This window comes from Uloborus diversus, chromosome 6 (genome assembly GCF_026930045.1).
Source record: "Uloborus diversus isolate 005 chromosome 6, Udiv.v.3.1, whole genome shotgun sequence".
Lineage (NCBI taxonomy): Eukaryota > Metazoa > Arthropoda > Arachnida > Araneae > Uloboridae > Uloborus > Uloborus diversus.
The window spans coordinates 103,942,622-104,230,979 of NC_072736.1; the positions used below are offsets into that span (position 1 = coordinate 103,942,622).

At 33.9% G+C, this 288,358-nt stretch overlaps 2 protein-coding genes and 1 non-coding gene across 4 annotated transcripts; 2 read left to right on the forward strand and 1 right to left on the reverse strand.

The window, feature by feature from the left end:
- The first annotated feature begins 29,711 nt into the window (after positions 1 to 29,711).
- Trnah-gug (transfer RNA histidin (anticodon GUG)) lies at positions 29,712 to 29,783 on the forward strand. The gene has a single exon. It is a non-coding gene; the product is annotated as a tRNA-His (tRNA).
- A 7,232-nt stretch (positions 29,784 to 37,015) lies between these two features.
- On the forward strand, positions 37,016 to 139,235 carry LOC129224432 (SH2 domain-containing protein 3C-like). 2 transcript variants are annotated; one of them, XM_054858886.1, is made up of 12 exons: positions 37,016 to 37,134; positions 38,524 to 38,635; positions 41,787 to 41,868; positions 108,018 to 108,081; positions 113,864 to 114,109; positions 122,518 to 122,854; positions 123,519 to 123,672; positions 128,668 to 128,804; positions 130,983 to 131,463; positions 132,926 to 133,094; positions 134,560 to 134,833; positions 136,886 to 139,235. In XM_054858886.1, exons 1-12 carry the CDS (start codon positions 37,033 to 37,035, stop codon positions 137,185 to 137,187), a joined length of 2,460 nt encoding a protein of 819 aa, XP_054714861.1. In that variant the 5' UTR covers positions 37,016 to 37,032; the 3' UTR covers positions 137,188 to 139,235. The 2 variants fall into 2 exon arrangements, with proteins under 2 accessions (XP_054714861.1, XP_054714862.1); XM_054858887.1 differs by lacking the exons at positions 37,016 to 37,134; positions 38,524 to 38,635; positions 41,787 to 41,868 and adding an exon at positions 61,735 to 62,067.
- Positions 136,830 to 197,894, reverse strand: LOC129224433 (ubiquitin carboxyl-terminal hydrolase isozyme L5-like). The gene is made up of 12 exons (XM_054858888.1): positions 197,816 to 197,894; positions 192,191 to 192,254; positions 190,951 to 191,056; positions 187,739 to 187,864; positions 187,240 to 187,301; positions 178,232 to 178,362; positions 166,640 to 166,706; positions 163,310 to 163,409; positions 150,395 to 150,490; positions 150,216 to 150,314; positions 139,235 to 139,316; positions 136,830 to 137,088 (listed from the first exon to the last, which is right to left on the reverse strand). The coding sequence occupies exons 1-11, from the start codon at positions 197,892 to 197,894 to the stop codon at positions 139,245 to 139,247; spliced, it is 1,002 nt and encodes a 333-aa protein (XP_054714863.1). The 3' UTR covers positions 136,830 to 137,088; positions 139,235 to 139,244.
- Positions 197,895 to 288,358: the final 90,464 nt, after the last annotated feature.

Sequence of the window (288,358 nt, forward strand, 5' to 3'; positions counted from 1 at the left end):
GGCCACGCTCCCTATGTGTTCTTATGCAAAAGAAAATCTTTAAACTGATTTTTCTCGATGATGGTATTTTTGTATTTTCATGTCATTAGAATCCCTAGGGATTTTTTTTCTGTTAAAGATACAGCTTTAAAGTAATACTTTTAGCAATTAGGATAACATATTTGACAAACTGTGCATCGGATAAGCATTTTATAAATTACTCAAATGTTTAAAGCATGATAAACCTTTTTAAAAAAAAACTTTGATTTTTTACATAATTAATCACGGAAAATTTTCTAATAAACTCATTTGGAAATGAATGCACAGATTTTTAGAGATGATTATAGTGATCGTTTAGCAAAAAGAATTTTTTTAATTAGTGCAAAAATAAAAAAGCCTTAAGGAGCCTCCTTCAATTTTTTGAATTTTTAAAAAAAGTAGGCAATATTTTTAAATCTTGAAAATAAATTATTGATTAAGAAATAAGTATGCATGTTATGGTTTCAAAAAAATATAAAATTTACTTAAATTTAAAAAAATTGCTTGAAAGGTATTGTGACCCCTTAAACGAGGGTCTACTGTACTACACATCATAATTCTTAAAGCACCAATTTCAGTTTTTCAGTTGGTCTTTTGTTTAGCAAGTGATGCTTTTCTTCCTTCTTGTGGATGTATGCTATATGGTTTATTTTACTAGCAGGAGAAAAAACGCATCATCCAGAGTGTACTGACCTTTTTTTGCATTCCTCTTTCAGTACTTTGCTTTCACGTTGTTTATGGCCTATAAAACGTCTGCCCCATCGACCCTTTAATTATGAACTTCTGCGATATGTCACATGACGTTTCTTTTCTTTTGTTGTTTCGAGTTCAAACTTGAATTTTACATTCTTTCTCTTTGTAACTAGATTCAGATTGCATATCATGTGCAGTAGTGAACTGAAAAATAATTTCCCTTTCTATATCTTTCGTAACTTAAACAAATTTGAAAAATACCTCTTATGACAGGGGTTCTCTAACTTTTTCGACACACGGCACCCTTTGACGAAATAGTTTTCTCGCGGTACCATAGTTCATCTCTATTATAGTAGGTAAATGCACTAAATAAGGCCAACCTAATGTTCATAACCAAATATCATGCTCATTTATGACTGAATTACCACCAACTTTTCATATTCATCAGATGGCTTATTGGGCTACAATCTACTTTTCAAGAATATCAAAAAATAGGAAAAAAATGACGGTACACAAAGTTCTCTTTGAATGGGGTCGTTTCCAATATTTTAAAAGTATTTTTTTCTGAAAGAACATGCTTAAAAACATAGGATCTAACTATTTTTAAATAATAATTTAAGTTTAATATTTTTAAAAAATTACTTAAATCGGTGATCTTTCATTGTTTACATTTCTTGCCGATGACATTACAAATGATGAAATGCCATTCTGTGTTGCCATTCTAAGAGCAAAATATTTAATTCGCATGTTTACTCACGAGTATTGGCAACGATATGGCGATAGCAAGCGTAGAGCGCAATTTTAATTCGCTTCTTGATTATCATAACGTGGAAACGCGGTACAAAGATGCGCCAAAAAGCATTTGCGACATCATGTAGACCACGCCTTGTTTGAAAAATCGGACATTTTAAAAAAGTAATTAAAAAATATCTGTTGGGAAAATGAAAGAATTTTCTGGGTCCATGTTATTATTATTATTATTATTATTATTTTTGCTTATTCTATCAATTTCAGTGACTAAAAGTACTACTTTTGACTGAAGGAAACAACAACATTCGTCAACAACATAAATTAGGCTTCAAGAACAATAAACAACTTTTATTATGCTAATAAACTACAGAGAGAACAGAAACAAAATCTACCGTAAAATAAGACAAGTTAGTTTTGACATCTTCTGTAATAACTTTTGCTACATTGTTGTCTGTTAATCAAAAGCTGCTTGTTGAAAAGGCTTAATCATCAGTCAGGCTTCATGATGACGATAAAGACACGAAATAGCGAATTTTTAATATGCTACATCAAAAAATAGGGTGATGCTTTGTTGGTCCACATGGCTTCATTTGGCACACCCACCTAACATACATATGGATACCATGGACATTTTGCGGCACCCCTTGCCTCTTCTTACGACACCCCTGGGCGCCGCGGCACCCAGTTTGAGAACCCTTGTCTCATGAGATGATCAAAGTTGATGCTGCATAAGATTGGAACTAACAACCGGCTGATAAACTTAAAAGTTAAGTTTTCTGTGATCATTATATACTTATGTTTATTTATTTATTTTTTCTTTGTCTTTGGTATACTTTGGATGAAAACATTTTAAAGATTCATATCAGAACAAATTATAATAGTAATAGATTCTGGTACAAGTAGAAAATGAATTTTTTGAATAGGATGATGAATTTGCAATATAAATTTTTGACGACTTTTTAGATTAAAATATCAAATAATTTTCCTTAGTCTTTGAATTTTATTAAATGTGTTTTAAAACTGTTTGAGATTTTCTTAAATTAAAAGCATTTTGTAAACAACAATTCGTTTATAATTGAAAATTTTTGTTGGTTGTGTTCCGTGATTAAAAAAAAAAAAAATGATGGAAGTCAATTTTCAATGATTGAATAAAATTTAGACAAAAAATTTTATAGTTGAAAAAGTTCTGAGCTAGTTTGAGAAGAAAAAAAAGTTATCTAATCTCTAATAGATTAGATGCTAAACTATCCAAAGCTGGTTATAAAATATTTGGCAATAAACCTTTAAAATGATTTTTTTTTAGTGGGAAAAAGTTTTATAAATATGTTTTACGATTTATGTCCTGTTGAACTAGAGCCAGTAAGTTGGCCGAAAAAAGGATTTTTGCCGAGACAGCGGAAAAATCGTGGCAAAAATTAGGGGAAAAAACCCGGCAAGAAAGACGGCAAAACCTAATCGCAAACAAAGTTGCATTGAATTTTGTTTAATGAGGAATTGTGATGACATGAGAACACTTAAATAAAAATTTTAGTTATCTATCTCATCACATATAACTAGCTGCGTTGCCCGGCTTTGCCCGGTCTACCTTGAAAAAAAAAAAACCATTGCGTCAAGTGAAGTATCTTCAATAACCAGGATTAAATTAAAGAAAAAAAAACCCATCATGCTAAGTTTTCTCACCAAACAATGACGACAGATACTAAAATACTTTTAAGAAATTAAATAAAATGAGAAAGATGGATTTAAAAGGCGTAATCATGGAAACACAAAATAAAATAAGTTTAAGAATTGAAAATGAGAAAGATGGAAATAAAATATGGATTCAAAAAGCGTTACCGTGGAAACGTAAAATAAAATGGTTAAAAGCTTGAATAGAGAACAGATTTTTGAACTTCATTTAATTCGCTTGTAACTTTTTTTCTAATGGAGATAGAAGGTTAAACTTTAGACCAAAAGTCGAGTTAGACCTGGAGTAAAAAAAGCAGCTCCATCCAATGCTGTCAAAAAGAAAACTGTAGGACAATTCCTTCACTTTTTATTGGTGGATTTAATGAAGAAAGTAGTTCCTAAATTTCAGCTAAGAATAAAAAAATTCGAGCTAAAAACGTAAAAAACTCCCGTCGCAATTAAGTTAGATCATTGGAATAAATTGCATAGAACGCGGAAAATTCTTCCTTTTCCAACGATATATAATACTATTATTTGCAAGTAATTTTTCACCCCCATATTCGGGAATTTACGTGAAAATTGGACCCAAATTGGAATAAAAAAAGAACTATTCATCGAATTGTTTTCGAACTGATCTGCAAACCTTCTCAGGACTTAAAGGAACAAACTGAAAATTTCAGCAAAATCGGCCGGATAGTTCCCGAGTTTTGCGAGTTCAAACACACAGACGCTTTTTGGAGACTTCATTTTATACTATGTAGAGATTTATAAATTGAAAATAAATGCGTGTAATTGTAATCGCAATGATTTTAAATCTCAGCAAAGGATATTTCAATATAACATTAATTATTTCTATGAGTAAAATTCTTCTAATATTTAAAAAATATATGTAGCTTAAAGATTTTCAAATTAATTAAAAATATTATTTTGCTTTTCATTTATCTGGATTTATTTTTTATAGTTTTTGTATTGATTTAACAAGTACAATTTCTAAATATGGAATGATCTGTAAATGTTATTGTATTGAACAAGACAACCATCCCTTACATTATATGTTAACAATTATTTTAGGTATTAAATGTTACAAATTTCAAATTGCATTTATGCTTAGAAAACTAAAAAATAAAATTTTTCAAAACACTTTACAAAATATTTTGAGAAAAAACAAATAAAACCAAACTTAAAATTTTATGACAGCATTTTAAACTTTTTTTTATTAACTTACAGAGGGGAAAAAAATAGAAAAAATACCACTCATAATTCAATGAAAATTTCATTTTAGCAACTTCAGCAAAAACTGGATTTGTTGCTGAAATAATTCATTTAGGATGTGTGACGTAAAATTTTTGCCGTCCATTTATTGCATTGAATTTGGATTTGCTCAACAACTTTATTTTTTGACGAAAATATTTTTTTCGGGGTTAAAACTGCGTATTCGCAGGGATCGTGGGGCAGAAAGTGACTCACGTTGTTCAGCTACCACTCCTTCCCCCTCTCCCCTCCCCCAAAAAGACTCCTTATTCTCTTTTAAATTAATATCCACATACATAAAATAAACCACCAGTTCAATTATTCCATCCGAGGACTGCAGTTTCGTGCTTTTTAGCACTCATCAGCCCGGAATAGGAAGTAACTGAGTTGGAGGCGGAAAACCTCTTAAAAGAGCCAAAAGAGCCAAACAAACTGGTAACTAATGTAGAATTAGCACACCAGACGAGTGACCGCAGTAGTGGTGCGGTTCAACTTCAAGATTGAAGGAAAAGCACCTTACTGTAACTTACTGCAAAATAATATCTATATATTCTGAACATGAAAAATATTTTTATTTTTTAGAATAACTAAACTGTGGAAAAACATTTATGACTACAAAATTAATTTGTTTTTCCCACGATGAGAGGTAAAAAGAAGGGGATACTTTATCAGCCGAGTCAGATGCAATAAATATGTAAGCCATTCAGTTGTCAAAACGATTAACTCCGCGAAGACAGGAATTATATAGAGAAGACTGGTGAAGAAAATGGTTTCGTCTATCTTGTCCAACGAAAAACCCTCTGTTCAAAAATTCTTTTTTCTTTTGTCTTGAGGGCTTGGATATAGAAGGGGAGGGGGGGACTGGGTCAAGAGAGGTTTTGCCCCTTTAACGACCAAATTTTACCAAAAACTGACATTTGAGGGGGGGGAGGTACCTTACAAAAATGGTTCCAGACATCTCATCTGCTCCCGTAAATTGCACTTTGCCCCCCCACCCCCTCTGAAAATGACGCTTTCCAGAACTAGATACTGCATCCGCTCTTGTTATCTTGTGACTCAGATACTATGAGAATAATTGGGGAAGGGAGGGGAGTATTTGTTTTGACTGGAAAAAATAGTACCATTGTTTGAACTTAAAAACAGAGCATATACCCACACACACACTCAGATAAAAAAGTATTATGAATTTATTTTGTCTTAGTTTTTACTTTGAGACTTGCTTAACAAAAGAAAACACTTTATTGTGAAAAATTCAAAGTACAAGAGGAAATAACGCCACCAGTTTTCGCAAGTTACCACCTACAACTTTTGTTAAGAACAACCTTTCAAAAGCTAATTTATTCTTCTATTTACATGACAGAAATTTATCTCGAATGTTTTTGATAGAGTTCACTAGTTTTGAATGATTTTTGAAAAAAAGAAATTTTTTGCGTGTATTTTGTCCCCGATCAGGTACATTTGAAATGAAGAGAGATGAAGAGGCTATAGAAGAAATGAATAAAAATGTCAGCCGACACACAGTTAGGAATTGAACATCCCAAAAGTTCATTATAGATTCACATACTACACATCACTGATGAAAGATTTTTAGAGCTGAAAGGATATTTTAAAGATTTTTGGCAGGCTGATAATTTTTCATATATGACTTCAGAAAACTAGATAGTTGCTAGGACTTCTGTGTGTTGTTTTTTTTTTTTTTTTGCTAGGGACACAAAAATATTGTTGATCCGATTATTGTCTTAAATTTACAAACACAAACATCAAGTATTGATTGTCGTTCCACAGCATACAACTGTTATTATTTTAATTCTTCAATGCAAAACGGAGCATCTTAACCTTTAATTCATAATCTAAAAAAAAAAAAAAAGTTTGATTTCAGCGACAAAAAAGAGAGGGAGAGAGAACTTCTATTTCCACTGGTGATTCTCCCGGAAGAATATTTTTTTCGCCGATATCTTTGATGCGTAAATGTTGATATTGACCAGTTAATGTCGACATTTTCCAGATTTCGGACTTCCACACGACATACACGTGTTTTTTTTTCTCCAGATATTTCTTTGGTTTTTATCGGATTTCTTCACATTTTGATCCATGGCTTCAGCAGTGTTGCTTCCTGCACTGATTATAAATACAATACTTTATGACAGATAACCTTATTTGATATTTGACTCCGAAAACAAACACTTTAAAGGAAGTTTCAATCATATACACGATTATGTCGCATGATTTTCAATTCCTTTTTCAAACGCTCAGTTACTGTTTATAACAAAGCTCGTATGGATTATGTCCGAGGAAACAGGTAATTTTTTGTATAAATAAATGTCACTTTCAATTCATAATTAAATGTAACTGTTGTAATGGGACTTAGGGAATAAGCAACTGTGGGGGCGGTGGAATTCCGCTTATTCTATTTTTTGCAATTGCTTGCTACTAACTTCAAAAGTCTGTGGAGTATTTTTAACCAGTTTAGTTTTCTTTTAACAATTTTTGCAGAAATTATTATTTAAAAAGCTGCTGTACATTTGTATGTAAAAAAGGGAATTCTCTTAAAATCTACCGTGTAACAAAAAGAAAATATCAGCTACTTACGAGCGCGTAATAAACTGTGGTTATTTCGTAATTTTTAACTATAGTTTTGCAACAAATCCCTCATGAAGTATAATGGGGTGGTTTAATTCAGTCAAAAGTACTACGTTTAGTCATTAAAATGGATAGAATGAGCAAAAAAAGAAAAAACATGCCACATCTTTCTACTACCTTTCCGCGTTATGATAATCAAGCAGCGTATTAAAATTGCGCTCTACTCATGCTGTCAACCATATCGTTGCCAATACACGTGAGTAAAAATGCGAATTAAATATTTTGCACTGTGAATGGCACTCTGAACGGCATTTCATCATTTGTGATGTCGTCGTCAGAAGCCGTAAACGATGAAAGCGCTCCAATTTAAGTAACTTTTTAAAAATATTAAACGTAAACAAATTTATCAAAAAATGGTCAAATGCTATATTTTTAATCATGCTCTTTCAGAAAAAAATACTTTTAAAATTTTGGAAACGACCCCATTCCTTATGCCATAACAGTAAAGTGAGTATGATTTAGTTTTTTGCTAAAGTTAAAACATTTAAATATGAGACTGAAATATTTTGAACCATACTCTTAATTATGGCAACAATTTACGGAGACTAGTACGGGGGTGTAACATATCACGCGCCTGTCTAAAGAATACCAATAATTTTTTTTAAGCAACGATTTAAAATACTGAGCACACGTTTATAGTTATCGCTTTTTGCCAAAATGATGTTGAAAAAATTGCATTCGCTAATGAAGAAGAGGTGTGAGATCAAAAAGAGAAACAATTTTTGTTACAATATAAGGACACTCTTAATGAAGTCATAAATAATTTAATCAGGTTTGGACTCAAAACCCCAGGAGTTATGTAGGACTCCTCAAATGATACGTAGCCCCTCCTCGAGGGCAACCCAGTTTTTTTGAATGTTTGCGAAAAAAGTGTTACAATTAATACAAATCTATTATGCATTTGTGATGAGGTATTTTCCTTGTCAGCTATCTTGCGGATAATCTGCCGGATTCGCTCATCCGCAGTTACTGGACCACCTTATCGTGATATAATAATAACCGTGAGTTCACTGTACAAAGTTTTTCAGAAGTTTGCATGCATATTTCGTTAACAAGTATAAAATGATATTTTCCAGAAAATTCAGTCATGAATATCAGCTGTTTTTAAAAGTAAAATGTGTATATATTACTCGCCTTCACGGCCTAAATCTACTTTATGATTTGAAAGCAAAGGATTACATCAATATGGATAACCAACCCATTCCCAATAAATCAGTCTTAATCTAAGCTTTTATTAATGTTGACTTAGTTTAAAAAAAAAAGTCTCAACCCATCAACATTCGGGCTACTGGACAGTAATAAAAAGGATGAATTGAAAAAGAAGACAGGTGAAAAATGTGGACCCTCCTCGGGCTAAGTTGGACATGAACAATCTTGCCTCAAGTCCTAATGGACCTCTGCAACATAATCGTGAAACTTGTTCTACATTGGCTCTGGTGCGACTCGACAATTGGAGAGAAGGAAATGGTGATAAATCTCCAGATTACTGATTAATGATTCAATTTCTGATTACACTCGCTCCTGGTAAGTTCTGCGATTTACTTGAGAAGTAATGGCCATAAAGTCTGATTAATAGCCAGTCCGATGTCTTGATTGAGTGGATGTGATAAATCTGCATTGAATCGGTATTTAATTAGAATATTTCAACGTTTTTTGTGTCGCCATTTATGCAAAAATCTTAAATGATTATGCTTACTGAGGGTTCAATATTTCATTTTGATGTCATGAATACGAAATTTTGCCCCTAATTAAGAAAGCGACAAAATTGGCTTTCATATTTGATAGGTATTCTCGTGAAATGTAATGGCAAAATAGCTACAAATAATTTTGGGCATGGAAATGATTGCTAAAATCTCATTAGTTTTCAATTGAATCCAATATATTTAGTTATAAAACATCCAAAGGGAGGGGAGGAGAGGCGGAGAACAGGATTTCATTTTAAAAATGACCGGTGACATTCAATGTTGCTATGAAATGTTTATTGTTGCTGATACATTTAAATTTGGGTCTATTTATTATAACTGATGTCTAGCATAGCATTACCTGCCGCCTCAAAGTTAAACTTATGCTTTTATTGTCACTTGGAATTTGTTCGCAATTTTTGTTGAAACTTTAAAACTCGTTTCTTGTTTCGTAATGTTTTTTTTTTTTAGTTACTATTTTTTCCCCCATAAAATTCGATTTTTCTTAGAAGTTTAGGAATATACTAAATTATAAACAAATTAAAATCAACGTCAAAAAGCGAATTGCATATTACTGCAGACACGTGTTACGGCGTTATAAGGAATGCCTTTTTCAATGCAAAAGAAATGAGCTTATGGATGAGATTTTTGATGTAGTGTACAGCTCATGCATAGATTGCGCAATAAATCATGGTAATCTAACAAACACCACTGCAGCTGAACTATAATCACAAAGCTTTTGGCTGATCGTGCTTTATTCAAAAAACACGTGTTTGAACCAGAAGACAGTGGGTCAATTTTTTGTTAAGGAATTATGGGAAAAATTGTATTGATATTTTTTAATGTAGTGTAAGCAATTCTATGCTGTTAGCTGTACTAATGTCCTTGTACTGCCGTGGGCAGGTACACGGCAGTATCTGCAGAAATGAGTTTTCGAGACATTTGAAGTAATGTGTTTGGGATTCATCAATGCTAACCAATGGAGAAATGGGGGAATAAGACGGTTTTTTTTTTTTTTTTGAATTTTTTTTTCATCGGAAACCAAATAAGCAAGCTTGTACATTAAAGCTAACGTACAATAAATGGCCCAAATGCAAAAAAATAAATAATAATAATAATAAAATAAAATAAAAAAATAATTTGAACTTTGACATCTTGAATTCAAATTATGTTTTTCGCAATCACGATTGTGTGTGTGTATGTAGGCGTGTGTGTTTGTATGTGTGGAGGGTATGTGTATGTGTGTAGGCATGTGTGTTTGTGTGTGGGGGGGGGTATGTTTGTATGGGTAGTTGTGTGTATGTGTTTTTGTGTGTGTATGTGTAGGTGTCTGTATGTATGCGTGTGTGTATGTGTTTGTGTGTGTAGGTGTATGTGTGTGTAGGTGTATGTGTAAGTAGGCAAGTAAGTGGCGCAACCTGGAGACGGTTTTCGCTAGAGGAGCAGCATCGTGAGGCCGGTCGACAGTGGTGCTGTAGAGGGAGGTGGGGGGAAAATAAAATCATAGGACATCAAAATTGTCAAGTGATAACAATAAGCAATCGTGATTGCTCAAAAAAAGAAAAAAAAAATTTGCTGTTACTGCCCTTTACCTGTCCACGGCAATATAATCCTCCATTTGTTTCAGAATTGCAAAGAGTAATGTAGATGAGTCAGGGCCGTCTTTAGGGGGTTGAATTTTAAAATTCTAACTTCCTCCGAAGTTTTTCAAAATTATTCGAAAAAACATGCTTTTTGAAAAATGTTTTATTGTTCCTTTATCTGCGGTACTTATATTTTGTAGTTAATATGATCATCCTTTCTTACAAAACAATACAGCATTTCCCTTTACATTTTGAGAACTGACGCTAAAAAAACCAAAATTCCTAAATTTGAATGCACCAAACTTTATATTTAACGTATCTTATAACTGCCAAAAAATATGAATTTAAGAAGTATTATTTAGAATATACGTATTAGAGTTCTTGAGTCTATTCTTTTGAGTTGTCAAAAAGACGTTGAATAATTATTCAATGTCCTATCAATTAATAGAGTTGAGTGTAGATTGTTGTGTACACATCAGAAGTTTTCTCTTCATTTAATAGATGTGTCATTTTTTTGCATTTGCTTATGTTTATGCCCTTAAAGCACACCTCCTCATTTAAATAACCTCTATTGTAACAAAAATCATAAGAATATGCAAATGGAATAAATTTTATTTCACGAGAAATATGTTTGGTAAACATCGAAACAAAAGTCTGGTTACTGCTCTGAGATGTTGTAATAAAAACAAAGCTTTTTGCCTCAATTCCATGCTTCCTTTTAAGACCAAACTAAGGCTTGAAATATCTAGTTCCTTTAATACGTAATCAACTTCGCCATGATTGCACGCTGTAAGAAATTCGAATTTATTATTCTAGTAGAACCTTCTACAATCGAGATTTCCATAAAAGCTTTTATATGTAGTCTCTTTTATCTCGAGTTACTTCATTTTACTTAGTATCTATATATGGGTAAGACCCATGTTATGAGGCTGAAATAATAATTTAGTTGCAGAGGTCACAATGTATCATAATTAAAAATTCTATTCACAAAATTCCAGACACTTCTTGGAAGCATGACTTTATCAAGCCACCTTTCCGTGTGGTTTCCTACAAGGATAATAAAATGTAAAAAAGGAATAAAAATGGCCAGTAGCTTAGATAGAGCCTACGTCTGACGTTTTTTATACCTGTCCGAAACTGAAAATAAAAATAACCCAGTTTGATTTCTACTCGGAAGAGTCTTGTAGTGTATTTCTTTGTGCCAAGGTCACATTTTAATGGAAGCGTCAACTTGAATACGGAAGGGAAAAAAAATGTTCTGCGTATTTCTTCTGTTCGGTAAGGTTAACCACGAGCAACTATTCACCCATTTCGCTGCAAAATACATGAATAAATAGTTAAAAGAAAAAAAAAAGTTTGAAATTCAGCAACATTAATACAAAATCATTGGTACACAGAAGGGAATTTTGTTGCAAAGTGACTGGAATTTATTGTGACAGTACGTCGTGAAATGTAACTAAATGTTTTAATGTATGTCTTTTGTGCAATAAGATTAAGCACGAAGTGCCTCAGCAACTATGTCAGCAACCCGTGTCATTGAAAAATGCAAGAATAAATAGTTGAAAGAAAAAAAAGATTGAAATTCAGCAACAAAAATTTTAAAAAAATCATTGGTACACAGAGGATAATTTTGTGTCTAAGTGACTGGAATTTACTGCGACAGTACGTCGTGAAACTTAACTAGCGCGTGATGAAGATGATTAACATGATTTGTAAGTTCTAACCAGGGGTGAATACAGATTACCATTGCTTGTGGGGGGGGGGGTGAGTGGCATATATATATATATATATATATATATATATATATATATATATATATATATTTTAAAATTAAGCAAACAGAATTGCAAATATTAAACAAATTATAAATAATTAATGATGAGAAAAAGGAAAATTGCAAACAGCTATTAAGTAGAAAAAGATAAAGTATAGGAAAACAAGTTTATCGGAACTTGTTTTCCTAATTATTCGAGACGAAACCCCCTGCTTTTAGTTTTAGGTTTGAGCTCTAGTTTATTGTTTTTAGTTTAACAAGTGGTGCTTTTGCCCATTGTTACTCTATATTGCATGTACTGGAGCTTAAACATTCTCTTTCAGTTCTTAGTTAAAAATTTTGGTCTTTTGACCATATTTAATGAATCCTCCACGGCTGATGAGCTCTGGATTCATACTTTATCTTTTTCTACTTAACAGCTGTTTGCAATTTTCCTTTTTCTCATCATTAATTATTTATAATTTAATATTTGCAATTCTGTTTGCTTAATTTTATATTTACTTGGCTTTTTAGTTTTGCTGCGTTGCGCATCTATGGGCTCTTGGTGTTGTCTTTTCAATATTTTTCACTTTCATTATTATATATATATATATATATATATATATATATATATATATATATATATATATATATATATATATGGTTTTGGGGGACTGAAACTGCTTGGTTCTTGGAAATATTCTTTTCCGCTCAGTTTAGGTTCGTTCATATAACATTCGCGAAACTTTCTGCTCTTTTCACTGAATTCTAATAAGAACGTCTCAAACAGAGCAGTTTTATAATTCTTAATCTTTTTCCTCAAACACATTTCATTCCAAACATGATGATTTTTTTTTTTTTTCCCCCTTCTTTCTTCTCTTCCAAGGTCCATACAGACTGAGTCACAACGGAAAGAAATTAAGTCAAATACCAAAGCATTGGTTTTGAAGGTGGGGGAAATAAATAATAAAAGAAACTGAATTTCACGGTCGGACTTATTATTTCCTGTCATATGGCCGCGCACGCCCGTTTTAGAACGCATGCGCAGGCGACACGGGACCTCCTACCGATTTCTAAGTTTACCAAAGCAGTAAAGGAAATGAACTAAATCGGCAAAAAAGAGAAAAAAGTGCGTCTTTGAACCTTTGAGCAGTTTGATCTACTGCAGAGGGAGTACGGTAGAGAGAGAAGTAAAAAAAAAATACTCGAAAACATTCAGGATGAATAAGAGCAAAGCGTGTTTACAACAGTTATAAATAAGCATGGAGGTATTTTTAAGATATTCGTGGAAAATGGAATTGACGTGAAGCTGAAAACGTTTCTGGGGTGTTGTGCTGGTCTTAGTTTTTAGCCTTCGCATGAGAAACTCATTTATTTTTGAAGTGTATTTTTTATGCGAAGTATTTGTAATTCTGATCTTCAACCTTTTTGTGTGACGGAAGAGACGTAGTTGTGTTTTAATTGTTGTGAAAAACAAAGGAACATAATAGTATTTGTAAAATTATTTCTGCCACTCAATTTGATAAATTAATTTCAGGGCTGAATCCAAACAAGTAAGGGAGAGTGGTAATGAATGGGCCAATTTTTGGTTTTTAATTTTTGTAATTTTTTCTGATACTTTTTTTTAGCTCAAAATTGCTCCTTAGTTACTTTACTTATTTGGTTACATGCAAAAGACAAAAACTTGGATCAGAATATGTTTATAATGAATGATAATAGAAAATGAAAACATAGAAATTTGGCCCATTCATCCCCACCCATGGGGCTGAATGGGCGATTGCAGGTAATGAATGAGTGAGCCACTAAATGAATTCAATGAAAACATACGGAATTAATCTTTTCAAAAATTCTCATGAATAAATGAAAACACAAGCAAAAATTGTTTATCATATTCACTACACTGACTATTTATTTTTTTAATAGTTAAAATTTTAATTGCTTCTAAAACTCAATATTATCATTGACAATGTGCATATTCACTACACTGACTATTTATTTTTTTAATATAGTTAAAATTTTAATTGCTTCTAAAATTCAGTATTATCATTGACAATGTGCTAATAATAAATAAAAATTATTACCTAGATTTTCAAATAGAGAAATATATTTTTAACATTTGATTTAAATGTACACCAGTCTACAAAAGCAAACAATAGGACATTAAAAGAAAAAAACGCCTATAAAACCGACAAAGCAAAAGCACACTATTCTACTCTAACCTATTTATTAAATACTGGATGGAGTCACTCATATCAAATTCAAATGGTGAAATACTGGCAGGTGGGATCAATAACTGGACGGTTCATCTTAATCATTTACAGAATTTAATAGCTAATCTTTCTTAGGGTTAAAATGTGCAAATTTTAGAAATTACTATAAACCTATTTTAACAAGACAGTAATCTAAATCTAAGACAGTCAGTTATGTTTCATATTAAAGAGAAAATCAGAAAAAAAAGGAAGAAAAACCCCTTTTTTTGGTGGCCCATTCATAACCATGATATAGTGGCCCATTTCAGCCCCATCTTTACTTCTGGAATTATATTCAGGTATTTTTAATACATAAAATTCAAAAAACATCAAAATACATCTGAAAATTAGTTTACAGATATGGAAAGACTTGCTTATACATATACCTGCAGTGAAATAATAGATATTTTTTAGCTAGTATTTATTTTACTGAAAAGGGAAAAAAATACTTTTCAATCCGATTCCTGACCATCATACTCTAGTTTAAAAATAACTTTTCTCAAACAATTGAAAATTGCATGAATTTAGTAGAACAAATAGCTCTATCGATTAGTGGCATCTAAAATAATTTTATGCGAATACTTTTTCATATTTTGTTAGTGGCCCTGGCCCATTCATCCCCATGGCTCATTCATTACCACTCTCCCCTGCTATAGATTTGTGGATTTTGAACTTTTCAAATAATGCAGGTTTTTGAAGATTTTTTTTATTCAAGTCAAGTCAACTGTTTGAAAGTATAATGCTTTCACACGTATAATGCTTTCGTTCAGCCTTAAAATTAGTTTGTTAACTTTTGTAAACAAAATTCACTTTTTATTAGAATTATTTTTTATTGTTTTTGGCAACAATTAAAATGCTGGTTTCGAGTATTGTTTCGTTTTCTCGTTGTTTATTACCTACTCGTATTTTCTTCATTGAAGTCTGTACACAATTTTGTTTTGAATATGCCTAAGTCAGACTCAGAAGGTACAGGAGGTGGTCGCCTGGGAGAAGACATGCGTGTGAAGTGACAGTTCAGAATGTAAAAACACAAACAAGTCTTTACAGCCCCCCCCCCTACAAAGCAAGTTCGTTCATAAAGCTTGTGTATCTAGGTACAGGATGCGCTCCAGGGATTTCAATCTGTTTGCCGGTAAAGGTGATACCCCAACTGCCACAATCCCCTTCTAAAAAGCCAAGTTTTAAAAAAAACTAAGCCAAATTTCTCAAGTCTTTCCCAAAAAGATTTATTTAAACAAATTTTAACGGTGAATTTTTTCTTCAAAAATTTTCAGTTTATAAGAAAATGGTGGATTTTACGAGTAACTAATACCAGCCTGGATTATTTACATTTCTTGAGGAACATACTCACCATCTTTATGATCCATTGAGCTGTGAGAAACTTCAGCCTCTTGTCTGGGTGCCTCAGGGGGATGCGGAGATAATTGTTAAACAGTTATCTCTTTGTAAAAACTGAGATGGCCTCCCCTGGTACGCACTAATGATAGATGTTGGGTGTGTCAAATGGAAAAGGTTGGAATGTGTAGTTTGGAAGTTGAACAATGAAGTTATTCAATGTTCTGTTGCTTGCTTTCCTTAACATCTCTTTGTTAACAAGTGGTTTGCGTTGTAAATAGAATGATTATAGAAATCGATTAGCAGATGTGGAAAGATAAATATTGCTAATGTGCAGGATTTCTTCAGGTAGAATCAGGAAAAGTGTAACGATAATTATATTTTGTGTAAATTATGTGCATAACTTTCACTGCCTGCAAGTTAAATTTTTGGGAGAGGACAAATACTCAGCTTGAGACACGAACTTCGAAGGATATGCATAATAAGCTTGCACACATACTAACAACTAATAAGGAGACGCATTAGACATCAGTAATACTAATAATTAAAAAAAAAAATGCAACAGTGCAAACCTTTAAAAAAAGAAAAAAATCCGGAAACGTTTCTGAATAAGGCAGCTGCCGTTCATAAAATTTTCAAAACTGTTTCCGAGTAGTTCGGAATCCTCTTTCTGAAATTTTCAAAATCATTTGAGTTTTTCGAAATCCTCTTTCAGTAAAGGAGTTAAATGTCATTGTAGTATTTCGAGTCGCTAAAACACTTAATTCCATCCAATGCTTCATCGACATTGTTTAAAATAACATTAGCCATGACTGCGCTGTTTTTCATGCATATTAGAAGAAAGAGCAATTGTTAATGTTAGACAAACACTGATGACTATCAAAAAAAATTACATTTCGCCTTGCCAAAAATAAACAAAAAACTTCATTTTTCTCACACTCTTCATTTTTACTCCCGTTCTTAGAAAGTGCATGTACTGCACCTTATACTATATCGTTCCTAAGACTGCATGGAGATCACTCAAGAACTCCACAAAACTTGCTTTTTTCCCTTTTTTTTCAAAACTTTAAAATTAGTCACTTTAAATACTTCACTCAAACCTTCTTTTTTATGATTATTTTCCGAATAAACGGCTAAGAAAATATCAATAGAGGATTAAAAAATTTCAATTATCTCATCTCTAGAATGTGACTTTTTTTATTGAAATAGTGCTTGATCATTCCTTCGACCAGAAATTTAAAATGATGACATTCAGTCGAATTATGGTGCAATTTTGTGAATTTTCTCAATTGTCACAAAATTGCATGCTAGCACTACTACTATTTGCAAATCAATTTATGTACTCAACTTACCTGTCGACAAAAAGACAAAAACTTTAAATATCACCACAGACTTAGTGGTGAACTTGATATGTGAATGCAACTTTCATCCATAAAGCCTTGATATTAAGGATGTATCTGCCACACTAAAAGCAGGTACCAATCATGTCATAAAAATGAAAAAACTCTAAAATTTTATTTGAAATTACAGTTGGCTCTCTGCTTAACGACTTTCAAGTGACCACAAAAAATTATCCTTAAGTAGAAAGCGTCCTTAAATAGAATGCTTTTAACGCTACAGTGGAACATCTGGGACCGTGAAAAGCCGTCGTTAAATAGAGCGTCGTTAAACAGAGAGCCAACTGTAGCTGTAGATAGATCTTTAGAGAAATATGTGTTAATTTTAAAATTACTTTTTTTAAGTCAAAAAGTAATTTTTTAAACAAAAAAAAGCATTTTAATTAAAACTAAACCATTTCTAGAATGTTACATGCACGCTATATTGTTGAGGGAAAAACAGTGGGCGACACTCCGCCATCTTGGGGCTAAACGATGTTTTCTTCCAGAGACATACCGAGTACTCTATAACTACCCGGTACACTGTTATAACTAGAGGTTCCAGACGAGTGAATATATTCCCCCTAAGGTGAAAGCATGGTGACCAAGGGTGCCATATTGGCCAGGAAGTAAAGCAGAGGTGCGAAAGTAGCAGACAGTCGTAGACGGGGGTGCCAAAACAGCAAGCAATCGCTAAATGATTTGCTCGCGCATGCGCTTCCGGCATACATTCACCATTCAACCACTTCAATATGGCGGACGAATGATAGGTTGCACTACGCGTGGCTTCTACGTCTTTCACATTGAATGAAGTACACTATTGGATTAAATCTCAACTTTTGTAGGATAATTCTTTAAAATAACAAGTAAGTACAGCTTTTGACCACTTTGTAGCTTTTAGGGCTTTCAAACATAGTTAAAAGTACGTTTACTGCTTTTCAGTTACCGTTAGTCCGTTACGATACCGTAATACCGTTAGTTGTTTATTTTCAGGTTACCGTTACCTATCGTGAAAATTCCATCATTCACACAAAACGCTACTAAATGTATCTATCATTATTTTCTTGAATACTCGATAAGCAACATTTAATCACCGAAATAGTAACCGCAATGATATTTTCAATAACCAACAAGTGAGAACCTAAATAAAAATGATTCTTGTGCTTCGTGTAGCGAGTGCAAAAAATAAAAAAGAAATCTCTCTCCGTCTATCTTTTTCTTTTGCTTTTTCGTTCAAGTGTTTGAATCATTTCCTGTTAGCGGTTATTCGATAGTGTTAGGAGTTTCTTTAAATTTTTAACTGTCGAAAAATTTTATGCGCATTTTATTTTATTGTTATTTTGATTGAAATGTTGAACCTTTGAGAAACGATTTTGTTTTATCGTAACTTTAATATCCCAGAATATTTTTGGCTGTTCATGTAAATAATTCATAAGTACACCTACACTTTACTTTCGGTGCGGTTATTTCTCACAAATGATCATTAACTTAACTATGATTATTCAAATAATTACTCGTCTTTAACTTTAAATATATTTGTGACAACTCTTTGATACCAAATAAAGTCTGTAGATATTTATTGTTTTATTAATCTTTAATATTACTTTGTAAAAAAAAAAAAAAAAAACTCATCAGTACGCAGAATTTTTTCACAAGTTTTTTACCGCCCCGAGAGTTATTATAATTATTATTATTTATTTTATTTATTTTTAAGAAAAGGATAAAAATTTCACAGGTCCGCAATGTTTTTCATTTGTTTTTACCGACCCGTGGGTCAAAAGAGGTTGAGAAACACTGATGTAGAGAACGATCAGATGAATTAAAGCAATGAGCACTTCTTAACTATGTTGAAAACTCTGAAATATGGTCAAATGCTGTAATTACAAGTTTTAATAATTTCCAGTACTGAATTCATGCAATGTGAAAAGTGTGCAAAACGTAGACTATCATGAATCAAAACAAAACTATTAAAAAAAGAAAAATACACAACTGTATTCAAAAACGCACACAATACGGGGGAGGGGGGGGGAGGATCTACAGTAAGGGTGCCATTTCTCTCTCCGAAGGTTCATTCTTTTCACCCCGGCTGCCTACTTTTTGAAAGGTGCCTGTTTTCCACCCTAGTTAGAGGTGAAATTTCGGCTCCGTATTGGGTGCCGCTGGTGAACAAGCGTTTCACCCCTGAAAGGTGCCGAATGCAACCTGTAGTTTTAACAGTGTACTCGGCCAATTTGCCGAGTACTCTGTACTGGGCCAAATTTTGATCAGATACTCGGCCAATACCGAGTAGTTGTGAGAAATGGAATATTGTTAAAGCAGATTTTAGAATTATTAAAGGAGTGCATCCATATAATATACTGCAATCATTTACAATTCAAATTTACAAGTCAAATTTAAATTTTGAGAATAATGAAGTTTGTTATGCTTCAATAGAGTAAATCTTTTTAATGTCCGCAAAGTTAATAAAACTTACTTATTGAAAATGGAGCAGTGTAAAAAATATGAAATTTTTGTATTATTATGTCTGGCGGACTAGAACCAGGGGCGTGCACGGGGGGGGAGGGGGAGAGAAGGGACACATGTTGGCTCGAGCCTGAAGGGGGCCCAATATCTTTTAAACTAGGCTTGAAATGTAGAGGTAAACAATATGGAGGGGGACCCGGAAAAGTCATTTGTGACGGTCCCCAAAATTTCTGTGCACACCCCCTTAGAACTAAAATTGATTGATTTAATTTGTTTTAATTCCAACTTGATTAATCATAAAACAATGACATAAAACAATGACAAAAAAAAAAAAAAAAACTTTTACGTAATGCGTAATTAAATTTCATCTGGAATTTTGTTTTAAAAACTCTTATATGGACAGGGAGGTCTATACTAGTATTCCAATAAGTTCGAAATTCATCACGTGTGTATCGGTGGTTCTTCTTAAAACAGAATCGGTACTCGGTACTCGGCCGAGTAGTGAAAGGCCGAGTACTCGGTACTCGGCCAAAGTGCTACTCGGTACATCTCTATTTTTCTTCCTATGTCTGCTATGGTGAAGTAGCTTGTTTTGCTTCTTGATTGTGGTTTCTTATGAACTCCATGTTAATATATAATCAAGAAACACCACAATCAAGAAGCAAAACACTCTACTTCATTATATAGCAGACATAGGAAGAACGCGGCATTTAGCCCCAAGATGGCGGACGTTTCGCTACTGAAGCTACGATCTAGGATTTTATATGAAGTAACTGTTGCAGCTCGTTGTCAACTAAATGTAGATATTTTTGCTTCTAATGCTCAAAATGCATTCGAATTTGGTGTATTTAGTATAATTTTAGTACTCTTTCTTCGAATTTAATTTGTTGTCACATTACACGTTCCCATCTGATTTTTAAAGTTAGGCTTTCATTTTCATACTAACACGGCCTCTTATCAAACTTTTTCATCAATATTTTAAAAGAAGTCTTTAATCGAGGTCTATTGACACTATAGTGCCTAGAATTGATACCTTACTTGTTTCGTTAGTGTGCATGGCAACTGAGCTGTTACAAGTTCTCCGTTTTTTTCTTCAGGATGACATTGATTAAACGGCTTAGATTTGATTTGCATGAAAATGGAGAACAGATTTTTTTTAATGGATATTATCTCATTTTTCTTATCTTATTTGATTTCCCTTTTGTTACTTACCTTATCTGCGTGTCAACAACAACCCCAGCAGAGATGGAATTAGTTTTCTTGGCTCGGAAAAAACACTTGAAAATCGTTTGTGTAAGGTACAGGGGAGCAAACAAAGGTGAGTCGATAATCTGAAACACAGTGTAATTTAGGTTTGATAAATATAAATAAAGGTGCTCCTTTCAACAAATCGTTCTTCTTATGAAAGGTCACTGAGAGCCATTTACGCGTAATATTCTTTTTTATTGCAGTCGAACTCGTTTATAACGAGTGCAAAGGGACTTGCTCGTTACAAACCGGGTGCTCGTAAAAAAAGAGTTTGCGAAAAATTTACAAAAATTCATACTCATTTTCTTTATTATTATTATTATTATTTCTGTTTTTTTTTTTTTTTTCTTTGAACTGCCTTACAGTCTGATTGCATTTTTTCTTGTGCTCCCGAAAAAAATCGACACTTGCACCTCTGACTTCGAAAAAGTTTTTTTTGCACATCAAAAGACATTGGCGTTGAAGGTGGTTCAGTTTCAAGTTCTCCACATTTTTCATTTTCGTTGCCGCTTTCTTTTTTTTTTTTTTTTTCATCTGCATTTGCTTGAACTTGAGCTGCAATATCCTCTGAAATATACCTCGGAAGTGATAACATGTTGCCATCATCACAAGTTTAATTTTAAAATACATCTTTACTTATACATCTTAAATTAAAAAAAGAAAAGAAAAGTCATCATTTTTTTCTCAGGATGTATGACTAAATACTTTCGGTTGATTTCAGAGTGGCAAAGGAATTTTTTTAAGGAAGGATAAGCTGAGGTAGAAGTCATGTCAATAGAAATTTTATAAATCACAAAAATATTGCTCGATTTTCGCGGGATTTGCTCATTAAAAGAGAATTATGCTCCCATAGACTAAACATTGTACCTACAGTAAAACCTGTGAAGTTGACCACCCTTGTAATTTGACCACCTGTCTAAGTTGACCGCTTTTTTTTAAGGAAAGAGCCCGTATCATATAAACCAATCTCTGTAAGTTGACCACCTGTTTAAGTTGACCACTAAAGTAGTGCACCGCGAGTGGTCAACTTACACAGGTTTCACTGTACCAAATCTTCCTGATTTCCTCGCGAAATCCGGGTTCTCGTTCAATCAGGTCTCGTTACTAGCGAGTTTGACTGTATTATTCACGAGGATTTTTACAGTAAACAGTACTCCAGAGAAGCATCCCCCCTTCTTTTTTTAAATTTTGCGTAGTAATAAAACTATGTATCTCTTTAACTATACTTGCATGCGACTTTCTTAAAAAAACCAAGGTAACGCCAAAATACAAAATTTGACATTTGAAATACACCACCAGCTCAGTCTGTTCCAGCCAAGGACTGCAGTTTCGTGCTTATTAGCACTCATCAGCCCGGCATAGGAGTGACTGAGCTGGAGGTGGAAAATCTCTTAAGGAAGCCTAGAGTGACAAACAAACTGGTAGCTAATACAGAATTAGCATAGACCAGACGAGTGACCGAAACAAAGGTTCGGTTCAACTCGAATATTAAAGGCAAGGCAGGTATATTCAGTAAGTTACTGCCCTATAGCCAGGGCTAAGACAGAAATACATGAAATACACCGCTAGCTCAGTCTATTCCAGCCGAGAACTGCAGTTTCGTGCTTATTAGCACTCATCAGCCCGACCATCAAAGCACGAAGCTGCAGTCCTCGGCTGGAATAGATTGAGCTAGCGGTGTATTTCATGTATTTCTGTCTTAGCCCTGGCTATAGGGCAGTAACTTACTGAATATACCTGCCTTGCCTTTAATATTCGAGTTGAACCGAACCATTGTTTCGGTCACTCGTCTGGTCAATGCTAATTCTGTATTAGCTACCAGTTTGTTTGTCACTCTAGGCTTCCTTAAGAGGCTTCCTTCACCCCCAGCTCAGTCACTCCTATGCCGGGCTGATGAGTGCTAACAAGCACGAAACTGCAATCTTAGGCTGGAATAGATTGAGCTAGCGGTGTATTTCATGTATTTTTGCCTTAGCCGTGGCTATCGGGCGGTAACTTACTGAATACAAAGTTTGATGCAGGAAATTTGCAAAGAGCTCACTAACTGCATTGTTAAAGCTTCGGTGTACATTTTTTTTCTCTGGTACTTAATAGGATAGTAAGGATCCCATAGGTAGGGAGTCAAAATAGCCACCTTTAGGGATCCTGCTGATGCTATAAGCGTTTTGTCCCTAAAGATGCCAGATGCAACTCGTAGTTTTAACAGTGTAACGTTACCGAAATTTACCTTGAGGGGGGGGGGTAGGTCATAACAGTCCCTATGCATATAAAATACCACACAGTGAAACCTGTTAATTGACCATTTGCGATGCAGTACTTTAGAAACTTTAGTAACTTTTAAGTACTTTAGTACTTAAAACGGGTGATAGCAAAAAAAAAAAGAAAAATAAGTTTCTTTTTTTTTCTGTGCCTGAAAATAGCGGTCAACTCAGACGGATGTTTCCCCATGCGCTACTTAAAAAAAAAAAAAAAATCATTAAGTAGTTTTGAGTGTGTGTGTGTGTGTGCAAACGAATGGTCTTGAAACATCTTTGAAATTTCGTAAATTAAGAAAAGTGAAAAAGGATGAAAAATTAGCTCTGTAAGTACCTGGCGCAAAATTTAAAAATGTAACTGTGAAGTTGACATTCCCCTCCCCCTTTCTTCACACTTTAACACATTATGTAAAAAACTACGCCGGCATTCGTTTTTTTTATAATTATTGTTATTCTTTTTAAAATTAAAAATGTTTAAAGTTTTTTGAACTATCTTGTGTTACCTTGGTCGAAGAAGAAGCTTATCAGCTAAACATTAATCTTTCTAACAGTTATTTACTTGTAAATCGTCTTTGAATTTATTTAAATCGACATAAATGAAACACATTATTTAATCAGAGAGAGGGACTGAATTTTTTTTAATTTTTATTATCAATATTTTTTTATTAGGAAACATTCCAGCATATTTTTGTGTTAAAATTTGAAAACAATAGAAGCTTTTCAAGCTTTTAAAGAGAAACTCTAAAATAAATAATTAAGTCTTAACCCGTTTTTACTAAACTATTGTAGTATTTTCATGTAACGTAAATGGACGTACAAGAATTCTAGATAAGAAAGAAATGACTCCTTCGAAAAGAAAAGAAATTAACTGTTTAATAAACAAGCTACCGACCGAAGAGATTTTATCACTATTTAGTTCACATGCATATTTACCCAGCATATTTTCTTGTTTACCACGAATATTTCATCACGACTCTAGTAAATTTAATATCGCAACAGCTGACTAGCAGGTGGTTTTCGTAATGGAATGTAAACGTTTTCGTGCCTGTGAAACATCTGATTTGATTTACAATTGCACAATCAATTCATGTAATGTTTTCACTAGTGCTGCCATCTATGTGCCGTTAGCCGAAAGAAATATAATGACTTACTGTTATATTTCTTTTCCCCCTTTTTTTTCTTTCATTTGTTTACTCATTTCTTTATTTTTAATATAGTCGCAATCACTATCTCATTTTGGATTCTAAAAAATATTCTTAGGTTTACGCTCTTTTAAGAACATATTTTTGTTTTACCGTCCACAACCGAAAGTCTTGAAAATGAATAGTGCACATTTTTCCGAATGTTTAATGCTTTGCAGAATGCATTTGATGCGGGATATTTTAAAATTAGAAAACATTGGACATAAAAAAATGTGAACATAAAAACTGTGTTTAAGACAGTTTTAGCACATATGCATTATACTAGTGTGGTTATGCAAGTTCTACATTGAATTTTTTTTATTTTTTTATTTTTAGTGAAAGTAATGCAGTTAGTCGCAGCTAGTGATTGCAATACTGGAAAACCGTTATAACGAATGCTGGTATTTCGAGCTATTTTGAAACTTCGTAATTCTGGTATTTGCTGAGTATTAGCTGAAAATAATAGATAGTTTTAATTAAACAATTTTCAATTTAACTTATTAGCTATCTACTTTTGCCTAAAATGTACATATCTTTTTCCATGATAAAATACCAAAATTAATCTATTGATGATAAAGGTTGGCGTCAAAGGTTTAAACTAGTAGAACATCATTCAATAAAAGTATCGGAAAGAATGCTAAACGATATTTTCATTACTGGATGGTGAGATTAATCGCACTTTCGCGCTCTTATGTGCACCATGTTGTTATATTTTCCATTTCCGTGATCACTCACTTTCCCTTTTGTGAAAGTTGATTTCAAGTGTAATTAAGAATGTATTTATCCTATAAATAATTTACTTCAAGTCTTCAACCATTCACTGCAGTGATACTTTATGTTTTTCAATATTTGTCTCAACCGTACTGAATTTTGGCAAAAATCTTTCTTGTTTGTATAACAAAAGATAGTTTGATGTCCCTGGTATTGGTGTACGGCTCTGTCTCGCTACTTAGCTATATACTGGCTAGATAACAAATAGAAATTACATAGTGCCTTGAAAAACTGCATAAGAGGTAAGGCATAATCAACTGGAATATATTTTCAAACATTTACGTAATTATAATTCCAAATAGTTTTGAAAAGAAAACAAAAAAAAAATTTAATGAAACTAACTAGATAAAATTCAGCGAAGTTCATCGTAAATTTCAAACCGGCCTAATAAGAAGCAAACACAAACCTGTCCTGAGCAAGGGGAATCATTGAAGATGATGTTAATATTGGAAAAGTATCGTCTCTTGAAGAGAAATTACGACTGACTATAAATTCTAATAGTAATAATAATAATACACACAATACAAAAGAAACAGACGTTCACATACACAAGGGTGAATACAAAAATAATAAGCAAGACGCCAAATTATTTGAAGATGAAAGACTTCGAGGTAATTAGAGGAGGTGTATCGCACATTGTTAACATTACCATCGACCTACGTGAATTCCGAGTTTTTTCAATTGCTAGAAATTAGTGCAATAAATTGAGTTCCAGGCTTTGAGGCAATCCCAAAAGATGCATTACGATTTTTACTATTACAGTAAAACCTGTAAAGTTGACCACCTTTGTAAGTTGACCACCTGTCTATGTTGACCGCTTTTGTCAGGAGCGGAATTAGTCCTATGTTATATAATGAAGGAAAACCTCTGTAACTTGACCACCTCTCTATCTTAACCATCTGTCTATCTTGACCACTAATGAACACCAAGTTTGGTTTGGAGTATTGTAAAAAACCCTTTGTAAGTTGACCACTTGGTTTATCTTTTTAAATTTTATTTAGCAAATTATTATTTTTATTATTATTTTTTTTATAGCTTTCCAAGAATATTTTTGATACCAGACCAGCATTTTACCAACTAAATGAAACAGCAGCATAACTAAACCTCCTTTTGAGTTTAACCACATGGGAAAACTACTAAGAACCCTTTTATTCTCCAAACTTGTTTTTCTTTTGTTGTTCAGCGAAAAATTTGTAATTTTTGATTAACTATAAAAGTTTAGGAACTATTAATGTAAAATGAGTAACTTTTCATAAACAATAAGACTTTTTTTTTTTTTTTTTGATCAATTTACTGAAATTTTAAATTTGCGTCACACATTATACATCATTCTGGGAAAATAATCTCTAAAAATATTTGAATAACATCTTAGATTATTGCTTCAAAGTAATGCTAAACAATGAAAGTGAGTTGAACATAGGTGTCAATTAGTCAAAAAATGAATACATGGTGCAAGAATTACAACAAAAAAAAATCATTACCCCATTTTATAAGTTGACCACCTGTCTAAGTTGACCACCAAAGTACTGCACCGCAAGTGGTCAACTTACACAGGTTTCACTATATTTATTTTTTATTACTCTTGTTTCTCCACTTTATAATTGTTCGTAATTTGTTTTCATAAATAATACAACTTTTGTACAAATTATGAAATATGTCAACGAAACGAAACGTTTTAGATAATCTTTTGAGAAATTTCTAATCCCGGTATTAATACCGGGATTCCGGTATCTCGTTTTTAAAATACCGAATACCGGTATTGCATTTTTGGTCCGGTATTGCAATCCCTTGTTACTGCAGCCAAACCCTAAGTGTTTAAATTTTTGATGCTTAAACAAAAACATCTTTCTAATCTATTGTTAATTTATTGTTGTACTAATGGTACACGCACGGCTTTGCCCGTAGTAGAAAATTAAAAGGTCATTTGCGTCGCCTGTATATTTCAAATAATGGTTGATGAGTTCTCGCTAATTTGCTATGTTCATTTGCTCGCCCATGTTACGGTTCCACGTTATGATAATTTCATAATTTACTCTTCCACGTTATGATAATTTGCTGGGTAAAATGTTTTTAAAGGAGGAATAGAAAAAGAACAAAATCGAATTTTTGAAAAATCGCTTCGAGGTGCACACCCCCCCCCCCCCATGCTACAAACTTAATTTTGTGTCAAATTTCATGAAAATCGGCGTAACGGTTTAGGCGCTGTGCGCGTCACAGAGATCCAGACGGAGGGAGATCCCGATATCCAGACAGAGAGACTTTGAACTTTATTATTAGTAAAGATACATACTTTGCTTTTCAACTAATTATTTTTTATAGTGTTAGTTTAAAAAAAAAAACAAAAAAAAAACAGAACAAATGGTGTGCCGTATCACAGAAATCATTTCCCGTCACGTGACAGCTCAATATTTTATTTCAAAAGCGAAATTTAAAAAATGGAAATAAATTTTAAAAAAAATAACTAAGAAATCACATGTACATGTCTCATTTCTTTGGAGAAAAAAATTGCTTATTGCAACACGTTTCGAATATTGCTCTTAAAATGAAATATAGAAGTGACACGTTGGCCGAAATGTATGCTTTTCTGTGGAATGGCCCAACAAACAAACAAATAGTGGGCCGTTCCACAAAAAATCAGTCGTTTTTTTCCCTCACGTGACAGCTCTATATTTTATTTCAAAGCTAATGTTTTAAAAATGAAATTAATAAATATTTTTAACTTAGAAATCGCACATACATGTGTGATTTCTTTGAGAAAAAACGGGGGGTAAGAGGGGGTCAACCCCCCCCCCCCTTTTATGGTTCTTCTTTTTTCAATTCAGGAACCAAAACTAGAAATTGTAAAAAAAGCAGAAATGTCAAAAGTTTCGGAACATAATTATTTGTTTTACATTGTATATATGTTTATAAAACATTGTTTAGCACAAGCAGTAATTTTTAGTTCATGTATTCGTTGTTTAGATAATCCCAATATCTAAACTTGTTTAATTTGAACAATCAATTGTTCAAATTAAACAAGCCATACTTATTCAGTAAGTTACCGCCCATAGCCAGGGCTAAGGCAGAAATACATGAATACACCACCAGCTCAGTCAATTCCAGCCGAGGACTGCAGTTTCGTGCTTATTAGCACTTCTTCAGGCTGATGAGTGCTAATAAGCACGAAACTGCAGTCCTCGGCTGGAATTGACTGAGCTGGCGGTGTATTTCATGTATTTCAAGCCCTAATTGTTCAATGCAATGATTACCAAGTGTTTGTGACATCTCAAAATACTTTGGGGTTTGGGGTAAATAATGTAAATCTAATTCATGCCTAAGTGTTTTTTCGGGGAAAGTTATTGTGTTCAAAATTTATCAAAATCTCAATAAAAACGTGAGTTAAGTTGTTAGACATCAGTTACCACTCTGGGCTCTCAAAACCAGCTCTAGCGAAATTTTGTATATTTTTCAACCCTTTTTTTTACTTCTTTAATTTTTTTGACTGCCGCTGAAAGTCCTATGGTTCTTAGTTGTCGTTTTTTTTCCTTCTTTTTTTTGCCTCCCCCCCCCCTGTCACGTGCCGGACGAAACGTTTGCTTTTCCATGGAGGGGGGGGGATTTATAGGTACAGGCCTGATTAAATGTTATGTATTTTTTCACCTGAAAGGAAAGTAAAACTATTCAATGTCTCTTGAATTCTTAATGCTGCAGATCATGATTACGCTACTCCTCCATAAGAGTGCTGGACAGGCCCATCACTTCAAAATTTTCCAGTGGAGGGGAGTGCGTACAAAGGCACTTCATTGGGGAAAAAAAAGCATCCAGATACGTGCAAAATGCACAGTTACATTATGTTTTTAAAAATCAGAAAGAGGGGGTCAATTGATACCAACCTCCCCTCTGATTGACGAGTCTGATTCTGGGTCTCTTGAACTAAAATGTTTGGGAAAGGGGGAATTTTCGATTTGTCGTACGAAATTCTGAATTTTACTGAATGATAAAAAATGAGAATGAACAGATGTCATAAATACATAATATTTAATGAGAATTAGGCATCCTTGATTATTTTTTCTTAATTTTTTAAAATGAAAACAAGGATTAGCCATGTTGCGATTTTGTCTCCAAATTTGCCAAATAAGGAAATTTTTGTGGAGGTCACAGTGACCTCCCACCGGGGTGCCCCTGTAGGGACTCCTCCCATTCCGCAAGAGCAAAGGGAGCACTCGGAGCACCCCTTCAAATATCTGGAAGACCCCCCCCCCCCACAAGAGCAAAGGGAGCAAGCATCCCTTCAAATGTCTGGAAAAACTCCCTCCCCCCCCCATTCCCAAGTTCGAGAGCCTCCGCAAAGGAAAAAATGCTGTTGAAAACACTTTCCCTTAACGTTTCAATGGCGCAATCTGCGCCATGCCTCCCCCCCCCCCCCCCATCCCAGTTCGGAACCCCTACTTCCGGAAGAAATAATAAACTCTTAAAAGTCAACTTTTTCACGAATTTCAAAGGGAGGAAATTTTAGTTCAAATTAATATTGATTTCTTTTTCAAAACGATAATGTTTTGCTCTTCGAAACAAAAAAAAAATGATTCATGAAAATTCAGTTCCACTACTGGAAATGCATAATTTTTGGGAAAAAAAAAGCATTCCGTGTTTTTGTAAAAATTGTTTGGGGTTCACTTTCTTTCCTTCCTTTTTTTGCAGAGAAGTTTCTAGAGCTCTTTCTGGGAAACAATTAAAAACTAGGATAAATGAAAGACAGCGATATCGTTTGGAAAGTGAGTCTTAACATTTGTAAGCTTTAAAGTTCTCCTTTCCCGTTGCCGTGATCGTATAGTGGTTAGTACATTGCGTTGTGGCCGCAATAACCCAGGTTCGAATCCTGGTCACGGCACGCGACTTTTTTTATTGTTTCACAATAATATTATCCTTTATTGGGCAAAATTTTGTTCATTTAAACTAATTTCATCGTAATATTTTTCGGTAGTTTTTTTTTTTTTTTTTTCACATTTCCCCACCAAAGTTTTGAAAGTAAAAATCAGTCTTTGTTCTAGATTTTATGTTTTAATTGAACCTGGGTTGCAGACATTAGAGATGAGTTCGGGTTCATTTTTGAGAGCCCGGGCCCGCCCGAGCCCGAAAATTTGTAAACGAGCCCGCCCAAGCCCGGGCGATATTGTCTCGGACCGAGCCCGCCCGTGCCCGAAGGAAACTTTCTTGTATCAAAAACTGAACCTTCTACAATCTGACATGATCAAATGTTCTTCATAAACAGAAGTTTCTAAATTTTCTCAAGATGCTCCACTTCAAATGCGTTACTGTATGACATACTACAATAGTAATCGCAAAAAAACACTATAAATAAGCGTTAATTTTTTTTTTTTTTTGGTTTAATTTTCATATTGATAGAACTGATTTAAATGTTCCTTTCATTTTCTCACAGTAGGTACTGTCTGATCACGGATTGTATGGAAAGATAAACATCCGTTTTGCAGCCGGAAATGGACGAATCTGTTATTTTTTTTAGCGATGCCAGCTTTTGCAGAAGCAGAGTCATTCAAATGAGCGGAATACCGGCATCAGATTTTTACTTTCCCCCTCACTCAGATAGATTCGTCTTATCTGGACGTTTGAAAATTCCATACAATCCGTGATTTGACAGTAAATGTTTATTTGCTTTGAATTTGTTTGGAGATGGACGATTGAATATCCTTGCTTGAGTCCGAGCCCGAAACCTATTTTCGGTTCTAGTGCCCGAGCCCACTTCGGGCCCGGGCTGAGCCCGTCTCATCTCTGGCAGACATACAGTAGAACCTCCGAATAAGGGACCTTTTTTCTGGTCCCATTCCCTTTGAATAGGGACTTCCATATATTTGCCTCTAATTAAAGAACACTCTGCTTAAGGGACAGTTACAAAAAAAAAAAAAAAAAATGCAAGAAATAATGTATATGCACATAAGAAATAGTGAATTTACTGGAATTCTAGTTTCACTTTTTCTCTAAACATTAATTGAGGAATTTTTGACACAAACATATGTGAAGGAAATAAGTAATGTTTTGTAAAAAAAAGCTTGCTGAAATTAACATGCATAATTTGTCCTCTCAACACTTTATTCAAGTAGGCTCAGGGCCGACGAAGAGTGCACAGCAACTAATTAGCTTTATATATAAAACTTATATTGTATAAACTTATATTATAATTTGAACATTAATTGTAATTCATATAGTATTACATTGTAAATCACATAACATAAAGCAAATACATGTAATGAATTACTTCAAAATTATTTCTGTATGCTACAAAACTTTGCCATTACAAAATTTTTGATTAAATTTTAATGAATAAAATAATATAAACTTAGAAATTTGAATAATTATGAATTTTATTTGACATAATGAGACTTTTCAGTATTTAATCTTAAATGTTAATAGTTAATGCTGATTGTGATATTATACTACTTAGTACACAGCATGCATCAATTTATCCACCACCGAATAAGGGACACCTCTATTTAAGGGACAAAATGTCTGATCCTCTTAGTGTCCCTCAAGGACGGATACAAGGGAGGAGCGATGGGGGCGATCGCCCCCTCCTTGAGCCGAGAGACAGGAAATTTCTTCATGTATATTTTCAATACTGAAGTTTCAAAATCGTACATTTACATAATATTCGATGGTGTTAGAAGAAAGGGAGCTTTTTCCAGGAATTCTTCCGGAATTGAAGTCTTTAAAACGCAATCGTAGCACATCTGTTATTACTCTGGGGATAGGGGCACGAACTTTCTACAGGAATATTTTTGAAATTGAAGTTCCGAAATCTCAATTTTAGACGATAGATGATATTAGGGATAGGTAAACGAGGGGTTCAATGCACTCCGTCGAAAATTTTTAGAAATTGAAGTTCTAAAGAGTAAAGAGTGAAAACAATCGTCCCCTCCTTGAACATTTTCTGGATCCGCCCTTGCTGTCCCTTAATGAGAGGTTCTACTGTATATGAAAAGTAAATTCATATGTTTAGCTTATTTGGCGAACAACTCTAGCTAGTAATGTCATAAATTCTTATTTGAAGGGGAAAAGAACCAAGGATGTCATAAATAGGACCCAATTATGAAAGGACAGATATTTCATCGGAGCCCCCTCAGCATTATTTTGACGAGAGGAAAAAATGAGAGTAGCGCAAAACTATATTATGAAAATGTTATGCAACTCTGGACAGATATGAACTAATATATACTGAAGTAGTAAAATAACACATTATTTTCCAAATTACAGGAAAATATCATAGACTAATAATAAGAGTAGACCGAGCTTTCCCAAACTTGTTGATGAAAAAATTGGTTCATGGATACATCATGTGACTGGTGGAAGGCTTGGCGAAAACTTTGGCAGCATGGTTGCTAGATGACAACATTATCTATAGTTTGGCACTCGACATGTATTTTAAGACGTAATGTGTTTGCATTATAATTTTTTTTCCAGGTGCAGAGATTGAATTATTTTTCTTTTAGTTATGCATTATTTGACATTAATAATTAGTTTTTGATCACAGTTTTCAGTAACTTTTATTTCATTCGGAACTCCTAGTCAGCGTTGGCGTGAACGTAATGGCGTAAACGTTTTGCTTTAACGCAAGAATGTACTAATCGGTATCTTAAATTGAAATTGTAGGTAAAAATCTTATACCGTTTGTCGACTCTTTTTGGGCGCTTGAATCTTTAATTGCTTAGAGAGTTATTGAAATTGACTAAAGAAAATGCACAGTACTATCTAAACGAAAAACTCAGTATATTAACAAAATATTTACAACTTAGAATAACAAATTTACAAATCGGACTCCATAAAAGATCATTCTTCCGTGTTCCATCAATTCTATTTATTTTATTTCTCGCTGGTGTTGATCGTCTGCTATGATCAACGCCCGCTGTTGCTAGGATATCCACCAGACACATGGTTTGGTTTATGAGCAGCAAAAGGGTTGCCATAGCTCGATCTACTCTTATTATTATAAAAAAAAAAGTCTAAAAATAGTCTAAAGAAAATATATTTCTCCTTTCTCTAAAATACCAGCTGCCAATTACTTCGGCTTTTTAATTGTTGCCAAAAACAACGAAAAATAACAGTGATTATAAAACTAATTTTTCAATTCAACAAACTAATTTCAAGGCTTTTACATTGTTCAATAATGCAGGTTTTCGAAGCTTTCCTTGATTCGCAACTCCAGATGTCGAATACGCTACCTATAAACAATACTAAAGAAAAAGGTAAAACATTCCATTCCACGTGTTTTCTTTGGGGTAAATTACAGTTTTCAGGCAGTTTTGTGGTGTAATGTAATTTCAGAAGAAGAGAAAATAAAGCTTCCTACGAATACGATGAAAAATTACTGCTATTCACTAAGCGTCAAAGCAAGTTATAAGTTACGGCATTTGTTTGTTTTACCTTTTTCATCCGCCATTAAATAGTGGCTGCAGCGTCCCCTATAGTTTATTGGAGTTGCGAATTCAAGTCAGTTTAAAAGCGTTTTCAAAAGCTTTTTTTTTTTCCCACACTTGTTCAAAACTGCTTTTAAATTCGATCATACCAGCGTGCAGAGCTAAGTAATGGTAAAGTAATTAGCTATTCTCTCTTTATGTGCCATACATTCATATTGAAACGAAAGTCAATACCATTTTTTTTTCCCGAGCAACCACGAAATTCTTATCGTTTTCACTTGACCGTTGAATAACGACCGTCCGTCCTTGTAAAATATGTTTTAAATTTAAAAAGTTTCACCTAAAATAAATATTAAAGCGAAAGAACTTTAAAATAAAATATTTTAAAAAAATGTCTTTCACTTCTAAATACTTTCTATAAGCTTGGTTCACACTAAAATGTGTGAAATAAAATAAGTATATGATTTCTTGATTATATTTCTCAAAAATTGCAGTTAATCTTATTATGTAAAAATTTAGGTATATTCTAAAGCAATCAATAAAATTTACATTAAAAATTGAGCGAAGAAGAAATGTATGCGGTATAGCAAAAAATATTTGCGCTAAACACTATGTACAGCCTATTTTTTCCTCTCAAATTTTTAACTTTAATTTTATTGGCTGCTTTAGAATTAAGCTAAATCTTTTATATCTTAAGATGAACTGCAATTTTTGGGATGTTGTAGTTTGTAGTCAAGAAATCGCATATACTTATTTCATTTCATACTTGTTAGTGTGAGTCAAGCTTATGGAAAATATCTTTCGGGTGAAAAAACAATTTTTATATTTTTCAAATATGTTGACGAAGAGAAATGATTTTACTCTGATGAAGGTGTAATATTTTTCAGTTTTCTAAACTTTTATCACTAGTCAGGGAAGCAAAGTTATCAAACAAATGTCAACTTTGCGGGCCCCTTTTCCTATGGGGCACTGGGCATTTGCCTCGCATGCCCTCACACTAATTAGGCCCTGGTTATGAAGTTTAATACCGAAAAGGCTGGCTGTTCAATTTAATATGATGGGCTTTAAATAAAATTATGTAATTGAAATTGAAATTTCGTGTCTAAGATGTCCCATGCTATTTAAAACAAAACTCATGAAGGTTGAGTTTTTGTTAATAAAAGTAATGTTTTACAATACTGTTTAATTTCTTGAAAAACGCCTAGTTTAAAACTGAACGCTGATATTTGAATATTGAGCTTAGAATTAATTTTAAATACTATAATGAAAATTTAATTGACAAATGACTGTATAAAAGAGTTTTTATCTAGTCACTGTAAAAATACTTACCAGTGTATTGGATATTTTTGTGTTCGTTATTATTTTTCCAAATAATAGAAATAGTGACTTGAGCAATATTCATTTATTTTTTCGACTCTATTTCGCGATGATGTAAAAATCCGCATAACTTGATTGAATTTTCTTCGCAATAGATGGCAGCACTATAAACTTTTTCTTATATTTTTTTTTCACCTTTTGCTCTCCGACAATTTTTTCTCTTTTATGATAGGAAGGCCGTCAATTAAAAAAACAGATGAGATTGTTTCTCAGGGGTGCTCTCCCCTCCTGAGAACAATGGCGAATCCCTTTGTGAAGACACCCCCAAGAACGAAAGCCTAAAGAGCAAAATACCCTTGAAAATCAAGTGGGCAATGGGCAACCCTGTGCTTCCGAAAAATTAGGGTTTTTACAAACAGGGATGGAAGCCCGATATTGAAACATTGTTCTTCTTGTTTTCGAAACTCTTTTTCTTTTTATAATTTATTGCCCCATTTTTCTAAAATTTATAGTTTGTTTATTTCAGACTATCATTTGGGATTTTTCTATTCACACTATCACGAGAACAACACCCAATGAATCGAGGATTTTGAATGTTGTACACATGACGCAACCATCAATAAATAAATTACTTATGTCTTAAAAATCAAGCAAACTGTAATACAGTTGGACCAATTGAAACGAGCCCTGATTTAAAGAAAACCCGCATTTAACGAGGAAATCAAATATTGTTTGGTATACAGTGTTTAATATGTGTGAGAATAACTCTTTTTTTTAAGAGCACTGAATCATCCTCCACATACTTCGTGTTTTTTGACGTGCACTAAAATTTTTTCAAAATATTCGAAGCAAGTGGTGAGTGGTGCAAATATCTTTTTTTCATGCCTTGAGTAGTAGTATTTATTCCTCGAAAAAACATAATACAAAAACGAGGCATTAACGGGACATCATTTGGCTCCAAAAACTAACTACAGAAATAAGAAACACAAACAAAAAAAAGTATGCGTGAATTTTTGCGATTTTTTTTTTTTTTTTTCGAATCCGTTTTTATACGCACGCTCTGTTATAACGAGGCAATTGTGGTCCATTCGTGATCGCTGTAGTTCGACTGTATTAAAGAAAACTGTCTGTTTTAAAAAAATTGTAAAATTGAATATATACAGGGGCGTGCGCATGGGGGGAGAAGGGACACCTGTTGACCCGGTTCCGAGCCTGAAGGGAGCCCGAGATTTTTAAAATGAGGAGTGTAATATATCTAGGGACGTAAGGGTAAACAAAACGGATGGGGCCCGTGAAAGTCATTTTTGACGGGTTTCTGTGCACGCCCCTGTATGTATGTAATATAAACACCTTTTTAAGTATATAAAACTAGTGGTACCCGCACGGCTTTGCCCGTAATAGAAAAATTAAAAGGTCTTTTGGTTCGCCTGTGTATTTACAAATAATGTATGGTGAATTTTCTCGCCAGTTGGTTTGTACCCATGTTACGGTTCCACGTTATGATAATTTCGTAATTTACTCGTCCATCTTATGATAGTTTTGTTCTTAAAATTGGAATAGAAAAAGAACCACATCGAATTTTCAAAAAATCGCTTCGAGGTGCACACCCCCATGCTACAAACTAACTTTGTGCCAAATTTCATGAAAATCGGCCGAACGGTCTAGGCGCTATGCGCGTCACAGAGATCCAGACATCCTCCGGACAGAGAGACTTTCAGATTTATTATTAGAAAAGAAGATTAAAATAAAAACATTATTTTAGACAATTTCAATTTTTTTTACGCACAAATTCTTCCTTTGGATATAATTTAAAGGATAGTCATTCATTTTTCAAGAAAAGTCAAACCTTTTCCAGAGTTCAAGTTATAGTTTAAAGTACAAACACAATCCAACATTCAACCCGAAAAAATTGTATGGAAAAAATAACTAACTCCTTTTTTGGGTGCAGAGGACAAAATTTAATGATCGTTAAAATTTTATTTTATATTTATATATATCCTGAATTTGTTTTGATGGTTTAAGAATCTTAACTAGAAACTACAAGCAATTCCAAATGAATTAACTCCGCCTTTTTCCTCTCCTCGTTTTTCCAAAATTTTTAGTTGCGTCACTTTCTCCGCCGAGGTGGAATATAAGTTTGATTACAAGAAGCCAACAAAATGAGGAAAATTCTCAAAGTAGAAAGCCTGATGAAACATTTTCCAAAAGTACAGTGTTAACAAGTTCTAAAACTAAAGATACGAGTTTAATATTAGTCGATTGTGTAACAGAAGGCAATTTAGTAATGATAAACCTTATTGCACTTCATTACAGAACTGAAATGTGTTTTAATTTCATAAATATTTTTAAAGTGCTTCTTATTTTTTAGGTTGCTCATTCGAGGCGGAGTTTACCATGTCGTACATCACAGGACCTCATTTGGATACTGGGCAGTGGTTAAAGAGGCTGGATTTAAGAGAATACAATCACATTTTCAAGAGTTATAATGGAGTGGAGGCAAGTTTTATTCTTTTGTAACTTTGCTAAAAAAAATACAACTATCAATCATCTGTGGTTTGTTATTATCATCATTATTTTTGCTGTTATTGTTATTAATAATAATAACATTAATAATTTTATTAAATTTGACCTTTTAGATCGAAATTTTAAAACAGACTTTCATAAAACATGTGTTTTTAGCGAATTTAATTAGATTGTATATGTGCTTTAAATATCTTACGGTGAATAAAAAGTCTTTTTTCGTTATGTATAGAATAGAATAAAATAAAGAATCCTTCCCCCTCCCCCCCCCCCCCCAGAAAAAAAGACCATCGAAAAATGTTTACAAAATTTTAGTAGTAATTACTTTTTGCAAAAAGAAATGAGCAAAATGAATGAGTATTAATGACTTAGTTTTTTTTAAGACTTATTATTATTGTTTTTATCTTTCACTAGTAAAATCTAAGACTTTTTAAATCAAAATTTGAAAGCCACAGTCTTTCATAAAACATATGATTTTAACGAATTTAAATAGATTGCATTTGTGCTTTTGGTATCTTACGGCGAATAAAAACTATCTTTTTATGCCATGTATACTAGAATAGAATAAAATAAAGAAACTATCATGTTTAAAACAAATTAGTAGTTAATATCTTTTTGATGAAAGAAATGGGATATAAGAATGAGTATTTACGCCATATATTTCTTTATTTTTTTGACTTATTATGGTTATTATTATTACTGTGAAATCCCGTTGCAACAATTACCAGTACAGTAGAACCTCATTAATCTGGACTAATAGTGGATCCGGGGTCGTCCGAATTACTGAAAGTACGGATTAAGCAAAATGACCTATAATTTGAGCCAAGGTACATAAAATACTGCACGCAGTAAAAATCGTATTTTGAATTCAAGAGAATGAAATACGAAACTACATAACAGAAAAATATAAATAGCTGTCCGGATTAAGCGAAGTCCAGTTTAACAGGGTCCGGATTAATGAGGGTTTTCTTTGTAAGGAAATATCCGTTTCAGCAAAATTCATTTTCAACTCCGATTAAATTGCCATTAAAATTGCTAGACTTCCATTAAAACGGAATTCCACTTACAATGAATAAAATTTGAGGTCCCTTGAAGTTCGTTATAAACGGGATTTCACTGTATTATCATTGTTACATTACAAGCATAATTATGATAATAAATAATACTGATATTAAAATGTGTAGTAGCTAATTACGAAACAGAAGGGGGACGGGGGGGGATATTATCATATAGGTGATTTTTTTCCCCCCCTCTCTCTCTCCCCAGAATACTTGATCACTTTTCGCGTTTAGCGGTTCAATTTTAGTAAAACTATTGTTGCAAGTGTTACGTGTTTCTTTTTAATGTTTTAATTTTAAAATGTAGGATATTTTGTCGATGTCAGAAAGAGATCTCAAAGGCTTGGGCATAAAAAACGGATCCCACCGAGCTCGCATGATGACATCATTGGTGGTATTAAGAGACAAGTATGAAAGAGGTAAGTTAGTAGGTGCTAGGTACCGTGTTTCCCTGAAAATGAAACCCGGTCTTTTTTTTTTAATGCCGTCTACACTTTACTTCTATACGTTAACTAGTTTTCACGCACGAACAGTTAAGTTGAAAAAACTACCGCAAATGTAGTACAGTAAAACTAGCTTATAACAAGGCTTGATATAACAAAAACTCGGACTTAGCAAGGAAATCAGAAATACTTGGTTGGTACAATGTTAAATCTATAAGAGCAGAACTCGCTTTCAACAAACAAACTCCTTTTAAATCGAGCAATATTTTTGTGTTTCAAAAAATTTCTATCGACTTTCAGGTCAGTCTATCCTTTCTTGGAAAATTTCCTTTAACATTTTGAAGTCAGCCAAAAGTTAGTGATGAGTCAAAAAGCCTTAAAGCAAGTGATGACAACTTTTTAAAAAATAGATAATAATGTGGAAAAGAGATGCAATTGGAAATTATATGTCTGTTGACACCAATTTTGCGCAACTTCGATCTAATGCAGATGAAACAAATCTTGAAAGCTCTAGATGAAGTTTTTGCTGGTCGCGCGAACTCTATGATCCTACTTATTACAAAACGAAGTAGTTCGTTTAAACTTCCAGTTCATTCCTCATATCTTCGTGGTCAAGCTATACTACGATAACGACAAATGTGAAGTTACAGTACCCTCAACGTACTTAAATAACTTTTAAAGTGCAGAAAAAACTTTAAACGTTTTTTGAAGACAGGGGTGCAAATATCGACGTTTTTTGGGTCATAAGAAACAAACATGAGACAATAAGACTGTTCAATGCAAATTAACCAGCTTCTTTGATGTAAAAATAAAGAAACAAGGCAAGTATGTATGTATGATGTTTTTCACAAAACCATTTTTTGCGAGTACTCAATTATATTGAGTAAATATCGCGGTTCCTTCACGCTCGTTATAAGCTAGTTCGACTGCAAAAGAGATTGCTTTTCATTTTTCCCGTGTTTCCTCTTACCCCAACTGACCTAGATGAACTGAGCTCCCATGCAAATTAAGCCCTGGTTAACGTAAATGATCATTCAAAATGTTACATGTGCACAGGGAAGCCCGTTCTGCAGTGAAAAATTCGACATAAAAGATTCTAGGTTTTTTTTTTTAGCTTGATCTGTGATCCTTTTTTCAGTGGGCTGCATAATGCGATGAGATCACCTTTTCATTTCCTTGCTGGGGTTCCTCCCTCGCTGCCACTTTTCGGACGGTACAAAGGAAAAAAAAAAGTTGCCTGTCCTTTGGTTAGATAATCTTTTGGTTTGAAGATTTCCTATCCTGTGACGGATGCGCAGGGTGGAATGAGCAGATGAAAAAGGAGAAGTTTGTAGCACTTTAGATTTTTTATCTTGAAATATTTTGTGAAAAGCAGTAAAAAGTGAACCATAGCGGATCCTTGTCATCTTTCGTTGCTTCGCTGTTAAAAATAGCAAAGTTACTTGAATCACATTTTGATCTGTACTGTTCTCCTTGCTCTGCAAGTATCTATGGCTTACCAGTTGAGCCGATAATGAACAGTTTGAGACCCCGATACTATGTTACTATGAACAGAAAAAAAATCGTGAAATTGTTTTAGAACCACCAAGTTATAAAATTCTCAAATTGGCGTAGGTAATGTAAACCCACGTCAAGCCCCTAGATAGTCGCTTAAGTAGCGAAACGTCCGCCATGTTGGGGCTAAAAGCCGCTTTCTTAGGCTTGCCAGACGTCCCGTTTTGACCGGGACAGTCCCGGTTTTCAGACAAAATCCCGGTGTCCCGGCCGGTTTACTTCACGTCCCGGAAAAATATAAAATTTGATGATAAATGATAAAAAGGTTTAAAAATAGTTAACTGTGAAGGATTATTTGGGATAATTACTATATCATTTGTATCATTGAATTGTAAAATTAATATCGGATTAGCTTGTGATTATTTTTACAAGTTTTAAACCGCAAAAGACTAAGAAAGTCCAATAAATTTAAAGGTATATCGAAATAATGTTCAATATTTTATTCCTCATTTAAAGTTTTTTTTCTAACTGAAATAAATTGTAAATATTTACATCATCTCGGAAGCGAAATGTTCACATTTTATCTGCTTGTCATGTTTTATTACCTCTGTTTTAGGTTCATAATTAGCAACCATTTATTCAAAGCATTGAGAATAAACTGCCCTATAAAACGCTCTAAAATTCAGCCAGGGGGGTGTATACCCCTTTGAATACTAGCGACGCCGGGGACAGGACATTCCAGTGTCCCGGTTAAACATTTCAGAAATCTGGCAAGCCTACGCTTTCTTCCTATACCTGCTATAATGAAGTAGCGTGTTTTGATTCTGGATTGTGAATCAACACAGGCCCGGCTCTTGGGGTAGGCCACCTAGGCGGCCGCCTAGGGCGGCAGATTTTAGGGGCTGTAAATATCGACATTGAAACATATTTTTTAAAAGTATGAATACGTGTCACAGCGTCATAAAATTCAATGCTTTAATGCTAAAAAAAATAATAATTTAGAGTGTGTACCAGTGCTTGGATATACAAAACATAGTTCGGAATTTAACAAGACATTTAATTTAATTTCAGAGGCGGCAAATTGCGTGACTTAAAAAGTCTTTTAAAAATATTAATGTCTGTTTCAGTGCCATAAGTTGCACTACTTTAATGTTAAAAAAGACAATTTAAAGTCTGTACCAGAGTGCTTGGATATGCAAAACCTAGTTTGGAATTTAACTAGAAATTCACTTTAATTTTAAGCACTTTACAATTATTTTTAATTAAAATTTTATTATTTTATATTATCATTATTCAATGGAAGGGGGGCGGCACTTATCAATATTGCCTGGGGCGGCAGAACTACTAGAGCCGGCCCTGAATTACCATAGATTTAATAAGAAACCACGATCAAGAAGCTAAACACGATATTTCACCATCGGTAGACACATCGTTTAGCCCTAAAATGGCGGACGTTTCGCTGCTTTATTCTACCATTCAGGGTTTTAGTCTCACGAAGGGTTGTAGACGAGCTGAATTTTCAAATAAGTTGTATACAATTCGGTTGAAAAGTTTATCACCATAGTTTCTCTGAATTTTACTTGTAATTGATGTATTCTCCAAATATTAATTTATTTTCTATCTTTTCATGTAGCTGACAGCCGGATTCGATCGCTGACTGCTCCGAGTTCCGTAAGACACAGCTTGGTTCACAGCCGGGACAGTCTCCATAGTAGGTTAGTACATTTTAAGTTCCTGAATGCATACTTCTTCCTTTCAAAACGTTTATTATTTTACTAGAAAATCGCCCATCAAGATATGACAAGTGAAAATTGCTTCTACATCTGGCCGAAGCAATTGCCTGTTTGGTGATATTTTGATAGCTGAAATTTTAACTTCAAACTCCAGTGGATGAACCAGAAACTCCAGTAGATAGCGTTCATTGTTGACCCCTTTTTCGTTTCATTCCACTGAAATGACACAGTCTTAGCAGTAAAACAGTGAAGTGACCAGATCCAGTTTAGCCTTGTGACAATAAAGCCTTTCCGTGCATTGTGAACATTACCAAAACATATTATCAAATTATCATGTCGTGGCTCGAGTTTCACTGTTGTGACGTCAGGAGTGTTACTCGATCAATAGCTATTACATATATAGAAGGATTACTCTTTTTAATATCTTCAAATGTTATGTAATAATAAAAAAATTCCTTGATAGATCGAGACATGTTTTTCGTTCAAATAAAATTTTTATTTGTAAAAAATGAAGAAATTTTAGAAAGGTAGCACATTTTTTCGTTTCGTTGCTCTATCAGTGCTTGGCGATAAATTTAAATCGTAAATCCTTTAGGAGCCATTTATTCTCCGAATTAAAGTCAAGTACAGGCGTCCCTCGTATAACACGATACTTGCACAACACTGTTTCGATATTACACGGTACAAAACTAGAATTTAATACTTCATGGTTTTGATATAACACGAATTTTATCTTTAAAAAAGAAGGAAATTCAGTTTTGTTTAATACATTCTGTTGATGTTTGATGACTCCAAAAAAAGTTTTTACTTTGTTTTTATGAAACTTGGTTTCGATATAACACGGTAGACATCCCTTGATTTGCAGTATCTATAAGTCTCGTATAACACGGTTTTGATATAACACGAAAAATGGTTTCGATATAACACGAAAAACGGTTTCGATATAACACGAAAAATGGTTTCGATACAACACTATACATATTGACATGATTTTTACTATGTACATAATTAATAAGTGTAAAAAATAAGTAAAAAAAATATTTACAAAAAAGTCTCGTTTAACATGGTTTCGATACTATACGGAACGAATTGACCGTATTATACGAGGGACGCCTGTACTACAAAGATTTTGAATAATTTGAATAGAGACCATGGGTGCCCATATGCAAAGTTGCAAGGGGGGCTCAAATATTTTCCCCGTGGTTTAGCAGAATATTTTCCCCGTGGAACCCGATTTCAGGACAGATTAGAGTCATTAAAATTTGACATTTTTAATAATTTATTCATTTCTAGATGGGCGCTGATCTCCGATTATCATTTGTTATCATGTTTTATACTGTTTTTTTTTTTGGTGCTTTTTTTTTTTTTTTTTGCTTGTTTATGCCTATGTTTATTCTGTATGGTATATTGCTCCAGCCATTGGAAGAAAAAAATAATAATAACAATAAGATGGATACATTTTACTTGGTAAATCAACATGTATTAAATATGGGTGTGATTTATGCTGTGTGAAATACTCATACTTAGAAATAATAATTTTCATTTTTTAAACCAGATAATAGAAAATGTTTTTGTGATTGTCAGCTATGCACCATTAAACCATTTGCGGTTTTACCCGGAAATTCCAATCTCAGATCCGCTATCTGCTAATTATTTTTGTTCTGGATTGTAAGTGAGGCTTGTGTGATTGGGTTGATCCGTTAATGATCTTGTAAGTTACATTTTGTTTAAAGTTTAATTGTATAGCTATAAAAGCTGTGCCTCTGTATGCAGTTTAGTTGCCATAAAATTCGTAATTATACCTTAGTTTTAACGTCTATCTATAAAAAAATGTCATCGTAAACTGTGGTTCAATACGTTCTTCAACGGACTATTATACGATTCCTCCATTAGTTTATTCTGTGTGATGCTCACCAATTTGAACAACTGTTTAAGTTTAAATAAATGGGAAAAGTTAGTGATAGATACGATACATAAAATTGTCGTGCAAAACTTGATTTTTGAATGTTCCGTTAAGATTTGCAATAAATACGTGCCGGTGTTTCACATAACGGATTTTTATTTTGAATGTATGTTCTGAAGAAGGGAAATGTCGTTTTTTTTTTTTTTTCATGATCCGTTCTATAGAGGACAGTTGAGGTTTTTGATTCGTTCATAAGGCCGCCGAGAGCGTAGGTTGGCCCCTTGTCAGTTTGGCCACCGAGCCCACCTACCCTAATAAAAATAAGATTTACAGGAACTTTTTCGTCGAACTTGCCCGTACACTGACTAGTTTTATATTCACAAAAATAATAATTTTCAATTTTGACAGCTGAACTGTACGCGCGCCAGCATTTACTTTTTATTTTGATTTAACGTACAACCCTTATATAGATCGTGCAATAAATTCTAGAAACCTAAACCTAACAAACATCATGGTGGCGTTTTTTGGAGCTTCAGTCCGACTCCACTTCAGCTGAACTACAGATGATAAAGTGTTTGCGCGAAACATTCCTTTGTTAATTCGTTACACAAAGCAGAGATGCCCATTCCCCCCCCCCCCCAAGTTCAATGGCCCTAACCCCCCCCCCCCCCCATTTTTCTTCTCAACCTTCTTTTTTTTAATTTTTATCTCTCTTTTTTTATTTTATTTATTTTAAAAAAATGTTTTTTATTTATTTATTTTTAATTAACATTTTATTAGAAAAGTTCTGTGCTACGCCAATGACATAGACACATACAAACTAAATAAATAAAGAACAAAAATATACGAACTATAAATACACTAAATATATAAACATAAATATACAAACTAAATCAATAAATAAGTTTAAACAAATAAATTAAAAAAAAAATTAAAATCTCCCCCCTCCAGAATTTATGGTGGCGCAACTTGCACCATACCCCCCCCCCCCCCTCTGCGGGCACCCGTGACTCAAAGCATTGTTTTTCGCTGTTATATAGGTGTACATCTGTTTATTTAAGAATTTGTTTTGCTTACTTCCCATGTTACCCAGATTGTTCGGTTTTTCGTTTATCCGGATTGCCTGCGGCAGGGGTGCCCACCTAGGGGGGAAAGGGGGTCATGGCGCAGTCTGCGCCATTGAAAATTTTACGAGGGTGATTTAAGGGGTACTTTTTACTTTGAGGGCTCTTGCTTTTTTTGGTGTGGGGGGGGGGTCTTTGCGATATTTAGGGAGGTTGTCCTTGCTCATAGGAGGGGGCACCCTTGCCTATGGACCCAGTTAGTCCGGATAAACGAGGTTGTACTGTATACATTTAATTTAAATTTATTTATTTATTTTTTTCGGTAAAAAAATATAATGCTAAAAATGTCATGATGATCCTCCGACTACTACTATATTTTTTTTGTTTTTCTCTGTTTTTTTTTTGCCTTGATATTAAAAAAGAAGCTGTAATGTTTTCCTTTGGATGTGTTACATCATCGAAAAAGAAAGAAAAAAACAGGGAAGAAATCTGCTTGCCGTTATCAACATTGCTCTTGCTAGTCGTTAAAATAGCATATCACTTTATCATCCGAAGTGTTGATGTTCGAATCAAATAACTGATTAATGTTTCCACTGCGTCCCCGCTGTCTATGATGCTTGCTGATAAAAGTGTTGAAAGGCTTTTTTTACTCTTTTTCAAACAATCTAAATTATGGGATAAAATACACATTATCAAATCAGAGCAGTAATCAGAGGCAATACTGTGTCTTTTGTTGAAGTTTTTGGTTCTTTTATTTCAAACTTGTTTTGTAATGTTTTCATAAACGTTTTTCCTAATAATCAGCATCAGTATTTATTGCTTCAAACCATTTTTGGAACACTACACGAAAAATCCTATGTTTCAAATTCAAACTTCCTGCAAAGAAAAAAAAAAAAAATCTTTTATTTGGCTTCTGACGAATTTAAATGTAGGAATAATTGAAGTGTGTGGCCGAACTACGGGGCTCGTGCCATTGGCCGAAATAGCCTAAGTCTCTGAGTGACGGCTGTTCGGCCAGTTTCAAACTTTGATATTTACGTATGAAAGTTCAACAGTGCTAAATTAAACTAACAACAAAATTTTTCTAAGAAAGAATTATTAATTTTTTTTTAATGCCTCGAAATGGCTATGATTTAATTTGAAAAAAATCATAGTGAAATAATTTGTTTGTAGTGAAAGTTGGCGCAAAAAAAAAAAAAAAAGCCAAAAAAAAAAAAAAGAAAAGAAAAATCCACATGAATTCATATTTTAAAAGAATCCTTACTTGACAGCTCCGCCCCCCCCCCAAACCTTTTTTGTAAACTCATTGGTGATTGGTTGTTTTATCAGAAAAATTTTATTGTAGCTTGAGCATCACCACCGCACTGGTTCAAAAAATATTACACTTGAATGTTTTTTAATGTTTTTAAAACTCAAAGTGTCAGTGTCAGACATTATAGAGGTTAAAAAAGCAAAATAGCACACAGATTTTCTCTTCCATCGTATCCTTAGAATGTTAGATTTTTATTATATGTATATATAATATGTATGTATATATATACATATATATATTTAGTGGAATACATAACAATTACGCAGGGCTGCGCAGTCGGAGTTGGGAGTAGAAAACTTTAAAATTCCTAGAGTCGGAGTCGGAGTTGGGTACTTCTCCAAGTTTCAGAGTCATGGAGTCGAACTGATTTTGGAGTAAAGTAGCCGGAGTCAAAGGTTCTAAAATTTGAGGAGTCGGAGTCTGTCATTTTCTCTCCGAGTTTGCAGCACTGCAATTACCGTCTTCCCTATTATCATAGAACAATGTGTCGTTCGTTTTACTACTCCAAAATTAATTTCACTCCTCTTAGAAATGTCAAGGACTCTTTCCACACTATCCACACCTCGAAAAAAACTCTAGCAATATCTTTGTTTATTATTTTTACGTTTTAGCACTTGTTTGTCTTGTTCTAAAATTGGAAATGGTGCCATATTGCTCGAGCTTAAATATTTAAAATAGTGCTGTCAAGAACGTGGATGTACGAACTTTTAGTCATGGTCGGGAAAGTTTTTCTACTTTCCAGACATTTCAAACTTTCGGGGGGGGGGAGGGAGTGTATGTATTCAATGTAACTATCAACAACAGAAAACAACAAAACGCAAAATTAAAAAAAAAAAAGATAAAGCAGAGATGTCACCAGGTGGTGGCGGGTCCGTGCTGGGTGGGGTGTATGTATTCAATGCAATTATCAACAACAAAAAACTACAAAACATACACAAAAAAAAAATATATATATAAACACATGTCACCAGGGGTGAGGATTTCTTCAAGAGCAAGTGCCGCACCCCCCTCGATTGCTAAAAACACCCGACCCTCTAAAACAATTTAATGCCACAGTCTGCCCCTCGCGGGCAGGACACCCCTATATAAATACATTATATTTCTTAAAACCAAAAGCCCCCGCCTGCTCCCCCTCCCGCTATCCTAAAAATAACGGGCCTAGCTCCCTACTGTACTAAAAAGTGCCTGTTCTTTTGCGTGTGAGTCATAATATGTCTTTTCTTTAGCAATTTCTGTTAAGTACTTTAAAATAGCTCTGAGAATCATTTATCATTTGGTACAAAAGCCTCTTTATTTGAAGATTAATTAAGTACTCAGGGTAGGGCAACCCCCACTCAACGTGGCGCCCTCGGCGTTCTCACTCCCCCCCATACGACGCACGAGTGGACTTTTCTGAACACCTCCCTCAATTTCTACAGTCGGTGAAACTGGGGTTTACATCATTTGGCGATTTAGCGCTTGCTTTCAAACCCTTCGGAACACATCCGATTTTGAGATAATCTTGTTATTATATTAATGAAACCAAGATTTCGACAACAGTTATGATTTTTTCCAGGTAGCGAATTTCAATCTGGCACAATTCTGCTAAAATCTTTACTGTTTTAGCAGAATCAGCCTGGTTTTGCTAAATATCAAAGTTTTTATGTAATAAAATATATTAAAAAATACATCATTTTTGATTTCTTATAACAATTTTTTTTTTTTTTTTTTTTTGAAAGTGAAAGTCTAAAGTTGACATTGAAATGGCGTTTTCGGTGTTCAGTAGGTGTTCGTGGGAGGAAAATTATTACCTTCGTTACTGCGTTTTTTATTCGAGATGTTTCATTTTTAGTGCTCTCTTAGTCTTAGCAGTGAAGCCCAATCTACGGCTTGCAGGCGATATGCGGCCCGCGAAGTAGATCCATGTGGTCTACTTCGCTTCTGCAATAAGAATGATAATTGCAAATTTGGAGCCATAAGAAACTGATTACTAAAAAACAGATAGAAACTTCTTATTAAAACAAGAAGGTCCGTCCAAAACTAAAGGAGCCTACTTTCCTGCATATTAATATCGTCTTTCTTGTATCTGGTCAATATTCCCAAAATTAGCTAAAATCACAAATCATTTCAAACGTAACTTTTTAACACTTTAACTTGATTTTCAATTAATAAAATATGCCTAGCTCATCCGAAGAAATAGATGCGTTAAAAATCAATAAACGAACAAATAAAGTAGTAGCACTTTTTAAACAAAGTGGCAAATATATTTTTTTCCATTAAAAAAAATCTTTAATCGTTTTCAAAAGAAAAAAAAAACAGAATGAAAAATAAGAAGCTCATTAAAATAAATACCTAATGTCAAAAAAAAAATAAATAAATAAATAAATAAATAAATAAAAATAAAAATGTGTGTCGTTCCCCTGTTTCGAAAAAAATAGTTTAAAAAATGAATATATGTACTTTCAAAATAAATAAAAAAAAACAACAAAACGTCAAATCAAAGAAATAATTTTCATTATCAAAAAAAAAAAAAATCGTCTGCGTATTTCTTTAGAAAAAGCATAAAGGATTCCGAATTTCTCAACCAAACACCGAGTACGTAAATTAAAACTTTAGCGTGAAAATAAGAACAAATCATATCAACAATAATGGGGTCTTTCCAAAATTTTAAAAGTATGTTTTTCTGAAAGAGCATGCTTAAAAACATAGGACCTGACCATTTTTTAAATAATTTATTCAAGTTTAATATTTTTAAAAAATTACTTAAATCATCTTTACTCACGTGTATTGGCAACGATATGGTTGATAGCAAGCGCAGAGCGCAATTTTAATTCGCTGCTTGATTATCATAACATAAAAATGTAACAGAAGGATGCGCCGAATTGCATAATTTGTGACGTCATAAAGATCACGCTTTGTTTGAAAAGTCGGACATTTAAAAAAAAAACTGTTGGGAAAATGAAAGAATTTTCTGGGTCCATGTATTTTTTTTTTTTTTTTTTTTGCTCATTCTATCAATTTCAATGACTAAAAGTAGTACTTTTGACTGAAGGAAACCACTCCATTATTTCAAAGTAAAAACCGTGGCTGCGGACACGGCGGAGTCAATCTCATTTTGGGATAAAAGAGTCGGATTTTGGACGAAGGTTCTTAATTCAAAGACTCGGATTCAGAATTGATCATTTTCCCTTAAAGTCCGCAAGTCTGCCATTGTTTGTGGAGTCGGAATTGGACTTATTTTGGGATAAAGGAGTCGGAGTTGGAGTAGAAGGCTTTAAATTTTCAAGAGTCGTGCGTCAGTCACTTCCCCTCCATGTCTAGTTTTTTGCCTATAAGCGAAGGAGTCGTGGAGTCGGAGTCCGACTAATTTTCGGATACAGGAGTCTGATTTGGAGTTGACTGTCCTAACACTCCAGGAGTCTGGTCATCCAGAGCTATTTCCAACAAAATTTGTTTGAAGTAAATCCGCCTTTAACTTCGGGATCTATATTGACTTTTAGTTTCACCTTAGGCGGTAATGTTAAGGGGATTTGAACTGTTCAAAATTGAACAGAAAATTATTTTAATCAAAAAGATATTTTCTATACATTCTTTTCTTCAAAAACTTTTTCCTACAAAGTTTGTTTGAAGCAAATTCGCCTCTATGTTCGTGATTTATATTTGCCTTGAATCTCCAAGTTAGTGCTAATGTTAAGTTTTTGAACCGTTCAAAATTGAACAAAACATTGCACAAATCGAAAAATGAAATATGGGAATGAAGTGTCCTTGCCGAGATCTTTCCATTAAAAAAAAAATATCCGAATCGGACTAATCACTCAAAAGTTATATTTTTTCAACTTTTTTCTGTTTTTCGCGCTATTTTTAAGATGCGTTAAGCCTTCTTTCATGCCTTCTTTCATGCTAAAAATAAGCATATAGTAATGATAACAAGAATTCTTGCTTTGTGACTTTTCTTCCTTTCCCGTGTTTTGCTACTTTATCTATTGGAAAACACTGTAGTAATGGAGTTTTAAGACTTTTGGTCCGCGAGATTCATTTTAATATCAGGTGCTGATAAGCGGAGGTAAAAAGAAAAAAGATTGGGCACCACTCTAGTTTTAGCATACATGCTCGAAGCAGTGCAATACTTAGCACTTATTTTCGCGGGGCTTTAATTTACGCGGGCCGGTCGTAATCGCGAAATATTTTTTATTCATAAAATTTATTTTATATTTAGAATTCGTGAAATTTTCATCTCGCGAAATGACCGAAATCTTCATTTTCCTGAAAATTACAGCTCGTGAAAATAATTGCTTAAACAGTAATATTAATAAAATTTGAAAAATTAATTTTCAGCATATGAGTATATTTTTACGTCTGTCCAGGTTGCTTGGGAACCCACGTAAGCTCAGCTGCTGAACCCCTTTTCATTTTTATGTGAATTTTTACATATTTGGCAGAATTTTCACTATTTACGCATTAAAATAATTTCTTAAGGCAATAAGGCTTCCCCACTTCTTTTGTCAGAGATTAAACCCTGCTCCCATCTTACGCAAAATTTTGGATCCTTTTTCTTATTTTTTATATTAAAAAGTATGATAATAATGATAAAATTTGAAAAATTAATTTTTATCATGTCAATATAACTATTTTTACTCCTGTCCAGACCTTGTCTTGCATGGGAACTCTCGCCTCAGCTATTTTAGTGATCACTTGCACAAACTTTGTCAATGTTCCAGGAAACCCTACTGTACCGCGAAAACCCAGGTTCAAAACCACTGCCCAATCGATGGTAAAAACTCCGATGTTTCGAAAGCATCGACATAGATGTCGCAGTCCTAATTTTATCTAATTTTTTACACACCAGATGTAAATAAATCCTTCTGAAGCAAAATGAATTAAATTTGGCATATTTCCAAAAGCTAGAATTGTGTCGCATTAGAAACTTATCATTCTTATTTCGAAAAATGATATTAACTAAAAGTCGAACTGAAATATAAAACGACGAACTGACCACGTGCTTTTTCATGTTGAAAATACTGTTTCGTTTTGATGAAGGAATGTTTCATCACATTAATTATTCATTTTTGCTTCGGTTATATCATTTGTCTTTACCTTGGAATTCGTTTTGAATAAGTAAGAAGTTGAGATAAAACTGCGTGACCATGATCTCTTTTACCTGGTTGTAACTCGCTTGGATTAAGTGTCGGCGATTTGATCAACAAGCATTGATTGCAAAAAATGCTAATCAAAGATCAAAAGGAGCGTCATGAAATCTCTAAGTTACTAAGGAGCTGGAATAAATACAATCGAAATTCTCAACGTTATTCCAGTTAATATGTAGTGTTGTTCAAATTATTGTGTGCAAAATATTTGTGATTATCAGTTATTTTAAATATTATTCCTTCCGTCCCAAAAAAAAACGAGCTGATGTGTGGATCACATGAATTTCTTTTATACCAATATAATGTTATTTTTCCATTACTGCAATTTTAATGTGATTCAAGAGTTAGCTCTCTAAATATCACCAACAATGGCCACATTGAAACCAGACTGGAGATAGACTGGTGTGCAAAAATTAAGGACGAGACGGTTTTTTCAATATAACTGTGTACAAAAGCTTTCCAAATCAACACATTTAATACCGTAAGATCCCCAATACGTAAGGACATGTGTAATGTAAGCAACACTTACTAAAAGAGAAATCAGAGGGATAAAAAGAAGCTTTATTGAAAAAGAAGCATGGAGCGCAATGCGACTGAAGGCCGAAACATCCCTGTGATGGGTGTCCAGCAAGAAACATCCGGTCTTTAGTAGGGGATATGATCTCCCCCGACTGATAGGCAGGTTTCACAGCGTCTGCCCATGCTGAGAATGAGGGTGTCAATGAGTTGTTGAGGCATTGCTGCCCATTCGTCTTGCAGCGCCAATCGAAGCTCCCGAATCGTTACTGGTGGTAAGGTACGAGCTGCCAAGCGGCTGCCTAGAAAATCCCATACATGCTCGATGGGATTGAGATCCGGAGATCGTGCCGGCCAATCCATACGTTTAATATCCTCACTCTTTAAAAGCTGTTCGGCAGCTACTGTGCGATGACATGGTGCATTGTCGTCCATGAAAAGGAACTGCAGACCCATAGCGCCTCTGAAAAGACGCACATATGGAAGAAGAATCTCGTTACAATAACGGGTCCCATTGACTGAACCTGCGTCGAAGATGTGAAGGTCTGTACGACTACCAAGCATGATGCCTCCCCAAACGAGAACACCGCGACCTCCATACCTGTCCCTTTCAATGATGTTCGAGGGATGATTGCGGCTTCCCCGCTCTCTCCAGATGAGTATGCGATGAGAATCGCTACTCAGACTGAATCTGCTCTCATCTGTAAAGAGTACTCGTCCCCATTCATTGTCTCTCCAATTCCGGTATTCCCGGCACCACAGAGAATGCCTTCTCCGATGAGCAGGCGTTAGAGGTACACACCGTATAGGGCGTCGTGCAAACAGACCACCACCGTGCAGTCTTCTGGCCACGGTAAAACGCGATATCGGTCGTCCAGTCGCCTGTGTCGTGTGTCTAGCGATTTCTCCCGCTGTCTGCCGCCTGTTTCTTCTGGCCTGTAAGACAATACCGGTCATCTGCGGGTGTGGTTCCTCGTGGACGACCACTACTGAACCCCCGGATAGCCGTTTCTGTAGTTTGAAATTGTCTCCAAAGTCGTGAAACGATGCTGTGAGCAATTCCGGACTCTGCAGCCACACTTGTCACACTGCGGCCTTCCTCCGACTTCCCAATGATTCGACCTCGGTTAAAAGCATCCAGATGTCGTCTAACAGATTGATTATTCGCCATTTCTCGCTGAGGCAGCAACTCGGTGTGATTTTAACTGCTATACGGCGTGCAATCTCTTTGCCAGAAATACTGATCTTACACCGACAACATGCTTTATACTACTCAGACACTACCCCATTACGTCTGCCTGCATATCTGCGCATGTGCTACCGTACATCACCTTACTTAATCTCCTGATTGGTCTTTCTGTCCGCACTGCCTCTTCGTTCAGCTGATATGCTAATTTTTCGACTTCGTCCTTAATTTTTGCACACCAGTGTAAATCGCGAAGTGTCCTCCAAATTATAACACCACAAAAAGGTGCAAAAGACCCCTTTAGAAGCACCCGCATGCGACCAAAAAGGGAGGTGCACAACTAGACCCCACTAGGAGTCTATGTACCAAATTTCTTCTTTCTGGGACTTACCGTTCTTGAGTTATGCGACATACATACACACATACGCACATACATATACGTACATACAGACGTCACGAGAAAACTCGTTGTTATTAACTCGGGAAACGTCAAAATGGATATTTCGGGCGTCTATACGTTCTTAGGTACACATGCACGTGTGGTCGAGTCGAAACAAAAACTCAATATTCATTAGGGGGTGAGCAAAATGGAAATTAAGGCCGAATTTGAGTGAAATTTTTTTAGCGAATATACTTCCTTTTTTGTAAAAGGAAGTAAAAACTGGCTACATTTGAATACTTTTGTATTGATTATGAATACTTATAGTTTTTTTTTTTTTTTAACCAGTAACCCTCCTTAAACCAGCAACCGAAACCATATTAGTTTGAAAAATTTAGAGTTTGCGCCCTCCGCATTCTGTAGAGACTTTACCCTGAGGCGGACACAGACTACTGTCTGACCATCGATTACATGGAAACAGGGGCGGCATTTCAGCATTTCATTTGGGGGGTCGAGTTGAATATGTGTTACCACAGTGTGATACCAAACACACATTAGCTAACAGGAAGTGGTCGTAAAATCAGTTTAAAGTGAATAAAAATTAGTGTTTAGAAGCAATTAAAATTTTGATTATTTCCTAATAAGTTATCATACAAAGCATCACGATAATAAATTTTTATACCTTTTGGAAAAGTTTTAATGCATGATTTTTGGAATTCGGAAGAGCAGGGAATCGTGTTACGAATTTATCAGTACCCAGTGTCATGCTGTTTTGACAGTGCAGCTAAATAGAAAAGGTTTATTTATTTTTTGCCCATTGTGCTTCGAAAATAATTCTCTAACCTCCCGAGACATAAAAAGAAATCTTTCTCTACCAGCTGAGCAGATTGTAATAGTTAAAAAATAATTGAAGTAACAAAGTTATGTATGAAAATACTTTTTATGTCTTGCTCTTCAAAATCACACAGGCAACTTCAAAAATTGTGAGGGGCTTAATTTTTCATCATTGAGTAATCTAGTCGCGTCGACGCTCTCAGCTTCAATGAGATGTCATCTGCCTCCTGCTCTGTTATCCACTATTCCAGACTAAGAAGTCCATAACAAAGACGAAACTAAAGTCTCTGGATATAATAACCGATCTGTCGGTATATTGCTTGTAAGTTTTCTTGCTTCATGCTACAAATTTTACTCAGAATTGAAACATTTTATTTTTAAAAATCCAATCCAGATAATATAAAGAAAACCATACAGAAAAATAATTATCATCAAATCTTGAGTTAATTTCATTCGAAACTGAATCTATTACCTCATACAAAATATTTAAAAAATCAATGTTTGACTTCACATCATCATGTGAATTTGTCTTTTTTTTTTTTTTTTTTTTCAGCGCCTTTTTAAAGTTGACTTGGAGGAAGAATTTTTTTTTTTTTTTAAGTTTCACGATTGAGCGAAATATACATCTATGTAAAATCTATTTTCAGTTTCATTTGTAGCTTGAACTGTGGTAGAATGAACGCACAGATCAATTGCAGATTGAATTGGTGCTTGAATAGTTCGGAAATTAAGGGTAGCGGATTGAAGATGTTTTAATAGAGTAAAGCATTTTTCAAAAACTTTCCTCAACACAAACGAATTGAATAAAAATTCAAACCAAGTCATACATGCTAAAGGGCAGAGCTTTTTTAATATTGAAAGAATCGTTTTGCAGTAATTCTTCCATTCGTCAAATCATTGCTTTGAAGTTAAAGAGAAATGTTTTTATGGCTTCAACTCTTTAAGTCCATCTTGTGTCACTCCGAGATTGCATTATAGAACCTCATAAAAGGTATTTGTTGATATGTTTTTTTTTTTATTCAATAAGCACATGCGTTTTTAAGAAGTTTCTATGAAAGCAGATAATGCATTGAGCAGCTGAAACATGTTTGTAGCAAAAGAAAGCGATGAACACTCATTAAATAAATATACACTTTAAAAATGAGCGTAAAAGTGAATGTAAGATATCAAGGAATTAATTTTCTTGTGAAAACCATGTTGCCACACCACTTTGCACGAGCCTCTCCTATTGGACATACCATCGTTACACTGTGGGCACACAAGTATGAAATCTTTAGCCTATATGAAGAAATGTCTTCTTTAGTTAAAATTAACCATGGTTCTCTATTAGTTTTCTATGTTGTGAAAAAACCGGAAAATACTTTATGAATTTCTAAGTCATCATCCTAATAATGAAAAACACTTTTTCTAGTCTGGGAATGTGTTGAGTTTCATCAAATAGTTACTGAGAACGAGTGAGATTTTTTTTAATGAACATTGATTTCCGACTTACATAAATTGAATTCATCCATTTTCTACCATTCTGCTCAAAAACTTTGGGGGTGCGACCGCCCCCTCTTGAACCCCCTATTTGCAGCCCCTGCATGGAAAGGCTAATATCCGGTTTATAGGCGGAAATGGACCTATCTATTAGTTTATAGGGGTGTTAGTTGGTTTGTTACAGATGTGCCTTTTGCCTCTCTATTATTGAGCCTTAGTTTTGTAAAAATGAAAATTTGCTCTCGGCAACATTTTTTTAATCTAAAGTATATTCGATCTATATTTTCACGGCAAAAATGAATTGATTTGTTTATCCGCAACAAAGTTTTGAGCTTACAATTTTGCTTTTACGTTCCTGAACGAAATGAAAATATTTTCTTTTCCTTTTGTTGTTACCATGGTAACTATTTTTGTTTTCCCTTATTTTATTTTAGAGAAATACAATAAATGAATAAAGTATAATAGAGACATTTTAAACCGAGTGCATCAAAATCCCATCGTTATTTTCCCTTCTCCCCTGCTAGATTCATTTAGATGGAATAGTCTTTACTTGACAGATTGCCAAATTACATACAATCCGCGGTCAAACAGTAGCGTTTTCGGGGAGTCATGCAGAGTTTTGGTCATGAAAAATTTCTAGAACTGTTCCGTGTGTCAATAAAAAGTACCAAATCGGCTAGGAATAAGGGTGCCTGTTAGGGCATGAATTTTGTTAATTTCAGAAGCAATGAAAGATGATTATTTCAAATATTTACTTGAATAGACGATTAATAAATTAAAAAGACAGCTAAAACATTTTATTCATAAATTATTTGAACACAATGTGTAATAATTAGTATGCATCCATCCATCCATCTTGTGTGCAAGCATTAAATTATGAGCTCATACAATAATGATGGATGATGGATAATATTGTGAACGGGTCAGGGGGAGGGGGTCATGACCCCTATGGCCCTCTTGTATCCTCCCCTGACTTTACCACCAGTATACCAGAAATATCCTCTTGCTTTCTAATGAATTCACGATTCATTAGCTAGAAGATAGTTTTATGCTATTACTGGTGGAAGAGCTCATGGAAAATGAAGCGTATCTGAAAAGCGCGCCAAACCATGGATTTTTGAAACTAATTCGGTACTGATGTAAGGAGGGAATGCTTGGTTAGTGCTCGTTGTTGATTATTGACACATCACCCAGAAATCTCTGAAATTTTTTTTAAATACAATCATTATGTCATCAGTTTCAATATTTAGCCCAAAATTATTCAAATATCACTATATAATTTGGGACAACATTTTGACCTAAATTTAGCGACTAGTTTGGGACGGAGGGAGTAGATATTATTGATAAAAGTTTTGGAAATTTGTAAAAGTAAGTTTAAAACCTTTTTTTTCTTCTTGAAATAATACTGCTGCAACTAACCTGGAAAATGCGAAGTAATTTAGCTACTATATAATTTGAAATTCAAAACCCTATTTTTTCAGCTACTTTCTGATATGAGTAAAAGGAAAAAAAGGGGAGGAAAAATAAAGAAGGCTTAATGTATCACAAAAATGCTGATTTTAGAATATGGATGTAGGATAATGAGATCAAGAAATGTTTGTATCTCTCTAACAACTTTTGAGAGAGATACGTAGTTTCACTTGGAAAATAAAAGAATCGATCACTATCAGGATATCTAATCTCCTTGTTTTATTTTTTAATTTGAAATACCTTTTACCAAAATTTGAAAAAGGAAATAATAACAGCAATAATAATTACAAGCAGCATAAGGCCAGCAGGGAGTAATTTATTTCCTGTATAAATCCTGACCTAACAGTCGAATTTGTTTCGATCAAACTTTTTAGGAAACGACTCATGACGTGAAACATTAAAACAAGTAAAGGTTTTTCTGATTCGAAAACTTTAACGTTCGAAAACTTTAACGTTGGTTTTTGAAAATAAAAAAAAGCTCTTAAAACCAATGGAAGAGATTGAAACTTTTTTTTGTGTGTGTTAATTTTCATCAAGTAGTTTTCCATGTGATAAAAGTTTTTTTTTTTTTCAAAAAGTTGCATCCCCATAAATATTTGCTCATTTCTTCGACTTTCCTTTTTCCAATGTTCAGTCAGTAGTTGGGGAATGTGGGGTTTAAGTGAAATAGTTAAGATGACTGAGCTTTTTCAAAATGACCGAATTGAGACATTTGTTTTGAAAATTACAGTACATAAAGAAAGAACATTGTATATTGTATAATTAACTTGCATTGAAGCATTATTTTATATTTTTAGCAGTAAATTTGCGCCTTGAAAAAAAAAAGTGAAAAAATTTCATTATTTAAAAATTTTATTTATTTATTTTTTTTTGAATATTTCATTATTTATTATATTTTAAAGTGAAAAATATAAATATTTTACTAATGAAAAATTTTCCATTCGATTATAAGAAATATTTCTGATCAAATAAATCAGTAAATAAAAGGCTGAATGAATAAATGGATAACTAAATTAATTAATTAATTAATATATGAAGACAATTAAATGAGCGCGAAAAATAGTAAATGAGTAAGAAAATAAGTGAATGAATAAATGATCGAATTACCAAATGAAGAAATGTAAATAAATAAATTAATTAATGAACACGTAAGTGATTTAATAAATAATTGAATGAGTAAACGAAACAAGCCCCGTGCGCCATCCACTTTGCCCCGCATGTACTTGACTAATTGTACAAAATATTTAAAATACAAATAAGCTTAATATTAACTAAATAAATACTGCACCCAATATTAGAAGGTCTCGATTAATATTTAAAATGTTAAAAACAAGAACAGTATCATTTTGTTATACCAAAAATAATTTTTGACTTGCAACAAAATATTACAATTTGAGTATCAATTTTATAAAATTACCTGTATTATCATATACCTTAATCTGCGGCGGTATTTTTTTTTCTGACTGGAATAGACTACATGTGGTTATTACATACTTAAAATATTGCCAAATAGGTAGCGCTAAAAGCAAGAGTAAATATTTCATCATTTCATTTTGCTCGCTATTTTACTTTGCACCACATTCCCCTACTAATAATTGATGTCTCACGTATTTGAAATAACGTGTGGTATTACTTTTTTAATAAGTCTGTCATGTAAATCACTGAAAGTAAGTTTAAAACTAAAGCTGCTCGCAACCTGTTATGCCAAGGCAAGCGCTTTGTGAAAAATGTTTTTCCCTGTTAAAAGAAATATATATTAAAACTGTAAAAAAAAAAAAAAAATGTAGTGAAATACCATATTAAGTCTCATTTAAAAACTTTTTTCTTATTTTTCTTCCATGAAAATTCTTCATATTTCTTGGGAAACATAGTTTACCACATAGTTTACATTTTAATATGTGTACCATCAACAGTCAGGCCCTTCTTTTCAAAATTTTCGAGAGTGCTAGGGAGCTAAGTGTTGTGTTCAATACATTTTAAAGGAAAAAAGAATAAATAAAATACATACAAAAATGTCGTAATTTTATTACGTTTTTAAAATTTAGGGGTGGGGAGACACCCCTGATCGCTCGAATTACGCACCTGTCAACAGCGGTCGCTCTCTGTAAGCTTTCGGGGACTTAAATCTTCAGACTCAAAATCAGGCTTCATTTGCTATTTAAAAAGATGTACTAAGAGAGTCAGTTTTTCCAATCTTCATGGATTTATTCCCTGCATATTGTTTACATCATGTGCTCATTTCATTAAGTATACTCTAATTAATCAAAAGCAACTCCGAGATTGTAGTGGACGATCTTTTTTTTTTTCTTTATAGAGTCAACCGCAATTATTCTACCGAAGAACTGATGACGTTTCCAGTGGTAACAAACGCATCATTTCAAATTCTATTGCCATTCAATGATCAATGTTATATATATTATTAGAATATTCTTGATTACCTAGCGAGTAATCATTAGTTTATGTTCTGCAGACATTTTCCACATAGAACTTTCTTCGTTGGTTCAAAAAAAAAAAAAAAAAAAAAGTCTTTGAGAACTCGGTAGAAAATGTTTTTATGCTGTTCCCATCGATTGTAAACCTGGGGATCTTGAGGATATGTTCTGAAGACTAAAGGATTCTGCATTCATGTTCGTGTCGGGTACAGGGACGTTCCGATGGGAGGTCACGAGAGGTAACTGTTGTCTTCCAAAAATGTCCATATTATTCGACAAATTTTGTCTGACGATTCGGCAAAATTTGTAGTTCCATTCGGCAGGATTATCATCATTCGGAAAATTAAGAATTACTGCCGGGCCCAAAAGTTTAAGTTCGGGGTGCCCCTGGCCGATTAGACTGGACAACTATTCACTTCAATTTCAATAACTTCACGCGTATTGGAATCTTGTTGACACTATGAGCAATCAAGATGTCTTCTGCAGATTATGCTGAAAAGGTGAGAAGAGCATTTCCTGAATAAAAAATCAGCCACCCAGAAATGGATACAAAGATTTTTTTAAAGCAATTATCAGTCTTTAACAAACTTCATGGCTGAGGGTACGTTTTCTGTTCACTGTTAACTAAACTCCGCAGAAAGCACGGGGAGCAAGTCGAGGTCCTTGCCGCGGACGGTATATTTTACAGGGTGGCGACAGATCAGGGAGATCAGGGAAAAGTCAGGGAACTTTATTAATCAGGGAAAAGCCAGGGAAATATCAGGGAACTTCGAAAAAAATAACAAAAAATCAGTGAAAATTGATTTTATGAAGATTTTTTTTTTTTTGCTTTACAAAATTAAGTATTCTAATTCCCTACACGTTTTCTGCCAATTATCTGTTCAAAGAATTTTTTTTCCTTGCATTTCAAAGTTTGTTACTAAAGCAAGCTAAGATTTTTTTTGTTACATGCTTAAATCATTTGAAATAGAGTTAACTTGTGTACTTGAGTAAATATCTTTATTTTTTTATTGTTAAAATGCTGCATTCATTCATTAAAACCTATGTTCTTGATTAGAAAAAAGATCTCTATGAACGGATGTAGAAAGGTTTCATCTGTTTTGCATAAATATGTCAATTAGTTATATAAGAATAACTACATTGCTTCTATTCTTTCACTATTATTTGTTATTCTTGCAACAATTATTATACTGTTTGAAAATTTAGTTAAAAATAATTTCAATAACTTTTTAGTTCTACCATAAATTCACATAAGTTTTTAAGAGTGATTTTAATAGTTTCTTAAAATTCTTACGCTAAGTGGTTTCTGGAAGTAAAGTATTTAAAAAAAAATTTCTATAATCTTTTAATCTTGAAAAATGTAATATACTGTTTTGTAGTTCCCCCCCCCCCCCCAAAAAAAAAAATTGACTTGATACGTTTTTTTTACCATTTTGTTAAAAAAGTAGCATCTTTTAAAATATATCTTTAGTTCATCAACTTTACACAACTTAAAACGTTTAAAATACTGCATTTTATACAAATATACAATGGATTTCAAGTAGAGCAAAGAAAGGAAACCATTATCATTGGTAATGTAAATCAGGGAAATTTGGTGAACTTAATCGGGGAAATCAGGGAAAAGTCAGGGAACTTTTTTTCACAGTTCCTGTCACCACCCTGTTTTAGTTACTGCAAATTCAAAAAACACTAATTTCAAACAATAGTGAGAAAAAGCAAAATTTAGAGTGAATATCGTAATCAGGGGGCCCCCAAACTAAAACTTTGGGGGGGGGATTCTCAATTTGACGAATGGAATTTTAATTTTAGCGAATGATTAAATTCGAACACGCACACATATCCTACATCCATAACATCTAATGAGAAGGAACATTAAGCATCATTGTAAAACAATTAAAAACATTTTTTTATTAGAAGAAATAATCTCAATGTTGCAATATTGTTTCCAAATTTGCCGTCAAAGGATTCCCGGTGCCTCTGCTTGCAATATGTTTTTAGCCTTTCCTGTGAAAATCCCTCAAAATATTGAAGATGACTGACAGGGTTACTTGGCGATAGTCTTGGCGACGAAAATCCCTGGCTCTCGGCAACCTCCGCGCGGAGTATTGAGCGACTTCTCTCCATTCCTACGAATCGACCCCAACGCAGAACCCACTGGCCGCATGAAAGCGGGGTAAAAAAAATTAAAGGCGGCAGCAAACGAGCGACGCAATGACTCACAAGCTGTAAAAAAAGGTCGTGCTCCTTTTTACAGCACTGCATCGCATCGCCTCAGCGAGCTGTAAAGCAGCTCAATATCACTGCATGGATAAGCGCCGGTGAAATTTTCAGGAGCTGTCATTATCACTGTGTGAATTCTGCTCGCACTCTGCCGCCAAAGTGAGGAAATGTGAATTTCTGGAGTGTGAAGAGTGTTGTTGTGTAGGCGTTCGGCTAAGCTGTGGAATGTGATGCACTTGGCGTTTTCCTTCTTGAAGGTTGCGGTAAGCTGTTTTCTCACATTATCATTTTGGCTGTTTGTTTGGAGGAAAAAATGAGACAGTTTATCCCCGTCTTGCTACGAGAAAAAGAGACCTGTCTCTTCAAATACTGTACTTCAAAGCGAATTTTAAAACTATACCACCGAATTTCTTCAGACCCATCATTTTGGGGGGTCAGGGGAAGGGTCATTTAATCCCCTCCAGCCCCTGTCCTTGAAAAACTAACTTTTTTTACATGAAAGTGGGAATGGTTTTTGTTGCTTTCCAATAATATTTGCATTGTGTATTTAACATTTAACCCTTCCCTCGGAAATATTCGAAATGACGGGCCTGCTTTTTTTTAAAACCAGGCCCGTCATTTCAAAGTTTTCGAAAGGGGGAGGCAAAGAGGGAAAATGCATATAATATTAAAAACCGCGCCCACCTATCTTTCTTAAAGCCAGGGGAAGGGGGTGGGGCGAATGCTTTTTTTCAAGCTCCAAAATGATCGATCTGTTTATTACAATATTTATCCTCTTTTTCTTTTTCTCTTTTGAATAAATATACTACTTTTGTTCACATTAGACGCAAAATATAATAGTGGATTCATAGTGTTTGTTTGTTTTTACTTCACAACTGATCGCTTGAGAATTTCCAAAAATGATATAAAATATATGATAGTTACACAACAAGTGCGCCCATATGGGGGGAGGACAAGTGGGGGCCCCAGCCCCCTCTCCTTAGAAATGAAAAATTCCTTGCTTTTAGTACTTTTTTCTTTGAAAAAATTATAAAAATTTCTTTTCCAGCCATTAATGAATAAGTTATAAAAAATGTCAAATTTTAATATCTAATCTCTATTGAAATCGATTTCCATGGGGAAAAGATTCTGCTAAACCATGGGGTGGGGAAAATTTTTTGAGCCCCCCCCCCCCCCCTTTTAAAATTTTGCATATGAGAGCCCTTGTTAGACAATATAGGAATAATAAGTATGTTTTAAAATTGGCATTCTTTGCACTTTGAAATGATTTAGTACTTAGTGCATAAAATTAGATCAATCACTTTAGCTAACTTTTCCACAGAGAACTTAATTTGTGTTTCATTCGTTTCGTAATAAACTTATTTAAGTCTTCAAATACATTTGCGTGTTTTTTTTTTTTTTTTGTTTTGTTTTAATATTTAAATTTTTTTTTTACAAGTGTTGTGTGTTTGGTTATTTTCAGAGCAATTACAGTGTTTCGTATCTCTGCCTCAAACTTCTTTTTCAGGGTGAAGGAGAATGCTGTTCTCCAGGTCTTATATCTCTTATTATCACTTTTTAAAGTGATAACCGTGACCATAGATAAATATCTTTCATGCCGTTAATCTAATAATAACAATGAATAAACCGTGCAAACTTAAGATATTTATGCATGCATGTCGTATGTCATAAAAATGCACAAACGCAAGTTTAAAGGGATGAAAAATTTAAAGAGCTTGAAAAAGGTGGTAGGTGGAGGATGGATACAAATCGCTGTTTCTAGCCTTTGTTTATGTTAAATAAAATCAGGTCTGCCTTATAATGATTCGTTGAAAGCAAAACATTCAAATTTTTATTTTAAACTAGTGGTATCCGCACGGCTTTGCCCGTAGTAGAAAATGAAAAGGTCATTTGGTGCGCCTCTATCTTTACAAATATTGGATAATGATTCTCACGCCCATTTGCTATATTCATTCGCTTGCCCATGCTACGGTTCTACGTTATGATAATTTCGTAATTTAGCATAACGTAGAAGCGTATACCACGTTGTGATGATTTGCTCGGTAAAATTTTCTTAAAACTGGAATAGAAAAAGAACAAAATCGAAGTTTCGAAAAATCGCTTCGAGGTGCACACCCCCAAGCTACAAACTAACTTTGTACCAAATTTCATGAAAAACGGCCGAACGGTCTAGGCGCTATGCGCGTCACAGAGATCCAGACAGACTTTCAGCTTTATTATTAGTACAGAATCACTGTGCCTATTAACTAATATCAACTAACATTGCTTATACGTATAAAGAAAGAGGATGACTTTCAAATTAAAAAAAATAATAATTAAAATCAAGGGACAAAAATAATTTTTTTGCGTAAGTTCTTGAACAATTTTTTAAATGCTCCGTTGAGTTCACATTTGAAACTTTTTATAAAAAATGTAAAACGAGAAAAACGTAGATAAGTCAAAACAGAAAAATATAAAATATTCTCTTAAATAGCGTAATTTGTATATAAATCATATCTTACTGTCTGAAAAGTAACCAAAACGCTAATAACTTGTGGTAGAGCTTCAGCTCTCAAATAGGAGTTAAGGAGTTGAAACTATAATGAAATGTATATGGTGTGGATTTTGTATTTTAAAAAAAAGTCAATATTTCCTGCTGGTTTCTCTGATTCGTCAAAACAACGCCATAGTTTTTTTTTTTAAATTATAATTTGTTAAAAAGTAGTTCAACTCTTAAGGAAGAGTTTTAATTTGTACATTTAAAGTTACGTATCTTGCATTCCATTTCTTCGGAGTTAAAAAATGTCATCTTTCTTATCTTTAGTAAATAGAGTCAAATTCCTCAGTTTTTATAAAAAAAAGTTTAATCGGAAATTTACATAAAATATAAAAAAAAAAAATTTCCATCAACAACGGACGAGTAAAACATCATTCATATTCTATCTACTTTCTGTTAACGTTGCAATTCCAAAAAAAAAAAAAAAAACTAGGAACGACGACAATTAAATTAAATAATGGAAAACTAATTAAATTATTGTAGACAAAAGTAGTTTTAGAGCTTGAATACGTATGCTTGCGGTGATTTAAGAAATTAGCCAAAGTGGTAAAACACTTCCATTTGGAGCGGACAATGCAGATATCATATCCTACGTAAGTGGTTTGATCTTTGCTTTACCTCTTTTAATGACCATTAGCCAGCGACTGCAGCGCCTTCTACAGTTTATTGGAATTGCGAATTTATCTTCTTTTATACTAATAATAAAGCTGAAAGTCTCTCTGTCCGGATCTGTCTCTGTCTGTCAGGATCTCTCTCTGTCCGGATCTCTGTGACGCGCATAGCGCCTAGAACGTTCGGCCGATTTTCATGAAGTTTGGCACAAAGTTAGTTTGTGGCATGGGGGTGTGCACCTCGAAGCGATTTTTCGAAAATTCATTGTGGTTCTTTTTCTATTCCAATTTTAAGAACAAAAATATCATAAGATGGACGAGTAAATTACGAAATTATCATAACGTTTAACCGTAACATGGGCACAAGGCAATTGGCGAGAAAATTCACCATACATTGTTTGTAAATATGCAGGCGAACCAAAAGAGCTTTTAATTTTCTATTACGGGCAAAGCCGTGCGGGTACCACTAGTAGAAAATAAATGTGAAGTGCAGCAGACGAGAGAGAGAGAGAGAGACGTAAATACAGCAGTTACAAGTTTAAAAATATATATATAGGTAGTTAAATGACCCTTAGCTTAAGCGCCCATTTACATAGTGCATCGGAAGTGTAAAAATTTCGAGAGAAATATATTTTGTCTTAGATTGCGAGCTCAGCAATGTAACAATACGAATAAAAGAAAAAGAATTGTATTTGCTGAAATGAAATTCAATTTTTGATGAAGAGTAACGTTTTCTTTTTCTCTGAATCATCATTTCACTCCTTTGGGTGAATTACACTTCGGTGGCTATTTGCTGATGTATTGGACCATGACTGGTCGTAACCCATTCGCCCAGTAAGATATGACCATGAGCTTGCGTTTCCCGTTATTACTCTGATATCGATCTCGTCTTGATAAGAGAGAGACTCGTGTGGAAGATAAATTCTGAGGAATGAAGATGTGTTCTCAGTTTTCTCATGAGTTTCGTTTTTTTTTTTGTGAATGTATGACTTGAATTAGCAAAAGGAAAAAAAAATGTTAGGTTAACTATAAGTGAACGAATTCATTATGCTCTATATTTATTTCTTTGTCTATCAAATTTCAAACTAGCACAGCCAAATATTTGTCCTATTCGATTGGGTTATAACAAGACGAAATTTTCATCCTCGAAAAAGGGCGGCGATGCAATTTTAATTAAAAAAATACATAACATTGAAATGTTTTTTAAAATTATTATTATTTTACTTTTTTGCAATTCCAAGTCCAGTCTAAATATTAAAAATCAAATTGGTACAAATCTCTTCTTTCCCTTTCCCTGCCATTTTCCATTTCATCCTTAGAAAGTTATTGGATTGATCAGTTACGGTCTTCATTGTTTTCTTATATTTGACTGTCTAAAATGTGTTTCACACCTTTAAAAATGTCAAGGAGTGTTTTTGCGCCATGGAGGGAAAAAAAATAGCTTTTTCTCTGACTGTACGTTAAAAAAAGAGTTCCATTCGCACTCTAAAAAAAGTATTTCTTACTCTTTTAAAAATCTCAAGGAGAATTTTTACGCCTTGGAGCGTAAAACGTCACGTTAAAAAAAGAGCGCCATTCGCACTCTAAAAAAAGTATTTCTTACTCTTTTAAAAATCTCAAGGAGTATTTTTACGCCTTGGAGCGTAAAACGTCACGTTAAAAAAAGAGCGCCATTCGCACTCTAAAAAAAAGTCTTTTTTACTCCCTTAAAAATATCAGGGAGTGCTTTTACGCCTTGAAGTGTTTTTACGATAAAACTTGAACTATACCTCTGACTGTATGTAAAAAAAAAAAAAAATTCTCACTCTAAAAAAAAAATAATATTTTCACTTAATTTTAATTTTGGTTCTCTCATAAATCGTAGCTTCCGTTTCTAGTATGGGATGTGAATCTCGTGATCCAGACGTACCAGAAAAATATCATGTAATTCATTACAAGAACCTAGAGGAAATCACGGTTCGGCGAAATTACAGTTTAAAAATAGAAAATTAGTATAGTCTACCTGCTTGACTCAAAGTAAATACTGAAACGAAATCTTCACTCTGCATTAGCTTTGAAGAATGGATGCTTTTCAATTTAGGTTCTAAAAATAGAATGTGATGTAAAGCCTCTTTCTTAGGGTGGGCCCTTCAAGTCATAAATATAGAACGCCGTTTATCAATGGCTATAGTATTACGTGACACGGGCAGATGGAAAAAACAAATCCGTTTCCGTCTTTCACAGACGAATTAGATATTAGATTCCCTACTCTTGTGTTCACTCGTGTTGAGGGATTTAGGTTGGTGAATATATGTGGTGCATAATTTAATATTTGGGGCAAACTTTTTCAGTTTAATTTGTAATCTTGTATTATTGGGTCGCTGTGACCTTCCAAAAATTTCCTTATTCGGAAAATTTTGTTCGGCAATTTCGCAAAGTTATCATCATTTGGAAAATTTGGGGTTCTATTCCGAAAAATATCATCATTCGGTGAAATTCATAGTTCCGTTCGGCAAATTCAGAATTTCTGCAAAAATATAAGTTTCTATTATTAATTTATTGCTTAATAATACATTATTGATTTTAATTTTTTAAAAAAAGGAAGAAAAAGAAAAGCTTTGCACTAATTCATAAACCTAATTGGTAGGATTAACAACATAACTGATATTTCTTTGCTTAAATGCAAGTTAGGGTTAAAAATACATTATTTTATTTTGCAATAACAATATTTGTTCAAAAATTAATTTAAGGTAAAACTCATTTAGAGTACTTCTCGTTTACAATAGAATCCTTAATCTCAGTCACTACATAAAATCGATAAAAAAAACCTTTGAAATCTTTAGAAAGAACATAAAAAAAGTCCCGAAAACAAAAACGTCTTACTTTCAATACCTTTTAAATTTGAGAGCTTTAAAAATGACTCTCAATTAAAACGAGGCGTGGTCGAATGTATGACTTTCTTTCCACCGCGTCCGCGCACTAAAGCAATATAATTACTGATTTTCTCGGGTTAGTACTTAGTGCTTTTAACGTTTTTGGAACGGCAATTCTTGAATTGCTTCAGACTTCATGGTGATTTTTAGGTATGCAATACGCATGATAAATATTTTCCACGGTAAACATGGAAGAAACAAAATATTTCCGAGTTATTTACTTAGCTTTTTTGTTAAAAAATGAGGAAGTACTTCATTATTTCAAAGGAAAAAAAAAAGGCATCATTTGATTATTTTCACACACCCAAAGGAAGAATGATTTTTAAATTTTCTAACTAACCTATTTTATGTTTTCTAAAACTTTCAATACTTTTCTTTTAATGAAATGTATTGATTTTATCTCTTGACTGTAAGAAGTTTTTCTGTTAGAAACAATTATCTTTCTGAATATTATTTGTCAAAGTGGAAATTGTAATATTTTATTGAATAAAAAAACTATTCTTCATAAGAAGTAAAATGTTCTCATCTAAGCGAAAATTCTAACTGATTCTATGATGAGAGATTTTCAATGATACTTATATGTAGAAGTTGGAACGGCACATACTTGGCTAAACAGACAACATTAAGGATATTTTGAATAGTATTTCGACTGGGCCAACGTGCCTCTTAGGCCAACTTTTCGTTTCTTCTCCGATGGGGTTGCGTGAGAAACCTCAGCCTTTTGCAGATCTACAGTGCAATCTCATATTTGGGATCCAGTCTTTCATGTGTCACCATTAAGGCGCAGATGTCAATGGCATAGAAAATTTCGATGCCCGGTTTCTCCCCAGACGTTGGACACCCACGATATACGAAATTGCACTTGGAATTTAATTAGATCGAGAGCTCCTGAGCCTAATACACATTCAAGGGCAGGGGTGCCCACAGGGGGGGGGGGGATTATGGCGTAAGATGCGCCATCAAAATGGGGGGGAGAAGATTAATTCTTTCAAATATATTTATTTAAATTCATTTATTTATTTATTATTTATTTTATTTTGTTTTGTTCTGTTTATATTTTGTTTCACTTATTTATTTAGCTTGTGTGTGTATGTTCGTGTATGTGGTATGTCATTGGCGCAGCGCAAAACTTTTCTAGGAAAAATAAATAATTAAAAATAAATAAATAAATAAAAATAAATAAATAAATAAAAATAAATTAATTAAAAATATTTAAAAAAATAAATAAATAAAAAGAGAGTGAGAGCTAAAAATGAAAACGGGAAAGATGGTTCGCGCGGAAACATTTGGCGGGAGGGGGGGGGGGATTTGCGCCATCGAACTTGGGAGATGGGCACCCCTGACTCAAGGAATCTAGCGATTTTCTGCATCTTGAAAACCTACCGACTGGCCACTTAAACCGTGGGAATATTTTTCGAATATTCAACAACCCTATTCGACTTGGACCAAAACACAACGCAGAGAGCAATGACAGATTAAGCATATTTTTTCCGTTTTTTCACACAAAATCAGCCAAGCATAAACGGAAAGAAAATTATCATGCTTAACAAACAAACGCAGGTTAAGTATCTCCCTTACGTAAAGAAAAAAAAAAGGAACCCTGCTGCGTGTTTAAATGAGGCATTTCTTTTAGCCAAGCACCACGGATATCCATTCCTTTCCTTATGGAGCTCGGGAAATCGTATTTCATTTATCCAATAAACTCGCGCACAATGGAAGGAAATGTGTGCCAAGAACTAAGGACGAATAATCGATTTTAGACCTAGGCAAGCAAATAGTTTGATGCGAGCAATTTCGTTCGAATACTCGGGTCTTCAGCGAAATTAAACGGCAAATATGTTCGTGTTTTTTTGGTAATCTTTTTTTTTTTAAATTTATTAATGAGAAGGTTGTGAGGGGCTTTATTTGCATGACAGCTCACATCCTGCAATTTTTTTCTGGAGACTTTCAACAGAATAGACGGAATATTTTCAGACAGTTTAATTGTGAATAAGTTCTAAATCAGTGGCGCCGACTCCATAGGGCTTGAGGGGGCCCGAGTCCCCTCAATAGTTTGTTTTGGGGGGCAGAGCCCCCTCAATAATTTAAGAACATTATTTGTCATATTATGGTTTCTAAAATCACAAAATTATGTTGATATTTTTTACTTTCCTTGTTTGAAGATAGTTACATTGTAAAATACCTTCAGTAATGAATTAAAACAAATAACTATTGCGGTAGTAAGCAGGTTCATTGAAAACGTGTGGTGTGAGTAATGATAGTGTTATGGTGCTGAGAGCACTCATAGAATTTGTCCCAGTGCGCGAAACTTCGGGTGAAGTCTATTGCCGGCGGCGCTCTCATCTAAGTGTTGCTGATCTGGAAAAAATATATCAGGGTTTGATTTGTACGTTAAATGGAAGCAGTGATAGTTTTCTTCAATTATTAGAGTTAATAAAATAATCTGTATTAACTTTTTTAACTCTATTAAAGCATTAATTATGAGACCTTATTTTTATTTAATGAACTCTGAGCCTTATTCAAAGCAAGCTTAAATTAGTTATTTCACTTATAGTAATCAAAGTGCGACAGCAATCTTTTATGCTTTATTCTTTTAATGATAGTTTAGATTTATTTAAATATCATTTCAATCTTTTCAGAGCTATATATTCACTGCTCTGTAATAGACTAAAAGCATAATTATTACTGTAAATTAAATTAGCTCTTTACAAAACACCATGCATGATTTTTTTTTTTTTTTTTCAAAGCCAAAAAATGTGTCAGCTTGTCGAGTTTCTCAGAGCGTTGATTTACTGAGAGTCGAGATTTTGGGGTTCTAATGTTGATCATATGATTCTAAAATGCTTAAAAAAACTTTAAAACTCACTACTTTTTATTTCAAATTTAGAAAATTTCCCCTGGCAAGGCCCCCGTTATGGCACCCTCCCCCCCCCCAATAGTTGTTATAAATCGTGTCACTGGGAGTGCCTTTCCATGCAAGTCAAGTACACTACTTTGTATAGTGACGTAGCCTAGCTATGGCACTGCACGGCTCCCCACAAAATGGAACTGTAAAATTATCCCTCACTTAAGGCAAGAGACATGATCTAATTGAAGCAGAAAATTTGTGTACCAATTATTAGATTGTTTTACTTTGAAAACGCCATGTCACACATTGTTTGTATAAATTATACACACCAGAAAATATGTAAGTTGGCATTTTCAAAGCACAAAAATCTGAATTTTTTTCGAGGGGGGGGGGGGGTCCGTGCTTTAACATACTCCCAAGACCCCGGTGACATCCGCCCCCCCCCAATAATTTTCCCAAGTCGGCGCCCCTGTTCTAAATATTACAAGGTTTCTGTGTTTTTCTTTTCTTTTCTTCAAAAGTTAAATCTTTAGTATAATCCATTCAATAGCGTAACTACGGGGTCTGGCGCCCCTGGCGAACTTAAAAAATTGTCCCCCCCCCACAGGGTCGCCTTAATGGGAAGGCATCGGAGGTCACCGTGACCTCCCAAAATTTTTTGGGGGGAGCATTGACTAATTGATTCGACAAATTAGGAGACATTGTTGCAACTTTCTTTCTTTCTTTTTTTTTTTTGAATAGTTTTCAATGATGCCCAATGTTTCTTCGCAGTAGATGTAATGTATGTATATGTGTGCATTAGGACGGTTCAAAAATTCATGTAAAAAAAAAAGTTTCTCCAAGATAACAGGACACCCCTCAATATTGTTGGACTTGTGGATATACTGGAAGAATTTTAGCTTCCTATTTCAACTAAAAGAGGGTGCTCAACCCCCTCCCCCAAACTTCATAAGCATGGGGAGGGGGGGGGTTAAAAATTACATTGAACTGAAAAAACAATGCTACACATTATAATATACACGAGTAATATGCATATACATTGCAATGAAATATTATTTATATTAAAAAAAAAAACAGCTGGGGAAATTAAATGTTTCTAAATTTGTGACATTTTCTAATGTTAAATTGAGGCTACATGTAAGGTGAGATAACATTGTGATTACGGCTAATGTTAAATTGAGAGTTCATTGAGCACCCTCTTAGAATTTGAATAAGAAACTAAAACTTTTAATGCATAATACTATTAGTAAATCTAAAAATAAATAAATAAATAAAATAAGGGGGGGGGGCCTTAACTGTAGCTGAAAAGTTTTTTTGCATCACCCTAGTGAGCATGCTTGAATTTTATCATTCGGTAAAATTAGGATTTTATTCGGCGAATTGAGAATTTTCCCCTTCCCAAAAATTTTAGTTCTCCCCCTACCATTTAATATTATTACATAATTACATAATTATGTTACTAAGTCTGAAATATGGTAAATGTCGAAATTTAACCGGTGAATATCAATATTCACAGGCAAAGACAATGGTGAAAGACCGAATAACTTCGGTGAATCACAGGTGAAAGTTGGTATTCTCCTTTTTTCATGGTCACATTTTTATGCCCTTAACTAAAATATAGACCAAATCAATAAATAGACCGTTACGTCGTCCTTTTTAGCTTCAAAATGAGTGATAATGATATTAATTGCATGTTGAAAAATAGTTTTTTGAGCAATCACGATTGCTTACTGTTCTCATTTGACTGTTTTGATGTTCCTATGATTTTATTTTCCCACCGCCTCCCTCTGCCATCACCACCGCCGGCCGGCCTCACGATGCTGCTCCTCTAGCGAAAACCATCTCCAGGTTGCGTCCATATCCTACACACACACGCATTGAAACATACACCTATACACGTGCACACACACGCACACCTAAACACACATACACACACAAATACACGCGCACACACATACACACATACTCATGCCTGCACACAGACACAAACACCCACGCATACATACACACACATATAACACACACTCATGCCTGCATACAGACACAAACACACGCATACATATACATACCTGTACACACACATACCCACACACTCATGCCTCAACACAAACACACACGCCTACATACACACACTCGTGATTGCGAAAAACATAATTTGAATTCAAAATGCCATAGTTCAAATTAATTAATTTTATTATTATTATTATTATTATTGTTATTTATTTTTTTTAAGTATTTTTACAAAAACACAGAAATAGCACTACACGTGTACAAAAAAGTTACAAAAAACGCTCTTTTTTAAACTAATATGATCTTCGTATTTTTTTATAATTAATCTGAAAGTTTCCCAATAATATTTGATTACAAATTCATGAAATTTTACAAATGATGTTGTCCGACGCATTAATACACTGCGTCGCATATTACTGAAACATTATAGCTCGTCATTACTTTGCATTGACGTGATTTCAGTGAAATGCTATGTGATACTAACCATGAATTGTGTGAGCTAAAAATTGAACCACTGACTTTTAAAACGACAACTGCCGAAAATTTTCGAAGATCACTGCATACATATTTAGGTTAAATCGGCATCAACGCTTTGATAATAATTAAGTATCAGATTAATTTGAAGAGGGATGAGAAAGCTACTTGATATTTCCTCACTTCTCAGTTTCCTGAGAGAAAAAATGTGGTTCGCGCTGGGACGTCTGCAATCTTGACGCACAACAGCCATCGAATTAATTTGTTGAGTGATTTTATTTTTCCGCCAAAGGAAGACCTCCCTGCATGTGGTTTGCTATTATACTTTTATGAAAGGCTGATGTATTTATTACATGAGTTGTTACCTGGCAACGGAGCCTCAAATAGGGAGGTTATTACTTTCTAACTGACATTTGGTTTTGGAAGGGAAACATATCTTTTTCACTCCGTTCTTCAATCGTGATGTGTCGTGATTCTCTAATTTTATTAAATGTAGCTTTAGTTAATCAAAAATAAAACAAAACAAATAATGCATAGAAAATTAGTTAGGAAATGATACGAAAGAATCTTTTTGAAAAAAAAAAAAAATAATTTGAATTTTGACATCTGGAATTCAAATTATATTTTTCGCAATCACGAGTGTGTGTGTTTGTGTCTGTGTGCAGGCGTGTGTGTGTAGGAGTGTGTGTGTATGTATGTAAGTGTGTGTGTGTAGGTTGTGAGTTTGTAGATGTGTGAGTTTGTAGGTGTGTGAGTTTGTAGGTGTGTGAGTTTGTAGGTGTGTGAATTTGTATGTGTGTGAGTTTGTAGGTGTGTGAGTTTGTAAGTGTGTGAGTTTGTAGGTGTGTGTATGTATGATATTGATGCAACCTGGAGACGGTTTTCGCTAGAGGAGCAGCAACGGGAGGGGCCGGTCGACGGTGGTGCTGCAGAGGGAAGCGAGGGGGGGGGAATAAAATCATAGGAATTCAAAACAGTCAAATGAGAACAATAAGCAATGTGATTGCTCAAAAAAAAAAAAAAAAAGATTTTTTTTTTTTTGTAGATGACGATTAGTTTGATTTTAGTAAAAAATACAGAGAAATAAAGTCTTTAACTTGAAAGAAATTAAGTAACTTTACAGAAATTATAAGTCTTTAACCTCATTAACTTAACATAAATTAAGTCTTTAACTTTGTACGAATCAAGTAACTTTATAGAAATTAAGTCCTTAACTTTACAGAAATTAAGTCCTAGACTTTATAGAAATTAAGTAACTTTAAGTCTTTAACTTAATTGAGATTAAGTCATTAAAAGGGCTGCCGGGTCCTGCAAGCAGCTCCTCCCGAATCGCTTCTTGATCTGAGCTCTTTACATGCGTTTACCACCTGTCAGAATATTATAGGCTAGCAGATGTGTGTTCAATAGTGTGCTCATAATAACAATATATTCTGGGCACTATATTTTTATGGGGTGAGAGGCTTTTCGATCTTGCCAGAATGAAACGATGTTTGCTCAAAATTTGACGATTGTGAAAAAATCTCCAAGAGTGAAAATATTAGGGCTCGACCGATGACATTTTTTGGCCGATGGGCCGATGCCGATTGTTGGCCGATTGTTCAAAGATGGCCGATTGTTTTCCTCCAAATGGCCGATTGTCGATGGCCGATGCCGTTGGCCGATGGCAAAAAAAAATCAAACAGAAATAAATTGATAAGATTGTCTGGGATTTAAAGGATCATTGATTCATTTCACTTTACTTCCTTTCTACGAATAAAGAATTGTAATCGCAAAAAAAAAAAAAAAAAAAAATCAGATTTCGACCTAAATTTCTATTTTACTATCACCAAATTTATACTTCACAAGTTTTTTCGGCACATCTGTACATACATATGTACCTAAGAACATATAGATAACCAAATATCCATTTTGAACGCCTCCTCAGTTAATTATCGCAAATTCTCTTGTGATGTCTTTATGCGCGTAAACTTGCGTCACTCAAAAACGTTATGAAATAGTAAATTGAAAACTCATACGTACGTAGTATGATCTAAAAGTTCGAGGTCAAGTTGCATAAAACCTTACCCTGAATAGTTCACATTACCGAAGCATATATCTATCGACAAAATATTCACCTTGAACGATTATGCACTTCTGCCAACGTTCGTATAGCTTTTAGAAGCACTCCTGGAAGACATTTTTCGCCAATTCCCGTAAGGCCTCTTGCGCTGCTGCTTTAACTTCATCGTAGGGAAGAAGGCGACTTTCAAGTTGAGGATGCACGGTTCGATTGGTCAATACTCTGATATGACAAACAAATAACATAACGTTTCGTCGGACTTAGCTCCATGTGACTTTTACCTGTTCCCAGCAAAAAAACATTTGCATAGACGCCGCTTTTTTCCCTCTGGAGAAGATGAAGCTGCATCGTAGAAGGTAGCGAAAAATGATTTCCAGGAGTGTTCCCAAAAGTTATATGAACACAGGCAGGAGTAGACAGTCCCTTTAAGCGACCTTTTGAAGGTGGATGTGCTTCGGTAATGTAAACTATTCTGGGTAAGATTTTATACAGCTTGTCCCCGAACTTTTGCATCGTACTACGTACAATCTGTATAGGGTGTAGTTATGCTTCTTCTTTTTTGACTGCTGTATGCTGAAAGAGAAAGAACAATAGCCAAAAAAAGAATGAAGAAAAACAAAGAGACTGTTTAATAACCAATTTATTATTTTTTTTTTTAATTGAGCATATAACTAAGATTTCAGTAATGTTGTAATAATGTATGGATTTAGGTACACTAAACATAGTTTAAAAAAATTAAATTACGTTGTTTAATCATTCGAAAAAAAAAAAAAAAGAACTATGAAACCGTCAACAAATTACGCAATTAAAGTGAAAAGATTGCACGTAGACATTTTTTAGTCATCAAATTAAACAAAAAAGGTAACAGATGAATTACAATATTAAATCAAAATAGGAATATTTTTATACTTATTTAAAATTTATGAATAGAAAAATTTGAATTTTTCATAAAAGCTATAACAGTGACATACATTTTGCTGAAAAAAAATAAAAAATAGCCATGAAAAGAGCAAGGTTCTTAAAACGCAGGTACAATAAACAAACTCAATATTTACACCAAGTTAATAACTGAATACATATACTACTTGATCTGATGTTTGCACACATAGTATTGAACAATTTGATTGTTTAATCTTTTATGAAACTTTACAAACAAATTCAAATTAAATTTTTCAATTTAACAATAATTTTCTGAAATTTGAAAAATTGCATAATAGAAAATCCTTGAAACTTTTCTGTAAAAAACGAAAATAACTTATTCATTGATTTTATATAAATACATAAAAATAGTTACTTACAACAGAAAAAAAAAATCAATCGCTATTAATGCTGCAAAAAAGATGGCAATTTACGAAATATAGGTGAAACAAGTATGAGAAATACGCAAAATGACATTTCTTGACCAAAATAAATAATCGCTAAATGTTTAAGAAATGCTTGAAACGACGAGCTAAGTTTAGGGGGGTCACCCTCTAATTTTGGAGTAAATCACACTTCGGCCCCAACCTCTGCCTCATTTTTTTAGTACAGAACAGCTACCACTAACGCCTTGGAAGAGTTTCTGAATCTACTTCAGCACTTCTGAAAAAAAAAAAAAAAAAAAAAAAAAATTCAAAAGTCCCTTTGATTTCCGAATTATGTCACCATTCAAAACGTCTTTAATCAATTTCTTACATTAATGCCCTAAATTCTTTCTAAACAATAGATACAGTTTGAAACTCCAATTTTATGAATGGTGTTAGTTTTAAACATCTCAGAAGTACAACTAGAGTTTAATTTCAGAAATTGAGGGAGTGAGAGGAGGGGCACGCAAGTGTTCTCGGAAATTCAAAAAATAGTCGTAAAAATAGAGTTTAAAATAATCATAAACATTGAGCAGAAAACCCTTTCAAAACTTGCACCCGAGTTTGTTTTGACGTGCAATGGCGGATTTAAAATACAGCAAATGTTGCAATTGCGCGCCTCCATAACCATAGGGCCACGGAAGGAGTTACAAAAATGCGAATGATAAATGTTTTACAACTTCTGTGATCCCCAAAAGTATTTCGACGGGCCCCAAACTTGTAACTCCGCCGAAGCGATACAGAAAAGACTGCATTACTGTGATTCATATTATAAATATAGAAAAATTAAAAATTACCGTCGGTTCAACGGGAATCTAATAAAATGACACAAAAATCGGTTTCGCCATCTCATATTTGTTTCCATGGTCTCCAATTCGGCAATATATTACCAAATGATCGTCAGTCTGAGACGCTATATTAGTTTTGCATTGAAATAAGTAATTAATAGCCACAAAAAAAGAGCAAACAGGCTTTTCAGAACACCCGATCGAAAACAAAAAGGGAAGTGCACAACTGGAACGTCCGCAGACCCCACATACGAAACTTAAACCTTCTACGGATTATCATTTTTGAGTTATGACTTATGACAGATACATATGTACATCCTGCTGCAAGAAACAACGCAATAATTAACTTGTTTGGTACCTGAATGTAGTATTAAAAACTCTTCTAGGAATGACTAAAAATAGAAATTCATACTGAAATTTAAGTAAATAATTTTATATGAAAACAACAACTCCATTTACATTGTATTAAAAAGTAAAACAGCAAAAATCCTTTTTTTTTTTTCAAAAACATCGGCCAATTCCATCGGCTTTTCGATGTTTTTTAAGGCCGATGGGCCGATGTTTCCCGCCTGACCGATGCATCGGTCGAGTCCTAGAAAATATCCCTCCCCGTCACCATTGGGCGATGAGAGCCCACTTTAACTTCAAATGATTCCATTAAATTAATGCTAATTTCCATAACAGTGCTACTCCAATCGCATTTTAATGCAAACTAGTATAGCATTTGATTTATTTCACTCTTTGCTTGAACTTTTCATCTTGTATTCGTTTCATTGATTTCATTGGCTGCTGTGACAGCATCATTAGATTTTTATGTAATCCTAGTATAAATAAGTGATAAATTTTTTTTTTCAGGTTCTGTAACCTGAATTTCTGAAATTCGATTCGTATATTTTATTTAATGAAAAAATAATAACAGGTCGGTGATCGTGTATGACTATGAGGCTCTTCATGCAACTCAATTTCTACGTTTTGTTGTGTTCTACTAATTTTTTAGTTCATTCATTTTATTACTTGTAAGCTTAGCGCAAGAATTAGTAATTGCAAAAATTAGTAAAGCAAGCCCAATCATTTGCACAGCAAAAGCTGAGGAACAGGCTTCCCAAGTCACGTGACTAAGAACGACGAATGATTGACACGTCTTACGTTGAACTAGAGAAAGAAACCTGATTTCTCTCTATATCTCTGTTCCAATGCTTTGCTTTAAAATCTGTCACGGGACTTGGCATCTGTGCTTCACTCCCTCCATTTTGTCTCTTTTTTCAATGTTTTTAGGCCGTGCATTATTGGGAATAGTTTTTCAAAAATATTAACTGCGAGATTCTCACCCAAATGAATACTGAAAACTTCTGCACCAGTTAATGACAGAACAAAAAGAACTATATCTATTCTCATTACTTCTAAAAATATCAGAAAAGTAAATGTCTTCCTTTCCCTCACAAATCTGATTTCCAATCTCTAATAAGCAATAGCGAGCTTCCAGAGCGATAACTTACTTCCTAATGGAAGTGACCTCTTTGACCTCGAGATTACTTTCAAGAAGTGGAGAAATTACTCGCTGTTTTTCCCCCCCCCCCTTTTTCTTTCTTTTAATTCACCATTATAATATTCATCCAAATGATCAAGTCTTCAATCTGTGCCATTTTACTTCACGAAGGATTAAGATCAATTTTCAACGTAAGTTAAAAACAATGAGAGTTGACTTTGTCACTCTTTGATATTCTGCCAACTTTCGCTCAGAAATATTATTTTTATTTTATCCATTCAAGGTCTTACACTGCGATTTAACTTCCTTGTACGCTTAGAAGAAATGAATGTGTAACGAAGACTGGTTTTGGCTATTTTTGTCTTTTATTGATTTTCAATTTTATTTATTTATTTCTTTCTTTTCGCTACATAATACAGAATGTATTTAGGAAAAAATATATACATTGTTTTTTTGGATTTCAATGTTTTTAGAAAAAATTAACCCTATTGATTGTTTTCGACTCGCATTTGCAGTCACTAAATTTAAACAGGCTTTTTACTTGTTTTTAGGGAACTAAAGGAAAAAAAAAAAAAAGAAACCCTGCTTACATGTTGAAATTAGGATTTTCCTTTTATTAATCTGTTATGATTTTCTTCAATGCTTATTCTCAAATAATTGTCTTTAAATTTTAACTTTATATTATACATATTATTATTTTATTTTTATATCCAACAAGTGGCACCCGCACGGCTTTGTCCGTAGTAGAAAATTGAAAGGTCTTTTGGTTCGCCTGTATACTTACAAATGTATGATGAATTTCTCGCCAATTGGCTTGCCCATGTTGCGATTCCACGTTATGATAACTTGGCAATTTACTCGTCCATCTTATGATAATTTTGCTCGGGAAAATGTTCTTGAAATTGGAATAGAAGAAGAACAAAATCGAATTTTCGAAAAATCGCTTCGAGGGGCACACCCCCATGCTACAAACTAATTCTGTGCCAAATTTCATGAAAATCAGCAAAAACGGTCTAGGATAGGCGCTATGCGTGTCACAGAGATTCTGACAGACAGAGAGAGATCCGGAGAGAGAGACTTTCAGCTTTATTATTGGTAAAGAAAGTAATGAGCTAGAGAAATCGCGTAATATTTTTAAAAACTCCTTTAACCAGTGCGATGGTTTAAAAAAAACCGTCGCATTATTTCTATATTGAGAGAAAAAAATATTTGTATATTTCAGCGAATTTATACAGATGCGCTATGCGTCATATGTAATACATTTCATAAACAAATTAAAGGCTCGGGGCAAGAATGTGATCTGCCACATGATGTGCATTTTTCAGTAGGCCAATTTCCAACTTATAAAAAATAATTGTAGAATTTTTGTAGAAATTTTCTGCAGTGCAAAAACCAGATATGTTCTTCTCCAAATGACATAATGGGGTTGTTTCCTTCAGTCAAAAGTAGTACTTTTAGTCACTGAAATTGATAGAATAAGCAAAATAAATAAATAAATAAATAAATAAATAATAACATGGACCAAGAAAATTCTTTCATTTTCCCAACAGTTATTTCTTAATTATTATTTTTTTTTTAACTCCGATTTTTCAAACAAGGCGTGGTCTAGATGACGTCACAAATGATGCTTTTTGGCGCATCTTTGTACCGCGTTCCCACGTTCTGATAATCAAGAAGCGAATTAAAACTGCGCTCTACGATTGCTATCAACCATATTGTTGCCAATACACGTGAATAAAGATGCGAATTAAATATTTTGTTCTGTGAATGGCAACACAGAATGTCATTTCATCATTTGTGATGTCATCGGCAAAAAATGTAAACAATGAAAGATCACCGATTTAAGTAATTTTTTCAAAATATTAAACTTAAACAAATTATTTAAAAAATGATTAGATGCTATGTTTTTAAGCATGTTCTTTCAGAAAAAAATACCTTTAAAATATTGGAAACGACCCCATTCATTGTCATGTTTATTTCAATTTTAGTTATGAGAAACAAAAATTTTCATCAAAAAGTCACTACTTGGGGCTTGTGGATCACATTTTCGCCATGAGCCCTTCAAACGTATGTGCTTTTTTTTTTTTTTTAATGTGTATTTTCATGATATTAGATTATATCATAGCAAGATGTTATGATCATAAGTTAAATAAATACCTTTGTGCTGAAAAGTAAAATAAGAAATAACAAGCCACAAAGCACAATCTACAAGTTGTGCTTTGTGACGTTGTTATTTCTTATTTTAATTATGATCATATTTTGTGTCTTTGTTTTTAAAATTAAATATTAGCTACAACTTTTGTTGCTCCCATTGAAAAAAGTTTGAATGGGGGAAAAAACAAAAACAAATTTCGAACAAAACTTCAGGAAAAATATTAAATTTTTTGGCTTTCTTTTTTATGTATTACATATCATGATCTGAAATTGTTATCGCAGTAGCGACGTTAGTTGATCACGACGTAGATTAAAAACATCACGATTTTACCTTCCCCCTCCCATCCTTTTCCTCCCATGTTAATTTGAGAAGCAAATACATGCACACATACATACACACACAAATAATAACTTGCTGTTAAACGTGATTCTTGCGCTGCCATTTATTGAAAGGAATTTTCATTTCTAATCCGAGAACAATCTGTATTAATTAAATCTATTGACTGTACTTGTAAGGGGTAGTTTTAATAAAAGCAATTTAATTTTTTTAATTTTTTTAAATTTTTTATTTTGAGATTGCTCTCACGTAGGAAACATTAAATAAAAAAATTTGAAAAATCTAAAACACAATTTCCATTAATAGAAATGTAATCGATTATCCTTTTTAAAGAAAAGTTTTCGGAGAATCGGGTGTGGGCTTCCAAATTGCGCGCGGTTATCGCTACTCTTGCATTTTACTAAGTCCTAGAACAGACATATTTAGTGTTGAAATTTCTGGTATTATTTCTTGTGGTACTGATATTTTAAGGTTATTAAAAGCATTTTCTTTTTGGTCTGTCAAATACATTCGAATTGTCAAATTTGCGGTGAAAATAAAATTTTAAATTTCTATTTGTTAAACTAAAAACAATTTTAACCATTAACCAGCGTTTCTTAACCTTTTAGGACCCACAATTTACAATCTTCTTAATTCTCATCTCCCCCCACCTTCTAAACTATCAGCATAAAACTAATGCCTTTTGAGCTTTATAACGATAAGAACCACAGTGCGACCTTCACTAAAAATCTGCTCCAAACTGAAAACTAATTAAAATAAATGTAATAGATTTACATAGCTACCATTATGCTGTAACATTTTAGTTGAATATAAGTCTGAGCCTCTGCTAGTCGCAGCCCCCTAATTATCCCGCACCTTTAACGATATGAGAAACGCTATATTAAACACAAAAATGGCGTACATGCCTTTAAGTCGCTAAAAACGAACGCAAAGATATTCCGATATTTGTTTATTATAACCGAGTGCTCAGTGAAAACGAGTTCGTTAAAAAATCGTAATTCTTTCATACTTTCTGTGCGTTTCTTTCTTTTTCTTTTTTTTTTTTAAATTTGTAAAGTGTTTTGAGCAACAAATGATAAATCTCTTAAATTGGAATCTCCCTGCATTATTAACCGGAAGTTGGTAAGTAATCAGCAAATACTATTGTTGAAACCCAGATTTCCTTAGCTTTTTCGTTGCTTTTTCTGAAAACTTCCGGAGTTTCCGATTTCAACACTAGTTTCTCGGTGATCGTTTGGTGGGATCACTTTCTTTTAAGAGAACTACTTCTTTGTGATATTCAATTACTTCTGTGTTGTCCTTACAAGCTAGTTATTGAATTTCTGTTTCTCAACATTTGGGGCAGAATTCTGATTACCTGAAATTCAGTACTCCGTATGAAATAGAAAGCAAACTTTTTTCGAGTTGATGCGCCTCATTCTTGCTACACATTTATTAGTCATTCAGCTAAATATATCCTCCCCTTGAAGTAGGAGAAATTTCACATGACAATGTGTTAGTTTTGCTTAGTTCTGCATATCGATACATAGATGTAAAATGTTCGAAAATTTTGAAGCAGTGAAAAAAAAAAAAGTACTCAGCTTTTCTGGAAAAATTGAAAAAAAAAGGGAAAAAAAATGATTTGTTGTACACAAAAATGTAGTTTCTTAATATAGTTGTATTTTCTTAGGAAACATAAAGTACTATAACTATTTAAAAATGGGGCACATGTTCCAGTACTCGGTTAGAAATAAGGGTTCTAGGAGGGGTTTTGACAAAAAAAAAAAAAAACTCAGTCATTTAGATGTGCAGTACATACTGAATAAATGCAAGAGGTAGTAGTGCAATAATGCTTTTTGTACGGTATATTTTGAATTTTTGAAATTTTCTCATTTGCAGCTTTGTATTTTATTCCCTTGAATTCAAAATACAATTTTTTCTGTGTACAGTAGTTTGTATATGTACTTTGGCTCAATTTATAGGTTGTTTTTAATCCTTACTTTCACTAATTCGCAACTTCAATAAAATATAGGGGGCGCCACTGTGTAATGACGAATGAAAAAGGTAAAACAAACAAGAAGCTTTGAAGCTTAATGAATGACAGTATTTTTTCATCGTGTTTGTGGGAAGCTTTCTTTTCTATTCCTCTGAAATTACATTACACCACAAACTGTTTAAAGCCTGTAATTTACCTCAAAGAAAACACGTGGAATGATATGTTTTACCTTTTTCTGCAATATTGTTAATCCCCGCAAGGTAGCGTATTCGAGCTCTGGAGTTGCGAATTCGAACGACCTGGGTTCATTTTAGTGATGGGCATAATCGAGTACTCATAATCGAATCACTCGATTATTCAAAATCATTCGAGAACTCGATTATCATGAGTTCTCGATTATCATATCTCGAGTTCTCGATTATCACTTTTCGAGTTCTCGAGCGATGAACTTCTCGAGTTCTCGATTATCACTTTCCGAGTTCTCGAGCGATGGACTGCTCGAGTTCTCGATTATCACTTTCCGAGTACTCGAGCGATCAACTGCTCGAGTTCTCGTTTGTCCTTTCCGAGTGCTCGAACGATCAACTGCTCGAGTTCTCGCTTTGAGCTTCTCGAGATGTTGAGTTCTCGGGATGTTAAGTTCTCGAGATGTTAAGCTCTCGAGATATTGAGTTCTCGAGATCTCAATCACTCGAGCAGTGTAATTTTTGATCGATTTGAGAATCGAATGAACCTCTCAATATAGTTGACTTCTGACAGGGGTGCCCACCTTGGAAGGTGGGGATCGTGGCGCAGACTGCGCCATTGACATTTTTAGGGAGAAGGGATGTTTTAAGGGGTATTTTTCTTATTTTTCGGGGGGCTCTGTGATATTGAGGGGGTGCGCCCTTGACCTCAGGGGGCACCCCTGCTTCTGAAGTTATTCAATTGCAGGGGTGGATCCGTCATTTAGGGGGTCAGAGGGCTGGCTTTGAAAAGTTAATGATTTTATTTATGAATGGTCATGGTTTTTGTTGCCTTCCGAAAAGATATGCATTGAGACCCTTTAACCCTTTCCCCAGAAAAATTTGGAGTGACGGGTTGAGCTGAGGTGCCCACAGGGGAGGTGGGTCATAGCGCAGACTGCGCCATTGAAATTCTCAATGGACGTTAATCTTTTTTAGGGAATGCCTTTTTTGAGGGGGGGGGTGTTTTGAGGGATATTTTTCGCTTTTTTTGGCGGTGAGGTGGTCTATGCGATATTGAGGGGGTGCCCTTGTCCTCAGGGCGGGTGGGCACCTCTGCTTTTGAAGAGTTTCAGTTGCAGGGGCGGATCCGTCATTTAGGGGGGTCAGAGGGCTAGTTTTGAAAAGTTAATGATGTTTCATTCGAATAGTGTTATAATTGAATGTATGCTGTCGAATGCTTGATTATCAAATGATTATTTTGGATGCTTTGGTAGTCTAATGATATGTTTGGTGGAAGTGGGTGCGCTAAGAAGGTTCCAATTTGAGAGGCATTAAAATTAAAATTATATTTCAGGTAAAAAGGTGGAATACTTAAGTTGAAAACCTGAGGGAAGTCTTTCCCCTTACGTCCACCTTCGACTATACCGTTAGGTAATGTTACAGGTGTAACAGGCAATAACAAACGTTTTAGAGCCCAACTATACAGATTACTGCAGACACGTGTTTCGGGGTTTCAAGGAACCCTTTTTTCAGCGCAAAATAGTGAGATTGTGGATGTAAGGACATTACTGGATGGCTTTAGGGACCATTCATTAATTACGTAAGGGTCCCGAGAGGGAGGGGGGCTTCAAACCCATTCTCACGCAATATTTTCCAAGTTGATGTTTTACATTTGAAATTGTGCAGTCAAGTGGTTTGACGGGAATTATATATTTTATTTGCGTTTGGAAAATAAAAAAACTTATTAGGATGAGCTGTTTTTTATTTGTTTTACGAAGAATGAACCGTGTAAAACATGATAAAAGAATCGCACTATGCATAGCATGTTTTATTTTTAATAATTATCGCATCATACACAAAAAAAAAAAAAAAATGTCGAAAAAACATTCAGTCTAGATTCCAATTTTTTAGTAAATATTTCATCACACAAAAAGGATTAATTTAATAATAGTGAATTTAATTTCGATTCCCAGTGATGTTAGATTCGTTATTTTATTGTTTTGAAAAACGGAATGGAATCAATCTTACCTGAGAATAGGGGGAGCGGTTTGAAAAATCTTACATACTTTTACATGGTGGGAGGGGGGTCAAAAAAATGCCAAAATCATCCTTACGTAACTAATGAATGGCTCCTTGCACGCAAAAGCTTACTATTTTCTTCAAAAAAGGGTACCTTACAAACTCCAAAGCACGTTTCAGCAGTACTCTGTATATTTGGGATACAAAACGTTTGTTATTTCATGTTACTTCTCGGCACTAAGGTATTTACTTATTCCTTAATAAAACAAGTGGTTTACTTCTTGTGTAATTCCTTCCTATGGGTGCAAATAAGAGGGGAGGGGGGGGGGGGAGTTTTGACGCAAACTGCGGGACTGTAATTTTTAGGGGATTTTGTCTCATTTGGGGGTATTGCTTTTGGGGAAGAGCTTCATAGGTGGTGCGCCTTCGCTCTTGGGATGGATAGATTTGGAATGATTTTAAAATACAATGAATGCTTTTCACTTGCTTTATTCGAATGGGGTTATAATTGAATGTTTGGCGTCGAATTTTCGATAATTGAGAGATTCCTTAATAATCAAACGATATTTTTCGAACGAAAATTGTTAATTATCATATGAGCGGATTTATGGAGGGGTATGTGTTGTGTGAGTGGCGGATACAACGGGAAAATCATGGGGGTCATGTCCTCCCACCCTAAACCGTCGACAACAGTATCCGTACACATTGTGTTCAAACACTTCATGCATAAAATGTCAACGATGACAGTATCTTTTCATCTCATTAATTATTTTTCAAAGTAAATATTTGAACTACTACTTCGTTTCATTGCTCATGAAATTAATTCGCAACGTTTATTCCCAATCAGATGCCTTATTCCTGACCGATTTGGTGCTTTTTATTGACTCCCAAACAGATTCAGACATTTTTCGTACCAGAAACGGGAATTTCGTTCATGGGCGTGGGGGTGGGGGCTTTCTTCAACATGAGCCCCCTCTCCCCCCAAAAAATGGTTTTCTGTATCCGGCCCTTTAGTGATCCGGTAGTGAAATCTTGAAACAAAGGGTAGAGAAACGCTTTTCATACTGTTTTGAACTTGACAATTATTAAGATCAAATATGTACAATTTTTATTAAAAAGTGAGGGATAATGATAATATGGGCGGGTCTTTGGGCGACACTAGCAGGTTTAAACTTGAGAATTGTTAAACTTAAAAATATATTGAACCAGTAAGTAACCAGTAGTGTAATTGAAAATTTAAGGTGGTCTTAGGTCTTTTTCGGATTATTGTTTCTTAGGGGGAGGGGGAAGGGAGAAATTTTCATAAGATGCGTGCCATTGCTCACAGGGACGGATGGACACCCCTGTCATTCTCTAAAGTTTCAGAATCAAATAATAGCTTCTCAAGTACTTTTTTTCGAATGGGGCTACTCAGTGAGCAAACTTTGTTGAGATAAAGGTTTCAAAACGATTCTTAACGCTGTGACAGTCATGTTAAAACGTTTGTGAAACGTTTAAACGCAATGTGTTTAAAATGCAGTGGTGCCCATCCCCCCCCCCCATGGCGATGACATTCATCTCTCAAATGCGACGGAGAATCCCCAGAACGAGAGCCCCATAAAATAAGACTAAATGCCCTCTTATAAGTTACCCTCTCCTCTTCAAAACTTTAATGGCATAGTCTGCGCCATGAACCCCCCCCCTCCCCCACTGCCCTCTCAATCGTGGGGGATCCTTGTTTAATATATTGCTTGTTGTCGAATGTTCGGTTATCGAGCGTCTCGGATGATTTGAAAACCGGATACGTAATCTGCTTTTTAGAGAAAGTTGGTAATCAATTTAAACCTTTTTGAGGACCAACGCACGGAAAATCAAGCGCAGCTATGAAACTAAGTTCCGAAATGGACCGTCGCGAGCCAAAGCACTTTCAGCAGTTTTGCCTCAACTTTACAATAAATAAATAAATAAATAAATCTCATAAAATCAGCACATCAATTGACTCCAAATTTTTAAGTTGAGTGAATAATATACTAATCAACATTTATGAAAATATAAGGAATATCACATTGAAAATATAAGGAATATGACTTAAACAGAAGCGAGTAAAACAAGAAAAACATTTAAATTCAACTACGCACGCGAAAATAAATGCTACGGAAAAAAGTCATAAATATCTTACGTATGGAATTTGAAAGAAAAAAAAAAATCTGTATAAAATGTTATTTTTATTTTTAAAAAAATGGGCCAAAGAGTGGAAGCTAATATTAATTCCACACGACAAACTTCCATATTTCTTTTTAATGCACTCAGAAATATTTCAACTTTACTCCCTACACTTTTATGCTGTTATTACATATTTCCCAAGTCAGCGAATGAAAAAGAAAAATAACAAAGAGCGAATCAAGAAAGAAAAAAAATAATCATGAACTTCAATGCAATTCAAGCCACACTTATAACTTTCAATGCGCCGGGAATCCCAATCTGCTGGAAAACGCAGTCAGAAATATTTTACCCGCCCTCCACATGTATCAGTCAGATAAATATAATTCCACTAATAACAAGAACATAAAAAAAAGGAAAGCAATAAATAAGAATAAATGAGTCCTTTTGCGCAGAGAGAGCAACGATTCCCCTACTTGTTTACATTATTAACTTTGTGTTTGAGTGCCCGAAACCATTTGAAATAACCACGTGATATCTGAGAATCATTAGTTTAAATACATGACCGTTCGAATAAATCACTCAAAATGAATGTAAAAAAAAAAAAAAAAATCGAGAAATCAATCCGTTACAGAAATTGAAATGAAAGGGGGAGGGGGTGATACCATTTCAATCGCTACGGGGCGTCCCCTGAGGGCTATCAACAGTCAAGGGCACATTGCCAGTTTTCTAGCCGCTACCAATAAACCTATAAAAGTTTATACTAGTCCGAGCCGAGTCTCCCAAATGCCGAACTCCTAGTTTCTGACAAGCTAACAGGGAATCTCGTCGAACCAGCATCCCCCAAGGATGCGACCCCTAAATGAAGACTAAAATCTATCAAATTGACCCCCTAAAACAGTCTTGCGTTTCGAACTTTTCCGGAGGGTAAGGGGGCAAGGGTGTATCTGCTCATTTTATCGAAAAACAACAAAAAAAACTAGACCCACTGAAACGTAAAAACTAGATTTTTTCAAGGAATCGGGGGAGGGGGGCAGGCCCGTTATTTCGAACTTTACAAGAGAGGAGGAGGGATTAAAGAGTATCCTACGAGTTGCATATTATGCCGAATAAGAGTAAGAATTTCATTTATATGAGTACAATAACTTCTAAAAGCCAGGAGGGTTCGCCCCTTATTATACCCCTAACTGATAGACTTGATGGCACATTCCTATTTCGAGCGCACCCCTGCCAATACAACTCATGAATTCAACTGTTCCAAAAGTCAAAGGTATCCACCCCCCCCCCTTCGCAGGGCGATGGTGCACCCTCTCAAATGTTACGGAGCATCCGTCTAGAAAGAGCTCCCCCCCTCCCAAAATGCGATTTAAAAAACCCTCTCAAAAAACCACTTTTATAGAAATTTCGGTTTCGCAGGCAGCGCCATGGACCCCCCGCCCTCTCCCGAAAATGAGATTTAAAGAACCCTCTCAAAAACCCAGCCCTAAAAATTTTAATGGCACAGGCTGCGCCGAGCCCCCACCCCACCCGAAAATGAGATAAAAAACACTCTGAAAAAACCGGCCAATGGCGCAGGCCGCATCATGCCCCCTCCCCCTTATAGTGGGGCGCCCCTGTAGCAGTCTACTCAATTCTGGAAAAGCTCAGAAAATGAACTACTTGAGTGCTCGATTCAAACGTCTCGAGATCTCGATTTGAAACATCTCGAGATCTCGATTAAAAACATCTCGAGATCTCGATTTAAAACATCTCGAGATCTCGATTTAAAACATCTCGAGATCTCGATTTAAAACATCTCGAGAAGTCCATTGCTCGAGTACTCGATTCCAAAGATCTCGAGAAGTCAATCGCTCGAGTACTCGATTCCAAAGATCTCGAGAAGTCAATCGCTCGAGTACTCGATTCCAAAGATCTCGAGAAGTCAATCGCTCGAGTTCTCGAATTCAAAAGATCTCGATTATCAATCACTCGAGTGATCGACTTGAAAAGATCTCGATTATCAATCACTCGATTATCAGAAGTACTCGATTCCCGAGATCTCGATTATCAAAAGATCTCGATTATACCCATCACTAGTTCATTTATTAGTACAGTAAAACCTGTGAAGTTGACCATCCTTGTAAGTTGACAGATTTCTTCAGGCACGGAATTAGCCCTTATCATATAAATCAACCTTTGTAAGTTGACCACTGAAACAGTGCACCGCAAGTGGTCAACTTATACAGGTTTCACTGTATGGATAAATAAGGTTCTACACATAAGGGTTCTAAAAAGTTGTTTAAAACTTATTTGTTTGAAATAATAATAATAATGTAATCAGGGCCCGATCAAGACAAACTGGTGCCCAGGTCCTGAGTAAAAATTGGTGCCCCCTCCCCCCCCCCATGAGAAAATCAGCACAATTTCAAAGTCAATGTTTTATACTAGAAACCTAATATAGAAACCTACACATTACTACAAAAACCTGGGATTTGAATACCAAACACTTGATACTCAACATACTAATCATAGTTAAAATTGCCTCACCTTAAGGTGAAAATGAATTAAAAAACATTTTAAAACTGCAAAAATAGCAAAAAAAAAAAAAAAAAAAAAAAAACTAATTCTGACATTAAGCTTTAAAAAGGCTTTGGCTTTAACAGAGGCAAATGTGTCGATCACATCATCGAAATCTAATTTTGGTGTCACAGAATTTTCAATGGTCAATAAGAAAAACGCCTGTAAATTATCCTGAGAAACGCAGCTTCTCAAACGATTTTTGATTCTTTTCAAAGCTGAAAAGGAACGTTCACTTGAACAGAAAAAAAAAGGAAGGAAGGAAATTAATTTAGGCTATTTTAGTGCCCCTAAATTTGTGGTGGCCAGGTCCGCGGACCCGCCTGACCGTGCGTTAATCAGGCCCTAGAATGTAATAACATTACTTTCCGGTACCCAAATATTTTACTGAACGCCATCGGATTTCTTTAGACTCCTGCATTGTGTTGGAATCTTTAGTTCACTTCGAAGTTTCCTTAAATCTGGAAACTCTGACGAAATCGTCAATTTTCACCAGTGCCCGAGCTCTGATTTATAGCTACTTCAGGCAGCTATCTTCCTTTCAACCCAAGTTCCGAATTGACAATTCCCAGCTGTCATCTGCGTGTCAAGAGTGCTACCGCACATCTATCAAGACACTTTTGCCGAGGTGGGGTTTGTTGCGAAAAGTCTTAACAGTTTTCTTTTTCTTTTCGCTTTCTTCACTTTTTTTGACAACTGTGCTTTCGAAATGTAATAGCTTCCTCTTATCACAAGCGAAGAGGTTTTCTTTTTGGATGAAATACGACGCTTGCTAGTTTTGTAAATGCTTTACTGAATTGGCTGCGAATAGCTTTCAAGAGTACCGAACCGGCATTTAAGTGGTTCTTGTGGAATGTCTTGTCATTGAAATCGTTCGTTTTCTTGATATTTTTATTCAGACATTAAGTATTTCATGGAATTATTTCAGCAAACACTTGATATCAAATCACGAACCTTCATTGTTGACCTAAATTAGAATGTCTTGAAAGTGGAATTTCGAATCTTCAAATTTTATTTTTTTAGCTGAAAAGTTTCTTTATTGGGCTCAAGTTATTTAATGATGACCTTTAGAACCATTTGTAGAGTCATAGTTTGTAGGCAGTTTTATTCTCTTCACAATTCACGTCAATTCCCCCGTTTTTTTCTTCAGAATTTATGTAGAACCATGATTTGTAAACCTATTTTTTTGCATTATTCTATTGTTCGATTTTCGCTCAATTCTTTCTTTCTGTTTACCTCAGGACAGGGGTGCCCACAAGGGGGGGAGGGGGGATTATGGTGCAAGTTTAGCCATCAAGATTTTTTTCTGTGTGTGTGGAGGGGGGGTCTTAAAATTTTTAAATATATTTATTTAAATGAATTTATTGATTTATTTTTAACGTAAACTATTTTTTATTTTTTTAATTTCATTTTATTTATTTAATTATTTTGTGTGTATGTTGTTGGTGTAACACAGAAGTTTTCTAACACAGTTCAAAATAATAATAATAATAATTAAAAATAAATAAATTAATTAATTAAATTTTTAAAAAATAAAATAAAAAAGAGGACTAAAAATAAAAAAGGGCAAAAGTGTGAGACAAATGGTGGGGGGGGGGGGGGGTTGTGCCGTTGAACTTTGGGGGGATGGGCACTCCTGCCTCAAGACGTAATTATTTTTTGTAATTCATTTTATTATTATTTATTTATTTATTTATTTATTTTAATGGAGAAGAGTTTTTCTATGAACTGAGCTGAAATTCGTAGTTTCGAAGACGTAGAAAAGTTTTATTCCAATCAAAAAGTCTCCATAAAATTTTAGTTCAGCAAAACCGATCACCCATTAAATATTTGACTCAAAAAATGACCTTTAAATTTCTTTATTGTTTGAGGAAACACATTAGAAGACAAGAATTACAATAAAAATTTACCCCATCCCAAAACTTGAATAATTTCAACTGATTTAACTTCCCTGGTCCTCAGCTCCCTCTGACCTTAGTTCGCGACTTCATGATTTTTGCGTGTCAAATATTTTTACCCAAAGCTTTGTGAACAATAATAATGACAAATTACGAACGTTAAAAATCCGAATTAAGTGAAACCTTTAACTTGGGGGCTGTCCACAAATGATGTCACGTTCGAAGGGGAAATTAGTTCGTGAAATTGTGACAAAAGGGTGGGGTAACAAGAACGAAGACATCATGCATTTTTTAGCAAGAATATGTTTCTGAAAAAGAAGGTGACACGTGACAAAGGCGGGACGAAGTATGGTGAAGTGTGAAAATTGAAGAGGGGTGCCGAAAATGTTGAAAAATATGCACCATTTTTGGACAGCCCCTAATTTTTTTCTCCATCCAACCGGATATGGTGGATATGGATAAGTGAGCATCTTATACTCTTTGCAGTTCTGAGTTAAATGAGCATTATAGAATTGCATTTAAGCTGGAAGTTCAATACATATTATTTACGGAATTGCTCTGAATAGAGAGTTTTTTTTTTTTTTCACTACCATTAACATGTTTTTATTGGGCCAAAAAAAAAAAAAAAAAACGGAGGACTTTCTTGAGTGACATCATGATGTTTCGCAACATCGCGATGTAGAAATTCCTAAATCACACAGCCCTAGTGTGCAGGCGTGTGTGTGGTCACATATGCCTACGTAGACATGTGTTGGTATGTGCATAGGTGTGTGTGCATGGCCCAACTAACTAAAAGTGAAGCCCTAGGCCGATGTTAATTTGGAGGCCTTCTCTGAAAACTCTGCAGTGGTTATTTACAGATACAGGGCTCGTCGGCATGTACTTTAGGGGGCCTCTTTGTCTATCACAGAACTATATATAAATCATTTTTTATGTGCATTATGAATCAATCCCCTTTGAGGCCCCTCATAATTGTGAAAAAGTAAATTCGTTACTGGCTGAATGAATAAAAATTACGATTTATGGAAGGTTTTTTTTTTCCAACGAACAAGTCATAATTCATTATTATTTTTTAAAAAATACATGTATTTTTCATATATTGTAATGTTATGCATAATTCTTTAAGTAATTAGGGGACCCAGGCCTAGTAGGCCTGTGCGGTTATCAGGCCCTGCGCGCGCGTTTGTGTATGGTCACATGCCTACGTAGGTTTGTGTGCGTATGTGCATAAACGGGCACGTGAATGTATGTTGGGGCATAGACACCACCGCCCACGAGTGGTCCGGCTCGCGGATGCCGGTGGACAGTGGAGTTTAATGCCTAAGTTAAGCCTTGAATGAACGCAAACGATTTGTAACCATGGCGACAAAAAAATCTGTCCACTTAATAAATATTTAAACAACGAGCTTGACTTACTCTTGTTGTCATGTTTATCTGAAAAATCAGAGAAACATCAACTTTGGTCAAGTAACGAAAAAAGCAGTTCGTGATTGCTGAAAAAGAGAAAAGGAAAAAAAGAAAACAAAAAGTCCAGATAACAAGGTAGAACTCATGTACAATTGTATCTACCTGTAAAAGCCGTTTATCTGTCGCAGTTCAATTTTCGCTTTGCGTGCTGAATGGAGCTAACGATTTTCTACAGGGTCATAAACTAGTGCGACGTACTACCGGGGTGGTCGAGAATAATGGAATGCATTTTTTTCTCTCTACTTGACCATTCTCAAGGTTATTCTCCCCTCCTCCTACCACAAGTTAGCGCCAGGTAAAGTCGTGAGTAGACCACTCCATTGTGGATTGAGGGTTGAATGGTGAAAAGAACGCCAGAAACGGAAAAAAGAAAGACGAGGAAAACGGTAAATAGCAGCACTAAAATTTATACTACTAAGTTATTATCCTCGAATTTGTGTGAATGAAGCTTATTTAAAAGGTTGGAGTTGACAACGTTATGAATAGTTTGCGGGAAGATTGGAATTTGAAACCTTTACTTTTGATTTATATTTTTTATAGAAAAATGTAATTTTGAATCTGGAAACAAACATTGTGAACAACAGCATTGAAAAATCAACTTAAAGTTTATTATTTCTTGTATTTTTTTAAAACGTATTTATTAATTTTTAACGTTTCTTCTCTGTTTTGCAAATGTTCATGCAGTTCTATACAATTTTCTCTTATGTAGAAGTTTTGTTAAAATTTCAGAAAGGGATAGCTAAACTTTTTTGCTCCTATCCTTGTGATTGCAATAAGCATCCCAGTGCAAAAACTAAAAAAAAATTCAGAAGAATATGTTATGTATTCTGCGAAAAATGAAAAATATATGAAATGTTTTTAGTTGAACTAAGTTTTAATTTCTAATGTAACTGATTGGCAAGACCTGTTCCCTTAGAAACCCCCTTATCCCGGATTTTGTGACCTTTAAAAAAAAGAAAGATCACTTTTTATAAAAATACATTATATTCATATGACAAACCTAAAACAACGTTCGTAGAACTAATCTGGATATATATATATATATATATATATATATATATTTGTCAATAAATATAAGCTCATTTCTCTACAAATAAATACTTGATAAAATTAAAAATAAGTTTCATTCGTTTTGTCTTTTTGCTGAATTCGTTTATTCATTTCATTCCATTTTTGCATTTTGATAGTGTGAAATGCATCCTTGTTTTTGTTGAGTAGATTCTCATTTTTACACACCTACAAAACAAAAAAATATCTTTAGAAAACTACACACTAGCTTTTACAAAAGTGGATCCAGAAAATATTCAAGGAGGGGCTGATTGATGTAAGATATTTACCCTTTTATACGTTCCTAAACCTCCGTCTCCTAACATCATGAAAGATCGTCTCAAATTCAGTTTTTTTAAAAATTCCATTTCGAAAAATTTCCGGAAGAGTGTACTGCCGTTTGCAGGTAAACGGCAGTATCTGCAGAAATGAGTTTTCGAGATATTTGAAGAAATGTGTAGTCTATTCAATACTAACAACAGGAAAATGTTGGAATTAGACGTTTTTTCGCACCTTTTTTTAGCGGAAACCACCAAATTAGCCAATAAAGACAACGTACAATAGATGACAGAAATGCAAAAAAAAAAAAAAAAATTGCAGCTACTGCCCTTTACCTGCACACGGCAGTGTGCTGAACCCATTCCCTTAGCTCTAATGTCATCAAAAATGTTCTATAATTGCTTTTTTCGAACTTCAATTTTAAAAAAAGTTCCAGGGGAGAGAACCCAAACCTCATCTAATATCATTTAGTATTGTCTTAGTATTAAGAAATGTTTTTCAATTACGTTTTCAAGACTATAATTCTTAAAAAAAAACTGAAAACCCGAGGAATTACGCCTCAAGAATCGAGTCAAGAGTATTTTCATGCTTTGTACCTATTTTAAATAAGATTTTAGCATCTCAGAAACTGGAGGGGAAAAAAGCAATTTAAATTTTTAAAAGATTATTTTTTATTTTTTTGTTATTTTTTTAAACATAAACTTCAGACATTTTGTTGTTAGCGTGTCCGTTATGAACTGCTACGAAAAGATAGGTGCCATTGCCTCAAAAGGTTCGACTTCTTTATTAACAGATAAGACAACACAAGAAAGAGTTACCACACATAGAGAGGAAATAACACCCAGGACACCAGCGGTAATCAAACCCGCAACCTCAGGCACATGAAGCGAAGCTTCTACAATAGAGTCATGTAGGTCCCTTCAGACATTTTAAATATTAAGAATCAAATTAGTATAATTCTATTCTTTCCCTGCAAAATTTCTTTGCATTCTTAGAAAGTTATCTTTCAATGAAATTGATTACACATAAATATTAAATTTTTGAAATCACCTAAAAATCAATGCTAATTACTCTGATTTCAAGATTTTAGTAATAATAATGGTAATCATCGCTCTAACTATAATCGATGACGGTTTTTTATCTTTTTAATCGTAATCATCATCATATTCTTATTACTCACGTTCATAATCTCATTATTAGTCGTGTTCATATTTATATAAGTTCTGTAAACGTTGTCGTAATCGTTGTGTTTCATTTCGACTACAAGCTTGTTTTTTCCCCCCTCTTTTTTTACTTCTTAAATTAAGTGTTCGTATTTCACAGTTTGGCAGTGGCAGGGTGATCTGAGTAATCTGAGTGTTTAGCACACAAAATCCCCAAGTATGCATAAGAATTGGCTAGTAGTGCAGCTCCACGTCATTGTTCTAGGGAGGGAGATGGGTTGATCTTTAAAAATGGTACATCATAAAAAAAAGTTGTATTTTAGCATTTCACCTGTTTAATTTTTTTAAACTTTTAATTATAAATATCAGTGACATTTCTCTTTTGTCTAAATTATTTGTCCAGTTCTTTTTGCTTAAATTTTGCAGCAGGTTGAACATCTCACTACAACGATCTTTTTCAACATTTTTTATGCAAAGGCAGCCGAACAGAATAATTAGCTTATAACTCATAACCTTTCCCTTTTTATATTTCCGTTTCCCCAAAGTTCATTTCTTTACCCCGTCGCCAAATTGCCCAACAATTTCTATTCATATTCACTCACCCAAAGAACCTGTTCCATTCCCTGCATACAAAAAAAGTCTCACTAATAAGTGGCTCAATATTTCTCGCCAAAAAACCGGAAGAATAGCACTCGTCACGCTCTCTTTAATTTCGTGTACATCACGCATTTGCCCTGCTAATAAGAAATAAATTCCGACACAAAGTAAGATGTTGGCGACAGAAAACAAACGAACGAAGAAGAGCCGTGATGAATGGAACAACCGCGATAAAAAATAATAGAAAAATGACTTCTCACGGAGAAAAGGCGGCTAGAGATTACAATGGAATCATGGAGGCAACTTTGCTTGTAATCATTACTATCTCGGCGAGATTATGCAGAGATATTATCTCCATAGAACGAGTTTTGAATGAAGTGCAAGGTTGCCATAAAGTGAAGGATTTAGAATGGATTGGCGTAAAATCAACTTTCCCTGTAAACTTTCTCTTTCTAAGTACTATCAGTGCCATTACGAATAAAGGAAATAGTTTTTACATGTAATTTGACAATTAGAGAATTTTTACCAAAGATCAAAAAATCATGGAAAAAAAACGGTAAAAACCGGCAATTTTGTTTTCGGCAATTTTTGCCAAGGTGGCCAAAATAGATGTGCTTTGAAAAGTAAAATAAAATATACAACAACGTTTATTCCACAAAATTTGCAGATCACTGCAGACACGTGTTTTGGGGTTTCAAGGAACCCCTTGTGAAATGAAATGTGAATTTTGTAGTTAGCTTTATTTCTAGTTATTTTATCTCTAATATAACAATTTTAATGTTTTTAGACTTAAAATATTCAACGCATCATTAAAACAGTAATTAACCTAAATGTTTAATCTAGTAATTAAATCTAGTTTTCACTTTTGTTGGAAACTTTTTTTTCCCTCTGTAATTAATACTATTTTTAAAACTATTAAACAACAGTCTTTACTACTGAATTACTAATTCTTATCTTTTAGTTAATTTTTTGCAAAGAAGTAATATCAGTTTGACTATGCTATCATAATGATAGAAATTTGAAGAGAAATTTTTATTTAATATGCAATATAAATTTAAAGAAAAAATAAATGTAAATCATATTAGACCATAACTTTGTTGACGAAAATTACACATAAAATAGTTCAAGCTGATTCATATTCAATTGAATTCTGTACATTGGACCATTTTATATCACATCTTGCATGTCAAGAGCTTGAGTGCATAATAAAAGCTAAAACTGAAAGCACAAGAATTAAACAACAACAATAATTTGCGATTCCTCAAAATTCGTCTAGCTATTTATTAAACAAAGAAATAATTGGAAATTAATCTGACACATCACTGAATTAAAATTGATTTACAATTTAAGTGTAGACACAATATGTTAAGTATGTCTTAGGATTCAATAAACAGACAAGTGTATGAGGAATAATAAGTTACAAAAGTAATCGCATCTAAAACCAGAGTTCGTGATTTTTTTTTTAAATCAAAAAATACGGATTTTTAAAAATTAAAAGCGGGTCTTTTTGATTTAAATCATATGTTTTTGATTTTCATTAAATCTTCAAAAATTTGCAATTATTAATTACTTTACATTTATAAACATAATATATTTCATACAGTAAATGAATCCATTTAGTTTACTTTTTAAACCAAGATAAGTTCTCCAACTATTCAATACATTTTAAAGATTTATAAAAACGTTATAATACTTAGATAAGATGTGATTTTGTTTTATGCTTTGCTTAAAAATAAGGTTTTCATCATGATGTACGTTTTAGTGTAGACAAATATGTTGAGCAATTACTTTTTTTTACTATATTAGAGATGGTGTATAAACAGCAAATTTTTATTTGGTTTTGTACTGAATTGAACTGTAATTTTGGAATAAAAGCAATATTGCTAGAGTGAAAATCTGTTTCACACACTGAAAGAGGGATCTATGTAGTTTTGCCCTGTTGAAGTGAAGATTGTAAGTAGGGAAATAATGAGAGTTCTGCAACAGGAGGCGGTGTTGCGGTGTTAACACCGCCTCCCCCTCCCACTCTTCCTCCCACCGCCTCCTCCACTTCCTCCCCACCCCCTCCCGACCTTGGGGTTGACCCTCCCCACGACCGGGGCCGCCGCGAGAACCCGTAGAAGGTGACGAGGGTTTTTCCCGCGTTTTAGATATTTTTCCCGCGTTTTCGGACTTAGAATATTTTGAACTTGTTGTCATGGTATCCACAAAGTTTTTACTTTTTGGATGGCAACACTTGTTTGAGTTTCGGTTTTGGAATGGCAACACTTGTTGTCATGACAACCAGAGTTTTTAGTTTTCGGTTGGCAACACTTGTTGCTATGTTTTAACTTATGCTATGTTTAACGTCGGTGGCGCCATCTATTGAGATATTTCCGGACTTTGAATATTTCTGCGAATTTAATTATTTTTATTTTTACAGAGTGTCGCTGCTGGGAATCGAACACACGATCTCCAAAAGGTCTTAGTAGCTGTCAGATTTAGACACGCGCAAACTGACCAAGCTACTAAGACCTGAGTGTAAGCACGTTAATTATCATCTCAATATAATTTTCACATGAGGTAAATGCACATGGCGCCATCTATCGTGACTTTGAGTATTTTTTTCTGGACTTTGAATAATTTCGACGAATGGTTGTCAAGACAACCAAAGTTTCGCGAATTTAATTATTTTTTGATTATTTCAATGCTTTATGAACTTGGATTATTTTTCATGAATTTGATTATTCATTTTAGAGTTCGAATATTTTTTAACATTCAGATCTTAGACTAATTCGACGTCTTTCGTTCTTTTGATTATTTTCGAGCGTTTTCAAACTTTAAATATTTTTCACAAAACTTTTTTTTTTTTTTCATAGTACCAATCAGCTTTAATATTCAATATGATTTATACATTTTCATGAGTTATGTTTTAATCGCGTTATTAATCGTTTACACTGTCATTTTATTATTTTCATGCATTTATTATACTTGTAAAAATAAATCCCAACTCTGTTATATTTATCATTCTTTCGGTGATTTTTTTTTTTCGGACTTTGAATAATTTCGACGAATGGTTGTCAACACAACCAAAGTTTCGCGAATTTAATTATTTTTATTTTTACAGAGTGAAATAGGATCTTTAAGATTGAAAATAAACTTTTGTTTTAAGTTGATGGTCCCACCAACCAGCCCGGTGTATCAAATACACCCCATCAACTTTTTTTTTTTTTTTCATCAGCCGATGCATACCAATGCAGCTAATTTGGAATATGTCAAATCATTTCCTGAAATAAAATTTTTCTTAAATAAAATTTCCTGAAATAAAATTTTCTCAAAAAAAAAAAAAAAAAAAAAAAAATCAAAGAAGGACTCTAGAAGTGCTAAAAATCACAAGTCCCTTTAAAATGTGCTGAAATGAAATGCAACTTTTTACGATTCCCCTTCCGAAAATAAACATTCCCCTCCTTTTGAAACGTTAGTCTTTCTCCGTATGCGTCAACGAATTCACGCATCAGTGAACACGCGAAAACCACAAATGGTCAAAGGGGAGGAAGATAAGAACTTCTCTCTCTCTCTCTCTCTTTCACACATACTCAATGGGAGGGGAAAAAAATTTCCGAAATGTTATCATTCTACTGTTTCATCTAAACCTTTAAATAATTTTATTCATATAATATTTTTCATAAACGATTAAAAAATCAATTTTGAATATTTTAAAAGTGTGAACATCTATCTGAAAGTACTTTCTTTATTATTTGTAATGTATATGTTTAAATAAATGTGTTTGATTTAATTTCCCTGTTTCGATTTACAAGTATTTTTCATCCTTAACAATTTATTTAATACAATTTCTTTTTTAATCGTTTATGAAAAATATTATATGAATAAAATTATTTAAAGGTTTAGATGAAACAGTAGAATGATAACATTTCGGAAATTTTTTTCCCCTCCCATTGAGTATGTGTGAAAGAGAGAGAGAGAGAGAGAAGTTCTTATCTTCCTCCCCTTTGACCATTTGTGGTTTTCGCGTGTTCACTGATGCGTGAATTCGTTGACGCATACGGAGAAAGACTAACGTTTCAAAAGGAGGGGAATGTTTATTTTCGGAAGGGGAATCGTAAAAAGTTGCATTTCATTTCAGCACATTTTAAAGGGACTTGTGATTTTTAGCACTTCTAGAGTCCTTCTTTGATTTTTTTTTTTTTTTTTTGAGAAAATTTTATTTCAGGAAATTTTATTTAAGAAAAATTTTATTTCAGGAAATGATTTGACATATTCCAAATTAGCTGCATTGGTATGCATCGGCTGATGAAAAAAAAAAAAAAAAGTTGATGGGGTGTATTTGATACACCGGGCTGGTTGGTGGGACCATCAACTTAAAACAAAAGTTTATTTTCAATCTTAAAGATCCTATTTCACTCTGTAAAAATAAAAATAATTAAATTCGCGAAACTTTGGTTGTGTTGACAACCATTCGTCGAAATTATTCAAAGTCCGAAAAAAAAAAATCACCGAAAGAATGATAAATATAACAGAGTTGGGATTTATTTTTACAAGTATAATAAATGCATGAAAATAATAAAATGACAGTGTAAACGATTAATAACGCGATTAAAACATAACTCATGAAAATGTATAAATCATATTGAATATTAAAGCTGATTGGTACTATGAAAAAAAAAAAAAGTTTTGTGAAAAATATTTAAAGTTTGAAAACGCTCGAAAATAATCAAAAGAACGAAAGACGTCGAATTAGTCTAAGATCTGAATGTTAAAAAATATTCGAACTCTAAAATGAATAATCAAATTCATGAAAAATAATCCAAGTTCATAAAGCATTGAAATAATCAAAAAATAATTAAATTCGCGAAACTTTGGTTGTCTTGACAACCATTCGTCGAAATTATTCAAAGTCCAGAAAAAAATACTCAAAGTCACGATAGATGGCGCCATGTGCATTTACCTCATGTGAAAATTATATTGAGATGATAATTAACGTGCTTACACTCAGGTCTTAGTAGCTTGGTCAGTTTGCGCGTGTCTAAATCTGACAGCTACTAAGACCTTTTGGTGTTCGATTCCCAGCAGCGACACTCTGTAAAAATAAAAATAATTAAATTCGCAGAAATATTCAAAGTCCGGAAATATCTCAATAGATGGCGCCACCGACGTTAAACATAGCATAAGTTAAAACATAGCAACAAGTGTTGCCAACCGAAAACTAAAAACTCTGGTTGTCATGACAACAAGTGTTGCCATTCCAAAACCGAAACTCAAACAAGTGTTGCCATCCAAAAAGTAAAAACTTTGTGGATTCCATGACAACAAGTTCAAAATATTCTAAGTCCGAAAACGCGGGAAAAATATCTAAAACGCGGGAAAAACCCTCGTCACCTTCTACGGGTTCTCGCGGCGGCCCCGGTCGTGGGGAGGGTCAACCCCAAGGTCGGGAGGGGGTGGGGAGGAAGTGGAGGAGGCGGTGGGAGGAAGAGTGGGAGGGGGAGGCGGTGTTAACACCGCAACACCGCCTCCTGTTGCAGAACTCTCATTATTTCCCTACTATTGTATAATGCAGTGTAGTTAAATTTAGACCAACACATTCTAAAAATGCAAAATCAATTATAATAACAGCATTAAAAAAAATACTAAGCGCTTTTCATAATGCACTCAAAAGGCCAAAATAATGTTTCTGGGTTAGAAAGGACAGTTTAAGTATTCATGTAGTTTTCAAAAATTCCAAGAAAATGACACCACAAACGAAGAAAAGTGCGGCTCTCTCTAAGAATTTCTCTTATCGTTATCTAACTTTCAATCATAATTTTGAGCGTTGAAACATGCATATTTTTCTTATTGGGAAAGTTTAGTTTGAAATGACTAGAACCGCATTTTTCTTCGTTTGTGGTGCCTTTTGTTTTTGGAATTTTTGAAAACTCTAAGAATACTTAAAATGATCTTTCTGACCCAGAAAAGTTATTTTGTCCTTATGGGTGGGTGCATTATGAAAAGAGCTTAGCATTAAAAAAAAATTCTGCCTTTTAGTGTAAATGTATTTCAGAAATAGAATAATGTTACTATCACGAAACTTCACCTTATTTTTTCATATAAATGCTCCGTTCTAAAATGAAAAAATACCTATTGCGGGTCTAAAACTTTAAGCTGTTGGGGCGCTGAAAGTTAATCCTTGTTTCTCTCTAGGATTTATTTGTTTGCTAATTTAAGTAAACCTATTTAAATATGAAAGGCTAACAAAACTAATTTATGTTTCAAAACATACAAGTTACTCGTGATAAAGATGTAATATGTCTCTTTACTTAGCCCAGTTATCGATTAATGACGGTGAATACATTTCATGCTTGCTTCACAGAAGCCTTCATTCAAAAATTTCATTATGATTACTATTAACATTACTGTTGCAAAGGCAACAAAATTTGTAACAATGGGTTTTATATTTAAACATTTAATGGGGAAATTTCATTTGCTGTTTTCTATCCTAACCAAACTAATAATTTTATTTTAGAATTAAAATTTTTCAGTCTCAAGTTGTACTTTAAGATTAAGCAAATCATTTAGTGAAATCCCGAAGTCTCTAAGTGGTCTAGTTGCTGAGATATAAGCAAAAGCAAACTTCAGATTTTTCCGTGATAATAAAAGTGCTTAGAAATAAAATAAACTGATTTTAATCAATGATTTTGTTAAAAATATCCCAAGATTCAAATCAATTGATTTAAATCATTGATTTAAAAAAAATCACTCTATTTAAATCAATGATCAAAAAAAAAAAAAAAAAAAAATCTATTTAAATAATGGTTTCAATCAAACTGATTTAAATCAATGAACCCTGTCTAAAACTGATAACAAAAGCAATTTATAACCGTGGTGAAACTTTGGTAGATCTTAAGGACTAAACTATAGTTAGTCCATATAGGGGTGAATCGTTGGGAAGTCGCGGGAGGTCACTATAACCTCTCAAAATTGTGCTTATTCGAAAAACTTTCTCTCACGAATCGAAAAATTTCGAGTCAGCGTTACAAAACTGCACTTCTCTTCTCATTAGATATAGAGGGCCTTAGATATACGTATGCGTGCATGCTTGTATTTTATCATTCGGTAAAATTTGGAGATTCATTTGGCAAATTGAAAAAAAAAAAAAAAAAAAAACCTAATTGCAAATTGCTGAAATTTAAGTTCGTGACGCCCCTGAATCCATAAAGAATATTTGAAACAAATAAGAAGTTTTAAATTTTGTTGCAGACCTCGTCGTGGTGCACTCTGGATAACGTTATATCTGCTACGGCGTCTGCCGCTCTCCTTGTGATTTCGCATAATTTTAATTTTGTTGTCGCAAGATATTGGAGAGCCCGCGATTTAACGACCTAATGGTCAATTGACCCTAAATTTAAGAACTAAATCAAATAAGAATTATAATATATCGCTGAAAAATCAGAAAGATAAAAGATCTTAGGGTTCACTAAATAAAAAGGTCAAAGAGCTAAAAAGTCCACCATTTGTGTAAGGCTTAAATTTTTTATGTGAAAAAAGAGTAGGGGAAAAAAACTCTATATATTAAATAGTTATCAATTATACAAAAAAAATTTCTTCTTTTTTTTCTGTTTTTAAATTTATTATTATTATTATTTTGGCCGTTTACGGAGAGAAATTATTCTGGGCAAATGGTCTGGTGATAGTAGATCGAATAAGTAAAACTTCACATTGTTTTATCAGTTGAATGATCAAATCGTGCCAATAATGGAATGAGTCGCCAAACTAGTAACTGGTTTCCGAAGGGTGTGTACCCCGAAATTTAATGAGTCGATTTTTTTCTGATATTTTCCCTCGCATATGCATTATTGTTACTATTATTTTTTTTGTATACTTAGAACGTTTACGTGTCCACCCCCGCGACACTATTTCGTAACTTTATTTCTCAGAGTCTACTGCAGGATCCATTAGCAATTCAATTGTCTTTTTAGCTTCCATTTTTTCTCCTAATTACATTTTTCATGGAAGAGGAGAAAGAAAAGAAAAAACTCATATAATCATACAATTGGTAAAACGTAATCACATACATACACATACATAACTCAATTCTTGAAAGGGCATATCATTTTTTTTTTTTTTTTTAAAGTGGACTTGCAATACTAATTACATTTCTAGGAACGGTTAATGCAAATATTTAGCTCTCAGAAAAATATGAAGTAATGAAATTCATAAACATCTAATTACCGTATTTTTTTTTTTTTTTTTGGCTGCGCTAAACACTCCATTAATATTTACATTTGACCCCATTAATATTTTTATATTTCACATAAATTATGAAACACTTTCACATTTTTAAGCATCATAAAAATGTTATGACCTTGTGACCCATAAGAAACCACTTTTTCAAACCATTATTTATTTACTTGTTTCTATTATTATTGCTTCATTTAATTATTTATTATGATGTACTTTAATTATTTACTTCAAAAAAAAAAAAAAAATCAGAGTTATTTCTTGGAGGTGAGAAATATTTTGCCATGTTAAATGTTAGGGAATAATGAGGGAAATGATTATTTTTTTATGCAGTTATTTGCGGAAAAATATCTCGCGTCATTTTTGACCCCGTTAGTGTCTGGTGCTATGAATAAAAATAAGTATGATGTATCGAATTGTGTGCACTCAGACACAATTAGATGCATTGTCTCACGATTAAAAGGACGAAGTCGAATTTTCTTCAGAACACTGCCATACGGCGAAGTGAATAGGTGTTGGAGTCAGATTTGATTTCATAAGGGTTAAAGGACGATAACTAAATTTAGAGAAGGACTAATAGACACATAACATATCGCGCAGTATTGTTGAACTTCTTCCAATGAAGCATACTGTGTGTTATTTTGTATATTGCATCTGTTAGTATCTGTTCTGCTTGCAGATTCATTCCAGACAAAATCCGATTTAATTGGGATTGGGCAAAGTTCGGAATACCGGAAACTGGAAGTTCGGATTAACCAGAAAATTGCATTTTACGAGACAGTACTAGTACTAAATCTCATTCTTTTGTGTACAATAAGACACATACATAATTAACTATATTAGTTCTATGCATTGTACTTTTCGTGAATAAAATTTAATGAAAAGTGTTACACTACATATTTAACGAAAACTACCTGTCCCTGTTCAGAGCCATGCTTTTATGTAAAGCATTCTGTTACTTTGATCCGAACGCTACAGTACAAGTGATACACTGACTACACAAGCAAATGCGTTGAGTAAAAGGCGGAGAAAGGGAAATTTTTTGTTAGAAAAATAAATTTAAATTTTACAAATATTTAAACTTCTAAAATATTTCGAATTAATCGAAAGTTCGAATTAACGAGGCTTAGATTATCAGAACTCAAGTATGCACGTGAGTGCAATTTTATTATATATCGTCGCCTCAGAGCAACCGTAAGATATCTTACCAGGAAACATCACGATCAAGGAAATTCAAAAAAATTCCAAATTGGTGGCATTCGAAAGAGCATTGGAAAACATGTTTATGGCACTGAAACTGCGTGCCCTCGTGACCACGTTATCGAAATATGATGTCTTAAAAAATGCCGAAATTTTTAGTAAAGTCGCCAAATTTAGCGAGTTTTGTTCAGAAATGGAAGGCACGGCGCGAATTCAACATCTGCATCTGACAAGACATTTCACTTCCATATTTGGTCACCACCAAAGCGCGTGAGAAATATCGCATTAATTCTTTATTCGGGGTGACTACCATGGCGCGGGGTGTCGTGGCACAGACTACAGCATTGAAATTTTCAGGGGCTTGTGTTCCGGGATATTAACGTGCAACTGTATAGGGGAAAACGTCACAGCCCGAAATATTTGTTTTATTTTATTGTAAAAACAATGGAATTTTTTGTTATTCTTAAGACTGTTAAAAAACTGATGTTTAAAACTTTTATGCTTCTGCGGGTGAAATATTTCCACTGAAAGAGTTTTTTCGATGATGAAATTGTTTTGAAAAAAATATAACCGTAGAGAAACGGTAAACACACTTTAAAGTCTTTTTTTTTTTTTTTGAAAAGTCGTAAATCTGAAGTCTTCAACAGTATCTAAATACGAAGAAAACGACATTTTTAAAGATTTCAAACCATGCTCTCAAATTAAAAAAAAAAACGATTTCTGTCAGTTATTTCCAGTGTGTTTTTCGTTATGTGTATCGTTTTCAAGTTATGTGTAAACCCTCTAACAAGTCAAATAAAAAAAAACTGTATTAATTTTTATTTTGCTCGTATTTGAATTCCCTTTTAACGTGAAACATAATTGGTAAAAGTGACTTCAGTATTTTTAAAAATGACTAAATAACATGCAATATGATGTGCATTTACGTTGTAGCGACTTTCAGTTGCAGTGACAGACTTTTTCGAACTACAGGGGTTGTTGTAATGAACGTCGACTATAAAATTTTTGATAAGAATCTGTTATGAAGTAATTTCCGACATCGTTAGTTTTGCTGTGCAAATTTTTGACATTTACTATCCGTTGTTTTCTTTTTTTTAATTATTATTTTTTTCGATTTTAAATTAAACATTTTCGCTAGCAGTGGTCAGACAATAAAACTTCATGAATGATAATAACTTTTGAAAAAATAAATAAGAGCTGGGATACTACAATCCATGATCATATTCTTTCAACATCAAAAACTATTCATTTTATTTTCAATATATAAGTTTTAATAAGCATGTTTTTTTTATTTAGATATTAATTCTCGTACATAATTATTAATTACTTACAACACATTTCATTACAAGAGTACAAACTTAAATTAGTTAAGTAAAACACACTTGAAATGCACTTAAATTCTGAAATAAATTATTATCACGATTACAAAGTTAAATCCTGCGTTCAATTTCGTTATAAAGTTGTAGCTCCTCTGGATAAAGCTCTCTAGTTTCCATTTCACAGGCTTCATAGTTACTTTTTAATTTTACCCACACAAGTAAAGGGTTAATTCGAAACATCGTTTACGCGCTTTGCAGATGACCAGAAATGGAAATGAGAGTCTTGCTAGACGCAGGCGATGAAATCACGTGGTATTTTCCATTTCTTGCCAAGTCTTTAAATTTGGCGAATTTTCGTAAGATTTCGACAGACTTTGACCCCCCATATCTCAAAAACAAAAAGACGAGGGCACACAATATTTGGGTCAAATTTTTTTCTAAAGATACTCTTTCGAATGCGACCATTTTAAACTTTTTTCATGATTACTGAACTCGTGATGTTTCCTGGTTAGTGTTATTCCTGGGATTAGATATCTTACGGTTGCTCTGAGGCGACGATATATTGCACAATATTGATATTTGAATGATTTTAATTTCCATTCTTTTTTTTTCTAGCCCATGTTTCCATACCAGAAGGCTTAGTACACCTGGAAGCAGAAGGTCCTCCAGGTGCAGTATGGTAAGTGAAATTTAATTATTTATCAAAGATATATATATTCCTGCGAAAATGTATTTGCAAACATATTAGACTAACGTGCGTAATCAAGCGAAAAATACAATCTTCGTTTCAACTCTAAACTTATCAGAGAAGTGACTTATTACAACTGTAAATTAACCATTTTTACGAGTCATTAAAACTTACCTTAAATTATAGAATATCAATGCTACGCTATCTGATCGCCGTTGTATTATTTGACTTGTGTGACAATTATTAAACAAATTTATTATTTAACAGACCTGTTCAGGCGCGCCCCGAACTTAAATGTTTGGGGGTGCGGAAATTCCCAATTGGCCGAATGGGACTCCAAATTTCACCGAATGATGACAATTTTACAGAATGAAACTCCAAATCTCGCTGAATACTGACGATTTTGCTGAATAGAACTCCAAATTCTACCGAATGATGTTACTTTTGCCGAAAAGGGAGTTTTATGGGAGGTCACAGTAGCCTCTGTTTCACAACTTTTTTCCGCACTATGCAAAAAAAAAATAAATAAATAAAAACTGTTCACAGTCTCACTAAAATTCCAAAAAAAAAGGAAGAAAATACTGATATAAAAATGTTTGTATCTTTTCTTTGTAATTAGCGTGGCTAGTTCGCTTGTACTGTCTAATTTTAAACCCCTGGGGTGCACTGCAATCCAAGAAAGTTCATCTTGCAGTTAGTTTACCAAGTCGTACGTTCTCTTCCTTCTCTCATCCTTCTTTCCTTTCAGATTTAAAAAAACTTCGGTAAATCGAAAATTCGGGATAAAAGAGAACACTTGAAAATGTAAATCAGGAGATCATATCAGCAACTTGAACTCTGGGTTTAAACATGTACACATTAACGAAATAAAGACTTAAGTATATGTTTTTAGGCATATAATTCTTATTTTTACAATTAATAAATGTATTCAATAACTGTCGCACAAGGCAGAAAATGACTACATTATGTAATGTCAATTTGACAATAGTTAATATACTAACGTTTGTCTTAATAATGCAGTTTTTTTTTTTTTTTTTTTTTGCTCTGTAAGTTATTTTATTTTGTTCTTATAATTATTAACAAACGTGAATGAGCAGTTAAAAATTATTACTCAGTAAAATAATTCCTTACTTTCTGATTAGATCACTTTCAAATTTAATAACTTTAATAACATTGTAAACACTGGAACTATTAAAAATTTTCGAAAAGAACTGGTAAGTTGGAGGGGAAAAAAGTAAATAGAAATATGTGTAGACCCCCGTATATAGAAATAGAAGTAGATGCGTAGAAATATATATAGACCCCTCCATCCAATATGACAAAAGAAATCGACTATAATTGCGTTTTCAGAACTTCAATCCCAAACAATTTCTATTAAAGAGTCTCCTCCCCCCCTCTCCAATTTTTCCTTTTTTTTTTGCTTTTGGCAGAAGTTCATTTCAAACCAATGACCAAAATTTAACAGCTCTCTTTGGTTTTAATTAAAAAAGCAAAAATTTTAAATTTGATTTACCTGAATATTTGTTTGCATGAAAAAGTAAGCTCATCATTTGACGTCATTTCGCAGGAAATCAAAGTATTGTTGTTGTGTTCATTAATTTTATCAAGTATTGCAATAAGGTATTTATTTATTTCTTAACGGAAAAATGTTTCCTCATCTGCAACTTTGACAACGCGCCAATTTAAAGGGCAAACCCCCTCCACCCCACACACAATGACTTTTTTATAAGATTCATTTAGGGGTCAAGAGCCTCTACTGTTCTCATTTCTGAGCTGCTATTGACTGACGTCCGTTAATGAGTCCTTCTCAGAAACACCATTTTTAGAGGAAACTTTAATGTAGGCTGGTGAGATGACATGACGCCTCATATCCGGTCTCTCATTCCAAATTCTATCCCCTTGGTAAAAGTAGCTTCTATGGTGGGTGTAATGATGCGTTAATGGTTGACGATGAAATAGTTTTTCCGAGGATGGGCGTTATTGGAGTTCCCTTTCCTCAGCTTCATTTCTTTTTTTTTCCTGTCCTTTTTATTTTGATATCTAGAATTGCTTTGAATTATGGTGTTTTAAGGCCGTCAGTAGTATTCAATTCTGAGATCATTTTTTTTTTCTCGTCAATGGAAAGAAACTGAAGTAGAATTGCACAGATCTAAATGTTTTATTGTGTTAAAAAATTTTCACTAATTAATCAGTAAAACATTTTAAGTAAAACCTTTTCTGTTTCGACATTTGTGTATTTAAAAATGTGCAAAAATAGAAATAAATAAACGAAAGAGAGTTAATTTTTTTTATTAATTGTTGGTTTTTCGCCAAACTGTGACGATAAGAAGTAAAATGTGTTGGTGAAAACAGAAAAGTAGCGTGTTACATCGTAATTGAAGACTAACGAGCTGATGTGTGCATCACATGACTTCCTTTTACTCCAATTTAATGTCATTTCCCCATTACTGGCAATTTTAATGTGATTCAATAGTCTACTCTCTAAATATCACCAACAGTGGCCAAATTGGAACAGATTTTTAAAAAAAATCGCCAAATTTGTCGCCAAGTTGTTCACAAAATTTGGCGACCAAAAGACTGGCAATGTATCGCCAAATTACAACATCACTTGAGTTTACATCGAAATTAACAATGATTTCCCCCTAAAAAGGGGAAAAAGACCCCTTTAGAAACACCCAAATGCAAGCAAAAGGGGAGGTGCACAACTAGATCCCACTAGGAGTCTACGTACCAAATTTTAACTTTCTAGGAGATTCCGTTCTTGAGTTAAGTGATATAAATACGCACAGACGCACATACAGACGTCACGAGAAAATTCGTTGTAATTAACTCGGGAATCGTCATTATGGATTTTTCCCGTGTCTATACGTTCTTAGGCACTTATCCACGTGTGATCGAGTCAAAAAAAAAAAAAAAAAAAACTCAATATTCATTCCGGGGTGAGTAAAATGGAAATTAAGGTCGATTTTTGAGTGAAATTTTTTCGCGAATACAATACTTCCTTTTTTTGTAAAAGGAAGTAAAAATGGAAAATGCAGTAAGTGCCAAATAACTAATTTTACAGGGTATCAAAAATAAGGTTCCAGGCGGATTGTGGCACTTACTGCGTTTTCCTTTTTTTTTTTTGCATTAGAACTTGGACCAACCAAGATAGTATCCTTCAAAAACCTTCAATGGCACTTACTGCGGTCTCCACTGCATGGGCGCTATCACTTGCTCCACTCACTGGCGGACCCTAACAACGTTATTTTAACTATTTTTAGGTGGGATAGGCTAGGCACATAAATCGTTAACCACAGTGAAATGCTTGGCATTTAGTCGAGTCCCGACTTACGCGAGGGATGCGTTCTAAGACTCCTTGCGTAAGTTGAAATTTCGCGTTGTGGAAAAATATATGTATACAATGTCTTTAGAAGCATACCAAATTCTTTTAGACATTTATAAACAACTCTTAAACTGCTTTAAAGCATTCCTCAACTATACACAAAAGTTTCTTCTTTAAAAACCTGAACTTTTACTGTATTTAAAAAAAAACTGTTTTATTCAACATGAAATACTTTAAGATGCGCAAAATGAATGATCAATGGGAGGGAAAGACATAAAATAAAACTACACGGTACGCAGAGTATGAAGTGATAGTAAAATGCTGCATTATAATAGTGCTGTACAGTAGATACAGTAAAAGCTCCGGGGGTCCTAAACTGGTTAAATCACTTAGTGATAGGTACAGTGGGCCCCCGGAAAGTGAAGTGAAGTAGATACAGTAACATATGTATGAGTTAAAAAATGAAGATAATGATGATTTATCATAATCTTCATTTCATCTAATCATTCATCTGCTCTATGATCAGATCGTTAATCTTATCTAATACGTTTTTAAATATAGTTGCTTCGCCTTTTCTTTTATAATGTTTTCGTTTATAATGTTTAATAATGTCCTGCAGGCAACAGCTCCTCTTCCTGATCTCTTCAATCCACAATACAGGAGCAGCTTCTATTTTCATAATATGTACTTTGCTAGACTGCTATGCAAGCTTAAATATTGAAACTAAGTCCTGAACTTTGACGGATATCTTTTTGTTTTGACTTTTAATGGTACGCATGGAAGATTCACTCATGTTTATTGTCGCGCTCGCTATCGTCGACGTTTTGTAGTTGTTCCGTCGTCTCGAGAATCTTAGCCTTTTTTTTATTTTATCAAAACTTTCTTTTTCTTCCCATCTTCATGAAGTTTAGATGAAGGTGCCACTAAGGTACCATTATATTTCATCAACTTTGATATTTAGAATGAAAATAAATAAATAAATGAAGGATGCTGAGTGGTTATTTGATGCACTAACAATTCGATGCGTAGACTAGTTTGATGTGGGAGCTTTCGCTGTCAGTGATGCTTAAAGGGATGTAATAAAATGCACGAAATCAACAATGAAGCCGATACTTCCTTCTAAAAAATTCGTTTTGTGGACGAAAAATTCGCGTTAGCTCAAAAATTCAAAACTCGTGAAAAATTTGCAATGTAGCCATTTCGTGTAAGTCGAATCGCGTTGTAACGGGAGTCGACTACTTCATTTTGACGGGGGGGGGGGGGAATCTTGGCGTTTTCCAATTTTCCAATTTCAGTCATCAATTTCATTTGTTGCTATCCAGATTTTAAAAAAAGTTAGGTTGTTAAATAGCCTTTTTATATGATATGCAAAAGTGCAAATGTTAAAAACCACTGGCCTCTTTAAAATTCAGTTGAAAATTTGTTTTCATCAAAATAATAATAGTAATAATGAATAAACTTTGCATTTTGGTAGATTGAATATTTAGCAACAAGGAAGAGTGATCGACTTTTGTTTCTTTAATAATTTCAAACAACTGTTTTTGATTTTTTTTTCTTATCGTGATTAAGTTGAATCAAAAAGCCGTTTTCACAACTAATTTAAGAAATAACATAAAAAAAAAGAAAAATATTGTTCGCTATTAAAATATTTCCACAATTTTCTGTTACTGGATATAATTCTCTCCTGTGTCTATATTTATAATTTTAAGGAGAAAAGTAGCTCATAGTATTTTGGTGCATACAGAAATTAAATTATCTTACAGCATGCATTATCGAAATTAGTCAGGTCTGGATCTATACAAATTTTGAACAACAAACCTCTTTTTTCAACTCAAAGGTGTGAGCTTCAAGCTTCTAGTTGTTAAGACATCCAGTAAAAGTCTTTACATCTAGAAGCTCACACCTTTGAATTGAAAAAAAAAAAGAGTTCTTGGAAAACCCCGAAACACGTGTATTCTGTAGTCTTTATTTGTGCTAAACAACGTTGGATATTTTTTTTTGTCATCAATGCAGGGTTGTTAACCTTGGAGGAACAATTTGAGGAGCGTCCGTGGTGATTTTGAGGATCAATTTGAAATTCTGCAAAGCAGTTCGGTATTTTGCATAAAAATCTATAGAAATAACTCAAACCACATAACTAAAATTGTTTCAGAGCTTTAATAATCATTTTGAGCACTAGTATAAAAATTAATACAATAGTATAAAAATTAATAATTTTTAAATTAATAAAACAGCTTTAAATACTATTCTAATATTTGAGTATAAGCATGTTTAATTTCCCATATTTACATATGTTTGACATTATAATAGCAAAATATAAGTTCGGAAACGTTTGGTCAGGAAATGCGGAGCAAAATAACTTCTTTGCGGAGCCGCGGAGTTTTAACTCAGCAAAATGCGGAGCAGTTGGCAACCTTGTCAATGTATTGTAATTTCTTCTTGATTCAGGAGCCGCTGACTGGAACAGAGGCCTCTCCCGAAGAACTGAAGAAAGCCCTAGAATGGGAGCTGAGCCTGGACAACAACGACCTGAGGAGTCACGCGTGGTACCACGGCACCATACCCAGGCCCAGAGCTGAGGAACTCATGTCGGACGAGGGAGACTTCCTGATTCGGGATTGTATATCCAGACCCGGAGATTATGTGCTGACTTGCCGGTGGCGGAGTACATCTTTGCATTTCGTCATAAATAAGGTACGAAATTTGTTTCTTTGAATCTCAAATGTAAACGGATGGTCGAGTTAGCCCTTAATTGTAATATGTTGCCGCTGTTACCTTACCCTACGATGTTTGACAAAGTCAGATAGCCTTAACAGGTTGTTGACTAAAAGAACGTCCAACACAAGACGAGGATCGGAATTCAGAGCCTAAAAATATGCCAGAATTTTAACCCCAGAATCTTGCATAGTAATTAATTTCTTACACTATAACACTAGTGTTAATACTGCCCTAGTAGCACAATCGGTTGGCCGGCGGAAAATTGTTAGGCGCGTAGCAGATCGTTGGCCCTTCGTTAGCAAATGGTTGGTTGGATAACGGTTGCCAAAACGGACATTGCCTACCGTTGACCAACCATAAGCTCTACCGTTGAGCGACCATTTCCCAACCGAATGTGCTACTAGGGTGGGAAAATGTGACTAAAAGTTTTGAGTTAAAACATAAGATTGGAGATTTTATTTATTTATATATTTTTTTGTTTCTTCCTTTATTTATTTTTATTAATTATTGCTTTTTTTTTTTTTTTTTTGAGAGTAATATGAAAGAGTCAGTATTCGTTTGCCGTTAATACTTCCGTCAATATCCTTAGGATAAACTTGATATACATTTTAAACACAAATCTAAATTAAACAGGAATTCATTTCTTCTATAAAGGGTGGAGGAAGAAAAAATATGGTGGTATATCAGTAAGAAACAAAATTTGTTAATGCTTTAACGGAGAACCTGCGAAAATTTTTAGTCGCTACTGGCCAGCAGTCACAATTTCATTAGTAGACACACTTTTTTAATGCAAGCTGCGAAATGACATATCTTTTAATTCCTTGAAGTTAATAATAAAGTAATAATATCTAGCAATTATAAAACTAGTTAATGTAATTAATAAATTTTAAATTAATCAATTCACACAGACTAGATTTTACAAATTGCTTAAAATTAAATTATTTTTGAAGGAAGTGCTTGACAAAATGCTCTTTTAATCGCCATTTCTTTCATTTAGTCGCCCTGAGGCGATCGCTATTTTTGCTCTTTACAATGCTTAACCCTTAGATAGGCTTCCAAAGATGAACCAAGATGACGGAAATCCTTTTTTGATATCGATATCCTGCTTTCGAATGCACTTTGAGCTTTGTATTAAAGGGTCATTGAATGATATTTGCCGAAGAAAGTATATCGCACTTTCGATTGTTCTCTCCTTAGTGAAAAGTTTCTTTTACAACGAAAGTTTTAAGTATAATCTTCTTTATTCGTAATCTGAATACAGAATGATAATTTAATAATTTCTTAAACAATTCCATTGATTTTGTATCTTTATGATTTGACAATGTTTCAGTGAATTTATTTACAAAATCAAGAGTCGGGATTTACAAGTTTCCCTATAAGCCTGTAATAAAAGGGATCTTTCTTTAATAGAGAACGGATATTTAAGGAAATAAATATTGGTTCCAAGTTTTTGGTTGGGAATGCAACGTTTTCAATGAAAAGACAACGAACTTTGAAATAAAGTTTTGTTCCCCTCCAACCTTCCGACCAGTTCCGTCATTTTTAATTTTTCCGGATTCAAAAGGTGTATACCAATGCAAGTTTTATCGGAAAACAACAAAAACCTCGTTCATAAAATAGAAAAACACTACTTTTTCAAAACCGGGGTGAGGGGACGAGGGTTCAATTGACTAAATGACGGGTCTGTTTCCGACTATAACGACTCCAGGACCTGAATCACTGTTAAATGTTCCTAAACCGACGCACAATGGGGCGAAAGCGCCAAAAAGTGCTTAAAAATGTTTTAAAACCTATCTCTCTTGTTTGTTTACACAGGCAGGCTCGGACTGGCCCGCCTGCCAACCTGCCCTTCCTACTCTTTAAGATGAAATGCAATACAAACGCCTTCGCTGAAAAAAAAAAAATTAAAAAAAAAAAAAAAAAAACTTGTCTTGCAAAATCAGAACGAAGTTTTCTAATTGATTCGAAAGCTCCCATACCTTCCCCTCATTTTGAAGTTTCGAAAATTTTCCTCCGAGCCCGGTTTCCCTAATGTTATCGTCTAAAATTTTCCGTCTTTTGAGTTTCAATTTCGAAAAATTGCCGGGAAAAGTTCCTTCTATCCCATCTCTCCCCCCCCCCCCCCGTAATTTTTCCAAAGATGACCAACAAGAGCGTTTTTAAGACTCTTATTTCAAAAAAAAGTAAAGGGAGAGACCTTCGAATCTTCAATCAAAAAGACTGCCTATTCTGGAACTTAGATTTCGAAAACGTTCTGGAAGAAAGTTTCGAATCGCATTTTTTTCCCTAATGTCATTAAAGATGGACGGCAATAGCGTTTTAAGATTGAAATTAAAAACAATTTCTGGAAATAAGGCCACTAGATCTTCTCTCTTTATCTTCTAACATCATTGAAGTTAGTCTAAAACTGCATTTTTGAATTACACGAAGAAGTTTATTATTGTTGGTAGAGTCGGTAGGGGTTGCCGTTTGAATGCAGTTGTCTAGGCGTTTGTCAGAGTGAGTTTTTCTACACTTAGTTTTAATGAATTTCATAGTGGAAAAGTTGAATTTCGTATAGATATGTAGCAGTGCATTTTATAACATAATGACCACTTGACATCAATTTCGCCTAGTGAAAAAAAATCTCTCTGAGAAGATGCGAAATCAAACCACTGGGCGACTTCAGAAATTCGGAATGTACTTATTCATTATTTTTTCTAAATTGCCATTTTTGGCACTTGATTGAAAAAACTAGTGAAACGTGCTTTCCCCCTAAAAGTTAACAAAGATGGCCTACAGTCAAGTTTTTACAATTTCAATGGGAAGTCCACAAAATCTCTCCTCTCCCAAATAAACAAAAATCGTCTAAAATTGTGTTAAAAAAATTCCGGGGAAAGGTCACCAAACTCTCCCCCAACACATCACAAAAAATCGTCTACAACTGTATTTTTATGAATTTAATTCCGAAAATTTTGCAGGGGAAAGTTCCTCAACCCCCTCTTTCCAATGCCATCGAAGATTGTCAAAACTTTTGAATTTTTAGAGCTTCAATTTCGAAAAAATCGCCGGAATCGAAAACGTTTTCGAAAATGTCGTTAATGAGGGCTTTCAATTACGTTTTTAGAACTTCAGTTCCGAAAACATTCCAGGGGAGAGCCCTCAATCTCGAGTCCTTCTCCTAACGTCAATGAAGACCCACTAACTTATGTTTTTGAAGTTTCAATACTGAAAATTTGAGGGTTTACTCCGGACTCAATCCCTTCCCTTTACGCTACCAAAGATGGCTAACCATCGTATTTCAAAGCTCCAATTTCCGATGGAAAGTTCTAAACCCCATTCCTTTCCCCCTACGTCATAAAAATTGGCTTACAACTGCGTTTTTGAGACTTCAATTTCAAAAAATTTCCGGAGAGGAGCCCCCCATGTCTTTCTTTCCGTCTTTCTTTCCTCATCTTTCAACATCATTCAAAGATTGTCTAAAACAGCGTTTTTGGAACTCCTAACATCGAAAAGTTTTTGTTGAAAAGTTCTGAACCCCATGTCTTCTGCTACGTCATCAAAGATGGTCTACAATTGCGTTTTTAGGAGTTCAATTACAAAAAAATTTTCCGGGGGTAAGCCCCCAAACCCCTGGTTTTTAGTAACACTAAAATTGCGTTTTTGAAGCTATCATAAAACAACTGGGGAGAACTCATGTCTCTCATCTTTTCCTTCAAGAACACAAAGATAGCAAATAATTGTGTTTTCGAAAATATACCCTTAAATTAAAAAAAAATTCCGGAACGGGACCCCCAAACCTCCCTTTTACTTGTTAACTTCCAAATAGTCTAAAAATGCGTTCCGAACAAAAATTTTCGGGAGAAAGCCTGCAAACACTCCTTCCTTTGCGCGAATTTTAAACAAAACTCAATCAACAAACAAATCCAAAACTATCTTCAAATTTTATTTACAAATGCAATTTTAGTATTTCATTATGTTAGGTACGTAAACTGGTAAAAAGAGATGCCATTTTGTTGATGCAACCTTTCTTTTGTAAGGAAAAAAAAAACAATTGAGGACCTGAATAACAACTGAAAAAACTTCACGAGTTTTCAAACGAATCAAAAGTTAAAGGGTTTAATTTAGATAATAGATCCAGAATATTAGTAGAAACTCTTTTTTCAGTTTTTTTATTCTTGTGTGCGTGATACTCGAAACACTTATAACTTTCATACAAACTCTTTGAGCGAAGCACATTATACATTATTCGGGGGAAAAAAAACATGCTACAAATTTTTAACTTTTTAAAAAATTTTATTTTCATTAGTCCCCTCTCCCCCCTAATGAATTAAACAATCGCCCCTCTCAACAGGATTGTCTGGATCCGCCACTGATCGCTCCTCTAGAATGATTGTCTATATCCTTTCTGCGATCCCCCCCCCCCCCCCCCCCCCCCCCCATTGGCATGCGCCTTCAGAAAAATTGGGGTATGCGCCTTTTTGAGGACCCAGTCCGACCCTATACACAGGCATGCAGTTAGCGAGTTTTTTCGATTTGTTAGGGCTCAGGGTCCAAAGTTCGCAGTTTTACGCAGCTAATTCTCTTCCAGGTGCTTCATACATACCATTAGTAATGATGACTAATTAATATTAATTTCAAAGAGTACATAAGAGCATATTTTTGTAGTGTGTTTTGAAAAAATAACCTTGAATTCCCTAGTTTTCGGTGTTGATCAAAGCCGATTTTCTGTTTGAATATAATATTATTAATTTTTTTCGTCCTACTACTATCGTTGGACACGGGAGAAATTAAATATACACACCTTTAATAAGAAAAAAAAATAGACTGCTTAACAGCAATTTTTTTAAATTCCCTCACGCATCGTTCTTCACCGTCTAAAGAACGCTTTTGTAGTGGACGAAGGGCTCTAAAACTCCAGTTCTGATTGTCTAAGAGGTAGGCATGTGCAAATTTATTAGTCCTCAATTGATTGAATATAGGAAAAAAAAAAACATTTTAAAGCGATATTTGGCGTTTTCGGCCCACAGTGCGACATAGACATGACTTCTCGTTGGTGGAGGTGAATCATTTTTTATATGGTTCCTTACTTTTTGTAGAAATTAATTAGAAATTTTTATAAACGGTAAACTTCTTTTGAATTTAAGAAATAGAAAATTTACTGACTGATATCTAGGCCCCTTCATATTTGGTGGTCAGGTTTCGTGGAGTAGTCAGGTCCTCTCCTCCCTCCCCCCACCACCGGAGAAGGTTTTACGCATCTGAGCTTCTAGATAAAAATTGATCTTGGAACACGTTTTCCGCAAAATTCCTTAAAAGATTTTCGTCCGAATTCCCGAAAATAAATCCAGATACCACATTTTTTTTTATGATCCTTAGCGTGATAGTAGGATTTTCTTGAGTCACGCCAAAAATTACCGCCGTAGAACGAAATCCAATATCAGAACGAGGCGAATAAAATGTCTTATTAATAGAAATGAGACAACGCTGCTTGGTGAAAATAATGACTCTGGAATCACGCAAATATCAAGAAAATATCCTTGAAAGTAATCTGAAGAAATTTAAAAGCGGATGTCTTGTAAGGTCGGAATTAAAACGGACAAGTACAAGACTTTTTGTAAGCAAGTTTTTGATTTCTTTCTGGCAGAGCTTTTTGTTTTTGAAACATAATTTAGTCTACGTATTTTTCAGGGGAAAAAAATCCTCTTTATTTCAGATAATTATTTATTTTCATTGAAACTGCTTAAATTTTTTAATTTTTTTTTCAAATTTACATGTTTTTATGCGTTTAATTTGTTTTTACCTCGCTAAATTTAGCGTTTTAGTTTTCACACAAAATTACATTAGTTCTTGAAACTTTACCTATATATTGGTTTTTGTCTGCTATGCACCATTTAACATTAGGGGCTGTCCACAAATGACATCCCGCTTTGAAGGGATTCGTGAAATAGTGACAAGGGGGGTGGCAACAGGAAGTGTGATATTGCGCATTTTTGACAATAATATATTTATGAAAAATAGCCTGACAAGAAAAAAAATGGGGGGGGGGGGGAGGTTTCAAAAAGTGTGACGTCATTTATAGCATCTTATGCCTATGGGGTTGGCAAAAAATTCAAGAGATATCACCAAGTTGGCATCGATCTGGCGACTAATTTTTGCCACCAAACTTTGCGAGAAATCGCGAAATGCCTCCGAACTTTTCGAAAGGCGGCTCTTGCAGTGAAGGGGGCGGGGAGGTAAAATTGCCCTCTCTAACTATCTAAAATGAAGGGACTTTGGCCCTTCACAAACTTAACGATTTAGAGTATTTCAAAATTGACGATCGATCTAAAAATAATAAATCTGGTCGATTCACTTGTTTAAGGGGGTTCGGGACACATTTTGAAAAAATATTTATTAAACTGTTTAGAGTTTTGAAATTTTTTGCACTGATTCACCATCTATTTAATAAGCAAAATCATAACATAAATATTTAAAAAAAAATTAATTTAATTTTTTTTAATGGGGCTGTGTGTGTGTGTTTTAAATCGCTTAAGCTCAAAATGTTCTTGGTCAATTTTCAAATGTTCAAACAATTATGCCTAAATATCCAAGCTTTAATTTTTATTTGACGATTTAAAAAAATATTAATTCAATAAAAAATATTTGAAGATACTTTTAAAAAAATCATATTTTTTGAAGTAAACGTTTTTTTTTTCAAATTTGCCAAATAAAAATTAAAGTAAACTGTTTGAAAAAGATATGCTCCAAATTTTATTACTTAATCTTTATCAGTTCTTGACTTATAAGAATTTGAATGCAAAAAAATTGTTTAAAAAAATGCATCATGGAGAAAACACATTTAAAGTTATAAAGTTAAATATAATAAGATTTAAATGGGGTATACAACAAAAATAATTATATCTTTCGTTCTAATTAAGATAGAAACAAGATTCAAACTTCCTTTTAAGTAGAAAAAACGGAAATTTTTTTAATATAGTAAAAAAAGTTGCAAAATTTGACGATTTTTGTCTTGAATCCCCTTAAAGAAAGACTTAATAAATAAGGAGTTTAATATTTTTCTCTTGTTATTTATTGCATAAAAATCGAAATGGAACTTTGATTTTTTTTTTTGGGGGGGGGGGGGGAGAATGGAGTCTACTATGGCCATCTGTCCCGGTTTTTGAGGCCATGCCCCGATCTTTTTAGAGAATGTTATTTAATAATTAATGGCGTAAAAATTCATCTCTCTCCCCCCCCTAAAGTTAGCTTCAGGAGCCTCATCCTTTTTGGTGCACTAGTCGCCTATGTTTCGAACAATACATGTACATTTAAAGCTGATATTATTTCTCAGGATTTTGTTGCATTTGGATGAGAAGACGTGCTTACTGTTATGTTTACGGTGTTATATATGATTTTTTAACTTGTGGTGAATATTTCAAAAATTATTAACGCGTTTCTTGTACATATATATAAATTAATTTTCTCTGATTTCACATGAACTGTGTTGTCATTTAAAGAACTTCTGAAGCAAAGGCAGATTCGTAACAGCATATTAAGATATTGGAAAATATTATTGCTCTCATTAGACAATGACAAACATCAATTGTGGAAAGAGGTGACCAGGGCCTAATTACTTCAAGGGCAACAGGGTCAAATGCCCAGGGACCTTGGTCAGAAGTCTGAAAGACCTCCCAAATTTGTGATTTTTTTTGATAAGTTAGCTTCCCTGACTGGAGATGAAAATGAAGCAGGGAGGTTCATGGGGCAGACTGCACCACTGATTTTTTTGGGGGAGGGAGGGGTTGAGGGGTATTTTTCTCTTTATTAGGGGATCATCAGGGTACGGGCGCACCTGAATTGATAAAATTGAAGAAACTATTCATTTCGCTTTTGGTAAATGCAGTATCAAGCTCATATTTGCTCATGAATATGTATAACATTTTCATGATTTAATTTTGTGATATTTTCATTTATCTGATGGTCAAAATGACATACAAAAGATAAAAAGGACTATGATGAAATGTCAGCCTGTTATAATATAAACCCCTGGTGCATAGGCATGCACATGGAGGTCACCAGGGGTATCGTGCTACCCCCATTATTACATAGAAATAGAAGTTAATACAAAAGTGTCTAAAATTTTCAATTTTTAGTTTTATTAATTTCTTATCTCATACATTTTAAAAATGTTTTTTTACTCACACTATTTGAAAACTTTCCTTAAGCGAGCAAGTATGGGAGCCTTTCCAAGCGCAATTTCAACCTTCTGGTACAGTGGTACCCCTATTATTGAAGCTCTGCGCACGAGCGCACGCCTATGCCATGGTGGAAACAATTTGAAATATGCATTGGGGAAAGTGGGGACTGTCCTCCAACAGATGAATAGTTGGTCTCTTTAACTGTATAGTTCTTTCTTCCTTTAGGTGGTATTTCAACCATTTACGGTCTACGAGCGAATACAGTACCAATTTGAGGATGACTGTTTCGACACTGTTCCAGACTTAGTTACATATTACGTAGGAAACAAACGACCAATATCTGCTGCCTCTGGCGCTGTGATATCCAAACCTGTCAACAGGAGCATGCCCCTCTCCTATTATGCCACACGGTATGGGTTAGAATGCCAAATGCATTATGCTGCCCTTGCATTGGAAAAAGTGGCGGGAAGTCAAGAATCTCTCTCGGGGAAGTTGTCACGCGGTGGTAGTGGAGAAAATTTAAATCAAGAGAGAAGACTATCTACACCAGTCGAATCTTCAGGTAAGTTCATCAAATGAACTACATTTACAACCGTTTTTTTTATATTTTCAGGTATAAGATTCGAAGGGGTTGCACTAAAACGCTTCTTGCATCAAGTCTTAAAATCTGGCTGAAAAAAAAAGTCTTCTTATAATCCATGGATTATATGATGACAAGAAACGAAGTTAATTTTCATTTAATATTCATAGCAATTAAATTAAGAATGTGAAGAAGTAATCATTCTTAAGTTATAATCAAGATTAATCGATCAAACACAGATTTCTTCAAGAAATTGTGATTATACAATGTTATGTACTTTGAGGCAAAGGCGCTAAGAATGTGTACTGAATGCTGATTTCAGTATAAATGATCTAAGTGCAAATAGGGGCAGCTTTTTCTTAGCCTGTAGAGTTTTTATTTGCTCAGGCTGAGTCGCGTCAATGGAAAATTCAGGCCACTCAAAATAAATAACCCTACAGGCAAAGAAGCAGTCTCCATAAACTTTTTTTTTTGCTTTCTTAATAAGGTATTATAAAAGTTTCATCGTGTAAGTGTTTGTATTTCACTATTAGTAGTTAAAATGCTAAAGGAAGAGATGATACATTCATTAATATCACGTTTCATTTTGTTTTGTTAAGTGTTTCAAGAGTAAAATTAATGTGATATAAAATTTTTTCAAATGCAGATTCACATCCAAGTGGCGTTGCAACGATGCCTCGTTCCTCGGTAGATTATCCTCGGAAATCTTTACCAAATTTTTCAACTTTGCAACACCCTGGAGGCTGTAAAAAGGATGTATTTACAACATTGGCTCAAGATAAGAAGAGTCCAAAGCAGAGGTGAATAAAACTTAAAATAATACAATAAAGTACACATTACACTTTTGTTGTTTAGGGAGGGGGTGGGGATGCAAAGAGTACATCATCATATGTTAGAGCTCATTCTTGAGCGTCCCAATGTCTGAATTATTGTAAAAGCAAAACAAAGAGCGAAAATTGAAAGTTATTTTAAAAGCCTTGTTTGGATTAATTAGAAATATTTTATTTGTTAACAAACATAAGATGGCAACAGTTAAATTTTTAAATCATTGAGATAATATTTCCGATCATTTCCATACAATTAAAGTCACGAGAAATACGCAGACGACAATCTATTACGATTTATCTTTCTTATTGTTGCATTAATAAAGCTATTTTTATTCGCAAAAAAAAAAAAAAAATCAACACCTCTTGGACTGATTGGAGTCAAAATTGAACCAAAGCCTGTTTACGTATGGATTCACATATATTCCAAATTTCAACCAGAACGTAGCATTAATTCTTGAGATAGGGCACTCACAATGGGAAAAAAAGAACGGACGATTGCGCTGCCCCCGTTTTAGCTGTTGACACCAAAATAAAATCAGCTCTTATACCCACCAAGGGCTACTTGCCGATAAATTTTTCTTTCATTCCGTTCATTATTTCTTGAGATACAGCAGTCACAATTGACGACAAAAAACGTTCTATAGCTCAACCCCCGTTTGAGTTATTGAAACCAAAATTGAATCAGCACCTGTTCCTGTTAATGGCAACATATGGACCAAATTTTGTTTGATTCCGCCAGTTACTTCCTGAGGAATAGCAAACACGCGTAACTCAAAAAACGTCCCATTGCTCCACCCCCCTTGGAGGAATTTGCACCAAAAACCCATGGGCACAAGTTCACATAGGGGCACATATGTGTACCAAATTTCGTTCAATTTCATGCAGTTGTTTTTGCTGTAGAGCTGCCACAAAAAACTGGTCACACACAGACGTGACACACACACATACAGACAGACATTTTCCAAAAATAGTCGAAATGGACTCACGACCAAACGGCACGAACTTGAGGGTCACAGATTTGGATAAAATTCTAGATATAGATCAAATCCCACTAGATATGAACCCCGATAAAGCGGTTTGACTGCATAGGCCCTAGTTTGGCTGCAACGGGGGTCCAAAGTTGCTAATTTTGACATAGAAATGCATTGACATTTCTATTTAAATTTGGGATTTCAGCACAATGTTCGTTTTCCAACGCACTTGGAGCGTCTTTTGTTAGTACAATGAGTGAAAGGGAGAACGCCTATTTATTTATAGGCATTTTTTAAGTTTTTTTAAAAAGTCGAAACGGTCTTGTATTTTGTTTTTTTTTTATATGCCATGCGCAATAAATCGGTGCTTTTCATCCTCTTTGATTTTTTGCTTATCATTGTGTAATATCTCTGATAGCAGACGATAAACATCCAGTTAAAGTAAATGTTTTATCAAGAAACGATAAATATTTTTTATAGCAGACGATTAATATCAAATGAAAATAATTAATTTCATTTTGCAAACGATAAATATCCTGCAACTATGTTAATACAAGAAATAACTTCCGTATTTAAATATCGCTTGGTTTTATTATCGAATATTTAATATTTTATCGTAAAAAGATTCTACAAATTCTCTTATTTCTTCTATCATATTTTTAAACATTTTTGACATGAACTAGTAATAATTATGCATCACATCAATAAACACAGAGTTATACGCAATTTGGTTGCAATAATGCAAGACAATTTTGACGGGAATGTTCAAGGTCGCTTGTTGTCTAGCGAAAAAGATGCCTTGGATCGAATTCTGATTTTTATGAACCATGTCTTCGACAATGACGAAATCGACGGTTTGGATGTAGATCTTGAAGATCAAGATCACTATGACGATTAGCTTGACGAAGAAACTGTCATTTTTTATATTACTTTGAACGCTCTATGATAGAAGAGATTTATGATGATCATGCTGATATATTATACACTCTATAGTATTCAATCAGTTTTCCTCGCCTAGATTTGTTTCATGGTTCAAATGAGATTGGCAACTGCGTGGGTTCAACGTTGATGCTCCGTCAGAGTGGATACACCCGCAACAATTTTGCTTTGAACTGAAGGAATTCTTGAACTGCGACAACTTGAACTGCCCAAATGTTTTTTTTAGCCGCTGTAGCTGGTGTAAGCGTTTGGCTTGCTTAAACCACTGTTTCAATGATGAAACTTTTCATATTTCCACTTGTAAAAATTATATGCGGTGAAATTTTACTGTAGCTTGATACATTTTATAATTTATTTCAACTCTAAAGTATAAAAATTAGTTTTATTCTGTTAAATATTTCATCTTCCGACATCTTTTCCAGATTTTTCAATCGTAAGTTGGTGACTTACCGCCTTTCTCATCCTCTTCGTATATTTGGAAAACTTTTTTCACCTTTGTGTACATTGCATTTTCTCCACAATTTATGGTGTTTTTGGTGTAAATGTTTTTAAATAACACTTTATTTAAAATTATAAGATTAAATGAGTTTTTTTTGTCATGAAATTACACGAATAGAAACATTTTGGCATTCAAGTTATTGAGTTTAAAAGAACAATCCAATTTTAATTTGAGAAATACTTATTTAAAATCTGTATTCCACGTAGTTAACTCAAAAGCAAGTACATGCAAATGGCTCATACTGCAGTAAAATAGCAGAAAAAGAAGTAAAAATGGTCATTCTAAAAGAAACTCCATTGCATTTCTGGGTCAAATTTAGCAACTTTGGACCCCCGTTGCAGCCAAACTAGGGCCTATGCAGTCAAACCGCTTTACCGGGGTTCATATCTAGTGGGATTTGACCTATATCTAGAATTTCGTCCAAATCCGTGACCCTCAAGTTCGTGCCGTTTGGTAGTCAGCATACCTCAAAACGTTCGAATCCGTCAAAATTCGAAATTTGAAAATTTGCACGAATCCAATACTTTCTTCTATATATTAGATATAGAAGAAAGTAAAAATTGATGAAAATCGGTCCAGTTGTTTAAAAGCCTTATGGTGACAAACGTCCGCACAGAAGATTTTTATATATTAAGATAATTAAAAATTTTGAAAAACCCCGACTGAGTCGCTACTGTAGAATCAAGAAGGAAAATTGAAACTCCTTTTAAAAGCCTTAGATTATCAAAAATCAATGTCTAGTATTTTATTTCCAATTAAATGGAAATTGGCAACAGACAAAAATTTTAAATCATTGGTTTTACTTTCCTTGTCTGCCAACAAAGAATGGGGTCGTTTCCAAAAATTTTAAAAGTATTTTTTTCTGAAAGAACATGCTTAAAAACGTAGGATCTAATCATTTTTTAAATACATTTTTTTAATATTTTTAAAAAATTACTTAAATCGGTGTGGTTTCATTATTTACATTTCTTGCCGATGACATCACAAATGATGAAATACCATTCTGTGTTGCCATTCACAGAGCAATATATTTAATACGCATCTTTACTCACGTGTATTGGCAATGATGTGGTTGATAGCAAGCATAGAGTGCAGTTTTAATTTGTTTCATGATTATCATAACGTGGAAACGCGGTACAAAATGCGGCAAAGTGCATCATTTGTGACGTCATCAAGTACACGCCTTGTTTGAAAAATCGGACATTTTTAAAAAATTAATTAAAGAATAACTGTTGGGAAAATAAAAGAATTTTTTGGGTCCATGTTATTTTCTTTGCTTATTCTATCAATTTCAGTGACTAAAAAGTACTATTTTTGACTGAAGGAAACAACCCTATTCGTTATCAATCGCGTGAGTAAGGCTTAGCCGTTATTGAAATCTGCTTTGAAAAATCGTTATAATTCGAATTCTATGAAACATTGAAGTTCCAAACATATTTTATCAGACGTGGAATTTTTTTTTCTTCATTTTGGTATTAAATTTTAAAATTTTTATTTATGTTTTCACTGCAAAAATCACGAAAAACGTTTTAAAGGTTTTTAATTAATATCTTCGTTAACTAATGTCATCCAAAGATGCAACCTAGCTAAGAACACTCTCGATCAGCTCTCCTTTCGATTTTTTTTTTCTTTTTTTCAAAATCGGTCCATCCGTTTAGGCGTTAAGAGTGCCACAGACAGACACACAGATACGTCAAACTTATAACCCCCTTCCATTATGTGTCAGGAGTTAAAAATATTATCACTCATAATGCAATAATTTTTGAAAAATATTTATTAGATTTTTTCGATCAACAGTATTTTCTGTTACAGTAAGATTATATTAAAATGTAAAACATGTTTTAGATAATTAAATCTTGTTTTCGTTCTGTAAGATATTAAGCATGTCATTCTATTTTTTTTTGTGCGGGGGGGGGCATATAGCAGGACAATGTAAGAGGGGCGGCTAATTTGGTGCCTGCCCCGAGTGGCAGAAACCTACGCTACGCCGCTGATTATAAGTTATCGGTTTACTCCCGGGAAGTTCGGGAAACTATAAATTAACTCCCGATACGTGTGAAAATGCCGAATTCTGAATACACGATTTAGCTGAATAATTATACGCGTGAAAAGTACAGTTCATTTGAAGATACTAAATGTAATAATGACGCAAGGAATCAAAACACAAAATGTAAATTTTATTTTCTAAAATGGAGGTAACAATTAAAATAACAAATTATAAGAAAAAGAAAACTTGTTTACTATCGCAAAAACGGTTTATTTACTACTACTTTTTGGAGGAAGTGGGGGAGAAACCACAAAACAGGGACTCTAGCTCAAAAAGCAGGAACTTAAAATTTTAAAATGATATAAAATAAAGAACCGAAAAAGCTATACTTTTGTTTATAAATTTAAGGTTTTTCACGAAATAGAATTTGTGAGTCTGATTAAAGTGACTTGTAAATAACAATTAGTGGTTAATTCTTTAATGTTTGACATGTGTTCAAATGTTTCTGTACATTTGTTTTAAAATTTGAAATAATGGCCTATGTTATTATTTCTCCATGTTTGGTGAAATAGATCCAGTCAAGAAAACATTCAAGATGTAAGTGGCAAGGAGGATGATACTCCACCACCGAAACCTAGTCGAGTGCCATCTAAAAAATATGGTACAACTTCTTATTCATCTGGGCATGAATCCTCAAATAACAAAATGGGTAAGTTTTGATTGCACCAAAGAGTAATAAAACATCATCTCTTATCTACATAGTATAAAATGAAGTCTTCAAAAAGCGTCTGTTTGTTTGAACGCGTAAAACTCGAGAACCACCCGGCCAACTTCGCTGAAATTTTCACAGTACAGTGAAACCTGTGTAAGTTGACCACTCGCGGTGCAGTACTTTGGTGGTCAACTTAGACAGGTGGTCAACTTATAGAGGGCTGTAATGATTTTTTTTTAATTTTTTTTTGTCATTTCTAGCACCATGTATTCATTTTTTGAGTAATTTACCCTTATTCTTTCTGTTCAACTCACTTTCATTGTTCAACATTATTGAAAGTGGAACAATAATTAAAAATACTATTCAAATAATTTTGCTATTTTTTTCCTTGTTTTTAACTATATTAAACACTGTAGTTTTAGAAATTCCATATGTGCCGGCTAATTTTCTCTGGCTTTCTCCATTTTCAATTAATTATACTATAATATTTCATACTTTTTATTAATCTCAAGTTTAACTTTCTTTTTCAAGCCTCTTTTGTACAACTTATAACACAAAGAGCAATAAGCACGACTCTCTCAGTTCATAAAGACAAAAATAAAATATCATATCTCTTAATCCCTTGCACCAGAAACATGTAGCTTTACGCATTAGCAGGCCCAGATCTGCGTACCTGCAGAGCGAGGGGCCCGCGACCTTAAAGGGGCTAACGGCCCTAGAAATTGAAGAAAAAAATAGAAAAAAAAAAACTAGCACTAAGACTTATTCCATTTACAAATAGACACTGCTGACCACTAGGGAGGGTCCCTACATATTTTGTTGCAGGGGGGCCCAAAATGCATAGATCCTGGCTTGCTCTTTTTAGCACAATTCCTGTGTTGCCACAACATATTGCAACTGAAAGAAAAGATTTTGAACTTTTCTACTGACACCTATTTTCATTGAACAGAGTATAAAAAGCTATCTCAAATAGAACAACAAATGAGAAACAAGTTTGGAGAATAAAGAGCAGCATAAGCTTTATGCTGCTGTTTAGTTAGGAAAATGCTAGTCCTCATCAAAGCATTAAAAACATTTTTGGAAAGCTATCAAAAAAAAAAAAAAAAAAAAAAAGAAAGAAAAAGAAATAATAATAAATAAATAAATAAATAATAAAATAATTTGCTGAAGAAACTTTTAAAAAATAAACCTAGTGGTCAACTTACAAAGAGCTTTTTACAATACTTCAAACCAAATTTGGCGTACATTAGTGGTCAAGATAGACAGGTGGTCAAGATAGAGAGGTGGTCAAGTTACAGAGGTTTTCCTTTATTATATGAGATAGGACTAATTCCGTTCCTGACAAAAGCGGTCAACATAGACAGGTGGTCAACTTTACAGAAGGGTTTGCAGACCAGTTTGAAAAAAAAAATAATCCGATGAATAGTTCTTTTTTAATTCAAATTTAGGCCCAATTTTCACATAAATTCCCAAATATGGGGGTGAAAAATTACTTGCATATATTAATATTGCATATCGTTGGAAAGAGTAGAATTGTCCGCATTCTACGCAATTTGTTTCAATGCTCTAACTTAAATATAGCGGGAGTTATTTGCGTTTTTAGCTTGAATTTTTTAAGGCTTAGCTGAAATTTAGGTACTACTTTCTTCATTAAATAAATCAATAAAAAGTGAAGGAATTGTCCCACAGTTTTCTTTTTGACACCATAGGAAAAAGCGACATTTTTTACTCCAGATCAATCTCGACCTATGGTCGAAAAAATAAGCTTCTATTTCAAAAGGAAAAAAAGTTACAAGCCTTTCTAAATCAAGCTAAAAAATCTCATGTCCATTCAAATTGTTAACCATTTTCTTTCGAATACTGAATTTAATTTCTTAAAAGTATTTTAATATCTGTCGTCATTGTTTGGAAGGGAAATTTTGCATGATGTTTTTTTTATTTATTTATTTAAGCCTGATTGTTGAATATACGTCACTTGACACAATTTTTATTTCCAAGGTGGACCGGGCAAGCCCGGCAACACAGCTAGTTTTAAGACTAAATGAACAAAGAAATGTTATTAATTTACACTATCACTATTCTGGAAATGGCATAATATAAAGTTAGATGTTATTGCAAATTTAAGAAAAAGTGTTTCCACATGAAATAACTTTCACCTTGCAATTTCTTTTTTAGGAAACCAGACAACTCCACCTCCACATTTATACTCTGAATTAAATTTCATAAATAAGCCTGTCAATGGAAATGTACATAAATTAGAAGGTTGTGATGCAAAAAGCAACCATGAATGGACAAATATGGAAAATATAAAATTTGTTCGTTCATCTGAAGAGAATTTAAACAATGGCTTAAATAAGGAATCGATGAAGGAACACTTGAAAGTAGATATTAATCCACCATCCAGTTTCGATTTAGCTGATTTTAATACAGTATTGCTACCAACTGAAAACAAGCCATTGGACCCACCAGCACTGGCAAAAATTAGATGTATGTTATTGGAAGGAGGAGGTAGAATAATTGCCAGCCATTTAACCAAAGTAGATTTGGATGTCCTGAAGTTGAGTCGAGCAGCAGATTTAGGATTAGGTGTCCTGACTGGATTCGAGATGCTGGTTTTACCCCAAGGTCAACAGCTCAGATTGGATCTTTTGGAAAGGTTAGAATTTTTGATCAATGAAATGCAATCTGCAAAATATTTACTATGAGTCTAATAAAGTTTGTATGAATAATACGTGGATGTAAATATTGTTGCTTGAGACAAAACCCAACAAAATAATTTAGCTTGAGAGAAAGGGAGGGCAGGAGTGCCCACCTTGGGGGGGGGGGGAGGTCATGGCACAGGACTGCACCATTGAATTTTTTAGGGTGGGGAGATTGAGGAAATTTTTTTCTTTTCTGGGGGGGGGGGGGAGGAGGAGGAGGGCTCTTGCTCTTGAAGGGTCTTTGCGATATTTAGGGGGGGGATGCACCCTTGCTCTTAAGGAGTGAGCACCCCTGGAGGAGGGTGGGATCATGGATCAAGCACTGGTGCACATCCGCGTTCCTCAAGGGAGAGGGTGCATTTCTCTCAAATGGCAGATAGCAATCCCCTAGAACAAGAGCTCCCAAATAAGATTAAAAAAAACCCTCCCAAATTAACTCCCCCTAGAAATTTCTATGTTGTGTTGTGCACCTTGAGCCCACCCCCTCCCGCCTTCTAAGGCATCTAATTAAGTTGTACTATCAATTTCACACACAGATTATAGTTAGTTTCGCACAGTTCTGTCAGATTAGAATTCTTTTCTACATCCTCATTGCTATTATCCAGATATTATAACGCTTGCACAGATTATTCTAATGATCAAAATTACTCGAACAAACAAAAAAAAAAGGGTCAATATTCATATTTTCTTACAAAAATATTCAGTGAATAATTAAATTAAAATGAGCATTTTAAGTAAATGAGAAAGTTGATTTAGTTTTAATTACAAATTCATCTGATTGTTCTGATAGAATATAGCAAAAGTTATGCTGTCTTCATTAAAATAATTTTTGAATCACTCCCCCTCCCCTTTTTTTGGAAGGAGGGATAAATTGACGAGGGCTGTAAGAAATAAAATTCTTTAAACTCCCATGAAAAATAATGTGATGTCTCAACTTAATTCTTCTTTTCAAATAATGCTCATAGGAGGATAAGGAGCATTTGACCCAGCTTTTGAAACCCTACAATGTTCCCACAACCAATTAAGATGTGCGCAGAAGCTTTTGCAAGAAATCAAACAAAAAATAATCATGGTTAAGTTAGTTAATGGGTGAAAATTAATGCTCATTAGAATTTGTGCTACGCTTAAAATATTTTCAAAATACCTTCTCATACTCTGCAAAAAAGTGCAGGTGCCCAGGAATATAAATATACTTTTTATGTGCAGAGTCTCAGTCAACATTGTCCTAGCCAGAATTGATTTTCGGGGAGGGTCCCTTTTTATATTTCTCACCTTTATTGTTTCACCAAAATATTTTACATACTATTTTTTATTTGTAGCACAAGTATTTTTGAACATAAAGTTTAGAATCATATTCATAGTAAATACATAAAGCATTAGGTTAGAAAATAATATATTCATGACAATTCTTTTCAGAAACGACTGTTTGAAGTTCTTTGTGGCAATAACTATATTGACCTGTGGAGATGAAGAAGTTCGTGCTCAAGTTCTCAACAAATGGATTCAAATTGCAATAGAAACAAAAACAGCTCTGGGAAATCTGTACGGATTTACAGGCATAATGATGGGTCTTGCCTTACCTCAAGTAAGAAAGTTCATTTTCTTTATTAAAGCATAAGTGTGTAAGAGCAATGATTTAAGTTCATGTCTAAAACTTAAGTTTTATCACTTGTAAGAAATTATACTATATGGTTGTGAAATCCCTAAATCTTTTTAATTAGTTTTGTTGCTTTTACCTTGGCGAAAAATATTGTCAAAACTCATGTATGTGATTGAAACTCATAAGTTAAGGGTAACTGCATAGTTATATATCTTACAGTAACTGTATTCCAACCCTCACATTCATGATTTATAACCAACAAAGATATAGTGATAATATTAGTATAAATAATTAAATTTAATAACCTACATTAAACCATAACAAGAAATAAAAAAAAAACAATAAATAAACAAGCGAAACAATAAAAAAAGAAGTCAGTAATAAAGAATTTGCTAAGGCCGTTTCTCTCAGACATTTCAAATGCAAATCTCTTGGCAAGATGTTAGTGATTTTTTTTTCTTGGTGGAAAAGGGTGTATTGGATTTCAGGCCTCCTTATAACCAGCATGGAGCTAAATTTAAACTGAATAAATTGCTCATTTTTCTTTTCAAAACCTTTAATCCCACTAAAATAGTGACTTCTTGATTTTTTTTATGTTAATTAAATGAATGGTGGAATAAAAGTGTTAGAGCCATACACATTGAGAGCATTGACAGAAATCATTTAATTTTTTAGAGTAATACAATAAGAAGTACTCCTGCTATCCATTGTTGTAAATACTGGCATACAAATTAAACTTGCTGGAAAAGTTTCCCAACAAAATAATATATGATGTTTAATTCCTTTTGAGGGGGATGCTGAGCAATGCATTCTGTGAGGACATTCCTTTTTTTTTTTTTCTCTTAGCCATAATCAATTATGCAGTACATTTCCATGTCAATATTTTTCTGTTTTATGCATGTTAGCATGATTGAGAAACTATTGGTTATAGCTGAGACTCGTTTATTTTTGTGGTAAAAGGCAGGTTTGACTCATAACAGTCATTGACTAGTTTCATTGTAAAAACAGTGAAACCTCGTTAACATGGAATAGCTTAAAATGAAATTCTTGTTTGGTCCTGTAAGTTAATAATCAGTTAACAATTTATTGGATAAGATGAAATCTGGTTAACATGAAATAATTATCATGGTCCCATGAATTTCGCTTCAATGAAGCCTGACTGTATATGATTTAGTCCATTGGATTTCCTCACTTACACATTTGACTCAAAAGTAATAATTTATAATAGCATTATACTGGTACTAGTACCTATATTTTATACTTTAAATACATAAATATCTCAGTTCTAAATTTGAATTAAGCTTTTGAATATGCATTTTTTTGCTTAAAAATAGTTGTTTCAAATTTGCAATATATTGCACTGTTGTAAGATGAAATGTTAATGACTAGGTAAAAAAGAAAGATTTGATTTCATTGAAATTTATAATCATTTTTCTTTTCTTCCATACAGATTTCTCGCTTAAGGTGTACTTGGTTGAAACTTCGGCAGTCCTTCACAGAAAATGCTTTTACATATGAAACAAAACTGAGACCCACCCTAAAAAATATGCAAGAGTGTTCCAATCCTCAAGCACCAAACACATGTGTTCCATATTTGATGTCGCTAATCTTAATTATGCAAAAGCACAACGAAATTGTATCAGAACAAGATTGCTTTCCACAAATTGAAGAAAAACCTCATATTTCTTCGTTTGACACTTTATCCTCTTCAAATAAGGAGAAAAGTAAGCTTTTTGGAACGCTTTTACAAACTGACAACAATTAGTTAATAAATTATCTCATGGAATTTTCCTTATTTTTAAATTTACAATTTAACACTTAAGCTTCTATCTAAACATCCATTGTAATTATAATACTATAGTAGAAAAAAAGTCTTTTTTTTTGAGGGGAAAAGTTTAATAATGGATGTATATTCAACTGAATGGTTACGAAAAAACTCGAGGTTGCTACCCAATTCTGGGGGAAAAATTCTCTGTGTTAATATGGAGCATTAGAAATAAGCGAACACTGATATTTGAAAAGGACATTAATATCCGGATAGTTTCATCACAGGAGGAAAAAATAAGAGAAAGTAAAGAAGAATTCATTATAACTTAAATAATAGCATGGTGACTAAATATATTTCCCTTTTTATTAAGGGGGGGGGGGGAGACTTGCCTAAACCATTCATTACTTTGATTGTTAAGGACAAAAAATGCAAAAGTTAGACAGCAAAATAGAAAATTGATGACTAATCTCATGCTCTCTAAATTAGCATAAAATTAAAGAGAACATGACAAATAAAACAATAAATAATGTTTACATTTATGATAGACATTTTGATAGTCAATTTAAGAAAAAAAGTTCTGTTTTTTTAAAATTTTATTCATGAATTTTTATTATTCATTTATTTAGTGGTAGTTTATATATTCAGGCATTGATTTTTGCAATTAAAATTACATTTTTATTTTTTTGAATAAAAATAAAATTTCCTGCACTTTCCAGGTTTTTAAGGAAGTTTCCAAAGTTCCCTGTATTTTTATTGATTTTTAAATTTCCTGTTTCTTCAGGTTTCCCTATGTTGTGGCAACCCTTAACTTTAAAGCAGTGACCTACAGTGAACAGCATAAAACATTACATGCATAAAAGATTTTTATAAATTGATTCAGAATGCCATGCAATTCTGAAATTTCCCTTTCTCTTATATTGAAATCCAAACCATCAGACTTTTATTTCAAATCAGTGAATGGGTAGTAAAGAGTATTTGCTGAACGTACAACATTCTCGACATTGTAGCAGTTTAAGTTCAAAATGGAACATGTTGCATTAACTTTAGCTACACTATATTTGAGCATTTTGTTTGCTTTATTTGTATAACTCCCAATGCAAAAAGAAAAGCGGTAATAAGTTTGTGATGTGTGTGTGGCATTATAGCTCTTAAATGGATCAATAGATATTGATAGTTATTTTGTTCAAAAGATGACTTGATTGAAAGTGTTCTTAGCTAGGTTCATCTTTGTAGGACTTTAGGTAACTATCAAAGATATTATTTAATAACTTCAAACTTTAGCATTTTTATTAGTGAAAACTTGCACATTAAAAATATTTGTACCAATCGATAGCAATAATTTTTCTATGTACAGTGGAATATATTCAGTAAATTACCGCCCATTAGCCAGGGCTTAAGCATAAATACATGAAATACACCGCCAGCTCAGTCATTTCCAACCGAGGACTGCAGTTTCGTGCTTATTAGCACTCATCAGCCCGGCATAGGAAAGTGACTGAGCTGGAGATGGGAAACCTCTTAAGGAAGACAAGAGTGCCAAACAAACTGGTAGAAAAAATTCATAAAAATGGTAGAGTGCTAATAAACACGAAATTTCAGTCCTTGGCTGAAAATGACTGAGCTGGCAGTGTATTTCATATACAGTGGAATACTTGGAACCTCTAAGTTATATAGAACTGAGATTATTAGACATTTTAAAAGAAAATTTTAAATTTTAAGCCTTGGATTTTTGATTCTTTATGATTACCTGTTTTTTTATTTCAAAAAAAAAAAAAAAAAAAAAAAAAAGATGCATTTATAGTAAACCATTCAAAGTCAACACCTTTTATTATATTTATTAGAATCAACTTTTCGAAAATCTTCATTGATCCATCGAAAATATAAATGAAATAAAGAATTGTAATAAAATGCTTTTTTATAAAAAAAATATCTGATGCTTGATCCTCTTTTCATGTATTAGCTTACAAATACACTTCAGTTTTATCATAAAGAATCTGTTTTATTTTAGGCAAAATATTAAGCTTAGGACTCCAATGGGAACAAACTGCTGCAGATTACGGACTTCAGCTTCTTTTGACACACCTGGAAATTGGACGCTCCATAACTCAGCAATGGCCAATGTACAAAAGAAATAGTGAAATAGTCCTTGAAAATATAAAATATGATGACTTGATGTTAGATGTCTTTCGGACTGAGTTCCATTTGAGATTCCTATGGGGAAGTAAAGGTTGTCATGTTGTAGCAAAAGAGAGGTATTCAAAGTTCGATCAAGTACTAAATGTCATGTCAGAAAGGTGTGAGCCTGTTTAAGTTTTATATCTTTTAATGTGTATAAAAAGTTGTGTTTTGTTCCTGTTAAAAAAAAAAAAAGTATCTACACAGGGTTCGTACTTATTTTTTAATGAAAAAAATTAAGGATATTCAAGTACTTCGCCGCATGTGTGTTGCTAGACTTGAAAAAAAAAAGTTCCTCTCCCAAACAAGGTAATAACAAATACAGGGTTAAGAACTAAAATTAAGAAATTATTTTTTAAAATCAGCTCTCATAAATTGAGCAGCAATTTGTACATTAAATCATATTTTAAAATATCTTTTCAAGTTCCAAATTCGTAATGAAAGCAAATATGAATTAAGATTTTAATGGAATAACTTGTGCATTACTTATTTTCAAAAAAAAAAAAAAAAAAAAATCCAAACAATTTTGAATCCTTTTTTACAATTTATGCATAGTTCTGTTTTTAAGAATATATTTACATTAGTTGTTATCAATATCAAAATTATTGTTGGATTTTGATGACGTTTTTATTCGTTGAGCTTGATGAAAAAATTCTTATAGCTTTCACAAAGTCTTATACTTTTGCAAAATACAGCTATTTAAGCATAGATTGTTTTAATAATAGGAAATGTTACATTAAACTTTTAATTAATATTGCTTGGATGGCAAGTTTTCCAAAGTAAGCTCTCTTTTTGCTACAATGCTGTTAGTAACTTGATTGTATCAAAGATTTTTCCTATGACAGTAGCTATACTGATATTGATTTCCTTTTGCAACTTAGCAAAAATTTTGTTTTTAAGAGATCAAAGTAATTCCACTAACAGTATATAAAACTCTTTAGGTGCTAACTATAGTTAAATAATAACTTGGTACACCATGCAACTTATGGAGTCCTTAAAGTCGAAATTTTTAGAGTTTGTTGCCAACTTTATTCATTTCTATTTATTTCAAAAAATTATTATACTATTTACTTGTACTTAAAAATATTAGAACTTTCAAGTTAAAATTAGGACAGGAAAATTTTAGCTAATTTAAAAAGACTTTACCGCATTTCCTAAGAATTTAAGCAATATTTAAGGATGTACGAACCCTGTTATAGTTTCATCTATAGAGCTTAATTGATAATTTGAACTGCTTTTCTATTGCTAAACAACCAATATTGCACAAGGTGGACTTGAAGTTCAATTCAGATTTCTTCAAACCACAGACGAACAAATATTTATTGATGCTGATTACTTAATAGATATCTAAGCATGCATTTTATTCATTGTATATTGAATGTAATATAACTAAGAGTATTTGAACAGTGGAAAACTCTTAATAATATGAGGAGTGTTTTTGCAGAGTGCATTACGGTTAAAACATACTAGTCTCTAAAGCTCAAGAACCTGTTCAGAATCAATTTAGTTTAAAAAATAATTCTTAAAAAATGAAGCTGCATGCACAATTAGGCTGACAACGCAAGAAATTCATTTTAAGCAAAAGAGGACCATTTCAAAATGTAGGAAGTACCTTGGATAATTTTGGATACTGATTTAACTCAGGGTTGTTATTTATGAAGCATGTTATTAATATAGCCAAGAAAAACATTAATAAACTATTCTAAATATTTACAAAAAAAAAAAAAAAAAATCTTGCATTTGAAACTAAGAATTAATGTTCACTTTGTATAATAGCTTGTACATTTATCTGCAAAAATAGATTGTTAACTTTTGGTAATGTATATTTACCAGTGAATGATTTTTCTGAGGTCCAATAAATACTTTAACAAATAAGTATCTCTTCTCATAACTGGTGCATAGACTATGCAATGAAATTTTTTTTTTGTTTTAATATATATTCATGCATAAAAATATATGCAACTCTTTTTTTTTCAATGTGATATGTTCTAGTCAATGTACATAAATACTGAATTTGTATATTTGTTTGTAAGTACTTTTTTTGTATATCAATAAATTATTGTTCACACAATATCCTCTTAGATTAGTTCCACTTTATTGTGGTTACTTTAAGTTCAAAAAGTCAATGTAAGTGTCAAGTAAATGTCAATAAGAACGGATAAGAAATAAAGAAACATTTTACTTCAAAAAGTTTATTGTTTATTTGCTTTCAGTTCAGTCTTCTTTTCCTTTTCTTTCCTCCTTTCTTCAACTTTTTGTTTAGCCTAAAGATATGAAAAGGAAAACGTTAAAATTAAAATAGTGTAACTTTTGATGGGGGGGGGGGGGAGATATTCGAGTTTTTTTTAACAAACAAAATTTTGTGACTTTCTGCTTATGTCGGTTTTGTGTTGCATTTGTTTGTAATGCTTCCAAAATTTAAGAAACAACGAAGGAAACCAATGTAGAGAGTACTCAGAGTAATACACTGGGGGGGGGGGGGGGGTAGCAATAAGTCCCTGGACATTTTCTTCCATTTCTAATAAACTCTAGTTTTAACTAGTCGTCGGTATTTTTACTTTGAATTCAGTAAAACACTTGACACATATTCCACTGAAAACACGCAAAATAGGTTGGCATTTTTAAACAAAATGCGTGTATCTTAATATGTATGCTGTTTCTATTAAAATGTATCAAATAATTTATCATAGCAAGTTCTCTGTTTCATAAAATTCTAGCTTTCTGATAGATAGAAGTTGCAGAACATTTTGATTTTAGAAGTTTTGAAAATCAATTAACACCATTTAAAAGTGCATCTGGTCCAGTGGTTGGAAAAACTACATTTTTTTTTTGTAGCGAACTACAACTACTTTAGCACAAATGTAGTTAACTACAACTACTTTTTTCAAAATGTAGCAACTACAAACTACTTTTGAAATGTAGTCGCTACTTCGCTACTTTTTAAAAATTAAATAAATAAATAACATACACATACACACCGTTTGAGATTGAATGAAAAAATTAACAAAATTTTCAGATTGATATATTGTCTCATTTGAACATGGAATATTGCTATAAATTATTTATTCTTTCTTCCTTTACTGAAACGATTCGTCAATCGAAACATTTTTTACCAATTGCACGAATGTTCCCTGCAAGAAAGGATTTAAAAGTGGAAGGAGTTCAACCTTCAAATTTTTAATCATTTCCTGACAGTAAATAGTATTTCATTCAAGAAGAGCAACTCGGCTACTTGAAATTGAGATAAATCCAATCGTAATTTAATTTAAATTTTACATAGACTAGACATACATATACATAAAATTGATTTAGATGATGAAGTGCATCAACAAAAGAAAAAAACTTAAATTTTCATTATATGAGTTAATTTTAAAGGAACTTATATTTCATAGTTAGGGATTCATAGGATAACATTAGTTATTTCATAGGAATTGCTTTTGAGCTTCAAGCTAGGGTTCCAGACCTAGACACCATCTCTTTTCTTACGCCCCTGATAAAATGAAATAACAGCATTTTTCTATTTTGCCAATAACCTCAAAAACTCACAACATTTAATAATTGACTTTTAATATGTTAATATATCAACACTCAATCAGTAAAAAAGACAAAATAAAGAAAAATGAAAAATATCCCAATCGGTACTACTAATTATCCGAAACATGAAACATAACTAAAAATGATTACTTTACTTCAAAGTGCAATTTTTAACAACAGTGGACCAGGGCTACAACGCAATTTGACTAACGCGAAATGTCTATATAGAGCGAGTTTTACTCGAGGAACGAATTTTGCAACTGACACGAATTCCTCACCCGCTACACGAAAATTTTCTTAACGGAAGCGCAGGGCTTATATCACATTCTTTCTTGGGTACTAAATATTAGTTCGACTGCATGTGCAAATGGCATTAATACCGAAAGCTTTTTGCTTAACGGGCAAAGTTTGCAGGAAATGGGAAAAAAAATCATTTCTTTCTTTTTAAGCCATGCTCTATTCAAGGCGAATATTGGGAAAATGTGAAAGTTTCTATGCCAAACAAAGTAATGGCGTCAAACAGATACAACACATGACGTCAAAATTATATGTTAGAGGTCAGCTCGAATTTTTCAGTCTTACGAATCTGATTGGTGCAACTTTTACTCGCGTAAGACTTGCACCAGTCAGATTCGTTTGAAAATGCATTTTTTTTAAAAACTTGATTCAAAAGTAGTTTCCAGAAATCGCTACAAACTACTTTTTTTTGTAGCGAACTACTCGCTACTCTACTTTTTTAAAAAAGTAGTGCGCTACACTACAAACTACTAAAAAATGTAGCTACTACAGTAGCGTCGCTACTTCCAACCACTGATCTGGTCTATATTGCATCATTAGCATATCACACCTTCTATTAACTTAAATAATAAAGTTGCATTTCATCTACAAATTTGGAGGAAGATATAGCTCTAATTTTACAGTTAAAATCCTCTATGCAAGAAGGAAACGGCTTCACCGTTAAAATTGGTTTCATGGAGACGATTTAACATAACATTGACTGCAGGGACAAAATCTTTTTTTAAAAAGTTTTTAAAACTCTTTTTTAAATATTGTTTCCTTTTAAAATAAAGCTGTCCCTCCTTCCACTAAGATCCAGGGCTGTGGAGTCGGAGTCGAAGAGTCGGATAGATTTTGGGGTAAAGGAGTCGGAGTCGGAGTTGTTCAAAAACATGCCGACTCCGAGCTTCTTTTTATCTATCCTTTTCACTGATTCTCCTTGCATTTTTTAAAAACTGATTACCAATTGGTTCGATTACATGTATAAAAAGATAATAATGAGAAAATAACAGCCATTATGGCAATCAGCTAGCTTGAGTGCTTACCGAACTTTCTGTAGCCGTCCCCTAGTTTGCTTGCTTTTGAACTTAACTAATAGCAACTGTCAGCAAACGATTTTGTTGCCTAACATTTTCAAGTAATCACTTTCAAATAAAAATAGAAATATAGTATTTTGTTCGATCTCGGTTATAAAATAGTAAAAGAAATGTAAAAAAATTAGTAAGTCGAGGCCCGTAGCTAAGGTTGAAACGTTTAAGGGTGATCGGCAAATTCAAAAAAGTTATGGCGCGAAAGCACGAATCCAAAAGATCCGATGAAATAATCAAATGTTTTTTTTTTCTTTATTAAGACTATTTCTATAAGCTTGGTTCTCACTAAAAAGTATGGAACAAAATAAGTGTAAATGATTTCTTGATTACAACACTCAATAATTGCAGTTAATCTTAAAATCTTCATATTAAGGTTAATTTTAAAGCAGCCAATAAAATTTAAATTAAAAATTTAGCGAAGAAGAAATATAGGTATAGTAAAAGCTATTCGTACAAATTTATATAACCCCGCATTTTGTGTAAAATTAGCTCCTGACGTATATGTGCCCTATTTTCGCTGAAATTTTATTGATGAAATATAATTTAAAATATATTCGCGAAAATTTTCAGAATTAAAATATTTCTATTTTTTTATAAACTCTGAAATTAACTTTTGGTGTCATCTACCAGATGGATGTCACCCGGAGCAACTACCCCCTCTCAAGAACTTGGATTTAGAAAAAAAGCATTTTTTCTCTCAAGTTACAGCTTTCAAAAATTGAAAGCACACGATTTGATCAATATCAATTTGTTAAGCATTAAAGGGGGGCAAATTACAGATAATCCTATTCATATTTTTTAAAAGGGATTTTTAAGTTATCTCACTTTTTAACTCGTAACTATTGGAAAATTTGATTTTTAAATTGAATTTCTAACGTTGTATGCGTCTTGGGTTTACAATAAAAAACAAAATATGAAATTTTCATAAAAAGGAATTAATATTTAAATCTCTGTTTAGAGGTTTCAACCCTTCCCCTGAAGGGAGAGAGGGAGTTGAAAAAATACAATTAAAAAAAATAATAAAAGAAATCCGGAGTCGGAGTCGGGCATTTCAAAATCCAGGAGTCGGAGTTGGGGTCGGCCATTTTCCTTCCGACTCCGCAGCCCTGCTAAGATCTTCAATTGCTAATCTACTTTTTTTTAAAATAACATCTTACTTTACGCTACTTCACTCGGTGCTCTGACTCTTATACCCAGAACAGATTTTAATTTGAAACACACAATTTTTTTCATACTGATTGAAGTATTACGTGTTTGGCAAGACTTTGCGGTAATATAAACCTGAGAAATTGTTCCTCCTTTTCTTTTTCAGAGGCTTTGACCATCAAATAGATACAATTTTAACAGATATTGTAAAACTGGCAATGATTCAGGCTTTAGGTTTTGGATGTTGTCAATGTCATGGGAGCTCGACAAAAATCTTAGGAAACAGGAAAAGTCTTTGTTGGCAGACTAACTATTTTCAGAATTTTTTTTCCATTTTTTTTCATTGTTCTGACAGAGCTAGTAGCCAAGGAATTTTTACGTTGCCAGGAATTACCAGATTCTGGTCACAGAAGATATCAAATGAACACTTTGCCTCTTGAAGACTAAGCTTCCATCCGCATAGAAAAAGACTAACATGAAGAAGGAAATGAAATCAAAGAGAACATAGTGATAAAAAAAATCTTAACATTGAATATTTTAAACATTATTCAATGCTAGCAGAAGAGCTTGTGAATTGATTGAAGGAATTTTATTCATCTTTTTTGAAGTACACCTTGTAATTTTTTGAAGTCATTTCCACCAGAATTAGTGGAGTTAGAAGCTGCAGTCCATGGGTGGTCGTCCTCAGAGCTTGCTACTGGTGTGCATTACCGAAGTCACAATTTTTTGTCTGTAATCATTACAATTTTTCTTTCCCGTAAACAACATATTTCCAGAGAACATAAACCTAATTAAGATCAAAGTTGAAAATTGCACGTTTTGAGCTGTTTAATTACAATATTATGTTTTCCGACCGTTTTTTACATTTCTTGCATTGAAAAGATATTTTTATTAAGAATATCTTCAGAAAGTTAGGTTCATATAGAGTATAATTGAATAAAGAATGTTCACATAAATTTTCAGAAGATTGGTAAAAAATTCTTTGAGCTAACACTAGTTGAAAAAACTTTGTTACGAAAAACGCATTTGAAAAAAATGCTGTGAACGTTTTCAAATCTCCACAGTCACTTTAAGTGCTTATAGCATCGGAACTAATCTGACTTTTTCATTGAAATTTTGTCAACATATTCTTGAGCAGTTTCACTAACATTTTATCACATTAAAAAAAAATTGATTTTTTGATTGGTCTAAACTGGTTTCCCCTTTTAATACAAAGAGAAACATTTTTGAACTTAATAATTTGTTTCACTCAATAAGCAAACAAATCTTACCCAATACAAAAGCTTTTAGTTTTAAGCAGATGATATTGGCAAGTAAATTAATTGAACAAAGAAAGAAATAAAATTGTAGGAGAAAAATGAACCAAAATTTCGGTATTGGTAATCTGTTATTTCACACTACAATCGAGTCCCGACTTACGCGAGGACTTATGCCTTCCAAGACCCTTCGGGTAAGTCGAAATTTCGCGTTGTAGAAAAAGGTATGCATACCTTTTTTTTTAACATACCAAATTCTTTTAGGCACTTATAAATACCTCTTAAACTGCTTTAAAGTATTCCTCCACATTACATCAGTCTCTTACACAAAGAACTGAACTTTTACCGTATTAAAAAAATAAAAAATCTCGCTTTTTATTTAGTATAAAATACTTTAGGATGCACAAAATGATCAATGAGAGGGAAAGACATGAAATAAAACAACATGGCACTCACAGTATGTAGTAATAATAAAATACTGCATGATAATAGTACTGTACAGTGGATACAGTAATGATATTTATGAGTTAAAAAATAAAGATGATGATTTACGCTTCATGGTCAGATGGTTATTCTTATTTAGTACATTTTTAAATACAGTTGATTCACTTTTTCTTTTATAATGATTCAATTTGTTGCAGCAGCCCCTATTTCTGATCGCTTTAATCCATGATACAAGAGCAGCTTCCATTTTCATAACAGTATTTACTTTGCTTAGACATTACCCTGCAAGTTTCAATATTGAACCCAAGTTCTCAACTTTGTCGGATATCTTTTTGTTTTGACTTTTAATTGTATGTATGGAAGATTAACTCATACTTATTGCCGTGCTACCGACGAGGTTTGGTAGTTGTTCAAGCATATCAAGAATCTTAACCTTTTTTTGTCCGATACTTTCTTCTTCTCATCTTCAAACTTTGAAAGAAACAGCGCAGTAAGGTGCCATTATATTTCATGAACTTTAATATTTGGAATGGGGGGGGGGGATGAAATCAGCTGAGTGGTTATTTGATGCACTACCAACGGGACGTGCAGACTTGTATGGTGTGGAAATTTTTGCTGTCAGTGATGCTAAAGAGATGTAATAACATTTATAAAATCAATATTTAGTGGCCAATAATGAAGCCGATACTTCCTTAAAAATAATGGTGTTGTAGACGAGGAATTCGCGTTGGCTCTAAAATTCGTTACTTGTGACAATACGCGTTGTAGCCATTTCATGTCAATCAAAGTTTTTAATGTTTTAAACCCTTTTATTATTCCCCACTAACAAAAGTTTTCCTTTAACAGTATTTAAAAGCAACTAATTAATTTCCACATAAAAATAAAATTGCTCAATTTGGATTCATTTACTACAGCACTCAAGTATCACCAATCTCTAAGTGGGGTATTCCTGTGCATATATGATTATTGGTTAGATCAATATGTAATAATTAGTTACAAACTATGTTATCATTGCCTAAAACTGCTGGACATGAAACTGATATTCAATTGGTATTTCAATTTCCTGACTTTTTTGTGACTGGTGAGCAGTGGCGCAGCCACGAAAGGGGTTTTGGGGTTAAAACCCATCCCAGAACACAAGCATATTCATTTCCTACATTAAAATCAAGGGAAAAAAGCAGAGTATTTGAGCTTTTCCAAGCGGAATAGGTTTCAACAAAATATATTACTGCTTCTAATGATCGGGGAGCAGTCAGAAATTACTTTTTAATTCTTAAATATAAAAGTTATGTTTCATGATGAGCATGCCACGTTCCCACTGGTATAAATCTAGAGAGAGGAAGCCTACAGCCTACCGCACCGCATTTTCTGAGGCTCTTTACCAATTCTCATCGAAAGATCGAAACCATTATTAGCTAGCATTTGACATTCATAAAGACATGAATGAATCTGAGGAGGAGGTTTTAAATGTTCTCGCGAAAAAAACACCAAAAATGAATAAAAGATTAAAGTAAAACTAATGATAAATATTCTGTGCTTTTTCTCACTTTCTTCATTTCATAGTAATGTCAATACGAATTATTAATTGTTTTTAAGCAAGTACTTTAAGTGGATAACTACTAATCTATAGAAACTCTTATGTTGAATAATTACGCATTGTAAATAAATGGGAAAGAAAGCAACAATTTTCGATTTTGAAAACCCCTCCCAGGAAAATTTTCTGGCTGCACCACTGCTGGTGAGGAATGTCTTTAAAAAATAACAATATTAAACAACTTAACATTTATGCAAGCCAGAGATTAAAATATCAATTTTAAATGTTTTGACTATTAAAAAGATACATTTGAAGTTATTTAGAGATTAAGCTAAAGAAGGACATCACTTATGCTACCAATTCACTGTTGAAAACTTGTTCAAAAAGTAAGCTCATTTAATTTTGGATGAACTAAATAACAATTTCGTGAAGGGTTCGGTCTGTGATCAATTTTTGAGGAAAATCATCTTTTGATGAAAAATTTTGCTGGAAGGTTTGTTTTCATATCTCAAAACAAGCTCTAAAGTAAACAAATCCTTGTAGATTATTGTAAGTTTTAGATACAAAAAAAAAGTTAGATACAAAAGCGGAGTTTGATATAAAAACAGTAATGGGAACTTAAAAGATGTATACAAAGAGTATCATTACATAAACTAACATTATCATTATATAAATTATTTTCAAATAAAAAAAAGACTTCAGAAAATGCCTAGGATCTAAAAAGCAAAAAATAACTGATTACACTTACATACAATTTCTTACCCAAACATAAATCAAATTTCTTTTACAATTCCAGTACAAAAATCAACTGAACTAAACACCCAATTATAAAATAAACGCTGATTTTAATTACTATACGATGAAGTATTTTTAATACCAAACTAATTATATAGGATCTCTTAATCTTTAATAACCATTTGAAGTCGGGACATCCTACAAACTACTTAACGTAACTGAGTAGTAAAGTAAATAAATAAACAAATAAATATCTTTATCTTATTGTAGCTGAGTAGGTTTAGTTTTAAAAACTGTCGCGTTTAGTTAAATTAGTGTTTAACTGAGGATTTGGTGGATTGTCAGTTATGTTAGGTAGTAGTTTATAGGAAGCCCTAACTTCAAATGGTTATTAAAAATTAAGATATCGTATATAATTAGTTAGGTATTAAAATAATTTGTATAGTAATTAAAATCAGGGTTTATTTTATAATTGGGTGTTAAGTTGATATTTATACGGGAATTGTAAAAGAAATTTGATTTATACGTTTGGGTACGAAATTGTACGTAAGTATGACCAATTATTTTTTCTTTTTAGTTCCTCTTTGATTTTTGAAGTCTGTTCTTTTTTATTTGAAAATAATTTATTTTTTGCTTTTTTGTGGTGAAACTATAAAATAAGTACGTAGGGTAGAGTACGTGGTACACTCCTTACGTACATCTTGAGTGAGAAAGCATCAAGCACAGGAGCCTGAAAACAGCTAAGATGAGCAAAATAGAGTAAGAAATAGAGTACAGCTTCTCGGAGACTTCCAAAGACTTGAAGAAAGGCTTTTTCAGATGCACAATTAATTACAAAGAAAATTGTCTTCATCATCAGTTTAACTTTATCAAAGTGTGCTTTCCGAAAAATATTCACAATAAAAAACAACAGAAATAGCTTTCACTTTGCCCATAGAATTTGAAGAGTTTTCTTGATTTTTCAAGGATCCCATCTTCAGATACTCACTTGATGACCATGGGATCACATGAGAAGTATATACCTTTTCAAACGAGAAAATAAAATAATTTTACGAATTGGTCAATGCATGTTTGAGTTTACGGGGACATACATAAAAATATTCTGACAAATTGAGAATGTCTTTTTTGAAGTCGGTTAAAAAAAGAAAAAAATCTTACTGCACATAACATTTTATACGATTGGCACTAAAAACTGATTTTTGTTCCTCTCCAGGATTTATTTGTGCTCTAATTTAATCAGAACCATTTAAATATCAATGGTTTCCCTAACTATTTTACACGATTGGCACTAAAAACTGATCTTTGTTCCTTTCTAGGATTTATTTGTGGGCTAATTTAATTAGAACCATTTAAATGTCAATGGTTTCCTTAACTATTTTACATTTCACAATAATATCTGTCACGTAACTGATGAAAAAAGTTGCATTTCTCTTTACTTGACCTTGTTAGAGATCAACACTAGAAACAGAATATCTACTGTGATGTATATATGAAGATCAAAATACTACTAGAGCAATGGTACTAAATGAATTTCCTGTTTGCTTCAGAGGAGTCTTCATTCAAACTTTGCGATATGACTACTAATGATTAGTACAGGGGAAATAATAGGGGGGGGGGCGAGGTTCTCCCCCAAAGCAAGAGCCCCCCCAAAAGGAAAAATACCCCTAAAAACACCCCCTCCCCGCTCTTAAGGGGGTGCCCGTGATTAATATTGTTTTATGGTACTTTCTTTAACACTGAGTAAAGAAAGTACCCTTGTTTTATGGCACTTTTTTAACAATGGATTTTATATTTAATCGTTTATTATTAAAATTAAATGAAGTTTACTGTTTTTCGCCCATTACTTTTTTCTAAAGAACAAATATGGTGAAGCAAAGGTTTGGGACCTAAGTTAGATTAGATCACTCCTATCCATTAAACAAAAAAAAAAAAAAACCCCATAAAAATTGTTTCACTAAGTGAGACGCTATGAATTTACAAACAACAAAGCACAAGTATGAAATTTCAAGAGTTCCCTCGATTTCTCCAGGATCCCTCATACTCGGTCTTGAGGGCTATCAGGTGACCGGGAGAAGTATACCGTTTCAAACAGAAAAAGAATTTTCCTAATCGGTCCAGGCTACTTCTAGTAATCAGGGAGCATAGTACATAAAAAAATTGCAACAAAGTTTGTTAATTAGTATTGCCATAACTGTAAATTAAAATGACGGTGTCATGAAACATCAAATCTAGAATACTTGTCAAACTTCAGAAATCGGACACCAGTTACGATATATTAAGGAATATAAATTTAATCGTCGGAGAGAGAGGGGGGGGGGATTTTTGTTTTCAATTCTCCTTGAATTGAGCACAAAATATATTTCAAAACTGAAATATTAAAAGAAAAAATTTAAATGAAGTTATTTATCAACAAAAAAGTTTTTATATTAAATTCATTAATTCAACTATTTTCGTAGAAAAACACGTTATTTACTGATGTGCTGCATGAGTAATAAATACATTAGTAAGACTATAATTAAAATTAACAGGCAGCGTTGTGAAAATCAAACATCCTGATGCATGAGAATTAAATATTGTTCAAGACAAGATTCCTCCGTCGAAAAAATGCACCGTTCACGCCTAAACCACGTGACCTGTGCGTATCACACAGCTAACGAAAGCTGGTCTAGATAGCCACAAGGCGTATAAAATTTGAAGTTTCTTAGATTTCTCCGGGACCCCTCATCAGAACCAGACAATATTAAAGTAGGATCATCTAGAAAATATACCCTTCCAAACAATCAATGAATTTTTCAAATCCGCCCAGTATTCTTTGAGTAATACAAAAACATACATAAAAAGCTGCAAGATGAAATCATAATCTCCTTCTTTGAAGTCTGTTAAAAATGAAAGATGCTTCAAGAACCAATGGCCTACTTCGCATTTTCTTTTAGAATAAGAAGTGGGAGTTCATGTTTAACATTTTCAACCAATGTTCCTGGTGGAGGGGGTATATAAAATTATTTCTTTTGCCATAATGTTTTTAGGGTCATCAATTCCTTTCCTATACCTCAGTCTTCAATTACAATTCAGTTTGGCAGACATACTAACAGAATTATTTTAATATGTCTCCACAGAAAATACATAAAAGAAATGTTTTATACATACGGCAGAAATCAATGGTACAAGTTTTCCTTCTTCTGCTAATATTTTTAGAAGCTCCATTATAAGTGGTAAATAATTATGCTTCCTTCGAATGTTTTCAAGCTGTGAAAAAAATATGCTAAGTTGTGTATAATGAATTTTTACTCAGTTTTGATTTGTAACTAAATCAAAATTGCCCTTACTTTATATCGCTTCTGTTTTGATTCTTCTTCTGTCATTTGAATATGCAGTTTATTAACCTCAGTTTGGAGCTCTTCTGCTTCCAATAGTCTAGTAGTCTATGGAAAAAAAAAAAAAACAATTACAACTAAGCAACCATTCCCCCCCCCTTTTTTTACAAGCAATTTTACAAACAACAATGCACCCTGAAACTAAGAAATTCCCAGACTGTCAGATCAAGGAAAGAATTTTACTCAATTTTACAACTGCACAGAAGTTATTAGAAGTTAAAAAGTATTAATAACATAATCATTAATAAAACTCTTAAATTGTTAATCAGCAAAATTTGACCTTCTTTTAATCCTTAATACACTATTTTTTTGTTCAGTACAAGTCCAATACTGGTTAAATAAAAAATCAAATTAAAAAAAAAAGATCAAAATCATAGCACCATTTTTTTTAAAATGTAAATACCTAGAGTTGGACTTCTTTAATCTGAACTAATTGGCAGTTGGGACTATCAAATCACTCAGATTACAAAATTTACTAGGCTTTTCACATATCCTGTACCAGGGGCGGATACTAAACTGTGGTTAATATTATCCATTTTTCATTGTTGTATGTGATTATCCTCATATATCGGTTGTTCTCCAGAAAATGTAACTTTTGAACGCAAATATTTTTCAATTTCGAAGCCTTTTGTTTTCTTTTTTTTTTCATTCTTACATAAAAGTGTTACCTACTAGAAGTAACTATAAACAATAGCCCAGCTAGTTTCCTATTATTGTACCCATAAATAAAATAATAAAAAAAAATGCTTTGTTCACGCAAATAAAAAAAAAGGAAAACTTTCAGTGTTTAAAAGTTGAGACCAATTCAATATCAAAGCAGTAATTTTGTTAATTGTGAAAACAATAACCTATTTTTATGATTAGTGGGAATATTATATTAAGCTCTCTTAATTAAACTACAGCTTAATGAGTAGTTATCCTTTTAGTTCAAATGTGTGTTAAAAAGTAGTATTTAGTAAATTTTGAGAACATACTTGCAATTTATAATTTTGGTAGAATGCCTAAGATTGATGTATTTCCCCTCCATCATCTATTTTCATATTAGAAATAATGACATTGATTAGGTATGTCACGGAAGTGAGGAATTTCCCATTAATATAGGCCTAATGGATACATTTCTCAGGGGAATTCTTTTTTTCTTCGTTGCTACAATATGCACATGTTAAGCATATAAAAACATGTTAACTTCCTTTTTTACATCAATTCACATCCCTGAAATTCACGTTCATGGAGGTGAGAAGTCACAATAACCACACTTAGTTTTTAAAACGAAATCTATCTTCTTGTTTTTCAACAAAAATCTTAAAACTTTTTTATGGCTGAAAATAAACAAGGGGGCTTTCTTGTATCATGGAAAATAAAATTTGATGTCATTACTGCCATGTGTTAATGAGGAATGATGTTTTGTGTTTAGGTAATGGCGGTGAAAATTTGTGTGACATAACTTATCCTAGATAAAACGAAGTAAAACACAATATTAAAATATTAAATATACTTAAACAATTAGTCTTTGAGAGACTTGTGAAAGGAATAATAAATAAATAGGCATATACTTTTAATTAAACAAGTTATTAAGCAACATAAAGTCATACAAATTGTGTAACATGCCTTGGAGGTCAGAATTCACATGTTGTGAACCAAAAATATAATAAAATACAAATTATTATTAAAAACATGTTGGCAGGATTAAAAAGATACATTTTTGATGAAATTGAAAAGCATTGTTAAAGGAATTGTTAATTAAAGTTTTAACTGTAAAAGGAGTGTGACAGAAAAGTTACACTTTTTGAAGATTGACTCATATATTAGCTAACAATGTAACTCGCGCCATAGCATGCGTGACAGCATTGTTTCAATGTTGAAGCATCAAAAATTCAGTAAGTTATTTATAATTTGACTAGAGGACCCAACAGACGTTGTTCTGGTCAAACTTTGTAAATTGAAAAGCTGAAAAGTTTCAATAACCTATGAAGTGTTGGAACCATTTTGTTGAAAAAAAAAATAAGTAAAAAGAAAATGTTTTAAGCTGCTTGGTGCCAAAATGTATATATTTATTACAACTTGATTTATCAAATGCCCACTGAGCAATTGTCTCACGTACTTGAAAGATCTCCATAGATTGTATGGCTTGTTTCTTCAGACATACTCAAAGGATATAAATCGTCCTCAGATATTAAGTGTGAAAAACTAACTACCCATCTTAGAACAAAAGGGAAATCCCCCTGCAACGTCCCTCATGTGAAAAAGAATAAAACAAATAAAAGGATATCGTTTTAAAAAATGATAAAGGTAAAAACAGTTCCCTGAATCAGCGAAAATCACTCTCCCCCTCCCGATGTAAAATAAACATTCTTCAACGAAAATGACCAAACACTTTTTAAAAATCAAAAGCAATTCTTTGCAATTTAAAACATTTTGGAAAAAAACCCCCCATAAATTACATTAACAGTGGAGCTTTAAAATGTAAACAAATAATCACACAACTCTATTGTTTATCGCCAAGTCGCCAAGCCGCCATGTTCCTGTAATCCAGCCGATCAGTGAGCGAAGTGAACTCCGACCGATTAGTGGTCCGCTCTTTTGAATGAAAACTTTTGAAACTTCATATATTGCCTAATTTGTTGCACCAAAGAAAAAATCTTCCACTGTACTGATCTTTAGTGCCCAAAACTACCTTGTAATTCATCTGGATGAAAATAAAATTTGTTTCATCTTTAAATTCCACCATCTTTTCCTTTACTAATGTACTGATCAGTTTGATAATCACTTAAAGTATTCTTGCCATTGGTGCCAAAACTCAAGATTGATTTGAGCAGAGAAACAAATGTTGCTAGGTATGGTACTTTCTGATCATTTGGTTAGGAAAACCTGAGGCAGTGATACCGTCACAGGGTTCAACTACGACGACAGGAAGACACGTTTTGTGTGAACCTATTGAAAGAAACCGGCTTTCTTCCAATACTTTACTTCAAAATATATCATAGGACCTAAAATCATTGCTTTCAAGAAATGAAGGCTTCATCTGCCTTTCTCTACGTTTTATATACCCTCAATTGTATTGACAGATCACAGAAAGAAATTTGCATTACAAAGAGCAGAGCTGGTTTTCTTATTGTCTTTTGGCAATGTGAAAAAAATTTATTTCGTTTTGCTCAACAATAGGTTAAAATAAATATTAATCATTTGGGAAATGTAACCATCCAATGTTTAATTTAATTAACAAAAACGTTTCCGATTCAATCCATGGCGACTCTAAACCATTCTTGGATCAACTTAATGACACACAAAAAATGTGATCAAAATCGGTTCAGCCATTTAAAAGCCATGCGATTAGAAACACACGCACGGAAGAAATATATGTATTAAGAATAAAGACATACCAAGTAGCACTTTGGCCGAGTAGCCAAGTACCGAGTACTCGGCCTTTCACTACTAGGCCGAGTTACCAAGTACCAATTATGTTTTAAGAAGAACCACCGACACACATGTGATGAATTTTGAACTTATTGGAATAGTAATATAGACCTCCTTGTCCATATAATATTTTTTAAAACTAAATTCCTTCTGAAATTTAATTACGCATTACATAAACAATTTTGTTTGTGTCAAAAATTTTACAAAAAAATTATTTTTAAAATTAAAAATAAATAAAAGGTATGATTAATCAAGTTAGAATTAAAACAAATTACAGTGAAATCCCTCTAGTGCAAACACTAACAGGACAATTTTTTTTTGTCCGCAATAGAGAGGTGTACGCAGGACAGGGGTTTAATAATGTCATTTGCATTGGAACTGGGGAATTAAAAATTGTCTGCATAAGAGGGGTGTCCGTTAGGAGGGGTTTCACTGTATACCAATCAATTATAGTTCTAGTCTGCCAAACTTAAATAAATTTTAAAAGCAGATAAAACAAACGTGCAGGAACACTGCAGACATGTGTTTCTGACCCCCCATTACAAGGAACGTCTTTTTCAGTGCATAACATGTGAGCTAAAGAATGTAAAGACATACGACAAAAAAAAAATCCGACTTTTGTCGGATGTCTTTAAATCTACGAGCACCCATTTTGTGCATTGAAAAAGAAATTCCTTGTAACGCCAAAACACGTGTCTGCAGTGTTCCTGCACTGTGCTTTTAACATTGTTTTATTTCCTTTTATTTTTTTAAGCAAAGGTATTTTTATATTTTTATAACTAATTTTTGTTTGTAGCAAAAATCCATTCTTAATAAATTCCATATTTTCTATACTTACCTTTTTTGCATGATTTTTAATAAATAAGTTTTATTAACTTTGGGGACATTACAATAAAGATTTATTCCATTGAAGCATTACAAACTTCATTTTTCTCAAAATTTAAATTTATTTGACTTATAAATTTCAATTGTAAATGATTGCAGAATATAATGCTTGCTTTTTTTTTTTTTTTTATAAATTTTAGTATCTGTCTTGGACATTATTCAATTTTTTGCAACTACTCGGTATTGGCCGAGTATCTGATCAGAATTTGGCTGAGTACCGAGTACTCGGTACGTCTCTATAAGATAACATTTTTTGTCAATGTTTGATATTCAGGGAAATGCTTTATTTTGACAAGGCGGAACTAGATCCGGTAACTTAACTGTTTAACTGGCAAGACTCATTTAAGGAGAATAAAGAAACAAAAAAGTAGTCAACAATGAACGCTATCTGCTGGAGTTCAGGGTTAATACACTGGAGTTAGCAGGGGGCCGGACTTGCAAAATTGTTGGGGGGGGGGGACTAGACATCTTCAAGGGTCTAAAGGGGTATGTAATCCTATCGGGATTACTACCCCCCCCTTCCCACAAAAAAATCAGATATTCGTACCTTGAAAATGTCAGTTAATATATTTTGTGGTACATAATTTTTTAAACCAGCAACACATGTAACATGGTGTTTTCAAGGAAAATAATCTAAAAACTGGGATAAAAATTTTCTGGTTCAATTAGTTAAAATTTCATTTGTCTTAAGGGACAAGAATGGGGTCATTACTAGAATATGACCCCTTGGAATCCAGAGAATCGCAACATACATATGTGTGTGAGGAAAGAGAATTGGAGGGTTTGCTGCTAAAAGGGGGTAGCTCCAATTTAAATGTTTCCAAAAGGTTTGTAAAACACCAATCCTCTTTCTTTTTCATATTTTAATAACTCCTCTTGAACATTTCTCAATCCAGTTACACAGGAGAAGTCATAAATTTTTTAAAAAGTTTAGAATGTGATTTGGTGTTTTGAGTTTTAATGCAGTGTTTTTTGCAGGAAGTACTTCAATTGGCAACATTATTAAATGAAAAGTAACATCGTACAGAGACATGGGCTCTCCCTCAGAAAATTATTAAAAATGTCGCTGGGAAAGATGATCTTAGGTGATGTTGTGGTAGGGGAGATTCAGATGCCCTTTCTGGTAAATTTATTGAATTTAAAGTCTTAAATGCGGGTGAAGAATATATTTGGTAACATTAGACAAAATGTAGATTTTCAAAATTTAAGTTTCAAAAATAAAGTTTAATACAATGTTTGATGACTTTAAGGAAAGAGGGCACTCCACTCGAAAATTTTTGGAAGTGATGTTGAAAACGCAACTGTCTTCCATCTGCGATGGTATGAGAAGAAAAAAATGGGATTCGGAACTCTTTGAAATTTTTGAATTCCAAAATACAATTCTAGAAGATCTTTGGTGATGTTAGGGAAAGGGGACCTTTGGGGGCCTTTCCATGGAAATGTCTCGAAACATTAGCATTAAAAATAGCATTTTGAAGCCCTCTCTGGTAACGTTGAGGTTCAGAGACTTTTCCCCAGTAGTTTTTTAAAACTGAATTCTCCAAACTGCAATTTTAGACAATCTTCAAAGGTGTTAGGTAAAAGGGGGTTAGGAGTTCTCCCCCGGAAAATTTGAAATCTTAGTCCTAAAAACTCAGTTGGCAATCTTTGATGATATTCGGCAAAAGAAGGGATTCGGAGCATTTCCCCAAAATTTTTAGAAATTGAAGCCTTAAAAATGCAACTTTAGACCATCTTCTAGTAATGATAGAGAGAGGTGAGGTTCAAAGGCTTTCCCACGAAAATTTTTGAAATTAAAATCTTACTATAGGCTATTTTATATGAGGGTTATTTTTTTTTCAAGGTTCGTTCGATCGCGAAGTGTAAACCAGAAAGTCAAGCCGATGACGCTGTGCTTAGATTAGTTGAGCAAGCTCTCAAGTAAGATTGTGCAGTGCATCAGGTTGCTGTGGTTATTTCGGAGCATGCAGTGAATGAGGAAACATGCCTCGAACAATTGCGTGTCCTGCTAAGTCTGAAATGAGTGTTGTAATTCAATTTCTGAATGCTGAAGAAAGGGTAATTCAGAACAAACATAGACGAATGTTGTCATCAGTCATTGTCCTTCTGCACGACAATGCGTGCCCACACACTGCTGCTTTAACCAAAAACCTCCTGCAGCAGTTTCGCTGGACAGTGTTTGACCATCCTTCATACAGCCCAGACTTGGCGCTATCCGATTACCATCTCTTTGGTCACATGAAACGCTGGCTAGGAAGAAAGAGACGTTTGGCTTCGACCCAGAGCTGCAAACCAGCGTACAGAATTGGCTGAAAGCACAGGCGGTGCCTTCTGTGACAAGGGTATCGAAAAATGGTACCACTCTACAACGAAGGTCTTGAAGCAGCGACAACGTCTAGAAGTAGTTGGAAGGTATATGTACATATTCGAATTAAAAGTTTACATTGTCTTTGTGGTCTTCATTTCGCGATCGATTGGACCTTGAAAAAAAAATTAACCCTCCTACCATTAGGGGAAGGAGTGAGGTGTGCAGTCAAGGAAATTATTCGAAATTGGAATCGTTAAAAATGCAATTTTGGGCCGCCTTTGATGGCCTTGGGGGTAAAGACAGAGTTCGGTACTCTCCTCTTGAAATATTTTCTTACATAACATGCATCTCCTCTCGGCAGCGTTCGAATTAATGGACTTTCAGATTAAGAGGTTCAACTGCACTTCTATAGAACGGTTGCTAACATTGAAAAGTGAAAATAAGGGAGACTCATGCGTAACATTAGGTAGTCTTTGCATAAATAAATTCAGCAAGAAAGAGCGATTTTTAAAGTATAAGTAGAGATTTCTAAAATTGAGCTTATACAGGACTGAAACTCAGTGTTTGGAAATCTGGCAGGACCTGTAATTTGGGAACTGAAACAACTATTGTTTTCTTAAAATAAAAAAAAAAAGAAAGAAAAAGAACAAAGTTTAAAAAGAGGCAATAAGATTATTTTCTCTTATAGTTGGTAAAAAACATTTATTGCAACAGGTAAAATTTTAGGAAATTCAAACAAACATAAGGAACATTTCACCATATTTTTTGGGAAATAAATGTTTGAAAAAGAAGGAAAATGAAATAAACATGTTTAAAAAATAATGATTGGACCTATAATTTTTTTATATTTAGTCTATGAAAAGGTTTTGAATTTGCGATCAATTGTTTTACCACAGGGATTTCTCCTGAAATTAAAATCGCCAAATAATCTTATTTTAAGGAATTTTATAGTTTTGATCAAAATTTAGGAGATATTTACTTTTTATTCATTTGGGAAAAGGCGTCAAAAGTCAGGAGTCTCCCATATGAATCGGGGGAGTTGTCAGCTATAATAGTGAAAAAGTAAAAGGAAAATTAATTTGAAAAAGAAAAAACATATCAGACTCCTTACAAAAGAAGACAGAAGTAGTCTTAGAACCATATGTTATGAATTTCAAAAAGATTCAAAAAATGACGTTTTCAAATTAAGTTAACAATTTACTTAAAAAAATTAATTTCAAATAGCATTTAAAACACTTTTTATGTCTCATTTAATATTCCAATAAGCAAAAACAATCTTGAGCATGCATGCAGAATTTTGAGAAAATAGCCTTTGCCTTCACACCTTTGTGATTAATTTTAACAAACTGTACAAAAGAAAAATCTACTTTTCCATGTTGTATCAATATATCGTCGCCTCAGAAATATCTAATCCCTGGAATAAAACTAAGATATCCTACTATTGCTCTGAGGCAACGATATATATATATATATATATATATATATATATACATATATATATATATATATATATATATACATATATATATATATATATATATATATATATATACTGGTGTGCAAAAATTAAGGACGAGACGGTTTTTTCAATATAACTTTGTGCAAAAGCTTTCCAAATCAACACATTTAATACCGTAAGATCCCCAATACGTAAGGACATGTGTAATGTAAGCAACACTTACTAAAAGAGAAATCAGAGGGATAAAAAGAAGCTTTATTGAAAAAGTAGCATGGAGCGCAATGCGACTGAAGCCCGAAACATCCCTGTGATGGGTGTCCAGCAAGAAACATCCGGTCTTTAGTAGGGGATATGATCTCCCCCGACTGCTAGGCAGGTTTCACAGCGTCTGCCCATGCTGAGAATGAGGGTGTCAATGAGTTGTTGAAGCATCGCTGCCCATTCGTCTTGCAGCGCCAATCGAAGCTCCCGAATTGTTACTGGTTGTAAGGTACGAGCTGCCAAGCGTCTGCCTAGAAAATCCCATACATGCTCGATGGGATTGAGATCCGGAGATCGTGCCGGCCAATCCATATGTTCAATATCCTCACTCTCTAAGAGCTGTTTGGCAGCTACTGTGCGTTGACATGGTGCATTGTCGTCTATGAAAAGGAACTGCGGATCCATAGCGCCTCTAAAAAGATGATTGCGGCTTCCCCGCTCTCTCCAGATGAGTATGCGATGAGAATCGCTACTCAGATGAATCTGCTCTCATCTGTAAAGAGTACTCGTCCCCATTCATTGTCTCTCCAATTCCGGTGTTCCCGGCACCACAGAGAATACCTTCTCCGATGGGCAGGCGTTAGAGGCACACACCGTATAGGGCGTCGTGCAAACAGACCACCACCGTGCAGTCTTCTGGCCACTGTAAAACGCGATATTGGTCGTTCAGTCGCCTGTGTCGTGTGTCTAGCGATTTCTCCCGCTATCTGCCGCCTGCTTCTTCTGGCCTGTAAGACAATATACCGGTCATCTGCGGGTGTGGTGCCTCGTGGACGACCACTACTGAACCCCCAGATAGCCGTTCCTGTAGTTTGAAATTGTCTCCAAAGTCGTGAAACAATGCTGTGAGCAATTCCAAACTCTGCAGCCACAGTTGTCACACTGCGGCCTTCCTCCAACTTCCAATGATTCGACCTTGGGTAAAAGCATCCAGATGTCGTCTAACAGATTGATTATTCGGCATTTCTCGCTGAGGCAGCAACTCGGTGTGATTTTAACTGCTATACAGCGTGCAATCTCTTAGCCAGAAATACTGATCTTACACTGACAACATGCTTTATACTACTCAGACACTCCCCCATTATGTCTGCCTGCATATCCGCGCATGTGCTACCGTACATCACCTTACTTAATCTCCTGATTGGTCTTTCTGTCAGCTCTGCTTCTTCGTTCAGCTGATATGCTAATTTTTCGACTTCGTCCTTAATTTTTGCACACCAGTGTATATATATATATACATATATATATATATATATATACACACACAATCCAGTCACATCAATGTGACTACCACGTACTTTCCACGTCAGAGTTAAATAACCAATCACAGAAGGCAGGTGGCAGCACAGTGCAGTTGAGCATATATTGTTGGCCTAGAGCCATTATTTTTTTTCTTGGAGAAATTCCTAAAGTTTTTAGAAGGATTAGAAAAGTTTCCAGAACTTACTTCCTTCTTTTTTCGAACTTAGAAAGTCATCCTGTTATTTTACCGGCGCTTGAATCGTTTCCCAGAGCAAACATTCCCTGCATGCGTAGCATGCGTTTGTTGACCCGCCACGATGATGTGACGTCATAGGAAAGATGTTGAGTAGATTCTTGCTGTATGCATGTGGGAAACAATTTTAAAGAATTAGTTTTAAACTGTAAACTGTGTTGAGTTGTTTCCTCAATGTAATTTATGCATGCTTTTTGATATACGTCACGCCATCGCGTAGGGAGATAGGGAATGCTATTTAAGTGTGAACTCTCAATCAATCATTCTTTTTATTGTTTCACCTCTTGTTTTAATATGTTGTGACTGCAGTCCAATGATTTTCTGAGGTGCTGAGATTGTGCCTGGGAGCTGTGTGCTCCGGAGTTCCACGTAGTATAGTGGATTCTTTTTAAAAGATGTAGGAAGTTTTATCGTTGAGCCCAGCCAGAAATGCGGGCATGTTCCAGTTGTTGCCTTCAGATGAGTTTTTAAGTGAGGGATTTTCTCTCTAAAATTGAGAGTTTAAATCAAGTTGTTTTTTTTTTTGCTGTGAAAAGGCCTAACAAACAGGACCATTGAAGGTCCACGCTCGAGAGCTGGATTGGATGTCCGTTAGATGGATGGATGGTTCCTGTTGTCCAGGAGGACAGGTTTATTTTCTGAATTCAGCATGGTGGCATTGAATGGTCACAGGCAATTTTGATATGGGATCCAAATTTGGTGGATCGCGCCCTCACATGTTGTGCCAACTTTTAAGGAAGGAATAGTTTGTTTGGTATGAACTTTTTAACTCGTTCGTATGAACTATTCCGTTTATGGCATTGGACTCAAGGTTGTACTTATATTAATCTAGTCATATAAATTTTACTGGAACTTTAAACGATACTATTTTTAAGAAATGTTTTCCTACTGATATTTTTGGGGGGATTTTTTATTCAATTGTTGGGGAATGTGAATTTTATTTACACTTGTTATTATTTCCATGTTTTGACATATTTATTGTTTAATAAAATGTTTATTTAATTGTTAAATATGTGTCTGTATGTCCTTTCTTCCCGAGCAGATCATTCCACAAATTTTCTGTTGGGTTTGCTAGCTTAAAACCTGCTTTTAGTTCTTTGAACTTCGGGTTTTGATTGAGCTATCAGTTCGAATTTCCCAACATATATAAAGGGTGTGTGAGGGCTTCGGAAAACATTTCAATCGTTGGCGTAATGCAGAAACAAAGCGATTGTCCAAAAGGGCATGATCATTGGCTTCCGGGCCAAGGGTGGAAGCATTTCCGAAACGGCCGAGTTTGTGAACTGTTCGCGTGCCGTAGTGGTAAAAGTATACCGTGCATGGCAAAATGGGACTGTCCAAAATCAGCGACGTGGCAAATGTGGTGCACCAGGGGCCATAGATGACAGAGGCGAACAACAGTTGTGGAGATGCGGTCGAGCAGATAGACGGGCTACCGTTGAGCAACTGACCACCAAAATGAACCAAGGGGCTACCAAAAATGTCTCCAAACTACTATTCAGCGAACATTGCTGCGTCTGGGCCTCCGAAGCAGACGCCTGGTTCGTGCACCTATGCTGACTGCTGTTTGTCGACCACGAAGGCTAGAATTTGAACGCCAGTACAGCAGCTGGACGTCCACTGAGTGGCGAAAGGTAGCGTTTTCAGATGAATCGCGTTTTGTACTCCATCGGACAGATGGACGTTGGCGTATAAGGCGTGAGACCTCAGAAAGGAACCACCCTGCAACCATTGCCGGAACGGACCAAGCTGGAGGCGGGAGCATTATGGTCTTGGGAATGTTTTCCTGGCATTCTCTGGGTTCACTGATCATTGTGGAAGGCACGATGGATCAATACAGGTACGCATCTGTCCTTGGGGACCATGTCCCCCCATACATGCCCATTGTTTTTCCTCAGGATGATGGCATCTTCCAGCAGAACAATGCGAGGTGCCATACAGCTGCCAGTGTACGTGCGTGGTTCGAAGAGCACCAGGATGAGTTTACCGTCCTCCCCTGGCCAGCAAACTCACCCGACTTAAACCCAATCGAGCATCCGTGGGACCATCTCGATCGAGTTGTTCGCGCCATGGATCCTCAACCGCGTAATCTAGTGCAGCTGGCCACGGCATTAGAGTCGGCATGGCTCAACATCCCAGAGAACACCTTCAGGGACCTAAGTGACTCTCTTCCTGCACATCTCGCAGCAGTCCGCTCTGCGAAAGGTGGTTATTCTGACTTTTGACAGATGGTCACATTAATGTGACTGGACTGTGTATATATAGTGTAACCCTGATTTAACGATTGCCAAGGGACTGGAAAAATTTACCCATAAATCAAAGATATGCTTAAATCGAGGAGCATAGACATTCAATGCAGTCAAATCCAGATCAGTAAAATGCATCATTAAATTGAGGAAATCTTTTTTTCGGGTATCGTTAAATCGAAGTTTACTGCATATGCATTTTTCGGGAGCTCCTTCCTTCCCCCTAAAAATAGTTAAAACTAAAAATTTTTTAAAACAGTGTTTAGTGTATGAATTTAACATACATTATGCTTTGCATCTCAAAGCAAAATTCAGGCAGGATATAAGAAATTTATTTGCTCAGCAAGTCAGGTGAGCTGGATTTATAAATGGCAGGAATTATAAAAATGGAGGGAGCAAATTCAATCATTGGCTTAGCAAAAGCTTGGGCAAAGATTTCAAGTCACGTGACTCAACAACGACAAATGATTGACACGTTTTGCATGAGACCAGCAAAAGAAACCCGATTTCTTACAATGCTTTGCTTTAAAATCTATCATGTGACTTGGTGTCACGAATAAAAGTCTTCACTCCCTCCATTTTATCTCTTCTCAATGGTTATAACCTTATGTGCAGAGACCAATTGTTAATTTTATCACTTTTTAAAGACTTTTTAAGTGAAACAAATAACAATTATAATTTGCATAAAAGCAACAACACATTATATTTGTCACTATGAGGAAAATACATATACATATTTCTTCCCAAAACTTGAACAATTTAAGGAGCAAATCAAACCAAATGTTTTAAAATAACTTACATCAATTCGAGCTAATAATTCATCGATTTTCTTTCCTAATAGCATCTTTCTGTCAGTGATGATTGCCATCAAATTAAAATGAATTTCTCCTTCATTATACCTAAAATTTAAAATTCCAACTTATAACACTATATCTTCACCTCAGAGCAACACTAAGACATCTAATCCCAGGAATAACACTAAGATATCCCACTGTTGCTCTGAGGCGACTATATGAGCTATTTTATATATTCATGACCTGGTAACAAAAACACACTAAATACATTTCAATTGCATTAATATGCAAATAATTTTTAACATTTGTCAATCAATATTTTACGTTTGTAGTTCAGTTAGCTTATAATATTCTAAAAGTTGTCTAAATATTGTCACCTCAGAGCAACAGTAAGATATCCTACTGTTGCTTTGAGGCGAAAATTTATAAAAGGCAATATAATATTTTATAATGGAAATTCATTAGAGCTTACACACAAATTTTTCAATTTTTAGCTTATATTCGTTACTTTACAGCTTTGTTACAAACAGCTCTGATAATGTGCTACGAAACGATGAGCCTCTCATAATCATATTGTTTCATCACTGTCAATACTGTCAATATACCTGCACTTAACCATCACTTCAATCTTTGTGCATCACTAATTGTATAACTCATTGTATAAAGTAGATGTGCATTGCCAATTTAACAATGTAACTAATCGATTTCTCTTGAGTTTGAGCGATAGGGAGCAAAAGTGGGCTAGAGAGGACAACTTAAAAAAAAAAAATCAGATATTTTAAAGTTCAAGTTTTAATACAAATCTTTGCAGATTACAACATTGATTAACACCGAGAGTAACACCGAGTTTAATTTCACAAGCATTTCCTTAATTAAAGTTTATTGGTGAAAAAGTAAGTTCATGATCTGTTTTCCAATTACTTATATAGTTTAACTTTAATTCATAATTTCAAAGGAAATGAATAAGTATGTTATAAATGAACACAAATGAAATTTTGTTGACATTTTCGTTTGATATTGTTTCCTACTCATACCGGTTATACCCAAAGAGCTAAATGGCTCAATGGGGCTTTTTTAATGTGAAGCCTTAGGTTTGTACATATGATGCTGAATTGAATATTGGCAAAATTCTAAATAAGTTAGCTAGGCTAACCTATTTAAGATTTATCAGAACCTACAAGGCTTGGCTAAGCCTACGGTTTATTATTTACGTAAGAGAAGTGTAGTTGAATAGCTCACTAAAAATAGAGCACCAACTTCACTGAATTTCTTTGATCTCTGTACTTGATTGTGGATAATAGGCCCACTAGGGTGCGTCTTACTTTTGAAGATGTTATTTTTTCATGAGGCACCCTCTCATTTTGTTCCTTTGGATGAAAAAAAAATTCACATATCATAAAAATAAAAATTGAATAAAATTCAGAGGTTGCTACCATTGCTGCAAAATTTGAAATATATTTTTTTTCATCGATTATTATAATATTTATTTATGTTATATTTTTGTCATTAATTTTAATTAGTAATAAATTAGATTGTTACTGACTTTGAAATTATTTCATATTTTATTAAATCATGTTAATTAACTGTAGCTACAATCAACTCTTAACCACTTAACTAACTGCTGGTTAGCAGCTCAAAGAAACACAAGTTGTCAGTTAAGAACTTAAAAAGAAAATTAAGAGTTATATTTCAATAATCAAAAACAAAACTATTGGAATCCGGCATTAGATATTTGCTTGACCTTGCTCTTGCTGATGATACTTTACGCAAGATTTCACTTCCAGACGAGAAATTATTTCTAACTGAAAGAAAACTAGCTTAGGAGGACAAGACGAAATTGGTAACATATAAATCTCTATTTAAAAGAGCAACAGAACTTGAGTGAAAAGAAGAAATTTTGAAAGAAAGAAAATCATGAGGAATCTGAATCAACTGTTGAAAGTTTTTTTTTTTATTTTTTTAAGCCTCTGTTGTAATTGAATGTATTTTGACTGATTCTGAAGGACAAGAATTTGCAATAAAGTTCATCTAAATTTGGTCTTTTGTTGTTGAAAAGCATTTTCATTTACAAGAAGGAAACTGTTGCTTCAAGTAAGTTTATTTGATCTACGTGTCATTTCTGAAGGGACAAACTCCAAATTGGTCTCTTTCTTAAAGAAACCTAAAAGAACAACTCATCCAATGAAACACTGAACAGCAGATGTTGTAGAACTAAACCAAAGGGAAAAAAATAGAGGATTTCATTACTAACATTCAGATTTTTCACCATAATGGTTTTTCATCAAGTTTTTCCAAAGAGATATTACCAAATAGTTTGGATGACGAGTAGCAACCAGAAAAAGGCTTGTATATTTCACATTACTAGGAACAAGGGGGGGGGGGGAATTACAATATTGGTGAATGTAAAAGACTGAAATTGTAAACCAATGATATGAATGGCATAGTGTAACTTTTGCATGATTTTTGTTTGACATTATTACACAGAATAGAAAACATGAAATGCTTGTTATTTTTTTGTATGCATAGGAAATAAGTATTTGGGTTATATTTCTACCTTAACCAACTCAAATTCATGTTGATGTCAAATATTGCAATAGAAAATTGGGAATATATTTTTACTCTATTTTTTCACAATGAACGTAATTTTAATCGCTGGTAGCAACCTTTAAATTTTGTTCAAATTCTATGAAACTTTTGAGTGGGTGTTTCTTCATCAAAAGGAAGCAATTAAAGGGGTGCCCCATAAGAAATTCAAAATTTTTCAAAACGTGCATTATAAGATGCACCCTAAGGCCCACTTCATATTCATAAAATTGTTGTCCCAGATTCACATCAGCTCACCAATCTCCTGGTATTTGTGCTAAATATGGTATAAGTATAAGTATGGTATAAGTATGGTATAAGTATAGTTTGATAAGGTCTCCTTCAACAACTTTCTTTTCGCCTCTTAATTTTTAATAAAATTGTTCTAAAAATTCCTGATTCTTGGATTCAATCCATCTATTTGGCAAGCTATAGTTTGCATGATATTTAGAATTTTTCTTCAATGTTTACATAAAAAGAATAATGCCCAAACGAACAAAAGAAATTAAAATATATTTTGAATCATGTTCTTGAATTTTAGCTATTTATTCGACAATCAATTATTGGCATGGTTTGCCAAAACTAAGTGAAACATCCAATGTTGACGCATTTAAGAAACTTTACAAAATTTTAATAATTGCATAACCTTTTAAGTTGTACTTTGTTTGAAAATTTGAAAGAAATACTCGCTAAGAATAAAACTGCATAGTTATACTGATAACTAAAAGAGATAAAGAAAATATAAAGCTTACTTCTGTATTCGTTTTTCTATCACAGGTCGAGCTACTTCCAACCAATCACTGTTTGTTGGTATTGGTCCTATAATGGAAAAATCTTTAAATTACAAAGCTTTAAAATTGTTGTAAAAGATAACCAAAATATCCAAACTTTTATGGCAAACAAGTTTAAGTTCAAAAAATAGTCTGACATTTATAATAACTACATCTGCAAATTCAGAACAGAGTTTTTATCAGTCTTTTAAAATAACTCTTTTCTCACTGCAATTTTATAACTTTTCTTTGGAAAACTGCATTCTACATATTTGTTTTTCTTTGCAAAACAATATTTCAGAACAGAGATTGTCAATCACTGATCCGGGAGTGCTGGAAAAAACTCATACACTGGTCCTCAGAAATTTTTACCCGACTGCATTTAAAATCTGCTGCATTACAAAATAACATTTTTAATGATATATTTTACCTTGGTATACAATTAATTTTGTAATTTTTCTCAAAGGTTTATTTATTTAGTTATAATAACTAATGATTCTTTCCTTTCACATTGAAATATTATTGCAGATCAATTAAAATATTACAAATAAAATAACATTTATGTAACAGATCTTCAACTTTTTAAAAAAATCTCTTTTACAAGTTTCAAGTCAAAAGAAGTTGAGAAATGCTGCTTTCATAGGCTACTATGGCTATGTAAGCAAACTTGAATTTTTGTAAATTAAGCAAAAATATATTTTTTAATTAAAAAAAACATTATATATATATATATATATATATATATATATATATATATATATATATATATATATATATATATATATATATATTAATATATATATATATATATATATATATATATATATATATATATATATATATATATATATTAGGGTGGTCCTTATTTTTGAAGTTGTAGATATTTTACACGACGCTCCCTCAATTTGTTCCATTATACAAATAAATGATCCATGCAAAATTTTAAGTCAATCCATGAATATTAACACGTGCCCCTAGGGCCCTTTTTTTTTGAGTTTCGATGAAAAAATTGCGGATTTTCTCATTTTTATGTTAAAATATTCCTAGGTTTCATATTTAAAGTAATTTTGAACCTCAATAGATGTTGCTACTTCCAGACCAACCATTCTCTCACTTTCATTCTGTAAAATTTTATATATTACATAGGATACATGTACACCAATGGCCTTGGGACAGGCATACCGCTACTCTCGCTCCTTTCAAACCAAGAGGCAGAGGAACATTTCTTTCCACCAAGATGGACACAAGGGATTCTAAAAGCCATTAATGAATGGCCTAGCCATTAATGAATGATTTTTGAACACAACAAATTTCCTCCTCCAGGCTTTGGGGGTGTTGATTTAGAAAATTTTCTGTGTATGTAATAGGTGTGGCAAATAGGGTCACTAGATTTCCATGCTATAAATATAAGCAATGACAATTATATTTTAATTCGATGTTCATTAGTTATATACTTAAATGTTTATGCATTCTTATAATTTTTATTTTTGAAAAATCCTCGATTACCCTACCATAAAAATAAACTCTATTTTCCATATCTAAAATATAAATTAAAAAAATTCAAGATTACAATAATGTAAAAATCTATACTTTAAACTGTCTTCTATTTCAGTACATAGTCCTTTATTGTCATCAAATTCCTCTTGCAATTCACAAGATTTAGAAACCGAAATGGGTATCTATCCTAACCTGTTGAACCTTTTTTCTATATCTGGTCTACCACAGCACAAAAAAGCTTAACAACTGTTGATATCTGCCCGCATTTCATCAATGTTAGACAAATGCCATATTAGGGACAAAGATGCTGCTCATTTATTAACAGCCTATGTAAATGCAGTAAATTTAAATCCAAATAAGCTTATGATCAATCGTACATCCCTTAAGAAAGCAAGAGAAAATCTTCGAGAGGTAAAATCAGATTTCATGAATTTAAATTTAGATTTTTTAGTTATTCCCTGGGATACAAAGCTACATCAAATGTAACTGAAAAAAAAAAAAAAAAAACGCCGATAGGCTTACCATGATAGTTTAAGGTCCCTATGTTGAACTTTTTGAAACAGCTACTCAGAATTTCTGAGACATTTCTTCAGTTGTATATGATATCTTAGATGATTCAGTTAGCAATAAAACAGTTAGCAATAAAGCCCTTTATTGCTAACTGTTCAAGTTGTAGTGTTTTATACAGCGGCTTACAATACCGGCCGTATAAATTGTGCATATAATTTTATAGAGCAAAAGCTGAACGGTGATATATTGCATTTGTATTGCTATTATCATGCACTTGAAATCGTACTGCAGAGTGTCTTTAAAGAAGTTCTTGCCTTTCTTAGCTCTAGACTCGATATTCTATTATTTAAGCGCTTCAAAATTCAAAAAGTACACATACCACTTAAATTCTAAAAGAAGAATTTGATGACTTATTGTTCGTAGAAAGCGGAATTAAGAAATATTACAGAGAATTATCATAACGGCTAATAATATTTCTTGGTGAAGTCCTCCCTCCTACAGGGATATGTTTTCAGCAACCAGGAGCTTATCTGTGAGCCAGATGGGTGGCAAAAGGAATTTATTGTTTGAATATTTATGTATTTAGGAAACAATTTAAATTGGCCTTACATGAAAAGAATGCCCGTAAATGCTGTTTTACAGTTAAATGTTGGATGAAGATATAGTTTTTCGCAGCAACCTATTCTAGGCCTTTTAAATTAATATTAAGTCTAGTGTCTAAAAAACCTGCAGCGTACAAAATGATGACAAACATGCAGCAGAAGCAGTGATTGAAAAATTTATAAATCACTTATGGTACTTCGGGTATGAACTAGTAGCTTTGTCCGTATTGGATGAAGGAATTAACTTTGAAGATAGGAAAAGACTACTTCAAAAAAATGCTTGCTGAATAGGAAGACGTGTCTGATGATTGTATAAAAAATTTCAGATAACAGTAGATGATTTAGAATACTTTCTCAGTGAAGATCTTCCTCATTATAGAATCAATTCCAAGTCAATAAAACTGTTTGATAAGTTACAAACACCAAAATATGTTTTCCTATTTGATCCTGATTCATGGCAAAATGGAGGAAGCTATTTAAAGGGAAGAGATATCGTTAAAATGCTGAAAGTTGTGAATGATATAACTGAAAGAGGAGCACAATTAAGCGAAGAATTTCACAATCAATTTACCAAATATGAGTCACGAAAGCAATTTAGTATTTTACAGACAGTCCAAGACTATCGGAAAAAAATGCACACGACTGAGATACATTGAGAAAAGCGTACGATTATGGTTAAGTTTCTAAAGCACTATTTCATTCTTATTCAATGTAAAATCTTTAGATGATATGAAGTAATTAAAAAGATTAATTTTAGTGCTACCTCCCTGTAAAAATATTTTGCAAACATAGGAGAAACGATGTACGGGGTCTGAAGTAAAAACTCGAAGATTTGTGGGAAAATTATCAAAAGTGTTAAAGTTCAACGTCCTAGGGGCACGTGTTATTATTAACCGATCGAGTTCAAATTTTGCACTGATTACTTTTTATTATAGTGTCACAAAACTTGTTGAATTCCAAAAAAAATATTTTCCCATATAAATAAGGACCACCCTAATATATATATATATATATATATATATATATATATATATATATATATAAGCATTCAGTTTTCCTTTACATCAGTAACTTTAATTTTGAAAATTTCACACTCTTAAGGAAAACAAAAATTAGTTTTTTGTAAAAAATGGACATTATGAAGAAAACTAACACTACTATTTCACAAAACTTTTTCTGTGGTATTTATATTGAAAAACTTTTGCATTTTTGTGTTCTTTTTTCCCTGGCCACATATAAAACTATGTAACTGTGGATTAAAATTAAGTTCAAAAAAACTTTACAAAGCCATTTTTCATTTTTTTTAAACACTTGAACAAAAAATATATCTAAGCAAAAAACTTATTTATTCACCCAATAAAATTAAATATTTCAGACTCGACCTCTGCTTTACAGGCTTCTGTCTAGTAATGACCAAGAAATTAAGGGTTCTTGTATACAGAGCTGCAAAAAACTCCTGAGGGGGATTGGGAACATAGTAGTTTTTCAGTGGGTATCATCCCACAGTGGTTTGGCAAGAAATGAGATGCTGACTTCTTGGCCAAAAAATGAACTAATATTCTCCAGAGGTCTTGTGGAGCTTTGCCACTTCACTCTGCTTAGTTGGAGATAAAAAGAATTTACAGAAATGCATTCCAGGCTACTGAGAGTAAACCCTAGAGGAAACTCTGCAAGACATCCCACTGCGTCCCGTATTGTCCTCGAGCTGCTGCTCTTAGACTTTTAACAGGACACGATAGTTTAAATGCCTATTTGTACTGTTTTCACCTGATGGATTTTCCAACCTGTACTTTATGTAACTCTAAACAAGTCATCGACGCTGCTCGTCTGGACCATTGCTCCACACTAAATAATTTTAATTGTTTTGGAGAGCCTGTGGTTTAATTACCAAATGGTCAATTGACCCGGCATTTGAGAAATAAAAAATAAAAATAAAATAAATAAAATTAAATATGAACACAAAACTTTTAAACTTGAACCTGAATAAAATGTTAAAGGATGCTTTAACAAAGAGGGGTCATTTTTTAAACTTAGACCCCTAAGGTTTAAATATACATAATTTTATACAGATATACACAAACTGCTTTTGACAAACATACAAGAAATATTTCTTACATTCAAACAGTTTCCTCAATTAAAATATTAAGCATATTTTTAATTAAATTATTGATGTTTAAAAGTTAAAGTAACTTTTAAGCTGGTACTATGCTAATAACCCTCAAAAAATTACTTTAAGGCAAAAGCAAAAGTTACACAACACATGTTCTGTCAGTCCCTTGCAAATATTTTTAGAGTAATGAAAATTGAACTGGCTAGTGAATATATTGAACTAGATGCAATACATAAGTTCATTAACCAATACAATATGAACTGATTGAAATATTAATTAACACTGAAGTGAGATAGAAGCTAAAGATGTTATGTATGTATTTAGAATACTTTAAATAAGTGAAAGAAAAATAAAATTCAGCCAGCGATTAATTATTATTTTTTTGACATTTTATACTCTTAAAGGGCATGGAATTCCGTTTAAACCATTTCAGTGTAATGATTTTAAATAAATTTTATTTGCTTCGTTCTCAATAAGGTGGTCAGGCATGGAAGTGCCAATTTAAAAAAAAAAGAAGAAAAAAAAAAAAAAGCTTAACTTCATGTGGATTAGCAAATTATTGCAATAAGGACGAGCACTCTCTCAGTTAGAGGATATTATTAACCCCTTGAGGACCAGTGCTCGGAAAACGAAGCGCAGCTACGGGACCGAACGTTCTGAAATGGAACGCCGCCATCGGCCCGAGCATTTACAGCAGTTAAGCCTAACTGAACAAAAATATTCATATAAAATCAGCATCTCAAAATAATGGCTTGAAATTTTAATTTTGTTTAAACAATGTACTACTGATTACTAATTACTAATATAAAGACTATTACATTATTAGAAGGAACGAAATAAGTAGAATACTAAAACTTTAACCATGTGCACAAAATTAAATGATATGTGCACAAAAACAAAGTTAGAGTTTGACATCGTGAGTGTGGAATCAAAGAAAAAGAAATGTAGCAAAAAAATATGTTCCTTATGTAATTTTGATTAAAACAACTTAGGTCAACGAATTTAAACTAGTTATATTTCCCACGCGACAAGTTTCAAAACTGCTTCATAATTCACTCGAAAACATTCCCTTTCACTCACTTCGCTAATCATTTTTATTGCAGTTTCCCATTCCCAAATGAAAAAGAATAAATACAGAAGAACAATATCAGAAAGGATTCAAAAATAATCATAAACTTCAGGCCTCTTGAACTCATTCCTGTACTCTCATTGAACGGGGAATCCCAAAAGTCTGGAACACATACGCAAAAATATTTTAACCTTCCTTCCCTCCCCCATAATTTATTCAGCTAGATGTATATCTCTTTCAATTACTCGTAAAAAAAAGAGAAGCAAAGATATAAGCAAGAGCAATTGAGACCTCATAAATCATATGCGCAGAGCAGTGATTCACTGTTGTTTACATAAAAAAAAAATCTATCCCATTGAGAGGCCCAAATAAGAAACTAAAGCGTGTACATGAAGGTCAAATACCATGTGACTCGAATATGATCAAAGTTATAGCCATTTAGCGCCATCTAGTATCATTTAAATATTCAATTCAATCGTTCCATTTCGAGAAAGCATATACGTGACGCTGGGACTACAGCGTCGATCAGAGTGCGTAGCGGATAAGTGACGCTGGGCTGATAGGAGAGGAATCGTTGCGTAGCGTCCGTGTGACGCTGGGTGCGAACGGGTTAAAAGCATTAAAAATACTTTTGCATGCAAATAATAAAAGGAATTAATGAGACAAATTAAAAACCACCAATGATTTGATAATAAAACTAAAGAAAAAATAAAGAAATTCTTAAAATAATAAATAAAATGAGCAGATTGAAGGAAGCAAATGCAAAATTAAATATTGACTCCCAGAAGAATAGAAATACTAGCAGGATGCAAAAAGATTGGAATCTCAAACATTGTGCTATTTTCGGTAACTCAAGTGTTCAATGTTAACAAGTTTTCAAAACAAATTAATTTTTCACTTCTATGCACTTTAAAAGTCACAAAGAAGACTTCAAATTCTTTTGAACTACAAGAAATCTGTTTAAAAGTCAATCCTAACCCTCTACCTTTTTGTCAAGCTTTCTCAATGAATTTAGGTCCATTTCAAAAGGACCAGAAAGCCTTTAACAAACCAGATTTCCGCGAAAATGTGGAAAACTTCCATGCCTGTAAAATAAGCACCAAATATGTGAAATATCCGATTCTCATAGTGGATTCAAGGAGATCACAGGCATCAAAGCAAAGGCGTTAAAGCATAAAAAGAATTTAAGTAAAATTATATTGTAATAGCATTTTAAAGCTCTACCATACATACATTATTAATAACTATTGATCTAGTTGAAGTAAAAATAAAATTAAACCAGCAATTCGATTAACTTTTTGACTCTCAAAAAGAACACAGAATTGTCCTTGAAAACTTTTAATTTATGATTTTAATAAAAAGAAAAAAAATCATTTATTTGCCTTCTAAAAAAGTATGTCGTTGCCTCAGAGCAACAGTAGGATATTTCAGTATTATTAACACTAGAACGACTGACATTTTCTGTATACCTAGAAAGACTGAAGGGGCCAGTGAGGCCCCTACCCATTTTTGGGGTGAATTATTTTAAAAATTCTTCCAGAGTGTGTCCACACGCCCAATGCACCTTCTTTCATGACTAAATAAAAACTTAGTATGCAATTATTTATAGTGTTTCTTTCTATACTGGCCAAAAGCTTGGATCAGTTTTTCTTTTCAACCATTACTACCATTAGGCTGGTAAGCAGTCAGTACTGTTTATAGCATTTGGATATCCAACTGGCTGTATAAAGCGAAAGTTACAGGTTAAACTAGAGAGAATGGCCTTTTTTTATGCTAGAACAATTAGGAGAAAGGGAAATTTTTTTTTTTTAATTGTAAAAAAGCTTAGGGGCCAATGTGGCTTCTCCCGTCTTTCTAGGTATAAGGATCAATATTTACAGTACGATGAGGCGCATGATAGAATGATTAAACAAGCATTCAAATAGTGTCATAATGAAAAGTCAGGAAGTTACATTACATTCCGTTAGATATTATCCGAGTTATTAAACAACAAACTATGCGAGGGGCCACACAGGCCCCTCTGTCTTTCTAGTGTTAATGGGATTAGATGTCTTAATGTAGCTCTGAGGCGACAATATTAAGTATCAAAAATTAGAAAAATTAAGATAGCATTTTTCAAAACTAAGGATTAATTTTCAAAGATGAAAATACTGGAAATCCGGTAAAATAGCTGAACAAGATTACCCCTGTTAACAGTTAAAATCAAATTTCAATACTGAAGTCACTGATCATCTTATGGTAGTTTAAATTAAGCACTCTAAACTAAGCACCCAAATACACAAAATGCACAGCAAGTTGTAAGTTTAGATTTTTTTTTCTTTTAATTGTGCCATTTTGCACAAAATATTTTTGAACTAGTGCTAGTTTAAACATGGTTGGTTGGAAAAGCTAAATATTGGCAATTTACAATCACAGGGTTCACACCTTTAAGGGAGAAAAAAATTCAAGCACTTTTCAAGTACTTTTCAAGGCAAAAAAAATTTTTTTCAAGGCAATATCATAAATTTGTACTAAAAATATTGTATGAAGATTTCATTTAATGCAAACATATAAATAATAGGTAATAATATAAAAAAGTAAAGAAAAACAAAATTGCCTTTTCTACAACAACAGACTCTGATAAAAAAAAATCCACTGTGTTGAAAGTTTTTCTGCAAATGTCTGAAAAACTTGGTCATAAAGAGGAGCAGGTCCTACGAGGTTTAGTTTTGAAATCTTCACATTCAAAGAAGTATATTTTATAGAATATGCACGTTAATATTTATAAAAAAAAATTAAAAAAAAAACCTTTCCTGAGTGATTTTAATTTTTATCAGAAGGAACCACAATGCCTAAATTCAATGGAATTGCTAGAGGAGGTTTTGATTGATAGTGGTTCATACACATATAAGGGCAGTTAGGATCAAAAACGCAACCCAGAAGGTAATTTCCGGTTGCACTATGTTTAATAGTATTAGACTTTTGATAATTATTTATAGGTATCAAAGTATAAATCAATCAATCGATTTCATACAAAATCACCTGTAAGTTTCACCGAGCTAATCGGGGGGGGGGGGGGGGGATCGGGGGGGGGGATAATTTTTAAAACTAAGACCCCTATTACTTAAATATACATGTGTACAGCAACTACATATAAAATTCATTTCTTATGTTAAAATAATTTATGAAGTTAAAATATTGCACAGATACGTGCCTGTTGATAACCAGCAACAAGCAAAGGGCCTAACTAGGTTGGTCCTAGTCAATTTATTTGACCCCAATGAATATCAATGACCTTCCTTAAGCTATCTACCCCTTATCTGATTACAGCCTCTTCTGGTAAGCTGTTCCAAATGCCCCACAACCCAACAAAAGTAGTAATTTTGAATATTTGAGGTAAAGGGGGAAAATTGGAAGTAGGGAGGTGAAAGCATAACAAACTCTACTGGATTTCCAGTGAATAACCAAAACACAATCACCCGTGTTATATACCTTAATTATTTTAGCAGACATAAAAAAATGATGTACTTATAAATTCAACTTTACAAAATTGTATAACTCAACTTTATCATTAAAATACAAACTTTAAGTCAAAATGTTAAGTGCTCTATCGCTTAAATTAAAATTTTTTTCAAAAAATCTGTAATAACCAAGAATTAGCTAATGATAAAATTAAAATCAAAATTGCAAAATTAAGCAAGTATATATGTAATTAAACAAAACAAAAATAATTAACTTTTTAGTTATTGAAAATAATATAAACAAGCTAATCTTATGTAGCATGTGTCAAAATAATTTCTAGTTGCTAAAAAATATAAAAATATTTACAAGATGCAAAAGGGTTGAAACCTCAAACAAGAGAAGCAAATTGTCACGAATTAAGTTCAATGCTGGCATGTTTCCCATAAAATAAATTCATTAATTTTTTACTAAAATTAAACATAAAATACATCATAAAATTAAACATAATCTAAGGCAGCATGTATGAAAATAACATCTGATTAGCCAAAATATTTAAATATTTGGAAGATGCAAAAAGATTCAAATTTCAAACACGAGAAGCAATTTTCCGCGAAGTCTGAGTAAGTTCAACGTTGGCATGTTTTCCATAAAATAAATTTATTAATATTTTACTAAAATTAAACATAAAATATGCTAATCTGAGGTAGTATATGCGAAAATAACAATCGATTAGCCAAAATAGTTAAATATTTGCAGGATGTAAAAAGATTGAAATTTCAAAAAAACAGAGAAATTTTTCGCGAAATTCGGGAAAGTTCAATGTTGTTATGGTTTACAAAATAATTCCTTTTTTAGACATGGAAATTAAACAAAAAATAAACTAATCTGCGGTACTATACGTCAAAATAGCTTCCGATTGTAAAAAACTTCAAAATATTTACAAGATGGGAAAGGATTGAAATCTCTAACAGGGAAGCGATTTTTCGCGATGTTGCAAATCGAACGCATGTTCAGAAAATAGCATTAGTAAAATACTTTATTAAAAGTTTTAAGCACAATCCGATGATTTTTGAAAGAATTTAAGCACCAAGAAACTTTTTTAAGGTTTTAAAACTTTTTCAAGGTTTTCAAGCACTTTTCAAGGTTTTTCAAGGACGTACGAACCCTGAATCATTATAAAGGGGAGAAATGATTAAAATCAAATAGTTTTTCTTTAAAGCTATTTATTTCTCTGCCTGGTACTTTATGCTGTTCTCAAACTCTCTAATATTAGTTTTAAAGCACAACAAGCAATTAAAATGCTCTTTAAAAGCCTAAAAATGTCAACGAGGGACTTACATCAGGCATCTTATTTTTTTTCTTGTTGCACAGAGTTATGTAACTAGAAGTACAGGAAAAGATAAGCTGGTACTGGCAGTCCTTTATTATGAAAAAATTACTTATGCTTGTGAAAATATGTTTTTTCCCTCCCCAAAAACGCCCTGTGGGTTAGGCGACAAAAATTTGAAAATGCTAGGGTAAGAAGCTGTTACATTGCCCTTTAAAATGAAACAAAAACTATTGTTATTCCATGGCAAGAAAGATATATAAGCCTTTAAAGTAATTCAATAATAAATTTTAAATACCACTTAAAAGAGTAAGTTGACTACATAAATATCTAATAATACCATCAAATCAAATTTCATTAAAATATATTCACAAAATATAATTTTCCACAAAAAATAGCTTTCAATTTTTATTAACTATCTTTACAAAACAATTTTTCACCAAAAACACATGTTTTCTTCAAAGGCTTATATTTCCTACATGCCTTCGAAAAAGAAGAGTTTTTGTTTCATTTTGTAGGGCAACATAACAGCCTAATTCTTGCCCTAAACATTTTCACATTTATCAATTAACCCACAAACCATTTTTGGGGAGTGAAAAAACTCATTTTTCCTTTTTTCTAAAGTTCAAGCAATTTTTCATCAAGGACTACTAGTATCAACCCATTTTTTTCTGTGCTTCGGGTATGCATAACTAACTGCCATAGGAAAAAAAAATAGCTTCCTACTTTATATCCCTCATCAAATTCTTTAGACTTGAAATGACGAAAATCGCTCTTTTTTTAACCATGATTTCACCCCAGAAAATTTCTAATTAGGCTTAATTTAAATAGTTTCTTTTAATACAAATAAAAGTCTATTCTTTCAGCACTACAATAAACTTTCTAAGTAAAAGTAAACCTCCATTTTCATGTTTAAAATGCTTATTTGCTCTTTGAGATCAGAAATGAAATGTGATTTAAAAACATTTATATTATAAAAACACATAAAAAAGTGATGTTAAAACTAAAACTTTATTACCCAGATCAATTGGTCCATCCTTCAGGCCATCAAGTTCATACAATCTATTATCTATAGGGACATAAGCAACAAAATGATAAACATCTTCTTCTTTGTTAGGTTGCCGAGAATCAAACTCGAACATCTGTTGCCTGAAAGGAAATACATACAGCTTTAAGTGAACTTGATACATGCTCTTCTTCTCTTGATCTTTCATAATTAATAACAGAACTTTATTATATAAAGATATTTTAAAAGGGTCAAACCATTTCTGAAATAGGAACAGGATTTTTAATTCAAGGACTTGTAGAATTGGAAATTATACAATGATATCTATGAAAATCAGAGTTCATAGTAAACTAGCACAAAATATTCGATTAAGTTACATTACATATATTTATATTGTTACAAATCCTGTAAATAGTAATTATTGTAGCAACGTAACCTGTAAATAGTTTCCCGTAATGAATATACAACCCCTTTTCATATGGCTAAAGTATACGACCCCTATTTCCTTTTTGTTCATTGATAAAATTTGATAACGGTCTACTACTTTACAGAAGCGTGTGGAATGTTGTGGAAAATTCTTTTCGGTGTATATAAGCCGTTAGCGATGGATAAACGGGGAGTTTCGATTGAGGATTTCGAACTGAGAGTGTGTATTTACTCTGTTTATAGCGAGGCATTTCGCTGTGTTGTTTTCGTATTTGGAAGTAAATACGTGTGTAAACGTTGAGTTTACGGTGTTGTGTGATAATTGCTTTATTGCTGATGAATAATTTAGCAGTTGTTGACGATCTTTCCTGTACATAGTGTAAATAAATTTCCTGTGCTTTTATCAAGAACTGTGTCTTCATTTCAAGAAAGTGGAAGTCGCACCGAATCCGTTACAATTTGGCGCCCAACGTGGGGCTTCTTCTAGACTTTCTTGGAGTAAGTGTGACTTTGGACATTTTTTTCATAAAGACTTTTTTTGAATTTGGACTTTAATTTTATGGTGATTACTCGCACAATGGATGAACAATTAAAACAACTTCTTGATGCAATCAACTCTGTTAAAAATGAATTGGCGGCTAATCAAGACCAATTAAAAAGTGATTTGACTGCAAGTTTTACTGCAAATCAAGAACAATTAAAAAAATGATATGGCGGCTAATCAAGAACAAATAAAAAATGATATGGCGGCTAATCAAGAACAAATAAAAAATGATATGGCGGCTAATCAAGAACAATTAAAAAGTGATCTGACTGCAAGTATGTTGGCAAATCAAGACCAGTTAAAAAGCGATTTAACGGTGCTGAAAAAGGACTTAACGTCTAACCAAGAAGAAATTAAAAACGACCTTATTTCGGTAAAGACTGTGATGGAAAATAAATTTAATGACATAGAGCATCGAGTTGATGCTATTGAAGAAAAATTTGATACCGTTGAAAGCCGATTCAATGCTGTAGAAAATAAATTTGAAGAAGAAGATAGAAGATTTCATCTACTTAAAGAAGAGATCTTTAAGGACGAGGAAAGGAGATTGGCGACCGCGGAAAGCAGCTCTGTACAGTTTGGCGCTCCCACATCAGTTGCTCGACCGTCCATTAAACTTGCCACATTTGATGGGAAAACTTCGTGGCAGGTTTACAAAACTCAATTCATGATAGTGGCGGAAGCGAATGGATGGGACTCTGCTACCAAGGCCTGTCATCTTGCAGCATCCCTGAGAGGTGACGCAGCGGACATTCTCCAGACCCTTCCAGACAGCCAGCGCCTGGATTTCGCCGCCCTCACAGCTGCGTTGGAGCTTTGCTTCGGTGGGAAGTGCCAGAAAGATTTCAGCCGACTCCAGTTGAAGTCCCGTTTCCAGAAAACTGGGGAACCCTGCAAGAGCTTGCGGCGGACATCGAGAGACTGTCTCATCTTGCTTTTTACGACTGCCCTGCGGATGTTCGAGACAACCTGGCACTCAACTACTACATCGAAGGGGTTCGAGATCCGGAAATCCAGAAAGCTCTACGGATGGCGGATGTCAAAGACCTGAATTCTGCCGTTGTGTATGCGATGAGATACGAGGCCGCCCAAGAAGCAACCCGTGTGGATCGCCATCTAATCCGGACTCAGGAAGCTGATGAGTCTGATTCCAGGTCGTCCCACCTCGCTGAACTTGAGAGACAACTCGGTGACTTGGCAAGACATCTGAGCAGCATAACAGCTCAAAAGAAACATGAGCAGAAGTGCTGGAAATGCGGTAGTGAAGGACACCTGCGAAGGAGTTGTCCGGCTCGCCAAGCTACGCGAGGGAAGGAAATCACCACCACCAGAGCTCTGCAGATTTCCTCTTCTAGTAGTGGCAGTGATGGACTTTTCATTTACGCACATGTAAATGGGAACCCCTGCAGACTGATTGTTGACACTGGAGCCAATGTGACAATCATTAGGACAGATGTGGCTCGTGAATTTGGATTGAAACTGCTGTGGACATCGCCACGCGTAAGTCTCCAGCCTGTGACAGGTGACAAAATCGAGATTGACGGTAAAGTGGAACTGGAAATAGTGTTTGGGAATGCCACCTACCATCATACGGCATTCGTCGCTAATATCACGGACCCCTTCATTCTCGGATTGGACTTTTTGAAGAAATATGACTTCACTCTCGACTTCAAGACTAATGAGCTGCACTCGATGAGAGAAGACATTGCCGTTTTCCCTGCAGAAAGTGATGTAAAATCCGCTCATCAAATAATAGCCCAAACAGATTTATCGATTCCCTCAAGGTCAGAATCATTAATACCTGGCTCCATTGAAGAAACCAATAGTTTTCGATTTGGACTCATTGAATACCCTAACCTAAGCAATAGCCTAAAAGGAGTGCTGGTAGCATCTACGCTTGTGGACCTTTCTAAGGATGTAATTCCTGTGAGAGTCGCCAACGTGAGTGAAAGGCCAAGGAATATCCGAAAAGGTGAAGTGTTGGCAACCTGTACTCCAGTAAACTGCATCATTAGAAGAATCAATTCCCCCGAGACTGTGTCTTCTGAGTCCTTGACATCGAAGTTAATTGGGAGTGCGCCATTATCGAAAGATCAAAGAACTGCTGCGGAACAATTGGTGGACGACTTCAAGCATCTGTTTTCATCTACATCGGAGGATGTGGGCCGGACGAATTTAACGCAGCATAGGATCTACACTGGAGAACACCCCCCTATTAAACAGCATCCAAGACGACTACCATTCGCCAAGAAGGAAGAGGTTGAGACCCTCCTGAAAGAGATGAAGGAGAATGATGTCATTGAACCTTCATCCAGTCCTTGGGCTGCTCCCATTGTCTTAGTCCGAAAGAAAGATGGCTCCACCAGATTTTGTGTCGATTACCGACGACTAAATGAAATCACCAAGAAAGACAGTTACCCTCTTCCACGGATAGACGACACCTTGGACACTCTTTCCGGACACAAGTGGTTTTCGACCCAGGACTTGAAGAGCGGCTACTGGCAGGTTGAGATACACCCTGATGACCGAGAAAAGACAGCATTTACAACTGGACAAGGCTTATGGCAGTTTAAAGTGATGCCCTTCGGCCTCTGCAATGCACCAGCCACGTTCGAGCGTCTTATGGAGACAGTGTTAAGAGGACTTTCGTACGAATCCTGTCTGGTCTACTTAGACGATATCATCATCGTGGGACGCAGTTTCGAAGAACATCTGGCTAATCTTAGGAAGGTGCTGCAAAAGCTTAAGGAAGCCAATCTGAAGTTAAGCCCGTCCAAATGTAATTTGTTCCGCCGGGAAGTGAACTACCTTGGTCATATCATCTCTTCTGAAGGTGTACAAACCGATCCAGAGAAGGAGCGGTCAAGGGTTGGAGTCGTCCCGAAAACATCCATCAGCTGCGAAGTTTCCTGGGGCTCTGCACGTACTACAGGAAGTTTGTAAAGAGTTTTTCCAACATTGCACGACCTTTGCATAAGCTGACGGAGAGCAAGCAAAAGTTTGAATGGTCCAAAGAATGCGAAGATGCATTTCTACGACTGAAGGAGGCTTTAACATCAAAGCCTATCCTCAGCCTGAAAAACCCTTCATCCTGGACACTGATGCGAGCAACGAGGGCATTGGAGCTGTTTTATCCCAAGAAATTGACGGCAATGAACATGTCATTGCTTACTGGAGCAAATGCTTATCAAAGTCGGAGCGAAATTACTGCGTCACCAGAAAGGAGTTACTGGCCCATAGTGAAAGCTGTAGAACACTTCCATCATTACCTCTACGACCGAAAATTTCTGCTTCGGACAGATCATGCCTCATTAACTTGGCTTTTGAACTTCAAAAATCCGGAAGGCCAGATAGCCAGATGGATACAGCGGCTCCAGGAATATGACATGGAGATCAAGCATCGAAAAGGGTTATCTCACGGGAATGCTGACGCTTTATCAAGGAGACCCTGTCCTGAGAACTGCCACTATTGTTCCCGAATCGAGAAACAGTATGGAACGACTAGCCCTACCGCCTATCAGGTGACAGTGACTCCAATATCATCAGAACCTGATCCATGGAGTGACGACCAAGTTCGAAAAGATCAACTTGAAGACCCCGACATAAAACCAATTTCGGAGTTCATGGAGAGTGACAGTCGGCGACCTAGCTGGCAGGACGTTTCCATCTTTAGTCCTGCAACAAAAAGATACTGGGCTTTATGGAACTCGCTCCATTTACGGAACGGCGTGCTACACCGAAAATGGGAATCTGATGACGGCAAAACGTCTAGGTGGCAGTTACTACTTCCCCGATCAAGGATTTCAGATGTTCTGAAAGAAATACATAGTAGTGCGACTGGAGGACATTTTGGTGTGATGAAAACCCTCAATAAAGTTCGGGAGCGCTTCTTCTGGAGCAAGGCGAAGGATGACGTGGAGAAGTGGTGCCATTCTTGTGACGCCTGTTCTGCTCGTAAAGGACCGAAGAAAAGAAGCAGAGGGAAGCTACATCTGTACAACGTTGGAGCTCCTTTCGAACGAATTGGGATTGACATCCTGGGTCCTCTACCAAGAACTGCTGATGGGAACAAATACATTCTTGTTTCCATCGACTACTTCACCAAATGGCCGGAAGCATATCCCATTCCAGATCAAGAGGCTACCACCGTAGCAGAGACTCTAGTCCAACATTGGATCTCGAGATACGGAACACCTTTGCAGATTCATTCCGATCAAGGGAGGAATTTCATCTCTGCTGTGTTTAAGGGCCTATGTCAAATTTTCGGAATTGAGAAAACTAGGACAACACCACTACACCCACAATCGGACGGCATGGTGGAGAGATTTAACCGCACAATCCTGAATAATCTCTCGCTTATGGTATCCAGAAATCAACAGGATTGGGACAAGAAGCTACCTTTGTTCCTGATGGCCTACAGCAGTGCTGTCCACGAGACTACCGGATATGCCCCATCTCAGATGCTCTTCGGACGAGAGCTTCGGCTACCTTGTGATCTCGTCTTCGGTCGTCTCCGGATGCGCCTTCATCGCCTGAGGAGTACATCCAGGATCTCCAGGCCCGGTTGGAAGACGTTCATAACTTCGCACGAGAGCGAATCAACATCGCGGCGGAGAAGATGAAGACCCGATACGACACAAGGTCTACTGGACATGAATTCAACGAAGGCGACAAGGTTTGGTTATGGAATCCCATCCGACGGAAAGGTCTTTCACCCAAATTGCAGTCGCATTGGGATGGATCCTACAAAGTCCTTAACCGACTAAATGACGTCGTTGTGAGGATCCAAAAATCACCTAATGCAAAACCTAGGGTTGTACATTATGATCGGTTAGCCTCATACTATGGCCATAGTTCATGACTATTACGTAAACAACCATGGTTGATAACATAAAAGTTGTAGATAATTTTGCTTTTAATGTTTAGTAATATTTCTTGTTATTATTGTGTTTCCTATGCATTATTGGTTATTATTTAATGTGTGTATTTGTGAACATGTGATAGAAGTTTGGCACCCTTTCTGGGGATTGTACTGCCCGGGACGTGCAGTCCTTAGGAAGGGGGCAATGTTACAAATCCTGTAAATAGTAATTATTGTAGCAACGTAACCTGTAAATAGTTTCCCGTAATGAATATACAACCCCTTTTCATATGGCTAAAGTATACGACCCCTATTTCCTTTTTGTTCATTGATAAAATTTGATAACGGTCTACTACTTTACAGAAGCGTGTGGAATGTTGTGGAAAATTCTTTTCGGTGTATATAAGCTGTTAGCGATGGATAAACTGGGAGTTTCGATTGAGGATTTCGAACTGAGAGTGTGTATTTGCTCTGTTTATAGCGAGGCATTTCGCTGTGTTGTTTTCGTATTTGGAAGTAAATACGTGTGTAAACGTTGAGTTTACGGTGTTGTGATAATTGCTTTATTGCTGATGAATAATTTAGCAGTTGTTGACGATCTCTCCTGTACATAGTGTAAATAAATTTCCTGTGCTTTTATCAAGAACTGTGTCTTCATTTCAAGAAAGTGGAAGTCGCACCGAATCCGTTACAATATTTATGAATGTTTTAAGCATAAATACTCTACTGAACATGCTAATAAAAAGTGAAACATAAATGCATAGCTTTCTTTTTTTTTTCATTTATGCTCTCACATGAACAAAAAAGTGTTGAGCAAAATTTTTATGAGTATAGTCAAAAAAATTTTTTTTTTTCTTTATTATTCAGTACCACATTAAAAGGGTTTTACTACATAATTTTTGTTGTATCCGAGAAGAATATCACTAACTATGAAAGGTAATTGTCACTTACGACCAAAACAACCTATTATTTGAAACCTTTATTTAAGAGAAAGTAACTACATTCACTAATTTAAAATAAAGAATTTTACAAAAATAGACACTCGCCTAGGTTAAACCAATTATTTACAAAACTACAGAAAGTTAAACAATATATTAAGCCACAAATCAAAGGGAAGGTTTTAAAAGTTTCATCATAATTTTTTCATTTTGAGCTCCACTACAGAAACAAACGCACATTCATTTCACAGTAATTTGTTTACCATTAACTAGATATATCAATTCTAGGGGTTGAAATGAGCATCTTTATTACACAATGCTGATAAAATTTCAGGACACTAAATATAAGACATCAACAAACACTATCACTGCTAATTTGAGCATATGCTTTATTATGAACTGCACTTCTTCCTTTCCACTCGAAGAAAAAGCTACTGTAGGTGCTCCCCACCCCACTTAAAAGAAAGTCAGGACTGATTACTAAGTTTGCTTTATCAGAAAATATATGTATATCTTTTCTTTTTTCTTCTTTTCAAAAGATCAAAAGAAAAAAGCCCTTTATTAATATAAAAGTCACATAGAAATTCTTGGGCACAAATTAAAAGACTTAACAAACATTACTTCTGAATTCTAGCTTTGTGCTCACTCCCCCTCCCCCCATACAATTTAAATTTTACAAAACATTGTCATAGGAGTGGAATACATTTCTATATTTTTAGAAATAAAAATTCACTTTCAATCAGAAATTTGCTTCATCAGAAATTCCTCTCCCCTACTCGCTGGAGCATGAACAAATGTTTTTCACTCTAGTTTAACCTTTATCTTTCTTTTTTTCCACCAAAAAGTTGGGATTCCAAATGCTATAAACACTACCAACTCTTCACCTGTCAATATGCAGCCATCATTCTTCGAAGGAAAAACTATATTTTTTCATGTAGACATAAAATCATGAAACAGTTTTTATTTAGTTTAAGAGAAAAAGACATTGGACATGTAAGCTCACTCAGGAAGAAGTTTTAAAAGAATTCACTCAAAAAAACGTTAAGTACCACGCTGGTCTCTTCAGATGGCGATTTTATAATTTTAAGAAACTAACTTTTAGACATTTCCTGTTCAAAATAAAATTAAATAAAGCACCTTTCATTTGTTAAGCTCGATAATAAAGCATAACATTGCATAGTTTACAAATTCTATTTCTTTAAAAAAAAAAAGCTAGAAACTCATTAATTTACTTTCAACCCTATTTACTGAAAGTATTATCTAATATTATCACTTCTCAGCTTTTTGGAGAAACATGCAATAGACTAAAGACTGATCCTTTCTCAAGAAATAGTAACATAAAATGCAAATTTACATGCATGCACAGACATGATTATGTTATGACAAAACTAGCTATAATCAACTCCGAGATGGTCAGAGTCCAGATGAGAGAGTCCAAGTCATCCATAATATTTGTATGTACTTATGTACAGACATGACAAAAAATACTAGTTAAAATTCATAGTCCAAAGTGATTAAAACAAATTTAGGGTAAAATTTGAGTATGACATTTTATCCTGAATAAAACACCTCATACAAACTACAAACAAGAAAAAAGTATAAAGACTCTATGGTCTTCATAGTTTATATTTATACATACACATTACACAGGCTGAAATTTGATCTAGTTTGTCAAATTGAATCATGATTATAAATACGTGTTTCTTACAAGCCGTTTTATTTTAAGTCAAAATTTTACTGGCGGAGTTCTTGATAGAGAGTGAGACTACAAAGAATCAGACTTTTAAAAAGAAATCTCACTCAAAAAATAATTTGATGCTGGACTTACACGCTATTTTCTCACATCTGTTAAGTTGAATAATAATATTAAAAAAAGAACTTTCTCAATTTTTAAAAATCTCACTTTAATTTCAACAGAGAGTGAGATTTTCTCATCCACATTTTTTCCTCTAATGGGAGCTCTGGCTCTTAGAGAAGTAATATTTTAATAAACTCATTTTAATACACACCAATTTCACAACTACCCTTTTTCTTCTTGAAATCTAGTTCTTTACCTGCAAGTCTGATATAAAACGCATGTTTGATACAAAGCTTGTATAAAAAATTTTGTTTCACTAAAAAAAACATTTTTATGATAGGAATTTTTGTAAAATTCTGTAAAATATAACAAATTGCAAAAACATTTAAAAACAAGCAAGAAAACACAACAAGAAATGGAAACATTTTTATTCCTAAGGCAAAAAAGTATTACCTAGCAAAACTATTATGAACTTCTCTGATTATTTCTGAATTACTTAATGTAAGACCTTTCATCTGAAAGAAAGAAAAAATATTTGAAGCCCAAAAGGGTTCTTGATTTACATAGAAATATTTTACATTACAACAGAAATGAATTTTCACTATGGTGCATATGGCATATAATAATAAAATAAAATTCATTCAAAAATAACTACAATAGCATTTTGAGAGCAAGATTTATCCATAATTATTAAAGTCAAAATGAGTAGCTCACAAAAAGCTGAAACTTTATTCGCAGAATTCTGCTAATTAACAGAAAATGCTTTTATTTTTGAGTTTTAGGATAAAAAACATGTTTCAAACAGAACAATGTAGGGAAAAACGGGAAAGAGGGGGGGGGGGGGAGGGGTAATGCTAAATAAATGCAGCAAGAATATCAGGACTGGAACATTAAGCAGTCACAAAAGCTTAATAAGGTTTAAGTAAATAATGCTTTTATCATAGCAACTTACGGTGGCATCAAATGTTTGACAGAATTCTTTAAATGAAGACAGATTACTTCCCAATTTCATATCCTGATGCTTGCAATTTAAAAGTACACTTAAAATGGCTTGAGTTGCACAAGCATTGTTTATCACCTACAGAGAATTAAATTGATTTATAGACATATGTAATCTTGTGAGTAATAAACAAAATTAGTGAAATTATTAACATGAACTATTTGGTCAGGCAATAAAAAATTTAACACATTTCGAAAAATATTTGAAAATCACAATAGCGATAGCATAAAATGTTAATAGACATGGGTTACCTCACATGAATGCTTGTTTGATTGTTTTATATTTTGAAAATTGAACGCATCATACTACAGAGAAGCACCGTTTATACATTTTTGAAGAGACTGTATGCAAAACGAATACAAAAGAAAAACGTATAATAGGTATAGGTTAATGTGTATTAGACTTAGTAGGGACCAATTTTAAAAACGTATAATTGATAAAAACGTATAAAAGAGAAACGTGTAAACGGTGCTTCACTGTATGTGCATCACATGAACTAAGCACAGAATTTACCCGATTTAAAGAAAATTCTAGCTTAATATTTTTTCTAATAATGAGTAGCTGGACTTCCTTTTTTTAAACAATATTTAAAGCAAAAATACTAATAAAAAAAAACATGCATTTTTGGAACTAATTGAGAAAAGAAAACGACTTTGAAATTTTTGAATGATAATTTAAGTTTTATGATAATAATATACAACATTATTATATAGATTTATGATATTATAAATATTGTACATTTAATAACATTCCTTTGAGTTATAAATGGAACTGAAGTTATTAGTCTTGGTAGTGTTGTGAACTTTCTTTCAAAACTCTAGCAACTCTTATGAAAAGAAGTTTTTATATAAGAGAGTTATTAACAATTTTTTAAAGATATTTTTAAATGAACTTTTCAGAGAAAAATATTATCAAATACTCATTAATATCTATATTTATGCATTAGGAATATTGCAGTAAATACGAATTGATTTGATTACACCCCTTTAGCTTTAGAATACTTTTAGACAGTTAAAGACAGTCTCGGACACTTTGTCCAAAACCCAACCCTGTTTCCAGCAGATGAACTCTTAAGTGAAGTGCAATTATGATTCTTACTCCCAGGCATGGGCAGTGCCATAGAATATCACAATTGAATATCACAAAATATATAGTAGCACTGCATTTTCTTCATAGAGATTGTTTCTGGCAGAAGTTCCCTTTAAGAGAGCAAAACATTTTACACTGTTCTTTGGCAGGGAAAACAAAAATTCAGCTTTCTTTTTAACTGTTATTTTGTCTCCTACAACATACATGCTTTACTGTTCCCCTATGAGTGAAAATAGTCACTGGTTCAGTTCACCAAAAAAGTGGACAAATTATTCATCAGCTGTCATTTTTCTCATGAAAAACATTGAAATCAGAAGAAAATATTGACACCTTTTGTCTTCAATTGAAAAACACCCATTTCATCGCAAAGTTCATACAACCTTTTAAAAACTTTTGTTCTGAATATCCAACATATTCAGAGAAAAGTAATGATTTGTGTTGCATACCCATGTCTTCATAAATCTTGTTAAATAGTCTTGATTAGAGAAAACGAGATTTTACAAGATAAACTAAATGATATACTTCCGAAGCTTCATCAAGAGCTTTCTTCAAGTCAGATGGTATTTACTTGATTATGACATGGTGATGCAAAACACTGTGACGACTACTACTTCAATCTGGAGCGACATTTTAGATCCTTGATATGGATTATTTTATTTTTCTTGAAACTAGTGGAAAATAAATTTATGCAATGGCTGACTCGCGAAGGAACCCTTCTTATACTTCGGGGGAACCCAAGGGTTCCACGAACACACTTTGGGAAAGGCTGGTCTAGGTTATATAGCTGGGAAGGTTTACAGACCATTTTGAAAAAACAGTGGGATAAACGACAGAGCTGGTGGATTACTTAATGCTTAAAAGCAACTGTTAACGTAATTTTATGTTGTGATGAATTACTATAAATAAAAAATAAACTCGTATATGCTTTTTTAACGGGTGTATACAAATTTTAGTTAAAGAAAAATTATTTCACATCAGAGGAGGGTAGATTTTTATTTATTTAATGTACTTCCTTCAAATGCTTAGCACGGGCATCACTGTGCATGGGACATACACACACACCTGATGGCCCAGGTCCAAGCCTGAAGGGGGCCTGAGATTTTTAAAAAGGTTGATGAAACATATGTAGGACGTAAGGGGACGTAATAGGGAAAGGGGGGTAAAAGTCATTTGTGATGGGCCCCAAAATTTCAGTGCATGCCCCCGGTCGTCGTGCGGGAACTGTTAGTGAGTACATAAATACACTTAAAATGTACAGTACAATGCAAAATTGAAACAATATAACTTTCAAATTCAAACAAATAAACAACCTAACGTTCAATTTAATTATATAACAATAAAATTCTTTTATAACTATTTTAATTTCTGTGACCCAAATTTAAAAGGACTTAAATTTCAAATGAACCCAAGTTGAATAATACTTAGTAGCAACCCTAACAATGTCTTAAATGCTTGCAAGGCATTCAACTCATTCCATATTCAAATCCAGTGATACACTGAGAGAGGGAGAGAGAGAGAGAGAGAGATGTAATGAAAGACAAAACACCATTTTGGGATGGTTTTAATTCTACTTTAAAGACTTTTGGTATTCACGCAAATCGCAGCTCTTAGTCCATTTTTTTTCAACAGAAAAAAAAAAACTTTGAGCTGCTCAAATCCTCATAAATATCTTGTTTAACAATTTTAGAATTTGATAAAAAAATAATCTTGCATTATGTTCTTGAAAGCATAAATGTCCATGCATTTATTTTTCTAAATTTGAACTCTAAACAGCAAGACTTAAACTTTAATCAACACCAATGTTTTTCAAAACCAGACAAAAGAAATGAGAATACAAAACAAAATAAACCATTTAGCTACTTAATCTTTCAAAAACGAAAAGAAAAAACATTAAACAAAAATATAATAGTTAAGTGATTTTATTTTATGTTTTAACCAATATGTATATTGTTTCACTTCTTGTTACTCACTCCTATCTCCTTGTGACAAACAATTCCCAATTCCATGACCGATTCTCCCTCAAAGCGTGACATGAATTATGAACTGCACTTTTATTATCCAACTAATATAAATACCTGCTTTGCAAAAAAGATCTTATCTAGACGGCTGTCTTGTACGATTGTTCCAGCTGGCTCATCACCTTGAAACCACTTGAACAGAAAGATTAATCCATGAACAGGTCTAAAATGATAAAAAAATAGTTAGATTTCATGATGCATGCTAGTAAAATTGAACAAAGCGAGGTGTAAAAGAGTTTAAAACTAGTGGTTTGGGACACAATGAAAGTGCAAGTAAATTTCACTTGATGATGTTTTTTTAAATACAGGTGAGAAATTGAGCTTCAAATACTGTGTATTGTTTTCAGGAGAAAAGCTTGTTCTACAATGTACAAACAACGCCTGCCATGGAAATGGATCTGCAGTGGTTAGCATCTGTTATTAGTAAGAACTAATTTCTTATTCTTCAAAAAGATTAGTTTGCAAACTAAATATATGAAACATAAAAATCTTTTGCTCTGTAAAGAAACAAAAAATAAACCAACTTGTTACTAAATGGATAGAATAGTGGACTTCGTGATTTCTCTTTTAAACTTCCTTTTGAAAACTAGGTTAAATGGTCATTAGGTCATTAGGATAGCTAATATTATTAAAATTAGATTATGTTTGTATTGTGTCAGAAGAACAACAGGAATGGATGATCGAACCAAGCATCAATAAAATTTGTAATTTTTCAGGCACCATGTTTAGGCAATTTTCGATTTCTTATGACTTTAATTAGCAGTGACATTAATTGAAACATTGATTTTCAAGGGTGTTTCATTTGCTTCAAAATTTTTGATGCACTGCTTGCTGGCATCCAGTTAGAAATTGCTTGCAAAAAAGCAAACTTGTAGAAAACTCGACCTTGGCGCTAAAATTCCTGGTTCAAGCGGTTAGTTCCACACATTAATTAATGTGCTGCTGATTCAGGGGTGTGCAAGTTGTGAGGTCACAGCACAGGTGCCGGTGAACTTTTAACGGTTTTTTTTAGTGCATTTCCTTTTTTTTTTGGAGGGTATTTGTGATATTTGATAAATTGCTACATTACTCTTGAGGGGGATGGGCAGTGCTGTGCTGATAAATTAACGTTCTGCCTCATTCAGCAAGAAAGGGGTGAAGCCTCCAAAGTAAAATGCCGATGTACGATGTACAACAGACCGCCCCAGGCCGGTTGGCCGAGCCAGCCACGGCGGCTTATCTAGCCACAGCGGCGGCTAGTAGCAAGGAAAATGTTAAGAATTAGGTCAGTTCATTGATTTAAAAAATTTATACATACTTAATTCTTTCAAAACTTTCAGGATCCAGGCTGTACAGTTCTTCTACTTGTACACCTTGAACACCTATTTAGAAAAACACAAAAGTAAAACTTTGTTGCAGCACATTGATTTAAATTTCAGGTAATCAAAAAGGAGAGAAAAAAAAAGTGCTACAAGACTACACCTGCACTGTGGAATTTCGACTATTATGGAGGATGAATTCTAAGACATATGGCCCTTTTAATATTTCATGGGGTCCAACACAAACTGGTCTACTGCATCCAGCCAATACCAAAGTTTTGAACAATACACTTTGAATTAAATTTAGCCTTTTATGATTTGTAGGATTTTGATAAATTTTGTGTTTACGTCAGTGCTCAATCTTCGCTTTTTCTGAATCAGGGCAAAGGCTTTAAACTGCCGCTTTAATCTATCTTCTTTCAAGTTATACATCTAGTATCAAGGGGAAAAGAAAAGTAGAGTTAATATTTATTCCACTGGAAGTTGCTGCCTGGGACAAAGACCTCCGCTTTTTTCGACCTAGATCTGGTCAGGGCTGTCCGAAGAGGGGGGCGAGCAGGGCCAATGTATGTGGGCGTGGTTTTGTTGTTTTTTTGGTAAAGGATGGACTTAGTAGATATCCTTTTACCCCCCCCCCCTATCCCTGAAAATATTGAAATGAAGGGCTTGCTGAGAAATACACACGACTGTTTAAAGTAAGTTTTTGTTGCATTCAATTTTCTATTTGTTTTATTTTAGGCTTGAATATAATATTTTTTTTTTTTTTGGAATGGTGCCTCAAAATATTTTTAAATGGTGCGATTCTGTAATAAAGTCTTATTATAAATAATAGAAATGTGACAAGAGGGTCATTCCATGTCAGTTCAACCACACCCCAACACCCACCATCTTAGATTTCAATGAAACTTTGTATACTTCTATGTTTCATAGTCCTATGTAACCTCCTAAAGTATTTCTTCTCTATTTTAAATTGTTTTTATTTTATGACCCTTCAAAGTTTTGAGATTTTGCGTTAGTTGTCATTCACAGTTCTCTCAGAATTAACTGCAGCCGTTTGCAAAAAAAATTATTTCTCAACAACTAAAGATAAAAAGTTTTTGAAAATTTTCACATTATACATTAAGACTTCAAGCATTTTAGAAAAAAATGTATCAAAGATCTGAATTTATATTCAGCAATTGAAAAAAATTAACAAACTGAAAATTGTAAAATTTTTTCAATAAAAAAATGATTTTCAAAATTTTAATTTTTTGGAATGAGGGTCTAAATTAAAATAATTTATGTATTTTTTTAAATGATCAGTAACATGTGTGCTAACATATAAAATGAGAATCTTTAGGGGACTTTGAGGGATTCTGCCCCCTTGCCCCCCTTATTTTGATAAAAGAAAAAAAATCGATCACAATCTTACAAACTTAGCTAATTACTAATATCATAAAAAAAAATTTGAATAATGACATACATTGGTGTGTGAACCCAAATTTAAACATTAATACTCAAGATTTTTTTGAATTGAAAGTAGTTAATTAAATAAATTAATAATAAACAATAAAAACAGGTTATCGCGAAATTCGAAATTTTCCTACAACAATTTATGCATACTAAAAATTAATTGTTTAGTATGCATTAAGACAACATAGAAATTAAAAGAGAAATCATCTAATTCTAATTTATAACCAGACAATTAATACAAAGTATCACAAATCCTATAAATACCAGCTCATAGTTCTTAAATTCCTTCTACCTTATGTCTGTTTTCCTACTAAGAAGATTAGAAAATATGTATGTCATTCTAATTATTGTGTTGTGTGTAATCAGATCTAGGCCAAATACAAGTAAAAATTTGATATCTGTCCAGTAATGATTTCTCTTAACCAACTGGGCAAAGAACAGACTAAAAGACAAATTCGAAGCTAGACACTTCTAGTTCGCAGAGCTTTTAACTTGTTTCATTAATCTAATGCAATATCAAACTGAAACATGGATTTGTTTTCCGCTTATCAAACAGATTAGCCCAGAAAAGTTCAATTTCCCGTGCCCCCTCCAAAAGATTTTTCTGTATCCACCCCTGAATTGCGATATGTTGTTTAAAGCCACTTTTTATTTTATACAAATGATTTATAAACATTCTACTCTCAATATTCCTGTTTAAAATACAGTGAAACTTCAGTAACTGGACACACTGATAACCCCTGTAACTGGACATTTATTTTTCTTAGAGTTGGCCCAATGCCAAATTCAATGACTGAAAATCTATCTAGCTTGACACACATTTGCGAGAACCCCCTATCAGTCCACACCCAATTGCTATTCTAGTTCAATTTTTGCTACCAACATTCTTTCATATTAACTTTTTCTCAGAGTTTTAGGAAATCTCTTTTAGAGAATTCTATCTTTTATCCAGGGAAGTACGCAACCACTCTGTGCTGTTAGTGCAATTCTAAAAGGATAGGATAAAATATACCAAACTGTAGAGAAAGAAGGCACCATTCTACCTGTATTCTAAATAAGTGTGAGCAGGACTTTATCTTTAACAGACATGACTAACAAGAAGCTTTTATCTCTTTTCAACAATTAGGTATTTATGCTTCACAATATATTCAAATATATTATTGATTTTACTATATACTTTTCAAAGAAAGAAAACGAAAAGAATAGAAAATTCCTTTACTGGAATTAGTTTTCATAATGTGAATATTAAGCATCAGTAAGTAAGTTGTACACACAGAAACTCTTTAGGAATTAAAATTTTAGAACCCCAGTAAGTTGACGTCCACTTAAGTCGAAATTTTTTCATGTTTCCTTGGTTTGTTGAGTTATGGAGGTTCTGTTGTAGTTTGAATTGGCACATTTTATATTAATTTCTTTTCTCTATTCTATTTATTGCACTTAATTGCATTGCACTAGTGTACACTCCCAAAAGCAGTTGAGGAAAAGATGCAAGTTATGTTGGGGGGGGGGGAGGAATCCGGACAAATATTGTTTTTTTCCCTTGCAAATACTAATTTAGTTTCTTATTCTCATTAAAAAATATACAAAAATCCATTGAATATGAGAGCTGCAATTTATTTCCTCATTTGCTATGAAGGGAGGGGGGAAGGTAATTTGCTTTATTTAGAACATATTATTACTAAGCAATTAAGCTATCAACTTTTAAGGGGTGTTAACTATTTTCAAGAAATGAAAAGGATGAATTTGTTGCTGTACAGCAGTAACACTAAAATGAAAAACAGTTCCACTATACTTAAAATACACCGCCAGCTCAGTTATTCCATTTGAGGACTGCAGTTTCGTGCTTTTTAGCACTCATCAGCCCGGAATAGGAATCACATGAGCTGGAGGCGAAAAATCTCTTAAGGGAGCCAAGAGAGCCAAACAAACTGGTAGCTAATACAGAATTAGCAAGCCAGGAGAATTAGGGCGGTAACTTACTACAAGATACAGTTCCACTATAGCAATTTTTCTCAAACATAAGGGTTTAGGTGGGAGGGGGGGGGGGATCCTGAAAGTGCTAGAAACTGCATGATTATAAATTGGTGTTAAGAGTTAATTTTTGTTTTCCGTTGTCTTAACTAAAATGCAGTAATCTGTATGCAGATATTATTGTCTGTAACTTTTAAATTTCATGATATCTTATTTTCAGAATGTCTATATTTTAAACAATTTTTAACTATTTCAAATTTAAAAAAAAGCTTAAATATTAAATTTATTTGTCTGACTTCAATATTAAACACTTTATATATATTTTAAAAAAAAAATAATTGTTGGGAACTCTGTTTTCAAAGACATAGAAGAGCTTTTCTCTGATGCTTTCATTTCTTCTGAAGGGGGGGGGGGGGTGCAGAATCCCTAAAAGACCCATAACTTTTTTCATAGGGGAAGTTAGGACTCATACTCATGATCATTTTTCATTGTTAAACATGATTTTTAAAACTGACCCTGATGTTAAAAATTTGACAATGGCTTTTTTCACCAAAAAAAAAATCAAAATTTTTCTTTTTCCAATTTTTTAAAAATTCTTAGTATAAACCAAGATTATTATGATATTTTTAATAAAAATATTCAAAATCTTAGCATTTTTTATGAAAATTTCCAAAAAGGTAAGTTTATTAGTTGCTAAGAAACAATTTTTTCCCATTAAATAACAGTTCAGTTTGAATGTCTTAAAAATGACAAAAAATGCAAAATCAAAAAATTTGATAAGTCTATAATATCAAAATACATTGAGATTGAAAGAAAAAAAAACTAAGGGGTTGCTTTTTACCACAAAATAAGGAAGTATACCAAGTTTCATCAAAATCTGAGGTGGTACATGTTAAAATCCCATTTTTACGGTAGATTTGGGGTGGAACTACCCCATATTTTAAGTTATTTCAAATGAAAAAGAAGCTTAGATTTTTTTTACATTTGAGTCCAATGTTCAACACACTGTATATTTGAATTTTTGTCGTAATTGCTGACAATTCAGTTTTTAAGAATATGGAAGAGATTGTCTGTATGATGTTTCCTGCTTTTTTTTTTCAGAATGGAGGGGGGGGGGGGACAGAATCCCTCAAAGTCCCCTAATGTTTTTTATTGGATAAGTTAGAATACATATTCATGATCATTTTTTTTTTAAAATTATGATTTTTAAAGCTGACCCTCTTGTTGAAATTCAGAATTATGTCAGCACCTGTTTTTGACAAAAAAAATTTAAAATTTTCACTTTTCTAATTTTTTAAAAATTTCTTATGTAAACTAAAACTATTAAGATATTTTTTATCAACATGTTCAAAGTCTTTACATTTTATGCAAAAATTTTCAGAAAGATTATAGCATTACTTACCAAGAAACAATTTTTTTAATAAACAACATCTTCTCAGTTTGAGTGTCTCAAAAATGATAAAAAATGAAAAATCGCCGAATTTCAAAAGGCTATAAAATCAAAACGAATTGATATTGAAAGAAAAAAAAATTAGGGGGTTGCTTATAACCATAAAGGGATGAAGTATACCAAGTTTTATCAAATTCCGAGACGGTGGGTGTTAAAATCCCATTTTTGTGGTTGATTTGACGTGGAATGACCCAAGACTTAATTAAAAATCAGGCATATCACTCTGATATGCTAGTTCTATTCAAACACTTACACTGAACAAAACAAAATCTTAAATCATAATCCAAAATGACAGACATGTTAGACTCACGAGGTTCAGATGGGAGATATACCAAAAATGGATATGAATCTAATAGTGTAGTAGCTAAGAAATACGTACAGTATTTCATGTTGGTACTGAGGCCGCAACAGCTAGGAGGTTAAATGGAATTTTTCTGGTTTACTCGCATTCAAGAAGCAAACAGTCTGTCACAATACGGCCCGTTTAGGATCGTCACTAAACAAACAAACGACCGGCATTTTATTTGGATCATTCAAGTTAAAATTCATCCCTAAATGAAGCATAATTGTGCTCAGATGTTCCAGTAGTGCAGTCTCAAAGTCTATTTATATGTTAAAATATTTGAAGCCTATAATACCACCAAACATGCATAGCTAAACAAAGAGTAGATAGTACACGGAATTTCAGCTACGAGATAGTCGCGGCGAGCAATGAACTTGCTTTTTTTAATCAAACAGGAAAATGATTTACCAAATCCTTTAATGAGCTCGGTAAAAACTCCAGGATCACTTTCAATTAAACACCATTCGCCAGCAGGATTAGACGACATTTTTGAATTTTAAGCTATTTAATTGTACGCAGATCCGCGGATACAGTTAAATTACGAAAAAAATAATGGAGTCCACTTCGCGGTTGCAGTTGAAAAACTATTCCCGCGTCATCGGAAAAAAGATTGCAGGGCTTCGCAACGGAGTGTATGATTAAAAACGTCACTTCCGTCTTTCTGGTTCAGTGAGCATTATCGTGGCAGTACTTTCCCATGTTATTAGTGTTGCCAGGTGGGCGGTTTTCCCGCCCAATTGGGCTGGTTTTTAGAAATAACGGCGGGTAAACTTTGCCGTCGGCGGGCTGCGGTTTTTTGGGCGGGTTGAAATTTCGCGTGTTGATGACTTAGCTTTTTTGAGCAATCACGATTGCTTATTGTTCTCACTTGACAGTGCTTGATGTTCCGGTTCCTTTTTCAGCTTGGACCAGGGGCCTTTGCAGCACCACCGTCCACCGGCGGCGGCGCGGCTGGTCCTGAGCACTGTCCCCCGGAATCCACTTCTACTGGGTGGTGGCGTCCATGTCCTACACACGCATGCTCATACACACTCGCCTACCCGCGCAAGCCTTTACACACATACACTAGAGTCCCTATATGAAAACGTAGTTTTCAGAGTTGCGACAACAGCTACGCTCGGAAAACGCAACCGGTTACAGGGGGAAGATAGGGTTGCCGCCGAGCTGCAAGATTGGCTCCTTGTTCGCTTTCGAGTTTCGTTACAAAAAATAGTCACAAGCGGGAGCGGGAAGGGTGGCTGAAACGGGTTCTGAAGGATGTAAAAGCACGCGGATTCGAAATTGCATGCAGTCAATAAATGAAACGCTCGATTTTGATTCAAACATTAAAAAAGGGCAAAATGGCCTTGTGTTAGCAAAATTAAGAGCAGATTTTTTTTCTTAAACCTTATTCTCTTAATACGATCAATTTTAAATTAATCAAAAGATTACGAGACAACGAAAATTATATTATAATTTTAATTGATTCAAAATGAATGAAAGAATAAAAACTGATTAAGAAAATAAAAATAAATAAATAAGCAACAAATAACGAACATAAAAAATTGCTTGTTTTTGCTACATTAAATTAAGCTTTATAAAGATTTTTGAACATAGAAATATTTCTTGTATTGATATCAAAAGCATTGCTTATTTTTTTTCTATAAAAGGAAAAATATACACTTTTCTGATTTAAATGGAACAAAGTTTAGCATTAGCTTAAAAATTCCGAAAGGAAATATATGCCTAGGATGCCCACCTACGGGGGGGGGGGGGTGCTGTTAGGGGTGTGGCACCCATGTATATGCAAAGGAAAGTTTGAAAGAGTAATAAAAGAAATATGTAGAAGCTTAAAACAAGGTATCCTATCCAGGCCAGGATCTATACATTTTAGGCCTCCCTGCAACAAAATCTGTATAGCCCCTCCCCAGAGGCCATCAGTGTATATTTGTAATGGTAAATAAGTCTTAGTGCTAGGTTTTTTCAATTTTTTTCTTTAGTTTCAGTGGCCGTTGGACCCCTTAAGACGTGGGGCACCCCACACTGCGGGGATCCTATCTCGCCCCAACCCACTCCAAAAAAAAAAAAAAAAAGAGATTAAGAACCTCTGAATATTTTAATGGTTTAGTGGGCACACCTAGTTAATAGATTAATTTGTATAAAATTGAAAACTGAAATTATATTAATCAGACGTCATTTTCATTTGAAACTAGATGCAGATAGAAATATTCAGAAATAAATTGGGAAGTTAAGGGGGGGGGGGGGTGTATTTTGACATATTTTTTCAACATTCTTATATGCATAAGAAACAGATGTCTCCATTATTTTATATTTATTTCTTGAAAGTACACTATCTATTATTTAAAATTTTCAACAACATTTTTGTACCAAAACAATACTAGAATGAAAGGTAATTAGATAGTAAACATTTTTTTAATGAAACAAAATTAAAACAATTCAGAGCACCAAAAAAGGACTTGTACTTATTTTGAATTTTTATGACAAAGCAAAAATTAAAAATTGAAAACAATTTAGCATGAGGAAAACTCATTTATTTCATGCAAGTTTTCAGATCAATAGCATGATCTTATTGTTGTAATCTTGTTGTTGTTGTAAACAACATAGATCTCTGTTGTTCAATTTACTTTTTGGTGTTATTCTATCTATAAACTTTATTTAAAACACAAAATTTTCAGCATTTTCATTCGAAAAAGAAAACATTAGTTTAATTAAAAACTTCAGTCACTAATGGGCTAATCTTCAAAAAGTGCAACTTTGCTGTCACATGCCTTTTACAGTTAAATCAAAGGAATAATTTATTATTTTTTAATTTCAGCAAAAATATATCCATTTATATCTGCGGACAGTTTTTTTTTTTTTTGTAATAATTTTTATTTCTTTTTTTTTTTTGGTTCGCAGCATGTGAATTCTCACCTCCATGTGTTAGAATTTAATTGATTCAAAATAAATAAAGAGATAAAAAAAGGTAAGAAAATGAAAATAAATAAATGAACGACAGATAATGCAAATTAGAAATTGCTTGTTTTTGTTTCGGAAAGGCAAACGTTGTAAAGAGTTTTAAATCTAAAAATATTTCCTGTAACCATCTGAAAAGCAATATCACTAATTGAAATGGTTTGCTATTAAAAAAAATGCTAATTAAAATTGCATGTTTAAGTTTACGCTGTACAATTTTCTGATTTAAATGTGATTAAGTTAAACATTAAATTAAAAATTTGAAAGAAAAATATGCAAAGGAAAATTTGAAAGTTCAATACTAGAAATAGGTAGATGGTCAAAACTAGGTAACAGCTCCCCCCCCCCCCCCAAAAAAAAAGAAAGAAAGAATACCAAGAACCTCTAAATATTTTAGTGGTTCAGTAGGCACTCTTGGTTAAAATATTAATTTGAATAAAGTTGAAATTTATTACTTTAATTTGATGTAGATAGAAATATTCAGAAATAAATTGAGGAGTTGAGGGGGTGTAATTTGAAACATGACTTATTTTCAACTCATATGAATAAGAAACAAATGTATCTATTGTTATTTATTTATTTTTCTGCATCATATCATGCATCTATTACTTACATTTTGAACAATATTTTCAAATCAAAACAATATTATAAAGAAAAGAAAGTAGACAGTTTCTTAATGAAACAAAGAAAAAAATGATTCCCAGCACCAGTGGAGGACTTGTACTTATTTTCAATGTTTGTGGAAAAGCAATGTTTACATTTAATTTTGACAGAGATTTTAAATACAACTTAGCATGAAGAAAACTCATTCATTCCATACTAACAGTTCAGGTCATTACCACATAAAGATTACAACAAAAGTCTCTAATGTTCAATTTATTTTTCGATGTGTTTACATCTGTAAACTTTATTACAAACATAGAATTTCTAACATTTTTACACACACACACACAAAAAAAAAAAAAAAAAAAAAAAGACATTTTTCTCAATGAGGCAATTAAAATCAAATTCAGGGTACCAAAACAGAATTTGTAGTTTTTATAGATTTTGGGGCAAACTATTATTGTCAGTAACTGCTTAAGTAACAAAATAAGCAAAGATTAATCTTTGTGTTTTCTGAAATGCAACCTAACTTTAAAATATTCACTTGTTCAAAATATGGTTATTATTATCAAATTTTTAAAAATTCTTTACTCTAAAGTATCATTTCCTAAAAATAATAACTATGGACAAAACACAAGTTTAATCAAAAATTTCAGTCACTTATAAGCATAAAGAAAATAAATTTTGTTATAGGCTTTACTCCCATCTACTCAATTACGGAGTTTCGATTAGACAGGGCAAAATATACTGATGCTAGTAATTTATTTTCTTTTATACTATTTGTGAAGTGAATGTTTGAAAAAAAAAAAAAAAACCTTGATTGAAATAAATTGAATTTTTTGTTCAGATTTTTTCATATAGATTGCAATTCCATTCATTACCCTGTATCATGGATGGATGAATATGACCTATATTCCAACATGCTGAAAAATGCTTCCAGAATTTAGTCAGAAACAGAGAAGGTGCATTGACAGTCGGAAGTGGACTAAGATAACAGTTTCTACCTATCCTTTCCAAAACTGGAGTTATTTGCAGTTATTCAAATTCTGTCCTGTAGTTTAAGTGGGGAGAAAAATCTCTTCTTGAGAGGGGGGGGGGATTTCTGGATAACTACACAAAGAGAATAAGCATCAATGAACTGTTCATTTAATGCTGAAATAAACAAACCTAAATATATCTTTCATAATTTTATGTATACCTGAATTTTTTAGCCCTGTATTGAATACCGAAAAATTTATTAAAAATCTAAATTGAAAACAATATTTTTACATGACAAACAAGCATAAACCTTAATGCATTTGTTTTACGAAACAAATTCAAAACTCTAAATTTAGAGACTCAAAACAGAATTCCAGCTATTTCTCAATTTCTGTTGCAAAATTATTGTTTGTTTTACCTCTTTACATTTCAATATTATTATACAAATGAATGATAATAAATATGATAATAAGCGTGACATATCAGAAATACAGCACTGTTTGTATGAAGAAGATCAAAATTTCATTTAATTACACTATTTAGCATTTAAACACAGAATTTTTGTTGGTTTGCATGTCATTGCTGAAAGTCCAAAGACCATTTTAGCAACAAATTTCCTGAAGTCATCAGCATAATAAGAAGCATAACAAACATGAATGGCATATTATGTATGGAAGTTTATTATTTTTTTTAAACAACTTCATTAGTTTTGATAAAGCTATCATGCTAAGAAAACTTGGAAAATGATTTCTGGACATCCTTGTAAACTAAATATTGGAGATCATTCTATTATACAATTCTTTAAGCGAACAGTACAATACTATCATGAGTTTTCTAGAACATCTGCATCAGGGCTATAGTTCAGCTAGTAGTTGAGCTTTCTTCAAGTTGCAGAATATCTGGAAGAAACTTAAAAAACATTAAGGGCAAATAAATTTAAAAGCAGAAGCAAAACTCTTCAAATGTGCTAAATCATCAATACGGCTGAACACAAATTGGCAGGAATGTTTTTTTAAACTAGTTCATAAAATTATAATTGGAAAATAAATAAACACACTTTAATTGAAATAGAGCAGTATTTCAACTACTTTGCATTAAGTGTGTTGTAAAATTTAATTTCCAAATAACAGGATGTGTTTTAAAAACACTTGAAAAAGTAAAACACATATTAGAGGGGAATATTTTACATAATTCATCAGTCTCTTTTGACTAGCATCGATTGTTTTTCATTTAATTATGTATATAAAATTATGTACATATTTGTTACTGTGCATCATCTTTGCCTTTAAGAAGAGAAATTATCAGTTTATGATGACTAAAATAAGTAATGAACGTTCGTGATTCTAAATTTTTTAGGAAACGTGAGAAAACTTGCTTGTTTTTTCTGCACCTCACTTAGGAATATTCACAACAAAACTGTAGAGGGAGGTGGGTCACGTTGGACAAAGGGACATGTTGTACGGGTTCCAATTATTTGAATAATATTAATATTTTTTATTTTATTTTTTGATCAACAAATAGCTCCTATGGTCCTACAAATCCTATAATGAAATCACATGGTACAGTTATATTGAACAAATTTTATTCCAGAAAGTGTTATTTCAGCAGTCCTGAGTACTTTCCAGAAAACTATGAATTAATTTTTTTAATGGTTTTAGTCAAGATTGCGGGAAAAAAAATTGAACTCCTGTCTTAAACTTTTACGTGAATGCCACTACCTCATCAAAGCGCTTACTTGTGATTGTGATTGAAAAAATGTGAGTGCATACTAAAGAAATTAATTATAAACTGTTTTTGTTTGTTTTTAATGTATAAATTTAAGTGAAGTAAAAATATAGAGACATGCAATATACTGATGCTTGAATTTAAACTCTTTAAAATAAAGCCACATTTTTTAGTAACTTCATTTATCTATACCTGATATTTCAGCTGGCCACATGAATCAGTTTTGAAAGCCACCACTGTTTTAGAGCATTTGAATTCCCCTTTATTTCAATGTTCTATTTCCTGACAAAAGTATTGATTTTCTAAAGGCTTCAACAAATTAAGATAAGCTCTGATAAATTGAATATTTATTTATTTATATATTTATTTTTATGAGTGGTTGAAATGAACTCGGATGCAATTGAATTACTTTTTGAGTGGGTGAGGCAAAATAATGAACATGTAATAAATGAATATAAATAATGAAAGAAAAATTACTTTTAAAGTTGATGCATTATAATAATAATATAAGAAAATAAATAACTCTGATTTAAGGAAGCAGTTACTAAACACTTTATTTTGCATTGGTTGAAAACATCGGATGAATATCAAAATATCCAATATACAGTCGACTCCCGCTACAAAGCGATCCGACTTAAGTGAAATAGCTATAACCGATTTTTTCAACAGTAAAGAATTTTTGAGGTAGCGCGAATTCCTCGCCCGCAACATGAAAAATTTTCGGAAAGGAACCGCGGTGAGTAAGTTCTTTTCGTGAACGGACCTTCATCCCTTTAGAATCACTGAGAGCAGAAGTACCCACACTGTACTAGTCTTTTATCGCTTATATAAATAACTACTTCTCATTTTCCATTATTTTTTTTTCATTCTAAATGCAAAATTTAACGAAATATAACGACACCTAGGAGCGCTGCTTTATCTAAAGTTGGTGAAAATAGAAAGAAAAGAGAACGTTTCTGACAATTAAAGAAAAGGTAAAGCTTCTTGAAAAGCTGAAGCTGAACCAAAAAATGTTTCGAAGGGTAGCACAACAATTAGGTATGACGGTATGAGTGAATCTTCCATACGTACAATTAAAGATCAAGAAAAGGAAATCCATAAAAGTTCACCGAGTAATAGTATCCAAGCAAAATGCAAAAATTTTGAAAATGGAAGCTGTTTTTTATTGTAAATTAAAGAAACCAGGAAGAGGGGTAATGCATTGATGGAAACTTTATAAAAGAACCAATGAAGCAACTGTATTTAAAAATATATTAGAATAATTGCAGCATAAATCATCATTTTCACTTTTTTTAAGTTACAAATATCATTACTGAATCAACTGTACGGTACAACTATAGGGCATTTGTTCTCCTTACTACATGCCATACGTACAGTACTGGTTTATTTTATGTCTTTCTTTCCCATTGATCATTGTTTTTGTGCATCATAGCAGTATTTTATGTTGAATAAAACGGCTTTTTTTTAAATACAAATAAAAATTTAGTTCTTTATGTAAGAAACAGTAAGGTATGGTTAAGAAAAGGTTTTTAACTGTTTAAGGTTGTGTTTACACGTGTCTAAAATGATTGGTTATGTTTATAAAAGTTTTTACACATACTTTTTTCCACAACGCGAAATTTTGACTTACGCGAGGGGTCTTGGAATGCATCCCTCGCGTAAGTCGGGACTCGACTGTATATCAAAATATCGGATATTTTCGAACCCTGATCTTTACAGATAATCTCAAAACTCCACGATGAGTCTTTATTTTAAAATGCAATTATACACTAATTAAAATTTAACTCCACATTAATCGAGACAGGATTATTTAAAAATCATTTTCCCACCAAATATCGAAATTTTTACGAACTTGATGTGGGGTGAGAGCTTCATGTACTTTATTTTTCTGCTGATCTAGAAGAGTAGAATTCTTTTAAAGTTTGATTCCAAGAAACAGGTTGTGTCATAATGACACACGATAGACGTGAAACATTTTAACTATTCATCAAACACTTTTGAACAGATTGTGTTTCTTATTCATATTTTTACATAAAATTATATACATGTGTCCACTGATAATGATTATCTTCTTCCTTCTTAAGAAGAGAAATGATCTGTTTACGACAAATGTACATATTGATCTCCGTGCTGCCTGAACGCAGTACATGCAACCATACAAAATGAGAAAGGAAGCGAGAAGAGTGTAATGTCTCACTTTTCTCTAATACCTGAAGGCAAGCAAGCCACTGCTTTCCTTCTAACCGACATTGCTTATCCCCACCACTTTTCGTCACGCAAAAAGATTGGATCATAACTTCAAAGCCCTTGCATAAAAAGTTTCACTTAAAAATTCTTTGATTCAGCATTTTATCATAAAAGTATTGATATTTCAACATGCAAAACTTTAAATGTACCTAATTTCTGACAAACAAGAGCTGTGGCTGGGAGGACTTTTACAACCTCAAAAGCCCATGATAACGCTCCTGATCTCAAAGGTAATTCAACCCTTGTTAAAACTTAATTATGTATCAATCATGGCCATAATTATTTAAAAATCATTTTCTCAATAAAAATAGAAATTTTTACTAACCTGAAACGGGGTGATAGCATGCACTTTAGTCTTCAGGTGATAAAGAAAGAGTAGCATGTAAAGGAAATAACAAGGCAACCTAAAAATTAGTAACCCTAATTAGAGCATAATAAAAAGTACCAACACACTACTTGAAACGAACTTAGAACATCTCAGTTTTCTGTTTATGATGGAACACACAGAGAGTGACATGCTTGTTGAATAAAAAAGAGTAAATTACCAAAATAACCAAAACTGCCTACAATTCATTAAATTTTTAATAAAATAGTACATTTTAAATTGGCTCGCTCAACCTAAAAAATCGATAAAAACTGCCGTGTGTCAAGCAAGTGTTCTACTTCATATCCACCTCAAACGCTTTGGCAAATTCATGTGGTGACATTAATTTCATAATTGAATTGACATTTTTTTTTACAATTTTTAACTAATAAATATTTGGCAGAAAATGATAACAAATCGTTTTTCCTTAAATCTAAATGTTATTACAAGATACTGCCAGCAAGCATTGAAAGTTCTATAATTTATAAGCATTTTATTTCCTCTGCATCTCCTTTCAAAAAAACAAAAATTTGACACTGTAAATACTTACGTTGCATAAAGAGAAGATTCAACTTGGAGTTTTATAGCTTGAAGGAATATTAAAAACGATACATAAGTCAATTTTTGTCAATGATCGGTAAAAATAAAAGCCCTAACATTAAAACATAAGTTAAAATGGGTTTTAATATCAAGTCACATTTATTTTTAAAAAAAATTTCTGCAACATACAGCATTTATAATACAAATCACATGTTAAGACATCCTCACGTACATCACAAGTGTGTGTTTTGTTTACTTCCACTCGTCGCCAAGCACGAAATTGATCGCGCCAAACCGAATACAGAGATCTATCGTTAAAAAAATTTAATTTACACAATTTAAACTTTTGTCTTGTCTTAAAGTGTTGTTTTTCAATAACGTTGTGATTGGAATCATCGATTTAACAGGAAAACTAACTATAAAAGACCCAAATAAAGTGTCAGAAGGGAATTTTAGCACACCGGAACACATGTTCTTGATATAATTACGCATTAGGTAAAGAAATAGGAATGGACTCACTCAAGTAAAGCTACATACGTATAATTTGAACATTGTAGAACAGTAATATGAGCATTAAAATCTTGGACTCACCTTTAATTTTCCAGATTCTGGGTTTTTCCACAGCACTGTCATACGCTCCATGTTAATCCTACGGGAGAAGAAGAAACACTGCCTCAGGCGGTCTTCGACCAATAGGAAAATGATGCCGCGTTGTCGCAACTCTGAAAACTACGTTTTCATATAGGGACTCTAACATACACACGCCTACGTGCACACACGTAAGCCTACACACACACACAACGATACACACGTAACCACCCAGGAGGAGGGACATGCTTGGGGGGGGGAGCCATTTCTAGAAGCAATAACTCTAATCAGTAGGTTCTTGTCGCAACTCGTGATTGCGAAAAACATAATTTGAATTCAAAGTTTTAGAATTCAAATTAGAGTTAATTGGGGGAAGTGGGTCACAGATCGTTTTTTTTTTTTTTTTTCATTTTGGTTGGGGGATACGAAAAATCTACATTGCTTGTGTGAAGAGCAGCTACCGAGTCCCCGGTTGACCGCGATCAACCAGTAGCTCTATTCGAACATATACCTTTGAACATTTCCTTCATTTTTAATTTATCGGCGACATCTGGCAACACTGATTTCATTTTTGTTGTGAACATAGGTCGTGGGTTGAGGCCGTGGTAGCCTGATCGGTAGGGCATTGGACTCGGGGCCGGAGGGGCTCGGGTTCGATCCCCGCTGGTCGAAGACCCACCGTCGTCATTAAAGGGGACTGGGCGACGTTAAATATGCTCGTGGTCTCAATGTCCTCCAAGTGAAACGATACCTCTGGGGGTGCTAGTACCAGGTAGCTATTAGCTCTTGGACTAGTTCTAAATTCTCATTAACTGTTCGATCCGGTGATGGTGCTGCCATCTATCGGTATATAAAATAATTGGAGGCAAGGCACTTAGTATGCAGTCCTCGACATAAAAACAGTTGTAGTCAGTTGTGACTCTTGAACAGAATAGAATAGAATAGGTCGTGGGTTGGACAGTAATGATTACGGACCGGTCGTGATCGAAACGGGGGAATTAAATTGGGCGGGTTTTGGCAGTTTTGGGCGGGTTTTGTTAACTACCTGGGCGGGTTTCATCGGCGACATCTGGCAACACTGCATGTTATTCCTACGAGGACGCTGAGTGAGGTTAATATTTGCGAAATTGGGAAAGGTTTTACCGATTTCTCATCTTTGAAGAGCATTTATTTCAATTCAAGGTAAGTTGAAATATCAAATGCAATCAGTCTTATGTTCATTTTGAGTACAGATTTTATTTGAGAGTTATAAAGTTTTGTTTACGTTTCTGAGCCACTGGGCCACCATGCTGCACGTGGTATTCTTGTTGCACGTTTTCCTTCCATCAAAAACAATTTCCATATTTGATGAGGGAAAGTATTTTCGTATTTTATGATGTTTTTTTCCCACGGTTATATCTTAAATTTTTGTTGAAAATAATTGAATGAACCGTCGTGTTCCACGTTGTGTTGCTACTATTTTTCACGCTGAACGAATGGACCTTATTCACGGTTTGGCAACGGTCCCATCAGCTGTCCGTCTGCGGGTATTTTGACCAATTACGTAGTGTCAGTAGTGCTAAAAAAACTCGTTTTATTTAAGGATTACTGGACTTCATGCGCATATGAACATGTTAAGGGCTTACGAATGCATGGAAAATGCCGAGAAACAGGGATAATAAAAAGAGAATTCGAGTTTTCACCATGTTTCTGATAAGAAACCAAAGAGGCTTAAACCCATGAAAATATGATAATAAAGAGAGTATTTCGTATCAAATGAATCGTTCATCATTCTTTTACAACGTTTCTTAGTTAAAAACGTAAAAAACCTCCCATTTTTAAATAGAAAGAAGAGTTTATAAGCCACACAAAAGCGAGTGTTATTATGCGCTGTAGTGCCGGATTTTCGTCCGCTACAGTTCCCACAATGCACTGCAGTGAGGGGTTTTTACCCGCAGTGACGTCAGGTGAATACTGTCCATTCGTTACTCATTTTCCTCTCATTAAAAGTGATTTGCATTGATAATAAATAAATCATAGTCACAAAATGAACCGTACTTCCCAAATTTTTAAAAATTAATTTTTGTTTTTGATAGTAAGATTACTGTTTGTTCACATTCGTCGTATTTATATGTTGTGCGAGCAGAACCTGATTACCGCAGGGGCATGCGAGGCCCCTCCTCTTATATTACAGGGGGCCCAAAATCCCCTTAATTTGTCATGGTGATTTAAAAATAAATAATGATTTTACTCAGAATATAGAGTACAATTATGTCAATGACATTTTTGCAAATCATAAGACAAGGAAAGAATCTTATTTGTTGATAAAAAATCCCCTTAAAAATCTGATGTCTTTGCAAATCTCAAAACCACTCCAAGCTTAGTCTGTATTTACGATTAAAAGTTATATCATGGGTATAACTTTGATATTTACAATAAACTGGCAAAGTTTAACCACATCTTATATAATTATCGTATATTATATCTCTTCTAGAATAAGATTTAGCATGGTTGTTGAAGAGTCTCCTCCCTGAAATGCAAATTAGGAGATTCAACGTCATACGCTGTGAACTGGATAAAAGCGCGAGTTGCGCTGTGTGTGGTCGTCTTCAGTTCGTTCATAGACCAGGCAGTATTCGAGTGGACTGTTTCGAGGTATTTAATACAAACAGAAAACATTAACTGGCATTTCATCCCTCCCATTACTCCTCACTTTGGGGGATTATGAGAATCTAACATTAAGACTATGAAAAAGCATTTAATCAAAGCGTCTAATTCTGCTACTCCTAATTTTGAAGAACTTTCAACCTTATTGATTCAAATAGAAGCATGTTTAAATAGCAGGTCTTTAACCCCCTTGTTTGCCGACCCGATGGACTTACAGCCTCTTACACCAGGGCACTTTTTAATAGGTGCACCCCTTCTGTCTTTTCCTGAACAATATTCTGTTGAAACTAATTCGGCTTTTTTTTGTAGATGGAAATTAGTGCAATGTATTCGCAACAGGTTCCGGAACAGATGGTCTCAAGAGTTCCTAACAGAGATGCAAGTGGCGTAAGGCGACTTCAAACGTCAAAGTGGGTCAACTGGTGCTGCTGAGGGAAGACAACCGGCCGCCTCTGCATTGGTGCCTCGCCCGGATAACTAAAGTCTACCCTGGAGATGATGGTTTAGTGAGAGTTGTCGATGTGAAAACATCATCTGCTGTCAACAAACGATCAATTACGAAAATAGTGGCCTTGCCATATGAAGAATTTAGTTTTGGATTGTCATCCAACGCGGGGGAGCATGGAGCACAGTAAACTGGCAAAGTTTAACCACATCTTATATAATTATCGTATATTATATCTCTTCTACTATAAGATTTAGCATGGTTGTTGGAGAGTCTCCGCCCTGAAATGCAAATTAGGAGATTCAACGTCATACGCTGTGAACTGGATAAAAGCCCGAGTTGCGCTGTGTGTGGTCGTCTCCAGTTCGTTCATAGACCAGGCAGTATTCGAGTGGACTGTTTCGAGGTATTTCCGACAAGCCGCTGTGTGCGCATAATCCATAGGTCGCTGGAGCATAACCGGCCCTTCTACTTCAGTTCGGGAAAAGTCAACCTCAACAGTATTCTTCATACTACGGACTGGAACCACCGGAAAGTAACCCTTTCATTTACTCTTTATAACGTCCAAGGACTATGATTTTGTATGAACAACCTTAATTTAAAGCATTATATTCTCTCAATGATTCCATTATATTCTCTTCAGTTGTTTGCTAGCCAAGAAGCGGCATTTGTACATAATGTAAATAAAAGAAGAATTATTTTAAATAAGATGTTCTCTGTATCAGTTTAAACGTTAACTAAATTGAACGGACAAGCATCGTCCATCAGATGGTCCGTCAAGCCGGATGCCCTTCTTGGTTAGTAGCAAACTGATTTTTTGAAAATTCAAGTATTAAAACTGCCTTAATCTGTTAATATGGCCAAAAAACTGCAAGTAGCTCAAGCTAAGTTTAAGTTACATTTAAAAGAAGTGAGCAGATTCGAATCAATGCTAAATGACTTTATTGCTAAACCAAATACAGATATCTTTCTATGCGAAAATTTATTGTCGGAATTAGAAGACACGGAAGATATTTTAAACAACGTAATATTAGAAGTAATGCTAGTTGAATCCGAAGGAGAGACCGATGATTACGAGAATTTTAGTAAAGCTAAGAAATCAATTCATAGCATTAAAAGTCAAATTCAAAGAATACTTTCAGATCTTAAACCAACGGAAGAAAGTGCTAAACGAACAGTTAGTCAAACGGTAGAACCCAAACCTAATTTAAAACTGCCGAAATTCAATTTGCCCACATTTGACGGGGATATTCAAAACTGGATAAGTTTTAAGCAAGTTTTTACCTCAGCTATAGGTTCAAACAATGAATTAAACAATTGTCAAAAATTGCAATATTTAAATGCTGCTGTATCGGAAAACGCACATAGATTAATTAAAGGTTTTCCCGTTATTGAAGCCAATTACGCTCACGCATGGGAAACACTTTCAAACCGCTATGATAATAAGCGAGAACTCGCATATTCCTTATGCACAAAGATATTCAACATTAAGTCGGGTAAAATGTCTTCAAAATTTCTGCATGAAATGAACGACTGTTGCAATGAATCGGTGCGCAATTTGAACACGTTAGGCTTGAAACTGAACAAACTATCAGAAATTATACTAATACATTTCCTTCAGAAACGCCTAGACGAAAACATAAGAAGACAGTGGGAGTTAACTTTAGAAAGTGACGAGTTTCCTTCTTATCAGAAATTCATGCAATTCTTAGAATTAAATGCTAGAAGTTTACACCCATCAAAAGATTACGCGAAGGAAGAAAAATCTAAAGCTCAAACGCTTACTTATACTAACACAACATCTAATAAAGCTGCATTTGCAAAAGCCATTAATTGCACATTCTGCAATTCTAATCATACGATATTTAGATGTCCAAAGTTTTCGGGATTGAACATCCGGGATAGACTGGAATTCGTTAAAAAACGCAAACTGTGTTTTAATTGTTTAAGAGAAAATCATGATGTTTACAATTGTAAAGTAACAATGCATTGCAGGGTATGTTCAAGAAAGCATCATACTTTACTGCATTGTCAGTCGAATAAATCTGGTACTCAAGAAACGGAATTAAACTCTAAGAAGGAAAATTCCAATTCTGACCTATCACAAACTGTGCAACATGATTCTAATGCGGTATCTCTTTCGGGTACCAATAACTCTGAGAAAACACAATTAACCACAGCCATGATTAAAGTAAAAGATGTCATGGGTGGTTATCAGGACTATAGAGCTCTTATCGACTGTGGTCTCAAAATTCTCTAATATCGGAAGATTGTTTTCAGCAGTTGGATCTTAATTCAGCTACTTGTAATTGCATCATAAAGGGAATAGGAAATTCAATCACAAGTCAATCAAGTAAAATGGTAAAATTAGAATTCACACCCTATTTCAATTCAAATAAATTCTTTATGGATGCATTGGTTGTTAAAAACCTAACCATGGATTTACCAAACTGCAATATGACTTATGTAAATTAGCCTCATCTTAAAAGTTTAAAACTAGCAGTTCCACATTTCCAGACCAGTAGACGTAATAATCGGTGCTGATGTTTTTCTAGACCTGAAAGAAGGTGAACAAATAAAAAACAAACATAATGCTCCGGGTGCATTAGATTCTAAATTGGGTTGGTTGCTGATGGGAAAAGTTTCAGCATATTCTCCAAAATCTAAAAGTTACACATTTCATCATGATGTAAATCAAGAATTGGATTTAACCCTCCAAAAGTTCTGGGAGTTGGATTCAGTTCCAAACGAAGACAAGGACAATTTAAACAGCGAGGAAATTACATGCGAACAATTCTACGAAAACACAACTAAACGGGATATTAGTGGAAAATATACAGTAAAGTTACCTTTTAAAAGGGTGTCATGATGCGCGCGATTAATTTTGTCAAATTATACGAAAACCAAAAAGATAACGATTTTAGGCCGTGGAAGTGGAAGCATCGCTGCCGCGCATAACCTCAGACCAACGACTGCCTTGAATGCCCAAGAACAAAAATTTAAAAGAGACTTACCCGGGGGTGGTGTTTGTTGACGATAGAAAACACAAAATTAATTACCACACATTCATTATTCTACGTTACTTCCAAGCAGACATGAAGACAGGCACTAGGCATGGTGATCACCAGAACATTTCACACATAGTAAAAAACAAATGCGAGGAATCCAGACTTAAGAGTTCAAAAAGAAAAGGGGGAGCTGGGAGGGGTTGCAAAGTTCGTTAACGGTCAAAAAAAAACGTAGAGTTCACGCGGAGGGTGGTGAAGTATTTAATTGTAATGTACGGAGGACGGACAGTTCATTATGGTGGGGTGTAATTCAGGGATGACTTATTGTTGACGATTTCAGTTGAAGGCCAATGTACGTTGAGACAAAAAAAATGGCGCTGGCTGTAATCTCCATGGTGACAATGTTGAGCTCGTCACACGCTTAAAAAGGAATCAGGATACTTTCAAGGTAATTGCGGATCCATGCCGTCACCTCATGGTATGTAGATCATCGAAAAAGTAGTTACTTAAGGGGACGATTCAGGTGCACTCTGCGTGCCGCCATCGGACGCCATCATTCAGACAGGCGATGGATCACCTACGCTCTCATCATCGGCTGCGACGAAGTAACGGTCTTGATTATTATATTGTAAACATATATGAAAAAATAAAACGTTCACCTCATGTTGAGGTCTTAACAATTTCGCGGCGAGCAACGGCCGTCCCCAGACGCCGTGCACCGATGCATCATTATCGCCATCGTAGAACAAAAACCGGAGCCGCAGAAAATGCGACCGAGCGGACAGAGAGCAGCAAGTAGAGTGAAGTGGGGTGGAAAAATGAATCGGCAAATGAGCGATCAGATCCGGGTACGCGGTGATGCGCGGGAACCAATGAGTGCGTTTGGCGCCCAAACAACGAAGGGAAGGGGACGCTACGCCATTTTAATGGCTGACAAGAAGATGCAAAAAATTGGATCGACGCTTGAAAAATTGACAAAAAGCTAAACGAAGGGAAAAGTGAATAAGTCATATTATGATATCGTAAAGTGTGCGAAATTTAACGGGGGAATGCGGGGAAAACGTGGAATGCACAAGAAAATAAAAAAACAACTAAATGGGGGAAGAAAACGATTAAAATGACCGAAAACATGGGAAAAATGTAAATGGGTGAAAAATGTGATATGCATTATCACATACACTGGCAAAGCAAAAGAAAAAAAAGAGAAAAAAAAAGAAAATTTTAAGTCCAGCTCCAATTTACCAAAACTTTACACAACAAATTCATACATCATATATATTCAAATGCATAAAGAGTTGTAACATCCAAAAAAAAAAAAAAAAAAACATGGGATACAGTTTTATACTATCGTCAAGGTAGAAAATGGGTAAGTCAAAGAAAATGAACTGTTTGCATTTTCTTTTTGCATGTCATGATTGCACCCTGCTCACAAAACAATCTGCCACACACGACCAACCAAAAGGACAAAAAAGTACACACAGTTGTGATTACGTGAACAACACATAGCATACCAAGAGTTAAAAATATAAACATTCAAAAAAAGTTCACAACTACCCAACACATGTAGAAGGTATGAATACAAAAAATGCAATAACCCTGAAATATGACCATTCTCGATATGCATTAAATTATACAGAAACATATTAATGCACAAAAGACATTAGAATCATTATCTTGACTATCTACGTCAATTGTTACACATTAGGGTAACATGAGTAAAAAATTTCAAGTAGAAATTTTTTTTTTTTTTTTTTTTTAAACAGTTCATATTATTAAAGAGTTCAACAGCGTAGTGCACCAAATTACCAGGAGCACACTCAGTACTAAGTTTGTATTTGAAAAAAAAAAAATTTAATATTGAAGACACACTAAGATTGAGACGGACAAATTCATAAGCATGAAGAGTAAGACATAATAAGGAAAACCGGTTGTAGATATTAGGACATAATCGAGAGATTGACATTATCTTGTGGAGGAAAAATTGTTATGCACATGTTGACATACATATGTTGGTACCAACAGCAAAAAATATGACAGCGTCCTGTCATACGTAAAAATTAAAAAAAAACACATAAGAATACATTTCCAAAAATAGAAAAAATGAGATCGACTTGCCTTGTATTAACAATAAATTCTCATCACTGTGCCCCTCAATGAAAACAAACATAGGGGAGAAAAAAAATTTACTTTCATAAAAGACATAGAGAGAGTCACAAGCAAAATGATACGGATTCCGGAATTACAATCACGACCAGCACGACTGCCCGTACATAACAGCAAGTGGCACGCCCTATGACTAAATTACTTACGACTACGGAGAAAGTAACGGGTTTGTTGACTGGCATGCAGAGGTTGGTGGGACACATTGTTATCTGTGTTAACAGACATTAAATTGCTTTTGCGAGGTGGGGCTAAACGTAAACGATTGACATGAATTACAAAAGGTTGCGCAGAGTCATCGCCTAAGAGTTTAATTTTACAATTTACATCCCCTACTTTGCTTACAACAGTATAAGGACCATCAAATCTAGGTTTAAAAGTGTCAGCCGCCTTCATGTATACAATATCATTTTGTTTAAAATTTCGACTGTGAGAAGCAGGCAATTGCCTATTGTTTTGATTGATCTGTTTGAGTTGTAAAGAAGAGTACGCCTCCTCATAGATTAGGCGAAGATCCTGCAGAACATTTTGTATATAATGTGAGGTGTTAAGAAATCGAGGTTGCACGTCATTATCAAAAGTGTCAAAAAACAAGGATAGTTCCCTTCCCAAGTGCAACATGTTAGGAGTGAAACCAGTAGATGAATGAGTTGTCCCATTATATATAGACATGTGAACCATAACAGCAACTTCTAAAGACACATTCTGCTCGAGTAAAGACAGTAAACTAGACTTGATTTGACTATTAATTCTCTCAGAAATCGAATTGGACTGGGGATGAGTACGAGAAGAATGCTGAATTGTAACACCTAAGGCCTTGTTCAGAGAGTGAAATACATCACTGTCAAACTGACGGCCTAAATCTGACAGAAGATACGACATTCTACCATATAGAGAAATGTAATTCAACATGTGCTTAACAATTGTGTTGGCAGTAATATTTTTACAAGGATAAAGGACAACGTGACGAGAAAAATGATCAGTAACCGTCAAAATATATCCATATTGGCGAATTGGACCTACCAGGTCGATTGAACAGAACTCACCAGGTCTCCTCGGAATCCAAATATTTTGCAATGGGGCGGGTTTAATGGAATAGGGCTTCAGTCGAATACAAAAATCACATGATAAAACAAAATTCGACACATCCCGATACATTCCTAACCAAAAATATTTACTAACAACTACCTCATACGTTTTCTTTATTCCGGTGTGAGAAATGTGACAAATTTGCAAAACTTTAGCTTTCAATGTGTCGGGAACAACAATAGTAGGTAAACAAGTTTTGTTGCGAACATGCATTAATAGGTTTGTAGTTGGACAAATGAAAAAATCCTTAAGCTTGTGAGCGCAATTACCTTGAAAGTATCCTGATTCCTTTTTAAGCGTGTGACGAGCTCAACATTGTCACCATGGAGATTACAGCCAGCGCCATTTTTTTTGTCTCAACGTACATTGGCCTTCAACTGAAATCGTCAACAATAAGTCATCCCTGAATTACACCCCACCATAATGAACTGTCCGTCCTCCGTACATTACAATTAAATACTTCACCACCCTCCGCGTGAACTCTACGTTTTTTTTTGACCGTTAACGAACTTTGCAACCCCTCCCAGCTCCCCCTTTTCTTTTTGAACTCTTAAGTCTGGATTCCTCGCATTTGTTTTTTACTATGTGTGAAATGTTCTGGTGATCACCATGCCTAGTGCCTGTCTTCATGTCTGCTTGGAAGTAACGTAGAATAATGAATGTGTGGTAATTAATTTTGTGTTTTCTATCGTCAACAAACACCACCCCCGGGTAAGTCTCTTTTAAATTTTTGTTCTTGGGCATTCAAGGCAGTCGTTGGTCTGAGGTTATGCGCGGCAGCGATGCTTCCACTTCCACGGCCTAAAATCGTTATCTTTTTGGTTTTCGTATAATTTGACAAAATTAATCGCGCGCATCATGACAAAATGGTGCCGTGACCAGGATACGAACCTGGGTTATTGCGGATCCATGCCGTCACCTCATGGTATGTAGATCATCGAAAAGGTAGTTACTTAAGGGGACGATTCAGGTGCACTCTGCGTGCCGCCATCGGACGCCATCATTCAGACAGGCGATGGATCACCTACGCTCTCATCATCGGCTGCGACGAAGTAACGGTCTTGATTATTATATTGTAAACATATATGAAAAAATAAAACGTTCACCTCATGTTGAGGTCTTAACAATTTCGCGGCGAGCAACGGCCGTCCCCAGACGCCGTGCACCGATGCATCATTATCGCCATCGTAGAACAAAAACCGGAGCCGCAGAAAATGCGACCGAGCGGACAGAGAGCAGCAAGTAGAGTGAAGTGGGGTGGAAAAATGAATCGGCAAATGAGCGATCAGATCCGGGTACGCGGTGATGCGCGGGAACCAATGAGTGCGTTTGGCGCCCAAACAACGAAGGGAAGGGGACGCTACGCCATTTTAATGGCTGACAAGAAGATGCAAAAAATTGGATCGACGCTTGAAAAATTGACAAAAAGCTAAACGATGGGAAAAGTGAATAAGTCATATTATGATATCGTAAAGTGTGCGAAATTTAACGGGGGAATGCGGGGAAAACGTGGAATGCACAAGAAAATAAAAAAACAACTAAATGGGGGAAGAAAACGATTAAAATGACCGAAAACATGGGAAAAATGTAAATGGGTGAAAAATGTGATATGCATTATCACAAAGGGAAATCGACTTGGGCGAGTCCAGGACTAAAGCAGTTTCGAGGTTTCTATCTCAAGAAAAGAAATTCGAAAAAGACAAAATTCTTGCTGAACGATACAAAGGCTTTATGCAAGAATACATTGCTTTAAATCACATGGAGTTAGTACCCGAAAATGAAAAGCTAAATTCTAAATCTTTTTACATGCCTCATCATAGTGTTATTAGAGAGCAAAGCACAACTACTAAACTTAGAGTAGTATTCGATGCTTCTGCAAAATCATCAGAAAACATATCCCTAAACGATATTCTATACAAGGGTCCTAAACTTAAATTAGATTTAAGTTTTATTCTAATGAATTTCAGAACTCATTCAATCGCACTAACCGCGGATATTGAGAAAATGTTTAGAATGATAACAGTTTCTAAGGAAGATTGCGACTTCCAAAGAATTATTTGGCGAACCGATTCAACTAGTGAAATCAAAGATTACAGGCTTTTAACAGTCACATACGGCACTGCATGTCAGCATGTGCACCTTATTTAGCAGTAAAGACTATTCAGCAACTTGCTGCAGATGAGCAGTCTTTATTTCCTAAAGCTGCGGAAATCGTAAAAACAGATTTCTATATGGATGATCTACTTACAGGCGCGGATTCATCATCAGAAGCTCGAAATATCGTCCTTGAAGCGAATGAATTAATGAAAAAAGTTGGATTTACTTTGCGTAAGTGGTTATCAAATGACCCGAAAGTAATAGAATTCTTGCCCGAAGACCTAAAAGCGACTATTTATCCTAAAGAATTGGGAGAAGAACACTCTATTAAGGTACCGGGTATTGAGTGAGATCCTATCACAGATTACTTTAGACTACAAATCAAGCCACCAAGCGAAGTAAAGAATAAACGACAATTACTTTCCAATATCGCTCAAATTTATGATCCACTAGGATTTCTAGCACCAACAACCCTACTAGCAAAACCTTTAATTCAAGAACTGAGAGAGTAGTCCGAGAAAGTAGGCTGGGATGAAAATTTACCAGAACAGATTATGAGCAAATGGCAAAAATTCGCATCGGAACTTATGCATTTGAAAGAAATTAAAATTCCGCGAAGTTTGAAAGATAAATGTTCAATTTCAAAATCCGTTGAAATTCATGCATTTTGTGACGCTTCTCAAAAAACTTACTCGGCAATAATTTATTTACGCTTCCGTTTGGAAAACGGTGAAATTAAAGTCAGTTTTCTAGTAGCGAAAACTAGAGTTGCTCCTTTAAAGAAAATTACTTTACCAAGATTAGAACTTTGTTCTGCAGTGTTATTGAGTCGTTTGTATAAAAGCATTAAGAATAGACTTTTGATTGTAACAGATTTCGATTACTTTTATACAGACTCGCAAATCGTTTTAGACTGGATAAAATCGGAATCGCGTAGATGGAAAGTATTTGTCGCAAATCGAGTAATGGAAATTCAAAAACTAACCTCGGTTAAAAATTGGTTTCACGTAAGTAGTGAAGACAGCCCAGGGGATTGCGCCAGCAGAGAGATTCTGCCATCTAAGTTAAAACAACATAAACTTTGGTGGAAAGGTCCAGTTTGGCTTTCTGACCCAAATTTTAGCATTAATTCAAGCGCATTGTTTCCCCCCGTTAAAGAACCGGATCAAGAACAAGAAGAATCGGATAGCGTACTAGGTTGTTTGAAAGTAGAGTCAAGTCCATTCATTCAAAATTATTCAAGTTATGTTAAACTAATTAGAATTACGGCTTGGTGTTTGAGGTTCATTAAGAACTGTAAAACTATTGCAGAAAAGCGCAAGTTTGGGTTTTTAACATCTGAAGAAAAATTGGAAGCTATTTCTCGGGTGATTAAAATTGTACAAGATGAAGAATTCAATTTAGAAATACGTAAATTGAAAAATAACCAATCACTACCTTCAACACACAAACTTTTACCACTCAGTCCTTTTCTTGATGAAAATTTAATTCTAAGAGTTGGGGCAGACTGAAACATTCAAATTTGCGTGAAGGTCAAAAACATCAAATTTTGCTTCCAAGAAATTATTATTTTTCAAATCTTTTAATCGAGTACTTTCATCAAAGAGCTATGCATGCTGGTGTTCAAACAACTTTATTCTTGATTAGAGAAATGTTTTGGATTATATCAGGTCGGAATGCTGTTCGAAATATTATTCGAAAGTGTATCGTATGCTTAAAAGCTAATTCTTTAAACTCAAAGCAGCTAATGGGAAACTTACCCAAAGAAAGGGTAATTCCTGCTCGAGCGTTCTCAAAATGCGGATTAGATTTCGCTGGTCCAGTAATTACGAAACCTAATCTTAAGCGGTCAAAAGTAACTTTGAAAAGCTATATCGCATTATTCGTGTGCTTTACAACTAAAGCAATACATCTAGAAGTTGTATCGGATCTAAGCACGGGAGCCTTTTTGGCTTCTCTTCGCAGATTCATTGGAAGAAGAGGAAAGCCTTCTGATATTTTTAGTGACAACGCGACAAATTTCAAAGGCGCAAGAAATCATTTAAACGCTCAAGCTCTTATTTGTTCTTCAGAAGATGTTCAAAACTATGCCACAGAAGAAAACATAAACTGGCATTTCATCCCTCCCATTACTCCTCACTTTGGGGGATAATGGGATTCTAACATTAAGACTATGAAAAAGCATTTAATCAAAGCGTCTAATTCTGCTATTCTTAATTTCGAAGAACTTTCAACCTTATTGATTCAAATAGAAGCAAGTTTAAATAGCAGGCCTTTAACCCCCTTGTCTGCCGACCCGATGGACTTACAGCCTCTTACACCAGGGCACTTTTTAATAGGTGCACCCCTTCTGTCTTATCCTGAACAATATTCTGCTGAAACTAATTCTGCTTTTTTTTGTAGATGGAAATTAGTGCAATGTATTCGCAACAGGTTCTGGAACAGATGGTCTCAAGAGTTCCTAACAGAGATGCAAGTGGCGTAAGGCGACTTCAAACGTCAAAGTGGGTCAACTGGTGCTGCTGAGGGAAGACAACCGGCCGCCTCTGCATTGGTGCCTCGCCCGGATAACTAAAGTCTATCCTAGAGATGATGGTTTAGTGAGAGTCGTCGATGTGAAAACCTCATCTGCTGTCTACAAACGATCAATTACGAAAATAGTGGCCTTGCCATATGAAGAATTTAATTTTGGATTGTCATCCAACGCGGGGGAGCATGGAGCACAGTAAACTGGCAAAGTTTAACCACATCTTATATAATTATCGTATATTATATCTCTTTTACTATAAGATTTAGCATGGTTGTTGGAGAGTCTCCGCCCTGAAATGCAAATTAGGAGATTCAACGTCATACGCTGTGAACTGGATAAAAGCCCGAGTTGCGCTGTGTGTGGTCGTCTTCAGTTCGTTCATAGACCAGGCAGTATTCGAGTGGACTGTTTCGAGGTATTTCCGACAAGCCGCTGTGCGCGCATAATCCATAGGTCGCTGGAGCATAACCGGCCCTTCTACTTTAGTTCGGGAAAAGTCAACTTCGACAGTATTCTTCATACCACGGACTGGAACTACCGGAAAGTAACCCTTTCATTTACTCTTTATAACGTCCAAGGACTATGATTTTGTATGAACAACCTTAATTTAAAGCATTATATTCACTCAATGATTCCTTTATATTCTCCTCAGTTGTTTGCTAGTCAAGAAGCGGCATTTGTACATAATGTAAATAAAAGAAGAATTATTTTAAATAAGATGTTCTCTGTATCAGTTTAAACGTTACCTAAATTGAACGGACAAGCATCGTCCAGTTGTGTCAAAACGCAAGCATTGAAATATTTTTCTGCTTCAGTATAGGGGGGGGGGGGCACAAAATGAATTTCATGCCCAGTGTATTCAAAAATCTTAGTCGAGCGTTAGGGGAGCCCTGCTGCATGTCCAATATCAGAATGATCGGGCACTGTATATGAGTATCTTTGCTGTTGACTTTTAGGCAGGTAGTATTAAATTCTTTCTGGAATTTATCAGCCATGAATTTTATTTTCATGATTCAAAGAAAGTTAAAGCTACAAATACAATGTGCATATTATAAACTTCTGTCTATGTTCACTGAACCATACATTTCGTGTTGAGAAGCTTTAATCTTCACTGTTCACTGCAGGTTTTCTTTGCATGAAAAAGCATTTGTATTCGTAATAGACAAGTGTAAAAGTCTCGAAATAAACATATATTTGCATGTTATGTACTGCTTTTATGGATAAGAGTGTTAGTTTGCATTAGTTAAATCAATATCCCTCTGTGTTATTTCGTTTGCTGTACAGTGTTGGTGTTATTTTCAGCTTATTAAATTGTTCTTAGTATTTCATTCATAGTTTACATTCTTTATATTTTTTTTTTCACAAATCCATTCATAACTTTTCGAACTTGAACAGTGCTCTAAGACTTTCGAGGTATATAGTTTTTAAACTTCGAAACCATTTGTCAAAAGTGACTCTTGGATTTGCACTCAAATATTTATTAAAACATTATTGTGAAAAAAGAAGTTATGTAATAGTGGCATTATTTAAAGGGTGCAAGGTGAAAAGAGTAATACTTTATGCATCTTACATAAAGAGGAATGGAATTCCGGGATTGTCTTGATAAACTGTTGCCTCTTTAAGCCATAATACAATGACTTTTCACTATTGAAATTCGAAGCAACTAATTCATACCTAGTATTTTTTTTAGGTACTTAATACCTTCAATGTAAGTTGTTTTTAGCTAACAGTCATTTTCAATGTCATTACCATAGCAAGATAAAAATAAAAGTGTTTGCACAGATAGCTCAAAACTATCTGCAGGAATGAAAATCAACATGCATTGGGTAGATGCAATTTTTAGTAAGAAAATGCCTTTTGCTTTCAATTTTGTATTCGTGAATGCAATAATGAATATTTCTCATTAATTTATCTTCAAATTTTGTAGATAGTGTTTAATATGGCCATCATTAAAAATTTCCAGTCAATGCACATGTCTACACCAAATGTATTTGCTCAGCATCCAATGTATCTGCGCATGGCGTGCACGCAGCATGAGTCTATATTATCTAACTATGGTAATTATAATATCTTAATAATTTACAATATCTAATAACGGAAACTAAACTTCTTGATTGAATTCTTTTATTTATTTATAATTCTGATAATTTTTGAGTTTGTTGATAAGAACAGTTGGTTTGCTTTATTATACCTTTGTACATGCTTTAATATATTTATGTTTTCCTTTAGAAATGGTTAATTGTTTTGTACCAGGTTGCAATCACTTTATAGCGATCGTGACCGGTGCAGCTATTTTAGATTTCCAAAAGATGAGAAGTAGAAAAAAATTTGGATCAGAAATATAAGGTATATTTATGTGTTATGTTGATATTTATGCATAATTTTTTAAAAATAATTTTATATACAGTATAACACCTTGTTAACGAGATACTCGATTTAACGATTTTCTCAATTTAATGGTACTTTTCACTGGTCCGGATTTGACTGCATTTAATGTCGATGTTACTCTATTTAACGATATCCTTGATTTAACGATAGCTTTTTCTAGTCCCTTGACAATCGTTAAATCGAGTTTGTACTTTATTAGCATTGAAAGTATGTTCAGTGAAAGTTTGATGTGTCATTCAAGGACCTGATTTATTTACAACATTACAGCTAAATAATTATGAGTAAGTATTCCATACGAGTACTAACCCTTAAGTACTATTCCCCCTTCCTTTTGTGAAAAAAAAAATATGTAAAGCATGTGTATTATACATTACTAAAAGCATTTGATACTAGATTACATGTGCACGCAAAGAAATGGGTTTGCAAATCAATTTATGGGGAACGAAAGGCGAATGGAACAGGAAAGCACGGCTAGAATTTATTTTGTTTGTCCAGGGCGGATGCAGGGGTGCCCATTCCCTAAGATGAAGCCCCCCTCAATATCGTAAAGACACCCCCCCAAAAGCAAGAGCCCCTCCCAAATGAAAAAATACCCGCCAAAACACCTCTAACCCCCAAAATTTCAATGTCGCAGTCTGCGCCAACCCCCCCCCCTCCAGGTGGGCATCCCTTGCAGATGTGGCTTCTGTGTTAGTATCGAAAAGGAGGTCAAAGTGTTTCAGGCTGTAGTACGGAGTGTGAGGAATTTTCCTATTTTTAAACCCCCAAATTGCTGTTTTAGGCTATATTTGGTTGATTAAGGGTAGTTAAAATGCGGTTAAATGTCTTATTTGGCTGACAAACCAAATATTTGAAACGGCACAATATTAGGTAAATTTAAATATTTGACAATTGGTAAACAAACATACATTTATTTATATACAATGGATGAAAGTTCTAGTATACAACCTGTTGCTAATATTATCATATTCAAAGTAATTTTAATGTAAACAACAATCTTAACACTTAGATTTTTAATTTTGTTGTTTTTCAGTTTTTCTTGAGTTCATGACGTATCACATTAACCTCGTTATTGCTAACTTATTTGAAAATGAACAGTTTCCAGAAAAAGTAACTCATAATATTGTGTGTTCATCAATTATGGAAATTTATTTTGTGAACCTACATTTTAATGCCCTACGAGCTACCACTGCTGTCGCTGATCAACACAGTTCATGTGCAGATCAAGTGAACATAACTAATCAAAACTAGTGTGGGTTTTTTACTCTAAAAAAAATCTTAAGTCAATACCTAAAACATTAAGTACTAAATATATTCACACATTGATGTACGCAATTTTTCTTTAACAGGAGAGCTGATCAAAACCCCTAAAGTTCGGCAAGAGTGTGCAGCTGCCACTTTGAAAGTAATGGCAAAGAGAAAACACCAACCATTTTTGAATGGAATGAGAAAAAGAGACTAAATTTTTCTTCTCCAGAGAAACGAAAGCGAAGAAAGTGAGTAACCATGATTGATAGAAATGATAGTTTTATAGAATTAATAGTTTTTTTTTGTTGAACCTTAATACAAAAATTCAAGGAAGATAGGTAGGGGTTGCAGTATCAAGATTTGACCCGTCTCGGAAAAATCGTAGATCCAGCTTCCCCCCCCCTTCCCGCTGGCAAATCCAATCTGACAAAAGTAGTTCTCATCATACTCCAAAACAGACGATGTCTAGTATTATGTATATAGAACTGGAACACATAATTCAAACATTCTACTTTGATTATTACAAACAAAAATGCGATATTTTAATATAAATGTAAATGTATAAATATTAGGGTGTTAATTAGCAAACAATCAACTTAATCATGCATAAATGACGACAAAAAAAATAATATCTGGCCTCCTCACTTGACACTGCTCACGTACTAACATTTATGGTCTGACAGAGGTAGTCTTCACCAGACTGCGATAACAGATGTTGTATTGCAGTTTGTAACTGAAATACACATAATATACTCATTAGGGTGGAGCTTCAGAGCTGCGAAACAAATTTCTCCTAATTTTTGCATTCCTCACCCTCACCCTTTTTTTGGTTCCATTCGCTATAAAAATGATGCACGAAAAGTTTGAACAATGTACGAAAATATTCAGAGGCTATATACTCAACGGCGCAGGGCCGCACCCTCCCTATGTGCAAGGTCGTGCGGCGCACGACAGCGCCAGAGTCAAAAAGGCGCAGAGCTCTACCAATTAAAAATGCTCCAAATGGGGAGGGGGGGGGGCGAGTTTCCAGCCAAAAAAATAAAATTGAACTTCTCATTATACTTACAAAAGTAGTGGTGAAATTAAACTGCTCATTAAAACAAGCAATCCTCCTAGCTGCTTATTTGGTGCTTTACTTTTACTTTCCTATATATAAGGGAAAATTATTGCCTCGTTATGTCTAAATATGCTGTTCAAAAGCGCAATCTCTTACACTGAGAACATATGATGCTAATTAATGCATACATAAGAATTTTTCTTCATACGTGGAGCCATGAATATTATTTCGGTATGTCTATAATTTCACAAGGTTGAGCAATAGAGATGAGATCGGCTCAGCCTGGGCGCGACAGCCCGAGCCCGGGCCCGAAGCGGGCTCAGTCTCTAGAACTGAAAATAGGTTTCGGGCTCGGGCTCAAGCTAAGATATTCAATCGTGAATCTTCAAACAAATTCAAAGCAAATAAAGATTTTCCTAGTGTGAGAAAATAAAGGAACATGTAAATATCAGTTCAATCCATAAGAAAATTTAACCAAAAAAAAAGAAAGAAAGAAAATGAATTAACCGTTGTTTATAATACAGGGTGTTTCAAAATGAATAGCGGGGTTTTAACATGTTATAATATTTATTACACCAAAATTACAGCCACAAGTGATATATCAGATGAAAGAGAAACTCAAACAGTTTTACATAGCCTACTTGTGTTCAATGTGAGCGCCATTCGTCACTCGGCACACGTCAAGACGATATGCGAGTTCTTCCCAAACTTTGATCAGTGTCTCCTTAGTAATTGCTGCAACAGCTGTTTCAATCCTGTTCCTTAATTCCTGAATGTCGTCTGGCAGTGGAGGCACATACACACGGTCCTTAATAAACTCCCCAAAATAGAAATCACACGGCGTTAGGTCGGGTGACCGTGGAGGCCATGGGAAACAAGCCCTGTCATTAGGCCCCTTACGGCCAATTCAGCGGTTGGGTACAATTAGGTTAAGCCAATCGCGTACCTCATTATGCCAGTGAGGCGGCGCACTATCTTGCTGAAAGATAAAACACAAAACGATTTCTGTTCTTTAGTCGCCATCTTTGCTACAAGCGCTTTCTAGCGGATTGCAGCAGAAACATTCCACGCGCATGCACACTGATGCCAACAAACAAAAAACTGTTTGAGTTTCTCTTTCATTTGATATATCACTTGTGGCTGTAAGTTTGGTGTAATAAATATTATAACTTGTTAAAAACCCGCTACTCATTTTGAAACACCCTGTATGCTTTAGTGGAGCATTTTGAGAAAATTTAGAAACGTCTCTTAATGAAGAACATTTGACAAAATATTTTTCATTAACAGAGAGATTTATCAGACTGTAGAAGGTTCGGTTTTTGTTACAAGAAAGTTTACTTCGGGCTCAGATTTGGGTCCGAAACAATATCACCCGGGTTCGGTTACAAATTTTCGGGTTCGGGCGGGTCCGGGCTTTCAAAAATGAGCCCGAACTCATCTCTATTGAGCATACGAAGCTGCGCAAGAAATTTGCTATTCCCCATTTTGGTTCTTGCGGTGAATACGTTACATTGTAACTCGTGCAATATGTGTTTTTGTGATTGATTTTTAACTATTGTTCATGGTAATTCCTCTGCATCATCTTATCATACATTAAAAAAATACGGTAAGCACATTTGCATGTTATTTACTTGTGCGTAAAATACATATATTGTAGACAATAATTTAGATTAACTTTATAGTTCCGAAAAGTAACGACTCTTGACCCTAATTCCTCAGTTCTTCCACCCCCTTTTTCTTCAACTATTTGTGTATTAAATTAAAGAAAGAGCTTTGGACAATGTGTTTGTTTTAGATATAGAATTCAATGCCTTTTTAACGATTTCGTATTTTCGAACTATTCGTTCCACTGGCAAATTTTACCAGAATGCTTAGCTCAATGTTTTTCAAAAATTTGCTATTGAAGCGAGGGGGAGGGGGACGCGTCTTTGTGATTTTAATTGGTGGAAAAAATAATTATGCTAGGTTAAAACTTTCATTTCTTTAAAAAAAAAAAAAAAAAGACTTCGAGTTAAAAAATCTCATCAATTTCAGCTAATTGGTCAGCTACTCCTCCTCTGTCCTATTTTTTCGTTTCTTTTTTTCCTATATTATTTTTCTTTTTTCTAGTTCGCCTGAAAATAAGAAAGTTTTCAAAATGCTACTCGTCCGGATCCCCCCCCCCCCGCAAAAGCATTATGGAGCATTTAAATTTCGTTTACAGATCTTCAATTTCGTGAAAGCTCCTGAATGTGAAACAACATCGCTTAAAACTGCGTTCAAAAATCACTTAAAATTGCGTTTTTAGAACTTCTGTTTCGAAAGATTCCCGGCCCTAATGTTACCAAATATGGTCGATCACATTTTTAAGACTTCAATTTCGGAAAATGTTCTGGAGTAATCCTTTCTTTAAAATCATCAAAAATAAAATGCGAAAGAAAATGGTTCACAATTTGAATGGAATCGAGATTTCTTAAACTTGATTTTAAAAGGCTTGTAACTTTTTTTCCTTTCGAGATAAAAGTTTATTTTTTCGACCATAGGTCGAGAGTAAAAAAGGTCGCTTTTTCCAATGGCGTCAAAAAGAAAGCAGTGGGACAATTCCTTCACTTTTATTGATTTATTTAATGAAGAAAGCAGCGCTGAAATTTCAGATAAGCCTAAAATAATTCGAGATAAAAACGCAAATAACTCCCGCCGTAATAAAGTTAGAGCATTGAAAAAAAATTGCGTAGAACGCTGAAAATTCTACCCTTTCTAACGATATGTAATATTAATATGTGCAAGTAATTTTTCACCCCCATATTTGAGAATTTATGTGAAAATTGGAAGTAAATTGGAATAAAAAAAGAACTATTCATGGAGTTGTTTTCGAACTGTTCTGCAAACCTTCTCAGGATTTGAAGGAACAAACTGAAAATTTCAGAAAAATCGGCCGGGTAGTTCTCGAGTTTTGCGAGTTCAAACACACAGACGCTTTTTGGGGACTTCATTTTATACTATGTAGAGATACTTTTTTTTTTTTTACATGATATACAGACCTTCTCTGTATGTCTATTGAAGAACGAACTGTTTAAAAAAATGTAGTCGCGCGCCGTGATCCCCTTAACTTGCTTTAGTTATTTTATAAATTTTCAATTATTGTGGGTTCTTGGTGCGATTTAAAATGTTACCAAATTTGCGGGAATTGTTTCTGATACCTTGGATAATGCTCCCCCCCCCCTCCTTCCTTTGTAAAACGGTATGTTACTAATTTTTGTTAAAGAGATATTGTCGCCATATGCTAAGATACTTTTGGTCACCATAAAATGGCGCTAAACAATTTCATCCGAAATGTTTCCAAAATAAATAGTAAAATTTGGCGATGGTTTGAATTTGTGCACAAGGTCACATTAATGGAAGTTTTTGTGCTGTTTATGGATTCGCTTAATTTACTTGCTGGATTATTTTACAGTAAAATTTTTTTTTAAAGATTCTTTGATTGACGATATTTTTTTTTACATGGTGAAAGCTGACAAATATTATTACGTAGTCTTTGACTTCAAAAACCGCGACAGTTGAAAAAACTGCCAAATGCATCCGCTAAGGAAATCTTTCTGCATAAATTTTGGCGAGGTTTCTGCTGTTAGATTGGATGATGATTAAAAAATCCAATCAGCACAAATAATAATAATAAAAAAACTCATTAATTACACTAAAGTTCCGTTTAAATGGAAAATAATCAACCAAATCTAGTTATCACTAGCAAAAATACCCGGCGTTGCCTGGGTCAGTAGTAATTATGAGAAACAATCGTTACTTGCCCTTGTTTTCTGTTTTAAGTGAAAGAACTTAAAACACACCTTTTTGACGTGATTTAAAATCTAGCTTCTTCCTTACTCATAAAACTAAAGTAGCAGTAAGTAAAAAGAGCAAAATAGTATTCCTTTAGAAACGAAAACACAAAATTTAAGCGTATACAAATTTGAAGAATTTCCGAAACTTGAAATTAAACTTCACATGTTTAAAAAGATTTATCAGTTAATACTTATTTTTTTTTTACATGGAGTCTTACCTTCTCTGTATGTCTATTAAAGAACGAACTGTTTTAAAAAAATGTAGCCGCGCGCCCGTGATCCCCTTAAACTTGCCTTAGTTCTTTTGGAAAATTTCAATTATTGTGGGTTCTTGGTGCGATTTAAAATGTTACCGAATTTGCGGGAATTGTTTCTGATACCTTGGATAATCCTCCCCCCTCCTTCCTTTGTAAAACGGTATGTTACTAATTTTTGTTAAAGAGATATTGTCGCCATATGCTAAGATACTTTTGGTCACCATAAAATAGCGCTAAACAATTTCATCCGAAATGTTTCCAAAATAAGTAGTAAAATTTGGCGATGGTTTGAATTTGTGCACAAAGTCACATTAATGGAAGTTTTTGTGCTGTTTATGGATTTGCCTAATTTAGTTGCTGGATTATTTTACAGTAAAAAAAGTTTTTAAAGATTCTTTGATTGGCGATATTTTGTTTACATGGTGAAAGCTGACAAACATTATTAGGTAGTCTTTGACTTCAAAAACCGTGACAGTTGAAAAAACTGCCAAATGCATCCGCTACTGAAATCTTTCTGCATAAATTTTGGCGAGGTTTCTGCTGTCAGATTGGATAATGATTAAAAAACCAATCAGCACAAATAATAAAAAAAAAAACCCATTAATTACACTAAAGTTCCGCTTAAATGGAAAATAATCAATCAAATCTATATTTATTATTAGCCAATCTTGGGGGAAAAAACGTTACTTTAAGATTTGACTTGAGAAAAGCCTCAAACAGTCAGACGAAACACAAAAACATTCAACAATTCTAACTATGAACTGAGAGTTGAGATGATACACTAAATAATGAATTGGGTTGAGGAAAGCCTTCGAACATGGACCAAAAAAAGCTCATAGCTCGTTTTTCATACAACTTAGAACTTTCTAACAGATGCCATCTTCAGCAGAAAAATAAGCGCTTTCGATGGACACATAATTTTAATATGTTCATGTATTTTTTTCACCGTCATATTGGGGCATTTATGCGAAAATTTGAACAAATTAGAATAAAAAAGGAACTATCAATCGGATTTTTTTCGAACTGGTCTACAAACCTCCCCAGTACCAAAAAGAACAAACGGTAAAAGTTTCAAGCCAAATCTGCCGGGTAGTTTCTGAGATCTTAGCGAACAAATTTACCAACATCCACTTATATATATATATATATATATAGATAATGAAAAAAAACCCCATTAATTTTCAGTCTGCATATTGTAATAACAAAATAAATAAATAAGGAGTGATTTTAGGATGCATTTACTATTTTGAAGACTTTAATTTGTGCTGATTGAAAACATCGAATATATATCAAAAGATCCGATATATATCAAAATATCGGTTATTTTCGGTATTTTCGAACCCTGGATGGATGGAATAAAATGGGTTTATTTCATGACTAAAGCATTGCGATGGGTAAATTGACACAGCCACGAAAACTTTATGAATGTGAATAAGCTTTCCAAATAAGAAAAAAGAAATCCGTGGTGGATTCTTTCCTTCAAAATTTGAAAGGTGCAAACAGGCGAAATGCAAAACATTGTTTGCAAATAGTTCTAACCGTAAACAGCTCTGTCGAAAAATGTTATTTGGAAGCAAAAGGCTGTCAAATTGTCAGATGTCTGGCAGGAAATTAAAAGTTTCAACTGAGATAAATGTCATGATCGCCGAGAAATTTAGGCTCGAGTATCTAGCTCCCGAAGTTGATGTCGCGTCGAATATTCAATCTGATGTGGTAGCAGTATTTTTTTTTAATCAATCAATATTGATTGCAAAATAAAATTGTTAGTCGTGTTACGGATATACAAGACAAAGATATTATTCGACTTACTTTATGACACAAATCTTTTTTTTTTTAATATCATTTTTCTCACAATTTCTGTTTTGTATAAATAAATGTGGTCCTGTTTTACAGAAATTTTGGGATAAATAATATGGAAAAGTAACTTGTATCGTAAAGATACCATTTTAAGATCTCAAATTAAATTATTACAAAAAGGAATTCAACTGTGAAAATGTGTAATTTTTAAATGCTGAAATACCTCACTTAGTAATGTTAAATAAGGGGGGGGGGGCACATAAGGATATTATATGAAGATAAAAGAACGCTGAGAGAAAATTATAAAAATTCTCAAACACTCTGCTGATCACAAACATTAACTATGTTTTGAATACTTTACACAGTTCTAGAAAATCAATTAAAATATTCACGAAAAAAGGGCACTGATTGAAAACATCATGACACACACACAAACACACACAAAAAAAGAAACAGTAAATTATGTGATTAAAAAAGAGAGTTTGATTAAATTGCTAATGGTTGCTGGACATGTAAAATGATTTGGAGCAGACACGAACGTAAGAGGTAAGAGGAATTTATTTCCTCAGTCAGTCGTTTTTTCAGCAAAATCATTCTCCTGGGATGAGTTATGCTGTTTTACATGAAAAAAATGCGTATCCAACGACCAGCATATCGGACAGGAAATTAAAGTCTCAGATTCGTGAAAAATGAAGGATAAAAAATAGGTGAAGATGCCTGAGGTATAGTGGTTGATCTGACGTTAAACTTCTCATTGAATCAAAATACCTGCATACTTACTTTCATTTGTTTTGTTTGAAAAAAATGTGAAAAACTTGTAATACATTGAATACGCACTTTTAAATCTGTATTTGAAAAACTATATATATATATATATATATATATATATATATATATATATATATAATACAAGTAGCCCGACGGTGAACTATTCAATCGAATACCAAGTATCAAATGCCTGACAGTTTATAAACCAATTGCCGAGAACTTTTTTCTCCTTCGTGAAATTTCACAGAATCTGTGAACGTTTTCAATATTTTTTTTTAATTTATTTTTTTTTAACTTATAAATTTATGTAAGAAATAAATTTAAAATGCTTCTTATTCGAAACATCGCAGGTAATATATACGAGTTTCATATCTCAGCTTCTAAACATTTTAAATGAAAAAATTGAAAACTCCTGTAGTTTTAACAAAATATGTTAAAGTAGTTTTAGAAAAATAAAGATCATCAAGTAGAATTCAACGTTGTTTTGGCCTCATTTTTAGTGTAAATTAAATAAAAAATTTCAATTCGTTTTACTTATTTTTGCGTGAAAATTTGAAAAACATTGCATATTTAAAAAAAAAAAAAAGAGCTCGAAAGTCGTATCTGCAGCTGAGTTTAGAATGAGAAACTCCCGTTTAAAGTTTTGCGCCTCCCTGTATTTGATTCAGGTGAAACTTTTTCAGAGTGTTTTTAAAAATATTTAACTTTGACAAAAATGATCATAAAACATTATATGAAATATGTGACAAAAGACCGTGCTCAATTTTGATAATAAGTGCAGATACGACTTTTATCAGCATGACAAAGGTTGCATTTTCTTATCTCCCATTAAATACAAAAAACGAATTTAAATGAAAATTGATATTCATTAAAATAAATAAAAAGTAATGAAGATATTTCAAAAAAAAAAAAAAAATCTTGAATTGAGAGGATAACATAATCTTTTAATTCCTTTTCATCACCACTTATTACATACTAGCGGTACCCGCACGGTTTTGCCCGTGGTAGAAAATTAAGAGGCCATTTGGTTAGCTTGTATATTTACAAATAATGGATGATGAATTTCTCCCCAATTTGCTATGTTCATTTGCTCGCCCATGTTCCACGATATGAGAATTTGCTTGGTAAAATGTTCTTAAAATTGGAATTGAAAAAGAACAATATCGAATTTTCGAAAAATCGCTTCGAGGTTCGCACTCCCATGCTACAAATTAATTCTGTGCCAAATTTCATGAAAATCGGCAGAACGGTCAAGGCGCTATGCGCGTCACAGACATCTAGTCATCCAGACTTTCAGCTTTATTATTAGTAAAGATAAAGATGTAGAATTTAAAAAGTTAAGAATAAAATTGCTACTTGGGTATTTCCAATAAGAAAGCATTGGTCTAACATATTTTACTCAAATAAGTGAAAAGCACGTATAGAATGGGGTTGTTTCCTTCAGTCAAAAGTACTACTTTTAGTCACTGAAATTGATAGAATGATAAAAAAAAAATAACATGGACCCAGAAAATACTTTCATTTTCCCAACAGTTATTTTTTAATTAACTTTTTAAAATGTCCGATTTTGAAAACAATACGTGGTCTTGATGACGTCACAAATGATGCAATTTGGCGCATCTTTCTACCACGTTTCCATGTTATGATAATCAAGAAGCGAATTAAATGTTGCGCTCTACGCTTGCTATCAACTATATCGTTGCCAATACACGTGAGTAAAGATGCGAATTAAATATTTTTCTCCGCGAATGGCAACACTGAATGGTATTTAATTATTTGTGATGTCACACGACATAAACGTAAACAATGAAAGCGCACCGATTTAAGTAATTTTTTTAAAATATTAAACTTAAACGAATAATTTAAAAAATGGTCTGATCCTATGTTTTTAAGCATGCTCCTTCAGAAAAAAATACTTTTAAAATTTTGGAAACGACCCCATTTGTCAGCAATCAACAATCAGGCGATTGTTAAGGAAGGTGTATTTGGATGTCTTTTAATTAAAACTGTTCTTCTATGTAGGACAGTCAGACAAGCTTTCTGAATTTGTGCTATGGCGCAGATGAGAATTTCCAGATATATCAGGTTGAGTGGTTGATGGTTAATGCAAACATATGTACTTCACTCATAGTTTTGTGGACAGGGCAGAATTGCAAACGAAAGATAGAATTCATATCCAACAATGGATAAATATTCCAAGGAATGAAAATTGATCGAAGAGTAATACCATTTGGCTTCCTGGACTTTTCAGAGTCAATGAAAATCTAAAAATATTTTTTTATCCCCTCTCTGACCATGTCTGCCTATCTTATTTTGAAATTAAGTTGTTTCTTCACATCGCCTTTAAAACAACTAATTTCTAAAATTGAAAATTTGTGGGTGATGTTACTTATCGTTTAAGATAAATCACGTAATATTTTGCGAAAATAACTTTTTTTTTTCATGCGAAAAAGTGTTTTCAATGAGAAAAAGGTTTTCTCCCCTTGCAAAACATGTTTTTGAGCACCTACTACATAAAACAGCTTTTTTTTTACTAGTATTGGTTGTTTCTATTTTTTTAACTCAAAAAAGATTTTGTATTTAAAAAAAAAAAATTAATTTGAATTTTGACATCTTGAATTCAAATTATGTTTTTCGCAATCACAAGTGTGTGTATGTAGGCGTGTGTGTTTGTGTGTGGGGGTATGTGTATGTGTGTGTAGGCATGTGTGTTTGTCTGTGTGCTGGCATAAGTGTGTGGGTAGTTGTGTATATGAATGTGCGTATGTGTGTGTGGGGGGGGGTATGTGTATGTGTGTGTAGGCATATGTGTTTGTGTCAGTGTGCAGGCATGAATGTGTGGGTAGTTGTGTGTGCGTGTGTGTAGCTGCGTATGTATGCGCGTGTGTGTAGGACATGGATGCAACCTGGAGACGGCTTTCGCTATAGGAGCAGCATCGTAAGTACCCGGTCGACGGTGACAGGGTGCGGAGGGTGGCGGTGGGAAAATAAAAAGATAGGACATCAAAACAGTCAAATGAGAACAATAAGCAATCGTGATTGCTCAAAAAAAACTGTCTGCGCTACAGAAAAAGTATTCAATTATATTACTTCTAAAAATAAATTAGCAATGTAATAGATTTTTTTTGCTTTTTCTTCTATTTTTCGTTTAAACAGAGGATTCTAAAATTTCTCAAAACTCCTTTTCTAAGGATTCCAGTCACGTTTCAAGAAACCTTTCAAGAGCAAAACTCAATAAAGAATTTCAGTGTTTCAAACCTAAAAAAAAACGTAATTTGATTTTCAATTTCAGTAATAAACTGCTAAATAATACTAACGTTTGAAAACTTGATCAAACTTGCTAAACTTATTAAACTTCAAACGGCATCTTGAAAGCTCCGAAGAAAATCTTAATGGCTCTTTCAGAGTTTTTAGGTCTTGCTTTATGATGCATTTATCAATTTAAATGCAAATGGCGTATCCGTCTGTGAGGCCCCATTTTTATTTCAAGCATGAAGTGAAATATACACCTTGTCATCTCCATATATATGAGCTGTTATTATTTATTTGGTAATATTCTGCGTGTGACACAAAATTGTTTTTAAAGTTACGCACAATTGCAACTAATAGCTGAATAGTGATTGGTGAATATTCGCCGATATATATCAGTTGATATGTATCATGATATATATCACGATATATATCCGATATTTATTATGAAAATATCATGATATTTTGATATTTATTTTTTCAAATACAATATTTTCAATGTAAAAGTTATAATAATCGTAGTAGTTTTTTCATATTTAATATTAAAAATAAAAACTAAAAAATTATGTACTAGATATTTCTGATGTATTTATACATCGTTAATATAACAGAGTTATATAATATTCCTTTTTTGTTTTATATTCATAAAATTATTAGTAATTTAGCAATTTTAATACAGATTACAAGTACTTAGATAAATATTAAACATTGTTCAGAAAAAAAAGAGAAAGAAAATGTCTTATGAATGTGCACCAACTAATGCATAGTTTTTATTCTGAATTCTGTAACTGTAAGAATGAAGAAACATGAGTAAAACAGCTTATATACTAAATTAACTCCATTAAAATCAATAAAAATCTTTACTAATAATAAAGCTGAAAGTCTCTCTGTCCGGAGGATGTCTGGATGTCTGTAGGATATCTGTAGGATGTCTGTAGGATGTCTGTGACGCGCATAGCGCCTAGACCGTTCGGCCGATTTTCATGAAATTTGGCACAAAGTTAGTATGTAGCATGGGGGTGTGCACCTCGAAGCGATTTTTCGAAAATTCGATTTTGTTCTTTTTCTATTCCAATTTTAAGAACAAAACTATCATAAGATGGACGAATAAATTACGAAATTATCATAACGTGGAACCGTAACATGGGCACAAGCCAATTGGCGAGATACGAAATTATCATAACGTGGAACCGTAACGTGGGCACAAGCCAATTGGCGAGAAAATTCACTACACATCATTTGTAAATATACAGGCGAACCAAAATACCTTTTAATTTGCTATTACGGGCGAAGCCGTGCGGGTACCACTAGTGTAAAATAAAATATTAGATATAAGTAATGGAAGAAACATAAATTTTAAACCTACATAATGTAATAATAATATAAGAAAATAAAGAGTGATTGAAGATGCTGCATTTGCTATTTTAAAGACTTAATTTTGTGCTGATTGAATATATAGGATATATATCAAAACATCCGATATATATATAAAATATCGGATACTTTCGAAATTTTCGAAAATATCATGATGTTTTCGAACCCTGCTCAGGGGTGCCCACTACCCTGAGAGCAAAGGCGCACCCTTCTAAATATCGCGAAGACCTCCCGCAAAGCAAGAGCTCCCCCCCCCCAAATGAAAAAAAAATACCCCTCAAAACAACCCCCCTAAAAATTTCAATGGCGCAGTCTGCGCCATGACCACCTTAAGTGTACCTACCCAAGGTGGGACACCTAAGGTGTACTTACGTTCCGTTAGGCATTAACAAAAATATAGCAAGTACAGTCTGACCACCGATTAGATGGAAGGGAAAACATCCAGTTTACAGGCGGAAATAGACGCATCTATTAGTGTTCAGGAATGTCAGCTTTTGCAGATGTATGTTAGCCTCTAAATTAAGCTGAGTCATATTCAAATCAGAGGAACACGAGCATCAAATTTTTACTCCCCCCCTCATTCAGACAGACTCGTCTTAAATGGACGTTTGCCAATTCCATAGCAACCGTGGGCAGTAGGGTGGTTCGAAATTTTTTTTATTTTGGAATCACGTTACCTCTTAAGAGTTGCAGTTTGGTATCCTCAATTGGGGAAAAATATAAAAAAATTCAGCGTGCCTGGTTCATTATGGGACGTTAACGTGCCTCATTTGTGCCAGTAACAAATCTGGAAAAACAAAAACTAGCTTGAGTTCTGAAATTTTGAATTCAAATTATGTTTTTCGCAGTCACGAGTTTCGGCAAGACCCTAATCATTGGAAGTATTGTTTCTATAAACGGCTTCTGCCCCCTCAAGCCTGTATCTCCTCTTGGGCGGCTACGTGTGTATATTTTCCGTTTTTACAAGAAGACACTTGACTCCCCCCTCGTCACGTGGTATCCGATGATTCTATTTCGCTGTTTTCGGCATAAGGTACATTCGGATAATAGCATTTTGTTGTAAAAGCAGCGGTTTTCAAAATGTATGAATAACTAAAATGACAACAGACAAGTGAAGCTAGTGATGTAAAAGACACTAAGACTTCTTTTGCACATTAAAATGCACGCCCAAGTTAAGGCTGTCTGGTAGTCTCCTTTAGAAGCGCGTGGATTGCGTACCGATCACCCCCGCGTAAAATGGAACTCTGCGTTCGAGGGGGCGTGGCGAAGTGCCTTCTCCTGAAAAACGGACAACAGTTGTGTGTGTAGGCGTGCGTGCGTGAATGTGTAGGCTAGGCTCGTGTGTGTGCGTAGACCTGCGTGTATGCAAGTAGGCGTGAATGTATGTGTGTAAAGGCGGGTGTGTGTGAGAGTGTGTATGAGCGCGTGTGTGTGTAGGACATGAACGTTGCACGTCACCGGATTCCGGGGGACAGTGGTCAGGACCAGAGGAGGCGCGCCTGCAGAGGCCGATGACCGGTGGCGCTGCAGGAGGTCCTGTCCAATCTGAAAAAAGAACCGTAACGTCAAGGACGGTCAAGTGAAAATAATTAGCAATCGTGATTGCTCAAAAAATTCGAAGTTGACGCATAAGTCTGAAAGTTCGCGCATAAGGCTGAAAGATTTTTAAAAATATGCTAAAAATTGAAATTTTCAAAAAATAATAAAATTAGATTTAATATATTTTTGTAAGCCAACAGCCATAAATTGTCAGTATATAGCGTAGTTTGACGCTAAAAAAATAATTTATAGCTTTTACATAAGATCTTTTGTTTGCGCATAACGCCTTAAATTTGGTTAAAATCTCCTGAAATTCGAAGCCCAATTTAAGGCGTATCCGCGAAATAAGGATCACATTTCAAAGTTATAAAATATTTTTGAGTTCAAATTATGCTATATACTGACAATTTATGGCTGTTGCGTTATGAAAAAATATAAAATAACGAATTGTATTATTTTCTGAACCACATTAGTGATTTGATATAACTTGATTGTAAAATTATTGCACAAGCTGTGCACTGAATCAAAACAAAAAAGGAAGGGGGAGGGGTAAATGGTGCATGAATGGGCAAGAGTTGGGAGGGATTAATATCATAGAGAGTTATAGTGTGCAAAATAAAATAAAATAAATAAATAAAGAATAAATAAATAAAATAAACACATCTTTACCTTCTTTGCTAATAACTAGCGGTACCCGCAGCTTTGCCCGTAGTAGAAAATTAAAAGATCATTTGGTTCGCCTGTGTATTTACAAATACTGGATGATGAATTTCTCGCCAATTTGCTTTGTTCATTTGCTCGCTCATGTTACGGTTCCACGTTATGATAGTTTGCTAATTTACTCGTTTGATAATTTGCTCGGTAAAATGTTCTTAAAAGTGGAATAGAAAAAAAAAAATTGAATTTTCAAAAAATCGCTTCGAAGTGCACATCTTCATGCTACGAACTAATTCTGTTCCAAATTTCATGAAAATCGGCCGAACGGTCTAGGCGCTATGCGCGTCACAGACATCCCAACAGATATCCGGACAGATGTCTGGACAGATATCCAGACATTCAGCTTTATTATTAGTAAAGATAAAGATGATAAAGTTGAAAGTCTGGATCTCTGTCCGAATATCAGTCTGGATGACGGTGACGCGAATAGCACCTAGACCGTTCGGTCAATTTCATGAAATTTGGCATAAAATGAATTTGTAGCATGGGGGTGTGCACTTCGAAGCGATTTTTCGAAAATGCGATTATGTTCTTTTTACATTCTAATATTATGCACATTTTACCGAACAAATTATAATAACGTGGACAAGCAAATTACCATAGCAAATTGGCGAGAAATTCATCATCCATTATTTGTAAATATATAGGCGAACCAAATGATCTTTAAATTTTCTACTACGGGCAAAGCCGTGCGGGTACCGCTAGTAAAGAATAAATAATCCAAACGAAAAGGAAAGAATCCATAAAATGCGATTAAAAAAAAAAAAAAAAGAAAAGAGTAAAAAAAGCATTAAAAAATATGTGTTCTATTTGTCACGCCGTAGTAAATCAAGTGACTCGATCTGTACACAAAGACGAATTACATATGTCTTAGTGATTCACTCTCCATTTACGCCAAAAATATTCCAAAAGCTGAGTTCTATTATTGACTACCTAGAAATGTTACTGATAGTTTTTGAAATTGAACTACGCTAGTTTCTCCCAAAATACAGTTGACTCTCTGTTTAACGACTTTCAAGGGACCACAAAAATCGTCCTTAAGTAGAAATCGTCCTTAAATAGAATGCTTTTAACACTATAGTGGGCCATCTGGGATCGTGAAACGCCGTCGGTAAATAGAGAAAGTCGTTAAATAGAGCGTCGTTAAACAGAGAGCCAACTGTACTTTTTTTTCTTCAACTGACTATTATAGCATTACAATGCTCTTTCGCTTTTAGAAGCAACACTAATACGACAAATGAAAAATCATGTTAAGAGTTACCATAATTTCATAAGAATTACAGACTTGATGTTCCTGTAATATAAGCTACAGGTCTTCCTCAATTTCTGATAAATTTCACAAAATCTGCCAGTTTCCGATAAGTGCATTTTATTAACAATATGAGCGATATTAATAGGAGCGATATTAATTAAAAACAGTAAGATTAAAATAACTCGAAAAGCATAAAAATATGTTTCCTATTTGCATTTGTTTCATAAATATTCTCGAAAAACAGAAATCAATTCATTCCAAAGCAACTGTAGTCTTAAGTATTATACATCCTTTTATTCATGTATCTTTAGAAAAAAAAAGTTTTTAAAGATTAGTTTGTCCATAACATCATAATTAAGGTTGTACATTTTATTATTTTCCTTTATTTATTACTATTGGTACCCGCACGGCTTTGCCTGTAATAGAAAATTAAAAGGTCTTTTGGTTCGCCTGTATATTTACAAATAATGTATGGTGAATGTTCTCGCCAATTGGCTTGTGCCCATGTTATGGTTCCACGTTATGATAATTTCGTTATTTACTCGTCCATCTTATGATAATTTTGTTCTTAAAATTGGAATAGAAAAAGAACCACATCGAATTTTCGAAAAATTGCTTCGAGGTGCACACCCCCGTGCTACACACTAACTTTATGCCAAATTTCATGAAAATCGGCCGAACGGTCCAGGCGATATGCGCGTCACAGAGATCCTGACAGACAGAGAGAGATCCGGATAGAGAGAGATCCGGACAGAGAGAGATCCTGACAGACTGAGATCCTGACAGACAGAGAGAGAGATCCGGACAGAGAGTGAGATCCTGACAGACAGAGAGAGAGATCCGGACAGAGAGACTTTCAGCTTTATTAGTAGTAAAGAATATCACCTAACGAATAATTACTTTACTTTATCAGCAAATGTAACGCAACAATATTTTAAAATCATCGTTTACGTTCCAGAATGATTTCAAAATAATCTTTGACCCTTAACATAGATGTATGAATGCATTACCACTTTTGTTTTGAAAAAATATCAATAAAAACTAAGCATTAAACATAAGCAAAAATTGTGCCTTTTGAAAATTGTATGCTGTTCCAGATTCTAATTTCCCAAGTTTCCTTATGATGAATGTGGCTTCACAGCAGAAAGACTTTTTAATAACGAGAATGCTTAGGGTTTGAGCAATGCCATTTGTAACTAAGTGAGTTACAGTGTTTCTGTGAAGGAAATTTTTAGAAAAGGGTAAATGCTCTCACGGATATGCACTTGTGAAGCCAATCGTGGAATTTGGAAATAAAAAGTTAAAATAACTCACAATTTGCATAATAATAAAATAAAGCAATCATTTATCATTTCATTTTTAGGAATAAAGTTCCATAGAATATTTCATAATTTAATTGCACATTAATTAACGTCGCTCTACTTAGTGAATAAAAATCATAATAAAATGCAATGATTGATAATATGTTTATTCAAAAGCTGCGGAGAATAAATGAAAATTAATTTCAAAGGCCGCTATGAAAGCATTTTTTGGTGCCATTCATCATTTAAAGTCTTTTATCTAACTATCGCTTTGTTTTGGAATGAGTATATGTGCTATATACAATTCTGTTTTTTGAACAATAGAAGGAAAACTTTTCTTTCCTTTTCTTTTTTTTAGAATCACACACGATGCATTAACGAAGCATCATTAAATATTTCTAGCCAAAATAAGTTGTATACAATCATATACCTTTCAAAGAGTAATATTTAAAACTTAACTTTAAAACTTAAAATTAGTTGATTATCAGACCAAAAAATATAAAATGATTTATTAGTCTCCAGAGTTATAAGTACAATGGGGTTGTTTCCTTCAGTCAAAAATACTACTTTTAGTCACTCAAATTGATAATTGATCAAAAAAAAAAAAAAAAAAAAAAGGACCCAGAAAATACTTTTATTTTCTCAACAGTTATTTTTTAATTAATTTTTTAAAATATCCGATTTTCCAAATAAGACGTGGTCTTTATGACGTCACAAATGATGCTCTTTGGCGCATCTTTGTACCGCATTTCCACGTTATGATAATCAAGAAGCGAATTAAAATTGCGCTCTATGCTTGCTATCAAACTTATCGTTGTCAATACACGTGAGTAAAGATGCGAATTAAATATTTTGCTCTGTGAATGGCAACACTGAATGGTGTTTCATCATTTGTAATCTCATCGGCAGAGGTGTAAATAATGAAAGCGCACCGATTTAAGTAATTTTTTAAAAATATTAAACTTAAACAAATTATTTAAAAAAAAGGATCAAATCCGATGTTTTTAAGCATGCTCTTTCAGAAAAAAAAAATACTTTTAAAATTTTGGAAATGACCCCTTTATTTAATTTACTTTTTAATTAAAAACACTAAAACCTCTGTTCATTGTTTTGAAACAATGTATAGTAACCTTTATCGGTTGCATTTTAAGGGCAAAATATTAGGAAGTGCTTGTTTTTATTAAAGTAGGCCTTGCTACTACGTACGCTTGTCATTTTTTTTATATGCAATTAAGTATTTTTTCCAGTTTTATCGCTAGTGCATTAAAGTTATTTTTAACAATCATAAAAGGCCTTAGACTGAATTAAAGTGACAAAGAAAAAAAAAAAAAACGACGTTAATTACAGAATTTCCTTACATATAGTCAGGGCCGGATTTGGAAGTGTGGAGCCCCTAATCAGGGTTCGAAAAGATCATCAGATTTTCGAAAATATCCGATACTTTGATATCTATCCGAATATTTTGATATGCATGTATATATCCGATATTTTCGACCAGTGAAAGTTATTATAGTTTGTAAAAAAATTATTGTGGGGGCCCTTTTGTTGTGGAGGTCCCGGGCAGTAGTCCCACCTCCTTCCCTTAAATCCGGCCCTGCATATAGCAAGTATAGTATGATTAAGAACTTACCCTTTTTTCGCATTTATCAATACAGGAAGCAGGATATTTTGGAAATTGTTCTTTCAGTTTCAAAATATACATTTTTTCATCTTATTTTTAAAATCAACGTTTTCTTCTTTCCATATTCCCTAGCAGCTTGCATACGTTGTCCCTTTTTTTTTTGGCTTTGTAGTTGATTGGCACTTGTAATTTATATCCTTATATCTGTACCTCAGAACCAGACTGAAGTAAGTCGAAAAATTGCAATTTTCCGTTTGTAGGGCGATTCTCGAAAAAATGTCCCGTGCGTAACACTAAGTTTTAAATTTTTTTCCAGCTAACACAAGTCTTCAAAAAAAAAAAAAAAAAAAAAAAAATGCTGTTGGGGAATAATACATGCTTTAATATACTATCAAAGCATAACAGTTGATCCTATATTTAATTAATAGTACTTGAATAATAATAAAAAAAAAAAAACTTAGCGTTACGCATGGGACATTTTTTCGAGAATCGCCCATTAGTGAATTTCATGAAGAAGCCTCTCTCCTGCAAAATTATCATAATGTGGCTTTTACGTCCTTCTAGCTCTGAGGTACAGATATTACGCAAATGTCAATAATAAGCAGTTTGCGTTTTTTGCCAGTTTAGTGGCTTCGTAGTTGATTGAGACTTTCATTTTGATATTCGTAGTCAGATTATAACGCTGCTGTCGAAAAAAAAAAAAAAAAACAGTTAAAATCAGTTGTCATATCTTACTTTCTTTGCCATCTTAAACGACTTCGAAGTTGGCTTTTCATTTCAGTTACTTTCTTGTTGGCTTTCACGTTTGACTGTGTTGTGTCATCATTTTGATGTGTTCGATTCTGATTCGATGTATTATGAGTGAGGAAATTCAACATATTGTTGCTTTTGCTAATGCCACTTCGATGGTTCAAACACTTTTAACTAGCTGGTAAGAATGGAGGCAGAAGAGAGAAGATTCTGCGAAAGGTGTGGGCCCTTGAGAAAACGAGCACGATTTTTGTCCTCGATCAATAGATGGCAGCATCATCCCTCACTACAAAAAGTAAGAAGGATACACGTTGAGTTTCGTTTTCAATGCAGAAACCAGTCAACGAACTGCGCTTGTCTGATTTCAGCTTCCTAGAACCCCTTGAGAAGGACAGACCGACTTATCCGACATTTTGGTTCCAAGACAGCTTTGGATCCAACATTGTTTCTAGTGCTCATAAATACGTTATAATATTCGCTGGTTGCTATGTCGTAAAACAATTGATGATAAGTTGAGTAAAATGTCACTTAAGGTAAATCTAGAAAGAACTCAGCTCACAAATTCAACAAAAATGTATGAGGAAATGTTTACTGCAATGAGCCTCATTTTCACACCTTATTTGTTTAGTTTGTACTATTTAAATCTTCTTCATTTACAGAATAAAATAATCAAACATGAATCAGGCAACACATCTAAAGCTTGGGCACTAGTTTTCTGCAACGCGGCTTATGCACAAATACTAGTTTTGTCCCCCGACAATTTTGGAACCAAAATGTCGAATAAGTCAGCTCTCCTTATACAGATCTCCTTATGCAGGGTGTATCAGTACAGCGTTTACAGACTTTCAGGGCAGATAGAGTACACCTAGACGATGGGAAATCACATAGCAAGACATGGTTGGAAACGCTTTCCTGACGCGATAGTGACGACACAAAGCACAAGAAAGACGGGACAAATAAGAGGAGAAAACATGTTTAGTATTTTTAATGCAGTAAAAATGCTGGTAAGTTTTTGTCTGGTGTACACAATAGATGTCGTTACGTAAACCAAAGCATCAGATGACTGTGCATGCGCACACGCGGTTTTTGTTGCCATGCCCGCTTTGACATTCGATCTTCGATGCGGCGGAGCTGTGAGGCATGCATCACGGCCCGGGATCGCAATTTCGAACACTTACTTTGAAGACGATCGTTGGCTCCTTCATGTTTTTTTTTCTTAGTTTCTTGCTGTATTAAGGATAATAAACATGTTTTCTTCTCTCATTCGTGTCTTGCCTTTTTGGTGCCTATTTTGGTGGTCTCTATCGTCTAATAAAGTAGATACGTAAAAATAAATAAACAAACAAATGTTCGTCAATGCATTTTAACACATCTATTTCATTAGCTGAGCTGCATATAGTAGCAGCACCTTTCAAACAATACCGATAACATATTTTTCCATAAAGAAAATCTTTAAGCGTTTTCAAAAACATAAAAAAAAATAAGTAAATAAAAAATTGAAAAACACATTGAAATAAATACATTTAGTCTTAAAAAAAAAATCATTTGTAGATCTTTCTTTAAGGTAAAAAAAAAGCGACTCGAATTTTATTTTTACTCGCCGCCAAATAAATAAATAAACAAATAAGTTTGTCAATATACTTTAGAAAATAAATAAAACAATGACAAAACGTCTTCTTAAATAAATAACTCTCATCAATAATATAAAGTTAGCACAATTCTTCCTTTCTGTAGAAAAAAAAAACTCCCTCGAATTTTTTTTTATTATTTTCCGTTGCCAAAATTAAAACAAAACCTCAGCAATCATTATTTTACAGTAAAAACTAAAGCCCAAGAGTCGGTGTAGGACTAATTTTTGGGTAAAGTAGTCGGAGCCGGGAGTTAAAGGCTTCAAAATTCCAAAAGTCGAAGTCAGTCATTTTGCCTTCGAATCTGCATTTCTGCCATGGCTGCGGAGCCGTGGAGTCAGAGTCGGACTGAGTTTGAGGTCAAGAGTCGAAAAAAATCTGAGTTTAAAATGTCACAAATTCAATGTTATAAAGAAATGCACATTAAAAAAAAGAGTAGTATTAAATTAAAAAAAGAATATTGTATCATTACAAAAATAATTCAAAGTGCAAATGTCAATCATTTAGACAAGTTTTTTTTTTTAATTGCGTTCCGCGGAACCTAAGGGTTCCATGAAGATTCCTCCAGGGTTCTGCAAAATTTGCTGGTTTTCAATTCAAATTAGTCACTTAAAAATCGATAAAAATAACGTTTGCACGAAGTTTTAAAAAGTTTTTCGAAAGAACAGCAGAGAGAGAGAGCATCCAAGTGAACTGTTGCTTAAGAACCCATTTATTGTCAATGTACGACCTGTGACTGTGTCAGTACAAGAATAGAATACGAATTTTTTATTGAAACAATATTTGAGTATTTTGAAAAATCTTGGGCTTAATTGCTGATTACAATAAGTATCTATCATTTGAAATAATTTTTATTTTCATTGCAAGCAACCTTTTTTTTAATATTGTATTCAAAATATCAATACTCCACTTATGCATTTTAAATGCGAAATGAAATATTGAACAAATTTACACACAGGTAAGAGTAATTCGAAAAGTACTAGACATATGATTATAGAAAATATATGCAACAATTACAATAACTTGAGGTACAAAGGGAAATATCCAAGATATATATGTATGTGTATATATATATATATATATATATATATATATATATGTGTAAGAACCGCCGCTCGGTTCTTATTACGAATCTTGATTTTCGCAAGTTGCAGTGTTGTGCCGTGATAATCTACCACGTAGGAAGAGGACAAAGCTACATTCACAACATCTTTATTTTTACATAGAATATACCAGCAGGAACTTCTCTTAACGAACCCACTTGTTTAGTTGTGCTACGATTTTTATGTAGGGAATATCATTAAAAGATTACAGATAATTATTCCTCGATCATGTGATCTCACGTGATCTATATAGGAGGAGCAGATTGCAATAACGATATATTATTGGGCTGTGCACCGCAGACAGAGGCTGGCTTAAATCTGGAGGGGAAAAAATTGTCTGGTAGGTACTTTAAGGGAAAACACATCTGAGCCTAGAACATAACCATATATGGTATGAGAAGCATTTAAGTGTGTAATAAATAATGTCTGTGACTCATATACGCGCTGACATATAAGTGAACAGAACTTAATATGGAAAAGGCCTAGCAAAGGATTTTTCATATTACACACACACACACACACACACACACATATATATATATATATATATTCTTATGCTTAACAGTGAAGGAAATCAGGTATAAAAAGTTACAACTATATATATAGAATACACATGGATCACCTAAAATGATACGCTGAGCATGGCTATTGAAAATATGCGAAAGTTTAACAGTGCGTGCGATAGTGATAAAAATTAACATAGATTTTCTCGCTTAATTTGACATAATAGTATTTGACGGCTGCTTTCAACAAATTTTCGAATTCCACGTTCTTTTGCTTCAGTTGCCACACTTTTCGTACAATAACCTCGATTTAACGCTTGTCAAGGGACTAGAAAAGTTTATCGTTAAATCAAGGATATCGTGAAATCGAGAAGCATATACATTCAACGCAGTCAAATCCGGACCAGTGAAATGTATCACTAAATTGAGGAAATCGTTCAATCGGGTATCGTGAAATTGAAGTTCTACTTTATATAATTTATCGAAAATCACGCACAAGTCAGTCATGTTTTCTTAAAATACAGTGAAACCTCCGAATAGCGGACAGTCAAGGGACCAGAAGTTTTGTCCGTTATTGGGAGGTGTCCGCTATTAGGAGGAACTACTTAATTTACCTTTTTCAAAATGGGCTGGTTTTCCCTTTGTAGAACACAATCTGGTTTCTGTTTTGCGTAACTTTACATTTTTCAAATTTTCATTCGAACTCACAATTCAGAATTTTCTAATTTCGTCTCGATCTTTTAAAATTTCGCTGATTTGAGTTTTCCCAACTTGAAAACGATCGGCAAGACAACGCACACTTATTTTTTCTTTTTCGGCAACATCCAACACATTAATTCTTTCTTTCAATGTCAGTCTTTTCTTTTAGTTGCCATTTTAAAACTCAAATAATATTGTCACACAAAAAAAATCAACTAAATCAACTCATCTTTAGGAAAGTTTGCAACTGCAAAGCTGCGATTGCTGCATGAAAAGCAGGTTCGCTTGCCTCTCAATTCATCTAAGGGTATGAATAACCCATTACCAACGGCGGCGATTCGGCGGAGAACCCCCCCCCCCCCCACACACACTTTTTATGGTTAATTTATTTATTTTATCTCGAGTATTACTATTGCATGATTGACAGTTGGCAATATGACCTTGAATATGGGCAAATCTTTTTTCATGTCTAAAAATGAAACAACCCAACGAAATCACGGCACCATAAAGCCGACTCCTTCCGGCCCCGGTTTGATCAATTGCATCTCCCGAGAGCCCCAGTTAGAAAAAGCGCCCAGTTTCCTCTTTTTTATCTTAACTTTTGAATAGTTATTGTATACAAAATTCATTAAAATCTTAAGAAAAACGTATGTTAATTGTTAGACTGACATCAGTTTTCACTTATCTGCTTCAGTACTCTCAAAACTAGCCGTAACAAAATTATGACCTTTTTTTTTTCTTTTTCATTTTTTGCTGCCCGCAAAAAGTACCATGTCTTTTAGTTCTTTTTTTTTCTGCCCCAAACTTAAACCCCAATCGCTGCCTCTGCCCATTACCACCCTTTTAATTTCAGGAAACAGTGATATAAGGAAATGACGGGGGGGGGGGAGTGGAATATCAGTTGTGGAGGAGGAAAAGCTTTGTAAGGCAAATACCTACTAAGATATTCTGTGAAAAGAAAGGAAAAAAAAACCGGAAGTGCTACGATTGCAAGGGAAATTTTTTTGTGAAATAACTGTCCGTTATTCGGAGTATCCGTTATTCAGAGTGAATTACATGGAATGGCCTATATTGAGGGACTGGGACTTGCAAAAATGTCCGTTAATTAGAGGTGTCCGTCATTCGGGAGTGTCCGTTAAGGGAGGTTTCACTGTAGTTCACTTATGTAATTACTGATTGAGCTATATAGTACCACGTCTCACAGCCAAACATTTAATATTATACTTTAAGTATTACATGAATTGTTTAAACAAAAACATTGATTTTCTTCAAGAAAAGTGAATTGAAAAACTATTTATCTTAAACATTAAACGAATTTTTCAATTCAAATTATGTCATTCAAAATCAGTTACTTTCTCTGGATAATTCTACAACCTATCAGTATTTTTGCGTTTCCTTTTATGAAATAACATGAATTCGGCACAAAGAATGGATCTTTTTTCATTTCTTTGTTACATTGTAATGAAATAAATTGTTTTCAGCAACATCTAGTACGTCAACTTGATGATCACGTAGCTGTGTAGCTGCTTCCGTAGGTAGGAAATCACCATGTGTTTTTTAGTGTTTTGGTTTTCTAAAACGGGCTCTCGGGCTTCGGGGAGAGCCAGTGGACGTGGGAAAGGTGCGTTCTGACTTGATGCGCTTGATTAGTCATTTGAGGCTAACTTTGAAATGACGTTGTACTCTTTTAGTATTTAACAAAGATATACATTGTAGATACTTATTTTGTTCAGAATTTTATCCTCTACAAGTGCTATGCCCGTATGTATGGCGATTGTAAGAGTAATTTTTGAAATATTGTTATATTAATGAAAAAACAGGCGTTTTTTGTCACTAATTTGGTCGTAACGGCTAAAGCTCACTAAGTAGAATAGGGAAAAAATATGGTCACACCAGACCCATACGACATAGATTAAAAACAACTTCCAGCTTTCCACCAATTGCTTCCGTATTCAACTCCCCAACTACTGGGCTAAAAGGGTGGGATGGCGCACCTTCCCGCTGGCCGATGGGCCGGCGGGCCATTCTGCCCATACAACAAATTAACAGTAGTAAACAACTTTGAGATAAAGTACAAATATTTAGCAACTGATTGCTAACACGTATTTCGGGTGTTCAAGGAACTCTTTTTACAAGGTAAAGAAGTGCGAGCTTTTGGATGCAAGTCATTTTTAACGTCGTTTACTACTGTTACTAATAGTTCTTTTGCTGTGAGAATAGTCCAAGAAAAGTGGTGGTTAAGTATACATTGATGAATTCATTCAGTTAACCTTTACACTTCTGAAAGTACGTACTGAAAAGGCGTACTCTCCAAAAAGGCAGCGAGCTTAAAAAATTTTATTATATTATTCACTTGCACTTATACTTCATCTTCTCAACTCCCGAGTCATGTTTTGGTTGAACTTCCACATCATACTCTTATTGTTATAAGCTCATTATCAGAAAGAAAGTTTAAGCTTTAAGCTATTTTAACCAATCTCAAATTGGGTATATGAATAATTCTATACCAACATTTCGCATTGTCCAATCACAATACTCAAAACGGTTTTTGCAGATGAGTAGCTGTCTCTCTATTAACTAAGAGAGGAAGAATCAGCAACATATAATAATGTTATTAGTTAATACAAATAAAAACAAAACATTTAATTGTAACTACAATTCTTATTTTTATTACAAATCTTCGTAAAAATTGTGAGTAAGGTTTTGGAAAGGATTTTGAACAGTTTGTTTATTGCAGAAACCAGTCAAATATAAAAGTTTTAATTATTATCTTTTCATCTAAACTAATTACCAAGAAAATGATCTTTTGTCCATAAAGTATTCAAATAGGTTCTACTTTAAGCATAAATTAAACTAACACCTACATAAACACGCGGTGCGTCACTAGACCAGTTCTTGTTTTTCTCAAAACAACAAATATGGCGTTTGAAGGGTTTCTGAAATAAACGGTTCACAAACGGTTTTTCAAGACAAGTTATCCAAAATCTATTTTAAATGGTCGCTACTATGAACTGATGAGTTCAACTCATTTTAAAGATAATTCCGGTAAACAATTCTGTATTCATCTGACCTTATATACTCATTTTTGTTTTGAAAAATATACAATTATACATTTTAGCAAGATATCTAAAGCTTGAAAAGCATCCTTCCTTTCACTGTCCATATTTAGAAACCTATATTTCAAAAAGAAAAAAAAAGTTTTCAGGTGTAGTGTAATATTTTGGTTCTTCTTACTCTGATAATCAATTATAAAAATAATAACTTGTCGCCATACTTTCTATCAAGAAAAAACTATCTCGCATATTGCTAATCTTGCTTTTAGATATTTGTTGATCTTACCTTTAATCATGCAAGAAACTTAATACTCAAAGGCCTTCGTATTTGAAAAAAAAAAATGATAAAGAAAAATAAAAAGAAAAATAAATAAATAAATAAATATTGCAAAATAAAACCAAATCCTAGCTTATTATTTACTTATAATTTTGAAATCAATGAATACACATCTTTACGGAGCCGTGGATAAAACTCATTGGTGAATAAAAATAAGTAGTTAGACATTGTTGTTTATTTTCTAAAGTTACGTTTTACTGTATTTTTGCACAATAATGAAGCAAAACTTGAAAAACAGGCCCTAGGGGGGAAATTACGAGAAAAAATAATTTGTGTATTTGAGCATATTAAATCAAACTGAATACTTTATTCGGTGCATGCTTTGGAATGATTAACTCAAAGAAAAATTTCCCTAACGGCAAATCTCTAAAGTAATTAGTTAGACAAAATCAAAGTTCCAAGGAATGCTTAATCCTTCAATTCATTCTAAGCCTCAGAAGCACTCTTGAGAGGACATTATTCATTATTTTATAATTTCCGGGAAACACGTAGAGGTTTAGCTATGACAAAATATTATAAAAGTTCCATGTTGAGTGGGTTTGTTCGAAGGGAATATAAACAAACACAACAAGCTAATGGAATGACGTATTGATAAAAGTTAATCCTTTTAAGATAGAGCATTTTTATTCTAAATAAAGAAGACATTACTTACGTCGAAAAATTTTTACATTGCATTTTTAGAAAGAAAATTAGATTAATTTATTGTTGATATGAGGCTCAACTATAATGTTTGGATTGCATGGGAAATTTGTTTTTAAAAAATTCAATATATTTCGTATGGGAACAATTTTTCATTGGCATTACCAAACAGAATTTGTGTTCATTTTTGTTTTGGAAGCTTTCATGGCACTTCCGGAGGGGGGGGGGGACGAGCAATTGAGTTTCTTTGCTGCTCCTTCATTTAATTGAATTTCTCTTTTCATAATAATTTCGATAAAAGTCCTATGATCTGTACAGAAGACAAATCAACATGGCAACGGCTGACAGCTAATGCCATTTTGAATGATAATGCTGGGAAGTGTTAAATTTCTCTGACTTTTCCATTTCCTTTCGAAAATCGCGTTGAAAATCCATTTTAAAAAACACGCTAAATTCTTTAAAAGGAAAAAAAAAAAAAAAAAGAAAGAACGAGGTTTCTTTTTGTGTAAATTTCATGTCTATGTCAACTTTTCTTAAACGAGACTGGAAATACAAAAATGAAGTGTCATAGTTTTCAGATTAGGTTTTTAATTATTGACAGTGGTTGACTATGTGTATTATTAAGTGTGAATCTATTGAAATCTAAGGTACCATCAAATAATAATGATGAAATCATCATTCATAATACCATCAAATACCGTCAAATAATACCATCAAGTACCATAATAATATTGTTACAAATTCTGTAAATAGTAATTATTTTTGTGATTAATTTGTTGTAATCTAGCTAAATTTGGCGTTTATTCCGTTATTTTTCATCTAAAATTATCTTAGTAACGTAACCTGTAAATAGCTTCTTGTAATGTACATACAACCCCCTAACATTTGACTGAAGTATACGGTCAATCTATTTTTTTATTGATAAGATTCGCGAATGAATAAAAAGAAAATACGAGAAGCATTTCGAATTTTGTGGAAACTTCTCTTTCGAGATTTATAAATAGCCACGGCCGACGGGGGAGTCAATCTCGAGTTATGTTTTTGCTTGTGAATCGTGTCAGCGGTGCGCTGGAGAGCATGTATTAGATCTGTTTTGTAAAGCCTTTGAGCTGTATTTTTGCGTATTCGGATGTAAATAGGTGTGTAACCGTTGAGTTTACGGTGTTAATTGATATTTGCTTAGTTGCTGATGATTGATTTAGAAGTTGTAACTATGCTTCCTGTACATAGCTGTAAATAAATCTGCTGTGTTTTCTCAAGAACTGTGTCGTCATTCAAAGAAAGTTTGAAGCTGCACCGGAACTCTTAACAATACCATCAAATAATAATAATGGAAATAGAAAACACGAAGTGTCAAAGTTTTCAGATTAGGTTTAATTTTTGATAGTGATTGACTGTGTATTATTATGAATCTATTGAAATCTAAGGTACCATTCTTCTTTTGTTATGTGTTCATTTCTAGTCTTTGCCATTTACACAAACGGTTATTATTATTATTTTAATATTTAGCTTATTGTTGACTAAAATTCTTAAGCATCCCGTCTTGAGGGGAAAAAATTCTGGTTATCCGAAGTATTAAAAAATTCATTCTTTTTTCAACAAAATGTTATTTATAAACAATACATTTTAATTGAAAATAGAAATATTTTTAAAAATACTGACACGTCATTTGCTTCTGGTTTCAGCCGTGAAATTTCTACCACAGGAATCACACTAGAACAGCTGAAATAAAAGCATTCCTTTGCTATTGATCCCTCAAATAATGGCATCTGGATAATGCCAGAATACATGTTTATTTCTTTACTGAATTTCTGCCGTAGTTGCTTACTCAAAAATTTTCTCCGTCAGCATTCGCTGAAGCAGCATCTGAGTTCAGCATTAAATAACATTTACTCTTCGTATCTCTCTGGATATTCTTTTCTGTGAATATAATTTCTCATGCCCGACATTTAGGAGGGTCAAGAGGGGGATCGATTGCCAACTTGGCTTTGAGAAATTAATGTCTTTACGTATAAAGTGGGCGTGATTTTTGCTGCTTTTTGGCATAATTTACATTGAGTATACACCCTTTGTATACACCCCTCTGGAAGAATTTGAAATGACGGGCCTGCAATTGCACTTAAACTAATTTTATGCTGCTTAAAAAATGCCATGAAAGAATTTAATTAGGTATGAATTCAAACAAACATTTAGTTTAACAAACGATTCCTTCAAAAATGTGCCATTTGAAAAGAAAAATGTGTTGAAAGCTGCTTTTTTTAACATTGCTCGCATTTATACGAGCAGTTTTACACGCTACCATACTGTCAGTGTCAAAGTCTTCAAATTACGCAAAACGTTAAAAATATACTGTAACTATGATATTTCCCTCTAATTACTGCTTTCAACAAGCAACGATAAAGCTAAAAATTTTAAAACCCCCCGACTGGGTCGCAAATGTAGAATCAAGAGGGAAAATTAAATCCTTTTAAAAGTCTAATACTATTAAAAATCAATTACAAGTATTTTATTTGTTAACAAATAGAAACTGGCAACAGATAAAAATTTTAAATCATCGATTTTAATATCCTTGTCGGCCAACAATGAATTCGGTTACTAATCGCTGAATAAAGGCTTAGCAGTGTTTAAAATCTGCTTTAAAAAGCGTTATAATTCGAATTCTATATAACATGGAAGTTCCAAGCACATTCCATCAGTCGCAGAAAAAAAAAACTTTCTTTTGGTACTAAATGTTAAAATATTTAAATGTATTTTCACTGCAAAAATCGCGAAAACTTTTTAGAGGTTATTAATTAGCACCTTCGTTAATTAATGTCATTCAAAGACGCAACCCAGGTAAGAACCCTCTCGATCAACTCTCCTTTCGAACAAATTTTTCTTTTTCAAAATAGGTCCACCCGTTTAGGCGCTAGAGTTCCACACACACACACACACACACACACACACACACACACACACACACGTCTGACTTACAACCCCCTTCCTTTGTGCGTCGGGGGTTAAAAATACACTCAAACTTGTTTTTATGCGGTCTTTTTTTTATGCGATTTTTTTTTGTGCGAAATTCTTTTGTGCGGCAGATTAAAAGTTCAGTCAGATTGGGATTCAATTGACGAAGTTATTATTAAAACGAGTGCGAGGAAGTATCTTCCAAGTAACGACATAGGCACCCCGGAGGGAAGTCCCTATGTGACCCCCTAAAAATTTTCTTATTCGGGAAATTTTGTCTCACTACTCGGCAAAAATGATCAAATGATCATCCCTTTGTTTTTGATTTCGTTTAAAGATTACAATAGGTCGTTTCCAAAATTTTAAAAGTATTTTTTTCTGAAAGAGCATGTTTAAAAACATAGGATCTGACCATTTTTTAAATAGTTTGTTAAAGTTTAATATTTAAAAAAAAAATTACTTAAATCGGTGGCTTTCACTGTTTACATTTCTTGCCGATGACATCACAAATGATGAAATGCCATTCTGTTGCCATTCACAGAGCAAAATATTTGATTCGCATCTGTACTCACGTGTATTGGCAACGATATGGTTGATAGCAAGCGTAGAGCGCAATTTTAATTCGCTTCTTGATTATCATAACGTGGAAACGCGGTACAAAGATGCGCCAAAGATCATCATTTGTGACGTCATCAAGTTCAAGTATTGTTTGAAAAACCGGACGTTTTAAAAAAATAATTAAAAAATAACTGTTGGGAAAATGAAAGAATTTTCTGGGTTCATGTTTTTTTTTTGCTTATTCTATGAATTTCAATGACTAAAGTACTACTTCTGACTGAAGAAAACAACCCTATTTGGTAAGTTTTGGGTATTCTATGTGAGACTTTTTTTTATGCTGTCCCTATCCACCCAATAATAATAGGTTTGGGTGTAATGACTTTTCGTGTTAAATAATCATTTGCAATACCGGATTATTAATAAGTTGTTCTACTTTTTGGCTTGTCAAGTCTTTTTTAAATTTTTTGACTCACGGGAAAGTAGGCTAAAAACAACATAACTGATTAACCAGGCGAAGTTCATAATTTTGCATCGTTTGGGATAGAATCGTAAGCGTCCTTAATGTCCTTGAAAGTAGGGATCTTTAGCCTCGGTTCCGCAGAACCTTTGGGTTCCCTGGAACTCGAAGCGCAAAGTAATGGTACAATTTTAATATTTACACAATTTTTATTTTAGTATTCTTAAAGGCATTGTGTTAGTAACAAAATAATAAAGCTGCTTTATTTGTTGCTTTTGTTAACTATTAATGGAACATGCTTTAGAAAACCGAGAAAAATTCCCTTTAGTATCTTGCTCTTCAATATCTTATCAAGAGTAAGTAAAACCTCGCTCACCAGACACTCCGTAACCTCGTTTAACCGACATCGGTCTACTGATATAGTATTTTATTTTATTATCTTTTTTTGATATGAAAGGTAGATTGTATTGCGATAAAATAACGATACAAAAATAATTTGTGAATTGGAGTCTTAACTAATAAGAAAGCTGAAAGTCTCTCTGTCTGGATATCTGGATCTCTCTCTCTCTCTGTCTGGATGTCCGGATCTCTGTCTGTCTGAATGTCTGTTACGCGCATAGCGCCTAGACCATTCGGACGATTTTCATGAAATTTGGCACAAAATTAGTTTGTAGCATGGGGGTGTGCACCTAGAAACTGTTTTTCAAAAATCCGATTTTGTTCTTTTTCTATTACAATTTTAAGAACATTTTACCGAGCAAATAATCATAACGTGAACGAGTAAACTACCAAATTATCACAACGTGGAACCATAAGTTGGGCGACCAAATGAACATAGCAAATTGGCGAGAAATTCACCATCCGTTATTTGTAAATATACCGGCGAACCAAATGACCTTTAAGTTTGTACTACGGACAAATCCGTGCGGGTATCGCTAGTAGGACATGAAGCTTTGATATTCTGATTTTTCCGCTCTTTGTTCAAGAGGTTCCTTCAAGATAAAAGGTAAGTTCAAAGGATTCCTCATAGTGCAAAAGGTAGAAACCCCTGCTTTGAAGAATTAAAAAAAAAAAAAATGTGTCGTACAGTCGTGGTTAAAAAAAATAGTTTTCCTCTGAATCCATTTCCACCGGTGAACGGAAGAACTACTGTTAAAAGCAAACCCATCATTTGCGGTTGAGTTTTTTTTTCTTTTTTGAATAACAAACATGCTTTGATATCGTAGCTGGATTTTGGGTTTTGATTGCACTTTCTCTCTCTGCAATTTCTTTTCGTTTCTCCCAATGACGCATCTTTTCTTCTAAATTAGCCAAGTCTGGGGGTGGTGCAGGTTGTTTAGTTTCGGAGTTATAGGTCATTCATCAAATATTGTTTCGGCTATTTTTCATGCTGCTGATCGTTATGGTGTGGTAAATAAAAGGTAGATTTGGTTGTGATGTTAAGAGGCACATAAGAAAAAAAAGGAAAAGGAAAAAAAAAAGCCTACAGGTTTGTTGGATAGTTGCGGGAAAGCATACAACACCCCCGCATGCTGCATAGTCGTAAAAAGGGTAGTCCACAGATGTCACATTTTGAGGGGAAGGGTGAAGAAGATAGAAACATGCTCTTTCTCTCTCTTTTTTTTTATTTAGAAGGACATGGTTGCCATCTACAGTAGTCAAACTTTATAAATCAGTCAAAGTATAAAATAGAAGATAATTTTTTTTCTTCAATTTATAGCTTACTATCTGCGTTGCCCGGCGTTGCTTCGAAAATAAAAGTTGCGTTAAGTGACGCATGTTTAACAATCAGGCTTAAAAAAAAGGAAAAAAAATAAAGATGCCGCATAAACTGGATTCGTGTAAGAAACAGACCAGAGACACATACATACACACAAACATACGTTCCTTTATATTTATATACTAGTGGTACCCGCACGGCTTTGCCCGTAATAGAAAAATTAAAAGGTCTTTTAGTTCTCCTGTATATTTAAAAATAATGGATGATGATTTCTCGCCAATTGGCTATGTTCATTCGCTTTCCCATTCCACGTCATGAAAATTTCGTAATTTACTCGTCCATCTTATGATAATTTTGCTCCGAAAAATGTTCTTAAAATTGGAATAGAAAAAGAACAAAATCGAATTTTCAAAAAATCTCTTCAAGGTGCACACCCCCATGCTACAAACTAACTTTCCAGACATCCAGGCAGAGAGACTTTCAGCTTAATTATTAGTAAAGAAAAGATAATGAGATGAAGTTAGGAAAACTTGATGAAACAAACTTGAAAAATCATTTACTTCACGACATTTCAAAAATCTTCCGGCGTCCCCTAAAAATATTCAATTAAATGAGAAATCAGATAACAAGCTACTGAAGTTTTATTTTAGACTTCGGGAGTGCACTGCCGCCATAAAGTTCCTCCTCATATAACGAAAATCACGAGAAAGGACGTGAGCAATATTTATAGCTTTCTCTGCAGTGATTTTTTGTCACGTTGCGGCTTTTCCTCATTACCAATACTGAGAAAAAATATCTTCTTCGCTTCAGCTGTGTTTTATTGCATCATAACTTTCATCATCACCCTGAACTTTGTCTGAATTGTAAATTTATGACACGATTCTTAGTCATAGATGCTTTTCGAGACATTGAAATGATTGACAGTCATGATTATTTCGCTGCTCAATAAACTGAAATTATGTACCGTGGTCGGATTTCTCCACCACATTTTCAGTTGTCAGAAGATTCATCAACTTTAGAACTTAGTTTCCAATTTTACACTGTGTTTCAAAGAGTCTTGATTTTAACGCATTCAAGATGGCGGAAGAGTAAAGAAAGTTTCGAAGAAATGCAAATAAGTGGTTAATATAACACTACTTTTACCTTCTAAAAAGTGCTAAAGGTTTGGTATTTTTTGAAGAAGGAGAGATGTCCTTAGAGAGGGTACAAAAATGCCTACCTTCTAGCACTTTTAAAAAATTGAGCAGTCATAAGAAGACATTGACAACACTTCTGAAATGCAACTGTTCAATCAACAAATTCATCTTGAAATAAACACATTCCAAAAATTGAGCCGTCATAAACAACATCATTGACAACACTTCTGAAATGCAACTATTCACTCAACAACTTCATCTAAAACTAAACAGTTTCCGAAAATTGAGCATCATAAAGAATAACATTAACAACTTTTCTGAAACGCAACTATTCAATCAACATCTTCATCTAGAACTAAATAAACTATTTCCAAACATTGAGTCGTCTTAAACATTGACAACACTTCCGAAATCCAACTGTTCAATTAACAAATTTATCTAGAACTAAATCCGCGTACCAACATACATCTTTTGATATTAGTTACTATATTTTCTCGAATCTATTTTATTTCTTACATACATTTCTACGTATAGGTTGAAACAATTATTTAAATACAAGTACAGTAATTCTAACTATAAACCTTTCTAATTTCAATATTACGATAAGGGATACTTAAAATCTAAAATAAATGCAGAATGAAAAACATATTGTACGAAACTAAAATGAAAATTACTCTAGCTCTAAAGTTAAAAAGGAAATATATAAAGAGGAAAAACCCAAAAATAGTTTTAAACCAATTTATTATTATTATTATTATGTTTTTGTGAACATTTAAGAGGAGAGAATGTTATTAGAAACAGTAAACGTATTGAAAGAAAAAAAAACAACAATAACAACCATACCTTATATTTTAACCAAAGCAAAAAAAAAATAGTAGCAAAACTTACAAAAAAACATGATATAATTCAGTTAATGTGAGAACTTACGTAATATTTTTTACCTTTGCGCGTATTTGACTAAAATTGTTGACAGCAGCAGAAAATACGTCCCATTTTTTTTCACAGAACCATAATTTATTTTTTATTGCATTTTAAGATTCAAAATTTCGGAAAATAACGGAATATTTACTAATTATCAAGAAGCGATAGCATTTTCGGTTTTTCACTTTGCTAAATGTAAAAAAATAGTTGAGACCCAATCAACCAAAGTGTTCAACAGTTCAAAAAAAAGCAACAGCTTCTAGGAAGATGAAAAATGTCTTTTTCTACACACAGGTAAACACACGCAACATAATAAGAATTCTAGTATCGTATACACTGGGTAAAAAAAGCTTGAAATTTGAATAATTATTTATTTGATCATCTTAAAGTTTTTTGTGCAATCAACAAATGCCTTCACAAACAAATAAATAAGTAAAACTACTACTTTAGCATTAGCATCTAAACCCCAATTTTTTTAGCAATAAAGCTTGATTAATTTTAAATGATGAATTTTATCTCGTAACAAAGAAAACATTTAAACGATAAATTGTTAAAGAAAAAACATAAAAAAGAAAGCACACTAAAGCATACTTGAAATTCTGCAAAAGAGCAAACATTCTGTCGACAAAAAACATTAAAAGAACAAACTAAAATATGTTTTAAGCAAAATAAAGTTTCAGCAGTGAGTACGAGAACAGAAAAATTAAAAAACAAAGCTCGGAGGAATTATGTAAGACATAAAATGTAATTTCTTTTAGAAGTTCCATTGGATTCTAGTTCAAAAATACGGTTTTCTGCTAACATTTTTCTTTGTGCGAAATTTATGATGACAAAAATAAACAAAATTGGAGTTCCATCTTTATATTAATTCACCAAAAGTATTATTTTTTTAGAAGATTAATGTAAGAAAAAACTTTAATTAAGCAAGTAGGGATATACTACACTTTTTTTGTTTATTGGTAAAATAAAATTCCCCAGGCTTCAAATTTTATTTAACTAACGACTTATATTCATTGTCATTTATTATTACTTTCAAAGAAGTTTTGAAAATACGCATCTGTTCTCTAATAAACTTCTTCCCACGTCCGTGTGGTTATAAATGAAGACCTTTTTTTTTAAAAAAAATTTCGCCTTAATTAAAATAAAAATATATTATGGAAATATATTTCCTGTGCCGATCCCAGTTTTAAAGTTGAAATGCAGAGCACAACTGAAAACGGAGAGGGGACCCTTAAAAACCAAAAGTGATAAAATAATAATTGAAGCATTATCTTTGCATTTTTTTTTGTTTGAATCTTATTTTCCGTCTTAAGAATAATTGCTATTTCTAAGAAATATTGTTACAGATTTACAAGGGTTGTTACAAAAGTAAGGTTCTCATCAATTTTACAAATATACATCACTGTCTATTCTCATTGAAATTTACATCGTTGGAAAGAAAAAACGGTTCTCTAACTTTGTACATAATCGCCATCTTTTTCTGTACATTATTGTCGACGGTGCCCCAACTTTTCTATCGAGTGTCACAGAATGCCACAATGTACAAAACCTCGACACGCTGACAAGCTGGAAAGAAAATTTAAGTATTAGTCCCCAATTTTTTTGAATAAAATGTGTTTTACAGCAAGTGTAGCGTTCTTTACTACACACCCTATAATTTTTAAAATCGGGTCCGTCATTTGTGCCCACTCTGTACTTTAAATAATAAACTCTAAATACCTTATATTGGTGAGATAACATAATCATACTTCAGAGAAGTAATTTTAAAACTGTATTAAACTATGTATACGCATTAGCTCTTGCGATTAAATTTGTTGTATGGAACAAGCTTAACAAGTATTTCGTTGCGAATCCGTCCATTTTAATGAACCTTATTGAATTTTCATACGCATTCAAACTCTCTTATCTGTTCTTAAGCAATATTGTCTGTTTGACTCCGAGGAATTGAGTTCGCTAATCCAGCTTTTGAACGGAAGTACCCTTAGAAAGGAATCCGGAAATTGAGTTAGAATTTGCAATTCAAATTTTCCTGGATTGAAATTGATTCGAATTCAAATTTCCCATAATTGTTTATAAGTGGAGGGGATTAGAACAAGCGTCTACGGCTTTTCTTCTTTTTTGCTTGAAACTTTTAATCGAATTGAAAACTTTCCACTAAGGTCAGTGTGATGTAATATGTTTTGCTATATAAATTCAATTTCTGATAAATATAAGTTGGTTGGTTTGGTTGGTGTCGTGTCCAACAAGAAGTCAAATAGGTCAATATAAATTGAATGTAAGTAATAATGATAAATGCATGTATAAAGTGAAATCAATTTTTTCCATATGTTAGCAGGTGTTAATCTAAAATTTCTATGTAAAAGTGGGAGCTAAGAATTTGTGTCTACACTGTTTAGTTTTACACAGCAAATAACATCACAACCAGAGATTCCCCGTTTTATGAAATGTCTTATTTATAAAGTGTTTTTATTTTGGTAAGCAAGACTAATTTCATTCTGCTAGTTCCTTTATTTCTCTCATTGTTTATTGTATTTCAAAGTAAGAAAAGTAAAGTTAATCTGAAACAAACAGCCCTATTCTACTTTTTTCTTCTAATTTTCGCAGCTACGTAGCTTTAGTTTTGAAACCTTAATTGAAACGAACTGTCCTTTTCTTTGTGTGTGTGTTTGAGCGTTTTACACTACGAGATAATTAAACTGGTACCTATTTCTTTTGATGTCGTAAGATTTTGTTTTTGTTGCTGATTCAGAAAAATGAGCACTGTGATCTTTGCTCCTCTTATGAAGAAATCACTTGCGATTAAGACACGCAATAATGTTTTGTTATATGAAGAGCAAGATAACTCAAAAGAAGCACAACTGTAGAACTTACAGGGTTTGTATAAAAAGTAACCGGACTGAGCTTAGAAAACATATTCAATGGCAAAATTTTTACACTTTTTCTCTAGAAATCTTCGAAGTAGTCCCCATGGAAGTCAATAACCCTTTGGTACCGGATTTTCCAGTTCCTGAACGCACCTTGGAAGTCGGCAACTCGTAAAGCTTCTAGAGCCCTCGTCGTAGCGAGTTGAACAACTCCCAGAGTCCCGAACCGAGTCCCCCCTTCCCTCCTTGGGGAATTGAAAGAAATCCGGTGGTGCCGTATCCGGCATACGACGCTCCTTTTGCTCGTCCGTCAGGTGTTTTGGTACCAGCTTTGCACTGATCTTCCTCATGCCCAGATCGTTCTTAACAATGTCGTGAACGACACTCTTAACAGTGTCGTCATCTTATCGATCTCGACCTCTTCTGCGATTGCTCGGATGCTCAGACGACGGTCAGTGTTCAACACATCACGCACTTTTTGCACATTTGGGTCCGTGTGACTGGTTGATGGACGTCCGGCGCGCTGTTCGTCGTGGATGTCATCGCGGTCCTCTCGGAAATTCTTATGCCACTGGAATACTTGAGTTCTGGATAAAGCTTCCTCACCGAAAACCTCATTGATGATTTGAAGAGTTTTCGTATGCATTTTTTTTTTTTGAGTTTGACACAAAATTTGATGTTAACACGTTGCTCGATGGTACGCTCCATTTTCACTCCGACGAGATCACTAAACACGCCCTGCTCTCTCCAAACGTTTTGAGGCAACTGACTCGGGTCCGCTCCCCTTCCCTCGATCCCCCACCACCAGTAGAGCGCCAGCAACCGGTTTACAAACGTTTTACCTGAGCGTCGCAAACTCAGTCCGGTTACTTTTTATACAAACCCAGTATAGCCAAAGAAAGAGTGTGATAACATATTACAATCTAATTGGAAAATCTAAAAACTTCCTTTGGTACTCAAACCTAAATAATTAGGGTTAAGTACCAAATGCACTTTTGTTTTTGTATCTACAACTGACATGAATAAGAGAACAATTTTAAAATTAAGCCACAAATAAAATTTAGGCTTCTGGGATTAGGATCATATCAGTTCAAAAGCTGAAAATAAAATTTTAGTTGTTTATTTTAATTTTAAAAGCTATCCGTAAAAGGTTTGCTTGCGCGTTGTGTCTCTTATAATAGGGTACACCCGAAATAATACTAGAAAGCAAGTGTTTGTGTTTTATAAAAAAAAATATATGCACTTCAAACAAATAATATTCTTCTTTTCTCTTAGCGAGTCTACATGAGCCAATTTCATCCTTGTTTGACATCAAACCTACTGTTTACCCCCTGATCATTTAAATTGAGCTTGCGAAGGAACCACCCACACAGCACCATTTTCTTCTTCACTTTCAGTTCTCCATTCTCCCTTTGCTAAAATTAAAAAAAAAAAAAAAAAGAATTCGCGTCACCTCATATTGCGTATTTTGCTTTATATTGTGGCCTACCCCATATTTCACTTCTTAACTCTGATTTTCACTCTTAATCATATGTATTAATAACACTTGAATTCGATTAAAGGTTAGGGGGAAAAAAACACGTACTTAACGTTAATGCAGAAGAAATTATCAATTCATTTTCATTGTCTAAGAACGGTGAAATCTGATATTGCAGCTCTGTAAAAGTTTGTCAGAACTGTAAGACAATCAAACACCAGTAATGGCAGCTCAGACCGTAGTGGAATGTAAAGTAAAAATTAACAGCGTCAAAAAGCATAAATTGCAGATGACTGCAGACACGTGTTTCGGCGTTACAAGGAACGCTTTTTTAAATGCAAAAGAAATGAGATTTTGGATGAAAAGACATCCGACAAAAGCCCAGACCCCAATAAGCAAACAGCTTAAAAGATAAAAATAGCGGATTAACCTTACGGATTACTTTTCAGCGCAAAGGTATTCATTTATTTCATAATGGAATGGTTGAGCCACAATGACAGTTCAGACCATTCTGGTCATAGCAAACAAAGCATCAAATCTTACACAACTAGTTCCAATAGCCTCCGTAGGTGTAGAATGCAAGTACAAACGAGCTGATGTGTGCATCTCATGACTTCCTTTTACTCCAATTTCAATGTCTTTTCCTATTATTGGCAATTTTAATGTGATTCAATAGTTTACTCTCTAAATATCACCACCAGTGGCCAAACTGAAAAAACCAGATTTAAAAAAAAAAAAAAAAATAATAAAAAAAAACCGCCAAGTTGGCGACAAAACTTGGCGACCAAAAGACTGGCGATATATCGCAAAGTGTCCGCCAAATTATAACACCACTTGAGTACACATCGAAATTAACAATGATTTCCCCTCAAAAAGGGGCAAAAGACCCCTTTAGAAACACCCGAATGCAATCAAAAGGGAAGGTGCATAACTAGACCCCACTAGGAGTCTACGTACCAAATTTCAACTTTCTAGGACATACCGTTCTTGAGCTATGCGACATACATACGCACATACATACATACGTACATACATACGGACGTCACGAGAAAAGTCGTTGTAATTAACTCGGGGAATGTCAAAATGGATATTTTGAGTGTTTATACGTTCTTAGGCACTTATTCGCGTGTGGTCGGGTTGAAAAAAAAAAACCTCAACATTAATTCGGGAGTGAGCAAAATGGAAATTAAGGCCGAATTTTGAATGAAATTTTTTTCGCCAATACAATACTTCCTTTTTTGTAAAAGGAAGTAAAAATACAGAGGTATCTTATTTTAGGAAAACCCGCCATTTTGGTGACAGTACCCTATTATCTGGAATCAATCCCCAAGATACCTTCAGACTAAAATTGCATGTTGTTTAATATTTTTATTTGTTTCCTCTATTAATTACGTAATTTTTAGACCGTAGCTAATATTTCCGTTAACATAAATCTGAGACAAAAAAAGTATTTAAATAAGCTAAGTTTGATATTTTTTTTTACAAAAACTAAAAGAAAAGCTCTAAAAGAATTAAAAGTACATTTCAGAATCGTATGACTGATGTTTTTAAAGGTGGAAAATTTGATTTGGTAAGTGGCAATTTAAAAGTTATAAGGATACAGAAGCAATTTATTTTTACTCTGCATAAGTATTTACCAGGTGTAAAACACATACTCTGAATTAAGATACTTTTTGAGGATAGATATTCATAACTTACGAAACTCATTAAAATAATAATACTTAACTAATTAAAAATATATCCTATCAGCAAACAGCAACCATAAGCTATCAAGTGACAAAACTACGAAAGTAAAATGGATGCATCAAAAATATTCTTTGTTCAGCACTTAAATAGTAATTGATAGTTTCTTTTGTCCAACAATAAAGCTTTGCAAGAGAAAAGACAAAACTAATGTGCCTCTAGTTCTCTATTAGTAAAACTATAATGCTGATCCAATTTGTTAGGTAATTACTAATCTGCCATATTTGATCATTGATGTAGGAATGTCTTTTAATGGAACTTTTCCTTGAAGAACGCTGATGAAAACGCGATTGGGACCAATTAAAGAGAGATAACTCGTACCAAGGAGTATTATGAGATAAAAGATAATTTGTCAGATTCTTTGTTAGTAGTGTATCTTATAAGAAATCAATTTGATACGATCTTAACTACTTCTTGTTTACGTGGTAATAAGAAGTATCTTAGCTTCATTTTTCGTCTTATTAATAATTCCTGATCACTCAAGTAATAATTTTTTCTTTATAATCTTTTTAATGGGTCGAAAACATTTTAGGATTTATCCTTGATAAAACTTTTGTATTGCTACAAACGGTGGAATACTGCATCATATGTACAGATTTCGTTTGAAGATAGCTCATAAATACTTATCCTCTGCTTGAGAACAGATCATTTATTTCATTGATATTGTAACACAATTTTTGTAATTGCTGGTAAGATATCAGCAATTTTTAATTTTTTGATTTATTTACCTTAATTAATACCCATTTGAGCATAGAGCCTATACCCATTTGAGCCGACGTATTACCTTAATTAATACCATTGCTTACCCATTTGATCATAGAGCATACTTTTATCCTCCTATTAGAAATATCTCCTGAACTTCGCATATATTGTACCACGGAATTTTGAATTTCTAATAAAATATCAGAAATGTTTTTATTTATTTACCTTAATTCAAAACCTAAATTGAGCACGGAGCACGCTTTTAATCTCCCATTAGAATTATCTCCTGAACTTCATATATATTGTATCGAGGAAATTTTATTTTCTCGTAAAATATCAGAAATTTGCTCATTTATTTACTTTAATTAATGACCGAAATTGAGCACCGAGCACACTTTAATCTGGCCGTTATAATCATCTCCTCAACTGCATATATATTGCACCAAGGAGTTTTAATATCTTGTAAAATATCAGAAATTTGTTCATTTATTTACCTTAATTAAAGACCCAATTGAGCACAGAGCACACTTTTATCTGCCCATTAGAATTATCTCCTCAACTTCACACATATACTGATTGCATGTAACCAATAATCCTATAAATATATTCGGAGAAACAAGCACAAAAAAAAAAAATAATTTGAATTTTGTCATCTTGAATTCAAATTATGTTTTTCGCAATCACGAGTGTGTGTTTGTATGTGTGTGTGTGGGGGGGGGGGTAAGTGTATGTGTGTAGGCATGTGTGTTTGTGTCTGTGTGCAGTCATGAGTGTATGGGTAGTTGCGTGTATGAGTGTTTGTGTGCGTGGGGGCGGGCTATGTGTATGTGTGTGTAAGCATATGTGTTTGTGTCTGTGTGCAGGCATGAATGTGTGGGCAGTTGTGTGTATTTGTGTGTATGTGTAGGTGTCTGTATGCATGCGTGTGTATGTGTTTGTGTATGTGTGTGTATGTGTTTGTGTGTGCGTGTGTGTTGGTGCGTGTATGTATGCGTGTGTGTGTAGGATATGGACGCAACCTGGAGACGGTTTTCGTTAGAGGAGCAGCATCGTGAGGCCGGCCGATGCGACGGGTGGTGCTGGCAGAGGGTGGCGCCGCGCCGGTGGGAAAAATGATAGCACGCCAAAAACAGTCAAATGAAAGCAATAAGCAATCGTGATTGCTCCAAAAAAAAAAAAAATGTTACATGTTCTGCAACTGGTTGCCGTAAAAATATAACTAACCCTCTTTCCCCCGAAAAACTTTCTTTTACAAACCTGAAGGTGAAAAGCAAAGAAATAACGGGCAATAAACAGCGGCGGTGTTCAAAACTGGTATTGATACATCGACGAAAATCATCGATGTTTTTAAGTATCGACGGTCTAAAAAATCGAATTTTTTAATGTAATTTAAAAAACGCTTTTATAAAAAAAAGTGAATATGTGGACTGGAGTTAATTATCAATAGATAACGTAGATTTTTGAACTGACAAAGCAAAGTTAAAAGTAGTACAATAATAGTAGCATAATTATTAAATCCCTTGTTTTCAAATTAAATGATACAAAGGAATAAGTATAACTCATGTACAAATTCAAAACACTGAGGCATCAATGGAAACTAATAGGAATAATTTCGCAGTCTTTTATTTTTCTATCTGAGTAACACAGAACCTCAAAATGCTCAATATTCTAGTCATAAATGAGCTGGAAAAAAGGATTGCTAACTTTTCGCCAGTAGAACTTTACTTCTTTAGTCAACTAATTCCACAAAACTCCTTCTAATGCGATAGGTGCCACTATCAGTAATTAATTGTGTAACTGTCATCATAACTATTTTCATAAACATAATCATCACAGTTCATTTAGTTATTTATTTAGTTTGGTTCACTTATAATACATCGACATCGAAACACATTGAACACAAAACACCGGCGTTTCGGAAACATCAATATTGCTGTGGCACCCCTACTTCATACATGACGTATTCAGTTCGGTTTCGTATGATTATCGATTGCTTAATTCCCTCTAGCCATTTAAATTTTGATAGCATTCCCGATTGGACAGCGTGAAATGTTTAATTGCTGTCACAAAGGAACTGTATTGGCGTTCAAACAGATGGTTTCACTGTCAACCAATCGTTATTAGCATGCTTAGGCCTTTACTGTCTTAGGATGACGCGAATTGGAGTTTTAGAGGCAGGAATTATCATTTTAATTACACAGTAATTGACTTCTGTAATTCATGGTTATTTAAAAATAATGCTTTGCTTCTTTCAAGAATTTAAAACATAAGTCGTGTGGGGCAAATAAGGCCATGTCGACCAATAAGGCCAACCTCCCATTGTTTCTATGTTGGATCGCAAAATCCGCTGGATCGTAGTTTTATCGTCATCAGAAAGCCTAACTGATAGTAAAGCGTTATCAACAAGCCATTTGTTATCAATATACAAGAGTAGCAGCCATTATTACAAAAGAGTTATGCCAAAAATTGCCTCATCTTATTTTACAATAAATTTTGTTTCTTTATGGTTCACTGAAGTTTATTAGGATTATATAAGTTTATTATGACATATTTATCATCTGATGCAAGAAGCACTCAACAAAGAGCTCGAACATGTCAGCAGATTCTTGTTTCATTGGATAAATTTTAGGAAGAACATGAATTCTACTTCTATAAAATGCAATCAAGTTTTGAAGACTTCCAAAATCATTATTTAAATACAATCTTGTTTCTCAGAAATGAACATATCTTCTGAGATACGTCCGTCACTTAGAAAAAAATAAAAAGTTAAATAATGTTTCCCAAAATCTTCAAAATTTAACTGCATTACATTGAAGTTGACTCTGTGTTGACCTTAAAGTTCATGTAATAAAACAAGAATCTAACATATCGTCGCTTTAGAGCAATAGTAAGACATCAAATCTCAGGAATGACAGCAAGATATCTTACTGTTAGTTTGAGGCGACGATATTTGGAATCTTCGGGGGAGATTTTGTTAAAAAATTAATACGTCTGTTACAGTGAAACTTCTCAACTGTAGTCATGTTTCGTTTTTATAAAAATTACAAGAAAATCGCCCGTCAAGGTATGACGAGTGAAAATTGCTTCTACATTTGAACGAAGCCAATGCTTGTTCAGTGATATTTTGTTGGTTGAAATTTAAACCCTAACCCCAGCGGATTAACCCTAAACTCCTGTAGATAGTAGGACTCGACCGATGCATCGGCCTGGCCGATGCATCGGCGCCGATGGTTCAACAATTTAGCCATCGGCATCGGCATTGGCGGCCGATGCTAACTTGCAGGAAACATCGGCCCATCGGCCTTAAAAAACATCGAAAAGCCGATGCAATTGGCCGATGTTTTCGGAAAAAAAGGACCTTTGATGTTTTACTTTTTATTACGAAGTAAAGGGAGTTATTTTTTTCATATAAAATTGGTTACTTAAATTTCAGTATGAATTTCTATTTTAGTCCCGTTTGAAAGAGTTTTTAATACTGCATTCAGGTACCAAACAAGTTAATTATTGCTTTGTTTCTTGCAGCTGGATGTACGTATGCATCTCTCATAAGTCATAACTCACAAATGCTAAGCTGTAGAAGGATACATTTTCGCATGTGGGTTGTGCGTACGTTCCCAGTTGTGCACTTTCCTTTTTGTTTTCCATCGGGTATTCTGAAAAGCCTCTTTTCTCATTTTTTGTGGCTAAACTAATATAGCGTCTCAGACTGACGATCATTTGGTGGTATATTGCCGCATTGGAGACCATGGAAACAAATATGAGATGGCGAAACCGGTTTTTGTGTCATTTTTTTAGATTCCCGTTGAGCCGACGGTAATTTTTAATTTTTCGATATTTGTAATATAAATCACAGTAATGCAGTCCTTTCTGTATCGCTTCGGCGGAGTTATAAGTTTGAGGCCCGTCGACATACATTATGGGGCCCTATTTCTCTATCACACAAGTTGTAAAACTTTTATCATAAGCAGTTTTGTAACTCCTACGGTGCCCCTATGGTTATGGGGCCTCTCGCGCAATTGCAACATTTGCTATATTTTAAATCCGCCACTGCACGTCAAAACAAACTCGGGTGCAAGTTTTGAAAGGGTATTTCCGCTCAATGTTTATGATTATTTTAAATTCTATTTTTTACGACTATTTTTTGAATTTCCGAGAACACTTGCGTGCTCCTCCTAATACTCCCTGAATTTCTGAAATTAAACTCTAGTTGTACTTCTGAGTCGTTTAAAAGTAACACCATTCATAAAATTAGAGATTTTTCTTTCAAACTTTATCTATTGTTTAGAAAGAATTTAGAGCATTAATGTAAGAAATTGATTAAAGACGTTTTGAATGGTGACATAATTCGGAAATCGAAGGGACTTTTGAATTTTTTCTTCGGAAGTGCTGAAATATATTCAGAAACTCTTCCGAGGCGTTGGTTTTAGCGGTTCTTTACTAAAAAATTTAAGTCGAGGTTGGGGCCGAAGTGTGAATTACTCCAAAATCAGAGAGTGACCCCCCCCCCCCCCAACCCTTTCTCGAGGTTTCAAGCATTTCTTAAATATTTAGCAATTATTTATTTTGGTCAAGAAATGTCATTTTGCATATTTGTCATACTTGTTTCACCTATATTTCGTAATGCGTCATCTTTTCATCATTAATAGCGATCGATTTTTTTTTGTTGTGAGTAACTATTTTTCTGTATTTATATAAAATCAATGAATAAGTTATTTTCGTTTTTTATAGAAAAGTTTCAAGGATTTTCTATTATGCAATTTTTTAAATTTCAGAAAATTATTGTTAAATTGAAAAGTTCAATTTGAACTTATTTGTAAAGCTTTATAAAAGTTTAAACAATCAAATTGTTCAATATTATGTGTGCAAACATCAGATTAAGTAGTATATGTATTCAGTTATTAACTTGGTGTAAATATTGAGTTTGTTTATTGTAGCTGCGTTTTAAAAACATCGCTCTCTTCATGGCTATTTTTTTCAGCAAAATTTATGTCACTGTTATAGCTTTTATGAAAAATGCAAACTTTTCTATTCATAAATTTTAAATAAGTACAAAAATATTCCCATTATGATTTAATATTGTAATTTACCTGTTACATTTTTTGTTTAATTTGATGAGTAAAAAAAGTCTACGTGCAATCTTTCCACTTTAATTGCGTAATTTGTTGACGGTTTCATAGTTTTTTTCTGATTTTTTTAATGATTAATCAACATAATTTAATGTTTTTTAACTATGTTTAATGTACTTAAATCCATACATTAGTACGATATTACTGAAATCTTAGTAAATATTCAATTAAAAACAAACAATCAAATCAATTGGTTATTAAACAATCTCTTTGTTTTTCTTCCTTCCTTTCTTTTCGTTTTTTTTTGCTGTTGTTCTTTCTCTTTCATCATACAGCAGTCAAAAAAAGGAGAAGCATAGATGCACCCTATAAAGATTGTACGTAGTACGATCCAAAAGCTCGGGGACAAGCTGCATAAAACCTTACCCAGAATAGTTCACATTACCGAAGCACATCCACCTTCAAAGGGTTACCTTGAGCGACTATGTACTTCTGCCAGTGTTCATATAACTTTTGGAAACACTCCTGGAAGCCATTTTTCGATGAGCCTTCTATAATGCAGCTTTATCTTCTTCTGACGGAAGAAAGCGGCGTCCATGCAAATGTTTTTTTTTTGCTGGGAACAGGTAAAAGTCACACGGAGCTAAGTCCGACGAAACGTTGTGTTATTTGTTTGTCATATCAGAGTATTGACCAATCGAACCGTGCATCCTCAACATGAAAGTCGCCTTCTTCCCCACGATGAAGTTAAAGCAGCAGCACAAGAGGCCTTACAGGAGGTTGCGAAAAATGTTTTTCAGGAGTGCTTCTAAAAGCTATACGAACGTTGGCAGAAGTGCATAGTCGTTCGAGGTGACTATTTTGTAGATAGATGTGCTTCGGTAATGTGAACTATTCAGGGTAAGGTTTTATACAACTTGTGGTCGAACTTTTAGATCATACTACGTACGTATGAGTTTTCAACTTACTATTTCATAACGTTTTTGAGTGACGCAAGTTTACGCGCATGAAGAGATCACAAGAGAATTTGCGATAATTAACTGAGGAGACGTTCAAAATGGATATTTCGATCATCTATATGTTCTTAGGTACATATGCATGTACAAATGTGCCGAAAAATCTTGTGAAGTTTAAATTGAGTGATCGTAAAATAGAAATTTAGGTCAAAATCTGATTTTTTTTTTTTTTTTTTTTTTTTTGTGATTACAATTCCTTATTCGTAGAAAGGAAGTAAAGTGAAATGAATCAAAGATCCTTTAAATCCCTGACAGATTTATCAATTTATTTCTGTTTTATTTATTTGTTTTTTTTCCATCGGCCAAAGGCATCGGCCATCGGCCATCGGCAATCGGCCATTTGGAGGAAAACTATCGGCCATCGGCCATCGGCCATCCTTGAACAATCGGCCAACAATCGGCATCGGCCCATCGGCCAAAAAATGCCATCGGTCGAGCCCTAGTAGATAGCGTTCATTGTTGAACACTTTTTCGTTTTTTCTATTTCCCTAAAATGAGTCTAACCAGTAAAGCAGTTAAGTTACCGGATCTAGTCCAGTCTTGTCAAAATAAAGCATTTCCCTACATATGAAACAGTACCAAAAATATTATCAAATTATCATGCTATGGCTGACACGGGTTTCATTGTTGATGACGTCAGAGTGTTATTCGATCAGTGAATTCGTTATTATGATGATTATCCTACTTTACTAAACTAAATTAGATAAAATTTGGCATATGCCAAATTAAAAAGAAAAAAAGTGTCGTAAAGACACACCATAGAAGTGAAACTTTTGTAGAACAAAGAAACATTTTACTTATTCATCACTAACTTTTGAATAACATAGAGTGTGTTTGTCATTCATTTATATACAAAAAATTATATACATATGTGTCACCGTGTATCGTCTTCTCCATTCTTAAGAAGATAAATGATCGTTTTCGTTCAGATGCTGATGATCGCGCAGCGAAATCTGACTGACAATCAGAGTGACTCAATTGGCAGAGCGCTTAGCTTCAAACTCATCAGACTCCAGATCGAGTTTTGGCCAAGACGTTTCCGGAACATTCACCAAAATTGTGTATTTTAATGAAGAAAATAAACCATAACGAAGTTACTAAACAACACTCAAAATGCGTTGATTTTAACACGCGTTTCAACGGAGTCTCTGGCGATAGCAGTTGAAATCAACGTAGAGAACACGCAACCACGGACAACGAAAAATAAAGGAAGTGAGAAGAGTGCATATGCGATAATTCGTCGCACAAGAAACAACTATGTCACTTCCGTCACATAAAAGTTTGCCGGTCAGAATTTCAAAGCCCTGACATAAAAAGTTTCATGTCAAAATGTCACCTTTAATTTTATTCAATAGAAATGTGGTTTCTTGCTCTTAACTGACAGCTGAAATATGAAGCGGCCCTGAAAAGGTTGGTTACTTAAATCATGACAATCATGCCAAGTCTTTTTTTTTAAATCCCAGGATCCTATAACAACGGGCCACATGGAGCAACTTCAAGGTCCCAATATACCTGCGAGCCGTAGTTTGATCACCACTGGTTTAAGAGACGTATGAATTGTTTCTCTTTTGTCCAATTCCCCCTAACTATTATATTACATCATATGAGTAATTAATCAAAAATATTTTGTTCCTTGTTAATTACTGTTTGAATGTACTTTCGTATTTGTTACGGAAAACAGAAAATAATTATATTTTTATGGTGGTGCGAAATTAAAATTTCGAATTCGTTTGCAAAAGAAGCGTTTTCGTAATGTAAGAATAATTTATAAACATGCTACGCATAAATTAATGAGAATTTTTGGAAATTTAGTTGGAAAATACATTGTTTTTGAAATTCATTAATTAGCTTTCTCAAAACTGCAAATTGTTTTTAATTGTTCTGTTAGATTTAGCGTTATTTTTCTTTTTTCCATTTTACTTTCTTTTGAAAATCTAAATTACTTTCGTACCTTCTTGGTAATTTCAATTATAAAAGAGTCACTTATCTTGAATCTTGTCATAGATTAATTAAGAGCTTAAATCGTGGAATTAAAATTGAAAATTATGTTCATGATGCTGGAACAGCAAAGGTATTTTCCAACAAATTGAAAACTTTTAGATTATTTAAGAACTTATTATTAAATGAGCCACGAACCTGTATATATTCCGAAAACATTAACGGAACGTTTTTTTTTTTGAGCAATCACGAATTGCTTATTGCTTTCATTTGACCTTTGAATGACGTTGCTATGATTTTAATTCCCCCGATTTCCTCTGCAGCACCACCGTCGACCGGCCTCTCCCGATGCTGCACCTTTAGCGAAAACCGTCTCCAGGTTGAGTCCATATCCTACACACACACACACACACACACACACACACACACACACACACACGCATGCCAACACACCGTCGCATACATATATATACACACACTCGCCTACATACACACACACACACACACTCGAACGCCTACACACCCACGCGCGCAGATACACACTCACAAACGCGCGTGTACACACACACACGCACATGCCTACACAAAACACACACGCCTACATACATAAACGCGCGTGATTGCGAAAAATATAATTTGAATTTAAAAAGCCAAAAATTCACATTTTCTTTTATTTATGATTTTGTTTTACAAAAAAAAAAAAAAAAAAAAAAAAAAAAAAAAAAAAAAAATAAATAAATAAAAAAAAAGAAAAAAAAAAAAAGAAGATTTGTATTATGCTGTACGTAGAGTAATATTTAAATATAAAGAGAAGTATTTATCTAATGCTAGCAAAAGTAGTTGACATTGTCTGTGTCAGTATTAATTGTGAGAAACAATAGCCTTTCGCTTTCTCAAAAGAAAGAAGTCTAAATTTATTGCGATGACATGATTTTAGATCTAATTCCTTCCCTGCAAATGAGTCTGAAATAGTAAATAGTATACAGAACAAAATAATCTAACTAAAATAAATAAATAAATAAACAAACAAAAAATAAATAAATAAGAAAGTTTTGTGGGCGTTCGTTCAATAAGACGGACGACAATTCTTCCACTTTCTTAAACTTTGTGTTCAAATTATAGAGATGGAAATGATGACAGCGTCACCTTTCGAGAGCTATGCGAATTATTGCTGATTTATGTTGACGGAATAATAGTTAGGACCTCAGTGGTTGAAGTGGTCAAAGAGTAAGCTTCATAAACATGAGGTGGCGGGTTCGACTATGATCCTCGTTCTGGATGTACTTTACCGTCTTTGTGCTGTAAGCTGTAAATTCATTCAATAATGTAAATTGTAAATCTGTAGCCGTAAATTAATATTACCATATGTGAAGGAGGCGAGACGCCAAGCTTGTATAGTTCTTTTCGTAACTGAAGCGGTAACTCCAAATGTAATGTGCAACAGTAAAATCTCGATTATTCGAGCTCTGGATATCCGGATCATTTTTTGTAAAAATCCATCTTAAAAATTATGAATTCCCATAGATAATTTTAAATTGCAATAGAAAGAACGTACTTAAAAGAACATTAATTCTCGTTTTTGATTTTGATCGATGATAAATCGTTTGTGTGACCACGATTAATTCAAACGCCAGATGTATTTGAAATTGAAGACAGTGGACGCAATCTTCGTTAAGAAATGATGTGAAAAATTATTTTTATATTTTTTGATGTTTTGTAACTAATTAAATGTAATGTTGTCAATAAACATAGGTTTTTACCGCAATTAACAGTACTTCTGCTTATTTAAAGATTTACTTTGCTTATTACACATACACTCTCAAAAATGGATTTTCAAATTTGACGAAATTTTCTTCGTTTTTGACGAAACCACTTCCAGGGATATGCTCCGAGCGAACTTTTCGTCAAATTAAAGAAACTGCTTTTGTTAGTGGTTTGAGGATGCGAATTTCGTCAAATGTAACAAAATATTCCTTCATTCTAGTTTCGTCAAATTAACAATTTTCGTAGTTTTGAGAGCATTAGTTTCGTCAAATTAATTTCGTCATATATGAGGACACTAATTTCGTAAATTTTTAAGAAAATTTATTTCCCTTTTTTTTTATCTTGGAGCACATTAGTTTTTTTTTTTTTTTCAGAATACAGTCAAACCTCGTTACTTCGAACACGCTTGAAAAAAATAACTGCTGAAACGAACTTTTTTGCAATCCTTGTCTTAGTGTTTATTGTTTTTCGGATAAAGCGAATCACGATTTTAATCGATTTTAATGGTCCCTTTAAGTTTGTTATAACGAGGTTCCACTGTATTTTATAAGATTCGTGTACGTGTGATCAAATCGTTACTTCAGAAGCTTACCACCGTAGTTTCCCATTTTAATGCGTATAGTCACTTTCACAGGCCCGTCATTTATGGGGTCCTGGGTTCAACTGACGTCCCTCCTCCTGTCTTGATTTTTGAACATTCATGTTTTTACACATGACTGGCCGTCGTTTTACTTGGTTTTCTGTAAAATTTTTATTGAGTACAGACTCTTTACCATATTTGGAGAAAAATTGAAATAACGGGCCTGCAGTCCCCCCCCCCCCCCCCCATCAAAAGAAAAAGACAGTAATTGGTGAAAAAGAGGCACATAAAATATGTCAAGCAAATTTTTATTTATGTAAAAATGCAAACAAACAACTTCTTAAAAAAGGTAAAACAAATCATTGCAGATTAAGCTCCCCATGGTATCTAATTAAACCCCCATAATGGGGGTTTTCCTTCAAAAAATCTAATTTTTGTCGGCTATTTTCCAAATTTGGTACAGAGGTTCGTTATTGGATGCTCGGGAATTCACACAAGGTCGTTTATGTCTCTCTATGTGGGAGAGGGGGCAGACAATCCTGCATTGAGGGTTCTCCGTATTTAAAAAAAGTTTTTGTCCGATCTTTTTAAAATTTGCCACAGTTTTTAGATGCTCAAGAATCACGCAGGGTAGTTTTCATCACTTTATAAGGAGGGGGGGGGGGGATCCTTGAAAAAAATCTAGTTTTCGTCGGATTATTCCAAAATTTGGCGCAGAGGTTCTTTGATGCCTGGGGATTCACGCAGGGTAGTTTTCGTCCCTCTTTGGCGGGGGGGGGGGCAACCCCTATGGTAGTTTTCCTACAAAAAAAAATCCAGTTTTTGTTGGATCTTTCCGAATTTGGCACAGAGTTTCGTTATTTCATGCTCAGGAATTCTCATAGGGTGGTTTTTCGTTCCCCTATGGGGGGCGACCCCCATACGGGGGGGGGTTTCTTATGAAAAAACTGTTTTTATCATATCTTTTCCAAATTTGGAACAGAGGTCCTCTGATGCTCGGAAATTCACACATGGTAGTTTTCAACCCACCATGATGGGGGGGGGGGGAGCAACCCCGCATTGGGGGTTCTCCTTATATATATAAAAAAGTTTTTGTCCGATCTTTTTTAAATTTGCCATAGAGGTTCCTTGATGCTCAGGAATTCACGGAGGTTAGCTTTCGTCACTACTCTATGGGGGGGGGGCAACCCCGATGGGGGTTTTCCTTGAAAAAAATTCATTTTTTGTCGGATCTTTCCAAAGTTTGGCATAGAGGTTCGTTCATTGATGCTCAGGAATTCTCATAAAGTAGTTTTCGCGCCGCTATGGGAGACAACCACCAAATGGGGGGTTTTTATATAAAAAAACCAGTTTTATCAGGACTTTTCCAAAATTGTCACAGATGTCCTTTGACGCTCGGGAATTCCCGTTTTCGTCCCGCTATGGAGTGGGAAACCATGTTTGTGTCGGGGGGGGGGGGAGGGGTTCTTATAAGAACCCAGTTTTCGTCTGATCTGTTCCAAATTTGGTACATTTGTCTTTTGATGCTTATGATTTGACATATTGTAGTTTTCGTCCCGCTATGTGTGCCAAACCCCACAGGAGTTTTCCTTATAAAATTCCAGTTTTCGTCGAATCTTTTCCAGATTCGGCCCAGATCTCCTTTGATGCTGGAAATCCACATAGGATAGTTTCCCATGGGGTAGTATTCATATGGGTTACTACCCCATGTGATTAAAGGACCTATGTGCCAAATTAGAAAAAGATCTGACAAAAGCCTGGATTTTTGTAAGGAAAACTCCCCTAATGAGGGAGGGAGGGGAGGGGGTGCCCCTTAAGCGGGAAGAATATTTCAAACTGTTTGGACTACATCGCGATGCATCGCTACATCGCGATGTAAGGATGGCGATGCATCACGATGTAGAAATTTCTACATCGCCCTGTCCTACTGTGAATATAAAAGTGCTTCTTCCTCAGCAGACATGGGGTTCTGGAAAAATAAATCATGTGCCACTTTTATGCACAGTTACATCGATATAAGCTCGGGAGAAATTTGCTAGGGATTTTCTTCTTCATTGCATTGCATTGCATGAAAAAATTCCAGAAAAAAAAAAGATTTTTTATCCAACTTATACCACAAATTTCAAAGAAAAAGTACAATAAAATGGACAACTTTACGTTAGTATATCTTTGTTCTAAAATTAGATACAGAAAGTAAAATTAGATTATATTAAGAAAAAGCTTATCTTTTTCTTTTTCCAATCAATTATTTGTTTTATTAATTTTGCTTGTATGTAGAACGTTTATTTGGCCAAATTTATGTTTAATACAGGAACTTTATTATTGCATACATTTCATACTTCATACTTTGAAAACAATTCTCTGCCAAAATTGCAAAAGGTATTTGAAAATATGAATCTTAAAAAAATGCAGATGTGAAATAAATCTTTTGGCAAAATTAATTTAGTGTAATGTTTGTTAAATAATTATAAAATATACCTTTGCTTTTTACCCCTAAGTTTTTATTATTATTTCCAAACATGTGTAACATGAAATCAATGAATAATATACGAACACTCTGAATATTGTTATAATTATGGAAAAAATCTTCGTCTGTCTTGGTTCTGATTATCTCCATGATGTTGGATCCATCCTAAAAGAGTTTTAAAAGGAAAATATATGTATAATAAGTAAATGTGTAAGTCCATGGGTGTATGCCCTCATGCACATTGATCTTTTTTCTATTTCGAGGCAAGTTTTACGATTACATGCAGCGGCTTTATTTCTGAAATAAAGCATTTTTCCCCAATTTCTTTCAAAATTGCTCCCCTTTAGTTAAAAAGCTACGATTCTCTTATGACTTTAAGGATCATCTGATTTCATTTTCATATTTTTCAAAATATGATTATTTCGACGGTGACAGCTATTTTTCCAAGCAGATTGCAAGAGTGAGTTATTTTTACAGCGGATGGGCAAAATTTTTATTGAGGCAGACAGACAATGATTTCTCTCAGTTGGTATCTGAAATTAATTTCTGAATAGCGTTCTGGAATTAGAGTTTCTTCAATTTATCGACAATCAGCATTACTTAGCCATTAAACTAGTTAATTCCTTTGCATATCAAGTCGTGAATTTTCATTTTTTTTTCGAGTTATAAAAAAAATTAGGGGTGCGACAATTGTTGATCTGTGATTTTTTTTTTAAATTTATTTTTTATTTCAGCCGACAGCCAAAATACACCGGATTCTCCCGACTTTCGTTTTCAGATTTGCAGTTTTCTTGACGAATGTTTTCTGGAGTACTCCCTCCACCACAAATTAGTTCTATTAAGATATTAACAAATTAAGTAGTACTGAAACTGATGATTATGATTTATTTTTACTTTTTTTAGAAATTTTATTGTGTTATGTTATCAATAAGCAACATTTACTTACTGAGCCTTACCTCCTTAAACCACTACCAAATTAGAGTCAAAAACCAAGGGCTCCAACACTCGATTAATTGATAGTATAGTACCTTGAAATCTTAAAAAAATATTCAAACAAAATCATAAAAGCGTCAGAATTAATCACTGGTACAAAAATATTCAAACGTCGCTCTACTAGTTTGAGACGGAGATAGTATTACCAAGGAAGTATTACCTTTTCCCCAAGCATATTTGATTTCTAAAATATGTAATTTTCACGCAGTAAATAAAAAACACGCCAAGGGAGAAGAGTTGCCAAAGACAGGGAAAACCCAATAACATAGTGCTTTTCTTTGTTTGTGTCTTGAGAACTAATTGACAGATATCGATGAATTTTCTTTTTTTTATTATTATCCTTTCAATTTTTAAATAAAAGTATAGTTGTTCGGTTAAAATTTCAGATATTTTACTTTGCATCTAGCGAAAATCACAACTGTAATTTACATTTGGATTGATTGGTAGTTCATCTATAAAATGCTTCTTGGTCTGGTTTCATGTAGACCCGGATTTCTCATTTTTTGTTGACAATACCTTGAAACGTAAAATATGGCAATAAAATTAATGGCGCATTAATTTTAGCCGTAGAAACTATGTATAATAGAAAAACTTATAATTATCACAAATCTTGTAACACAAATTGACATGGAAAAACTTATACATTTAGTGTATTAAATGTGGGAAAAAAAAAGCTTATCATTAATATTTTCAAAACATGCTACTATATATGTATTTTTTTTAAATCGAGGTTGAACATTGAATAAAACATTAATTTATTTAATTTTCGGAAAAATTGAAAAAAATATTGAAAATATTCTGCTGAAATATCAAGCACAAAGATAGAGTTCTTTACGGAAATTAATATCTTCTCTAACTTAAAATGATTTGTATTAAATTGATATTTAGTTTACTTCATGTTTTATGCAAGTAAAAAAAAAAAAGGCTCCACAAAAAAATGAACATAAGCATTTATTGCTAGAAACATCTGCCATAGGGAAAGAGATTATATAAACAACATGGGGTAAGCATTTATAAGTTCTACGAGCATAAAAAAAAGAGGGTATCATTTCGGATCCAAAAGCTGATATAAGCGATTTGCATTTATTTTTTATTGCATCAAGCGCTTTTTTTCCTCGAGTTTCATCGGTTTTATTCAAAGATTGCTAAACAATTATTTTAAAATATTTTCTACGAACACTTTTGTTTTATAAAGTTATTGATACTTTTTGATTATTAATTTCTTCAAAATCATATTTTATTTTGCTATTAAAATATTTCATGTAGTTTTGTAATATTGTTTACCCATTCCAAAATATTAATTTTCACTAACGGGTAGAGCAATATTTCATTGAAAATGATAAATGTACGAACACTTTTGGGAGCAACTGTATAAATTATAACATTGAATAAAACATTACATGTAGAGTGGAAGAAGAAAAAATATCAATACTTATTGGGGAATGGGTACATATTTGTTTAAGAAAATAAAAATCCACAGTGAAAAAAATTTGAACTATTAAACTAAAAAATACGTTTTGTTTTACTGAATTATTTTTGTAAAATTCATGGAGAAGAATGAAAACACATAACCATGCAATATATTCAACGTTGAAATTAAAAGCTTCAAAGTTCTATGCCTTTTATAAAAGCGCTGTATTTATCATCTGCGTTAGTTTAGCTACGGTGGAATTTTTTTGTATGTTTAAATTTGTACAAATTCTGTGGTCATGTTTGACATTTTTTTTAACGAAATAAAGGAAGTACGTTTTTGGAAACTAATGTCAATAAACCAACATTTCCTTTTGCAAATAAAAAAACAACGCTAGTTAAGCCTAACGTGGAGGTGACTCAAAGTTAGTTCAAAAAACACACAGAGTTCTAAACCTAATCGAACGGTTCGTTTTCAGTTTTAATGTGTTTTAAACACAACTATAAACACAACGCTAAACAAAAATGTAACAATAAATAAAAGAAAAAGCACATTGCACATACAAATTTTAATAAATACTAACCTTTTTTTTTATAAATCCTTTAGGATAATTTAACGAGCAAGTACAAGACTGAAACGAAAACTCCCAGAATGAAATCGGGACGAAATAATTTCGTCAAAAAGTTGAAATTTCTGGTTTTGTCAAACATCACGTGATTTAGTGACGAAAGGATCGTCGAAAATAAAGAAATAGTGCTCGAGGATTGCCAAATCGTCAAAATTGAGCGTTTCATTTTTGACAGTGTACTTGCCGGATTATCTGGATTTTCGTTTATCCTGATTGCCTTTGATTCCAGTTAGTACGCAAAAACTAGGTTCTACCGTGCTCTGTAAGAAGAAAACACTGATAGGAAATCTGCAGTAAACTGGACTGCCGTAAAAGTTTCTACACTAAAAAAACTGCAGTGCTACTAGAAAATCTCTAGGGAACAGGACTTCCATTAAGTGTTATTGGGGCAAACCTAACCTGAGAGCATTGTGAAGGCTATGCAGAACCTGATCTTAGCAGTATGACGCTGCCAGATTAAGTTTGCCCCATCATGTTACGATACCGCTTCATCTTAAGTAACTCTGTCAATTTTACTTAAAAAGCTGCTGTATCGTTCCTAGGAAAGTTTATGGAGTCCCAGTTTCGTGGAGATTTTCTAGTAGTACGGTAATTTTTTACAGTGTAGTAACTATACCGCTATTTCTTAAATAACTTTATAATGATACGGCTTTTTCTTCAGATACATTTTATTACGATAAAGCTTGTTCTTGAGTAACGTTGTAATGATACAGCTTGTTCTTCTTAAGTAACGTTGTAATGATTCTACTTGCAACCTTCGAGAAATAATTTGAGGAGCATCTGTGTTGAGTTTGAGGAGCATTTTGAAATTTTGAGGAGCAATTCGGTATTTTGCATAGAATGCAATTAAAACGAGCTGATGTGTGCATCACATGACTTCCTTTTACACGAATTTAATGTTAGTTCCCCATTGTTGGCAATTTTAATGTGATACAATAGTTAACTCTCTAAATATCACCAACAATGGCCAAATTGAAACCAGATTAAGAAATAAATACCAGATTAAAAAATAAAATAAAACATCGCCCAATTTGTCGCCAATCTGGCGACAAAACCTGGCGACCAAAAGACTGGCGATATATTGCCAACTGTCTGCCAAAATATAACACCATTTGAGCTAGCACTGAAATTAACAACGATTTCCCCCAAAAAGGTGGAAAAGACCCCTTTAGAAACACCCGAATGTAAACAAAACGGGAGGTGCACAACTAGATCTCACTAGTAGTCTACGCACCAAATTTCAACTTTCTAGGACATACCGTTCTTGAGTTATGCGACATACATACGTATATATACATACGCACATACGTACATACGCACATACGTACATACGCACATCCGTACGTACATGCAGACGTCACGAGAAAACTCGTAATTAACTCAGGAATCGTCAAAATGGATGTTTCGGGCATCTATACGTTCTAAGGTATATATGCAAATGTGGTCGGGTCGGAAAAAAACTCAACATTCATTCGGGGGTGAGCAAAATGGAAATTAAGATCGATTTTTGAGTGAAAATTTTTTCGCGAACACAATACTTCCTTTTTTGTAAAAGAAGTAAAAAACTAAAACCACTTATCTAAAATTGTTTTTGAGCTTTTATAATAATTTTAAGCACTAGCAAAAAAAATAAAAAACAGCTTTAAACACTATGTAATGCTTGAAAACGCTGGGCCGGGAAATGTGGAGCGAAGTAACTTATATGTGGAACTGTGGAGTTCCGTTATTTTTGCAGAGCAACTCCGTAAGATGCGGAGCAGTTGGCAACCCCGAGCTTGTTCTTAAGTAACTTTGTAATGATTCAGCTCATTCTTAAGTAACATAGCAAAGAGACAGCTTGCTCTAAAGTAACGTTACTTAAAAGGGAGCTGTATTGTTACTGAATTCCAGTTTCATATAGATTTTCTAGTAGTATTGTAGGTTTTATTTACAGTGTATATGATGTTCGCTTAGTCGGGGCTTTTTTATAAATGATCATCACGTTCGTGGGGTTCGTTTAAGAATAACATTGACGGTGATTGCATTGGGAGAAAGATAAAAATATAAATTAAAATTAACAAAAGTGAAAAAAGAGTCAAGGAAAAGAAAACCCCTCTTAGTTGCCTGACAACTTAATCACATAATGAAACACATTGTAAATGTTTAAGAACTCTATCTAATTGAAAACAATGAAATACTCATGCAAACCAATTAATTTTTTTTTAAAACTATTAAATAATAGAAACGTAAGTATTAATAAATTTAAAACGTTTTTATTACTACTAAAGTGAGCTGTATGATTTATAAATATCATAAAAACTGAATTACACAAAAAATATTGATACCTTTAGCTGAAAAATCTTTGTTTTTTCATTTCATCATTGAAGACTCAGCATCCGTTTTGTTTTTCTTCATCAAAAATAATGCACATTCTCGTTACAAATTAATGAGAAAATGGCAAAAGAACTTAATAAAACTTCTTAAAAAATCTTCCAAAGTGAAACATCATATTTCTGTTTTTTTTTCTGTGTTTCTCCGAAGAAAATGGTTCTAATGATCTTTCCTAAGTATCGTTTATATAAATTGATATTTAGGAGAAGACAAAAAATTTATAAAATTAATCGAGTTCATAACAGCTTCGCACAGAAAACATTCACTCGTATTAATATCTAATCCTGAAAATGAAGGGGAAAAAGTTGAAGATAAAAAATCTAGTAATAACGCCAACAACAAAGCGCAAGATCACTCATGTGCTTTTATTAATGAGTGAATAATTAGAAGCAGAAGAAATACATTTTATTCATTTGTTTTAATCATCACGCACATAAATTGTTTCAACAAATAAAAAAAAAAAGATGTAATGAAGATGATGAAAAAGCTAAACGTTTGATTGGGATATTAACTCAGTGATAATTATCCGGCATCACTGTATCTTTATAATTCTGCTCTTTATAATTCTGAATTGAAATGCTTTCAAGTCCTTTTTAGATGCTCACACTTGTGAATAAGAATTTAATATTCCAAGATTATTTTCTTTAAAAACTCAATAATGATGGTAATTTATCTGCAATAAAACTACGCAACGGTTGTGGAAACATTCGGTATATTTGAATCGAATATCTCGAAAAGGTAACATTAATATTTTTGACCGAATCTATCTCTTTTAAAAAGGCACCAGCTCTTAGTCTTAGATTTTGGTTAAGTAGCATCAATCAGAAATCACTTTAATCAAGCGTACCTATTAATGTAACTACCAACAAAAGCAGCATAATAAAAACTAAGACCTCCTAGATACTGATTTTTCGTAAATTTATCATCTGTTGTGGTTTTACATTAGAGATTTATGTATTTATTATCGTCTGCAATGTTTATATTTATTTGCACTGTTCAATTTGTTTATCGTCTGTGCTGTCAGTTGTTTTTTCGTAATGGCAACAACAAAAGAAATGTGACAGGACAATCGAAATATTTTTATGGAATGTAAGTGTTGGTTTTTCTTGTCCGTTGTTGCAGGAGAATAAAATTTATATTTTTACGTAAATATATAATTGAAAGTCCTTTTTTTTAAAATAAAATTGTAGAATTTCATTTATTTACTTTGATGCAGAAATACATTTATTTACTAAAATCCGTAAGAAGTGGAATGAAACAAACTCTAACAACGCTTTACGAACTTTCACAAGTCAGTCTTCTCTTTTTAAGAGATGTTCTCTTTTTGAAATAAGTTATTCATTTAGATTAGTACTTCACAAAAGTTATTAGCGGAATGCAACAATATTCGTGTGGAATTCACCGGAATAAGTGCTATAGTGGTTGTTAAGGGCTGGACAACATGTCACGTAACAGCAACGAAGAGATCCAAACTCCGAGACCTCTAAATTAAAGTATTATTATAGAACCGCGAATCTGACTTCTAAACGTCATATCTGTACCTCAGAGCCAGAAGAATGTAGGTCATATTATGGTAATTTTACAGGAGAGAGGAAAAACATTTCCTGACGTATGCAAAGAATGGGACGCGCTCTTTTAACGCTGGAAAAAATAAACCGGAAAAGGACTTTTTCAAAAAGAATAATGCCCACATGGCTTCATGTGGAATAGAATTTTGGACCTACGTCAGTCTGACTCTGAGGTACAGATGAAGTGAAATGAAATTATTTGAAACAGCTTTGAGTATGATGCAAAAGCGATATCATGCTCAATGGATCGGATTTTGGAGAAACGCAGTGAAAAAAATAACGTCGCAGACATTATCGAAGTGCACCCAAATCTGTTTTTATGCGGTGGATAGAGACCGCATAAAAAAATTTGTTCGAAACTGCACGAGTAGCTACAAAAAGTTATTATCACAACACAGTTAAAAGTATTTTTTTTTATGTGCTGTATAGGGACCACATGAAAAAAGTCTCACGAAGAAAAAAACCCAAAATGTTATATTGAAAAGAAATTAAAATAAACCAAGTCATGATAATTTTTCCAACTCCCGAAAAATTTCCCGAATACGGAAATTTTCGAGAGGTCACAGTGACTTCCCATCGGGATGCCCCTGCCGTCACTTGAAGATACTACTTCGCACACGTTTTATAAATAATTTCCGATCGTTTCATAAACAATTTTCATATACCGCAATCGCAAAAGAAAAAAAAAATCGCACAAAAAAGACCACACAAAAACAGGTTTGGGTGTAATTCATTCACGGTTACTGAACATAATTTAAAAAACATTTTTTTGGTATAAAAAAGGGTCAAGTATCACAAACAACACACTAAGTACTAAAACTATCTCTTGAAACCTGCTATAAACATCTCTCTCATTCCACTTATACTTTAAAATATAGTTACTAAAATTTATAGAAAATTGAACAGAGATCAAAGGAAAATTTGAGACGTATCTTTAAAATTTTTCAACTTAATTCATCGTCCAAAGGATCGGAGCTACATCGATTTATTCTCGTATACTCCTCTCATGAGATTAAAAATCCTCGAATCTCTTTCAACTCACTCTTTCTGATACAAAAAGACAGCGAAAAACATTCCCTGAACAACCTCATGTGTGGAGTAAAATCGAAACTACACACTACTCAGAAAAAAAATCCTCACTGAATGAATTTAAAATATTTCAGTTGCCTTTGAATTCCAAATCTTTCAGTAAAATATTCAATTTAATCTGCTGAAAGGTTGCGCTTTGAAAATGCGCAGATCTGGAATCTTATAAATGTGAAAATGAATTTAAAATGAATTTAAACTGTGTAAATGTGAATATGTAAGTAAAATAATACTGTTCTGCTGATCAGTACCATACGCGCGAAAATTGTATTTATTAATTACTCTGCTATTTTTTGCTGTGTCATATTTTTAAAAATCATCTAAGGATCATATTATTTCATTCCCTATATACAGGTAGTTATCAAAATAATGGAAACACTCTAAGACAAGTGTGTTGGGAACCGCTACTCTGCCATAAATGTTCTGTTGATAAAGGTGCCTTCTGACTCTAATCACTCACACTGGTT

Excerpts from the sequence above, each read along its gene's own strand:
- LOC129224432 (XM_054858886.1), top strand. The coding sequence starts at position 37,033 with ATGTCGTACATCACAGGACCTCATTTGGATACTGGGCAGTGGTTAAAG. Across the intron at positions 37,135-38,523 it reads AGAGTTATAATGGAGTGGAG|GATATTTTGTCGATGTCAGA; the intron begins GCAAGTTTTATT and ends TTTAAAATGTAG. Across the intron at positions 123,673-128,667 it reads AAGAAGAGTCCAAAGCAGAG|ATCCAGTCAAGAAAACATTC; the intron begins GTGAATAAAACT and ends TTGGTGAAATAG.
- LOC129224433 (XM_054858888.1), bottom strand. The coding sequence starts at position 197,894 with ATGTCGTCTAATCCTGCTGGCGAATGGTGTTTAATTGAAAGTGATCCT. Across the intron at positions 166,707-178,231 it reads GGATGGACCAATTGATCTGG|GACCAATACCAACAAACAGT; the intron begins GTAATAAAGTTT and ends TTTCCATTATAG. Across the intron at positions 163,410-166,639 it reads ATAGAAAAACGAATACAGAA|GTATAATGAAGGAGAAATTC; the intron begins GTAAGCTTTATA and ends TTTAAATTTTAG.